The sequence below is a fragment of the Panthera tigris genome, chromosome D3 (genome assembly GCF_018350195.1).
Source record: "Panthera tigris isolate Pti1 chromosome D3, P.tigris_Pti1_mat1.1, whole genome shotgun sequence".
NCBI classification, from domain to species: domain Eukaryota; kingdom Metazoa; phylum Chordata; class Mammalia; order Carnivora; family Felidae; genus Panthera; species Panthera tigris.
The window spans coordinates 72,783,746-73,072,103 of NC_056671.1; the positions used below are offsets into that span (position 1 = coordinate 72,783,746).

The 288,358-nt window shown below is 38.9% G+C and overlaps 4 protein-coding genes and 4 long non-coding RNA genes across 25 annotated transcripts in view; 5 read left to right on the plus strand and 3 right to left on the minus strand.

Moving 5' to 3' along the window:
• Positions 1 to 50,856: 50,856 nt before the first annotated feature.
• Positions 50,857 to 116,414, minus strand: MBD2 (methyl-CpG binding domain protein 2). The gene is given in 8 exon segments (XM_007080588.3): positions 50,857 to 51,329; positions 55,356 to 55,494; positions 60,167 to 60,344; positions 61,648 to 61,738; positions 83,543 to 83,680; positions 99,600 to 99,759; positions 115,766 to 115,844; positions 115,847 to 116,414. Coding segments are annotated over 7 exon segments (1,230 nt in total). The 5' UTR covers positions 116,304 to 116,414; the 3' UTR covers positions 50,857 to 51,329; positions 55,356 to 55,367.
• Positions 116,415 to 116,697: 283 nt separating this feature from the next.
• Positions 116,698 to 121,934, minus strand: LOC122232556. Its single transcript, XR_006209913.1, has 3 exons — positions 121,848 to 121,934; positions 119,699 to 119,819; positions 116,698 to 116,934 (listed from the first exon to the last, which is right to left on the minus strand). It is a non-coding gene; the product is annotated as an uncharacterized LOC122232556 (long non-coding RNA).
• LOC122232557 lies at positions 121,754 to 143,740 on the plus strand. Its single transcript, XR_006209914.1, has 2 exons — positions 121,754 to 121,917; positions 142,142 to 143,740. It is a non-coding gene; the product is annotated as an uncharacterized LOC122232557 (long non-coding RNA).
• Positions 122,210 to 123,272, plus strand: LOC122232555. The gene is made up of 2 exons (XR_006209912.1): positions 122,210 to 122,288; positions 122,972 to 123,272. It is a non-coding gene; the product is annotated as an uncharacterized LOC122232555 (long non-coding RNA).
• Positions 143,741 to 153,719: 9,979 nt separating the features above from the next.
• Positions 153,720 to 182,987, plus strand: POLI (DNA polymerase iota). Of its 2 annotated transcripts, none has more exons than XM_042962184.1 (10): positions 153,720 to 153,990; positions 155,362 to 155,472; positions 157,900 to 158,064; positions 163,001 to 163,153; positions 165,302 to 165,538; positions 167,768 to 167,946; positions 169,254 to 169,345; positions 172,105 to 172,235; positions 178,952 to 179,157; positions 181,351 to 182,987. In XM_042962184.1, exons 1-10 carry the CDS (start codon positions 153,843 to 153,845, stop codon positions 182,164 to 182,166), a joined length of 2,238 nt encoding a protein of 745 aa, XP_042818118.1. In that variant the 5' UTR covers positions 153,720 to 153,842; the 3' UTR covers positions 182,167 to 182,987. The 2 variants fall into 2 exon arrangements, with proteins under 2 accessions (XP_042818118.1, XP_042818119.1); XM_042962185.1 differs by having other exon boundaries at positions 153,908 to 153,990; positions 155,263 to 155,472.
• Positions 182,988 to 199,598: 16,611 nt separating this feature from the next.
• On the minus strand, positions 199,599 to 224,125 carry STARD6 (StAR related lipid transfer domain containing 6). 6 transcript variants are annotated; one of them, XM_042962065.1, is made up of 10 exons: positions 224,061 to 224,125; positions 223,181 to 223,240; positions 222,481 to 222,564; positions 220,707 to 220,800; positions 220,461 to 220,510; positions 218,559 to 218,723; positions 210,285 to 210,411; positions 207,230 to 207,347; positions 204,219 to 204,312; positions 199,599 to 200,113 (listed from the first exon to the last, which is right to left on the minus strand). In XM_042962065.1, the coding sequence occupies exons 4-10, from the start codon at positions 220,794 to 220,796 to the stop codon at positions 199,912 to 199,914; spliced, it is 846 nt and encodes a 281-aa protein (XP_042817999.1). In that variant the 5' UTR covers positions 220,797 to 220,800; positions 222,481 to 222,564; positions 223,181 to 223,240; positions 224,061 to 224,125; the 3' UTR covers positions 199,599 to 199,911. The 6 variants fall into 6 exon arrangements, with proteins under 6 accessions (XP_042817999.1, XP_042817998.1, XP_042817996.1 ...); XM_042962064.1 differs by having other exon boundaries at positions 224,024 to 224,096; XM_042962062.1 differs by having other exon boundaries at positions 223,181 to 223,473; positions 224,024 to 224,088.
• LOC122232532 lies at positions 208,415 to 219,391 on the plus strand. 2 transcript variants are annotated; one of them, XR_006209871.1, is made up of 3 exons: positions 208,415 to 208,698; positions 213,549 to 213,662; positions 218,716 to 219,391. It is a non-coding gene; the product is annotated as an uncharacterized LOC122232532 (long non-coding RNA). The 2 variants fall into 2 exon arrangements; XR_006209872.1 differs by having other exon boundaries at positions 208,415 to 208,694.
• A 2-nt stretch (positions 224,126 to 224,127) lies between the features above and the next one.
• The window catches only part of CD3H18orf54 (chromosome D3 C18orf54 homolog), a 67,496-nt gene continuing 3,265 nt past the window's right edge, over positions 224,128 to 288,358 (plus strand). The window contains exons 1-10 of one of the 11 annotated variants that reach the window (XM_042962054.1): positions 224,128 to 224,241; positions 224,946 to 225,041; positions 227,433 to 227,758; positions 228,831 to 229,619; positions 229,938 to 230,088; positions 233,503 to 233,602; positions 239,623 to 239,754; positions 241,027 to 241,097; positions 272,858 to 272,965; positions 274,112 to 274,195. In XM_042962054.1, coding sequence (XP_042817988.1) covers positions 227,476 to 227,758; positions 228,831 to 229,619; positions 229,938 to 230,088; positions 233,503 to 233,602; positions 239,623 to 239,754; positions 241,027 to 241,097; positions 272,858 to 272,948 — 1,617 coding nt within the window. In that variant the 5' untranslated portion in view covers positions 224,128 to 224,241; positions 224,946 to 225,041; positions 227,433 to 227,475 and the 3' untranslated portion in view covers positions 272,949 to 272,965; positions 274,112 to 274,195. The other 10 variants (XM_042962052.1, XM_042962053.1, XM_042962060.1 and 7 more) reach the window with 10 other exon arrangements.

Here is a 288,358-nt window from a genome sequence, read left to right on the forward strand (position 1 = left end):
AAAGGTCTGAGAAGAATAAACCATTGCTAAGACTTTCAAATAAGCCCTTTAGCCCATCTATTGAACTCTATAAAAGGCATTAACAGTTTGCTTTCACGAATGCCTAATCTGTGTTTTGTGTACCTTACCTCACCCAATAAAAGAAGATATATTATTGTATCCATTTGTCGGTAAGGAAACAAGATCAGACAGGTTAGGTGAGCCTGATGAGTCTGATATTACCCAGTTAGAAAATAACAGAGCTGAGAATGAAGCCCAAATGTTTGTGACAAATCCAGAATTCATTCTATTAATGGACAAGCCCACGGTTTCCCTAATTTTTCCTGGACTATAATATGCCGAGAAACATAGGCTGAGTACTTACTATCACGAAGTGCTGTACAAAGTTTTGCCTTGTAGAGGAAACAGAGTAGAAGGCTCATTGGGGAGATAAGCCATACACCCATAAGAAGATTGCTGAACAAATTCAAACCATTAATTATTAATGACTGCATCCATTACCTGTCACAACACTAATGCTGCACAAACCACACCAAAACACAATGACTCAAAACAGTCTTTAGATAGCTCACAGGTGTGCTGGTTGGTCCCAGCTGGGCTGGGCTGGGCTGGGCTGACAGCTGCATTCCAGGATGTCTCCTCTGAGATGACTGGGGCCACCAGAACCCCCCTTCATGTGCCGTCCTCCAGCAATTCTCATGGAGGCTGCAGCGGGTGGGGGACAGACAATCAAGACAGACTGCAAAAACACATTATGTGCTTTTTCAAGCCACTGGGAACATTCCATCTGCGAGAGCCAGTCACACGACTGAGCTCAGAAGGAAGGTGGAGAAATGGACTCCAGGTCTGTGGTGAAGGGTGTGCAATGCCATGTAGCAAAGGACACAGATACAAAGTGGGTAAAGAGCTGAGGCCAGTAGTGCAACCAATCCGTCACAAGAGTCAGTGGTAAACTATAACGGAATGTCTGGGCATTTTCAGTGTGCAGGGCTCTATTCTAAGCATCTCACACAGTCTCAAATGATCGTCGAGGCTATTCTACGAGGTAGGGATTGCTACCCCACTTTAGAGATGAGGAAACCGAGGCTTGGGGAGCTTAATATATGTAGCCACGTTAAGTATGTAGCAGTAAATGGAAGAGCCTAACTTAAACACTGACATATCTGACTCCAATACTTATTTTTTTCAAGTTAGGCTCTAGTGAAAATTATTTCAAAGAATAAAAGACTGCTTTAAAATTAAAAATAGATTTGAGGGGCGCCTGGGTGGCTCAGTCAGTTAAGCCTCCAACTTCGGCTCAGGTCACGATCTTGTGGTTCACGTGTTCAAGCCCCACATCAGGCTCTGTGTTGACAGCTCAGAGCCTGGAGCCTGCTTCCGATTCTGTGTCTCCCTCTCTCTCTCTCTCTCTCTGCCCCTCCCCTGCTTGTGTGCTCTCTCTCTCCTAAAAAATAAACAAACATTTTAAAACATTATTTTAAATAGGTTTGAAAGACAATGAAATTTTGTATAAATTTCAATCATAAGCTCCACATTTCAAAAAGATATTTCACAGTTATCCTTTAAAAACATTCGATCAATAGATCTAGTCGTTGAACATTTCTGCTGGATGTACATACATCATCTTATTTGCAAAACTCTTAATGAGGATTCACGAAAACAATGGTAAAGCTAACATAAATATCAGTCCTTTTTTTTTTGTCTTTTGCCTGGAAGCTAGAGACTACTTTAAATTTTATGTTCTTGGCAAATGATTAGAAAGCGCTTGAGAAAATGTGCTCTGGTATCGTTTTACATGTACGAGTTCAACAAGATATTACAATTTCTCTTTCTAAGCAAGAGTAAAGCTTCACAAGTGATTAGAACACCATCGCATTGAATTTAGAAAACCATAAGTGGGACAGCCACAAACCATGCCATTTGCCAACACAGTCCATTACGTTTTGTTCATTACCGCAGTGCATTTATTACCAAGAGTAATAAATCACTGAGCAGCACAGGAAAATCTGGCCTCTGAAACAGATGCAGTGGCAAGATTCAGCACAAGCTTTGATCAAGACAATCTCCACAGCTAAGGAACTGTAACTCACTTTGGCAAGAGTACACTTCGATTTCCTTTCCACTCTTTTGTTCCGTACAGCTCCTGTGATTGTATCACCTGGGTTTGTGTTAGTCCTCCAGTCTACCCACCAACAGGCTGGGAGGTGGGAAGAAGAAAATCCAAAGAGTCATGAATTACTGGCCTCATAAGGGGTGCTGGAGCCAGGAGGGGGCAGCCAGGACTTTCCAGAAAGGGAGTCTGGCACCGGTTCCCTGGTTGGACATCTGCTTAGGCAGCAGACTGGTTGATAAGCCGAGCATTTTAGATAACAGGACAGGGACAAATCTGCTACAGAGCAACGAGCACTCCCAAGGTTTAGCAGGACAAACAAGGAAGACGAGCGTCCCACAGCAGAGTGGGCACCTCAGAGGTGTCAGCTTCAACAGTTTGGTCAGCACTCCACCCCAGAGGGCTGGGCATTGGCAGAAAGCACCTACAGAAGAGACCACTAGCCTTTGGGGCTGGACAACCCACAGCCGGATTCACAAAATCTCACTAAATCCTCCAAAGGACTCACACATCTGCCCTGAGAGAGACTGCATTTTGACATTTGCCACACAGACAGTATTCAGCCAATACCCAATACAAGACTGCAGTCCCCTAACTGGTTAAGTAAGCAAAAAAATGGCAGGGTTGGTTTTTTTTTTTTTCCTTTTTCTCCCTCCATCTCCAACCAGAGGAGCTAGACCCACAGTAGAGGGAGGAGGACAGAGTGTGCAAGAGTTGACCAGGCTCCCTCTCCCTTTCGCCAGTCCTTCAGAACCAAGCCTGGTCCACGCCAGGAGGGGAGGAGACCAGCGGTTAAATTGTACTAAGATCATTTTAAATTGGCCTAGACTGGACTAAAGTTGCTAATAACTGAAAGTGGCTGGAAAGCTATGGGATAAGCCTGAAATGTCACAGAAGGATGGGAAAAGGAGATTGAGCGGAGTACAGCTTAAGGCAGTGATTAGAGAAAAGTAGAACAATTTTATCCCCCTTCCCTTCCTAAATCAGACTTTTCAATAAGCCGGTTACTCTTATCTGGGTCTCAATTTTCTCTTCTGAATATTGGAATCTTTCCAGTTCTAACATTGTCTTAAGAGCCAGGCTCTCTACATGAGCAGATTTTCATGTGAAACAGGATATTCTAATTCTTTATGCAATGGGTAAAATGGTCACGTCCATCTTCCAATTCAGGTTCTGCTGTAGCCAACAAAACCACCAAAATTAATATTCAAAACCATCAGAAATGAGTCATGAACATTCAGCAATGTTTACATCATCATGGACCACATACCCTTTAGGAGTGTGAGGCACTAATCCAGGTGTCAAAACATGATTAACTTTGGTCCTACCTTAGAATCAAATTAAGTTTCTTAGTTTATTTTTTCCACAATTCAAGTCAATATATGTAGTTAGGCTTCTGACAGTTGCTTAACAGGTACAGTGACAGTTTACAATATTCTGTTTAAGTAGCTAATAATGCTTCCTGTGTTGAGTTTTCCTTTTGGGGATGTTTTCAGCTTTCCATAGGAGGCAATAATAAGTCATTGGTCTCCCATTAATAATTAACAAATCACTTGATGATTTCATTTGTGACTATTTCTGCCTTTATTAAACAGCGGCAACAGAAATTTTGTTCTGGGGGGGCGCCTGGGTGGCGCAGTCGGTTAAGCGTCCGACTTCAGCCAGGTCACGATCTCGCGGTCCGTGAGTTCGAGCCCCGCGTCAGGCTCTGGGCTGACAGCTCGGAGCCTGGAGCCTGTTTCCGATTCTGTGTCTCCCTCTCTCTCTGCCCCTCCCCCGTTCATGCTCTGTCTCTCTCTGTCCCAAAAATAAAATAAAAAACGTTGAAAAAAAAAAATTTAAAAAAAAAAAAAAAAAAAAAAAGAAATTTTGTTCTGGGTTCTAATGGAATTCCTTTACCGGTGAGAGTGTACAGCTTTTTTTGGTAAAATCTAGCTAATCAACAACGAATCAAGTACATACATTCATGGTTGTGATTAAAAGGAATCCCATATTAAATTACTTTATAAAGAAAACCATCCCTAGTTTATCTCCTTTTCTATAAATTCTACTTCCCATTCATTAGAGGATTAAGTTCAGCTGATTTTTTTTTTTGAATGCTCTATTATTTATTGAGCTAAGAAGCATCCAGCACCTCAACTTTAAAGAAATTGTTCTGGAATCAGGGGTCCCCGCCCCCGCCGGCTCCAAGGTACCTGAAATAAAGCACGCTGGAAGGAGAATCTTGCATTGTGTTTGCTTTCCCAAACCTGAAGCCTAAGAACTGAGGAGAAGTTTGTGGTTGTTTGGAAGACAGAGGTCTTTTTTAGCAGGTCAGTCCTGAAGCAAAAAAGAATTGAAGGCAGTAGCCTTAATGAGATAGAAAAAGTCATTTAATAGATCAGCCTCACGTAAGAGTAAGTGTCAGAGCATTAACGCGGGCTGTCTCATGGAGGAACTCAGAGCTTGGGGATAAATAGGCCATTGTTTTCACTCAGTTATAGGCAGGCAGTATACAGTGTGGTGTAAAACCACCCAATTTGTACCGTGATCTAGGTTTTTCTTCCTTAAAAATCTAACCTAAATTATACTTTTTATATAAGTGGACCTTGATTTACTTCCTACCATTTAAGCAAGTGATAATAGAAAGACTCTCAGGACGTTTTTATTGAATGAACAGCTCACCCAGCCCTAGGACCTGAGCCCAGAAACTTTGCAATAGTAATTGGAAAAGAAAAGATCTGTTTCTCGCCTACTGGAGCTAGTGAGAGCCAGACTCACATGTGCTTACTCCCAGCACTCTCAGGGAAGAATTCTCTTAACCCTCGAAGGTCAACTCAATCAAGAAATCCATATGGCTCAGTGAGGTCAAACATTTTCCAAACATATAGCTATGATAGATAAAATACCAAAAAAAAAAAAAAAAAAGAGAGACATATGCATGGTACTAAGCCCATTACTGAAGAAGAGTTCAGTATGGTAAGGGATTACGAAAATACTCTGGCTCAGTTGGTTAAGCATCCGACATCAGCCCAGGTCACAATCTCACAGTCTGTGAGTTTGAGCCCCGCATTGGACTCTGTGCTGACAGCTCAGAGCCTGAAGCCTGCTTGAGATTCTGTGTCTCCCTCTCTCTGCCCCTCCTCCACTCACACCGTGTGTCTCTTTCTCTCAAAAATAAATAAACACTAAAAAAATATATCTTTTAATTTATTTTTAAATTTAAAAAAAACAGCAGGTAAGGTTAAGCCGTTTGGAGTCAGGTGGACAGAGAAGCAGGAAAAAGGGATACTGTGAACACAGAGAAAACCAAGGGGACACCATCACCTTAAAAGTAAGATTATGAATGAGCAAGGCAACACCAGAGATCCTAAAAATCAGCACAGCTCCTGGATGTCTACTAACATTCGAGATAGCTGCTTCCAGGACTTCGTGGCTACACCAGCAGTCACCACTTGGGGTCACCCTTTGGCTTTGAATCTGCGAGAACCCCATTAGGTGACCCTCTACGTACACTTTTGGGAGATGGGATTCTTGCCAGACTACCTCAAAGACAATGGACAAGTCGGCCTCTTCCCACTGCCCAATGTAGAATGCTTCCATGCCATGACCATCCATCTCTACCAAAACGTGTGCTAAGTACGATGAGACCAGTCTTCCAGGGATGTCTGACTGGCTCAGACAGTAGAGCATGGGGTTCTTGGTCTCAGGGTGATGAGTTTGAGCCCCATGCTGTGTGCAGAGTTAACTTTTTTAAAAATGCAAGTTAACTTAAAAAAGAACAATAAAACCAATTTTCCAAAGTTTTTCATTGATTTTTCAAAGTGAAACACACACACAAATAAGCAATAACCCATCATTCAATGCGGGTGAGGTATATAGAGTGTCACATCTAATTTGGGTGAAAGCCGCACATCAGTGGTATTCGGCTTGAGCGCCAAGAAAATGGAATCAAGTTTTAGAGCTTGAAAGGACATCCTTATTTTTGTGGGTGAGAAGCCCACATTCCATAGGAGTAGAGGGTCAGCCATGGTGTTGCTGCAGAAGTAGAACTAGAAATATGGTTTCTGCGCCACTCACCCCTGAATCCCTGCCGCCATTTCAGGCTGGTACCACCTGTTCACAGGTTACATCAACCACTTGTTGGCTGAGACGTCAGCCTTTTAAGCAACTGCACCTCTGCCCTGCAGCATGTCCTAAAAGTCACGCTATGGGGTCATGCTCTCCTCTTTCCATGTCCCACAGTCACATTTCCTTAAGACTGTAGATCGGTGCCCATACGCTGAGAGATGAAGGGGCATATCTGATTTCAGCCCTCATTCCTGGTCTGCCCTCACCAGATTTTTCACAACTTTATGATTTAGCAATATCTCCACAAATTTTTCTTTCACTATACTTCATCTTGACTCTTGGATTCAATGAATATAAATATTTTTCCTGATTAGTCTGTTATTCTGCATGACAGTGGGTCTCCCCGAGTCATCTCAAGTTAATACTTTTCCCAGACTGACCCTGACCTGGGCTTATCCACCTGATTTTCCCGGTGTAGTATTTTTTGTTGGCACCCCACCCAGGTCACCCACGTATACCCAGGTATACCTGATATCATCTGATATATCTGTACTGGGCTGATATACCCATCCTAGCTGCTGACGGTATTAGAAACTTAATAGCTCACTGTTGTTCTCTGAATAATTACCCAGAAATAAGAGCCCCTTCACCTAACGGTGAAAGGGAAAAGAGAGGGGGGCAATCCAAAGCCAGTGACTGATTCAGTGAGTGAGTAAGGCCACTCTATCTACTTTGAGGAGGGACGATTGTGGTGTGTGACTTGATTTATTCTCTTGACCCTCTCCCCTGCCATGACCATGCCAAGACTAGACTTTGCCTTACACCACATCTTCATTGGGGTCCTTCTCCTTCCTATCCTGTTCTCCTTCCTCCCCGACAGGTTCTTTCATGAAGGACTCTTCCTCATTAAATCACTTGTTTCCAAATCCCATCTAGAACCCTGCATCTGTGGAACTCAGCTGAAGTACCTGGCCTTGCAGGTTAGCCGCAGGCAGGGGCCACATCTCATGGAGTGAGCCTGGGAGGGATTCAGATTCAACTCCATTCTGGGATTTACCAGCTACCCAAAAGCAGCCAAATTATTTAATCTTTGTAAGCCTCAATTTCTTCCTCTCTAGAAGGGGATACTAGTAAAGAATTGTTGTGAAAATTAAAAGTTATAACATTGCAGAAAAAATAAAAACAAATAAAAGCAAATAAAGTCATCAGGTTAACTAAAAGTTCCTTGGCTAGTGTTTGACACATTTCCTCTACTATGTTAACGTAAGTAATAATAGGAGCTAATATATATGGGACATTTACTATGTTCCAAGTTCTGTGTTTACCATATTACAATTCATTATTTTATTTCATCCTCACATCAACCCTCTGAGATAATTCTGCTCTTACCCCCACTTTACAGATAAAGAAACTGAGACCATGAGTTGACCCAAGTGTACATTTTGTAAACGGCAGAGCTCAGATTTGAACCCAAGTAGGATAACTCCAAAAGGCGGGCTGCCCTTTGCCATCAGTAGCTATACTGCTGCTTTCTGGTGGCCACATCTTCCCTCTCTCTTCCCTATACTTCCGCTCCCTTATGACACCCCCACATCTGCAGCACCCACATGCTCTTGGTCATCATCCTCCAACAAAGCTCAACTCTCTTGTACTCTGCTGTGCATTAGCTGACTCTGATGGTCCCAGGCTCCCAGCTGGTATATGACTCAAGACAATGGCTTTTTGTACATACCGAGCTCAGACAACCTTCGTGCTTTAAGCTTATCCTTCAATGAAATAGCCACAAGAAGCGCATCATGTCATAATCTCAGGCATCTTGGTGGGTCAGTAGGAAAAAATATTTGTGTGCAGCAAGTTTATTCCCAATATCCCATAAATCCTCCCACATTGGTGACGGCCACCTTCTGTCTGTAAAACATTCAGAGCTGAACACTTGTCTCAGAGGGATTCCGCACCTGATCACTGGGGGATCAATTTCCTATTAGCCCTGCTGAACAGCTCCCGTTCAGTCATCACCACCATCACAAACATTATATATTCTTACTTTTTATTTAGGCAGAAAACAAGTTCTTATTTCTGAAATGCCCCAGGGACATCTGCAAAAGGGAAAAAGAGAGAGACAGAGGCAGAGAGAGAGAGAAAATAAGGATTAGATACTATCCCCTTTCCTAAGATGCCTCATTTTATTTTAGACCACGGGCATGATTATCTAGATTATGCTTAAGCAGCAAAGCTTCCTTCTTTTGTGTTTCCTTGCAGACTTTTGCATTACGTAGAGGGAAGAAAGGTTAAGAAAAAGTTCCTCTGAACAAATGAGCCTTCAGATGAAACTTTTCATTAGGCACACAGCTCATTGAATCTAATCAGAGAGATTCAAATGAGGGTCACACTTGACCTCAGCCCTCCTCCACTGAGATGGAGGGTGGGAGCTCAGCCTGGCCTTCAATTTCTGAATGTCAATTAGAGCAGAAACATCCAGAAGACATGCTTACCTGGATTATGCATAATGAAATGGGGCCTTTAAGTCTTTTTCTTGTTTCCTTTTTATCCCCACACGGAACACAGTTAAGTTTCCCTAATAATCAGAAGATATGCTGAGAACTCAAAAAAAAGCATTATAGGATCACATTTCAGATATCATGGCTAAAAATCACTGTGAATAAGCCCGAAAACAAGAGACACAGAGTGAAACAAAAGAAATCATATAATAAAAGTTAATCAGCTCCTCACTTTAGATCACTTAAAAAAAAAAAGTGGGTATAAAACAACATAAATATAGTATTATCTCATTTGGGTTAAAAACTGCATTTATATACATTTGCATTTTTTAAAGATGTGGGAATGTATAAAATGTTACAGTGGTTATCTCTGAGTGGTAGTGATAGGTTATAGGTTGAATCATAGTGTTCCCCAAAGAAATATGTTGAAGTCTTAACCCCCAATACATCAGAATGTGATCATATTTGGAAATGGGGCCATTGAGGATGTAATTAGTTAAGAAGTCATACTGGAGCAGGATGTGGCCTTAATCCAATATAAAGCTGTCTTTATAAGAAGAAAGAGGCACAGAGGAGAGACCACCATGTGAAGACACGGACACATAGGGAAAAACATCATGTAATGATGAAAGCAGAGATCACAGGGGGGTAGCTGCAAGCCGGCAAGTGCCACAGATCAGCAACAGCCACCAGAAGCCGGAAGAAGCAAAGAAAGATTCTCCCGTACAGGTTTCAGTGGAACACCTTGCCCCCACGTGGATTTGGGGCTTGTAGCCTCCAGAACTGTACGAAAATAAATGTCTATTGTTGTAAGCCACCCAATGTGTGGCAGCCCTAGGAAACTAACAATCATACTTCTCAAACTTTTGCTTATCCTTACTTTCAACAAAGCACATATATTAATTTTGTAATTTTTTATTTTTTTTTAACATTTTTATTTATTTTTGAGACAGAGAGCATGAACAGGGGAGGGTCAGAGAAAGAGGGAGACACAGAATCTGAAACAGGCTCCAGGCTCTGAGCCGTCAGCACAGAGCCCGACGCGGGGCTCGAACCCACGGACCACGAGATCATGACCTGAGCCAAAGTTGGCCGCTTAACCGACTGAGCCACCCAGGCGCCCCATAATTTTGTAATTTTAAAAGGTCATTGTAATAGAAGAAAGAAGGAATGGGAGGGAGGGAGGGAGGGAGGGAAGGAAGGAAGGAAGGAAGGAAGGAAGGAAGGAAGGAAGATGGTAGGACTGATTTTTGTAATTGTTAATTAACCACCTTGGATGGTGCTGTGGGGCATATTGAATAAAAGAATGAGAAAAGCGATGGCTATTCACAGAAACACTGAAATGTCAGCAACACAGTCCCTCTCTTTATGTCCCTCAGTCACTCCATCCGCTGGAACGCAATTGTGTCTTAGCCTCTATTAAATTCCTACAACTTCTACCCAAGTGCCCCCTAATTTGCTACATTCATACCCTGTACGTCCATCAAGTAAGCCCTATCCATTTTCAGATCTGTTGCCCCTGGGCCTTGTTCTGTGTATGACATTCTCTTATTTATTCATTCATCAATCATTTATTGAACATGACTCTGGGCCTGGCAATGGAAAGGAGATGTAAAAATAAATGAGAACCACCCTTGCCCACACAATTCACAGTCTAGAGCAGAAAGACAAGAAATGGAAAGCTAGTTGGAGTGTAGGTATTGCCCCAATATGGACAGGCTTACAGGTATCAGGGGAGATGTGTTCAGTGAGAACATAGATTAAAGCCCCCTTACCCAGACTTGGAAGGGGGTGGGAACTAGGGAAGGAGCCTAACTTTGAAACACAGGTAAGAACCAGTCCAACAAAAAGAGGAGAGGGACTTTGCAAACAAAGGAGGAAGCCGTGTTGTGTTGATTCAGAATGTGAGAGGCCCACAGTAACTTTGGGGAAAGCTTGGAGATCAATTGGGCAATGGTGAGTGGAGCCAGGGGCCCATGGTCCCAGACGGTCTGAAATGGCAAGATAAGAGCTTGAACTTAACTCTGTGTGCTAGGAGAAAATAGTACAGAAGACTAGCAGGGAAGGAATATATGATCAGAGTCCCAGTTTAGAAAGATTACCCTGGGAATGGTGTGGCAAGCTGTTTGCAAACAGCAATAGTGGGGATAGGTGGAATCATTGGACGGTGCGAGGGAGGAATGCCTGGGTGACACTAGGGATGAGGGGAGAGGATGGGCTGGAGAAGCCACACGAAGCACAGTGGTTGACAAAGGCAAGTGCTGGAGCACATCGCAGGTGCAAATCCTAGTCCTGTCATTTACTTGTGGCAGTAAACTGAGCAAAGTTCTTTAACCTCTTTGTGCCTCAGTGCTTTCACCTATCAAATGAGAACAATATAAGATTTACCTCATTAGGTTGTGATGAGTACTAGGCATGTCTAATGCTAAGAAATTGTGTGGCATGTATTACATATCCGTAAATGTTTTTCTTCACACACACACACACACACACACACACCCCCCGCTTATGCATATGAGTCAACAGGCTTTGGTGATATATGTGGGAAATGGGGGTAAGGGAATAACACTAACGCAATTCTAAGTTTCAGCATAGGCGCTGGTGTTTACCTGCCCTACTTCACTTTGAAGTTCACTTCATTCAGGTCTTAGACGTGACTTCCTCTCAGAAGTCCTCCTGACTGCTCAGGTCTGGATTTAATCCTCGGACGTACTCCCCTAGCACCACGCACCGCCTGTCACAGCACTGACCACGTGGGGCTGCAACGGCTCTTTCCCTGTCTGAATGCTCCACTGGTTTATCAGCTCCGTGACGACAGGGACCAACTCCATGCTGTATATCATGGCGTTCCCAGTGCCTGGCTAGTACCAGCGTTTAGTATAATCATGATGAGTGTATGAGTGAGTCATTTCATTTATTAGTTAATCCAGATGAAGAGGAGAAGACGGTGGAGTCACATTTGAACCTGTCCAGTTTGAGGTGCCTATAGGATATTCAACTGGAACCGTCTCATCGGCAATTGGATACGGGTTGTGAACCTCAAGAGCATGGATCTAGGCTGCAGATAGACCATCTGCATTAGTAGCCTCTACAAGGGAACAGAATAATGAGAGGGCCTGGGAGGAAGCAGTAGACATATTGGAAGAGATCGATGGGTTGGTCTCCACCCCGTTGCCCTCTAACATGTTGCCATGACATTTAACAAAACTACAAACTCTTTCTAGAGATGGAAATCTCTTGGAGCCCGTCGAAAAACACCATGTAGGTAGCCATATATTCTACATTAGCCCATGTCTGGTGGCTAACATTGACTGAGTGCTTACCATGCACTGAATATTATTCCAAATGCTTAACTTGTATTATCTCATTTAATCCTCCCAACAAAATGAGTACGCAGGTCTAATCATCACCCTCATTTCACAGATGTAAAAATTAAGGCACTGAGAGCCAGTCTGTTGTAGCTTCCTCTGAAACATTAACGGTAACTCTCTAGGTGTATTCAAAAAACAAATTGTCTAATTGCTAGAGCCAACTGGCCAGCAGACGAGAAATTTTCCCGAATTGAGACCCATGTGGTTTATGTAAAAGGTCTGAGGATTTTATCCATTAAAAACAAGGCCCTTTCCTGCGTTAACAGAAATGCCTCCTCTTGACTTTGCTCTCGGGCAATGCTTCCCTGGCACTCACTCCTGGCAGCTGATTGAACACATTAAATCAGCCCACAGAAATAAGTCAAACTCTATTAGTCACTCTGTAAAAATGCTAAGTCTACTTATTTATTATGAGTTATTCACAAACATCAAGACTAGACTCTATAATTTAATGCCACCTGCAAGGATTCCTGAAAGTGGCAATATTGTAACACTACGATCTGATTAATTGACCTGTTCAAACAGAGCTCCGAGTCAAGCGTGACTTCCCTTTGACAGAAGTGTATTCATCTTCACCTCAAAGCCAGCCTTCTCAACTCATCAGGGGAGAACAAAACAGCTCATCAAAGGGAATCAATTAAAATCATCTGAAATAATCCGTACGTTCCACTAAAGAAATATTTATAAGTTCCTAATACTTCCTTTTTTATAAAAAAAAATACAAGGAAGTACATACTTTATGATTTCAGTTATATAACATCTGAAAAGGCAAAAATGTAATATTTGGTGTCAAAAGACGGGACAATGGTTTTCTTCAGTGGCCAAGGTGGGGACACCCAATACCTGGGATGGAGCATAAGAAGAGCCTCTAAGGAGCTGGGCGTGTTCTAGGTGATGGTTTCATGCCTGCAGTCACTTTGTGAAAGTCCATCATACGAGTACTTTATTTAAACATGATATATCTCGGGGTGCCTGGGTGGCTCAGTTGGATAAGCGTCCGACGTCAGCTTGGGTCATGATCTCGGGTTTGTGGGTTCAAGCCCCACATTGGGCTCTGTGCTGACAGCTCAGAGCCTGGAGCCTGCCTCGGATCCTGTGTCTCCCCCTCCCATGCTCATGCTCTGTCTCTCAATAATAAATAAATGTTAAAAAAAAAAAAAAAACATTTAAACATGATATATCTCACTAAAATGTTTGCCAAAAATTAAGAAAGAAAAAGGAGTAATTCATACCTGGGCAGCAACATCAGCCAGAGATTGTTTATTTTTTCAGAGAGAGAGAGACAGACAGAGTGCGAGCAGGGGAGGGGCAGAGGGAGAGGGAGACACAGAATTTGAAGCAGCCCGAGGCTCTGAGTTGTCAGCACAGAGCCTGACAAGCCCATGAGCCGTGAGATCATGACCTGAGCCAAAGTCAGACATTTAACCAAAGGAGCCTCCCAGGTGCCCCAGCCAGAGGTCTAACTGAAAATGATACTATCCCAACTCTCCCACCTCCTAGGTGCATTTGATGAGCAAATTGCATTCAATGAGCCTTGATTTACTCACTCATAAAACAACAGTACCTATCTCACAGTTGGGTTAAATAAGTACCACATATTTTAAAATGTATATATATTTACACATATAAATTATATATATATATGTGTATATATATATATACACACACACACACACACACACACAATCTGTCAGTTTGTAACTTGCTATGCAAATTCAGCATCATTACTATTATTATAATTATTACACAACCCTTACCTCCAACAATGATGCCCTCCACTCTTCCTGACAAAGCCTAAACACCACTCTTCCAAAAAGGACTTTTAATTCCTGTTTGGGTTATCCACGTAATAGTAAGAGGCTTAAACTAATTACATACCACAATTGTGCTGTTGTTTATGAATCCTGAGATCCCCTTGTCTATGAAATTTCCAGGGAGGGCCAGCCTTTTTCCTGGATGAGTTAGCAGACCCTTGCACAGGAGCCATCCAGACCTTTTCCTCAAGCCGTGAACTAACATTCAAAAGTGAGTTATTCCTTTGACTGACAATAGAGAATACTGTCCATAATGCAACTATTTGGAAGAGAGAATCCAGTTGACTATTCTTAGCCATGAACACCTTTTCTTCAATTACTAACTTTTCCAGCCACTTATCAGGGAAGCAGGTCACTGGATGAAGGAAAACTGGAAAGGTAGTTTTATATCTCTAGAAGATCGAGATGCTTCACTGCTGTGTACTGGATGGGTAGGGACCAATACCTTGTCCCTTTCATTCTTAACTCACCAGTCAGCAGGGACTCACATCCGGTCCTGACAGAGTACACTGTGAACTACTAGGATAGTTTCCCAGCAGAAAAAAATCACATAGTTAATGTGACATAAGTCAGTTCTCTTCCAAGGTGTCTCCAGGAAGGTCCCAGGTGATGCCAATGCACCTGGTGTAGGGCCAGCACTTTGTGAAACACTGATGACTTTAAGGGTACATAAATGTGTCTGGCATGAATGATTCTGGAAGATTTTGAATTCATTTGGCATGGATGAATCTTGGAGACACTGGTAGGATCTGAGCCTCCATTTTGAAAAAAAAAACAATAAACAGTTTCCATAAGTGCCCTATGGCATTCCCAGGCCCTGGGAGAAAGACTCAAAATAGCTAAAAACAGACATAAGCCTGAGGTGGACTCTAAAATGGTAAGGAATTCGACTGCAAGAAGAAATTACCATCATATGGATAGTAATACTTGTAGTGCGTGATTCTCCCACTTACCCTTTATGACGATATAGTAGAATCAAATGAGGCTCACTACCAAATCGGAGGTGAGGGGGAGGAGTGGGAAAGGCATTCTATGAATTCAATGTTTACTAGACCAGGCTGGCTTAACACATGCATCTCACACAGTAGAAGCATCGATACTCAAAATCCAGACTCCTCTTCATTAAACTCTAATAGGAAGGTAGCTCAGCCTTGGGACTAGAAATGCTCAAAGGGCTAAAAGTCGTTCTGGCTGGACAATGTCAAGGTGTGCTGGTAAGACTCCCCTTTTCCCGTATTTTCACAGACCACTACCTTCAGATTCATTCTTTTTAATGAGTTTAATGAGTTAATGCAGTAAAATAGTTTACATTCAGCAACATCCATTCCACAAGTGATTATGACTACGTGGCCGTTGCTGAGGGCACTGTTGAAGAAAACCAGTCAGCTCTCAACCCTCACTGGGCTGAAGGGTTTCATGGCCAAGTAAGTATGGTAAATATCACATACTAAATCCCCTCATTAGAGTGTCAAAGTGCTCAACAGGAGTAAATAAATGCATTCATTCTCTTTTACTATTGCGGCTCAAACTCATTGGATACTTTTATCATGGCATACCCATTAAGTCTTCTAGAACCCTGAGAAGCAGTGATAGAGATTAAAATGGCACCAAGAACTCGGGAAAATAAGAGAGTGGTAAAGACAGTAACAATCAGAAAGGCTTAGAGGAAATGAGGCTTGCCTGGAGAATTTGGTTCTTGTTATCAGACAAGTTTGCCCTCAAGTATTGAAGATGAGTTTTAGTCTCTGGTCTGCTAAATATTCCAATACAAACAAGCTTGGAATTTAGCTGGTTCCTCAAGGACATGCTTAACCCAAACTCACCCGTATTACAGAGTGACCATTTCTATCTCTTGGACCTACAGTGAAGCAGGAATCTGAATAAGGAGGCTTGCCAAGGAGCAGGGAGAGATTCTGCAAATAAATGTCACCTATTTCATGATTTCATCTAAATCTGGCCCGGTGACCAGTGAGGCAGCCACTAACACACAGGATTCTAGAAGCTGACATACCTCCCACCACACCTAAGATGCAGAAAACAACTTTTTCATCTGGAAAAATCTAATTGATTATTGCAAATATGCTGATGAGTCTCATAAAAGGAAAGAGCTATTCATTCACTGAGAAGAGGTAGTTTCTTACTTACGGGCAATTCCATGATCCCTCATTTTTTCTTAAGAGTTTTTCTACTTAACAAAGACCTTAAACACTACTTAGCCTGGTGTTTACGAAACTTTGATTGCAACCACTATGAGTGAAATCAGTTCAGTAAGTTTTAACCAATACTTTTCTCTAAATGAGATAGAATGGAATAGAATAGATTAGAAAATATCAGGCATCAGATAGAGCAAGAGTAATTTTTTTGAAAAATTTTTATGCTTATGTATCTATTCACACATGTATATACGTATACGGGGTAATAACATAACACACATGCCTTACTGTGAGTTGTTACTGGAAATATTTAAAAGCTGGTGATGTAGTCTCATGCCCCCATTGTATGTATGAGCACATTGAAGCCCAGAGACGTACAGCAACTTGCCCAAAGACACACAGCTAGTTAGTGCCAAAACTACACTTAAACTCTAGCAACTCTGAATCTTTGCTCAGTGTTCTTGGCACTGAGCCAACTAATTTTGTTAAAAAAAAAAACCAACACATTCCTGACTAGAAGACTTGTTTAAAGATGTATTTTCAATAACTGTTCGTTGTCTTAAACAAAACTCTAAGCAAAACAGTAATGTTGCCCTTTGCTGAGATCTATGCCAGACAGAAATGGAGCCTGAGGCAAAACCTGAAGGTGTTTAATTTTTTACCTTGTAAACTTCCTCACTAAATATGACAGAAGGAAACATAGCCAGAAGCACTATAAAATTCCTATTAAACAATGTATCTCTTAAATAGGTACTGCTTACAAAATAAACCATACTGTCCCATTTTCTCCTTTATGATCTAATTTTCTTGTCAGCAGAGCTTAGGTATTTTTTCCTGAAGAAGAAAAAGATTACTTTAGCTGCAATAGTGACCTTACCCCCCAACCAATGAAAGCTTGTTATAAATAATCACAATGTGATCCTCAAGGTTGATAATAGCCTTTAAACTGCACGGCATACTCTCAAGGGATTTGGGTCAGGAAAAAAAAAAAAAGCCTGGAAACATAGCATTTTCAATTAAACTACATACTGGCAAAAGTTGGTAAAGAGGAATAAAATGGATGTGGGTTTTCTTTGTTTTCGTATCTTTTTCTTCTTCTTTTGATCTTTTACAAATAACTATGCAAGGGACTTCAAGCTACTTAAATTGAACTCTGAGCCTGCAAAAAAATACATTTATGCTCATGTTTCTGAAGAGAATTCTCTAAAACAATAACTGGCACGTAGGAAAATACATGCTGACAGGTGTTTCAAAGACCACTTTTATTTTTGTTTTGTTCTTTCCTCCAGGGCGACTTTGGGAGCCATCATTTCTCTTGAAAGACTTCTCCCCCTGAGGTGTTCCACATATATGCTATAATAATCAAATGAAACAGACGCAATTTGAAATGTATGTAAGAGAGAAGGTGGACAGAAGAGATGTTATAGGATCTCGTGGCATTGGCCTGAGTGATGGGGAGACTTTCCACTGAAATGCCCTAGTCCTCTGAGTTCATGTTATGTCCAGAGGAAGAGGAACTACCCACCTAAGTATCTCTCCTAGACCTGGTTTGTGGACCCACCCAGCAACTGGGTTAACTAATAATAAAAATGACTTTGTAAAACTCATTCATTAGGCCCTGACACAGCTCCAAGAAAGGCAGGTCCTGCCTTACCAACATATATCTCCCATGTGTTTGCTTTTTAATTCAGTTACTTGCTACTAGGATCTCATTTTCCCATTAAAAAAAAAAAAAAAAAAAAAAACAGGGGCAACCGGGTGGCTCAGTCAGTTAAGCATCCGACTTTGGCTCAGGTCATGATCTCACATCTTGTGGGTTCGAGATCCGCATCAGGCTCCCTGTTGACAGCTCAGAGCCTGCAGCCTGCTTTGGATTCTGTGTCTCCCTCTCTCTGCCCCTCCCCCACTTACACTCTGTCTCTCTCTCTCTCTCTCAAAAATAAATGAACATTAAAAAAAATTTTTTTTTAATTCTTAAAAAAAAAAAAAACCAGTGCAGTGGGGGAGCGTGGGTGGCTCAGTAGGTTTAGCCTCCAACTCTTGTTTTTGGCTCAGATACTGATCTCATGGTTTCATGAGTTAGAGCACAGAGCTTGCTTGGGATTCTCCCTCTCCCTCTCTCTCTGCCCCGCCCCCACTCAGACTGTCTCTCTCTCTCTCTCTCTCTCAAATAAATAAACTTTAAAAACCTGCAGTGTTCATAATAATAATCATTGTAATTATAACTAGTATCTGTTAAATACTTTATTTGTGCCCATCACTGTCCTAACTGATAAAGTAGATAAATGTAAATTCTAAGAAGGCAAAGTTTTTTTTTTTTTTTTAATATTTATTTATTTTTGAGAGGGAGAACAAGCTGGGGGGGTGGGGGGAGCAGGGACAGAGGATCCAAAGAAGATCACTGTGCTGACACCAGAAAGCCCGATGCAGGGCTTGAACTCACAAACTGTGAGATCATGACCTGAACCCAAGGGGGACGCTTAACCCACTGAGTCACGTAGGCGCCCCAAAGGCGGCAAATATTTTTGTCAACTTGGGGTTCACTGCTTTATCTCTGCCACTTTAAATAGTTTGTGAAAAGTAAGACATAGAAAGGTCTTTTGTCCAAGATCAAACAGGTGAGAAGAGGCAAAGCCCAGATGTTGTAAAATGAATCTACAATACATATGTAATGGCTCATAATGTTATTCACTTTGGCAACTTGCTACCAGTTATTTCTACATGTTGTGTTTTTCAGAACATCATTTTTAATAATACTTGGTTTTTTCTAATTTAAGAGTCCTTGTCACTGAAAATTTTCTAAATTCTAAAGGTATAACAGAAGATTAAAAAATTGTATCTCACTAATTGACAGATAATCACTGTTAACATTTTGGAGTGTTTTAAGATCTAGGATAAATTTCTATGAATGTAATTACTAGATGAAAGGATATGACCTAAAAAATATGCAGTCTGGGTTTGGAATTGATATGACAGAGCATTCTACCCACATAAAAGGAGCAGGGGTAACCCTGGCCTGTGATGATGGAGAAGGTGTGTCATTGCCAATAATTTGCTAAATGCACATTAGTTACACTATTATAACAAGATATTATAATTATATGACAACATAATGTTACAATATTATAATATGTTCTGTCTTATATAAGTAAAGTTACTCTCCTTGTAGTTGGAATTCACTCTTTCAACAACCATTCATGTGTAGAAGCCATTTTTTTAAGATTATTTATAATGGGAAAACTTTATTAACAAATTTAAATACCATGGAAATGCTTTTCCAAGCTCTTGCTTAAAAGGACTGGAAAGATCTGATACATCTGCTGACGCTAGAGGCCACCCTCCTGACTCCAGACCCAATATTCTTCCCACTGTGTTCCTTTATTTTTGTAGAGGATCCATTAGTACACTTGGGAATGGGGCCCAGTTACATTTTGATGGGTTTCAAAGAAGTCAAAAATAAGGACTAGAGCTTTGAGATGACAGAGTGACCAGAAAACATGGCAAAGGCCTGGGAAAGGCCAGGGCAATGAGGAAAGCAGGACGGAGAAGGGAGAAGGATGTTGCTCTAAGTGCCGATTGCCCTAAGCAGAGTCCTGACGATGCACGGCCAATGAGTAGGAAGCTAAGGGCAACTTTCAAAGGCAGAGATTAACGCCCATCCAAAATGTTCAACCTTCCATGACCCGCCTAACCAAGAGGAACTAAAATTGGATGGCCACATAACTGTGTTCAAGTTACAGGGAAGTTGAATCATTACAGAGAGAGGCACTGAAATAAAGGCAACGCATGGGAATGCTCAACACCAGATGGCCTGGGACAGAATCAGACCAGTGGCCTCTCATTTTCTTTATTTTTCACCACTACCAGGAAAGCAATTCGAGCATATGCTTCCAATATAGGTACTTTAGTTATAACACATGCACATGCGTCACCGTAGTCTTAGATTACAAATACTATAAACCATATGCAAAAAAATAGAGGTTTTTAACGAGATGAAATTAATTGAAAAATAAACGTTAATGTTCTTTTCCCACCCATCCATGGATCATCACACATCCTGGACTAACTGCACTCTCCTATTTGGTAAGTTGACTAAGGCAGTCCACGCTTTTAACGATGGTGACTTCTTTCTGATTCAACCCATCTTTGCTCATGACAGCACCTGAAGTTTATTTTTTTTCCTGTTCACAATCTAATCTAGATTTTTCTTCACACAATAGTCAACAAAAGAATACTCAATATGCTCGTTTTGAGTAATAATACTCGATAAAAGACAGATGATACTCACTATTGCTCATTTTAAGTCATGTTACTCAAAATGCTATGCAGGGTGTCACATCACAATCTCATTTCATGCCATTCCCAAAAGCCAGAAGAGATTGAGAAACTCTCCTTTTACAAATCAAATGAATAAGTAATCAGCTGCAGATATTAATAGACAATTCAAAAAGAAATAGAAATAGTCCATCAAATCATGAGAATAGCTGAAACAATCCTGATAAAGAACAAAGTTGAAAGACTCATGTTTTCCAACTTCAAAACTTACTACAAAGCTACAATAATCAAGACAGTAGGGGCTCCTGGCTGACTCGGTCTATACAGTGTGCGACTCTTATTCATGGGGTCATGAGTTTGAGCCCTACGTTGGGTGTAGAGATTACTTAAACAAACAAAAAAAAAGACAATATGGTACTGGCATACATATCAATGGAATAGGATTGAGTGTCCAGAAATAAACCCATATACTTATAGTCCACTAACTTTCAACAAGGGTGCTGAGAAAACTCAGTGAGGAAAAAATACTCTTTCCAATAAATAGTGCTGAGATGACTGGATATTCACACCTCAAAGAATGAAGTCATACCCCTCCCTCACACCACATATGAAAATTAACTCAAACTGGATCAGTCTTTTTATTATTATTATTTGAGAGAGAGAGAGAGAGAGAGAGAGAGAATGAGAATCTTAAGGAGACTCCATGCTCAGTGTGGAGCCCAATGCAGGCTCAACATGACCCTGGGATCATGACCTAAGCTGAAATCAAGAGTCAGACACTCAACCAACTGAGCCACCCACGTGCCCCAAACTGGATCAGTCTTAAATGTAAGAACTAAAACTATAGAACTCTTAGAAATCATGAAAAGATATTTAAAATCACTAATAATCAAAAAATAAAAATTCTAATAATCAGAAACTGTTTCACCTCCCTAATTGATGAAAGATATTCTGAAGACCAGTATAGGCTAAGTTTGGAGGAAAAAGTACCCTGATGTACTTTGATGATTATGTCAATTAGCACCTTCTGGAAAGAAGTTTGGTAATATGAATCAATGTTAGAATGCACATACAGCATGACTCAGTAATTCCACTCAAAGGAAATTATCCTTTAAGAAATCTGATAAGGATACACAGTTGTATGTTCAAAAATGCTCTTCTAAGCATTGCAAAGAAGAGCAGAAAACTGGAAGTATAAATATATAAATTTATATAAATATATAATAAATGTCCATCAGTTAGGGTTTGGTAAAAACATACACAATGAAATAATAAGCAGCCATTAAAATTGTTGATAGGTACATGTATTTTATTGACATGAAGAGACAGGGACAATTTATTATTAAGGTATAAAAGAAAGTAGGCATCCCCTAGGTTGGATGGGGAATACAGAAAAGGGAAATTAACACCCAAAAAGAATACCGATTGTGCTAAATTTTGTGCTCCTCTCCACTTTTTCATAGGTCAGACCTGGCTGTATACTTCCTTCCACACGCTAAAATTTGATGTTTCTCTTATAAATATTTCCATGAAGTACATCATGCACTCCAAACAGCTTCCTGACCGGAAACAACTTGGACATTGGAAATGACAATTATAGACTAATTTAACAATTCTGGATGGGCTGACAGATATTGAGGAACCTGGACGCATCATTAGACAGCACCCTTCAATTGCTCTAGCCAAGGCAAGAGTTTCCAATCTTTGGATAATTACGATTGATAACCCTGAGTTACTGGATAATCCCCAAAATTTCTAAATCCTCTTATGAAAAAGAAACAATAACAGCCAACATTCACAACTAATTAGTGGTAATCCTTTGTAATATAAAACTTATGGAATCCTTCCATATTCACTCTTAGTTAGAACCCTCTAGAGAAAGGACCTGTCTGACCCACGGACGTATTTATTCCTCCCAACAAGTTCTCTGGGGACAGGCATCTGTCAACACAACTTAAAACCAACCAACCCACCCAAAATGGAGCAAAAGTCAATAGCTTTGCTTCCCATTTCCTTCAAGAGAATGCTTACAGCATTAAAGATGAGAAATCAACTGTTTTATCACTTGTCAACTGCTTGAGCCATATTTCATAACAATTGTAGTCACACCTCTAATAGCCACAAAAAAAAGTCCCTAGACACACTACCTCGTGCAGAAGTCCACAGGATCAAGCAGCTGATAAAGCCCCAGAGTGAGAAAATGCTGAGGACCCAGTCACGCCTCAAAAACTTCCCTTCCCTCCCAGGTCTCAGGCTACAGCACACATCCCATAAACTATCCACGCATCACCAAGCCAAAAGGAGATTGACATTCCAGGAAATCAGTCAAGTGTATATTCAGTTTCACTTCTGAAATGCTCAGCGAAATATGGCTGTTAGTCCTTAAAATTAAAAACAACAACAACAGCAAACAGGCTTGGGTAAAGTAAATGATTCCAACAAGTGTCACGTCTCCAAGTGTTAGCTATTTCCCAAGGAGGAAGAAAGGGACTATTTGCCATGTAATTCCAAGAATCACTAATGAAGAAACTTTAACTTTCTATTCTGTCCCATTCATGAGAAATCTCGTGCTTCTAGCATATTGCCAATGCTGGCTCAATTATCTTCAAAGATTTAACCCCATTATATTTTCTCTTTTTCTGTATTCTGTCCTTCCACATTCTTGTCCCCAACTCCATTTTTGAAAGCCTGTAGGATATTGGGTATGGTTTTTTGTTGTTGTTGTTGTTGTTGTTGATTTATTTTTGAGATGGGGGTAGGAGGGGCAAAGAGAGGGGGAGGGAGAATCGCAAGCAGGCTCCACACTCTCAGTGTGTGGAGCCTGACGTAGGGTTCAACTCACCAACTAGGCGCCCCTTTTAAAGAGAGTCACTACTTAGCTTCTGCAATTAGGAGAGGGAGGTATTTAATGTCACAGGGGAAGTACCTGGGTAGCCACTGGGGACCCATTTTCATCTCTCACTCTGACCAAAAAGTTATTTTTCCTGGGGTGCCCTCCTGGGGTGGCTCAGTCAGTTAAGCTTCCAACTCTTGGTTTCGGCTCAGGTCATGATCTCACAGTTCATGAGTTTGAGCCCCGCATCAGACTCTGTGCTGACAGTGTGGAGCCTGCTTGCAATTCTCTCTTTCTCCCTTTCTCTACCCCTACCCTGCTGTCGCTGCCTCTGTCTCTCTGAAAATAAATAAATAAGTTTTTTTAATACTTATTTATTTTTGAGAGAGAGACAAAGACAGAGACAGAGCATGAGTAGGGGAGGGACAGAAAGAGGGAGCCACAGAATCCAAAGCAGGTTCCAGGCTGCGAGCTGTCAGCACAGAACCTGACACAGGGCTCAAACACAAGAACCATGAGATCATGACCTGAGTCAAAGTTGGATGCTTAGCCAACTGAGCCACCCAGGCACCCCAAGTAAATAAACAAAAAAAAAAGGAAGTTATTTTTCCTGTCAACAGTGGGAAATCATCATCTTCCCCCAAGCACTAAAGGGTAGATCACGGAAAACATAAGGCCAGATGGCCAAAGCCTTGAGAACAGTTGCAATAGAGGATGATAAAGCTACAGGAATAAACAATTATTATCCCATTCTTGGGATAGTAACAGTAATCAAAAAATGACAGTTTTGCTGGAAGTAATAGGCTTCATGATGAATATAGTAGGTAAACACTATAAGTAAAATAATTCTTTGCCTCTTCTTAAAAACAAAAACTTAGTATTTTCAGCCAACTAAGGCCGTGAGAGAAGCAAGTGAATCCTTGGGATACACCAATATGGAAAACTAATGCTATAAAAAAAATACTTCAGATGATAGGCACGATTTATGTAATGGTAGAAGAGATGTCCACACTAGACAGGAACAGGGCTCCTTCTGTTCACACCCACTCATTTCCTTAAGAGGAAGAATTATGCTAGAACCCTATTATGACACTCTTAATTTGTTGTACATAATTTAAGTGTACAGAATACGTGTGTAGCTTTCATCCCAAAGCATGAGTTCCATCATGATGAATTAATAGATCTTCACAAATTTCTGAGTTAAAGACCACCTCTCCAGAGAGGAAGAAGATATCTGAATGTGGCAGACCCAAACAACCACAGCAGGCAGGATTCAAGCGCCTGGCTGGGAAGGCACCAATTATGTAAAGACTGGTACCCCGGAATATCACCTACCTCCTAATATGTCACCTTGGCAGGTTTCTGATGTGTCTGGGAGTCCTCTTTGCATTTTGTTTGGTACTTAGATGACAAAGATGTGATTCTTCTAAGCAATCCTTAGAGAAAAGGAGTCCTATTTTTTTTTTAAGTTTTTTCTGCTTATATTAACAAGAAAGGTTTCCAGCAGAGTTCTTTGTAGTGACCTAAGAAATTACTCGGTTCACAAGCAGGATTAGCCACTGAGATGAACAGCCTGAGATGTAACAAGATAGTCGAAACTTTTCAATGAAAGAGGCATAGTTTCCCCCCTCCCTCTCTCCCTTTTCTTTTCCTCCTCCCCCCCCCTCCTCCTGCTGTTTCTGCTTCTTGTTGTCTTTTAGTGTTTCCAATGCTTCATAGTTATTATTTTTCAAATATAGCCACAATTTCTAAGCCAAATACTAATTTTTATTATCTGCTATTTTGGATGAACCATGTTACTGCTGCCTTTCTGAAAAGAGATAACCAATCAGCGTTTCCCCCACTTTTTGCAGACGCTTTGCTCAGATGTCAAATTCTTGCTCTTGCTAAAGGTATCAGTAATTATGCAGATCATTAAATCTTTCACCTAACGAGCTTTTATGAAATACTATTATGTGCTAGGCACTGGAGGCATAAGGATGAAAAAAGCAAAACCCCTGCCCTCCAAAAACTCCTAGGGGAAAAATCAAAGACACAGACTGCAGTGTAGAAACATAAGTACCACAACAGAGATAGGAACAAAAGCCACGAGAACACGAAGGACTTGCCGCTTTGGGTGGTTTTTCCAATGTGGTTTACCAGTTGTCGATAATATTTTGGGGCCATATTTCTATGAGAAATATTTCTATGCCATTGCTCAGTGTTCTGCAGGAATGTATCCACTTTCCCTCGTCAGAGTTTTACTGCCAGAGAGGATTTTACAGGCTCAAATCAAGCATAATACCACCATTACTATTCATCAGGCTAAAGGGTCATTTGTCTTGGATTCATCTTTAGGTGTCTTCTCTGCTAATTCAAGCTCAAAGCGGAGTCTTTGGCTTCAGAGGGATGTGAAGCAATTGAGTTATATATGAGTTGGTAGATGAATAAAAAGAAGTCATTCTACATCGTAGACTTACAGAAATTATAATGAAATGGGAAAAAGAAATGAGGAGGGTGGTCAAGAGCTCCTTCAGAAATTTATTAATAACATGCCCAAAACCACTATCTGTGCAATCATGTCTCCATTTATGCATTATATGCCATCTCAAAAATTGGACCGTGAATCAACATTTGAGTCAAATTCTATTTCAAATGTATCTCGCGGCAATTTAAAGGAATAATTTAGTAAATTTCCTTGTAAAGCAGAAACTGTTTTACAATGTGAATAATCACTCCCTGATTTTATGTCTTGTAAGCTGGAGTTTTGTCAAAGTTTGCTTAATACAAGGCAAACTGCACCTTATAATTTATGTGAAAAGAAGTAGTATAGAGGCACCTGGGTGGCTCAGTCGGTTAAGCGTCCCACTTTGGCTCAGGTCATGATCTCATGGTCTGTGGGTTTGAGCCCTGCATCAGGCTCTGTGCTGACAGCTCGCAGCCTGGAGCCTGCTTCGGACTCTGTGTCTCCCTCTCTCCTTGCCCCTCCCCTGCTTGTGCTCTACCTCTCTCTCTCTCAAAAATAAATAAACATCAAAAAATACTGTTTAAAGAAGAAGAAGGATAAAGGAAATGGCAGTACGCTGGCAGACATTATGTCCAGATGCATTCTAGTCACTAGGTTCATGAGATCAGTTGTTCTGCTTTTGGATAACTTGCACTGGGTAGACCAGTATCCCAGCAAATAGGCAGAATAAGAAAGGGGAGGCTCTGCTCTAAAACACCCTGGTTAAAACAGAGAGAGAGAGAGAAAGATCTAAGCACTTCTCAAAGTTTAATGCACACATGAGTCACCTGGATTTTTTTTTTTAATGCCATTCTGATTCAGGAGATCTGGGGTAAGGCACAGAAGTTCTGCATTTCTAACAAGTTCCCGGGTGAGGTCAGGGCTGCTGGTCCGTGGACCACATTCACCTAGCGAGAATCTAAGCTAAGTTCCTAAAATAAATGATTAGAAGCATATCTTGTACTATGCAGTTTATCAGCAACTTGAACACCCAGGCACAATGTCTTTGAGGTGTTCAAACGATATCAGTAAGGGGAAAAGCCTGAGGGAAAAAGGAAACTCCCCAAGATAGTATTTCCTGTTCCTCACATCTCCTTCCATTGGGGCACTCCCATCCAGTCTCACTTTCGCTTGGGGAAGGATGGCGGAGGGGTTCTGTGTGGCACAAGGAGTCAGCTACCCTAACATTTTCAGCAGATTGTTTGTATTTCCTAACAGCAATGAAAAGGCGGGACATCCTGGAGATGGTCAAAGTCTTTAGCTCTGATTTCAGGCAATATTGTTCCACTGAACCACCCTATGTGCTCACTCTCAACAAAATTAGTGTGATGCCTTTACTCTGGCTCTCTTCGTCTCTTGAGATGTCCTGAGATATATAAAGGTTTTCCTTTGAACTAAGGCAAAGGGAGTACATAAGCCCCAGAACACCTCTGGGCTCTGAGCACTGTATCAACTTTGAAACTGTGAGACAATAGTTCAGTATTTTTAGAAGCACCTATTTACTGAAAAATTATAGATAGGACATTGCACCAATTTGTTAAAAGCCATGGCCCACATAAAGGTATATAAAGAACTTCTTATCAGAGCCTCAGAAAACCAAAATTTCTGTACTATGGTTTTCTCAACAGCCAAACAGAAATCCATAATATGATGGACCTCGCATCGCTATTATAAGGTCTCCATTTCTATGTGGTTTAGAAAACTCCCTAAAGCCACAAATCAGCCATAACATTCACCAGGATTTAATTTCCTGTTGTTCAGTAGAAGCAAATTGGCAAAAAGGACACTCAAAAATCAAAATAGTGCCACCTAGAATTTGCAGACAGCTCTTCTTTGAGCTGAAAAAAAGTCTTGAAATAGAAATACATCAGTATATCAGAACTGTTGTTTCAAAGATACATCAGACAAAAGCAAGATAGGACAGCAACGATTCTTGCAAAATGGCATGCCGTGCCAATTAATTCTACATTCATTTCTTAAAATCACCAATGTGATGTATGTCTTATGCTTCAAAGGAAATCCAGCATAACATGAAACAATTTCTATTGCTAACTACCTTTTCCATGTCCATAAAACCACTATTAGTGAATGTATAAACCACTATAAAATATGCATATTCACTTAGGATAGATATCAATATTATATTTACTAATACACCCTGTAGATGCTTATAAATATTAAAGATATACAGAGAAGGATCAGGAACATAATTTTTATGTCACCTTTATTACTAACGCAGTCCTTATTGTCGAATGTAACCTGTGTTTTAATAGATACGACATATCTGCCCTCTGGTGGAAAGATGGAATTAGTATTTCAGGCCTTACTCTTCTGCTTCCATTACCAGAAATTGGCCTACAACTAGAGGAATATCTTTACTGAAGTAGCAGAAGAGCGTGATCCCAACCTGGCGATGTTGAAAGGACACACCTGGGGATGTCTTTCAGAGCAGATGAATCAGTTCTGCAAAGACAGTGGCATGAGAAATTGAGAAGCCCTGGGCAAGAGGTCACCCTGTGGGAAGATGACAGGCCCCTATACTGGGTGCCATGACCAAGGTATCCTTCACTCAGACCGTCCTCTGGCCTGAGGAGCTCAAATTTTATGTCAGGGTTTTATAAAGCCAAGAGCCACTTATAAAACCGAAAGATCCATTTTCATTTGTATTTTAAGAAGCAGAAGGTGGCACTGCCTCGGTACCAAGAGGGTGTGACACAAGGCTGGGGAAAGGATGTCACCTCACTTTGTATGTCAACACAGCATGGCAGTGTCACATGAAGGGAGCCGGGCATCAAATGGCTTCAGCAGTAGCAGAGCTTTAGCACAAGGCCTGTTTTGGGGTCAGCCCAACTCTGGGGGCACTGGCAGATGGAACTAACAGCGTCCCCAACAGCCTCGGCAGAAAATGTCAGGACATACTGTCAAAGAAAAGGGACGTGAGGATGCTTTCCTTGCAGGGTCTGAAAGCGTTCTTTTTATGAGCAACTTGAGATAGCCTTGGAAGACCCTAGAAAAAAATGGCTGTAGAAGATCCTGAAATTGGAGACCAGGAAAGAGCCAGAAGAAAGAGTATCTTTTTAAGCTCAAGTGGATGTGATCCAATAAGGCATGTCACATCCGTACACAATCAGGAACCTTTAGACAATGTCATAGAATTATGCCATGTAAATATTGGTGTTGTTAAAACAGCAACAGTCCTGATGAATGAAGACAGATCAAGAGCCAAGGAAACAGAAGAATACTGGAGAAACTATTGTGATTAAGAATGGAACAGCCCAGACTCCACGGAGATTAAACCCTAGAAGATCTTCAGTGATCTAAATGTCAAATATACAAGGAACCTGCCGGCATCTCAGTGCATTTCACTCCTCCCGCTGCTGGAATTCACATGTCACGAGTATATTTCAATAGGGCTCTTCCTTCAGGTATCTGATCTCTCCCTTCTCCAAACTCTTCATCACCATTCCTGTGACACTTGTTCCGTAAATTTTCACCCGCAAATCTTTCCATGCCTCTTTTAGGTGCCATTTCCTCCACAGGGCCTGGCACTGAGTAAGAGACCAATAAGTTCTAAACAAACTATTTTTATGAGTGAAAAGTTTTTCTAAAGCAGAGAGGGCAAAACTTTTGAAAAACTCACACAGAAATCAGACTTGGCCTTCACTTCTCCTGCCTTTTCCATTTCTTCCTTCAGAGTGAATACGACATCGGGAACATCCCAGGAATGGGACACATCAAAATCCCAGGATGCCGAAATTCTCACCCATAACTCCTGCATTATCCACGTTTTCTAAAATAAGCATAAATTCCACTTATGACATCAAAATCGAAAAGCAATGGGACGCCTGGGTGGCTCAGTTCGTTAAGTGTCCCACTCTTGATTTCGTCTCAGCTCATCCGGCTCCATGCTGACAGCAGAGATTCTCTCTCTGACAGCTTGGGATTCTCTCTCTGCCCCTCCCCCTGCTACCTCACTCGCTTGCTCTCTCTCTCGCTCTCAATAAATAAATAAACTCCATTTTTTTTTAAAGAGCAAAAATATTTCAAATGTTCCCACCTTAATTATATTTCCCCAAACCACGTCCATCTACTTTTTTAGGACCACCACCCTCCCAGTCACCCAGTGTCAACGCCTCGAATTTTCCTGGTTTCTTCCTGTCCCCATTCCTCGCCTTCCAAATGCAAATGGTCTCCAATTTCATTTGGGTTTTGCCCCATCATCACATTGACATGGCTGTTCGGTCCTCCACACAAATTGTTAGAAGTGCCACGGCCACGTTCGCACTCACTCCCTTTTCCTCACTGAACATTTCCTCCCACCTCCTCTCACCCCCCACATCCTCCTCATCTTCTGAGGCCTGCATCAAGGCGCCCCTCTTCAGGGACTCTCTCTGTGAACCCCCAACTTCACAGTGATGACTTTCTCTTCTGAAACTAGGACATCTGTGGCCCCCGTGACACATCTGACAGTCTTCATTAGTGTGACTGTCGGTCCGGGTTTCCGTGCAACTGTCCTGGTTCACGCTTAGGTTCCTGATGAAATACCTAATAGCATCCCTTTTCCCAGTCAAAAACATCCCAGTCTGGATGATAAAATGAGATCACCCTACTTCTCAAACCCACGTTTGCAAAAATGTCCTTAGCAGATAGTAAACGTCTCAGTGATGAGAACTTTATCACATTCTTCTGTACCCATCTGCACACATCGCACATTTGCCCACAGGAGCATCTCAAATAGCATTTCAAGATCAACTGCTCTTATTATCTTTGACAATGGGCTACATATGCTTACCTTGCTTATAAACAGGCTACCCAACAGATAATTCTATGGGGAATTACCTATCCTACTCCCCACCACCCTCCCCTACACACACACAGGGTCTGGCCAGAGTACTCATCCAAACTCCTTCCAGGAACACCCATCTTTTATCCTGCTCTTCATTCCAGGCAGGGGGGCCAGGAGCAAGGTTCCCTCGTGCCTTATAGAGCCCAGAACTGCATGTAAGTGCTCTGACGAGGGACTGTTCTTTTTTTTTTTTTTTTTTTTTAACATTTATTCATTTTTGAGAGAGAGAGAGAGCGAGCGAGAGAGCAGGGGACGGGCAGAGAGACAGGGAGACACAGAATTGGAAGCAGGCTCCAGGCTCCGAGCTGTCAGCACAGAGCCCAAAGCAGGGCTTGAACTCACAAACTGCGAGATCATGACCTGAGCCGAAGTCGGACGCTTAACCAACTGAGCCACCCAGGTGTCCCATGACCAGGGGCTGTTCTGACATAAAATTGTAACAGTTTGTCATCAATGATAACTCATTTCTTCTTTTAGAACATCCACCACCTCCTTCATTCACAAAAGAATTAATGAGCATTTGCTATGTCCCAAATACTATGCAAGGTGCTATGGACTCAAAACGCAAGCAGACAGCCCTTCTCTGTAAGAACTTAGAATTTGGTGACAAAGAAAGGCACCCAAATGGGACACTGCATAACTCATGCTATTAAGAAATGAATCATGTGCTAGAAGAACACACAGCACAGAGTGCCTGTTTCTGATTGGTCTACCTGCGTGAGTTGGGGAAGGTTTCACAGAAGTGACATTTGAGCTGAGTGAGTGACCAAATAGGAAGAAAAGGTACACCCAGAAGATAATTGCAAGAGACATGCCCTAGAAACAGGACCTAATTAAGTGTGCGGTAAGCAGGACAGGCAAGGGAGCTGGATGTGGAGGGGGAAAGGACAGTAAATATGGCTGGAGACACAGACTGGAGCCAGTCAGAGCATCAGATAACATGTTGGGAGTGTGGGGCTTTATCTCATGGACAAAGAGAAACCAGCAAAGGTTTAGGAAGCTGGAGAATGGTGTGGCTAGATTTATGCTTTGGAAAGCGTGTCCTTGCAGAGAGCTCCAAAATTCACATGCACAAGGTTATGGACCGCTTTCCTGTAAGGACAGTTTGGATCCCAAAGCTACGTTTGCAGAGTATATATATCATTTATACTTAGTGCAGAGTAAACATATCATTTATACACCCAGAGGATGACTGGATATGAGCAGTTTAATGGAGATTATGAAGAAGTCAAAGTCTTCTCCACCAAATAAGTATTCATTCTACTCATGTGGTACACTTCATACCCGCTCTCTATTACTGACTGGATGTTGAGGGGAAAGAAATGGTGATGCAAAAGGTAGGGGGCAGGAGATTGCCAGAAAGAAAGAAAAGCTTCTAGCTTGGGCTATAGTGACTCCACTTACAAAGTTAGAGGACATAGGAGATCCAGATTTGGGGAGGTATAATGATGAGCTTGGTTTGGAACATGCTACATGACAAGTGTGGGTAGGAGTTCCAGATGACAGACTCTAACAGGTTATAGACCTATCAGTGCTAGAAATCAGGGAAAGATTTGTTCTGGAGCTAAAGATTGGGGTGTTTTCAGCATATAGCACTCATCGGAACAGTGGGAAAGAGGATGGATATCAAAACGAAATTCTTCTCATTGTAGGAGAGGCATAACTAAGGCAAGCCGGACAGGAGGACATCCATCGTGTCAACGTTGATCTGTTGGCAGTGTCTGCTTGCAGCCACCGAGGAAGATTCTAGGGCCACATTTGGGGTGTCAGGATGGACTCACGAGGTTGTTAGTGCAGGAAGAGAAGGTCTAGATATAGCATCTAGACCATCGCAGATTTAGGAAGTTGTGAGACACATCAGTGCAAAAGAAGAGCAAGAAAGCACGTCAGAAGGAAATGTTCAACAGGGGCAAGTACCTCAGGAGAACAGATAGAATCAAGGGCTGGACAAGGGAGGTGGAATTTGGACTGTCTCCGTGATGTAGAAGGTGGAGGAATAAACGGGAGGAGTTGAAATTACCTCAGTGAGAAGAAACTGAACCTCAAGAAATCCCCAGTCTTTCTTTACACTCCTGCAATGTCTGCCCAGGCTTCTCAACCAACATTCTCCACCCCCACGCACCATTTCAGGGAGCGTTGTGCCTTTTCTCACCCTCTCCTCCCCACCACACACACACACACACCCACACACACCGTGCCCTAAAGCTTAACTATCCTTGGATGACATGATGAAAGAAATTGGGACTTTTCGGATTGGAAAGACAAAGACCAAAAGGACACATGTATCCAGAAGGACACACGCATGCGCGCTCTTTCATTAACAAAGTAAATAAACAGGGGTGCCTGGGTGGCTCAGTCAGTTGGGCGCCGGACTTCGGCTCAGGTCATGATCTCGTGGTCCGTGAGTTCGAGCCCCGCATCGGGCTCTGTGCTGGCAGCTCAGAGCCTGGAGCCTGCTTGGGATTCTGTGTCTTCCCCTCTCTCTTCCCCTCTCTCTGCCTCTCTCTCTGCCTCTCTCTCTCTCTCTCTCCTTAAAAATAAATAAACGTTAAAAAAATTTTAAATAATAAAAAAGAAAGTAAATACATAAAAGGGAGGGAAAGGGAGGTGAAAGAGTAGCTGGCCTCTGCCCACCTGGGATGACGCTTTGAAAGGACAGCGGGAGGGAGCAGCCCTCTAGGTTCCAGCGGAACAGGTTGAAATGCCACCACTGTGAAGACAGTCCTAAATTTCAGATTAGATCTGCCTTTGATTGCAAATGTTTAAACTTAGGTTAAAGGAAAATGGCCATCAAGGGGATTCTTCTGGAGCCCGGCTCGGCAGGAAGTAACAGGACTGTTCCCTCATGGGAATGAGAAAGGGACGAAAGGGACGGAGCTGGGATTGAAACCTCTCTCAGTTCCTCCTCCAGCCGAGCTTTAGCCATTTTTTACGCTGCACTGACCCCTAGAGGCTCTCCCTTTCGTTCAGAATGTGCTAGGCGCTTGGCCCGGGGGAAGATAAATAAGTAAAATAAGGGAAAATGTTGCTTTGTCTTCTTAAAATCAAAAGCGATGTGGAGAGCAGGGGGAAAGAGAAAAACAGGATCTCACTGCCAAGTGCCATCAATTAAAATCGCCTTAATAGTAGCAAACTTCATCAGCGAGCTTCTCATGCCTCAAGCTCTGGCCGTTAAACTGGCTGCGGTATTAGACAGATTGGAAACAAGCGCTTGCATTTTAAACATGCATCTTTGATTTCCTGCCCCATGTGGCAGCTGGGACCCTAGGCCAGCTGCCAACCAGTCTAGTCCCCTCCCAGGACGGGGAGGCGGCGGGAAGTTGAGTTCCTGCTTGGAGGACCCCGCGGCCTGGATTGCTGAACTGCTAGCATTGCTTCTCACTCCGCTTCCTTTCTATCTGAAAGAGGAAGTTGAGTCACGCTCAGTAACCACCAGAGCTGTCATGGGGACCCAGGCTGCATCACTACCCCAGGGTGGGGGAAAACCGTGATGTGTCAAGCTCTCCCAAGAGTCTTAAGCACACACTTCTGGCGACTGAAATTTTGATTTTAACCGTGCAGACCACCCAGGGATCTGTCCCCGTACAGAGGGAGAAGAAAGGAAATCAAACACACAGAACAGTGGGGGAGCGGAGATTCCCAGCCTGCAAGTCTGATGGTGGGGGACACGGTTGATTCTGAGGGTATGTTCTAAGGTTGCAGTAAGGGATCAATTGAGAGCAGACAGTCCAAGTCGATCAGTCCAAAAGGGGCTGGGATATGTGCTCTAAAATTCAGATGATCCACAGTTTGGGTCAGGAAACCTATAAAGTGTCACAAATAGGGACAGAGGAGAAATGTAAGGGACTTTGGAAACAATAGCTCTAAAACAATGGCTCAAATCCCTCTCTAAAACACAGTATAAAAACTTTTTATCCTTGAAGCACTTCAGATCTACCTAAGGGGACCTGCCTTTCCAGGACTTCTGTGATTTTCTTTTTGAAAGTTTACTTATTGATTTCAAAAGAGACAGAGCCAGCGTGAGTGGACAAGAGGCAGAGAAAAAGGGAGATAGATAATACCAAGCAGGCTCCATGCTGTCGGCACAGAGCCTGGTGTGGGGCTCGAACCCACGAAACCATGAGATCATGACCTGAACCAAAACCAAGACTCAGACCATCAACCGACTGAGTCACCCGGGCGCCCCTAGACATCTGTGGTTTTAAAGTGGTTTTGTTTGCACCTGGCCATACATCTGGGCTCAGGGCCACCTGATTGGAACTGAACTGTGCCCCCAATGGGAATGCCAGCTGCCCTGGAGAAATGGCTGGGGTAAGTGGGAGAAGTAACACTGTGTCCAGTTCCCTGATTGTCTTGGTCTGAGCATGTAAGAGTTCAGATGAGACTCCCAATCAATATTTCTCTGGGCAGTAACAGTCTCACCCACAAGACAGCTACCCCAAAGCTCCTTTCCTCAGCGGCGATAATCAGTAACACCTCAAACAAAACCAGCCTCTCTAGGGCACGCACCTGAGAAGAGGCGGAATTTATTGAAAAGTGGTGAGCTGAGAAATATAATCTCAGCTAAATCTCTTTATCCCTGTGAACTCTGGAAGAAGGATTTTAAGCCTGTATATACATAGGTAGGGTTTTTTTTCCCTTTTAAAAAGGAAAGGGGAGAATGAGGTGGGGAGAGGCACGATTTCTAATTTAGACACTTGATTTGATACCAAAAATAAAAACATGCAATGTGGTTAAACAACCCATGTCCTGTGGCTAACCCAGTTGCCAGCTTCATGAAAATTACAGTTGTGCCTTCAACACTGTCCCAGACACTATCCATTTGGCATTTCAGGCTGTCTTTACTACTGATGATTCAGTAACTGATTGGGCAGTGATCTGATTTGACAGGTGAGTTGGCTGAAATAATTGGGTTGACAATTTCCACAGATCAGGAAGGCCTCAAGCATCTTTCACCCATTAGGAGCTCATGCAATGGATTCAAGAGCATCATAATTATTCACAAAAGTTTCCAGCTTCCCACTGCAGTTGTCACTCAGAAAGTATGCCAGAAGTGAAGCAAAAGAAATACCTAAACACCCAGCCGTTTATCACATGTACCACCTTACAATTGGCAACCTTTAGTCTGAGGCTTCCGCTTTCATTTACAAGGAATCCTGACCCAGTCTGTCCTAATGCACACAGGACTACCTTGTACCTTCAGATGGATCTCCTTTTCCCCACAAATATCTGCGTTTCAAAAAATTATCAGAGCAAACACTGCTACCAAGTTGTGAGTCTTCATAGTAACATCTATAATCTATGAAAAACTGGGCGAACACAAATCTGCCCAAATGACACAAAGATGTGATTTATACTTTCTTTTTCACTTTCATTTTGTTCATTAAGCACATTTTGTCCAAGGGAATGAGACCTGGCTTATTGTCCCATGGGGTTGGAAGGTAGAAGAAAGTAGAAATAAGGCAGCCAAGTACGGGCGTAAAAGCAGGTACCGCCAGCTAACTCCCGTTTCCAACTCAACCCAAGACCTCGACTTCTCGTTTCATTGAGTCTTTCAGCCTGGAAATGATAGAAGGTTCTTTTTCTTTCTCGACCTCGGGAGTTTTCTGGGTGAAATTCGAAATCGGGCCCATAGGTAGAGGACAAGGGGGGACCGCAGGCAGGCCACGCCAGATTGGGAGGTAGTAGTCTTGAAAAGCACGAGAACTTAGGTACGAGGTGGGTCTTGGGAGCCCCAAGACCAGCAGATCCCTGCACCGCCTCTTAGAACCATAAAAGTTTACACGGAGGCCTCACCTGGGTTCTGTCACCAAGTACCACATTCAGACCATCTCAGCAACACCTTACCTTCTCAAGTCTGCATCCTGGAAATGACTGCTCTTGGAATGTACGCCCCAAGGATAAGGGCGAGGGGAGGAGCCTCCCATTGCCCGGGTCCAGCTGGAGGGTCAACCGGAGGTTACGCACTCTCAGTGACCTTCTCCAACAGTTTCATTTAAGGAAGGTCAATGACAACGCTATTGTTCCTCCAAAGCCTACAGAAGAGTAAAACTTCTGTTGAGAATGTCTTCCTTTTCTCTCAAAATGCTGGGTCCATATTGAACCATTATGATGTGGTAGAAAGCCTGGTAGAGTTTTAAAGATTACTATTTCTATTGTTAAAGTGATAACAGATTGTTATTCAATTTAGGAGCAATTACCACTGCCCAGGCGTCAGAGTCAAACAATTTAACTTAAATGAGGTATTAATAGTTGCTTGAATGTGTGATCGCTTTGAAATTCCTTCCAAGCAGTTTTGGGGGAAAAATGTCAAGGGTTGTGAAGATAATTAATTCTCCCGGATGCAAATACCAAGACTCGGAAACCCCTTGTGTAAGAAGACGAGAAAGGAGAGTTAGTTGGCAGTAGGAGTTAGTCCTCTTAAACCAGGCTCTGCCAGGTGCTCATTTTACAATCTTAAGTTACTTTGTGCATCTGTGTTTCCTCATCTGTAATGACTACCTTCCTTGTAGAGTCCCTGGATTAACTGAGTTCGTATGTGTGGAACACTTCAGAGCGGTACGTTCTTTTTTTTTCTTTAATGTTTGTTTATTATTGAGAGACAGAGACAGAGCATGAGCATGGGAGGGGCAGAGAGAGGGGGAGACACGGAATCCGAAGCAGGCTCCAGGCTCCGAGCTGTCAGCACAGAGCCCGACGTGGGGCTCGAACGCACCGACCATGAGATCATGACCTGATCCGAAGTCGGATGCTTAACCGGCTGAGCCACCCAGGCGCCCCAGAGTGGCATATCCTAAGGACTGTGCAAGGCTATCTATGTGTGTGCTGAATACAAACACCGTGATGAAGACCGCTTGTTATTTATGAGGAAAATATTCTGAGATGAACAACACCATTTACATCAGCCATTCGATCCTAACATTTTTTTTGCACTACAAACCCTTCAAGGGTCTGATGGAAGCACACTCATGATGCATGACAGTAAGCTTTGGCGTACAATTTCAGCATGTTTCTGGGCCCAAAGGAGTCCATGGGCTCTAGGTAAGAAGCCTTGTGGGGTTCCTGGGTGGCTTAGTCAGTTAAGCGTCCGACTTCAGCCTAGGTCATGATCTCACGGTCCGTGGGTTCAAGCCCCGTGTCGGGCTCTGCGCTGACAGCTCTGAGCCTGGAGCCTGCTTGGGATTCTGTGTCTCCCTCTCTCTCTGCCCCTCCCCCACTCGTGCTCGCTCTCTCTCTCTCTCTCTCAAAAATAAATAAACATTTAAAAAAATTTAAAAAAAGAAGAAGATATTTAGCCTCAGACATATACAGAGGGAAGAGGAGAGGCCCCAAGAGGAATCAGACCTGCTAGCCACTCCATCTTGGACTTCCAGCCTCCACAACTGTGGGAAATTAAACTGTTGCCCAAGCCCCCCCTCCAGGCGGTGGCCCTTGGCTCTGGCGGCCCTGGCAAACCAACACACAGGGTGGTAGAAACCGTGAGAACAACGGACCAAGTTCCACCAGAGCTGAAAGGGTTGCAAAAAAAAAAAAAAAAGAGGAAGGACACTTATTTCTTTACACTTTGATGTGTGGATATCGCAAAGAAGTAAAGAAAAACAGTCACAATCCTGAATTCTGCTGAGCCTTATTTCAAAGTACCACCTCTTTTGAAATTCTTCAACTGTCACCACGTGAGACACGATGAGCGCGTCCAAATGAGGCGGCAATAAATACAAAGCTTTCAGATCCAGATGAATTGAATTAGAATGGAAAGAGCGAGAAAGACTTAAGAGGCAAGTGCTTACACGCAGAACGACACAGATGCAGGTGGGGTTGGGGCAGGGCCAGGAGAGGGGGGTGGAGGGCTGTGGCTGTCCCCTGTCGAAAACAGCAGTCAGCTTTGTCCGGAGAGCAGAGACGACATCTCCCTGGACAATTCTTACGCCGTCGCCTTTCGTAATCGAGGGTAACGGCTGGGGCTGCTTCTGTGGGCAGCTAGGACATGAATGTTAACACCAAACGCTGGTTCTGGGAAAATAGCAGCCCCGTTCTGTGAGCCACCCCTGCTTGTTTTTCTGTCTCTTAGAACAGGTCCTGAAATGCGGCGCTGCACCCTGCGGTAAGGACTGATGAGAGGGAAGAGGAAAAAGCAGAGGGTGAGGCGGGGGCAAGGCAGCCTCGCCGTGCAACGAGTTCCCTTCCCGAGCCTCGGCAAGAATCACATCCCAGCTCTGGGAAAGAATCAGGACAGGATTCCCAGTGTATGGGAAACAGAACCTCGGAAGGCTTGTTTTAGAAACTCCGCGCTGACTTTCAACACCTGCTTCGTGGAGCACTTTTCGTCTTGAGTATTTCCGTGGACGTTGATGAAGGAGCCGGCAATGCTTGTCTTAAATTTTTGTGAATAAAAGCAATTCAGAAACGCGCCTGCATACATTTTTTATTCTATTTTTAGGAAGAACGCGGCATCCAGGAAATATATTACATTGATGACTTATTCCCAAGGGTACAGAAAGTGTCCCATTTACCCTGCCTGGGTCATTACCTCAGCCTGGCCCATCCGAACCGGAGCTATCTTGAAGGTAATGAGGTTGCCTCTCCAACCAAAGGCTAGGAAAAGGGAAGCATTAAAGAAATAAAGCATGCCATTTAAGCGAAGATGCAACATGCTGAAGAAGCAATATTTTCTAAAATAGCTAAATGTGGTTTCTTTCAACATGAGACTAGTGCCCCTATTTCCCTTTAGACTTTGACACAAGCTTTTTCTTTACATTTTTCTTTATCATTCAGTTTGTGTATATATATATATATATATATATATATATATATATATATATATTTCTATTATAAGACGTATTCTCTTTCCTTTCTTGTTCTTTTCTCCTTCCCGGTTCCTCTGCTTCCCTCAGACTCCCCACGTTCCACTTGTTAGAGGTCATGTTACTTCTCTCAGTTCTGGGGTTTTCACCAGAATGTTGTCGAAAAGGTTGCTCTCTCATGTTCTGGAATCGCGGTGGTCCTTCAGGCTGTGCTTTCTGTGAATGTTCTTTTTGTCCATACAGGCCACTCTCTCATGTTCTGGAATCGCGGTGGTCCTTCAGGCTGTGCTTTCTGTGAATGTTCTTTTTGTCCATACAGGCCACTCTCTCATGTTCTGGAATCGCGGTGGTCCTTCAGGCTGTGCTTTCTGTGAATGTTCTTTTTGTCCATACGGCCACAAGGGAGATGGTGAAGATGGCGGCCTGCATGCACTTTGGAGCCTGGGTTCTGCCCTGGCTCTGATGTCCACCTGCTGAGTGGTCTTGCTGAGGGGGCTCTAGGATTCAGTTTTCTCATCTGCAAAATGGGGATAGTAGTATCTCTCTTGCAGGGGTATTGTGAGTCTAGAACGTAATGAGGTATATGTCTGGCATTATTGTTTATTAAAGAAATTCCTTTTTTTAATTCTTTTAAATTTTTTATGTTCATTTATTTTTGAGAGAGAGAGACAGCACAAGTGGGGGAGGGGCAGAGAGAGAGGGAGACACAGAATCCAAGCAAGCTCCAGGCTCTGAGCTGTCAGCACAGACCCCGACACGGGGCTTGAACTCACGAACCATGAGATCATGACCTGAACCGAAGTCGGACGCTCAACCCACTGAGCCACCCAGGCGCCCCTGGCATTGTTGTTTATAAGGAGCTATCCTCTGGAGGTTCTCCAACTCAGTAAGAACTGCTATGCTTCCTCATGGAAATAAGCATGGATTGTAGTAGGAAACAAAGGAACACCTATCCTGGAAGTGTTTGATCTGTGTCCCTTCTCTCTGCACTAGCAGGAAGTTAAGACAGAGAGGGGCCTCTGCCCGGTCACAGCAGAGATCAAATCCCTTTTCTCATGTGACACTTTAATGAAGTGACCACAAGAGTGACCCTGGGTTTATGCCCATGGGTCCTTTCCTCTTGTCATCTGTATGTTTACACACAGATCTGATCGTAGTTGGATCGTTTGAAGGCACAACCGTGGGGCAAACTGTTTGCTATTTACTAGGTTTGCTAGTCCACCCTGCTGATTTTCTTTTTCTTTTTTAAGTTTATTTATTTTGACAGAGAGACAGCAAGCAGGGGAGGGGCAGAGAGAGGGAGAGAGATGATCCCAGGCAGGCTGCACACTGTCAGCACAGAGCCCGACGTGGGCTTGAACTCACTGTGCTGACCTGAGCCAAAACCAGGAGTCAGATGCTTAACCGAATGAGCCACCCAGGTGCACCAGCCTGCTGATTTTCTATTCTTTAACATCACCATAAAAGACGAAGTCAGATGTCAGCATTTTTTTTTCTTCAGGAATTAACCAAAATCTGTCACCAATACCATCCAACAAAACAAAGTAATTAGCCACCAAGGAAGGAAAGAAATTGAAAACTGAAATGTACAATACAGAAGATGCTACAATAACATAAGTTCCCCATTTTGGAACATAAGTTCCAAAGCAACACTGACCAAGATCTACCTGGGAAGTCTGCCTCTTCACAAAGCTTCAGAGAAAGGCTCATGCACTGATAAATGAGAAAGAAAGAAAGAAGAAAGAAAGAAAGAAAGAAAGAAAGAAAGAAAGAAAGAAAGAAAAAGGAAGGAGAAAGAAAGAAAGGAAGAGAGAGCAAGGGAAAGAGAAAGGAAGAAAGAAAGAAAGAAAGAAAGAAAGAAAAAGGAAGGAGAAAGAAAGGAAGAAAGGAAGAGAGAGCAAGGGAAAGAGAAAGAAAGAAAGAAAGAAAGAAAGAAAGAAAGAAAGAAAGAAAGAGAAAGAAAAGGAAAGGAAAAAAAAGAAAAAAGAAAGGCAACACACCCTTTTCCAGACAGATCAGCTGGATCTATTCTGTGCCTCAGCAGTATGGTGATGTTACAGGCAGAGAACTCTCCTATCCATATTTATTTAATGCTAGGATAGCCAAAGAAATTCTGATCCCTAAGGATGAAATAGCTTAGTGTCTCTCATGAAAGACAAGAAAAAGATCATTCAAAATGCTTGATAAAGAGATATTGGAGCACCTGGGTGGCTCAGTCAGGCCTTCAACTCTCCATTTCGGCTCAGGTCAGGATCTCGCGGCTCATGAGTTGGAGCCCCATGTTGGGCTCCGTGCTGACAGCAGGGAGACTGCTTGGGACCCTGTCTGTCCCTCTCTCTCTGCCCCTCCCCATTCACGTGTGCACTCTCTTTCTCAAAGTAAATAAATAAACTTAAAAAAAAAAAAGATGTTAAAATGAATATCAGAATTAAGTTATGAATCCATAAGATTGGGGTGTCTGGGTAGCTCAGTTGGTTCAGTGTCCAACTTTGGCTCAGGTCATGATCTCACAGTGAGTTCAAGCCCTGCGTGGGGCTCTGTGCTGACAGCTCAGAGCCTGGAGCCTGCTTTGGATTCTCTGTCTCCCTCCCTCTCTGCCCCTCCCCCCTCCCACTCGTGCTCTCTCAAAAGTAAATAAACATGAAAAAAAAATTTTTTAAGAAGATCATTAAGATTACATGACAGCATTTTCCTCTTCCACAAAGATTGTGATTACCATGCAAACAGCATTTCCACATTACATTGGATTAGGCCAGAGGACAAAGATGATGTCTAACTCCTGTGTTGCATTTGGAGACTAGTTGGTATTTTCATTATCGTACCCAGCACAACCCTGAGCATATATTAAGGTGAATGAATGCAACTCTCTGAAGCAAAATACAGAAAGATTAAAAACAGAGCAATTGCCTCATATGTGTGTCTGACTTATCTTGAATTTAGAACTTCACTAAGCACAGAATGTGAGACTACCCTTTTGTTTAATCATCTCAACAATAAATCTTTTAAGATGTGTTAAGACCGTCAAGTTTTGATATTGAAACAGTGGGGTAATACCCCTTGACAGATGAATAGGTAACAATGGATAAACAAACATCCATAGCAATAATTGAATGGCCCTCCAGTACCTGACTTATACCAATCCCACAAAGCCATATACTATAGGATTCCATCCATACAACATTCTGGAAAGACAAACACGACAGAGAATGGAAAACAGATTGGTGGCTGACAAGGGTTTATGGTAGGGAAGGGGGGTCATAACCAAGGGGGTAGCATAAGGGAATTTGGGAGGGTGGTGGTGACAGAACTTTCCCCTATCAAATATAGTGGTGGACATAGAACTATTCATCTGTCAATACTCATAGGCCTATACTTCAAAAAGACTGAATTTTAGTGCATATGATTTTAAAAATAAATATTTTTTTTAAAAATCCCAGAATGGTATGGAATCATTCAGGCATGAAGGAGCACTTTAGAATTTTCTACCTACCCCACCCCATTCACCTCTGGTGAGTGACATTTACCTGACGGGCAAAATAAAATACTCAGATATCTCCATAAAGCCTTTTTTTAAAAAGTCTCTCTTGGGGCACCTGGGTGGCTCAGTCGGTTGAGCGTCTGACTTCGGCTCAGGTCATGATCTCAAGGTTCGTGAGTTCAAGCCCCGCGTCTCCGCGTCAGGCTCTGTGCGGGCAACTTTGAGCCTGGAGCCTGCTTCGGATTCTGTGTCTCCCTCTCTCTCTCTGCCCCTCCCCAGCTTGTAGTCCGTCTCTTCCTCTCTCAAAAATAAATCAACGTTAAAAAAATTTTTTTATAAAAAAAAAAGTCTCTCTCTTCACACCAAGGTCTTGGCACCATGGACATCGGGGGTGGTGTTCCATGCATTGTAGGATTTGAAGCAGCGTCCCTGTCCTCTGCTCACTTGATGTCAACAGCAAGTGCACCCTCTTCTTTGTGAGAACCAAACATGGCTCAACACTGCCACATGTCCCAGTAGAGGGAGCGGGGGAGGCGGGCAAAATTACCCCAGACTGAAAACCACCGATTTCGACTCATGTTTAGAATTACTTTATAGAATTGTATATGCTGAACTATGATAGGAGATTTAGAGTTTTTGAGGGTAATTTTGACTATTTATGTTTTCACCTTCTTTGATGACTTTCAAACCTCAGGCCCCCCCCCAGATATGATAACTCTATTGTAGAAATAATGTGTGTCAAGACTCCTGTTCTCTTGTCCTATAGACTCAGGAGCTGGTTTATCCCTTTCAACAGAGTCATAAGCTTAGAACCAAAAATGTTCTAATATGATGTAGATAAAATGGTGGATTTTTTAAAGGTCTAAAAAGTATTAAATTAAAGGTAGGAAAGACCTATGACTTTGTAATTGCTGCAATAATTATTATTGCTAAAGTTTAATGGAGATGATTGCTTTTCCTTTCCAGGAGGTAAAATGTTGGCAAGATTACTCAGTCTGTGGCCTTGTTGTTTATTCTTATACCATATTTTTGCTCCAGATTAAGAAAAAAGGAAGCAATTATTTCTCAATTATCTTATACAGTTCGTGAAGAAAGAGCAACAGAGAGATTCTCTTGCTTATCTTATGGGATGAATGCAAAGAAATATTCCTGTGTAGTAGGAAGAGGAGAGTTGAAAAATGAGGCTGGGGGCACCTGGGGGGCCCAGTCGGTTAAGCGTCCGACTCTTGATTTCAGCTCAGGTCATGATCTCAGTTTCATGGTTTCGAGCCCCACATAGCGGGCTCTGTACTGGCAGTGCAGAGTCTGCTTGGGACTCTCTCTCTGCCCCTCCCAACTCACACAGTCTCCGTCTCTCTCAAAATAAATAAACTTAAAAAAAAAAGAAAAAGAAGGCTTTAGTGGAATGGCATTATATGCTAATTGCCCTTTAAGTATGATCATTCTAGAATGCCTGAATATTAACCTGATTATCAACCAAACTTTGCTGAGGGTCGTGGTAATAACTAAGGTAGAATCTGCTACCAAAACACTTACCACAAAGTGTGTGGTAAAGAATTTGGCCTTGACCAGAAAAGACTAACCACGGCCTTCAGCTTGTGGGAGGTAACACCGTATGTCATACTTGATAAGAGTGTCTCTGTCTTAACTAAGGGTTTTAGCCCCGAGTGTCCACAGGTAAGCCGCGTAGACCAAGGACAAGAATGTCATCTGAGGAATTCAGACCTCGTCCAAAAGGATAGAAACCCACTGTAAATATGACTCGGAACACCGGGTAATCTAAGAGGCATTTGAGAAAGGTCTGGCAGCACTACTTAAAATGGCACAGAGCTGGAGAAGCTGGTGGCAGGGAGAGCAGATAGAAGCCACTGTAGTAACCCAGACAGGGTTCACAAAAGCCTGCACGTGAGTAGCACAAGAAAAATGATACTGAGAAAGAAAACTTGACAAAACTCCTGGTGACTATTAGTACTCAAAGTGAAGTCTAAATTTGGGCATGTACCAGTTAGCAATAGCTTAAAAGAGAGAGGAGAGAGAGAGAGAGAGAGAGAGAGAGAGACATTCATTGTATGTTGGTATTGTTGATTTAGCAAACAGCCCAGGGGAGGTATTAACAGAGCTAGTCCAAGAATTTAACATTGACCTTGAGAATCTGGGCTCTTCCTGATTTGCCAATCCATCCCCCTTGCAGTGTTGCTTTTTCACCTTCACATTTGTCTCTTCAAGGTCACGTGATGGCTGCTGAAGCTCTAAGCATCAGATCTTAATTAGGAACTTAAAGGTGGCATCGGCACAGCTGTGAATAGCCACCAGGTTAACCAGCCTTCTGTACCTGCCACAGATGGTTAAATAAGGAAATGGAAAAGAGAAGACGTTCCCTTTTCTATTTGACTATTTGAGGATATGATCTAAGTTTAGGAGTAGACATCTGAATTAACAAGAGAACTCTAAGTAGACATGTTTGTGAGAGTATAAATTTCTTCATTGTCACATTTATCTCTTCCCCAAATTCCTCTGTATTCAGGTAGGAATCTCCTTGAGTGGTCTGAATTATCTCCATTCGTTAGCATTTTCCCTTTATTTCCTTTTGCCTCTCTGCTGGTCTTGAAGGATATGGCAGTGGAGGCTATGGGATTTCATTAAAAAAAAAAAAAAAAAAAAAATTAGAAGAACAAAGATTGCGACTATTCCCTGAATGAATTTAAAGTTCCAGGAAAGCTGAATGTGTTTTGACTCCCCGAGTCACTGTGTTTCCCCAGTGCTAAGTGTTTTCCGTGTCAGGTGACTAATCAATCCCTTTTCACAGCAGCGTGGGGAAAACTAAAATCTAGTTTGTGCCAAGGCAGCACCACAGTTTTTAAAAATAACTGTGATAGCTATACGGTTGTGGTTTTCTCATTTATAACATTATACTGAGTGTTTTGGGGGACGGAGGGGAGGGAAAGAGAAAGTTTTCAAAGAAGGCATTCATTCCCACCATGAACAGCATTTTCCACCATGTCGCTGCTGTATCTTTCTCGTTGAGTTTCCAAACGTTTCTGTTTTCACACAACTAGCTATTGTTGGGTCCCAGGCCTTCAGCAAATCATGCTGTGATCAACAAGGCACTCTGACCCCTCGCCATCAACCTCTCCCACCCTCACACACAAAACTCCTTGCTTTTTCTCTCCTCATCCCAGGAGTATCTGTCCAGTCAACAAAATTCAGGCTAACTCCTCAAAAGCAGGTTCTAATCCCCCCCAAAATTCTCTAGGGTTTTGTTTTTGTTTTGTTTTGTTTTTAGAGAAGGGGCTGCTACCATTTGTGAAATACGTACCATATACCAGGCACTATGATATATATTCTCTATTGAGAGCTTTATGGAAGCCATCGATACCCCCGGAGAAGGGCATGTTATCACAAACAGGGGATGTTATCACATCCAATGGCAAGAGGAGGTTCCTTGAACCCCAGATAAGGAGACTTGCACCGGGGTAGTGGTCTCAAAACTCTTTTAATTTAGAAACCCTTTCAGAAACAAAAGCATATATCCCAATTATTTATGGAATTTACTTATAAATTACCTACATGTGCTGCTCTACTAATATGTGTATCATAAAACACTCAAAAATTTAGATCTTAAAAGGATAAGATGCGAACACATATCAAAAGGCCAGAGTTTTTCCCACGGCCGGCGAATGCTTTTATGCATGCCCAAGTCACACGTGTGGATACACCCCACTTCAAACCCCTTCCCCAGGACCTGCACCCATTGCGTCTTGCTGCTGGACGTCTCACAGCATCTCGTTCATGAAGCAAAAAGCTGAAAGTGGTACAGCAGGAAGAAAACGCTAACAGCCCCCTGCTGATCAAAATAACTCCCAACATTCTGTGACTAGGAAACTGCACCTGTTCCCACCTCTTGTAAAAGAGAAGTAATCCTGGTAAAGATTGCTCAGCAGAAGAGATCACTGGAAAAGCTTTGACTACTCCCACATAAAAGAAGCAGGTTTCCTATTAAAAAAAAAAACAAAAAATCGCTCTGCCCTATATAAGCTTTCAGGCCACAGTCACGCTGTACTTAATAAACCATACCGTGTTGTTCTCTGTCACAGAAAGAAATGCAGCTTGAAACCCAAGTGGGGAAGGGCATCGGAAGGTTGCATGGCATTCTAGAAACAGAAGACCTCTGCATTCAGATTCCCACCGCTGCACCTTTCTGGCTTGAGTAAGTCATTTAACCTGCTTCTTAGGCTCCTCGGCTCTTACATGGGGACAACATGTGCATATTTCATAGCTTAAATGTAAGTTAAAATTCAAACATGACATTAATGGGGGTGAAAGTGTTCTATAAATTATGAAATGCTGTATAAATGAAATAACTTTTGTCCTGCTGTCAAAACAAAAGCCGAGTGATTGACAGAGTGACACATGCCCTTCTAGAGACATCAGTGTGTAAATTTTCAAAGTTCATCGCAGACCCTTTGAGACATGCAGATTGGTAGCTCACTACCCCAATTCCCAATCCCCCAGCTACTGCTAGCTAATCCTGTGTAAGTGCCTGATGAACTGCCTTCACGGAACTAGAGTTTCGGTGGAGGCCATTCACTGGAGTAGATTTTGTAGAGAGGTCACATCTGCATCCCAGGAGTGAAGGCAGGCAGGACAACGAAGCGATGCTAGCTTGGGCAGAGGCTTGGAAGCTATGGCCTCACAATGTGTAGTTGGCCTCCCTCTGATTCTGTGGAGAAGCTTTCAGCCCTTCTGCTCAGTAGACATACCCACAGCACACGACTAAGCAAATGTCTTCGCAAATGGGAGTAGTGTCACTGAGTAAGCTCTGAAAGCTTTGGGGCCCTAAACCCCATCTAAAGCCCCTTGCGTCCAGGAAACACAGGCCAGAGATGTGTTTCATGGATTAAGTCATTGAAGATGACTTACACAAACATTTTTAAAGCTTCAAAATTTATTGCTGTACACTTTTCGCATAGCATTGACTATGGAAATACTAATAGTGCAAATATTTATTTTGGACTTTGTAGCATTTGAGATCACAAAGCTTTTTGATATCTTTTGCAATCATTTACGAAGATCTCTATTACTCAACTTATCTTTCAAATTCAAACAAGTACTCTTATATTCAGCGAGATTACATAATGCTCTCAAGATCTCTCTTCTAGAACAAAGAAATACACTGGAAGCCACCAGGGGCATTCCTTTCCTTGATAATACATTCGTCTCGCAACACTTTTTCAACTGCAAGGCTCTTTGTTCATTTACAGATTCATTCCAATAAATATTTATTGACAAAACTGCTATGTGCTGGACACTGTGCTAGGCTCTGGGGACATTAAGATGAAAAGAGGCAATCTCTGCTTTCACGGTGCTTACAGTCTAAAAGTAGAAACAGACAGGCAAACAAATTTACAATACAGTAAAGTGCTTCCATGGAGGTATTTACAGAGTGCAGGGGGAACCTGGAAGAGGGAAGAACATCTTGCTGGAGAAATCAGGGACAGCTTCACAGAGGAGGTAGCCACTGAGCTGAGACTTGACCAGTAACCAGGAATTTGCCATGTAGACAGGCAGGCAAAGGGAATGACAGGTGCAAAGACACAGAGGCCCAAGGGGCACTCAGAAGGACCAAGTAATGTGGTTTTTCTCGAGCTGAAGGTGATAAGAGGGGCAGGATGACCTAGACAAATAGGCAGGGATCAGATCATGGAGAGCCTTTTGATCATTCATCCATTTATTCAACAAACATTTATTAAGTGTTTACTATGTACCAGGCACTAGGCTAATGCTGGGGTTGTACCAGGGAACAAGACAGACACATCCTCGCTCTCGTGGAGCTTACATTCTAGTAAAGAGATAGACAAAAAGTCAACAAATAAATACAGATTGAGAAGATTTCTACAAAGGAAATAAACAGAGTGCTGAGGCAGAAAACGAATATTACAGGGGCGGAGAGTAGTTACAGTTATTAGAAAATGCCTCTTGGAAGTGACATAAAACTGACACCTGCAGGGGTTATGACAAAGGCATGCTCCGACGGGAGCGTTCACTATGCACCAGGCACTGTGCTAAATGCTTTATAAACAGTAGCTCATTTAGTCCTCACGACGACTCTATGAGGTAGTATTATTCCTATTTCACGGAGGAGGAACAGAGCTCAAGGAGATTAAGTCACCTGACGAGTCACACAAATGGCAAAAACCAAGGTTCAGACACAGGTTCTTTTCATTTCAAAGTGCTCACTCTTAAAAATTCTTAAAATAATTCTTAAAAATTACATGGAGAAGTGAGAAACTTTGAGTAGGGAAATGATACAGTCACATTTGAGGACCATTCTGATGACCATATGGAGGAGGAGGGATGGAGACAGAAGGAGGGAAGGAGGGAGGCAGGGAGAAAGAAGCCACTCAAAGTCCAGAGGAGAGGAAAGGAGTTGCATGAAGGCAGTGGTTGCGGGAATGGAGAAGAGGTATGGGTGCGAGAAGGGCATTTGATAGTTCTAACAGGACTGACAGGATGTTGGAAGCAAGGGAACAGGGACCACTCAAGGGCACCTGCTTTGAGCAATTGAATGGGATGATTTGCTTCTACCCTTGTTAGGGGATGCAGGACGGTGGTAGATTTGGGGAATAAGATAATGAATGTTTAATTCTGGACATGTTATCCTGTGGATATCTTGGGAAGACCTGGACTTATAAGATGGTCGCCAGTTGGACACCATGTAATGGCTTTCATACCTTGTTCTCTACCTGAGCAAAGTATATAAGAACAAAAATCAAAGTTTTATACGTGTGTACATTGTGTTTTTGCTTTTACCAAAACTGTTTATAAAAGCATGTATATCTTGGTTGGATAGCTTTGTAAAAAGAACATATGATCACCAAGGTGAAGTTACCCCAAGCTTAATTACAGAAGAGAAATCATGGACTTGGGGCGGGGGAACCTAAGAAAAGCCTTTGGACATCCATTCTAAGTAGCTACACCAGTTCTTGAAAAGATATCAATATTGACTTCCCACGGCCACCTTGTTTGGGGCAGTTTGATGGGCCCAGAGGAGGCATCCTTGGCCAGTAGTCTGCCCAGAGTCTGCCAAGTATCCAGGCTCAATTGCCAGTAAGAATGCTCTGAGGAAGCTGGTGACGTAAGGGACAGAAATCAAAGCTGACTATAAATCAGGAATTCCAAGAAGGTGTTACTAATATAGTTTGGCATAAGGTCCAGAGAGACAGCAGCCCAAACCTAGCCAGTTGTATTGCTTTGACTGTTATTCCTCCCTTCCTCAGGAACTGGAAGGGTGCTGGAGGTAGTGGTAATAAAAGGTACAGGTGACACTTATATGGAACTGGTCACACCATGGACCACATCATTTCTTGGTCTAATTTCAAAAGAACTCAGAGTGAAGAAGTACATAAACCCTCCCTGTAGAAAGCTATTATTTCCCAGAATATCTTCAAATTTGCTTACAACCACTCCCTCCTTTTCCTTGGCATCACATTAACTTAAGTATGTTTTTGCTTTTTAAACTCATTTAATAATGCTGTGCCAGTTGTAGTAAATAGGTATCGAAGAATTTAAGTGGTAATGAAGTTACACTTGAGAGTTTCAACAACAACAACAACAACAACAAAATAATACTGTGGAGGCCGGGGACTGATTAGTAAAGTATTACAATCTGGCTCATTAAGCAACTCTGCCTGGAAAGTTGCCTCTCTCTGGAGCAAAGGATCTAACCTGCACCTGTTAACTCAGTAAGCCAGCAGACATGAGAAAACACTAACTGTTCTAGAAAAAACAACAGCCATGGACTTCGGTACCATCCAAAGGGTACCTGTGTACCTAACTCACGCCCGAGGGAAGGAAATGCTCTATTTTTATAAAACTAACAAAAGTACTAGTCACAGGCAAGGAAAAAAAAAAAAAAAAAAAAAAAACCCTGACACATGCTAGATGGCAACTGAGAATTCAGGGGAAAGCGACACAGTTTTCACGCTATTCGGAGGCGTATTGCAAATGCATGAACTATTCTCTACCACCTCCATTTGAAACCTAAGGCCCAGGGATCACAGCTGACTGTAAATCAGGAATCCCAAGGGGGCGGGGGAGGCTATTTATTATGTGTGCTCTTTTAACAGAAAGAATTCCAATCAGTCTGTGAATATAATCATTTATTTGTCTTTACAGTGATGATGGAAGAATGTACAGGTGTCCTCTTTCAATAAAGTATAAAAATCTGTTTATATACAGTGAAGTCACAATAATCTTTAATTGGGAGATTTATTTGGTACTACTGATCGGTTCATATTAAAACGGGGGGAAAACAAATATTTCACGTAAGTGCTACATTTCCAGTAGATTGCACCTGGCATCAAAAGCTCAGCTTCAACTTAAGCGTCCTCCTTGATATTACAAAAGTCTAATTTTAAGTCCTAGGACTCAAAATAAACATCATTTTTTGAATAATAGATATATACATCAAAAATACATCTAAAAAGGCATTGGTTAGTGCTATTAAAAAGCTGTATGTGCTCGGGTATGTTTTTTTTCTTACAGGCGAAACCCAGTGGAAACGCTTTTGTTCAATTCTAGAAATTTGCTCTTGGGGAACGTTGGTCGAAAGTTACCTGTAAGGAAAAACAAACAAATTTAAGTAATTCAATGATTTCTCAGGTGAGGTCAGCAGAACTTGAAAAAGTAGTTAGAGGTTAAACTTCACGTAGAGCCACATTTTTAAAGTCTTGTTAACATTTCATTACAGCACTTTGTACATAAAAAATGTTCAACATATCCTCCCATTGTTTCAAGTGCTTTAACAATAACTTTATACTCCTTTTATTTTCAAAAGAGTCATATGTACAGCTTTGTATGCTAACACAAATACTATCTATAATTAATTGAATCCATATAAAAAGAGAAATCATAGGGCATACAAATTAAAAAAAAAAAAGAATGTATTAGATGCAGCCAAATCCAAACAATTTTGAGAAAATTTAGAAAAACTACTAACTGATTTACTTTACTTCAGAGCATTTACAGATGACAGATATGCACTGAAGTTTTATTATTATTTCACCTGGGTGAAACAGTACTGTGCAATGGCAGAGTTTATATATGTTATCCTGTGTCTCAGATGTAGCTACGTATTTTAAAACCTTTGCTTTTATGGTTTTCTTCTTGTTGCATTCGCTCCTAAAACTGCGATAATCTGGATACTCCTCTATGATTGTAAAATTTTAACAGTCTCAACCTGTTATGGATATATATACATATATATCAAATAGGGGCACCTGGGTGGCTCAGTCAGCATCCGACTTCAGCTCAGGTCGTGATCTCATGGTTCATGGGTTCGAGCCCCGCATCAGGCTCTGTGCTGACAGCTCAGAGCCTGGAGCCTCCGTTGGATTCTGTGTCTCCCTCTCTCTCTGCCCCTCCCCTGCCTGCACTCTGTCTCGCCTGTCTCTCAAAAATGAATAAACATTAAAAAACTTTTTAAATAAAAATAAGACAAATAAATAAAGGCCCACTTTGCTAATAAGGAACATCAGAAAGAACCATGGCATGGTGGGGTGACAGACCCAAGCGGAACTGCGTGTTACAGGCTCCATCTCTTATGAGCCATGTGAAGTCGGCCATGACCTACCCTTTGATCAAGCCAAGCCCTACCTATTCTACAGATTATTATGAACATCTGATTACGTTACGTGGCAGTGCTCTGGTTTATGAAACAGTTTAGGTGCAGAGCGGACTAAATGAGTGAATTAGGTACATTTAATTCTGAGAACTAAAAAGTACTTCTAATTCTTCCACAACCTTCGAGTCTAATGGCCTGGTCTCATAATACCATTCCCCAGTTTAGGATGTGATACCCATACTCTGAATCTCTCTGCACCCAACATGCCAAAACAATGGCTACTTTAAGTATATATTAAAATTCTAATCACTCAATATTATTTAGTTTGTTCCCACCATTAACCACATTTGTGCCAAGCAATGGGCAATGCTGGCATTCATTCATTCATTCATTTATTTATAACGCTTATTCATTTTTGAGAGAGAGAGTGTGTGTGTCAGAGCGGTCAGCACAGAGCCTAACAGGGGCCCGAACACACAAACCGCGAGATCATGACCTGAGCTGAAGTCAGACACTTAACCTACTGAGCCACCCAGGACCCCAATGCTGGCTCTTACATGAACAAAGTGCCTAGTCCCTAAAACCCACACTTGCTTACATAAATCAGGGTACTGCCTTGATACCCATTTGCAAAGTGATCTGCGATGTAAACAAGGGTCTAATGAAACCTCAGTTAGCAGACCCCTGATTAAATTGTCTTCAGGACAAAGTCTGAAAAACAACAAATGCTAAAAGGCTCTGAAGAGGAGGGCTCTCCTAGAGTCCGTTTTGATGCAATCCAGGTACAACCATTCCAATGCCCACACCACGCTCCAGAGACAGCATGGCTGAAGCCTTCAGACAGAAGAAACATGCTTCAGACTTTTCCTCTGAAGGACTTACACAGACCAAGCACACTCATCAAAGCCCATAAAACACATCCCGGCCAGAGTGGAAAACAAGATTCAATACCAACATGGCGTCTTCCTGTCCTCAATAAGGGAGAAAAAAAAAAAGACTTAAAATAGCACTGAACTGGATTCCCATGGTTCCGTGTGTTCAGGAAACTGTCACCAAATGGAGATGCTATCACTGAATACATAATGTGAGGCACTATAATTATTACACGATTTCTGTATCACAGAATGCCACATTCTGTATCACACATGCCACATGCCCCAGTGGCATGAGCCACTGCCTGGGTTACGGCAAAGGCACCGATGGGAAGGGAAGGTTGTGTGAACCATTGACTCAGCGTCCCTGCACACAATACCCTGTCTGTGCCTGTACCAAACAGGCCTCTGGCCATCCCTCGGCGGCTCAAGTGAAAAACCTGGAGTCGTCCCCATCACTTCCAATCAGTCACCTGGTCAAGCTGATTCTATCTCCAAATACGTCTCAAACGGACCTCTGCTCTTCCTCTTTTTCTCTGCACCCACTGCCAACATTCCTGTGAAGCCACCATCTCTCTCGCTGCCAAGCTACAACAGCCTCCTCGCTGGCCACCCCGCGTCCAGGCTGTCCCTGCTCTAATCCTCTTTTTCACACGGCAGCCAAAAGGAACTTGCACATAAGCACATCTGACCATGTTCCTCAGCCTTCAGTGGATTCCCATTTGCTTTAATGTTAAAGCTGGAAACCCTTAACAACAACCCATCAGCATGACAAGATTCCCCTCCACACATTCTCCCAGTGCTCCCCAGACCTACTGTGAAGGCACCGAATTCTCCTTGCTGTTTCTTTTCATGGGAACACTTTTATCCCGAACTCTGGCCTACTGCTGCTTGCCCTTGAGGCTCAACATAAATGTCACCTCCTCACAGAGGCTTTGTTGACCCTTCACGCCACATTAGCTCCCCTGCCATCAGCTCCCCCAGTACCTTTGCTTTTCCTTTGTAGCACTGATCACAGTTGGTAATTATGGAATGTGGTGAGCGTCTGGCTAGTACAACTGTATGGCACGTTCCATGAGCAGAGGCACCGTGTGATTGTGGCCACCACTGTGTCTCCAGAACTAGCACCAAAAGCAAGAATGACTAAGCGGGGCCAGGTGTGGGTCCATAGACTGAAAGGGATGGGGGAGGACAGATTCAAAAACATCTAGGAGTTAGAATTCTAACTCACTCTGCTGGTTCTCTCTCTCTTTCTCTCTCTCTCTCTCTCTCTGTCTCCCCACAATGCCTCAGTTTTGGCTTCAAAAGACATAAATAAGTCACTGGCTCATGGGGGACAGAAAGTAAGACAAGGTCTGCCGAAACCAAGCAGGATGGCAGTTGGGAAGCAAGATGCCACATTAACTCCTGGAGCCTGGACCACAGCCACTTAAAGAGAATATATACCCACCAGGACAGAACCTATGACACTCATGTGAGCTCACGACAGGGTCAAAGTTTGTATGTTGTAAGGTAAATTATTTATTATCCTTTAAAATGTCCTTCTGAGTCTCTCTGCATCAAGTCTATGCTAGAGAAAACCTACTTTAGGGCCCTAATTTTCAAGAGCGGACAACAGGGGCGCCTGGGTGACTCAGTTCGTTAAGCATCCGACTTCAGCTCAGGTCATGATCTCGTGGTGTGAGTTCCAGCCCCACATCAAGCTCTGTGCTGACAGCTCAGAGCCTGGAGCCTGCTTCAGAGTCTGTTTCCCTCTGTCTCTGCCCCTCCCCTGGTCGCATTCATTCTCCCTCTCCCTCTCTCTCTCGAAAATAAAAAATAAAAATAAAAGGGGGGGGGGGAACAACAGACCCCAGAAAGATAGTGTGGCGGGGATGACCGCTACCTTCACCACCTGCGACCGCTCTCCTTTCTTCCACCTGGCATTACAAGAGGAGGTTAGACTCCTTGCAAGTGGCTTCAGGGCTGTGAGTGTCTTCACATCATTAGGACAAAAGGGTGATTCTTAAACACAGAAGAGGCCTAACGGCGCCTGCTCACCCCTGTGGGGGAGCGTCTATACTTTGCTGAGGCAGGCCACAAAGGGCAAAAGCAAGAAAATCAACCATCTTCAGGTGCAAGCCCCTCCCTCTCTGCTCTCAGTTTACCTGATCATATTCTTAGGCTTCATCTCCACTGTCCATTTCGATATCCATTTCTTCCGTATCAGCAGCTCGTGACAAGATGTCTGCCATCAGTGCTTCTTCCAATTTTTTGCGTACTTGTTGTACTCGCTCTTCCTGTTTCCTTTAAAAAAAAAAAAAAAAAAAAGTAAAATTGCACTGATGATCTGGCAAGTACTGGAACCATGCAGCTGCTACTACAGTTTATGTTTAGTTTATCAAAATCACGAAAACTCCCGACAGTACATTTCCTTCTCCTTAACTTTGCAAAACTTTCTCCTACACCCACAAAGCCAAATTGCACAGGAGGCGGGCCTCGCCAAAAAGAGGAAACTTCAGACAGGCAGGTATCCCACATCTCGCTGAGAATTCCTGGCAGGAGTGGATTTATTGCAGTGACCTCTTCTTCAATTTCAAAACTTTCAAGTATGTGAAGATTTGGGGCTGTTGCTATAAGGGAGATTAGAAATAACTTGAAAGCAGGGATAAAAGAAAAGTTATATGGGAAATAAAGAAGGGGAAGAGATTTGTTCAACAAAGCACAGAGGAAGATGGAGGAAATGGGGGCACGATGGAGTGCCGCATTCTGTCTTTGTTAGGGGCCAGCCCGTCGGAGCTCTTCCCTGGGTTCCCAGTCCTAGCGACAGCAGGCCATCACAAAGAAGCCAAGACCAAGGAGAAAAGCCGAACAGCATCTCAACTGAGATGAGCTGAGAGGTTAAGACCATGCCGCAAGTTTCTCTGTGTCTTGGGGACTGCAGTGGGACCTCAAAAGTGAAAGTTAATAGCGCCAAGTCATAAAAAGAGGTTCTGAACCATTTGGTGGGAAACAAAGCCCGGGAAGAAAGTCTACTGGTATGTACTTTGCGTCTAGAAGTCAGACTAAATTTCAGAGTAGCTCCGTGACAGTGCAAGAGAGGGATTCCTAAAACAGCTCTCCTGAGCAAAGACGGTAAGTAGCAATTCACATCCAGAACCCAGCGAAGAGGCCACGGCTGCAGAGAGGAAGGGGAACACTAGGAAGGAAGAGGTTCAGGAAACCCAAGCCAGGGAAAGAAGTAGAGCCACAAGTGGAGTGCTGGCCTTGACTGGAGAGCGGGACAAATCGCGTCTTGAGGCCAGAGGAAAGCTGGTTAGGACAGATGTAGACTGGGACATGGAACAGTTCAGTGACAAGTAAGAGACACGACAAGTAATACTGAGGGCTCTACAGTGGGGGCTGGGGGGGGGGTGATTTTTCTCTGTCGATATTGAGGAAAACGAAGTGCAGCACTGCCTCAAACCTGGGCAAGTGGTAGGGCGACATTCTGGAAGAACACGTGAAGCTTCCCTGAGGACGTGCCTCTTGCGTCCTCAGCCAGTTGTAAAGCTGCATGTGCTGTGCTGTATCCCAGCCTGCACGTTTCTTGATCTCCTGAGACTATATCCCAAGTGAGAAGCTAACATAAAACTCTACAGCCACAAAAACTTTAGATGTCCTCTTTACTGCAGTCAAAAAAACAGCACAGAGTTAAAAGGTACAGCCTTCCACTTTATACATGAATTTTCACAAAGAGGAAGGCTGTCACTGAGTTACCTTCTGCCATGTTAAGAAACTGGAGTTGAACAGATTTTCATGTAGTTGGAGCAGGGTCAAGAAGAAACATTCTTTATTTCTTACATAGTCAGTCTCGCCTTGGGCTCCCTGACTCAAGGTTTATGACAAATGGCATATCAGTCTCATCGGCAATCTCTCACTCCTAGTAACTGAGTATGAGAATCTGCACAAGTGCCCCAGAGTAATCCCATTAGGAAGAAAACAGAGCAAATCTAATGTTTGCCATTGATTCTCTTTTGTCTTGAGCGTTCCTTCCCATACTTATGTAAGCTGAAATAAAGCATCTGCATCTGCCCATGGTGGTAGGCAGAACTGCAACAGTCCCTGCCCCTGGAGAGACTCCCTGTGCAGTCCCCTCCCCTTCAGGGAAGGCAGAACTTGTGAATGGGCTGGGATGTCCCTCCGTGATTAGGCTACTGATTATTGGGACCTTGAGTTAATCAAAAGAGATTATCCCAGAGGGCCTGACCTCATAAGAACTCTTAGAAGAGGCTGCGCCCTTTCTGAAAGAAGTTGGGAGAGAAAATGTGGAGGGAACCTCAGGGCAAGGAACTGTGAATAGCCTCACCCCACATCCAACAAGACACCAGGGGCCCCAGTCCTACAACTACAAGAAAATGGATTCTGCAAAAATCACAGGACCTTGAAAGAGGATCTTAGAAGGGAATGCAGTGCAACTGACACTTTGGTTCCCGCCCTGAAAGACCCTGGGCAGAGAATCGACTTGTGTATCAGGCCCAGGCCTCCGGCCTACAGAACTGTGAGCTATAAATGGGTGGTGTTTTAGGCTGCTAAGTTTGTGAGGACTTGTTACTTATATTAAAATAACATCCAAGGATTAAAATGTTATCGAATATGCTGAAAAAAATATATACTTAATGTTTAGATCTTTAAATTTTTTTTTAAGGTTTATTCATTTCTCAGAGACAGAGAGACAGAGCATGAGCGGGGGAGGGGCAGAGAGGGGGAGAGACACAGAATCCGAAGCAGGCTCCAGGCTCTGAGCTGTCTGCACAGAGCCTGATGCGGGGCTCGAACTCATGGACTGCGAGATCATGACCTGAGCCGAAGTCGGACGCTTAACCGACTGAGCCAACCAGGTGCCCCAATGTTTAGATCTTTAACTGAAGGTCTAATATAAACAGAATATTGGCAGGGCACCGGGACAGCTCAGTTGGTTGAGTGTCTTGACTTCGGATCAGGTCATGATCTCACAGTTTGTGAGTTCCAGCCCCATATCGGCTCATTCCTGTCAGTGCGGAGCCTGCTTCAGATCTGTCTCCACCCACTCTCTGCCCCTCCCACCCCCCTCAAAAAAAAAAAAAAAAAAAAAGCATTAAAAACAATTAAACAGAATATTGGCTGCACAATTAGAGAAAGGGTAATAATTCCATTTGCAATAATTTTGAACCTGTATTAATTCAACAAGAAATGTGTGCATAATAATTTCTGTTATGACAATTAAATCAAATGGATAATTTGTTAAACAAGTTTACCCTAAAAGGAAATCATGGAGATCTGGCTTTGAGATAGTCTGCTCTACTATCAAAAGATCTGCTGTTGAAGGCATCAGCATTCCCATGACATCACCCAGAGGCCCTCAGTCTACGCCCACAGTGACCTGGCAGAATCCCTACTGATTTACCCGGTATTCATTCCAAGACAGGTAAGAACCTGTCTCCCGGGTAATTTCCTTCCTCAAGGGTAAGAATAATCCAAAGGGCAAGTCGCTTCCTCCTCTTGAATTACATTTTGTTTTTCTTAAAAAATAAAGCTGATCAGAGTTGCCTGGGTGGCTCAGTCAGTTAAGCGGCGACTTCGGCTCAGGTCATGATCTCACAGTCCGTGAGTTCGAGCCCCACGTCGGGCTCTGTGCTGACAGCTCAGAGCCTGGAGCCTGCTTCAGATTCTGTGTCTCCCTCTCTCTGACCCTCCCCTGTTCATGCTCTGTCTCTCTCTGTCTCAAAAATAAATAAACGTTAAAAAAAAATTTAAAAAAAAATAAAGCTGATCAATTAAATTCCATGCAATCAATGCATGTGAATGCAACTTTGAGTCATTTTACATCTTTGCAAAAGGAACTACTTTAAAACCTAGCAACTGCTTTACAATTACAAACCTAGGTAGACTCACGCATTTAAAAACATTTTCATGCCACCTTTTCATGGATTTAGAAAAAAAATACAAATATAAACATTTTAAAATTCTATGATTCAAAACTGCCATCTGCTGGTTTTGTCTAGGAATAATACTCTAATAAAACTTTCTGATTTAACATTCAGAGGATAGAAATGGTGAAAGATATGCATTGTCCTATTTTTAAAGAAAATACAGTGCACTACAATCTCATTATAAGGCAATGATATTCCAGTTCATAAATCCCATATCACAATTTCTTTCTGCTCTGAATATCTGGAATAGTTTGCTTCTTTTGAGCAATGGTTTGCTCATACATTCTGGGCATTATCAATCTGAATTGTACATTTTCTTTTCACTATTTGCTGCTAAAAACTAACTTGTGGAGCAGTCCTGGAGTAAAAGAGGTTAAGAAATGAAGCTCGTGTCCTCTCTTTACCCCTGGCTCTGTTTTACCACTTTATGCTTTACCCTTTGCTTGATATTTGCCATTTGCTTCTCACCGAGCGTGTGTGTGTGTGTGTGTGTGTGTGTGTGTGTGGCCACCTTAAATCTTTACCTGAAACAAGATGAAGCAGAAATGAATAAATCTCTAAACTAAGCCTAAGAGAGTAAACAGAATCAAGATAAGCAAACTGACCTTTGAAAGCACAAGTCAGCTTAAAGCAGCATGGTTACAATTTGTTTTAAAGAAGACACTGGTTTGCAGACAAACCAGTGCAAAAAGCAATCACAAAAGGCATCACTGAATGGAAGGGGTTCTTTACAGCAGAAAGGCAGAACCCCAAAATGCAAAAGACACTGCAGTAACAATGTGTAGAGAGTACAACTGATGTGTCCTTCAGACATGACCGTGATGATACTTCGAGCTTTTTTCAAGCATGTATTTGTTTTAAATGTCCTATATCACCTTCCATTAGTTTCACAAAAGAGTTATTAAAAAAAAAAAAAAAAAAAAAAAAGTGTAACTTTCTGATCGATTCGTCACTTAACCAGATGTGCCACAGAAACTAGGAGGCAGTATAAAGATTATCAAATAGGAGTTATATTATAACTGCCTTACCTAATGTCTTCATCTGTGACAATGAAAGCCTTGCAGAGGGGTTGAGATGTGTTCAGCCAAACAGCGGGGTTCTTTTCCACAGCAGGGGAGACCTGCCCTGTGATTGGCGCAGAGCTTGTGTGCAAAGCGCTGGCAACAGCAGATAAAAGGGTCTCGTCATTACTACCTGGACCAACTCCTGCGATCAGAAATACATACTGGTTAAAGGGACTTCCAGATGTGCTAAGCAAATCTTACGTAACCTAAAACAACTGACATTTTTATGCTTGTTTGGGATCATATATTTAAAAGGATGATATCGTATCTACTGAACAGTTATCATATACCAGAGAATTAACATTCCAAAAAAAAAAAAGTAACAAAATGGTTGAGCATTTTAATAAAATTTTAACACAACTTCAAAACACATTCTCCAAGGTACTAAACTGTTTAAAGTTGGCTACGTTTCTTCAAGCAGGGTCAATTATTTTAATGAGCTAAATCCCTTCTAAAGTCACATCATATTTGAGTTTCCCTATTAATGCATCCCTCGAGTCCTACAATAGTTACTCCTGTAGGTTTCAATATTGATTTCTGGCAATATCTCAACACTTTCCTTTTGTTTGGGACTTCACAGGAAAAGCCAACGCAAGCATGCTGTACCTGCAGCTCTCACATCCTTTTCAAATACCTCACAAAATATCCAAGTTAACCAATTAATAACCAATAATAACCAATTAATATTAACCAATTAATAATTGCACACCGTGACTACCTACACCGTGACTGGCACCAGGACCGCATTTAAATGCACTGCTTGAAGTCCTAAACTTATGAAACCAGTGAAAGCAATAATTTCCAAGAAAAGAGAGGGATGCGATAATGTTCTAGCCATGAATTATGACAATTTTTGAGCAACCCACACTAGATCAACATTTGGAAGCTGAAGTTCTAGTACTTGAAAAATAACGCTCCTCTGGAATGGAACTAACATGGGATATGACAGGCACACTAGTTAACTGATTTCTATACCCCGCAGACCCCACTTGCTGCTGTTACTGGGCCAAAGTGCCTCAGTTCCCACTGCTACATGCAGCAGCAGTCTGTGCAGGGAGAGACAGAAGAGTTATTAGCTGTTCTTCTGATAAGAGGAAGAGTGAAAGAGCAAGCATTGAAGCCAGATGCTGCTTTGAGCAGGAAGCCTGAGAAATTCTGCCACTCGGCTGCATTTGGTTCTAAAAGCAGCACATGGGTCGATTTATACGGTGAACCTAACCTAAAGCCAAAATTTTTACACAGAAAAAAATCGGAAACATCCCTGCAACACACAAGCTCTTCAAGTACATTCTCCCTGGGTTTACACCAACACAAGAGGGACATCATCCAGAAAGGCACACAATCCCCCAAAGTAAAGACCCTGTCTCAATCATTTCTGACTCCCACAGCATCTAACACAGAGCCTGGCACATAGTAGGTACTGCTCAACTGAATTTGGAAAATACCTTGAAGACCTTTAGGTAGTTCCATGGTTTTTATAATTTGTTCTGTTACATCTGATGCACTAAGTCCTTGTAGCCTCTTCTCCCAGAAAAGCTGTAAGGCAAAACATCACTGTTAATAGACATTCTTGGACCAAGAAAGTAGCGCATCGATGCTGCTGAATGATGAAACTGAAATCATTTCAAGAGTTTCCTAATTTCCCCACTTTTGTCCTTACATGTACTAAATGATACTCCAAATATGAATTATTTCAACATGTCATCATTCTTTAAAATGATATTAATCAAAATTTTCTTATTTATGCAATCTATTCACTTTTTACAGTATTATAGATTTTTATATGCTATATATTATATATAGTACTTCATAAGGTAACTTCCAAAGAATGTAACTTGAATTATTAAAGATTTCATTTGGTATGAAAATTTAATGTTATAATTTATCAGGGAAAGAAAACAAATTATATTATAAATACCCCTTTATTCAGTATCATTAGGGGAAGAGCTCCTCCACCTGTGTGATTCTTCCCCAAAACTGAAGTTTAGTATTTAAGGGGTCAAGAGCCAGTTTTTACGAAAACTTTTCTAAAATGTTTTGTATACTTCCTTGCTTTTTGAGCAGGGTGTCACGTTCATGGGTGACTTTCTCCCTGTTGCAGAGAGCCCAGATCACCTGAGTCACTTAGTGGCCCCATGCCATCATTCTGGACATGAGTCAGCACACTGAAGGCTCCTCATACTCTATGGGGCCACTGAGGTATGCAATTGCTTATTCAAACACTAAATGGTCCAAGACAGTTCTGCTGTTTGGTTTTCATATCCTTTCTGTACTTCATTTTCTCTGCTAGTTAGCTATTACTTCTCAATAATGTCATTCATTTGTTCAACATGTATTTACTGAGCTCCAACTACATGCTGCCCCGTGGATGCGTCAGTAGATGAGATACACTGGGTCTCTGTCCTCAAGACTTATCTCTTTTCTAGTCTGTTTCTTATTCACTGTAGCCAAAAAAAACAAAACAAAACAAAACCAAAAACAAAACAAAAAACAGATAAAGGAATTCCTTAGTCTGTATATTTGTCTTTAATCCCAGATACCTGGGGCTTGTCAAAAGTAGGTACTGAAAAAACACTGGTACTAAAAAAAATATTGAATGCCTGAATATGGGAATAAAGGACTCAGAATGAGGATCCTGAGGGGCACACAAACCCAAGTTGAAACCCCAGTTCTAGATGTCTAAACCTTCAACTGCCTCTTCTGTAAAACGTGACAGTAATGAGAACCATGTAAGATTAATGTGGGGATTAAACAGGGCAATGTATGTAAAGTACCTGTCATGGGGCGTCGGCACAAGGTTTATCATATTTACTTTTAGCAAATTTTGACCACTCTGAGGGCTTATATTCTGACTTCTAGATATATGAGAAGTATCAGGTAACTGCCCTCCAGACAAATGCAAGATACAATAAAAATCTCTTTATGGCAGAAGAGTTATACGCTGGATCTCTAATAACCTCACTGCTAGCACCAAGAGTAACCTGCAATAGAATGCTTCACTCTCCTCTGAAGACGGCTGGTATATGGTAACAACTCCTTACATCTCCCTATAAATTATGTCATCAGCAGAATATGTGGTCAACGTATATGAGGACATGAATGCATTAATTATCATGGGTGAAAAATAGTTAGGTGAAGGTAATAATTGATAAATGTGATAAATGTCCCAAAAAAACCCCACCTGCTATTCTCTTTTTGTGGGAAATAATATTATCTATGCATTGATTATCACAACTATGGGAAGAAAAAAAAAAAAACAAGGAAAACAAAAGCCAGTCAATTCCTAATGAAAAAGGAAAAGTATTCAGAGGAATCAATGAGTATGATATTAGCAAGCACCTTTAAAATAAAATAACTTAATTTGCAAAATAAATCAACACTACCAAAAAACAAAGTATAGATATTATGTACAGATATGATTACTAATATTTTACATACTAACATTTTACATAAAATTCCATTGCTAGATATCAAAAGTTCAATTTTTTTACATTCTATAATTTTTAATTCTTAATTTTTAAATTCCTATTAACTGAAAGGAAAACGATATAAACTTTAGAAAGGAAAGTCTTGCAAAATAAACCTTGGACTGAGAAACGAAGTGTATGGATCTGGATTACAAGTCCTGGTATCACCACATGCCATCTCACAGCCCTCAACTAAGTCTGAAGTTGAATATGATATGCACCGATGACCTCTGTATAAATGAAATGCTTATGCCATGAAAATGGAGGCACATGGATTTACGTAGGTGGATGTGTGTAGGTGACTGTGTATTTCTGCCCCCACTCGCGCTCCCCAGAGGAGGTGGGGGATATGGGAGAAGGAAAAAAAGGCTGGTTTGATAAAACAAAACATACACTGGGTGTAGGTCACCACTGCCCTGCGCTCCATCCTTTCCACCACTCATTCAACACTATCAGCTCACCTAATTTTTGAGAGAACTGAAACAGTCTTCATGAGATAAATGTCTGTTTACAAATCTGTATGTTCCTGGGGCGCCTAGGTGGCTCAATCGGTTGAGCAACCGACTTCGGCTCAGGTCATGATATCACAGTTTGTGGGTTCGAGCCCCGCATCAGGCTCTGTGGTGACAGCTCAGAGCCTGGAGCCTGCTTCTGATTCTGTGTCTCCCTCTCTCTATGCCCCTCCCCCACTCATGCTCTGTCTCTCTCTGTCTCAGAAATAAACAAACATTAAAATAAAAAAACTTACAAATCTTTATGTTCCTAACTCATGTTCCCTACATTAATTTTCTCAGGCCCCTACCTGTTTTGTTTGTTTGTTTTAGGGTTGGGAACTTCTTTACATTTGAAAATATTTCTTAAAATGACATAGGCATCATGCTAAGTGAAAGAAGCTAGTCATTTACATGCTGTGCGATTCAATTCATAGGACATTCTGAGGAAAAAAAACCTATAGGGAGGTTGCCAAGGATTAGGGGTGGAGGGAGGGTCTGACTACAAAGGGTCAGCACAAGGGAATTCTTTGGGTACTGGAATTGTACCCTCTGTTTTTATCCAGCTGCTAGAATTACCACTTTCTTTACTTTTCAAGCCAGTTCCTCAAGGAATGACTGATACATACTACCTCCATCCCCCATTTCCACTTGACTACCCCCATCCCATTCCCCATGAATTTTCACCAGATTTAGTCTTGGAGGCAGTCAGCTCCTGTCACCAAATTCAACGACCTCTTCTCTTTCTCTCTGGTCATTTTATAACCCTGCATGTGCTGTGGAGAGGTACAGCGAACGGAGAAATCTTCCTCTGCCTAACTTTAAAATTTTCTGATCTGCTCATTTATGAATGCTATGTTTTCATGAGGTGACAAATTGTGGCCATCTGGAGTTCTTATTACATTACTTCTCCAGCTATTAGAAGGCTAAAGGCAAAAACACTGAAATGATGAGTCTCCTTAAATGTGTAAGGAGTCTCCCTCTGTGACAGCGGTCCCGTCTCTTCCACCACACCTTCATAAGCACTATTGCTTTCATGAATCCTAACCTACCCACTGAAAATCTGATGTCACCTGCCAAATCAATGCTATTCTCAGTGTAACCTTGTTGCCTGAGGCCAAATAATCAATGTAATACTTTTAAGGAGCAGTGATTTAATATTTGGAGAAACTCCCAAAATGTGCTATCACCCTCAGTTATTATATCCCTTTCTAAGTCCCCACTACTTAGACCCTCCAGGTGCCTCTAACACCTTTTCTTTATCACCCTCCAGCATATAAGAAAACTGGAGAGAGCCCATGTGTGCATGATGTCATATGGCCAACAGTCTGGGCAATGCCTGATCCAGTAGACTGGCCGATGGAGAAGCGAGACTGGGGATTAAAAGTCATCTAAAACCACAAAAGTGTCTAAAATGTCAGCGACAGGGGCAGTGCAGCTTTGGAGGAACTCCCTCCCCGGAAAATGGAGTTCACGTCCACAGCTTTGTTCCTCACATGAAGATGCATGTAATTCTATCTTGGAGTCCCAGGGGACAAACAGGATCATGTTATGAAAGCTGTTCCTTTAGTGAGATGATCGAATCTGTTTTCTGAAAGTAAACCAACCCAGAATACAACTGCAGCATTTTCTTTTCTTAATTGCTGTGGATTTAACTGGGACTTTGGGAAATTTGTTCAACTGGCCTTACAGAGGATATCCAAAAGAGAGGATGAGGAAGAAACTGGGATAGCAAAGCAGCTCCCCACAACCACACACAAACACACCATCCCTATTCTGATGCAGTAGGAACTCAGGCTAGTCATGTTTATTAGTACTGTCCTCTATCACCCTGAACTTGATCATGTGTACAATGAAGGAATCTGTGCTCTTCTGGGGAAGTCAGAACAAGACGGTTTACCGGAAAAAAGTAATTAGAGGATCTCTCCAGATTCAACAAATATTCTTTTAGCGCCCATTATACACAAAGTATTTTGTCAGGTACTGAGGATAGTTATTAGGATAACTGGTAATCACTGCCCTCCAGGAGCTTACTGCTTGTTGGGAAACGAGCAAAACTCTACAAGATAGACTGTGATACCCGCAACAAAGAAGATACAAAATGAACTTCAATTTGGGAGAATCCAGGAAGGCTTTTAGAAAGAGGTAGCTCTTGATTTAAAAAAAAGAAAAAAATGTGTAAGAATTCTACACAGGAGGAAAGACTACTCCAAACAAGGAAATCACTTAAGCAAAGGCAAGGAGGTGAGACAGGGAGTATAGGTCACTATTTCTAAGTGTTCTCATACAGAAGAATAACCAGAGTGGCTTGTTTTAAATCTATATTCCAAGGTCTCAGCCCTAAAGATTCTGTTCAGTAGGTCTGGGGTTATAGGGCTTGCTTGGTTTTCTTTCTTTCTCTCTCCTCTCTTTCTTTTCTTTCTTTCTTTCTTTCTTTCTTTCTCTCTCTCTCTCTCTCTCTCTCTCTCTCTCTCTCTCTCTTTCTCTCTCTCTTTCTTTCTTTCTTTCTTTCTTTTACAAGTGTCTTAGGTGATTTTGATGCAGGTCCAGGGATCTCAGTTTGAGAAAAGCTGGTTTGGTCTGTGTTGAAAGAATGGTGGTACACACATAACGCTGGTGTATACTGACCACCAAGATCTCCGAGTTTTATTCCTGATTATACCAGAAAGTAAAAAATATATTATTCTATTCTGTTCTTGCGGAGGACTGGAGGAAGATATTTGCCTTCCTCTTTTCCATTGTAGGAAGACATGTGTCAACGTATATTTAAGAGTATACCAAATTGTTCAGGTGTAAATAGGGAAAGGGCTGACCTAAAGTTCTTTTGGTGCCCAGTCATATTCTCTTGGTGGAATAAGAGGAGGAGAAAGAGGAGACGACAACTACCACTTATCCACCAAGCCCTTTCCACAGGCCTGGCACTGCGCTCAGAGCTTTATGTGCAGAAATCCTATGAATTTTTCCTACAGCATTTTGAAGAAGACATTATTAGTCCCATGTACAGTCACTTACCAAAAGTTATGGAACTAGTCAGTGGTGCAGCTGGAACTGAAACTCAAGTCACGATGATTAAACAGCCCTGATCTTAACAATAAAAGCTCTGGAAGAGCATTTCCATACTTGGCTCTGTGTTAGATCATAAGGTAACAGGCCTCAGACCCTTCCATTCATGAAATCAAAGGCTGACAAAAGTTCAATACGTATGAAGAGACGTATCAAGTTGCTCCTAGTTCATCTGCCTGTTAAGTCATACTGGGTAAGTCGTCAATTGCAGGCAATCTGTGCTGATGCCTGTCCCCTCCTCACGCAGAATTAAGAGGCCCACACTTGTACTAGATTTAGACTAAAGCCAGCATAGGGTTTTAAGAAGATATCAAATCATAATTCAGTGTAGCTTATATGATAAAAACCAAAGAATTGATATAATATATATTCTCTGAAAATGAGCTTTCTTAGAATTAATTGCAAGTATCAACCCCATTGAGTATCAAATTTTTATTTGGTAAATAGAAATTAAAGTCTGAGAACCCCTACTCCAAGAAAACATTTTCAGGTAAATCCCACTAACAATAGAGTGGTAACAGGTATTTCATAAAACAGGAGAGAGGGTGTGATTTACTATAAGCATACATAACAGAAGGCTTTTGAATTTCTTCTATAAGAACACTGTTTTAGGTTCATTATATTAATATCTATTTCTCATGAAACACTGAAAAGCATGTAGATCAAATATACCACTATTATTTTCATCCACCACTGTATTTAATTTGAAAAACACTGATGTGTCTGTGTCGTGTTCACAAAAAATTCACTGACAAAAAGAAATCGACCTTCTATTTATACTCATAACATCAACTTGACAACTTGACAGTCAAGTCAGAGGGCAGAAGATTTAACTTCTGAGTAGCAGAGTGAATGTCAGTGGGCTTGTGTTCAAACCCTTGCTTTGTCATTTACTAGCTTTCCAAAGTTAAACCACTCAACCTGTCTCAGTATCAGTTTCCAACTCTATGGAAAAGGACAATAAAAAACAATCTCAAAGGGTTATAGAAACTAAATGAGGAGGTTTCACAAACACCTGAACGTGCTAGTACAGAGCAAGTATCATTTTCCCACATTTTTCCCACAAGTCTTTCAGCACACTGATCATACATACAGTGGCATTCAATAAGCAGTTGGTCATCTTATTCCAATTAACAAATATAAACAGATCAGAAATTAATCAACTCTGAAAGGTGAGTATTCATACATGAACACTGAGCACATGCACATGAATCTGCCCTTCCCTCCCAGATTTTCAGCTGGGGTTTTCTTGCTACAAAAATCTTAAAACTCCTCCTTTTCCTCTTCTCATCCAAGCCAGATTGCCTCTCACTTAGACCAAAGCTGGTTGGGAGAGCTCTGGTGAGCCAGACCAGCCACATTATTTGCAGGACCCAGTACAAAATGAAACTCTGAGGTCCCTTGTATTAAGGGACCTTAATGTACAAAAAGTATTAAGAATTTCACGATAGCAACAAGGCTAAACCCATGCAGTACAAAAGAGCCTTCCCTTAACCCCTTGTTAAAATAACCCAAGGATCTTTCATCCCTCCTGCCACTCCTCATTTGGAGGACCATGAAAGGATCACTGCCAAGGCTCCTCCCAGTTGAGCAGTAGGAGTGAAGAAGGAGGGAAGCCCAGGCAGTGAAGAAACCACATTGGGGAAGAACGGACAGAGCCTCGAGAAGGATCACAATTTTGTTCTATTTAAAGTCCAGCAAATAACATGGGTAGCTTTTAATTAAGATTTCCTGAAACTGTAATTTTCTTGTTATTTTTACTCCATCTATTTCCATGTTGTGATGATACTAAAGCCCTTAGAAAAACCTCAAAAGGTCTCTGAGCTTATTTCAAGAATAGAAGGTAGGAGAGAATCAGGGAACCCAGACTACATTTCTGTCCTGCCATTAAGCAAGAAGAGAAAGGGGGGGGGGGGGGGGGGGGGGACTTGAAGCAGGAACAATGGTTTAAAGTAGTGTCTCAGTCTTGGCCGTATTAACATTTTGGGTTGGATAATTCTTTGTTGTGGATGTTCAACAGCATCCCTGGCCTATATCTGCTATATACCAGCAGCACCACCCCAGCTGTGACAACCAAAGGTGTCTCTACACATTGCCAAATTTCCCTGAGTACGGGGAGGTGGGGAGGTGGGGAGGTGGGGAGGTGGGGAGGTGGGGAGGTGGGGAGGTGGGGAGGCGGGGGGAGGGGAGACGGTACAAAACCGGATCTGGTTGAGAACCTCTAGTCCAGACAAAGACAAGGAGGGCAGGGTGGGAGGCTTACAATGCGAGGGGCCCAAACCTCCTAGCTGCACAGAAAGAAGAGCCCTCCAGTGGCACATGCTATGACTGCAGTCAGCTCCTTTCTCAACTTCCAAGAGTCCCAGCTTCTCACTCCTGGACCTTGTAAGAACCACCCTACATGGCCTAGAGCTTGGTGCTTCTTTTGTCACTGCCAGATGAGGGTGCGAGTAAGATAAAGCAGAAGTGGGAGAAACCTTTCTTAAGAGGTGAAATTTAAGGCTCTTCAAGATAGAAACATGGTTATAAACAGGGATTATTTTTAATAATTCAGACACACCTAAGATTAAATGGTCTTTATAGGCTGGTCTGGGATGTTAGAACCATTTAGAATATATGATTTCTGCTGGACGATGTTAGAGTTCCAAACAACCGAAACATGACACTTTACATCCCAACTCGTAAGTTAGATAGAGTCTGCCCGTACAGATTTTAGAAGGAGTTCTCTGCTATTACCAAAGGATAAGAGACCATATGCACGTGCAACTCTGCCACTGACTACAGAGAAAGGCACATCTCTGTTCAGAATGATTTTAGGTATTCAAGTATAGATAAAGCAACAAAACAGAATGAAAGGTTGATCTTGACCATGTTAATTTCCATAAGATCTTTATGGGTAGCTATAGGTAGGGCCTGGGCAATTCTAAACTAAAAGCCATCTCCCCACAATGAGCCACACAAAAACTTATAACTGATTTTAGCCCTCACATACTGTTTCAAAATGCATCCTCCCTTAACTTTTGAAATTGTATATCCACTAAAAAAATAAACAAATTGATTATATAGAAACACACTGAAATTTCAATAATGAAACTAAGTTCAACTAAAACTCCCATATATCTGAACTATTTCTCATTGTGTATTTTAAATATATACCACAAGCTGAACGTTAGTTCCCATGCCGAGAAGCTGTAACAGACTCTGTGCCAAGCTTAAGAGCCCTTCCACAGTAGATCCCCTCTAAGCCATTTACCCTCCTTGACTTTTCTCCTGTCTCAGAGGAGTAAGCACCCTGCTACCTTTCTAAGATTATCCCTACACAGGGCTCTTGGTCTTACCTTCTGCCTTCTCCTGACCTTGCCCCATCAATTTGCCCAACTTCTCCTCCCACATTTTCCATTTTCCCTCTTCCTCTCCTTGGGCTTCTTCTGAAGAGACAGATACACTCCAACACTGATAACCTAAAAATGTCCTTGTGCACACTTCTCCCTCAGACCAGCTCCAACTTCCTCTTTCTACTAGGAGGGAAACTTTCCCTCTGATTTCTCCACCTTCCATCCATTCTCTTCCTTCTAGACTCTACTCCTATTTTTATGTTAACAATGACCTGCCCAAGGTCAGTAGCCTTGTAGTTACCAAATCCAATTCCTAATTCAAGCCTCTTTTACCCTGCTTCACTGTTGAATCGCTTGCTGCAGAAGACTTACGAAACTCTGCCTTTTATGATGGTTCTCTTTACATTTCTGTATTTTCTATTACTATTAAGCAACAAATTAAAATTTCTAATGGTAATAGTCAAAGAAATAAGACTATGAGCATTTTTTTCATAACAAAAACAAATCTTTAAAGTACATAAATGTGATAGATACACCTTGTAAAGTGTCTGAGGACAAGTGGCGCCTGGGTAGCTCGGTCTGTTAAGTCTCTGACTTCAGCTCAGGGCATGATCTCATGGTTTGTGAGTTTGCATCTGAGAGCCTGGAGCCTTCTTCGGATTCTGTGTCTCCCTCGCTCTCTGCCCCTCCCCCACTTGCGCTGTCTCTCTCTCTCTCTCTCAAAAGTAAATAAACATTAAAAATAAATAAATAAGTAAAATGTCTGAGGACCAAAGTGCTAATACTTTGTAAAATAGAAGAACCAAAAAAATGACCTTCAACATCTCACCATTTTAAAGAGTGTTAATCTGCAGAATCTTTCTCTCTATCAAGAGCATGATGTTAGACACAGAGTTGGCACTCAAATGTTTTAGGGATGAATTTGTCGCTAAGTAGGAGTACATGGTAACAGAAAGACACTGGTTTGAGAGTTGAATGTTTTAGTCCTGACTCAACTATTAAACAGATGTGCTGTCTTAGGCAAGTCACTTAACCTCTTTGGATGTATTTTCCCTAGTAAAATAGAATTACCAGTAACCGTCTTAACCATCTCAGAAGGTCATCAAAACACTGATGATACATGAGTAAATTCTTTGAAAATATAAAATATTTATTGAATTTTTCATTTTCTAATGTTAGGATTTCATAAATTCAATGAATATTTGATTCACTTTTCTAAGGCTTTTGCTAACTCTAATCAAAGAACAAAGGACCTTGTCATGTATTTGTAGACTAAAGCAAATCCCAGAAAATGTGCACTTTATATTCACTGACTCATGAAAAGCTAAATATGCAAGACACTGGGTTAGGGCTATACAGAAGAATGATGTTTCCTGCCCAGAAGGAATTCACTGGCGAGTTTATAAAGTGCTCTATTTCAAATCAACCCCATATGATATCTGAGTTGTCTAGTTCTGGTCAGCAAAAACAACTTAACTTAAATATCATGGCCTGCAAACATCAAAAGCCAAATCCAAGCTACCTTCTTATTTTGTGAGAGTGGCCCAGGAAGAAAGGGTAAGACCATGACCAGAAAATTACTATGTAAATCAAGGGAAAGCTCGATTCGTGTGGCTGTGTAAAAGATAACCATTTGGGCTCAAGAGGCTGGAAAAATGAAGCAAATAGCAAAACTCAGAGTTGAGGGGGATGCAGGTGTGGTACATCTGCTGTAGCCCCTTGTCCAAATTTTGTCAGGAGTGCTATCGAGCTTACACAAGGTGGGCATGTAATGCTTGTCAAAATATTATGAAGTCTTAGACTACTAAATCTGAAAATTATGAAATGCACAAATTCCTAGAAAAACATATTCTCAAAACTGATACAAGAAGAAATGAAAATGTGAATATTTATCCATGTACCTATCAAATAAATTGAATCTGTAATTTCAAGCTTTCCTATTTAAAAAAAAAAAAAAAAAAAAAAAAGGCTGAGATCCCTCACAATTAATTCTTCCAAACATATAAAGAAAAGTACCAATTTTATACAAACTCTTCCAGGGAAGGTTAAAAGAAGGATCACCTCCCAGCTTATTTTATAAAGCCAGCAAAACCTTGATACCGAAGACTGAAAAGAAAATTATGAGAAAACACAAGCCAATCTATCTAATGAATATAAATGCAAAAAATTCTAACCCACATAACAACAAATCTAAACAGCAATAACAATGATAGTACATCATGACCATTTTTAGCTTAATCCAGAAATTCAAGGCTTGTGTAACATTCAAAAAAACCTCAACCAATGCAATCCACCACATAAACTAATTACCATAATTCATGATATTAACAGAAAAGAATAAAAACCATTTCAGCACTTAACTAGATAGAGAAAAGAATTTGATAAAATTCAATACCCATTTATGAAAGATAGCCTCAGTAAACTAGGAATAGAAGTGAATTTCCTTAATCTGACAAAGGGTATTTACCAAAAACAACCCTACAGCAAGTATACTTAATGGAGAAACATTAAAAACATTCCCTGGTAACACAATGAGACAGGGATACGTGTTATCACTCTTATTCAAGATCATATTGGAAGTCCTAGCCAGTGAAATAAGACAAAAAACAAACAAACAAACAAACGTTTAAGGGTCAGCAGGGAATAAATAAAACTCTCATTTGCAGATGACCATGTTTGTTCATGTACAAAGTTGAAGAGACTCGTTGATTACTTAATAAGTGAATTTAGAAAGATAAATCAGTACAATTTGCAAAATCAGCTTATTTCTACATATTAGCAACAGACAACTAGAAAATTAAAGAAATTAACGTAATCACTTAGAGTAGTATCAAAATACACCAAATATCTAGAAATCATTTAAAAATATGTAAGATCTGGGGCGCCTGGGGAGCTCAGTCGGTTAAGCATCCGACTTCGGCTCAGGTCATGATCTCACAGTTCGTGAGTTCGAGTCCCATGCCGGGCTCTGTGCTGACAGCTCGGAGCCCAGAGACTGCTTAGGATTCTGTGTCTCCCTCTCTCTCTGCCCCTCCCCTGCTGGTACCCTGTCTCTCAAAAATAGATACACGTTATAAAAAAAAAAAAAAAAAAAAAAAAAAAAAGACTGGACAAGGTAAGTCTAAAACGTATGTAGAAATGCAACGAGCCAAAACTAACCAAGATAATCCTGAACCAAGACTAACAAAGCTGGAAATGCATATGACCAAGTATCAAGAATTCTTATGAAACTATAATAATGACGACAGTAAGCTACTGGAAAAGAAAAGACAGACCAATGAAAAAGAACTGAGTGTAGAAATTGACTCATATGTACACAGACCAAAAATAGAACTGGGAGTCCAAAAACTTTCATAAGACTTTTACACATTTGCATTTCGACAATGCAGACCAATGAAAAATAATGGACTTTTCAGTCAATGATGCTGGGTCAAACCAGACTGCATCCAAGCAGAATAAAGTTATTTCTAACGTGCAGATTCTCAAAACCTTTACCTCCCTCTATATTTTATGAGAAAGGTACTGGAGGATTAGTTACAGCAGAAGGTATATATTAAGACAGAGGAAGACAGAAATCCAGAAAATTCCAACGCAGAAGTGCAGCAAAGGAAATCCCTGGAGCTGCAGCTACATGGCAGGACCAGAGAACAAATTCAGCCCAAGTGGGGTAGAGGGGACTCAGGAAAAACACAGCAAGGAATGCCATGGATTTCAGCATAAGAAAAATATGATTGATGGGCATGTGGCAGAAGTACTGATGCATTAGAGACGATGAACTATAAAGAAACCTAGCATACAATTCTTAAGATTAACAACAACAAATTATGAAAGCGTTCAGATGATGACTGGGCATTATCTGCCCTACCCATGAATATTTCCAGTCATAATAATGTAAACCCTGACTATTTGACCTATTTAACTAAAAACATGATACACTATGTTGGGAACACAAGAGCAGAGAGAGAGAACTAGGTACTCATCTACCACCATGAGCTACCCGCCTCAATTATTTCCGTATTCCTGTCAGTGACAACATTCTCCCAGTTACCTAAATTCTGAGACTTTTTTTTTAAATTTTTTATTTTACTTTTGAAAGAGAGAGAGAGGGAGAGAGAGAAAGAGAGAGCAAGTGGGGGAGGGGCAGAGAGAGAGAGACAGACAGACAGACACACAGAATCTGAAGCAGGCTCCAGGCTCCGAGCCGTCAGCACAGAGCCCGACACGGGGCTCAAACCCACAAACAGTGAGATCACGACCTGAGCCCAAGTAGATGCCCAACCGACTGAGCCACCCAGGCGCCCCTCTGAGACTCTTCTCATAAGCACCGCTGAACAGTCAACAAATTTCATCCATTACTTTATGACCAGCATGAAGCAGATCTTATCATTTGTGCCCTAATTTCCTATAGCTTCTTGGTGTTTTCCTAGCCTTAAGTCATTCTTTATATTACATACAATAACCAAATTAAGACCTCTGTCTAGAATGTTCTCCTCCATACTTCTCTGCTTTTGAAGACCATATATTATGTGTTTTTTTTCACTGCACTTATCATACCATGGTACATTATGTACATATTTGTCTGTCTCTCTTCCTATTACAGTAGAAGGTAAGATCCATGAGATCAGGGGCTGTTATTTTGTCCACTCAAGTATCCCTACTACTTGGGTAAGGGCCTGGCACAGGTTGAAGGCTCAATTAAAGATTTTTTAATTAAAAAAAATTCACTAATTAATTCATTGAGTCAACAAATGCATATTAAACACTGACATAATGGAGATATTGTGGATAAAGTGATGAGTAACTAATACAGTTAGATCAGAAAAGGAGAAGGGAGAGATGCTAAGGAGGATCTCTAAACCCAGACTTGATCAGTTAGAGGTTTTCGGAACAGGTAAAGTGGTATCTAAGTTCACACTTGAGGGAGGAGTAGAATATAGATAATTAAATGTAGGAAAGAAAGCAGGATGAAATATGACCAGGGGACGCAGGGGCAGGAGGCGGCCATGAAGTGGAGTGAATCAATAGCATGTTCAAAAATCTGCAAAAACTTTCATGTGATTCACATGTAGAACAAGAAAAAAAAGTGAAGCCAAAAAGATAAGCAAAAGCCAAATCATGAAGGACTTTGTAAGTCATGTTAGGTGTTTTGACTTTGTACATCATACTTAGGGGTTTTTTTCCTAAAACTTTATAGGAATAATTGAAAGCTTTTGGGAAGAGTAACACTGTCAGATCTTCGTGTCAGGTGGAGTTTCTGGATGCAACATGAAGAATAAATTGAAGAGAATAAGAAGCAAAGAGATGAGACGAAATGACATTTACCTGGTATAGGGATGGAGCAAGTGAATATTCAGGAGACAGAGTCAATTGGACTTGTCGGCTAATCAGAGGTTTAGGGTAAACGATCGGAAGAGTCTAGGATGATGCTCAGGTTCTGGCTTAGGCAGCTGAGTGGACAGTGGTACTTTCACTAAGATAAACAAAGCACATAGAAGAAAGGGCCGGAGGTGCCTGGGTGGCTCGGTCGGTTAAGCATCCGACTTCGGCTCAGGTCATGATCTTACAGTCCGTGAGTTCAAGCCCCGCTCGGGCTCTGTGCTGACAGCTCGGAGCCTGAAGTCTCCTTCAGATTCTGTGTCTCCCTCTCTCTGACCCTCCCCCATTCATGCTCTTTCTCTGTCTCAAAAATAAATAAAAATTAAAAAAGAAAAGAAAAGAAAAGAAAGGGCCGGTTAAACAGGATGATGAAGGAGATTACACAAGATGAATCACAAGTGCTGGTAAGACTTGCAAGCAAATAATGTTAGTGGATGGAGACATACAAACAACTGGAGCTCAGAATGAAGACGTAGATTTGGAAATCATTAACATACAGATGACAACAGAAGCCATGAGAATGAATGAAATCATCTGCACAGGCTTTACATACAAAGAAGAATGCACAGTTTTCCCTGGGAAGATGGGTAGAGAAAAAGGAACCTAAGAAGGGGAATAAGAAAAAACAAAAAGGGAGGAAAACCAAGAGAGTAGAGCATTACAGAATAAAAGAGTATTTCAGAAGGCAGGGTAGTCACAGTGCCTAGCTAGAGCAGGTTAAGTACTGCAATCTAAGGGTGGAAATTTGTCCATCCAATTTAATAGCGATCATCAGCAGTCTTGATAAGAGACATCCACGGGGCAGTGGGAACAAAAGTCATGTTTCAGAGATACCAAAACTAAGAGGTAAGGTAGATATTAAATACACACAATTCCAAGAAGTTGTACTGTAAAAGGAAAAGAGAAAACAAATTGCAAAAGGGACACAGAGTAAAATGAATACCTTTTTAAAATGGGGAAGATCTGTGTATATTTAAAAGCTTTTGGGAAGAAGCCAGTTTCGCAAGAGAAGTTGACAGTGAAACATACGTATGACATAATCCATTGAGTGAGATGTCTGAGAAGGTAGGGGGAATGTGTCTGGGGTGTACAGACACTGGCATTAGCTTTAGGCCACAAGGAGATATGCTCACATTCAGTTCACAGGGGTAAAACAAAAAAAGCTACTCCCTTGTTCAAAATCCTCTAAACATTTCTCATTTGCAAAGTTAAACACAAATGCTTTAGTTTGTTCAACTTCAGAAGTATTCAAATAAGTGAAAATTTAAAATGAAATACCATTTTTATACACTGAGCTACCAACAAGAGAAAGCACTGATAATACACAGTGACAATGAAGAAAAGCTAAAACTGGAATGCACATAACTTGTCCACAGACTTTTATTTATTTTTTTAATTTTTTTTTAACGTTTATTTATTTTTGAGACAGAGAGAGAGACAGAGCATGAACGGGGGAGGGGCAGAGAGAGAGGGAGACACAGAACCGGAAGCAGGCTCCAGGCTCTGAGCCATCAGCCCAGAGCCCGACGCGGGGCTCGAACTCATGGAATGTGAGATCATGACCTGAGCTGAAGTCGGACGCTTAACTGACTGAGCCACCCAGGCGCCCCATCCGTAGACTTTTAAATTGGTGCAACCTTTTGGCAATCTACTTGCCAGTGTGAGTCAAAACTCACAGACATTCATACTAATTGTATTTCTGGGAATCTAGTCTGATGAAACAATGTAAGATATAGGAAGGATCTTATCTATATAAAGATACTCACTGGAGTACTACCTACAATAGTGAAAAATAGAAATAATAATATGAAAATGATTAAGTAAATCATATGCTAGCATAATACACAGTTGTTGGAATAATATAAATTAATTATAAAGTTATAGCACATAAACTATATAAAACATGGCTAAAATTGTATATAATGGTATGTATAAATATTAAGCATGTGTGTGTTTGTGTGTACATATGTACATATATATGCATGTGTATATATATATGTATATACATGCATATATATATATAGGTATATATATACCCATACATATCATCAAAAGATGCATTAAAAGATTGAAAAAATATAAAAAATGCTGGGGCGCCTGGGTGGCTCAGTCGATTGAGTGTCGACTTCAGCTCAGGTCATGATCCTGTGGTTCATGGGTTTCAGCCCTGTGTCGGGCTGTGTGTAGATAGCTCAGAACCTGGAGCCAGCTTCGAATTCTGTGTCTCCCTCTCTCTGTCCCTCCCTCGCTCACACTCTGTTTCTTTCAAAAATAAACATTAAAAAAAAAATTAAAATATATATATACATATAAAATGCTAAAATACTATAATTGAATTACAAAAAAGGAACGATGAGAATTTTTTTGTCTATCCCAAATATCTTTCTCTTATAAATATAGGAAATTATAACATTTTTAAAATTTGTAAAGATTGGCACTTAAGGAAATGCACTACAACATTTTCAGCTCCCACTACTTCCCATGAAAACCCTGATCCCATGAAAACCCTGATCTGCAAACAACTTGTCTTTTCATTCCCTGCCCATTCCCACTACAATAGCTTTGCTAACACTACTCTCCCTAGTTGGAACGTCCTCGCCCTCCCATCTGCTTTTCTAAATCCCACTCAATCTGCAACGTCCGGCATATGTCCTGTATCTCTTCTAAAGATTTCCCCAACCACCCTAGCCACAGTAAAATCACCTTCTGGAACACCTATAGCATATGTCTGTACTATTTATTTGATCCTTTGTCTACGGCACCTCTCCTCCTACACCACCCAGAATAATGCTTTTAAGTATTTCAGGACAACACGTCATCCACTTCCTCTGCCCAGGAAGCTAATTTTTTTGTCTAGAGAAAAGGAATATAACATCCTCCACGGAACTCTGTGCTTTAGCTTCTCTATTTCTCAATCATAAAAAAACTAAAACAAGTCTATACTAGAAATAACCTTTCAAGATTACGAAAAAGTAAATGCTCTTAGAATGTCTAGAATGAAGAGTAATTTCCTAGGTTATGGTAACTAAACACTGAAATATTTTACAAACTTTTCATACACAATGTCTTTAAAGTGTATATGTTTTTAAAATTTAACTTCATCTTAAAAGTTTCTTCTAACATATTTTAAAATATCCATTCTTGGTTACTATCAAAGAGCCAAGAGATATTAAATGCTAGCAAGGATGTGGAGGAAAGAGAACACTTGTATACGGCTGGGAATGTAAACTGGCATAGCTACTATGGAAAACAGTATGGAGGTTTCTCAAAAAATTAAAAATACAACTCTCATTTGATCCAGCAATCCCACTTCTTGGTATATATCCAAAGGAAATGAAATTACTGTCTTGAAGAGATATCTGTATTCCCATGTTCACTGCAATATTATTCACAATAGCCAAGACATGGAAACAATCTAAATGTCTATCAATGGGTGAATGGATAAAGAAATATTATCAGCCATAAAAAAGAAGGAAATCCTGCCATTTCTGACAACATGGATGAATCTCAAGGGCATTATACTAAGTGAAGTAAGCCAGGCAGAGAAAGACATATATGATCTTACTTATATGTAGAATCTAAAAAAGCTGAACTATTAGAAACAAAGAGTAGATTGGTGGTGGCCAGGTGTGGGGGTGGACGGGCAGGTGTTGGTCAAAGGGTATGAACTTCCAGTTATAAGAGGAGTAAGTTCTGGGGACCTAATACACAGCATGGTGACTATAGTTAACAATACTGTATTGTATTCTTGAAAGTTGCTAAGAAAGATCTTAAATGTTCTCACCACCACCACCACCACCACCACAACAAAAATGGCAATTATGTGAAGTGATGGATGTGTTAACTAACCTTATTGTGGTTATCATTTTGCAATGTATATGTGTATCAAATCATCACGGTGTAGACCTTAAGCTTAGACAACGTTGTGTGTCAATTATATCTCAATAAAGCTGGGAAAAAAGCATTCTAAAAAAAAAAAAAAAGGCTGACTTCTAGAGGGGAGTAAAAGAAAATTTCATATCTTTTGAAAGAAGAATTAGCAAATAAAAGGAAAAAAATCTAGGATCAAATAGAACATTTAAATCCACTTTTTTGCTAATTCTTAAATATTTCTTTTTTGGTTAAAAAAAAGTGAAGAAATGTAATTAATATTCAAAGACTATCAAAAACACCTCCAGCCTATGAGCATCCTATAATATAATAATTAAAAGGAAGAAGTAATGGCTCAAAAATGAAGTTTCTTTGAGTTGAGGATAAAAGAAAAGGTGAGAGACCAGAAACTATCAAAGATGACAGGATCAAAGAAATGAGAAGGAAACAGAAATGTGAGTTCTTCATATACTGAGGGGAGAAAGCTAGGAAAGACAGCCTTAACAGCAAAATCATAATTACATCATATTAAAAAGATTTTTGGAGGTGTTTTATATATATGACCAAATAAGAACATTTCAATGATCTTACTATTTGGGATAATAGTCTTATAGTTGGTCGAGTTTCCCCACCCCACTCCAGATTTCTGTTTAATCTAAGGGAAAGACAAGCACTTATCAAATATGCTGATAGTATGTATGTGTGTGTGTGTGTGTGTGTGTGTGTGTGTGTGTGTATATATATGTCTACTTACCCTATCATAACTAGGTTTTAATTATAGGCAGATATTATTGCTGAATTCCATTTAATGCACTTGTGCTTACATACCCTAATTTGCAATTTTAAAGCTAAGGTATTTTCAAGGAATCAATACACTAGAAATTTATAATTCATATATTTTACAGAAATCAAATCAGACAGCCACACAAAGATGCAGGCATAGGATGTTTGTCACGTAAGACAGAATTATTCATTTCTGTGATTGCATCACATGGAAACTAATCACTTCAAATTATCCAACGTAGAACCTAGTTAAGATCCAAAAATCCAATCCCAGTCCTAGGTCTCTAAGTATTACCATACCACTAGATCGAATACTTTATTAAAAGACTGCGACATGGTTAAGAAACAAAAACATTTATATCTATCTCAAAAACAGAAACCACTCTGTCTAGTTTATTTACTGGATGATCAAAAGAAGTTCTCCAAATGGAATATGTGGCAACTCATACTGCCAATCTAGTTCAACCAGGCTGTGTGAAAGCACAGTGGAAGAATTATTTTTGCCTACATGTTTTATTTTTTTTGTCAACTACCTCCTCAACAATAGTTGATTAGCACATATCTGACATATATACACCAAAATATAACTTAAATCAACATCTTTCCTTTACTAAAAAGCCTGAATCTAAAATGAAATAGTCAGAATGACAGATTATGATTTCTCAAACAATAATATAGAAGTTGTCTCTATTTTCCTATAGTTGCCCAACGCCCTGTCCTTTATTTTGAAATCCCATTAGTGAGACAGTAGTCAAATATTCCCTCAATTCTTATGTTGAAGATAAAGCTGGGGGAAAGACAACTAACGTCTTGGTATAATCAAAAACACCCAGCAAAAACCACCAGGTGATGTGAGGATAAAGTAAGAAACAGTTCAAACTTTTGAGGACGTAACCTCCTAAATAATTTTAACACTTCTCGTCTATGCAAGCAAAAAGGAAGATAAAATCCTCAAAAGATCTGAGTTGAAAATGATATAAGATTTGGGGGTGGGGGCAGGGGAAGGAGGTGGGATTTAGCTCTTTTGGTATATTCTTTTCATTTGAGAACAATCTCAGAAACTTTAATAAAAGAGGAAAATGTAAAACTACTCAATGTATCAGTGAATAAGGAGCAACTAACCTGATTATTTCAGCTTTAAAAATCTCCGTTACCAGTGTCCCCTACAGCCAGGTAAACACCCAGTAAATAAAATTACTACAGTTGTTAAAATCTGTGACTGAACTTAGGTACAGAAAAGAATTACTGTTTAAATAATCGTAATTTGCTACTCAATTGGTCTTTAAAATATTTGGGTTTAGATACTATATTGAGAATGACTTGGCAAAGAAAAGATGAGGATAAAATCTATCTACTACCTATTCTCAATAAGGTAACTCAAATTTCCAATATGAAACTATTATTAATAGTTATTCCACTTTCTTTATCTTTCGAGCTTTTTGAAGCAAACTGTCTTACCCACATATAAACTTTGAAAAATTTCAATTGATAAAAATCTTTACAAGGAAATGATTTAAAAATCACCAAAATGCCAAAGGACAAGATGTTCAAGACTTTAGACAGTATCTAAGAAAGAACATAATCGGGGAATGGCTTTATCAAGGTGGGCAAAGTTCAGAATGGCAGAATTCCTTCCCTGTTGTAATGAGTATACTAACACTACCAGCAGTGTGGTGACTCTCACTGGGTGCAGTAGTAAAACAGAAGGGAAAAGCCTGGCACAGGATGCTGAATGGCCCAAAGAAAACCTCAGTGGTGACAAGAGCCTAAAGGCACATGCAGGTACGCATCTTTTATATTGGATGTGATACACTTACATGGCCCCTGTTGAATCTCTTGGGGACCAACAGTAAAGCAAGTTTAGAACTTCAAATCTTGAGACATCTATAGCAAGATGCTGATCCAATGTGGCTCCAAATATCTTCTGTTTTCCTGGCTCACCTGAAGAGGAAAAAACACTACAGAGGATGTGGGAACTGAATTTCTTTAGGTAGTTTCTTCTAGAGCAACTGTCTGAAAGTTTTGGCCCAATCCTTTATGAAGTCTGGAGATGAGACACTTGAGGGACTAGTGAAAAACAAAATTCAAATGAAAAGGTGGAGTGAGGCATCTAAACGGGGAATATGAGAGCAAAAGATAATCGTCGTAGGTAAATCAGCATTTCTAATCTGTAAGTGGGAGGAGGCAGAGAAAGGAGAGAAAAAATATGCACAGATGTTTCTCCCTCCACTCCCTCACCCCAATTGCTACTAAAAATTCCCGAAGTACCTAAACTTTTTGACCACAATTAGGGAATGAATAAGCAAGGTTACTTGGAAAGGTAAGCATTTTATCAAGTCTCCCTCCCCTGGCTATATGGCATTATTAAACAGCAGGGAGGCCTTTCAGATAATACTTTTTTCCTAAGAACAGATTCTGGTGCAATACAGTTTGAAGCCATAAAGAAAGAGAAATTTATTAAACTGAATTTCTGCAAAAATGGAAGTCACAGGACAATATACCTTATTGACAAAGTTTATTTCATTGTTTTTCAAAAGGGGAGGGATGGCTGTCATATAATAAGAAATCAGAACAAAAAGTAGTTTCTATAAAATTGAAAATATTTTTAAACTAAGCAACACAAACTGCATGCTTCAGCCTCCTAGGAAATATTATCCCTGGAAAGATAATCTAAACTAAGATTAGCAAAAGCAAATCTGATGTACATTACCACACAAAAACACAAAAATGTAGACCGTAATATTAATTTAGATTCATTTTTAATTAACTTTTTTCTTAAAACATTTAACCTAAATATTATTAGACTTATTCTCCAGTATTCATGTAATAGCCTAGGAACATAAAACAATTTTCTTTCCAAATGTTTTCCATTTTAACCGGTTTACTTGAACTATGTCTGGTAAAAACACCAGAATTGTCTGACAAATAAGATTGGAGAACCAAGTAGATCCTTACCTGACGTGGCTGCTCGTTCATTCGTTGTGGGTCTGACTTCACTTTATTACTAGGATGATTTGTGACTTTGGTAACTGGTTGTTTGAAAATTGATGCGGTTTGTCTAATTGGCAATGTTGTATTCAAGTCTGGTTTACCCTGTGAATATAAGCATGTTTTTGTTAATAAATATTACATATAAATATAATTTGAATTCTTTTTTATTAATTCATTATCCATTACTTTACGTTTTTATTCAAATTCTAGTTAATTAACATACAGTGTAATATTAGTTTCAGGTGTAAAATACAGCAATTCACTTCCATACAATAGCTGGTGCTCAATTCACAAGGGCACTCCTTGATCCCCATCACCTATTTAACCCATCCCCCTACTTTTAATCAATCAGTAAATAAAATCTAAGATGTGTTCTAGTGAAGTCAAAACGTGGCAGAGTTCCTTTTAAGTTCATTTGCAAGGCTCTAACCATGGGGTATACAGGGGCAAGGAAGGTGGGGGGGACAAAAAGAACAAAATGTGATTTAATCATTGTGGGTTCTGATTCTGGCAAAAAACATATATAAAAGGCCATCTGTATCTGAAGACAACATACCTGATATTTTTTATATAGAAATATACTTGATAAATCTGCAGGATATTCAATGAACTTCTGTCTTTACAACTATCCCCAGATAAAAATTGTGTTATCAACTTCCAGACTCCAAAACACTGGTTCTCAAACTTCACCACACATCAGAACCACACAGAGGGTTTATTAAAACACAGATTCCTGGGCCTCACTCCTAGAGAGTCTGATTCAGTAGAGATCTGAGGTAGGCCCTGGGAATTTGCATTTCTATTAAGGTCTCAGGTGATGCTGACTGCTCCAGGAAGCACTTGCAGAATGACTACTCTAAAACAAAGATTTGCAAATTGGTTGCAGGAGGATGAAGTTTAACTCATAAATGTATTTCGTTCAGTTTTTAGTGTCTAATAAATGAGCCAACATCTGCAAATATGGAGATATCACATAAAACCCAGATTCTACTTCTCTTTAAAACTCAAAGATCTAGAAATACCAGACTTGATTTGGCCACAAGAGGCCATAATTAATTAGTATAGCTGCTCACAAGAGGTGTCAAGGTTCTCCTTTAGCAAAATTCAACAACTCATATTTGCATTACCTGAGGCCTATAAGTGTTGAGGTTTGTGAACTCTGCTTAAGGAATGTTATCAAGGCCTAGAAAGGTAAGCATCCAAATAAAGTGACAATTATCACAATTACAGTAGGATTTGGACCCACTACTAAATATGTCTCCATCACCACCCTCTCCACCTTCGTTCCCTCCACCCCTTCTTCTCTGTATGTACTTGTCATTCCTTTATCTTATTCAATTTTCCCCCAATGTATGTGCTTACCTTTAGGAGATATAGTCTTCTTTTTTAGTTTTTTTTTTTTTTTTTTTTTTTTTTTAAGCAATCTCTACACCCAACTTGGGGCTCCAACCCACAACCCCAAGACGAAGAATCACCTGCTCTTCCAACTGAGCCAGCCAGGCGCCCCGAGACATACTCATCTTAAATAAGACTATTTCTTAGGTATTTAGCTTTCTTATCTTTGTAGACATATTTTCAAAAACTTTGATTTAAAAGTGAGCAAATTTGACCGACAGGCTGCAAAATTACCACTTAGGATGCCATCTTTAAAAGTGTGAAGCCTAGGAAGGTGTATTTTTAAAAGCTCTCCTAGTAATTCTGTGATGCACAGAAGGTTTGGACACCTCTGATTTATGACATCTAGAGCATTCTGAGGCCATAAGTGAAGCCACCCAAACTATGAAATAGTCAATATTTTATCCTAAAGAAGCTCACGGAGAACTTTTCCTGTCACTAGTTATAATTAGTATAGATCACTAAACAATACCCTGTTTGGTTTTTAATGTTTTCATTCTTTAATAAAGAACGATGTGCTCAGCTGGTATTAGAACAAGATGGCATCAATGGACACAGAAATACGGTGCAACTGTTTGTATGCACAAACAGTGGAGCCTCTTAAGACTCCCCTTGTTACAAAGGATGACTAGAGACAGCAGGGACTATTTCTAAATGAATCCTGAAGCCACAAAGACTGGAAGGAAGCATGAAACATATAAAACTATTGGTTCTACAATGGTAAGGTTGTTGTTGTTTTTTTCATTAACATGTTTTTGGTGTAAGAAGTAAAAATTAGAAGAAAAAGCTGGCTACAAATATTCAAAATACACAATTCCCATTGACTGATGAGGTAGTGCATTCCTCACTGGGAGTAAGAGATATTTCAAGAGTATGCTGTATTACTTTTCTCTTGATCTTACTCTGGTTTTTATTATGTTTTCTCCTTTTACCTGGCTTGAAAGCTCAGAAGACAGAATTTTTCACTAATGAATTTTGTATTCCAAAACAGTAGCATGTAATCTGAAAAACTGGACTAACTGGTTTTCCCAGAAACTGTCACAAAAACAGTAAATTTTATTACCACTCTCACCCGAAGAGTGCCAAAGAGTCACTATGCCCAGCTGTGTGTCTGAATCCTTCTAAATAACTACCAATCTGCCATAAACTTATAAATTATAAAGCAAACACTGGTTTTGGTTTTGGTTTTGAGAGAGAGAGGGAGACACAGAATCCAAGCAGGCTCCATGCTCAACGCGAGCACGACACGTGGCTCAATCCCACGAACCTGGGATCAAGACATGAGTGGACATCAAGAGTCAGACGCTTAACAGACTGAGCCTCCCAGGTGCCCCAAGCAAACACTTTTTTTAATGGGACAAGATTAAGGCTACTCTTATAATTGTAATCTTCCCTTTCAGCATAAGAAAAAGTAAAGCAGAAGTTTCTTATATCACAAAATTAAACTTGCAAACACACGTTCTAATATTAGAAAAAGTTTCCAACCTTGATTAATCTCAGTATACAGGCTAACCCTCAAACCAAAATTTAATGTATTTTATAATAATGTGTATATTAGGGTGGAAATACTCAAATAACTCAAATAATTTTTGAGACTATTCTTTCCTCTTAGGTGCTGGAAGGAATACAAAAACAAATCTTTTTAATTTTAAAAAAAATGTTTACTTCATCCCTTTCCAATAAGTATCTCTGAAAAGGATCTTTGTACATTCAGAAAGAACACACAATATAAATTAATTTTTAAAAAAATCAGCAACAGGGAGAAAACAAATTTCCTTTTGAAAAGATTAATAGTGATCAATACTAGAGCTGAGCATCAAAAGTGGATCTGAAATTTTTAGGATCCCGGGTGAAAAGAGAAACATTAAATTATATAGATATCAGGTCAGAGAGAAGGAAGTATACCAATTAATAAGGGAAACAAAGCTGTCCTAGTATTAAATCTAGAAAAAAAAAATTAGAGACACTAACATCACAACAAAACTAAGCAAATTTCAAATGCTTTTTCTTTTTCAGTGGCCTTCCATAAAAGCCAAGAATATAAAATTTAAAGGAAACTTGGTGAAGGTGATTCTTAAAGGGACTAAGCACCCGTGTGATCTAATTACCATGTTGCCTTTTGGTTGGTCTAACTTGACTGAGGCTAGAAAAGAGGATAATTAAAGAGGTGGAGGAAGAGCATGTGTTTTATAAACGGGTGATTTTCAAACATTTTTGCATTCCTACCAGCTAAAAAATTTTTGAAAATATATATCTCACCTACATTTCAAAGCTGACATCAAGACTATTTCAAACTGTAATGTAAGTGATTGCAAAGAATGCACTTACGACACATTTTAAGTACTGACACTTTAATAAACCTATCACTTTACAATGTATCTAACAATCTAAATATACTCACCATCAACCACTTATACATGAACAAACTTTTCAGTAAGTACACATTTTGTTTCACTCCTTTTTCTCTTTGAGCTAATAATTCCATTCCCAAAGTTATTTCCTCTTTTAAACTTGAAAACCTTTAGTTGATCATATGTCATGAGATTATTTTTTTTTACTTTTTGTGACCATAAAGTACTTAGTGATTAAAAAATGTCTTTTGTTTTACTACATCACTAGTATATAACTGCCCCTAAATAGTAAATTACATGCTAATGAATGAGATAAAAGTTAGATGCATTAAAGAAGAGAATTTTTTATTTAAAAAAAAACCTCAGGGCACCTGGGTGGTTCAGTCAGTTGAGTGTCCAACTTCGGCTCAGGTCATGATCTTGCAGTTCATGGGTTCGAACCCTGCGTTGGGCTCTACGCTGACAGCTCAGAGCCTGGAGCCTGCTTCTGATTCTGTGTCTCCCTCTCTCTCTGTCCCTCCCCAGCTCATGCTCTGTCTCTCCGCCTCTCAAAAATAAATAAACGTTAAAAAAAAAATTTTTTTTAATAACTTCATGGGCTGAGACAGATGATAGAATAGGCCCAAGATTTAGTACCAATTCCATTCCTATCCTTCATTTTTTGTAGATGTAACAGCAAGAAACCCTATTTGCATAAATGAGTAAATAGAATGAGTTTTCTTCTCAGTCACTTCTTTGAACTTCTTTTGAGTTATATGTCAAAATATCGCATAGTGAACCATCAAAAATTTTTAATAATCGAAGTCTACATAAAGTGCTCTGTAAATTTTAGACAAAGAACTTTACTGACAGAAAGTCTTGACTGTTACCAAGTAATTCATTTTCTCGGCATCGACACCAGTATTTCAAATTATTCCTTTACTGGAGATCAAACATTTTGCACCATGGTAATACGACAGGCTAGTAAAAAGTATGCTCTTATGTAAAATGGGAGAAGGTGGACTACAAAAGGGCAACTGGGGTAAAAAGAGTTTGTACCTCCATCCCGGGGCATGCTCAGGTCAACTACACGAAAGAGTATACTTCTAGAAGTTAAGAATATAGAAACACTCCTTTAAAACCATGCGTGTTGTGTGTACTATGGAAGCCTTTACACAGCATAGTTTTGAACAGCAGGAACTTATATATTCTAAATACCACTTTTTCCAGCCTAGCTTTGAAATAAAACTGAATGACAGTTCAAAATTGTACATATTCTATGACAAGAACCAAAAGGACTCATTTCACCTTTAAAATCCTTGCAAATTTTGCACTTTTAAAAATTAGCCATGTTTTAATGTAAAAAATGTTGCTCTACCTACCCAAAATGCTCAAATAAAATCGATACTTCCAAGTATCATTCATCATTTTATTTCCATGGCTTTCCATATAGTACATCCCCCAAGAGATATTCATGCCCCAATTTGAGAACTTTGTTTTTCTGGGATCACTTTCCTCATCTGTAAATGAGGATGATAACAATAACCATTCATAAGATTCTTACAAAGATCACACAAGATAATGCATGTATAATGCTGCTTTCATTCAGTCACTGAACAAATACTGAGTGCCTACTACGTGCCAGGCACTGACCGTATGCTGGGTATACAGTTATCATCAAAACACAAAAATCCCTGCCTCAGAGCTTACGTTCTGGGAGAAGACAACAAAATAGCTGTAGGTTTTATGGCAACATTGGTATGTCAATTCTGAATAAATACCTGCTCTATTATCAGCATTAATGTGTTTTTGAGCATGCTACTGAAAATTAGGAACTTAAACCTATTAAGCTTTTTCAGGAGAAAAGCCATTCCCTGGTTCACAAAGAGGGGAGCCTGAGTGGTACATTTAGAGCAAACCAAGAATATCATCAAAAAAATAATTTCATTTTGTTCCAGAATATGTACAGTAGCCTATACTTAGTGCCTTTCCACAAAATCAAAAGCCAATAATGCAAACTGCTTTATAATCTTTGATTTCGTTTAACTGGTATATAATTCACACACCATAAAATTCACCATTTTTAAGTGTACAATCCAGTGGGTTTTTAAAAAATACATTCACAAAGTTCTGCAAACTTCATAGGCTTTTACAAAAAATAAAGAAAAAATATCTGGGATCTATGATTTTGTACTGAAAATCCACTTAGTATAATTTGCTAAGAGCAAGATTCTTTTTTAAGGAGATCAATGAGATATTAAAAAGAGGAGACAGACTACATTTTGCGCTCATTAAAAAGGACTTATACTTGTAGTTAATTGAAGAGGTGGAGGACTGAAATTCATCACTGAAAACAAGTTTTGAGGAGTTCTACTTGAAAAATAACTTCTTGCAGTTTTAGTTAATATGAGGTCATTAAAGAACTTACAACAAAAGACAGAAATGAGTTTCAACCAAATACTGAAGAGCAGCTCTACTCAAACTAGGCCATGTACTGTGTGGAATTCATTATCTCCTTTACATCTGGGTTGGCACTAACTGTATACACATCCTTGGGAGAATGGTGGAGATAGTCACACAAATCATTTGCTGTAGGGCTTAATTCTCTTACTGACTTACAGTCTACAATGTCAGGGAACTCTTCAGGACCTATAAAACTCAGTGAAATAGACCTCAATTGCCAACAAAAAAACCTGGGCATCCAAAATAAATCTTGCCAAAGCCACAGCATAGGCTACTATGACTCCAAATCTACCTTCATTATTAGCATGAAATCCAAGCCCAGCCCTCTCAAAAGGTTCTATCATATTTGGATAGATCTGAAGCACTAACTTACAACATAAACCTAATATCATACTGAAGAGACTATTCTCATCAGTAAGTCTATTTGCTAACATGTAAAGTTCTTCTGTTCGCTTTTTGCTCCCTAGCAATCTTTATCCAATCAATATCTAAATACAGATGGCCCTTGAATAATGTGGGGGTGAGGGGCACCTAACTGCCACACAGTCGAAAATACACATATATATATATACATATATAACATATATATATACACACATATATATAATTTTGACTTCCCCAAAACTTTACTACTTATGGCCTACTGTGACCAGAGGTCCTATGGATAACATAAACAGTTGATTAATACATGTTTTCTATGTTGTATGTATTATATACTGTATTCTTACAACAAAGTAAGCTAAAGAAAATGTTAAGAAAACCATAAGGAAAAGAAAATACATGTATAGTATTGCACTGTATTTATCAAAGAAAAGTCTGCATGTAAGTGGACCTGTACAGTCCAACCTGTGTTTAAGGATCAATTGTATCTGCTCAAATTAGCCAAAAAAATGGAACAATGTTGTTAACTGATACCTTATCTTCATTTATTAGCTAAAGATTGTTTATTAGCAAAAGATAAATACGTATCTATTATTAAGGACATTCCTGCAATGAGAAAATTAGAAGTGCTTTGAACAAGAGAATACTAAACAGTTCTAGGACTAAAGAGGCCTTTGCTCTGATCCTTTCCTCCTTTATTCACTCATTAAACAAACACTGTCCACGTCACCATCATTCCTGAATGATGCACTGGCCCCTGACTCCCACTTCTGCACTTCTACATTTTCCACACAGCAGCCAAAGCAATCCTATTGCTCCCTATCTGGAGTCCGAAAATAGCATTCCATACCATTCCTTATGCCAGCTTGACAAGCCGTGATTAGGTTGTCTGCTGCCTTGACCTCACCTAGGATGCCTTCCCCTCTCACTAAACTCCAGCCACAGTGGCCTACTCTGCTCTCACAGGCTTAATGTATCCTGCCTTAGGGATTTTGCACTGGCTACTCCCTTTACATGGTATGCTTTTCCTTGTGGTTTTTGTATAGCTCACTCTTAATCATTCAGATCTCAGCTGCAAAATCCTCCTCTTGGAGAAAACTTCCCTGATTGCTCAGCCTGAACAGCCACGCAGTCAGTCTCAACCACTGTTAATTAATTCACAGTACAGCACTTGATATTTAAACTGTGTATTAGTTTGTCATACCACTAGAATTAAAGTTCCATGAGCACAGAAACTTCCTTTACCATATTTTTCAGAGTCTGCAATAATGCCTAGGCATATAATGTGCTAAAAGTTTTCTGTGGAATAAATGGATGCATAAAATGTCTATTACACGTAAAATCTTATGTTATGCAGACCTGAGCCTTCAATAGTCTCATTTTCTGCTTTAAACTCACAGGTGCTAAACAGGTAGAAAATACTATCATTCATTGCTATCTACAACGTCCATCTCAAAATTATTATGCAAAGAATGAAGTCACCTGGGGCACCCAGGTGGCTCAGTTGATTAAGCTTCTGACTTCAGCTCAGGATATGATCCTGCGGTCTGTGAGTTCAGGCCCCGCATTGGGTTCCCTGCTGTCAGCACGGAGCCCAGTGTGGATCCTCTGTCCCCCTCTCTTTCTGCCCCTCCCCAACTTGTTCTCTTTCTCTCTCTCAAAAATAAACATTAAAAAAAATTTTTTTCAGAATAAAATTATCTATATTATCTGCCTTGAAATCATCAATGTAAGAGAAATGGCCCCTAGACTTACTCCATCTATTACTATTTAAATTATGCTTATAGGTGGGATGTGGCCAGTGTCTTCCTCTGAGTCACAAAGTCAGCCCAGAGTCCAGACCATAATGTTTCAACTGTGTACTCTGCTCTATTACCAAAATTAATACCACCACATATTACATTCCTCAGTAATAACCAGTCAAGTCTCTCAGATCATACATTATCACCCACCACTCGTTCCCGTAATATTCTGCACGCCCACTCATCTACCCCACCGTTCAGTGGCTTCCAAACTTTTTTGACCCATCCCAGACCCAATCCTCATACCATACACTCTTGAATGATGGGCCACTTTCCTATATCCTCAAAATTTTCTCTAGACGTTCTCTCCAGTTCCTGCATTCACTGACTTGGCCATCCTTTGATGGCCTCAAGTCCTGTCACATGAAACTTCTCTTTCCCTCCCTCTCCTCCCACCCTTCCTACCTCTCTCCCTCTCTACTGCATTTCTAAGGGCCAAGAGGTGGCATAGGTTTTCTCCCTTCTCCCATTTTTCTCAAATAATTTCTCCACTTTTGATCCTTCAAAAACACTAGCTCCTTTGAAGTTCATATATCTGGCTATACTACCCTCTACCCCTCCTCCCTTTCTCCTTCATTCACTAGACTTTAGCTTCCATTTCAGTCTTCTTCTCCATCCCAACTCTTGTCCTCATTCTGAGAGACCTCAAAAACCATGTGGATAACTACCCAATATTCTGAGTCCTTTGACCTATTATTCCTCTGCCCAACCTCACTCACCTAACATTATAGTCACAGGCTTGTCTACACTAGTAACTACACCACCTCCAGTATCTCAATCAAGCACCCAAGTCTCCCAATTCCTACTTCCTATCCTTGCAGCTCACTTTCTCAGAACTGCCCTCTGCATTCTTTGACTCCCACCCGTTGACTCTCTTGGTTTCTCACTGCTCTTTAACCCCTTTCACATTCCTCCCTACCCAGTACAGGTTTCATGGTAGTGGTTCTTCTCCTTCTCCTTCTCTTCTCCTTCTCCTTCTTCATCATCATCCTGCGAATGTGCTTAACTTGTTTGATGTCTGTGATTTTTCCACTTTGCTACAGACCCTATTATTAAACTTTTCAAAGTCTTTAAGGTGGGAGTTTAACCAAATCATCTCTTTCACCTACCATCTAGTGATTCTCTTCTCTCTCCAAAAAAAATTACCAAAAGATTTGTCCATCTTAATTTTATCTCTCACTCACTTTTAACTCCGTCCAACCTGGCTTCTGTTGCCACTGAAAATCAAGGTTATTAATTTACCTTCATATTGCCAAATTCAAGGGACATTTCTGTTTCCCTCCACTCAACCCATCATAGGCATCAACACGACTGACCACTCACTCTTCTTTTTGAAACATTCTCCTCTCCCATGTCTCTCCTACCGTACTAGCCATTCTTTCTCAATTCACTTTGCTGATTCCTTCTGCTGTAACCAAGTTTTAGTTATTGGATTTGCTCAGAGCTTGGTTCTGGATCTTTTTGTCTGGGCAATCTCTTTTAGTCCCATTACTTGGAATACTGCCTAAGTGCTAATGACTTTCCAGGTGAGACCTCACAATTTGGCATAGCAACTGCATATGTGACATCTCCATCCAGATGTTTAATAACCACTTCAAACCTTGCATGTTCAAAATTTATTTTATTGACCCATACAAATTATTTCCTAAGGTGATCGCAGTGAATGGTAACCCAATCCACCCACTCATCTAAAAACGAAGGTCTCACACTTGAGTCTTCTCTGTTATCTTCCATACCCAATCATTAGCAAATCCTGTAAATTCTACATTCAAAACAGATCTAGAAACTGCCTGCTTCTCTCCACCACCACGTGTCTAGGCCATCATCATTTATCATCAACAGACTACTAGAATAACTACTTGCTCTCTACTTCCACTTTTGTCCATTTCATTTCAAATTAACAGAAACTGGACTCAACAGTGGCCTACACTTAAGGGAGATGCCAGTAATCCCTTATAAGAACTTCGAGGCCTAGCAATGCTAATTTATCACCTGTGATCTGCTCACTGCCCCTCTTCACTCCCAACTATATCCACTAGAAAGATACCAGAAGAAACTCCATGCCAACAAGTGCTTAATACACTGACGAAGAGGACACTAGCATCTTTGGGAAAGATTTTAGTTACTTTCTCTATAAGACCAGGAATAAAGAATGAGAGGTCTCTGTTTTCAGTGTGGATGGACAGATTCTACAAAGAACCCAAGGGGCAGTTCTTACCATATAGTATGCTCTATCAGGAGCTGGTAATCAGAATGATCCTACCACAAGAGTCCTGAGGACATAAATAAGTCAGTCCTGAGGACATAAATAAGTCAGTCCACTACAGGACTACTTTCAATAACTGAAAAATCCCCAATTTCTTCAACAAAGTCCTAACTTGAGATAGAGCAAGTGAGTTGGTCCCTCATATCTTCTGCCAAGGCTTTGCTTCTTCTCTTGCTTCTAAACAGTGGTTATTAGCTTTATCAGCTATATTTCCCTTTAGAATTTGATAAATAGACTCTCTCCTCACAAAAAATGCATAACAGAAAATGCTGCACTTAGTTCAAAGGTTCCTGGAGGGCCTCCTGAAGCATGGACTCTTAGACTGGACACCTGCATCTCTACTGGTTCTCTCTTGGCCACTTTTATCCATTAAAGGAAAAATAACAATAATGATAGCGTTCCTTGGTCATGCATTCTCTTCTGAATATTTTCCTCTCCTCTACCTCTCAATCTCCATAAAAGTAGTCTAAGCATTTTTATGGTTAGAGGGGTAAAAATATATACTGTACATACATGTTTGTAAATGCACAGAAATTCTGGAAGGACACATGACAAAACTAACAGCAGGTTCCTCTCAGGAAGAGGACTGCACATGAGAGGCTGTAGAGGGAGGGAGGCTTTTTTTATTGACGATCCTTTCACCCTGTGTACAAATCACCCAATCAAATAATAAATCAAAATTGTAAAACCTTTAAAACAGCAGGATACATTTTGCTTCTAATTTCTCGTTTCCCAGAAACTTTCTGGCATTCTAAGAAAGACTTCTGGTCCCTCATAACTGGACACCAGATGCCTTCTAACTTGGAAATCCAATGGATACTACAAAGTAAATTTTCTTTCCTAGGCTTTTATAACACAATTTCTTGATTCTCCTACTACTTTTCTGGAAGTTCCTTCTTACTCTCCATGAAACTAATTTATTTATTTATTCACTACCAATGGTGTGACAAGGTAATTTTCTTCTATTTGCCCCTTTGTTAGGCGATCCTAGTAAGTTATGACAAACCACAATGACAGGAGTTCTCAAAGCATGACCTGGGAGTTCCTGGGGCTGCACCAGATCCTTTCAGAAGTGCAAGTAACAAAACTATTGCAACTCAGCCTTCCTCACCCCATCCCCAAACTTGATCTTCTTCCCCTATTCTTTATCGACCTCCACCCCAGTGACTCAAGCCAGAACTGTAGCATGCATCAATGGTTCTGTCTCTCTACAATCATCAGTACTGAAATGTACTTATATCTCTTGATTGACTCTAACACCTTTCCATACCTCCTGCTACAGCATTAGTTCAAGCCATCATTACTTTTCTAGACTACAACAGCCTAAACCACTATCCCTACTTCCAGTTTCATCTTTTCCCAAATTCATTCTCCCCCTGTACCCATTCTGTCCAGTACCCAATCTGATTCCCACCATCACCACCTGTTCACTTGTGCTTCTCAAACTGCAGATACTGCCCCCAAGATGTATTAGCTCTCTACAAGAATTTTTATTATTTTGTTGAGGATAAGTAAAACAAGCACATTCTAGATCATTTGGTTACATACCTAGCATACAGCCATACAGAATCCAAGGTCATGTTGATAAAATCACAAGCACACTACCATACACCAACATAATTCATGAAAAATGAATAATGGCAGACTTACACAATTGATTCCACTCAAGACAATCTAATGTTGTTTATTTCCAAATTATCAAATTTGTGTGACTAGAGAAATGTGATGAAAGAACTGAGTCTTTCCAAGGTAAGCACACCCAGCCAACCTAAAAAGTAACTTGTTCTATACCATATTCACATTGTAAGCATTTGATAAAAATACATCATATGGCACATTCATGTTGGGGAACTTGGATTTTATTAGTTTTGTCGCTTTAATTTATACACATTTTAGTGTTAAGAGCTAGAACCACAGGAATTCAGTTTAATGTTCACACATCTGAAACACTGAAGTAAAAGGAATTTCTAGCAACAAAACCCAACTACTGGAGTTCCCAAAACATATTTTGTGCACAGAACCACTGTGCTCTTTTTATCCAATCCCAGTTTTTCCAATTACTTTTTTAAAGAAACGTACCCTTTCAAGAACTAAAAATCAGTTATTCAGTCTCACTAGCCATATTCCAACTACTCACTGGCCAGCCACATGTGGCTAGTGGCTACGACATTTCCATCATTACCTAACTGTAACTTCTCCCTTTGAGTAAGCATTGAGAAAGCTATTCCTCACTTCCAACTCTATTTGGATGACTTCCAAATCTTCGTTTAGTCTTTTTCTATTAACTTAATGGAGTATCTTCAGCAACCACTTGATAGCTCTACTTTATCAGCTAGAAAGACAGAACTAGTGACTAGAAAAAATTATGGTAGTACCAAATCAGTAAGGTACAATGTAATAGGGAATGGAAAAGATTTTCAGGGTAAGGTTAAGATTGTGATTGAGACAAGCAAGAATAGGTACTGCAAAAATAGTAGTAAATACAAATCAAAAGACAATGCCCACTCCACTGTACCCACTCATCCTAAAATGATTACCACTTTGCAAAGATCTTCAAAAGATATCTTCCCAACCATACCTGAAGTATTATTAGCACTCAGTAAACGCACTTTTGATATGGAAAATATATTAAGATCTCAGTATATAATCGGTCATTATGAACTACAATTTAACCTGTTTCAAAGTTTATTTTGTTAATAACATTTCAAATTCTTTCAAGGGTTTTTAAAAACCTCAAAAACAACACAATTAATAACGTACTTCAGCCAAGTTTATAACTATACAGCAAAACTACCTAACATTCCTGTTTACTAATTTAAATTTCCCAGCATTCTCTATACCGTATTATTTTTTAAAAAGACGTAATACATTATTAGCCACAAATACACTTTCTGCTTTATAGAGATATTTATTGTTGGCATGACTCCAAAAGAAAGCCTATTTTTAAAACTGCAAAAGTCAATTTTCTGAATGCTTAATTAAAAGAAAATCAGGTGCAAAAGACTATGCCCCCCAAAATTCAAATAGAAACTTCAGAAAACAATGACAATGAAAGGTAGTTCCAAAATAATGTACGGCATATTAATTTATTCAATGTTTATGACCACTATAAACTTCCAGAATGAGGTGAATATTAAATCAAATAAACATGAAGCAAACATTTATTAAGTACCTACCGTGTGCTAGGCTTTGGACTACCTATACAAAAAAAAAAAAAAAGAAAGAAAAAGAAAGAAAAAGACAGTCCCTGCCCTCAGGGAGCTCACAGTCTAGTTGAAGCAGACAAACAATCACAAATACAATGGCAAAGCACCAGGGAGGCATTATGGAAGAAGGGACTGGTCCTGCCTGATGAATGCAGGGGCGGGCTTCACAGAGGTGGAGACAATGGAGCTGGGCCTTGGATGAGCAGGAGTTCACCAGATGGAGGGGAAGGGGGGAAGCGCATTCCAAGCAGAGGAAACAGCACATGCGCAAGCAGAATCTCGAAAGCACATGCCATGGTGCAGGAGGATGAGCAGTCCAGCGCAGCTAGAGCATAAAGGTGCACACAAACTAAAGAGACGAATTAGTTTTTGGTTGTTTAGCGAATCGTAACTATCAGGTATAAATCTTCATATTACACTTACTGTAGCTTAACTGTGATTCTGATAACAATAGGGCAGTTTGAAAATATTCCATTCATTTCACAAATATTTGAGCCCTTTTGATAGGTACCCAGCAATGTGGTTAGAGTTGTTTTTGTTTTTTTAAAGCAGTTTTAGAAAAATAAATCTTAATATTCCTCTGTACATTTAAGCGGCAAAATAAACCCAGAATAAAGGTTCTCTTAAGCTGAATCACAGAGCTTCACCTATACACACTACACTCACTTTTGGTAATCTGAGCTCCCTGTACTACCACTATCTTTTTTACCCTTAACACTTCGTAACTATCAACCCAAAGTAACCCCACAATTAAGCAATAGAGAAAGCAATTTCAGCTTTCCCTTCCCGTTCTGCCTATCTAAACATGGTACTTGACAATGCCCCTATGGACATCAATGCATGGTGACCAATGCAACAGATGAGGAAATAGTGCACTCTGACCCCCGTACCAATTTTTGGAAATTAAACTATTATAAACAAATTATTCGGCTGAATTCTGAATAAAGAGAGCTATGAAGCAGAGACCCATAGCCTTTCAGGAAAAGTAAAAAGGTACAGAGGAAGAGATCTTCAGTCAAAGAGTTTCCCACACTGGCCACCAAGCAACACTGTTCACCGAGGAAGCTTGGAGCTTAGGAGGGTGCGATGCGGAAAAGAAAGAAACTCACATGGGTCAAACACTTTATTAGATGTTTTCATATTAATTCCTATTTACTCCTCGCAGTAATGCTAAGGGAAAGAGTGCACTACCTTACTTTCACAAATAAGAAATCTGAGGCCATGCGAAGTTAAAAGAGTCACCCCATGACTGCCTGAGCTAATAAGTGGCAGAGCCTGCCTGGTTCCAAAGCCTGTCTCATTCTACACACCGCCTCGGGGTTCCTACAGTGAATGCTAGACTCCCAAGTGGCATGCGACTGACTGTAGCAAGGTTATATATACCCTGGAAGAAAAGCCCTTGCTTTTCCCTCCACTATGTTCACAGTCAGTGTGAGATGATAGTGGTGGCAATACACATACATATATCTCTGAAGTTTAGAGGAAGAAAAATTGAGACAAAATGGTTACGTAAGATTAGCCGCCCTTGGGGCGGGGGTGGGGAGGGAAGCTTTCTTAGCAAAGATATTGGATGCTGTAATGCAATTAAATTAGTATAGTAACTCAAACTCTACTTGTTTAAATTCCTACACAATAAACCATCAAACAAGCAGCTCAATAAAAATAAGAGCTAATGGAAAAAAAACCCAATCAGCGTATCCGGATGAGAATATTATTGCTACAAGTCCTTCTCCCCCACATCATCAAAAGTCAAAATAAAAACTACCCTTTCTCAAATCCTAATCCCAAAAATTGATAGGTAAGCATAAACTATGTGGTAAGGATACTTGCCACATTAAAATTTTGCCTCTCTTTGAGCAACGGCAACTATTTTAAGAAAAAAAAAAAATGAGACAATTAACATCAACACAGAAATCTTTTGTAAAAAGTCCCAATGGGCCAAAAATGTGATGTTTAAGAGATACTGAAATATTGTTCTCAACTGTGCACAATTTACTTATGCAAAGTACTGTCAACTACCATAAATTAATCAGATTTATAAGTCAAAATGCTTTGCCAGGGCAGGGTAGACTAAGACATTCAGACACAGCCAAAATTCTAGTGACATAATTACCACGTAAGATACTTTGTGGAAAGCTTTTGAAATAGGATACATATGCTCTAAGTAAATTAACCAACCTTATTTTGATTGAGAGGATCATTCCGCAGTCTCTGTTTGTTCTTCTGTAATTTACTAGGCATCATCTTTCCAGTTCTGAAGTCAAAACTGCTGAGGTCAACAGTATTTCCCAGGTACCTTGCCAACTGAGGTTTGCTTCTGAACTTCTTACCACTTGGACTAGAAGAAAGATAACATCAATTGTACAAAAGATAGCAGTATTTAGATCTCCACGCATCTTCTTTTCTCTCCCAATATGTTTATTTTTTTCAAAGAAATGGTAAAGTTTTAAAGGAACTTCACAACTTCCCTATAAGAAGAGATAACGCCTCATCTAGTATTACACTCCACTAGGTACACCGCTGGAGTAACATCTGCAGATTATCCCACTGGTCACTCACTCCAGAGCCACTGACAGAATCCAGGCACAAACTGCATGCAGAGCACAATGCACATGCTGCAAAGGTCTTCAACATTACAAACTACTTCCAAACTGACTTTTGAAATGCTTTTTCTTGTAAGTATTACATATACACAACGTCAGCAGTAATCAGAACTTCAGAACACATTCTTCTGAAGTCAACAATCCTTGTTAAAAACACACATACAAAAAAACAAACAAACAAAAAAACAGAAAACACTTGGAATCCATATACTCTTTGGGCTACCCATCTGAACTCACAACATTACAATAGAAAAAAAAAAAAAAACTGAATTCTGATAGTATTTAAATGCTCCCTAAAAGGAGGAAACTGAGGCAAACATTTGCAAATGGTGTGAACATTGTTGACATGAATTTTTTTACCCAAACTCCTACCTTGGAGAAGCTTATCAAGAATAACTTCTCAGGTTGCCTGGGTGGCTCAGTCGGTTAAGCATCCAACTCTTGATTTTGGCTCAGGTCATGATCTCACAGTTCATGAGTTCAAGCCTCACATAGGGCTCGCACTGTCAGCACAGACCCCGTTTGGGATTCTCTCTCTCCTTCTACCCTGCCCGCCCTCTCTCTCTCTCAAAACAAACAAACTAAAAAAAAAAAGGATAACTTCTCCTAAGAAAATATTGTCAAAGCTGGAAAATTATAAAAGTGCCAAAATTATATAGAAAGCTAAACTAAACTAGTGTTTCCTAAAAAAGTTTTTTGCTGTGTGGCATTGATCTATAAGAAAAATTTTATAGGAAAAATGCCCCAGTTTTACCTAATAAATTTTCTGAGCCAAACGTGCTAAAACCAACTATTAAACTCAGCATAGATAGGTTACCAGAAGAGAATTGTAAGAATTCTAAATTATTTCTCAAAAAAAGCCAACATGTCCTATTTAGAACTTAACCTTGCACTAACGGACCACAATAAAAGAAAAATAATTGAACAGGAAAACAAAAGGGAATTTTGCGTGGGAAACCAAGCTACAAAATACTGCCCTGGAAGAGCAAAACTTTTCTTCTGGGTCAAATCCAAACCAACACGCCGCACTTTGTCACAAATTCTGTGCCACCACTCACTTCAAGACAAATGAAGATCATATCGGCATTTTTTTTTCGACAATCACAGAATTCAAGTATTCTTGAAACACAATTCAAGTTATAAAATTCAGCCTACAGATGGAGGTAACAACCAGTAACAACTAGGACATAACGGAGTAGAACAAACTCAGAGAACTAGAACACAGGAGAGGAAAGAATACAAGATTACGCAGAAGTAAACCTCCACTCTCATTCTAACCAGATTTCCAAATATGCTCAGTATGACAAACAAACCGTACATAATCCTCAAGATGTTTCAAAACTTGAGCCATCTCTGCCCACCACAAACTTGCACCCCAAACCCCATCTCATATCGTCCTCTGTTGTGGCCCCACTGCCGTCCACCTAGCGCCTAATCCACCAAACTAGAAAGCCACTTGATGATGCTTCAGTGCCCCACCCCTCAGCCACACATCTGACACCAAGTGCTAAATGTTCAGGCTCCTCAATGCTGACAAAAATAGCTTCACCTCCCCAGGAACACATCAAAGACCTTCCATTTGTTTATAGTTATTTTCAAAAGTCCGTTTCTCCACCAGCCTTGGTACCCCATGTTCCAAACTCAATGTCACCAGAAATACTCCATGTACCTTTGACTTTTAGCCATGTCTTTCCAGATGGAAGCATGAACATAGGCAATATCCTGCCTGTCGTAAGATTATTAAAGCCTCCAAGCCCAAGTAAAATGTCACCTCTTCTGTGAAGCTGTGATTCTCCAAACCCAGTTAGAAATAAATCTACTATATCTCTGCAATTCTACTTCATTACAAAAATCTCTATGTATTTCCTTGATGATTCAAACAACCAGAAATTGCAATGCCACTTTTTAAAACTCTCAAACATGAATTAACATATATGAACACTGAACAAAGTAACTTTCTCACAACAAAATACTTTATCAGTTGAATAGTAAAGAACATAAGTTTCATTTGCAGACACAATAAAATGGTAAGTTCTATACTTATGTAAGTTATGTTGCATGGACTCTTAAAATCGAACCAGAAAATATTTTCATGATTAATCTATTACACCACATAAGAAATAAAGAATTAAAGACCCAAATTAGTTTGAAAACTTGGTAAAGATTATTCCATTATGTCACTTATACAACTACAATGAAGATTAAGCTAGAATAGCCATTTAGTCCTTATCATCAGAAATTCCAGTTAAGGTCAACAAGATTCTGATAACCTATTTGATATACCTCAAATATGAATAAAAACCTCTCTACAAAATAAAATGATAGTTCTCAATCAGACTTCCATCTAATAAGACATCTTATTAGTGCAATAAAAGCTGAGCTTAAGAGTGGACTTAGTTTCAACAGACTAATGTTCCAGAAAATGAAAATACTAAGGTAGCAACTTCTACCAAAAAGATAAGCACTATTATTTTTAAGGATACAGCTTACAGACAACCAGAAAATCATTTTTTAAGAAATCAATTTACTAAATTCACAAATTAGCCCTGCAATGAGTAGTTTCTTATGAAACGGTGGAAATGCCAGCTATCTACTGCAGTTGAACACATACTAGAGCCTCAGTATAACATCACTCTAGAACAAAACTCATTAGAAATCAGTTTTAGACACTCCTCCCCAAATTAAGGAAATCTAACTACGTAAGAACTCAATTAATGTGACTGCATAGCTTATAATCTAGATTAGCAATTTAATATGGTTTAAATAGTTCCTATGTCTACTGATTTTAAAAATCAAATGGAAACTGTGAGAAAGGCCTGACATACTCTACCGATAAACTAAATTAGCAATGAAGAAAGTGGAAATCAAGTCTTAGCTATGAACATATCCCAAAAAAGGTAGACTATTAACTGGTACTCTATCGGTTATTCATACAAATCACTATCCCCAGTCATAAAGACGGAATTCTATGCGGCATCTACGCGGGAGAGCTACAAGTACTGGTCACACACACGGCTGCCTTCAGAACAGTGGTACAAGCCGTTCTCTGTAACTGCTATAGCTTGTGCTTAGTGTTTTAGGGAAGTCAACCTGGCTGCCCCAGGAGATTATAAACCAGAGACCTTCCTCTGCACAAGATGAAGGCAAGCATATAGAAAGGCAAAGGCCAAGGGAATGGTTAAGTAAGAATTCTTCCCATCAGGTACAGAAATATGTGGATAGCACCGACATGACCCTGAAAGTGGTGGAGGAAATAATGCTAGATGAACAAAAAAACTACCCAGAATGACTAAGTCATCATCGGTCTGCCCTCTAAGATGGCTGCAGTAAGTAGGTCGCAATCTCACACACACCAGGGATTAGCATGACTAAGCTTTTATTCTAAAAGCAGCAAACTATAACCTAGGAACATTCTAGTAGACTAGTGAAGGATATTAGTCATTTTCAGCTTTCTCTAACCAAAGCGATTACTTCTAATCCCAGTAATGAAATACTAATATTTCACTTTCAACCACACAAAAAAATTCCCTACCAACTGTCCCCTAGATATGCCCACCCAGAACCAACTTGTGGTCTCACCTTTAACTTCTCCTACCCTCCAAATACCCTAAATAATGATGAAATGAAAATCAAAGATGTGAGAGTTTTAATTTCAGATGAGGACATTTCATCTATGCCTTTGCTAGCTTTCATTTTAATTAAACTGTTTAAAGTACTTACGTGTAACACCGCCTTAGAGGTTTCTAACTAGAGATTATCAAAAAGAAATTTTATTAGCATCTGACTTTCCACTCTAAAAAAATTTCATTGAGATAACAGAAACTACTTTAATTCTGGTCACCTTAGTTTAGTGGTATTCCCATTTTATCGCTCTGTATACTCACCTGTGATCATCATTCCCTGAGCTACCTGACGATAGCACACCCTGCCAGTCTCCACAGAAAAAGCAACTCTTCTGAAGACCTGCTCCTGGCCTGTGCAACTGCACCCTGAAAACACTCCTCTGGTGGAGCAGAACATATGTTTTCATGGATCATCACGATGTTCAGTCGAACAGGATGAGGAGCCCAGAGTCTGAGCAAACACCAGTATACCTCCGAACCAGTTTCTAACAGGATGAACTGTGGAGGTGGCAGTAATCAGAGCACAATAAGGAGAGCTGGCCTATGAGCGACAAGGAGCACTGTGGACAGCAGACGGCCAGCTACACGGCTGAAGAGCATGTTCAGGAGGGCATCACTCTCCAACAGTACTTTGTGAGGCATGAGAAAAACCTCCATACTAAAAATTCCCTAAGCTACAGCTCTGGAAAAGTTTGAGATCAAAAAAACATCAACTTCCTTTGTTTCATACCTCTTTAAATGTTAAAGCTTATTTGTTAGTTACAGAGTAAGTCCCGAAAGAAAAAGACTTCTCTGACTTTAACAACTGTCTCCACAAGTCAAATTTTGGTTGAGACTAAGATCTGAAATCAAAATTATCTTGTACTTCGGTACCAAATACATAATCAGAAAACTGTCAAATCAATTAATTCAAATAACGTATACCATTGCTTCAAAGCTGTATGACATACACACAGAGAAATCTACCTACAAGTCAGCTCCCAATCTCCCTTTTTTAGTTCCTTTCCTCCCACCTTTACACGCGGGCCTTTCCTAAAGTGAACCATCTTCAGCCCTCGTCTGCAGTTTGTCTCCAGTACATTTTATCTACTTGTCTTGTCTTGTCTTACTTATGTCTCCCATCAGGTACTACTAAATCCAGTTCCTTTCTTTGAATCTATCCTTCCTTTCCATTGCCATTGCCCAAATCAAGTCTTTATCACCTTGAGTCTGAATCACCAGGACAGGCTAACTGACTTTCTACTTGCTGGTCTCTGCATTCTAAACTACCCAAATTACTCTTCCTAAACACCACTCTGACCATAGTTTCAGCTGAAAAGCCTTCAATGACTTTAACCCATTAGCAAAAGGATACCAAACATCTTAGCTCTGCATTTAAGATCCTTTTTCTAACCTCCTCTAAACCTGTCAACCCTACTTTCCACTCCTCTTACTCAATGACCTCTGCTCCAACCATGTTAGTTTGTTCACTGTTCGAAACAGGCTGAATGGTTCCCTCTTAGGCCTTTTGCAAATCATACCTGTTACCCAATCCATAATGCAGGACTCCAACCCTGATCCTCAAGGGCCCAGAAATACCAATCCACATTATAGCTCTTCCATAAAAAGCCTTCCTTCCCAGAATGAAGCGGTGGAAGGTTTCCTTCCTCTGAACCATATAGCAATTACTGCCAGTATCAGGTAAATAATCACAAACTGCCTATTGGCATCTCTTGTATTCTGGCTTTGAAATACTGAGTTAGTTCTACATGGTTATAAAACTTCTACAAGTTTAAATCTTATCTTCACAAGCAGCATACTCAAGTAGTTATTTATGAATGAAATGATATGATGTCAGATTTGCTTCCAAATAATAAGGTTGAGTCGAGGTAGTACATTGGGGGATGGAAGAAATAAGACTAACAACTGCTGAATTGAGTACTTGGTAGTTTTTTTATATGATCTACTTTTACATATATGTTTGAAAATTTCTATAATAAAATGTTTAAAACAAACATTAAAGTATACAAGCTGTATATATCCCCTGAAAATTTCAAAGTAATTTTTTAAAAATATGAAGTTTGGGCAAGTAAATGTGAGCATTAAAGAACTTCCTTAGCAGTTGAGGGAGAGGTAGAGAATTATTTTTAAAGTATCATTAGGGAAAAAAAAATATTTACAGTTTGGCTGCTGGTAAATGTGACAACATTGCACCTTTTCCCTTGGCATAAATGTTTAAGGAATCACCAACGCAATTTTAAGTGGTAATAAAAGACCTTAAGTATAATATGAATTCTGTACCAATCATTCTCATTCCATAAACTAGCATTTATGTAACAAACAACATGCAAACAGTATATTACTGATAGCAAATTCTATTATCTCCATATCAAAGCTAGAAAAAAATAAAAGCCAGGGTGATCCACTACCTAATCTCATCCCACTGCCTAAAGGTGAGAAAGAAAAAAGGAAAAAACACTGGTTATTTTGGTTGAATTGAGGACTGGACACTGTTATGGAAATGTCAGAAATTAAATACATCTGGGAATTATTTCAAAATATAATGGGAAAAGGGAGTTGAATATTGATGAAACAAGCTTGGCCAGGAGTTCATAATTATTAAAACTGGTTGATGAGCCCATAGGAGCTTCATTACACTTTTCTAACAATTTTTGCTCTTGCACATTTGAATTTTTCCATAATAAAAAATTAGATAAGTATACCCCCCCCCAAAAAAAAGACTATATTTTGAAAAAAGAGGTAGGGGGCCTCTGGAATAGGCCTTTTTAAAGAAACGCATACATCACAGCATACATGTTAAAAATAATTTTAAGACATTCATCCTTGCTTTAATCTATGGATTCTTCCAGTGTAAAAAGAACTATAAAAGAACGTACACACAGGGGTGCCTGAGTGGCTCAGTCAGTTGAGCGTCCAACTTCAGCTCAGGTCATGATCTCCTGGTTCATGAGTTTGAGCCCTGTGTCGGGCTCTGTGCTGACAGCTCAGGCCTGGAGCCTGCTTCAGAGTCTGTGTCTCCCTCTCTGCCCCTTCCCTGCTCATGCGCTTGCTCGCGCTCTCTCTCTCGCGCTCGCTCTCTCGCTCTCTCAAAAATAAGTAAACATTAAAAACAAATTTTTAAAAAGAACATATACACCTATATACACAGAGAATGGAAGGCAATATGTCAAAATATTAACACTGATTCTCTTTAGGACTACAAAGCTGATTGTCATTGCTCTCTCTACACTCCTATATTTTCCCAATTTCCACACTGAGCATGGGTCACTCTTCTAATCAGGGGAAAAAATAAAATATTTCTAAAAACCCTGATGAACATGCCCTAATCACATTTCAAAATTAAAATACTGTAAATCTCCACATAATTAACAACTGTTTACATTGGTTAATTAAGCGAAGGGAAAGAAACTACCATTTTATTGATCTGCTGACCATCTACTACATGCCAAATGTCTTACACGTACTTTCATTTAACCTAAAAAAATTCCACGAGGTAAACTTCTTACCTTTGATTTACAGTTGAGGGATCAGAGGCTTATATTATGGAAGCTTATAAATCTGTCCAAGTTAAAATAGTAAAGCAAGATTCAAGACTCAAGTCCCAATTTTCTGACTCAGAAGTTTCCATTCTTATTCTAAACCAGTGCAACACAAGTGTGGTCTACAGACAGACTTACTGGTCTTCAAATAAGTACAGAAGGGGAGAGAAAGCAGTTAGGAACTGACTAGTAAGTTTATGACTGTAGGATCTAAGAGTATAAAGTTGCAACATGTATTCTGTATAACCACTTTTACATTATTTTTTTATCATAAACTACTTCCTACCAGATACTATAACAAATAACTTTACAGTTACGGCACAAAGAAATAATATATTAGTTAACAGTAGATAGAAATATGTTATCCTCCCCAGATGATACAAAAGCAATTTTTGATGGTAGATGTTTAAAGCAAAGGATAAAAGGATTTTTTAATATGAAAATTGTAATCAAAAGTCCTACTACAGATTCCTTCAGGTCTAAAAATCTGTATGGAATACACACACAAACACTAAACACACTCAAGTCTGAAGAAAAATAAGAACATTTGCCTCAGCTATTCACTATCTGCATACCTGGTATGGTACAAGACAGGATGCTGGCTATAGCAGGAGACACAAGACCACCTCTATAGTGCAGGCCTATTTACAGCCAACACTAACCAGTTTTTTAGATCATTTAATAGAAATGTATTAACTATTTGCTTCATTCAACAAGCAATTCTTAAGAGCTTTCTGTATAGCAGGGACTATGGATACTGGAGATTCAAGAATGAATCAGACTCAGCCACTCACCTTGAGGAGGTTCAGAATCTGGTGTTCAAGACTGCCAACGATTACAGCACATGTGGGAAAGGTTAACAGAATTATGCTCAAAATGCCATAGGACTTGCCCGTTTCCACTACAGGCCTCTGGGAAAGGCTTTTTTAAAGAGAGGCACACATCACTGCATACATGTTGAAAATAATTTTATAACATTCACACTTTCTTTCATCTATGAATTCGTCCAGCATAAAAAGAACACCAAGATATATTTCAAAAATCTTCTTCCACATGTTTGTAAATAACTCATAATCATTTCTGATTGAATGATTGAACAAAGTGTTCAATTTCAAAATTTAAATTTGAGAATTTACCATTATTTACATTCAACTTATGTAATCAAGTTCCCAAACAAGTTTGAATTTATAAGACAAGGCAAAAATCATAAGATCCATAGATATTACTAAAATTTCACTCTATTCCATACTTTTATTCTTCCTTGTGAAGTTTTAGTTTTTAGAAGTTCTGATGAAGTTAAGCAAAACTTCATTTTACAATTTGCCTAGGCATTTCTTAGTGGAAATGGCAAATAGCCATAAAAGACCAATAAACAAGGACTGCAAAGGGTATTAATACCCCAAGTCAAAAAGTAAATCCATGAAATAAGAGCTGGTGATTTATTTCTAATTCATCACACAGGTCTGAAAAGACCTCAAACACAGGAAAAAATTTATGAATTTCTATTAGTCCCACTATGAAATCTAACACACACACACAAAAGTATCACTTCCTTTGCAAATCACCAGCTTCTACTCGATTAATTAAAGCTGCACTAAAAAATAAAAAAACTGCACTATGAAGATTAAATTATGACTCTATATCTCACAAATGAAATTCTAAAAGCAATTTGAAAAAAATTATCAATTTCTGTTGGACACTATTTCTAGAATATATGTGTATCAGTTCCTTTCGAGCTATGTATTTCCTCTACTACAGGTATTGTGGGTGTTTTGGCAGGTGAGACTTTGCATATCAGATTTGAAAAATCAGATGTAGGACAGATGGCAATGTTGTACCCTAACAAAAATTCCCCTAGCACAGCACAGAAAGCTGGGATGGTACAACTGAGAGAGAATTATTGGAGCACAATTTCCACCACAGCCATGTGTCTTTTATTTCCAGATCCAGGCTTCAATCAGTCTATTTCAAGAGAAAAGACTAAAAGCAAGTCAAACTTGCAATTATGCAATAAGCACTTAGTAATAAACCTTGCATTTCATTCCTTTCTCCAACTAAAGAGATTTTTTTGATTGGTCTGCAGCGCACATTTCAATCGTACCTCAACTCAAAGAAGCACACGAGCTTTTTGGAGGAAACACATAAAACTATCTCGAGCTACATTTAGACTGCAAGTTACAATTTGATTTCTTCTAGTTTTTTTCATTGTTTATTTATTTATTTATTTATTTATTTTGAGAGAGACAAACAGAGGATACCAGGAAGGCTCCGTGCTGTCAGCACAGAGCCCTGACGTGGGACCGATCCCACGAACCATGAGATCATGACCTGAGCCAAAATCAAGTTAAGTCGGATGCTTAACTGACTGAGCCACCCAGGCACCCCTGATTTCTTCTAATTTAAGTAAAAGCTTTTAAAACGAAGATGACCTATAGCTTGCTCCGTAGGGAACACGCTGCCTGTCTGAATATCTGAGAAACAACATGGTCAATCCTAAATTAAACATATATCAAAAGAGCAAGCAAGAAAGGAGGAAACATTTCTGAACCAAATGATCACTTCTATTACCCAGAATGAAACTCCTTTAATTATGTTAATTTACCACAATTTTTCAATTTCTTTTCTCTCCATTACATAGAGCTGGAAGATCATCTTTTGGTACAATGGCTTCACTACCAAATAGGATTTAAAATTTACCCTTTGTCAAAAAAAAAATAAAATGACATTTACCCTTTGTCGACTTAAAGGTGCAAATATAATAGTAACTAACTACATTGTTTTAGCAGCCCACCCAGCTCCATAAAGCAGATTAAGTATGAGATGGTTCAATATTTGAGAATTACAAGTAAGGATTTTCTATGGGAGGCAGCAGAGCAGGGTGGTTAAAAGTTCTGGGGTTAAATCCCCTGCATCAGGATTCTAACTCTGCCCTTACCAGCAGTACAACCTTGAGCATATTACTTAACTTCCCTGTCCCAAGTCCGCATGTGTAAAATGCAGATAATTGCACCTACAGCTAACAGGGTTATAAGGACCCAATAAGATAATACATGTAATGCATTTAGCAAAATAATACTAATAGCTGCCAAAACTATGAGAGCTGTGACATAGAACACACATAAAATTAAGACACACAACACCCTATACTTAATAAAAAACAAACCTATAGACTCGATGAGATTCAAATGTTGATTTCTCACTTGTGTCTCTGCACTATGAGCATTTTCACTATATCTCTAAACTACTTTCTATCCTTCTATAATATCCTCAACACTAAAGATGAAAATAAGAAACTGGAAAATGCTTGGACTTAATAAAATACCCCAACCAATTTCATCCCAGCACACCACCAGGTAATATAAAGCAATAGCTAAGAAAGTCATTTAAGACTTGTTTCATAAAATTTTAAGCATCACATCAATTGGTAAACACCTATTTAGTATCTAGGTGTACCTAGGGGGAAAGAAGACAGTTATGTGAGAGTGCCACAGGTTCTATAGAAATGAACATACGAGTAATACAGGAGACACCAGGTTTAATCACATGGGGAAGGCCAGAAAGAAGATATTAGGTAGGGGAAAAGCCAATTTACTGAAAGCCAAAGAGACTTAAATATTTAAGAACTATAACAATGGGAGCACTGGGGTGGTTCAGTTGTTGAGCGTCCGACTTCGGCTCAGGTCATGATCTCACGGTTTGTGGGTTTGAGCCCCGCATCAGGCTCTGTGCTGATAGCTCAGAACCTGGAGCCTGCTTCTGATTCTGTGTCTCCCTCTCTCTGCCCCTCCCCCGCTCACACTCTGTGTCTCTCTCAAAAATAAATAAAATTAAAAAAAAAAAACAAAACAAAACTATAACAATGGATCTCTCCCCTGGTCCACCAAGTTTTTTCCAACAAAGACTACATGGCAGAGCTGTTTTTTGTTTGCTTTTTTTTTTTTTTAAAGTCAGAGAGAGAGAGAGAGAGAGAGAGAGAGAGAGAGAGAAGGAAAGATCTGACTGAACTCTGACATGCTCAATGATCCAGAACTCATGCCCTCAAAGCATCCTACCAGCCTTCGGTAACAAGTCAGATACACCTATACATTTTTTTAAACCTATTTGTATCTTCAGCCCATACAACTGGAGTTATTTAATTAATCATTTTCCCTAATTAGTCCTTAAACATATCTATGTATTTATTTTAGTGTACTGAAACTGAATCCTTGTATCACTCTAAGTACAGGTAAAATCATATATGCACTTTACAAACACACAAACCACAGGACCAGGAAGTGTGACAGGCTCAAGGTTGCACCAAATGGTAAGGGCAGAGTTAGAATACCAACTCCGGACCTCTTTACCCCTGTGCTCTGCTGCCTTCCCTAGAGACTTCTACTTTTATCATATCACTCATGATTTTATAGACCTCTGAGTCCTCCTCTTTCCAGATCAAAGTGAAATAAATTCAGTCTCTCTTCTTGCACCTGCTCCCTATTATTATTTTAATTGTTCTCTAGTGCCACTGTATCCTTTTTTCAGAGAAGTGATCAGGTACAAATGCAACATAATTATGATACAAGAATCAAAAATATTTACTATTTTGTTCCCAGTATCCAACCACATGATATTTTATGGCAGAAGCTGTAACAGTTTACCTCCACTCCCAAGTCTTTAACCGAAATTATAACCAAAAGTCTAAAAGCTAACAAGTTTAGACTAGGTAAAAATGGCATGAGTTGGCTACTAAAAAGGGTCCTATGCAGAAGAAAATAATATGTCAAATATATCAGTCAGCAAGCGCAGGGAGCCAAAAACTAGAAATAACAGGAGCCAAGGAGACCAGTGAGAAAATTATTGTTCACATAATGGGTTCATATGATGGCAACAAACTTTTCAGAAACTATTACCAATAGATCCAGCTCTTTATCTAACCACACCTTTTTGTAAAAACACACTTTGTATGATAATGTATGAACTGCCACACACTATCGGTAATCCTGACAGAAGGCATAATTATATTGCTTAACTGGCAACTCAAGGCACGCCTTCCTGTTAGAACTCGGCAGTCTCGGGAGCAGCCGAAACACCATTCTACCAAAATTTGAGGCTTTCTCGATGAGCTTAATTTCAGCCCAATTAATCAGTGTAAGTAAGCCACACCCTATGTTAACAGGCACGGGTTGTTTAAATTCCTCTCCCCAGAGGCAGGCCAATTCAGGAGCTGGCATCAGAACCACATGAACAAATGAGTGCAGGTGTTCACACTACCAATGGGAGCGTTAACTCTTAACCCACCTACTAACACAGATGGCTGGTGTTTTGTGAGCTACTGGTTTTTAACAGGTGGGGGATATGTGGGGATGCTAATATGCAAAGCTGTGACACTTTGATAGAGAAAGAATGTGTTCACCTTCAGTATGAGTAGGTGTCCTCCATCATTTATCACTGAAAGCGGAAGTCACAGAATAACTGCTCTGTTACAAAAACCACATCATGCTACCTGTTTCCTACTGCCTCAGAATATAACCTCTCAGCAGGGAATCAAGACTGACTGTTACAATCCTGCCAAATAACTAACATTTTGTAGGTAGTCAATAAACAATTAGATAACATTCCTTCCAACCTTTAACTAAACACATGTGGCACAAATCTGTTCATTGTGTCTTTTCATCTTGTATAAAGTGAAAAGCAAATCATGCTGCACCGTCTAATAAAAAGACTTCAATTTTAGAAAGTAATTATCACTATACTGGTTTCATGATTTGTCGTAAGATGAATTTGTTTGGAGGGGCAGCCGGGTGGCTCAGTCGGTTAAGCATCCGACTTCGGCTCGGGTCATGATCTCACGGTTCATGAGTTCAAGCCCGACATCAGGCTCTCTGCTGTCAGCACAGAGCCTGCTTCAGATCCTGTCACCCTCTCTCTGCCCCTCCCCCACTGGCACACGCATGCTCTCACTCTCCTCTCTCTCACAGAATAAACAAACTTCAAAAAATACCAGATGAATTTGTTTGGAAAATTCATCTTAAACTGATTAGATCAGTTTTTCTGCCATAAAATATTTATTGAGTTTGTATGAAAAAGTTAACATTGAAAAATTTACAACACATTTAAAAAAATACTACGACCACAAATCAAAATGAGCACTACAGCAATCTGCGTTCTTGAAATAACTTTTCCAGCTACTGCAAGGAAAACAACAAAAAAACTCCTTGCAATAACCCAAAGTTAGTTTGAACAAATACGTCATCCCAAAACCAAACAAACTGTATCCCAGGAGAAATGCCATAGAGAGTGAAATTCAAAGTTTAAGATGCTCTACTGAGAATAGACTAGTCACCTATCCCTCAAGGAGTTCAATCGCAGACACAGAATATTCTTGTAAAATGTAACTGGCTACAAGACATCAACACATAGTTCACCTAAAGAAGGTAGCATACTACCTGCTTAGAAAGAAAGCAAAAGTTGTTAATGGAAGAGTATGCAAGAGTGAACAACTGTGACTAGCACTAAATGAAACCAGTGAACTTGAGAGGAGTTACTGTTCCACAATAACCTTTTGTAAAATTTTTTAATGTTTATTTATTCTTGAGCGATGGAGAGAGACAGAGCGCGAGCAGGGGAGGGGCAGAGAGAGACAAAATTGGAAGCAGGCTTCAGGCTCTGAGCTGTCAGCACAGAGCTCAATGTACGGCTCGAACCCATGGACCAGAAGATCATGACCTGAGCCAAAGTAGGACATCCAACCGACTGAGCCACCGAGATGCCCCACCACAATAACCTTTTCAGTATTACTGAAGTAAATTTAATATTTAACGATGGGGGGGGCGCCCGGGTGGCTCAGTCGGTTGAGCGTCCGACTTCAGCCCGGGTCACGATCTCACAGTCCGTGAGTTTGAGCCCCGCGTCGGGCTCTGGGCTGATGGCTCAGAGCCTGGAGCCTGCTTCCGATTCTGTGTCTCCCTCTCTCTCTGCCCCTCCCCCGTTCATGCTCTGTCTCTCTCTGTCTCGAAAATAAACGTTAAAAAAAAAAAATTTTTTTTTTAAAAATTTAACGATGGGGAAATACAAGATTATCACCTCTGAATGTTTAAAAAAAGCTTGCCATTTTATTATTTAAGATTTCAAAATGCGTGGTCTCAGACCAAGTGACAAAATAAGTTCTCATGCAACACCACTTTCATTTTTTACTTGAACAGGTGAAACAAATTGAAACTATTTTTCCATACATTTGAGCAGCCATCAGGAATATGGTCGTATTTACGTGTTATACCACTGATGATCACATTGTGTGTGCACAAATGTATTTTTAACCTCTCAAGTCTATTTAAGAGTACTCTCAATTCATAAACATTGGAGAGACAGACAGAGAGAGAGAGAGAGAGAGAGAGAGAGAGAGAGAGAGAGAGAGAGAAAGAGAGAGAGACTGCGCACGCGTGTGTATATTCCTCCCTCCCCAACCAGGGGCAATGTATTAACCTACTTGATGAAAGTAAATCCTCCGTAACATTATTCCAATGGCTAAATGGCTGACGACAACTGGCTCCAACACCCAAATATATTCCCTGAAAAATGAGTCCATCAGCCCACAAAACGGCCCTCCACACCAGTGAATATGTTTATATTCTCTTCTATAAATGGGATGGTTTATTTTTATAAGCAAATTTGTTGATAAGAAAATTCCACTGATATCAACAGCCACAGGCACTCTCCTGAGCTTACTGGATCATCCAAAGAAATGGCATGCACAGCAGAACCACAGAATTGCAAGATCACATCAGGGCAAAAACCTGAATCACTCAGACCAAGATTTCTCAACCTGATTTCTCAAACTGGTGACATTTTGGGTCAGATAATTCTTTGTTGTGGGGACCATTCTGTGCATTACAGAATATCCTGCAGCATCCCTGGTCTCTACCCACTACATGCCAGCAGCACACCCTTCCAAGGTATGACAACCAAAAATGTCCCCAGACATTGCCAAACATCCCCTGGGGGACAAATTTTGGTCTAAGAGTCTAACAACATATTACAGTGTTTTCAGTTTTCAAAAGTGACTAAGTTCTGCAACACCATGAGAGTTCCAAGAAACTTCAAGCATTCCAAGCGGCTACTTTATACCAAACTTTCCTGGATCTCACAAAGTAACTGAAGCCTTATTACTGTAGATAGCTAATTCTTCCACATGTGCATGATTAAACACTCTTGTGATGATGAATCTGGGAAAGGCTGGGACAGGAGCCAACAGTGACTGGGTTTTATAGTTTCGATGAATTACACCTTCTTTTAACCCTTCTATGGACTAACCATCCTTGCCAGAGAACCTTTTTTTTTTTCCCCACAAACCACTTTCCCCAACACTGTCAACCTAAGACGCCCTCCTCTGGGCTCTCACCATTCAGATACTGTGCCTGACCTGTCACTGTACTGGGGTCAACTCTCACCCAAGGGCTCAGGGACCTTCCACTACCAGGCCAGCCTGTCTGTGCCAGTGCCCTCGGGCCCTGCTCTCATACTGACATCCCATGCCCAGGTCAGCTGTTGACCCTTGACCCCGGCCTGACCCCGCTGCCCCCACCCCGCCCCCAGGGCGGTACCTGAAGTAGTAGACATCGCTCTTGCCGGCACTGAGCCCAGATTTTCGGATCACTTCCTCCTTCTTCCATCCGGGGGGAGGGCCGGGCAATCCATCCTCTTCCCGCTCTCCGTGGCCCGGGGTCCCCTGGGCCCCGGCCCCGCGCTCCCCGACGGGAAAGGGACCGGCTCCCGCCGGGGGGCGCCGCCGCCACCGCTGCCGCCGCCGCAGCCGCCGCCGTCGCCGCCAAGGCCGCCGCCGCCACTCGGGGGACGGCCGCGGCCCCGGCCCCGGCCCCGGCCCCGTCCCCGGCCACGGCCCCGGCCCCGGCCACGGCCACAGACGCCGCCGCCCCGGCCCGCCTGCTTCCACCGCCCCCGGCCACGGCCGCCGCCCCGAGCGCCTTCCCTGCGCACGCCGCTCACCGGGGACGGGGCGAGCGCGCTGCCCTGGCCCCCCTGCTCTATGGCGGAGTCGCCGCCAGCGCCGCTGCCGCCCGCCGCGCTCTCCCCCTCCTCCTGCTCCGGGCAGCAGCGGCCTCCCCCCGGGTGCGCGCGCATCCAGCCCCCTCCCCAGCCGGCGCTGCGCTTCTTCCGTAACCGAGCCCTTGGAATCCCGGAGACCCGCCCCGCCCGCAGCGCGGCGCGCGGGGGACGCGCGCAAGCATCATAGAGCGGACGCGCACAGAGCGGCCCTCCCGCTCGGGGCGTGGCTCCGGCCGCCGCCTCTTAGGTCCTCCAAGCTCCCCGGGCGGCCATATTGTCTCCGCCTTCTCGAGGGCACGCCCCTGGCCCCACCCGCTCCGCCCCCAGCCGCGCCCTTCCGGCCCCCGCCCGCGCTTGGGTGCGCAGAGCCCGGAAGGCGGGTAGGGCCCGGAGTCTTTTGTGGAGGAATGTCAGAAGGACTGCGGTTGTTTTGTTTCCTGTAGGGTTAACCTCCCTCTCTGTACGATTTTACCTATGTTTGCTCCCCCAATTAATGAATAACAAAATAGCTCGTTTTATATTCACTAACTAGATAATTCATTTAAAAAGGTAATAGATACCCGATACCTTCTTTCCCTCCTCCACCAAAACTTGCCAGAATGCTCAGATTGAAGAAGCTAGTCAAAGTGTTCCATTAGATGAATATTCCTATCCTCCAGAGTCTGGCTTCTGGGTTTAGGTCCCGGGATTGATTATTCTCCTGCAACTTTATAAAGTTATAGGATGAAAAATGACAACTTGGGACATAATTCCTCTACTTCTACGGGGTTTACCTCTAAATTCTCCTTAAAATGACCAGGATCCCTGAACCCACCTAGGATTTACAATATTTCTAAAGATTTTTTCATAATTTAAACCTCCTTGTGTAATGGCCTTTGACAATTATCAGTGGCCTTTGGCTTGGTAAATACTCTTATGTTGAAAGACTAACCTAACCCACTATGACAACCCTTTAGGAATCTGTGCGGAATTCATTTGGATCTGCCAACTCATCGTTCAGGATTGGGTTTAAAGAATAGTGCTAAATTGATTAAGAAAACTGATTTAAGGGTGCCTGTGTGGCTCAATCGGTTGGGAGTCCGACTTCGGCTCAGGTCCTGATCTTGTGTTCCATGAGTTTGAGCCCCGCGTTGGGCTCTGCTGACAGCTCAGAGCCTGGAGCCTCCTTCAGATTCTGTGTCTCCTTCTCTCTCTAACCCCTCCCCTGCTCGCACCCTGTCTCTCTCTCTCTCTCTCTCTCTCTCTCACAAAACATAAACATTAAAAAAATTTTTTTTTAAATAAAAAAAAAAGAGGGGTGCGTGGGTGGCTCAGTCAGTTGAGCATCCTACTTTGGCTCAGATCATGATCTCACAGTCAGTGAGTTCCAGCCCCACATCCGGCTCTGTGCTGACAGCTCAGAGCCTGGAGCCTGCTTCGGATTATGTGTCTCCCTCTCTCTCTGGTCCTCCCCCACTAACGCTCTTTCTCTGTGTCTCAAAGATGAATAAATGTTAAAAAAAAAAAAAAAAAATTTAAGTAAGAAAACTGATTTAAATTCTAAAGCACATTTTCTATGTGTTGCTTAATATTTATAGAAATGTACTATCAAAATTCAAGATGATATGTGATGAACTGTTTGGAAGACTGAGACATGCACATTTTATCAGATTGATTATAAATTTCAGTTTTCATACACATAGGACCTAAAAGTTGAAGGCCAAGTTTATAGAAAAAAAAATGATTAATGTAAAATAATAGAAAATCAAAATGTATTTGACTTACCTTTGCAATATATGCGAATAAACACTAACTTGTACACACAAACTTGTCTGTCTCTGAGCTTAACTTTAGATCTCATTTGATGTGTTTTATTTGACACACACTAAGTTACTGCTTCCTGTAGGAAAATGTTCTAGAAATGTGTCCAGCAAAGAGTTGGAAATTCAAGTCAAACCCTCAGAAGAGTGATCAGTTCTGGGGGTTGTGTTTTTAGAAGTCATCTTGTGAAAGTCATCTTTGAAGGAAACTCTGCAAGCAAATAAGATCTCCAAGGAAGAACGTACATGGTAAAATAAAAATAATAATAATAAAATAATAAATAAATAAAAAGTGGACCAAGAATTAAATCTTAAGGAACACCTACATTTAGGCTCTGGTAAAAGAGTTAGAGAAAAAATGCAACCAAAGTTTGGATGACAGACACTCTGTAGAGAAAGGGCTTTGATTTTCCTTTAACTAAAACTAAAGGATAAACATGAGGAAATCTCATTAAAAATGGTAGTTAAGACAAGAAATGGAAAATATGTACTTTTGGAAGTTTTTATTTTTCCATGGTGTGTCAAACAAGGCTATATAGATCAAATAATATAATGGACATAAAAGCACATTTGTTTGTTTGTTTGTTTGTTTTAAATGTTTATTTATTTTTGAGAGAGAGAAAGAGAGAGGATCTAAAGTGGGCTCCAAGCTGATAGCAGCAAGCCCAATGAGGGGCTCAAACTGACAAACCATGAAGATCACGTGAGCTGAAGTCAGACGCTCAACCAACTGACCCACCCAAGCACCCCAAAAGCATGTTTAAAGGAATAAATCACTATGAATTCAAGGTTATTGCTTTGACTTCTACTACCAGATGCCATTTAGTAAATCATAGTTTGTTTCCCCTGTTAAGAAAAATCTCATGTAGCTATTTCAAAAGCTATTTTTGATAACATTGGAATTTTTCTGCTGTAATACAATAAAGCAAAGTATAAAAATTTTTTTATTCTCCCACTAAAAGAAGAAAGAAATCTAATTAAGGAAACAATAAATTCTTCCAAGGTCTGGATTGAGACCTTAAAAGTATTGAGATTAGATGCTAAATACCTAAGAGATAAATCATATTGTTTTCCTTAAAATATTGGGCAAAGAATACACCGCTTATAATTATGGGAAAATGCATTTTATATCACTCCTTGACGAACAGCAACATTGTTTTTCTCAAGCAGTAGCGTTCTGACCAAATTTTCAGTTTTATCTCTCTTAACAGTAGAAGAGGTCTTGATAGCTTTACTTTATGGCAAAAGTGAAAAACAACGAGGGAGAATTATGTGTGAAATCTGGTCCATTAAGCAAACAATAGAGATTTAACCACCTCTGAGCTCTGCTTCCCAGGTGTAAAAGCAGGTGCTAAAACACCAACTGTCACCCCTGGAAATCTATCCATTCTTTAAGGTGTTTTCTCCCTTATTGTTTACCTGGAAAAACTGAGGTTAAGCCTTTAAAGAAAAAGTAGTTCCCAAGAAAAACCATGAGAGGTATTACTTTGTGTTTTTATTAAGAAAAATAGAACAAACTCAGTGAATGAAACAAAAAGACCGTTGGGTCTGGCGGGGGAGGGCGGCTAATGCCTGTTTTAAGATCTGTATATTTTATTGACAAATATATAACGTACATTTGAATTTATGAGTGTAATAATATACTCAATTAAAAAAAGGATTTGGGGGTACCTGGGTGGCTCAGTCGGTTAAGCGTCGACTTCAGCTCAGGTCCTGATCTCGCAGTTTGTGAGTTCGTAAGCATATTTGGATCAAGAGACTGCGGGGCCAACACTTTCTTCTTTTACAGAGTCTAAGAGGCATGGTCAGAATTTATCAAGACATTAAATAGGAGTGAGGGCATAGCCAAAGAAACATTTTCCAGCACCAATTAGCAGGTTTTATGATTCACTGAGTTGGCCCATCTACTGTTCACCTAATTCCCAGCTAAAATGAAATGCTGTTGGCATGGCGTGTCAGGAGGCCGATTGACACTTTCAAGTACATGTCATATAAATAAAGATTTTTTTAATTGCTTTCCACTTGGAATGACTACAGAGGACTCTTACCCTGCATCATTCAAACTAAAAAGAGAAGAGTTAATTACTTGAAAGGCAAGAGAAAACAAGGAGAGATAAATTTTGAACCCAAAGAAATTTATATAAGATAGTCTCTGGTGCTTTAAAATTTTTCTGCTTATGTTATATTAGCCGTAGGTAAGTGGCTAGTGTTAAGTGTTCAGGATTAAGGGATAGAAAGATGCTTATTTGATTTCACCTCCTAAAAATAGAAAACCCAGTACTAGCAATAGAAAGAAAATGATCTTTAGGTTTCAGAGCCCCGAGGTACCACTTAACACTCCAAACAGTGGTTTTTTTAACCTTAATTCTGGCTGCAAAAACCCATGATCCAAGAGAAATAAGGGCTGAATATGTCTGGTGTCCATGAGAGGAAGAGAAGCAACAACCAAGTAAATAGAAAAATGCATCTTGCCAGGGATTTCATGCTCTAAGTGGCTTTCACGGACCTCTCTAGAAGTAGCAGAGCTAGGACTAGAGCCCAAGTCTTCTGACCCCAAGTTCAGAATTCTGTTCTTAGTTGCTTTCAAACTGCTCTTGTATCTGGCTTCTTCACCCTTGAATGTGCTCCTTTTTTTCCACCTCCACCCCCACCCCGTGCCTTTCTTTGACTGACTCCTACTTATCTCTGAAGTCTTACCTTAGACATCACTTCCTCCAAAGAGCCTTTCCTGACCTCCCCCAACTCCTCCATTCCTGAACCCCCTGGGTTGTGTGCTGTGTCCCACACTACCATTAGGTGTTTCCCCTTCCATTTGTTGTAATTAGTTGTTGAATTGTTTTCCCCCACCAGCCCAGAAAGCTGATCTTCGTGTTCACTATGGAATTCCCAGTACAGAGTATTAACAGCTGTTCTAGTCAGAAAATATGATTAGGTTTCCATGTCCCAAGAGACACTTAACAATAAATTTGACTTCATTAAAAGTGAGGCTTAAATTCACTTTACAAACATGTTTGCTTACAAGACAGTTACAACATTTTCTTCAGAGTAGTCTCTTCTACATGAATTGAAAGTAACTTTATTCATCAGTTCCTCAAAAATGTTGTGGAATATATACCATAAAAGACTTAATCACAAAATGAGTCTTTACTTCTAAACAACCATTTCCTGAATTTGTATATTTACCTACATTTATTTCTGTTCTTTGACTTTAAATAAGTCAATTCCTAGTATTCTCTGAAATTATGTGCATACACACGTATTTCAATGCCTTTTGTTTATTGTGGAATCCTTTACAAAGTTTTCTGAGTATTGCCTTTTTGGCTTTGCTAATTTCTAATTTACCCCTAGTCTGTGGTACTTTTTAGCATAGCTTTATTAAAAAAAAAAAAAAGCTAGTAAATGATGAATCATGAGAATCTACCCCCCAAAAAAGGGTACACTGTATATACTGTATGTTAACCAACTTAACAATAAATTATATTAAATAAATAAATAAATAAATAAATAAATAAATAAATAAGACTAATAGAGAGTCCATGATTTGGCCTAATGATCCCCTTCTGTAATATTTTCAGACTTTATATCCCAACCCTTCATCTACCTCAAGACTCCCCAACAAGTTCATCACAATTGTACTCTTAATCGTGAGTCCTCATATTGCTTATTTCCAGGTATCTATTATTATGTCACATATTCTTCTGCACAGCTTAGAAGTCTGCCCTCTGAGGTAGAAGGGGGGGACAGCAGTGATACAGCAACTTTCTCTGTCACCATCTATGAGAGACACATTGGTTGATCTAACCCGACATCCTTTACCAACCTGATTCTCCTGTGTCCACTTTGGCTATAGACTGAAAAATTCAAATACTCACTCTTCCAGTCTAGTTCAGGTAAGAACAAGGGAGAGCTGTGAGTGGCTCTGAAAAAAAAAGGTTTTACTTCTCTATTAAAACAGAAGAAAACAAAACCATGGTTGGCCTATCCTCTTCCCTTTGTTCCTGCCTTAAACATGGACACGATTCCTGGAGCCGCGGCAACCATTCTAAACTATGAGGCAAAGAACACGAAGATAAAGGGCAAGCACCATAAGAATAGCAGAGCCAGAGGATGGAGAACTTGAATGAACTTCCCAAGCAGCTGAACCGAGTCTTGCAACTATTTATCTCCAGACTCCTGTGTTATGTAGGCAACTAGACCTTTTTTTGAATTAAGCCCCTGTTGGGTTCTTAGACCACTACAGCAGGAAGCATTCTTTACTGAGGTACAATCCCTCCCCTCAATGGATTGTGTATATCTTACTGAAAACCAGGCAGCTCTCAACCTTCAAACCCCTGGGTAAGAGGTTGCAAAGAGTAGAGGAGAGAGTCCGAGAGAAGGGGAGAGAGCCAAAGAGCAAAGCAGAAGAGTTGGTAGGCTGTGCCTGTAACAGTAGCAGATCAAGAACTATCTCCCTTTCGTACTCGGATGGAAGGAAACGCATTCCAAGGGATCACTTGTAATTCAGCTCTAAGTTTTCTTGTCTTCTCATTCAACATGCTCTCTCTTGGCAATGTTACCTACTTGCCAGATTTAGCCACAGGAATTGTCCCTGCCCTGTGATGCTAGCATGACTTAGGCACCATTGGTAAGATCATCCTACTGTAAATACCTTATAGCAGGTCTCCAGATGAAAAAGAGAATCACACTTTTTGGCTGCTTTTGAGGTGTTGAGGGGTCCAAAGCTTAGTACCCCATCTATAGCTCTTGAGTAGAGAATCTATTCAATAAATAAGAAAAGGGATAAGAAAGATGTCCAAAATAACTCCTTTCTCACTGAGAAAGTCTGGGCCAGAGGACCTATCATAGTGTGAGAGCTGAATTAGCTTGTTACTGAACCCCAAATTTAATAGACCAAGCTGTCAGCTTAGGACCAGACTATATAATGTGTCTCCCTCCACTCTCCAGGGGGCCAGTCTTTCTCTTCCTCTTTATAAGATGGCCAAGAATAGTCAAGAACAAATGGGCTGAGCAAAATGCCAAGAGGAAAACAGAGAAGGGCTGAGCTGCAAAGATCCTGATCTTTCCCAAATCCCCCATTCATTTGATCTCTGCAGACAATTGAAGCAAGAGACCAGAAGCGTCTAGGAAAAACAAGACAAAACAAAAACATCTATCTGTTTAAAAACAAGAGTAGAAGAGACATTTCCTCCTAACAGTACCATTTGCAAGTGCTGAAAATTGTCCCTTTAAATGTTATGTTTCAAATTCATACGTGTGTGTGTGTGTGTGTGTGTTTCCTGAGAAGTTTGGAAACTATTCAAATGAGTTAACCCTAAACTTAAGAATCATAACTAGATGACAGAATCTTAATGGTGTGATAAGATAGAGGACAAAATACTGCCATAATATTTCTCTAAAGGGAAGCAAGTTTTGATATTCCCCTGGGGTGTATATTGCCCGGGTAGGGAGTGGGGTGAGAATGCAAGGAAAGAAACATCATTTTACTCAGGTCTAGTTTTTGCCTAATCTTGCTTTATCATGGAACAGATGAGATAAGGGAATAATCTCTGAACATACTTTGAAATGTAAGCCATTTGTGACCAGCTTGAGAATGTGAATTTTCTTTGCCAGAGAAATATCACTTAGAATATATGCTATTTAACCATTCAAGATGGACATGAATGGGGGTGTGGGGACTAGGGGGCTGTTGCAGATAGAACTTTCTGCGTGTCCCTTGCCGAGACAATAGGATTATAGGATATAGAGAGATAACTAAATTTTTTAATGTTTATTTTTTAAATCTTTTTTAACTTTTATTTATTTTTGAGAGACAGAGCATGAGTGGGGGAGGGGCAGAGAGAGAGAGAGACACAGAATCTGAAGCAGGCTCCAGGCTCTGAGCTGTAAGCACAGAGCCTGACAAGGGGCTCAAACCCACGAACCATGAGATCATGACCAGAGCCAAAGCAGGAAGCTTAACTGGCTGAGCCACCTAGGCTTCCCATCGTTTATCTGTTTTTGAGAGAGAGAGAGAGAGAGAGAGAGAGAGAGAGAGAGAGAGAGAGAAACAGCACAAGTGGGGAAGGGGCAGAGAGAGATGGAAACAGAATCTGAAGTAGGCTCTAGGCTCTGAGCTGTCAGCACAGAGCCCAACATGGGGCTCAAACTCACGGACCCTGAGATCATGACCTGAGTCAAGGTCGGATGCTTCACTGACTCAGCCACCTAGGTGCCCGGAGATGCTACTTTTACCCGCTGGTACTTTGGTGTTAGTCTTGCCTGCATAACCAGAGGCAGACCATGTCATATGTCATTTCCACCCCCAATGCCCCGACCATTGACTTTTCTTTCTTGCACTAACATTAGACTATTATCACTGGATTCCTCAGCACAGCAGCCTGTCCTTAACTCATTTCCAAATGTTTCCTTTCACTATCATTTCAACCAGACCCTTCCCCATCCCCCATGCTTAGGTTCTCATGCTCCCTTCTCACTGCATCTTAATTAGATAAGATCCTTCAACGATTACATTTCAAATGTTTCACCAGGTTGATCTTACCCTATTTCTTCTTAATAGAAAGATATTATTAAATACTTCAGCACTTATCCCCAAGTTTTCTTCAAGGTGTGTAAATGCCCTGCTTTCTGTGCATTATACTATTTATTTATTCTTTCAAGACAGTCTTAAAATCTTTCCTGTCCATGAGCACAGAGCTTCCAAAAACAGCTTTCTCATATTTTACTCTGTAATGTGGGCAGCCCAGAATCTCTAGGCATTTGGAGAAAGCCCTTAACATAGAAAAACAGGAGCGGAGGGGTGCCTGGGTGGCTCAGTTGGTTAGGCGTCCAACTTGGGCTCAGGTCATGATCTCACAGTTGGTGAGTTCGAGTGTTGGGCTCTGTGCTGACAGCTCAGAGCCTGAAGCCTGCTTCGGATTCTGTGTCTCTCTCTCTGCCCCTCTCCCCTCACACTCTGTCTCTCTGTCTCTCTCAAAAATAAATAAACATAAAAAGAAAAAAAAAATGGGTGGTTTAAAAAGTAACTTTAGGGGGTGCCTGGGTGGCTCAGTCGGTTAAGCGTCCGACTTACAGCTCAGGTCACAATCTCGCGGTCTGTGAGTTCGAGCCCCGCGTCAGGCTCTGGGCTGATGGCTCAGAGCCTGGAGCCTGCTTCCGATTCTGTGTCTCCCTCTCTCTCTGCCCTTCCCCCGTTCATGCTCTGTCTCTCTCTCTCTCTCTCTGTCTCAAAAATAAATAAACGTTTAAAAATAAATAAATAAATAAAAAGTAACTTTAGTAGAAACAGAGCAAAGAAATGAATTGAATAAACTTTTTTTTAAGTTTGTTTATTTATTTTGAGAGAGAGAGGGCACGGGCACACAAGTGAGTGGGGAAGGGGCGGGGGAGAGAATCCCAAGTAGGCTCCATGCTGTCAATAGAGAATGTGGCATGGGGCTTGATCTTGAACCATGAGATCACAACCTGACCTGAAATCAAGAGTTAGTCGTCTGACTGAGCGACCCAGGTACCCCCCCCCTCCTGTTTTTCTTTTTAAAAATCTAATTTTTAAAAATCTAACCCTTTTTAAAAATCTAATTAATATACTCAGAGATTGACACACTCAAATATTTCAGGATGAATAAGATGATATTAAGAAGAAACAAAGAACTAGAATAAGCTCTTGTAAATGTAACTATGATTGCAAAATGTTTTTAAAAATCCATACAAGTATTGAAAAATTAAGTTAAGAAAATAGTCCAGAATAATATTGAAAAAAAACAAACTAGGAGGCCCAACATTTGACCAATAAAAGTTTCATAAATAAAGATAGAAATAGCAAAGAGGACTAAATAATGAAAAATTATATATTTAAGGGGCACCTGGGTGGCTCAGTTGGTTAGGCATCTGACTTTGGTTCAGGTCATGATCTCACAGTCAGTGAGTTCAAGCCCCTCATTGGGCTCTGCTGAGAGCTCAAAGCCTGGAGCCTGCTTCGGATTCTGTGTCTCCCTCTCTCTCAGCCCCTCCCCTGCTTGTGCTCTGTCTCTCTCTGCTCTCAAAAATGAATAAATGTAAAAAAAAATTTTTTTAAGTATATATTTAAGAAACTTTCTAGGGCATGAATCTCCATACTGATAGGCCCCAGCACAATGGAGAAAAACACAAACTCACCTCTAGATAGAGCCTCATGAGATTTTAGAACATCATAGATAAAAGACAGGTCCTAAAAGCTCCCAGAGAGAAGATAATCCACATACAGAGCACTGGCAATAAGAATAGCACTGAACTTCTCTGGAGCACCTGGGTGGCTCAGTCAGTTAAGGATCCATCTTCGGCTCAGGTCATGATCCTGTGGTTTGTGGGTTCAGGCCCCAAGTTGGGCTCTGTGCTGACAGCTCAAACCCTGGAGAACTGCTTTGGATTCTGTGTCTTCCTCTCTCTCTACCCCTCCCCCGCTCACACTCTGTCTCTTTCAAAAGTAAACAGTAAGGGGCGCCTTGGTGGCTCAGTCGGCTAAGCGGCCAACTTCGGCTCAGGTCATGATCTCTCGATTCGTGAGTTCAAGCCCTGCGTTGGGCTCTGTGCTGACAGCTCAGAGCCTGGAGCCTGTTTCAGATTCTGTGTCTCCCTCTCTCTGACCCTCCCCTGTTCATGCTATGTCTCTCACTGTCTCAACAATAAATAAAAGGTTAAAAAAAATTTTTTTTAAAAGTAAACATTAAAAAAAAAAGAATACCACTGAACTCAACAACACTAAAAGTTACAAGGAAAAACATGCCTTTAAATTTTTAAAAAATTATTTAAAAATAGATTTCTAAGGGCACCTGGGTGGCTCAGTCGGTTGAGCATCCGACTTCAGCTCAGGTCATGATCTCACAGTCTGTGGGTTCGAGCCCCGTGTTGGGCTCTGTGCTGACAGCTTGGAGCCTGGAGCCTGCTTCGGATTCTGTGTCTCCCTCTCTCCCTGCCCCTTCCTTGTTTGTGGTCTGTCTCTCTCTGTCTCTCAAAAATAAATAAGCGTTAAAAATTAAAAAAATAAATAAATAAAATAAAATAAAAAATAAAAATAGATTTCTATACCTAGTCAAAAACCATTTTTCAGAACTGCAAGATAGGTCTCAAAACACAAATTTCCCAAGGGGTCTTTCCCAGGAAGCCACTGAAGGATGTGCTCTACGGAAACAAGGGAGAACAGCAAGATTGAGAAATATGGAGGACCCAGGGAAGGATTTCGGTAACACAGGAGAGAGGCCAAAGAAAGCCCATGATGATGGGGAAAGGAACTCCTAAGAACTGTGCCACCCAGAGAGCAATATTCCAGGTTGGCGGGAGGGGACAGGTTATATAGGAGGCACATCTCTAGGGGGGAGAAAAAGAGGATTGATTATCTATGCCGATGCCTATGCAGAAAATTATATTAAAAACCCGTTGGAGACCGTGGGGGAAAAAACAGTGACAATTACACAGAACACTGAGAGAATTTTGAGAGAGATAAGCAATAACTTCAGGGGCAAAAAGAGAAAGGAAATAGAATCATGGTCATAATACTGTGATATTATGTAATACATAGTAACTTTTTTTGTTGATTTAACCAAAACTGGGGAGGTCAACCTACCCCAGAGGAAGGAGCTAACAAAAGAGAAAATTGTTGCCTCCGAGGAATGGGACTGAGGAATAGAGGTGGGGATGAAACTTCATGTTTTCTTTTTATTCTTCTCAGTATTTAATTGTTAGAACCATGTGCATGTATGATTTTGGTAAGAATATAGCCATTTTTTTTTTAAGAATATAACCATTTAAAAAATAATGACGTGGCTTCTTTTCGGTACTTCACTTACAACTCCATTGATATTAAGGATAATTACTATTTTTTGTCCTGGATAATTTACCATTTTCCCCTCCACTTTGTAAATAAGGAAACTAAAGCAGTAAAAGGATAAATTATGCATCAGAGTTTATCTAACTGGTAAATCATAAATTAAAGCGTAGGCTCTTTTAGTTACACATTGTGGTAAACTACAGCTTTACTTCTGTTAACATTTAATTTTAGGTTTTGCACATGGTGATTAATGATTCCCAGTAAGGGCTTTGTATAGGTGTAGGTCAGTGTTGTCCGTTATATTGTCACTCCTTAAGTTGATATGTTCAGCGTGTAGCTTACTTATCTTCGTTGGGTTCCTAGTGTATAATTTTGAATAACTCTTCATCTTGTTTCTTTGTTAGCTGATCAGTTTCAGAGATTATTCTCAGCTCTAACTCTGAGCTCAAAGAAATTTTTAGCACAGAATGATGGTCCTGAACTGTTCACACTTCACAGTATTGGTTCTCAAGTCTGATTGCTTGGTGTAGGGGGGAGGTAAGTACGAGTTGAAGAACGTGAGGTGTGTCTAGAAAATCAGAGTTCCTGGAGCACCAGGGTGGCTCAGTCAGTTAAGCAACCGGTGACGGACTCTTGATTTCAGGTCAGGTCATGATCCCATGGTTTTGTGAGTTAAAGCCCCGCATCAGGCTCTGTGCTGACGGCATGGAGCCTGCCTGGGATTCTCTCTTCCCTCTCTCTCTGCCCCTCCCCCACTCATGCTGTGTCTCTCTCAAAATAAATAAATAAACATTTTTAAAAAATTTTTTTAAATGTTAAAGAAATGTTTTGTTTTGTTTTTAATGTTTATTTATTTTTGAGAAAAAGAGAGCGTGAGGGGGAGAGGGACAGAGAAAGAGGGAGACACAGGATCGGAAGCACGCTCCAGGCTCTGAGCTGTCAGCACAAAACCCAACACGGGGCTCAAACTCACGAACCATGAGATCATGACCTGAGCTGAAGTCGGACGTTCAACCGACTGAGCCACCCAGGCACCCCTTAAAGAAATGTTTTAAAAATTTGTTGGGAAATATTTTTCTTTAAAAGACATATAAACACAAATGTTTACAAACTTTTCTAAACATGTAACTTGTCTATAGTAATTATATATGAAGAAGATACTGCTGAGAATCTAGTTAACAATAAAAAGAAGAGGGGCACCTGGGTGGCTCAGTTGGTTAAGCATCTGACTCTTGGTTTCAACTCAGGTCATGATCCCACAGTTTCATGAGTTCAAGCCCCACATTGGGCTCTGCGCTGACATCACAGAGCCTGCTTGGGATTCTCTCTTTCTCTCTCTGTCCCTCCCCTGCTCACGTAGTCTCTGTCTCTCTCAAAAATAAATAAATAAACTTAAAAAAATAACAATAAAAAGAAGAAAGAATTATATATTGATTTTTTTTTTAGCATCTAAACTTAGGTCAGAAGGAAATTATTTTCCAGCGGTATATTTGTTGTGGTTTACACTAAGATAATATTTGCATATCTGTGATGGATTTGCTATAAGCCACTACAACTTGTAGGATACTGTAAATAACTAAATAACTGGTCCTGCCTAATAAATAGCAGTGGAGGATGCATAAGGAAGACCATCCCAAACTACAGTACATTTTAGAGCGAAGTGGAGAATGAATGGACACGTGAAAATATGATAAGAGAAATTTGTTCTTATTTTAGCAAATACCTGCTGCAAAATTTTCAAAGCCTATTATTATGCAAATCATGATCTATTAAAAGGAAAAAGAATTAAGCAATTAGTGAAACCACAGGAAGGAAAAATGATAAACTTTACAATTTTTTTAAGTTTATTCATTTTTTTTTTTGAGAGAAAGAGAGAGAGAAGAGAGAGAGAGAGAGAGAGAGAGACAGAATGAGTAGGGGAGGGGCAGAGAGAGGGAGAGAGAATTCCATGCAGGCTCCATCCCATCAGCACAGAGCCCGATGTGGGGCTCTAACTCATATACAGAGAGATCATGACCTGAGCCAAGATCAAGAGTCAGATGCTTAACTCACTGAACTACCTAATCTTTAGCCTCCCTAATCTTTACAGATTAGATGCCCTTAATCTTTACAGTTTTTAAAATAAATAGAAAAATGGTATGGTTGCCATATAGATTAGAGCCAGTTTTATTTAATATTGCATCCATTTTGGAGAAAAAACAAAATAGATTAAAACATTTTTTTAAGTTTATTTATTTTTGAGAGAAAGAGTGAGAGAAAACAGAGCATAAGTGGGGAGGAGGGGGAGGCACAGAGAGAGAGGGAGACACAGAATCGGAAGCAGGCTCCAGGCTCTGAGCTGTGAGCACAAAGCCCAATACAGAGCTTGAACCCACAAACTGTGAGATAGATCATGACCTGAGCCAAAGCCCGATGCTTAACTGACTGAGCCACCCAGGGGCCCTAAAAATAGATATTTAAAGTCAGAACTCCATGAGAAGCACTGTAGAGATTCCTCAAATGCATAATTTCTTAAAAGTCCAAGTATATAGTTTCCTGGCTGCCTTTTACTATAAAACAATCTCAAACTTCCAGAAAAATTTTAAGAACATTTTCTTCCTCAGTATTTGAAAGTAAATTGCTAACATAATGTTCTTTAACCTTAAATACTTTAATGTGTAATTATTACAAACATGGACATTGGCCTTTATAACAGCCACAATGAAACCATCGAATCGAGAAATTAGCATTACTATACAACCCTGACCCTCATTCAGACCTCATTCGAGTTCTACCGGTTGTTCAACAATGTCTTCTATAGCAGAAGGATCTAGTCCTGATCATAAAACCCATTTGGTTGTTGTGTCTTTTTAGCTTCCTTCAATTGTGTAGCAATTTTCCAGTCTTTCATTGACTTTCATGACCTTGAAGTTTTTGAAGATTCCGGGTTGGTTATTTTGTAGCATGTCCTTCAATTTGGGCTCACGTACTGTTTCTTCATGATTAAATTTAGGTAATGTGCATCTTTGGCAGGAACATCACAGAAGTAACACTGTGTTCTTCTCATTACATCCTATCGGCTGACCCAGGATTTCTTTTTGTCCCATTACTGGTGATGTTAACTTTGATCACTTGACTAAGGTGGCCCCTTCTCTGTAAAGTTACATTTTTTAACCTTTGTAATTTATACACATTTAAATATATAAGCTAAACATTTTTAAATGATAAGAAAACACACTTGACTATGTTACAAATCAACTTTTAACTCATTGGAGGCCATTTCAAGTTGGTGGCTTAACTCATCTTTGCATAGAGCTTAGGATGTTGCTTACTATCTCCCTCAGGTTCTTACTATATCATTTCGAATGACTCTTCATATTGTTTTTTCTTTAGCTGATCTGAATTTTCTGAGCTGACCTGACATTACTCTCACTATAGCTCTGAGCTTAAAGAATTTTTAACACTGAATGATAGCTCTGAAATGTTCACAGGATTTATCTGCCTGGTCATAAAGCATCTGCATTTGTTATCTGTTGTGGGATAACTAATTACCACACATTTAGCATCTGAAAACAACACACTGTTTATTATCACATGGTTCCCATGGATCAAGGGTCTGGGTACAGACCCTGGGTCCTCCGCTCTTGGGAGGATTCAAGGTGTTGACTGGGGCCGGGGTCTCAATTTGAGGCTTAGGTTTTTGTCCAAACTCACATGGTTGTCAGCAGTATTCATTCCTTGTAGCTATAGAACTCATGCTGGCCTATTTCTTCAAGACTGACGGAAGAATCTCTGGCTTCTGCTTCTGATCTCTAGACCCTCTTCTAAAGGGTTCACTTAGTTAAGTCAGGCCCGTCTATTAAAATCTCCCTCTCGATTAACTCAAAGGAAACGAGTTAGCAACTTACATTACATCCACAAAATCCCTTCACCTTTGCCATCTGGATCAGATACTTGAACTTCTTGCGTTGTTTCACTGGCCATTGAGTTTGTCACTCAGGCTTGACTCAGGCTTTTCTTTTTTCAGTTTTAATTTAGAATTTCACATGTCTGAACACATAAAACCGTACAAGTAAAAACACTGTTACAACATGTGTGCATCATTGTGAAATATCGACAAGGCATGGATACGTCTGTTTTGTGTGTGCTTACCACAGAAAAGAGGCTGTACAATAGCAAATAAATGCATAACACACTGAGTTGTGATACTTCCATATTAAATAATGTTAACACTTATTGTAAACTTTGGGTGCTTCTTGCCTGTCTTTGTGGGTAAGGAATGAATTCAGTGGTTAGATATTGTTAGTAATTCCACTTAGAGGCAAACGTTTATTAACATCCTTTCCAGCTTCTGGATTAGTTTAACTGAACAGTATACTCAGTTTCCAATGGGCACTGATTTAAAAAAAAAAAAAAAAGTGCCATTTGCAATTGCCTAGCTGTATGATTCTGGAATTTCTGAAAACTCTATAATCCAAACAAGATAAAGAAATAGATGGCTGCAGTTGATATATGACCAACAATCATCCACAAACCTACATGGCAAACCTGTGGTTATTATTCTCTACTTACATTGCACTTACTGATAAGCATTAAAAATGTAATCTTATAAAATAAAGACAGGGTCATAAGTTTCTACTTTTATCTATGGCAGGAGCGATGATTGAGGTGGGGGTTTTGGGTGAGATTTTACTTAATTAAAGAGTCTAAAAGAAAGCCACAAAAGAGTTTGAACAAAATAGTAATGGGAAAGCTGGATCTACAGCTAGTTAATGAATTTAGGAAATTCAGAGCTTAATCAAGTAATCATTTAATTCAATGGCTCCTTTAATAGGACTTATGGAGTCCTATATAATTTGACCATTTGTTTATCCACCCATGGTAGCAGAACTGCTGATGTCACCTCCTCCAGCAAGACCCCATCACGCTGTCTTACAGAGATGTACAATAGCTCATGGTCTCCTACCACCAATATCTGACTGTATATGCATTTTATCAGACAAGGCCAGTTCTTTCAACTGTCCTCTCTAGTTTTAGTTAACTGTAGGCTGTGTAAAGTCCACGGCACAATTCTCCAAACACAGTAGATTCCTTGGTATATGCCTCCTAAGTGACTAAGATTTCCTCTCCTGGAATAGGGCTACGAAACGACCTAAATCTAAATGTCCCAAAGTGTTAGGTTTCTCAAGGTGTTTTTCCCCCTAGTCTTACTGAAGGGTAATTGAGGTGTGGCAAAGCACACACATTTAGACGGTACAATTTGATCCATCTTAACGTATGCACATACCACGAGCAAGATAATGAACATTTCCATTGGCCTGAAAGGTTTCCTTTGCACCTTAGTAATCCCTCCCTGCCTTTACATCCTTCTACAGAGAACCACTGATCTGCTTTCTGTCAATATAGGTTAACATTTTCTAAAATTTTATATATGCATTATCATTGAATTGCTCTTTTTCTGCCTGGCTTCTTTTACTCAACTGTTCATTTTAAGACTCATCCGTGGAATGCTGAACATCAATTATCCATTCCTTTTTACTGATGAATAGTTTTCCAGTGTATGGATGTATCACAGTTTATCTATTCATGACAGATGAACATTTGGGTTGTTTCCAATTTTCAACTCTTTCCAATGAACCGGATAAGAACTTTCATATACAAGTCTTTATGTGGGCATATGTTTTCATTTTCCTAAGGCAGATAGCTAACGATGGAATGACATATGGCAGTGTTATGTTTAACTCTTTAAGAAACTGCCACGTGCATCATTTTACATTCTCATGGACGATGTATGAGAGTTTCACTTGCTCTGCATCCTGATCTACCCTTGGACATAGACAGTTTTTAGAACCTGAGCTTTTCCCATGGGTGTGTAGTGGTTTTGTTACATTTTCCCAAATGACTAATGATGTTAAGCATCTTTTATGTAAAGTGTTTGTTCAAATCTTTTGCCCATTTTCTTGCTAGGTTGTCCTATGTATTTAAAAAAATTTTTTTTAATTAAAAAATTTTTAAACTGAATTAAATTAAATTTTAATTTTAAATTTAATTTTTAAATTTTAAATTGTATTTCTTTATTTTTGAGAGAGAGACAAAGAGAGTGAGCAGGGGAGGAGCAGAGAGAGAGGGAGAGAGAATCTCAAGCGGGTTCCGCACTGTCAGCATGGAGCCCGATGTGGGGCTGGAACTCACAAATTGTGAGAACATGACCTGAGCTGAAACCAAGAGTTGGACACTTAACCGACTAAGCCATTCAGGTGCCCCTGTATTTTTAATGACTATGTCTGGAAAAGACTTGGCCTTCAAATAACCCATTTCCAAATGTTGAACATTTTGGCTCCGGAAATGATAAGTCAACCATTTTGATATCCATCAATTTTGAGGCAACTGCTACTTTCCTCTCTTTATAACAAGAATCTGTTCTGCGCTGTTTGATCTGGTCATCTAATCCATTAGATGTCTTGTACCTCCATATTTATATCTTTCATACCATGTCGTTGACATTATTTTTGGAGACATGAGCACTAGAATTGGTATAGAAGTGATTGAAAGCCTCCTTACAGTCAATGGGAGAAGGGTTTTTCTATCTTGTTTTATGATTATCCTTCCAGGAAGAGCATGTCAACTTAAATTGAAAACGTTTCTCTAACTGTATCAATGAGCTATTACTGATAGAAATCAAAGGGCAGCCTTATAGTTACCTTAGACTTAGCATTATCTATTAAAAACAAGAGAAGTTGATTAAACAACAAATTAAGCTCTCTTTGCTCACTACTATCCTCAGGGTAGCTATTTTGGACTCTATAGATAGTGACTGATACCACTTTACTCTAAATATTTAATAGCTCTCTCCAAGCTAAGTTGTGTGCATAACTGGACTTTGAAATCAATAATGCCTAATAAAACAAAATATGGATAAAAGAATGGAGTCACACCCAAAATAATAGCGGTTATCTATATTTCCAACTATTGTAGGTGTTAAACATTTGCTCTTAATATTTTAGTAATGAAAAGAACCTCTGCTCTACTCCCCCAGAGGCAATGTATTTACTTTCTGTCTCTCTTTTTCTTTATTCATCCTCTCTTTGCTCTTTCCCAAGGCCAGAAGAGGTGTTTAATTAGTGAGGAGGAGTGCCTGACAGTCATAAGGCCAGGTGGGGTTAACCTGCTGTGGTTCAACCTTTAAAATCCCTCCTGGATCGCCTCCCCTGAGGCGTTGCTGGCTCACTGCATATCCAGGTTCTAATCTGTCAACTGGCAGGTTAGTTGGGCCTCCTGCATGCCCCGACAGGCCTTCTGTGTCTCAAACTAACTTCTTACCCTGCTACTGGGTGGAAAAGTCAGGTTGGCTGTTCACATGGGGCTATTTATCTTCAATACACTGTGGGTATAGCGATGCAAGGGGTAGAGGGGAGACCTTAGGAGAAAGCTTATTCCTTCAAACCTATTTCACCACTAATAAAGTTGTGAATGAAAACATCTATCTCCTTGGTTCTATTTCTGAGTTAGTAGATTTGGAGGGGATTTGAGCTATGGGCTGTGAGTTTAAAAAGAAAGTGGGGGGTGCCTGGGTGGCGCAGTTGGTTAAGTGGCTGACGTCAGCTCAGGTCATGATCTCACGGTCCGTGAGTTTGAGCCCCGCTTCGGTCTCTGTGCTGACAGCTCAGAGCCTGGAGCCTGCTTTGGATTCTGTGTCTCCCTCTCTCTCTCTCTGTTTCTCCCCTGCTTGTACTCTATCTCTCTGTCTCTCAAAAATAAATAAATGTTTAAAAAATTAAAAAAAAAAAAAGCTTGAATTGACTTATGTAAACGTGTGGCTCTATTCTGTTACCTTCAAGGAAGCGTTGCCCAGTTCAGAGAACACATACATAATGTGGCTCATGGTGAGCTCTATTTTTTGCCCCACCCTATCTGTCTATACATACCTTCAAGACAAGGCTCTCTTCTCTGGGGCTAATAGGAAAGTATTGAGATACTTTGTAAAAAGGGCTGGGTTAACACAAGCATTTGTTAAGACCTGCAAAAAAAAAAAAAAAAAAAAAAAGGAAATTATAAGTAAAAGAAACATAAGCACAAGAAAAAGCAACAATAAATTTTAAGGTAGAAAGAAAGGGCTGATTCGAAAGCATTAAATAGAGTTACATCTGAGAACCTGATGTTAATGTGAGAACCTACCTTAGCAGTTTTTCCCGAACAGTGGATAAACGTGACTCAGGGCAAGGTGACCTACTGGATCAGGTATTTCGTGCCAGCAAATCTGGTTTGTTGCTAAAGCAGATACAGTTCTACTTTATTGAAGTTTGCCCTGGTCGAAAATCAAAGGCTTTCAAATACTCTTATTTCTTGAAATTTGCCTCAGATATAGAAAAACAGATCAGTAGTAACCTAAAACTGACTTTATCCTTCTCAGTTTAAACTAGTGAGCCAACTAGCGGCACAGACTCAGATGAGGCCATTTGAGAACTCAATAATTTTCATTTTTAAAAAAAAAAATTTTTTTAACATTTATTTATTTTTGAGACAGAGAGAGACAGAGCATGAACGGGGTAGGGTCAGAGAAAGAGGGAGACACAGAATCCGAAACAGGCTCCAGGCTCTGAGCGGTCAGCACAGAGCCCGACGCGGGGCTCGAACTCGCATACCACGAGATCGTAACCTGAGCCGAAGTCGGATGCTCAACCGACTGAGCCACCCAGGCGCCCCAATAATTTTCATTTTTATTATAAATTTGTTATCCATAAAAATACATATAAAATCCTGGATCTAGCCATTAAAATTTCAGTGAGGACAGTGGAATAACTCTGGTGCATGAGATGACAGAAGCCCAATTCTGACCAAAGTTTTGGAGGACTTCTCAGCTAAGACAATTGTCCTGAACTTTGTACATTGCAGTCTTTTCTCTGATTTGACACCTAGTAATACTTGCTTATTCACTTGAATATGAAGTTGAATTAAATAGGGTACAGAGTGGAGACTTGAATCAGAACAGTCCAAAGATCTTAAATATATAAATTTTGATCCTTGCCACCTTTATCTTTCTTAAATTCTACCAGTGAGATTCTGTTCAAATGGAAGAAGAATAGATCCAGCTCAATGTTCAAGAGGGTATTCTTCCAAAATTCAACACTGTAAACGATCTGTTGCCTATTTCATCCGAAAACTATGTCATTATCCTTTTCAATAATTCCAAGTCTAAATTTTTAGATCAATTTGAATTAAACTTCAGGCAGGACCATTCCACTTTTAACCTGTTGTTCTATGTTAGCATTTTTGTAATGCAATCATTTGGAAATGATCATTGACAGCTTATGTTGTCCTTTTATGGACCCCGAAGCCAGGGCTAATCTGCTTAAGCGTAACATAGATCCTAGTTGTTGATGCTTTTACAAAACCTGCACCTCAGTGGGCAAGAATCATTTCCAGACAGATATTTCAAATAATGTCAAGTAACATTCTAAGTCATCTATAATCCTTGTGCATTTATTTTTGAACGGTTTTGCTCTTCGTAAACTTCTATATTTCCTTATACTCTGCAGAATTGGTGCTTTAAAAGTATTTGGCTCTTGGGATTGTGCTTTTCACAACATCAAAGCATACACTTGAGCAACCTGAGATGTACACCCTGTCTAAGAAGAGTTTGCTAAGATTAAAAAAGCAGTGGTTTAGGAACCAGGAAACCTGGTTCTGTTAAACGGCTCAATGCCTGTGAGCAAGTTTTTTATCTTTCTGGTTTTTAGTTTCCTTATCTGTAAAATGACCCAGTTGAATTGGATAATTTCTATGATCGCTCTGAATGGTTGAACTATAGAGTTTTAAAATATTTGGGTATTTCTTTTTTTTTTTTTTAATTTTTTTTTTTTTTTAACGTTTATTTATTTTTGAGACAGAGAGAGACAGAGCATGAACGGGGTAGGGGCAGAGAGAGAGGGAGACACAGAATCGGAAGCAAGCTCCAGGCTCTGAGCCATCAGCCCAGAGCCTGATGCGCGGCTGGAACTCGCGGACCGTGAGATCGTGACCTGGCTGAAGTCGGACGCTTAACCGACTGCGCCACCCAGGCGCCCCATTTGGGTATTTCTTATAGACCCCTTCCATTTTATCCTCAAAGGAATCCCTAAAGTAGACAAGGCAGGTCTTTAGAGGTTAGATAGAGAAGTGTGTATGATTTTAGATGTGGTAACCAGGGTTGTGGAAGTTTGGTGATTGGTAGAGATTACCTATATGACAAATAGCAGGACTGGAATATGAACTCAAGGTCTTTTGATCCTCTCAAATTTCTGTGTAGGCCACAAAAAGACATAAGAGAGAGCATAACTGTTTGGAATCACTAATTATTGATTGAGACTAATTATTGATTGGTTAGAGATTGAGAAATTAGAGGTGTGCTCTGGGTGGGTAAGTTTGAGGCAGCAGTATGGAGCAAAGTTATCATTCAGTTATGGCCACTCCTTGCCAGAAATATAGAGATAAAGTACAGGGGGCAATTGAGGAACAAAGCCATGAGCAAAGACAAGGAATTGGGAACCCCTCACTGCTCAGCTAAGTAAAATGGGAAAAGTCTTAGAAAGTATTTGAAAAACAAAAGCATATGAAAAACATAAAATGTGTACTGTGTTGGAAAGAATTAAAATTTGGGAAGGATATGAACTCAATGGTTAGATTGCAATAAAAAAAAGATTTATGAATATAAAATTATATGCCAAAATGAGTGATAGGGTTTAGGGAATACATACTGGAATATTAATGGGGTAAAGGGCATGATGTATGGTTTACCCATCTTCAAAACAAATTTTTTTCTCCCAGAGCTACCAAACTAGCTGATCTTTAAAAAAGATTTCCATTCTGGGGGTGCCTGGATGCTCAGTCTGTTAAGTGTCTGACTCTTGATTTCGGCTCACAGTCATATAATCCCTGAGTCGGCTCTGTGCTGGGCATCGAGCCTGCTTAAGATTCTCTCTCCCTCCCCAGCTTGTGCTCGCATGCATGCTCTACCTCTCTGTATTTAAAAAAAAAAAAAAAAAAAAAAAAGGAATTATTTTAAATATGAATTAATGGGTTTCAATTATTTGGGGGAAGCTGTATTATATCAGAGGTTCACAAACCAGTACCCATGGGCCAAATCCAGCCTACAGATGGTTTTTGTAGGAACCAGAACAAAGAATGGTTTTTACATTTTAAGATGGTTGGGGAGAAAAAAGAATATTTTATGACTCACAAAAATATTTTTTTAATTTTTTTTAATGTTTATTTCTGAGACAGAGAGAGACAGAGGACGAGTGGGGGAGGGGCAGAGAGAGAGGGGACACAGAATCTGAAGCAGGCTCCAGGCTCCCAGCTGCCAGCACAGAGCCCGATGCGGGGCTCGAACTCACAGACCATGAGGTCGTGACCTGAGCCGAAGTTGGATGCTCAACCAACTGAGCCACCCAGGCGCCCCAATGACTCACAAAAATATTATGAAATTGAAATTTCGGAGTCCACAGATCAAGTTTGGAATATAGGTACGCCCATTTGTTATATATTGTCTGTGTCTTTGCTTACACAGGCAGAGCTGAATGGTTGTGATAGACACCAGAGAACTTAAGCCTAAAAAGTTTAGATATTTACTATCTGGTCCTTACAGGAAAAGCTTGCCAACTCCTGTGTTATATAAATAACTGGTGTAGATTATACATTTCAGGAAAACTCAGTGACTTCTGTGCAAATATTCATTTGAAAAGGAAAGTGACATTTTAGGACAGCAGGATTAATTGGGGCAAGCCCTTTAATTCAATCAGGGGGCAACAATAGGCTGCATTGACTCATTCCTGCATTATAGGTGTAATTTTTGAAGTTGGTTGTGATTGGAGAATTAAGTTTTGCCCCTTCCTATAAATCTTTCCTTTTCCCATTACACACACCCAAAGGAACTTCTACTGTCTACTCTATGAGTCCCCCAAGGGATATTGGCACTGTACAAAGGGCTCTCCCAGAACCCTTTTCTGGGGTGGGAATTCCAGACACTTCCGTAGTACCGTGGAGACTTGAGAGGGTGGCAAATCCTTAGGTAGTGCTCCTTAGATCCCACCTTTTCTGTATAAAGTCGGCTTTAGCTCCACCTCTCCTTTGATTCTCCAGACAGCCAATTTCTGCACAAAGCAGAACAGAAACGTTCTGCTTTCTATTGCTATCTGACACAATTATTCCTGGCTGGGGGGAACATCCTACCCAGTTCCATAAGGATATGGGAGATCAGCAGAGCTTATAGACTGAAAGTATTTGCCGTATTCCTGGTACTTGGCCCCATTCTTGAAGGTGATATGCTAAGCTCTTGTGTGTCTCAAGGTTTCTGTGAAAATCAAAGACTTAATAAATAAGAAAGTGCTTTGTAATGACAATGAAATAATACAAGTGAAAGCATTCCTGAGCTGTGGCAGCCAATATGACTATAATAGTTACTACAGTTATACTAGACATAATTATCATTCACCTAAAAGCAAGCCAAGGTTAGGTTGAAAAAAAAAATCATGAAACCAGTAGTCTTTTTTTTACATTACAAGCACATTACAGATAGTTTAGCTGCCTTAATCCTGATAGATACAACATCCCTTGCTGTTTTCTCTTCCCAGTGGCCGGTGAAGCATATTCATTTGTTAGGGCTGTCGCAACAAAGTATCACCAACCCGGTGGCTTAAACAACAGAAGTTTATTGTCTCATAGTTCTTGAGGCCAGAAGCCCCAAATCAAAGTGTTACCAGGGTTAGTTTTTTCTGTGGGGGAAGTGTGTTCAGGCCTCTCTCCTTGGCTTGACAGATGGCCATCTTCCCCCCGGTGTCTCTTCACTCTGTGGGTGTCTGTGTCTAAATTCCCTCTTCTTATAAGGACATCAGTCATATTGGATTAGGATTCACCCTAGCAACCTCATTTTCACTTGACTGTCTCTGTAAAAACCCCATCTCCTATCAAGGTCACATTCTGAGGCACTAAACGTTAGCACTTCAACCTACGAATTTGGGGACTACACAGTTCAACCCATAACATGAAGGATGGTTTATTTTGTGAATTTAGGTACAAAATCCTTTCCTTGAAGACCTAATTCTTTGATGACCCATTGATTTTAGTGAAAGATGTTCTCATTTACTTTCTCAATTTCAAGGCATGTCTCATTTTTACTGCTGAATCCATCTAACCGAAATGGCAAAGAGTAGATAAGCTTGCCCTCCGCACATTTGCAAAGGACGGTAGTGAATTCAAAGACCTACATGTGGAGTTCAGGGATACCCAACTTGGTGTTCGGTCTTTCGAGATACAGATCTTTCCCCGAGAACTTAGGAACAATATTTGAGAATGAAATCTACCACCTTCTGCAGAGCATAGAAACTAAGAGACGATTGGCTGTGGCTGGAGTCAGTCTGCTGGCTTAGGTAGAAGATGGTGTAAGCAGAAGTCTCATGGTTGGGTGCTCACCTGTGTCAAAGGGAAAATCAAGAAGACTATTTTTATAAGGAACATATATGTGATAGGATACTAACAAATACAGGATTTCAATGTGTTCTGTTAGAGAGCAAACTGGTTAAGAAACCGAAGGCATTGAAGATGACTTTTTTTTTCTTTAAATTAAAAAAATTTTTTTTTCTAATGTTTATTTATTTTTGAGAGAGACAGAACAGAATGAGAGTGGGTTGGGGCAGAGAGAGAGAGAGGGAGACACAGAATAGGAAGCCGGCGCCAGGCTCTGAGCTGTCAGCACAGTCTGACACGGGGCCTGAACTCACAAGCTGTGAGATCATGACCTGAGCCGAAGCCGGATGCTCAACTGACTGAGCCACCAGGTGCCCCCATTAAATTTTTTTTTTAATGTTTATTTATTTTTGAAGGAGAGAGACAGGGCGTGAGTGGGGGAGGGGCAGAGAGAGAGTGAGACACAGAATGCAGATCAGGCTACAGGCTCTGAGCTGTCAGCACAGAGCCCGACCCAGGGCTCGAATTTACGAGCCGTGAGATCATGACCTGAACCAAAGTCAGACACTTAACAGAGCAAGCCACCCAGGCTCCCCAAGAAGACTCTTTTTGTGGCTAGAATATCTATAAATCTGAAAATTAGCCTATTTATTTTTAAACATTAAACTAACTTTATTTTCAGTTTTAATAAAAGCGTTCCAGCTAAAATGTTAATTGTAGCAGCTGGCCTTTTCCATTGTTCCCTGAATGCACCCCCAACGTTTAAAATATAGTCTTCATTTACATTTGTCTTGTGCTAACATGTGCCGCTACGCATCTTAATGCAGGCAATTACTGAAAATGTCTTTGATGCAGTAAGACAGGTTCTACCTAATTCTCCTCTTCTGACTCTGCAGGGTTCAATGAAAATCTGGAAGTCAAAAAAAAAAAAAAAGAAGAAGAAGAAGAAGAAGAAGAGGAAGAAGAATCCCCAAAACCTCTTTATGAAACCTTCCCCAAATTTGTATTCAAGTAGTGACCAATTTAATCATTAGCTATAGGCCTCCCCTGCTACCAACAATTGCTAAATGATAGCAAAAGCTGTGCAGGAAATTATCAGTGAGGCACATACAAGAAACTCTGAAATAGTCCTCAGGAAAGGCTGTAAAATGACTGTTGTCAGCCTCATGCCAGGGACAGTGTGAGGGAGCAAAGGCCAAAATCCGCAGAGTAACCTTTTGCAGTAGCCTGCTTTGCAGCCCATGCCTTTGTTTATTTATGGATGCCTTTCCACTGTGCAAGAGATGGAAGTGTACCTGCTGAGCTTAAATCAACAATAAAAAACGGTGACAGTCACTGGGCTCCAGCTGAACTGAATTACTGGTACAAGGATTATAATGAGAAGGAAAGAATCTAGCATTTCCTGAACACTCACTGAGTGACTAGGTCAGTGCTTCACCAACTTTAATGTGCACGTAAATCATCCAAGACATCCTCTTAACAAGCATAGTCAGATTCAGCAGGTCTGGGGCAGCGCCTGACATTCTGCATTTTTAACAAGTTCTTAGTGACTGCTAGCTGCTAATCCCCAGATCAATGACGCTGGAGCCTGAGCAAGAGCCTAGATCCTTCATATGTAATACTTTCAATAAACTTAAGAGATAGACATTGAAGGAGAAGTTAAAAAAATTCATAAATGAGGAAACCTGAAATTTGACTGACAGCAAAGTTCTACTGTTAACCAGTACTCGGATAACACCCCACAGGAGCACCGGATGCTTTATTTTATGTTTCAAAATTTGTGTCTCAAATATACCTCATCGTCTGTGACATTTGTCAAAAACTCAGATCCTCAGGCCCACTGCAATCTATTAAATTAGGAGTTCTAGAAAACATGCCTAGGAAAAGGTATTTTAATTGGTATCTGGATTATTCTTGTGATCAGGAAAGTTTGGGAAACAACGATCATTCTGGTCACACTGTAGTTTTGAAGACTCAGATAAGGAGCACTGTTGTTCTTTGTTTATTATATCCTGGGAGAGAACATTGTCAGATCAGGCAAAGAAGGACTCAGAAAGCCCTGTACTGCATTTTGATTTCACGGGTGCAGCCCATGCCTTTGTTGGGAATGAAACTTGTTGGTTTTTGTGATGTAAGGGATAGGTTTAAACCTGTATCTTGTAACACGGTACTAAAGTATAGTATCTAATTATGGCCGTTTAATTGTAAGGTGAAAGAAACAAGAGGCACAAAATTTTCCTTTCCTCTTTATCAAGTAAATGATCTTTGGCTACCAATCCAGTTAAAGGGCATCTATATTCTAGAAGAAAAGCCAACTGAATATTTCCCATTTCGAAAGTCCACAATTAAATTTTTTAGTTGGAACTCTCAGTGAGATCAGAGTGAGGTTGGTTATTTATTTTCGCTTTGAAAGAAGGGTAACTTTGTGTCGAGATTACCCTTGATAAATTTTTCACTATAGTTCTGAATGGTAAATAAACGGCCAAAGAAATAGACTTTTGAAAGTAAACATTGAGTTACTTCTTTTAGATCACTGACCTCTTTTCTGGCTCTTAAAAAACACATTATACCGCAATACTATACTTTATTAAAAGGCACTCTAGGATCTTGATATATGTACTTATGAAATAAATAATTTGTTAGTTTTATACACTCTGTTCCTCACAGAACCTAATAACTTAATAACTAGAAGACCTTGGATTTTCTCATATATTTCTACATATTGAAGAATACATAAGGCCATTTTCAAATATGACATTTCGTCTTAAAATTCACAGAATCTTTCAAATATGTCAAAGGGCTTGTATTATTGAAATCTCACTATGACACAACTTCACTAAGAGTAGAATTTATTGCAGGCTAGGTCAACCCATATAAAAGTTAGACATTTAGAGGCAGCTCAATCTGCGTTCAAAGCCTACAGTGTGCCAGTTACTTAACTTTTCTGAACCTCCATTTCCTTGTCTGTAAAATAGAGACATTTCCTTCTTGAGTTGTGTATTAGACTAGAGAGAGACAAATGGCCAAGCATGTGCTGGGTGACTACTGAATAGTAATTATAAAACAGTATTATTGCTGAACTGCAAAAAGGACTTCCTTTTAATGATTATCACGCACAAAATGATCTCCAAGAGTGAACTCCCCCAGCACTTGATTAGCAAAATTCCTAGATATTTACTTCCTCCACTGAGTCATAATGAAGCCAAATGATATCTACATTTTACTTTTTCAAATTCAACCACGTGCACTTGACAAGAAAGAAAAAAAAAATGGAAAGAGGAAAAAAATTTCCCCCAATTTTAAATTGTAATTTAAAATAGGTAATTTAGTCCAATAGCCCACTCAGTGAGCCAATACTCTGGCATAAATAAAAAATGATATAGATCTTTCTCTCAGTTGGTCTTGCTTCCAATGGGTCTCTCAAAGGATGGACATTTTGTGGTGCAAAGCATAATTCTGGTATCCTGAAATGTATGCTTCTGTACAAACTGTTCCTAAAGCAGAGGCCAACAACTGTACTTTGCCTGCTGCTCAACTACAAGAACAATGTTCTGTTTCAAAGCTGGAGGGAAAACCAGCTTTATCAGAATTATTGAGAAATAGTAGGTCTGTCTGAAGTAACGACTTCCTGAGGAATTTTCCCATGCAATTAAAAAAAAAATCCTCTTATTTTGAAATCATTTTAGACTTACAGAAGTTGCAAAAAAGTTACAAAACTAATTCAGAAAGTTGTTGCCTCCCCTTAACTTCTCTAATGTTTAATTTTTTTTTAATATTTATTTTTGAGAGAGAGAGACAGAGCATGAGCGGGGCAGGGGCAGAGAGAGAGGGAGACACAGAATCCTAAGCAGGCTCCAGGCTCTGAGCTGTCAGCACAGAGCCCGATGCAGGGCTTGAACTCACGCACGAACTGTGGGATCATGACCTGAGCTGAAGTCAGACACTTAACTGACTGAGCAACCTACGCAACCCAGTTTCTCTATTGTTAACAATATAATAACCATAATAAAAGGATCAAAAGCAGGAGACATTGGTACAAAACTGTTAACTAAACTACATAGCTTATTCAAACTTTGCCTGTTTTTCCCCCCACTGTCCTTTTTCTGTCCCAGGAAATGATCCAGAATCTGAACTTTCATTTATTTGTTATGTTTTCATAGTCTCTTCCAGTCTGTCATATTTCCTCATCTTTCTTAGTCTTTCATTCTGATCTGTGCCTCCATGAAGGTAAAGAAATGCGAAGTGAAGTCAGTATTTTTATAAATGTCTTAAGTAGGAACTGATTTCTTAGGTAATGATGTATAAATCCAAAACCAGGATATTTCCTACAGTGGATTATTTATTAATTTGTCACTATACAAGTGAATGTAGCAGATGCCATTAAAGGAACAAGTGCTTTTGTCCTTGGGTAGTTACTGCCTTCTAGTAGGAGTCATTTCAGATGCTGACAGAAGAATGTGTTGGTAGTATACCGTTTGTCTCTCTTCAGATGAATTGCATATTCAGCAATTCTGACTTCAGCGTCTCATTACCACTGATTTCTTAATAATCTTTCTGGCTTTTATTCAAAGAAAAATAAGCTAAACCTTATATGACAAGTTAGAATCATCTCGTGTTGGAAACTCTTTTTATGGAGTGATGATTTTAACAGCAGTAATTATCTGTCGGGTGCCAGTATGTTCAAAAATATCCTTCAATTATAAAAATTAAATGGGCATTAACTGAATAGATAGCATCTTTTAAGTAATTTTAAACTATGGTAATAGAAATGGAAAATAATAGTTGAAACTTAGGAGGTTTAAATTTCTGTAAACATAATTCAGAAGACAGTATTTATCAATTTATACACGTTAACTAATAAAAAGGCAAAATGCTCATTGCACTTTTGAATATCAGCAGCAACATATAAGCTTTTCCCTCCAACTTTACTGACATATAACTGCAAATAAAAATTATGTTTAAGGTATGCAACATGATGATTTAATATAAGTACACATTGTGAAATGGTTACCACTATCAAGTTAATTAACACATCCATTGCCTCACAGAGTTACCTTTGTGTGTGTGTGTGTGTGTGTGTGTGTGTGTGTGTGTGTGTGTTGGGTCTAGAAGACTGTCTTTTTCATTTTTGTGTTCTTTTATTTGTAAAGATTTGAAAAAATATTAAGGTTTATTTAGATTCTGGTTTGTGATTCTCTATTTTTTAAAATAACGTTTTTATTTTGGTATAAATGTCTGTTTAAAGAAAAGTTGCAAAAATAATAGAGAGAGCTCTCACCCCTCATCAATTTCCCCAGCCATTCGCATCTTACATTACCATGGTACTTTGGTCAAAACTAAGAAAACAACATTGATGTATTTACACAAACTTGAGATTTTATTTGGGTTTTGCCAGTTTTCCCATAAATGTCCTCTTTCTGTTCTGGAATCTAAGCCAGGATGCCACGTTGCATTTAGTTGTCAGGTCTCCTTAGTCTCTTTTAACCCATGACAGTTCCTTTTACCTTGTTGTTCTTGACCTTGATACCTTTTATGAATACTAACCAACTGTTTTAAGTCCCTCCATTTGAGTTTGTCTGAGGTTTTCTTATGATTACACTGAGGTTCTTCTGGGCAACAATTCCATAGAAGTGATACTGCACATCCTATCAGGGGTATATGATACCTACATGATCATTTGGTTGAGGCAGTGACTGCCAGGTTTCTCCACTGTAAATTTACTATTCCCCGCTTTCCATCCTCTGTTCTTTGGAAGGAAGTCACTGTCTATCCTCCAGCAAGAAGAAGAGATTAAGCTCCACCTCCTGGAGGGGGCTTATCTGCATATATTATTTGGAGTCTTCTATAAGAAAGATTTATCTATACAGGACTTTTAAAAATCTAACATTATTAAGTTAGCCAATTGATATCAAAATAATGCCATTCATTTACAGCATGCATATTTTTTGGTATTTACCAATAAAGCACAAGGCATACTAGGTCCCTGCCCTAATACAATTTACATTCTAGTAGGAGACAGAGATTAAAAACAAGTAAAGGGAAAATAAACAGTTCCATATTTGGGTGTTATAAATGATACTCAGCATGTTGTGAGAGAATGTGATTCTGGGGGAGGCCATCTGAGAGAGTGCGGTTTGGAAAAGTCAGTTAGAGGTGTCGCTATTTGAACTGAGAACTGGAAAAACAGAACAAGCCAGTTATGTGAAAACATTTTCAAATGATAGGGTGGTCTGGAGGCTGGAGATTGTCCTGTGGTTAATTTAATGTGTTAATTTGACTGGGCCATAGGGTGCCCATGTATTTGGTTAAACTTTATTCTGGTTATGTCCATGAAATGTTTCTCGATGAGATCAACATTTAAATTGATAGAATGAATGAAGTAGATTGCCTTCCCCAGTGAGGATAGCCTCATCCAATCTGTTGAAGGCCTGAATAGTGCCAAAAGGCTAAGTGAGGAAGAATTTGCTTTCTCTGCCTGAATGTCACAGAGCTGGGACACTGGTCTGCTGCCTTCAAAGTTGGACTCAAACTGGAATTTACACCATTGGCTCTCCTGGTTCTCCGGCCTTTAGGCTCAGACTGGAACAATATCACCAGCTCTCCTGGATCTCCAGCTTGCTGACTGCAGACCAACATATATCCCCAGAATAGAAAGGGGTTTGGTGTGGCCCAAGTGTAAGGAAAAATGATAAACTGCTATGAGAAGAAGTAGAGAAGAAAAGGTCAAGTGTGCCCCAGTGGAGCCTTGAGAAACATGGCAAGAAAGGGGTTTGAATTTTACTCTAAAGGTTGTGGGAAGCCTTTGAAAGGTTCCTAGCAGGACAATGAAATTATAGATCATCATTGTAGGGCCCACAGTTGGTAAAAGGCAGACGTTAGGCTAAGCCAGGGATAACTGCACGTGGCCTGGACGCGGAGTGCGTTAATGCGTAAGCAGAGGAGTGGAGGGATTTGAGAGCACCTCTGGAAGTAAAACTGACAGACCTCATTATCATGATGTGCTTTCACGGGGTGTTTTATTAATTTAACAGGATAAAGATAACATTATTACTTAACTTTGGGGTTAGATTTGTCCTAGGGAAGGGTGGGACTCCTTCGACTCCTGACACAAAGATGTATGTACAAGGATGTTTACTGCAGCAAAAAATCAGAAATAAGTGTCCATCAATATGGAATTGTAAAACAATGCAGCCACTAAAAAGAATACAGTATATTTTTATGCATGGAAAATAAATGATGTTCAAGAGATACTAATTGAAAAAACACGGTGCAGGAAGTCTGTACAATATGAGCCCACTCATATAAATTAAAAATGATTATCACTATGTCTACCCTATCCTTAGCATTATAAGAAAAGATCTGATCCAATATATCTATATATTGTTAATAGTGGTTAACTCTGTTGACAATGGTTATATCAAAGTGCAGTGGGGATTATGGAGGATTTTCATTTTATACCTTATGTTTTTTGTTTTACTAGAATATTTTAAACAATGGATGAGAATAAAAATGATTTTTTTTTAAATCAGAGGCACAAGCAGTACTTTCAGGATTAATAGGTACTTTAATGAAGTCTTTGAATCAACTTTAAAAATAAGTCCTAGGGGCGCCTGGGTGGCTCAGTCAGTTGAGCGCCGACTTCCGCTCAGGTAACGATCTCGCGGTCCGTGAGTTCGAGCCCCGCATCGGGCCCCTGTGCTGACAGCTCAGAGCCCGGAGCCTGTTTTGGATTCTGTGTCTCCCTCTCTCTGACCCTCCCCCATTCATGCTCTGTCTCTCTCTGTCTCAAAAATAAATAAACGTTAAAAAAAAGAATTTAATAAAAATAAGTCCTATACATATAAATGTCATTTTCCTTTTTGAGTTTATATTAAATTCAAACCAAAAACATGAAGATTATTGATTAAACTAAAATTATTAACATTTCCAAGATGATGCTGAGACCATATTTATTCATTTCCCTCAAATTAACATCAAAAACAAGTAAATGTATGAAGGTTTTTCTAGGTTATTTATTCCGGCAATGCATCTCACAACAGTTTTTGTGGTTTGGTAGAGAAATAGATACAGAAATATATTTGTGAAATTAAAAAAAAAAACATTTTTAACTTGTGATTTATGAAAAGACTATTAAAGCATGGTTATCTCGGAGCATCCAAATTATGGATTGTTATGGGTTATTTCCATTTTCTTCTTATCTCCTTTCTATATTTTCCAAATTCTCCATAATCATGAATTACTTTTGCAATCAGAAAAAGGGTTTCTTTTTTAAAAAATGATTACATTAAAGGAGGTGTCTATCGATTTAATATAGTAAACCTGATCTATTTCAATGTGCTTGCATTTTCTATATGACATCCAGTAATTCTCTTTCCCTCAGTGGCTGAAGTTTGCAGACGTTATTTATAAACGAGGACCAAATGACTTGTATTATGATCACATTGGTCCCCATCTCTCTCCAGAATGACAAAGCAAGGTCCACTGAGCACAACCTGACAAGCAATGTTTTAAATGCCATTACTAAAACAACTACACAGGCTTTTCATCAGACTTCTACAGAACCACAAAGAAAGGTCAAAGCAAAGAGAAGCTGTTAGAAAAACGCCAGCCTCATATACCTTCTCATAGCCACAATCACATGGTATGAAGCAAATATTTTTAGGTTACAGAGAGAAAAATTGAAACTGCAGCTTTGGTGTGCAATGCGATGTACAGAATGAGAGAGAGAGAGACAGAGGAAGGTTTTTTCATGACAATTAAAGTTTTCATGCAAAGGGTTTGGGATCCTGGATGAAAGTTCAGTAAATACTGGAGGACATGCACATTGTACAGCAGCGTGTCATAATTATAGTTTGCTTTCAACCATCTGAAGCCTTTATGTGTTTTCTGGTTTTAGCTTCTAAGCCTTATAAATTATTTCTGACTCATCAGCCTTTCACCCTAGGGGCAACTCACAAGCTCCATAAAAATGTAGATATTTTTCTTAAATCTCTTTTCTAGCAAATGCATTTGTTTTTAGCCTCAGAACGTAAATTCCCACAGTGAAAAGCAACTAAATATTACTTGTCTCCCTCTCTTATATCCCCCTTTTTCTAGAAACGTCCATTTATAATTAAAAGCACATATCTGAAGATCAATTCTTCATTATGACTGGAAACCTGAAGCTGAGGAGAGAGCTGGGAACAGGATAGTGTAAACACTACTAGTGGGCCAGAGCGCCCAACCTCGGCCCAACTGACACCTTGGGCTGGCTAGTTCTTTATTGTGAAGGGGTGCCCTGTGCATTGTAGGATGTTCAACAATATCCTTGGCCTCTACACACTAGACAGATGTCAGTAGTGCAGAACTCCAATTCCGCAAACATGACCACCACAATATCTTCAAGATATTGCCAAATATCCCTAGCAGACAAAATCAATCCCGATTGAGAAACACTGCACTAGGCTAAAAACCTTACAAAACCAAATTCTCTGTGCCTTTGCCAATTCAAATTGTTCTTTTGACCCTACAGTCAATTTCTACATACCTAACTCCCTACCAACATAAAATACAGACACTCACAAACACCTTCACACTCTTTGTGTCAAAGCCCTTGAACATTGTCTAGAGTTTTGCCTTTGAGCCGTATGTAGCCAATTTGGCTAGGAGGAGAGAAACAGGCAGTGGTAACTTTCCCACCCTTCACTGACATGGGCGTTCATGCTTGTCACTTTTAATGTACATAAGTTCATGGTGTCTTGACTTCTGAAGCTTGAAAATGTCCCCAGTTGTGTTTTTTTTTTAAATCTGCTAGTCACACTCTATAACCCCAGGCTCCCCATGAATATTATTTCAACCACAGTTTTATTTAATTAAATATGTTTATTCTGCCTTGAAATTCTCTCACTTTGCACTTAAATATGCAATTGTGATCTAGGCTCAATATGTTTATTTCCTGAAATAATCCTCAATTAGAACCAGCTAATTAAAATAGAGGAAGGGATTTATAGAATAAAAGAAGCACTTCCCAATTCATTCCTCAACAAAGCAACACATATTAGCTCATATAAATTGTATTTTTATGCCTCTTAATACATTTGAGGGATGTTTATTCTCCCTACTTCAAGTTATCTGATGTTTGAAGCACCAGGGAAGACAGAGGGAGTGACTTCCTCCATGGAAGAAACATTATTAACAAATCCTTCTCTATGGAAAACTCTGACAGGTGGATTTACCATTACTAGATTCATAATCTTGAGTAAGCACCTTAGTCTCTGCTGGCCTGTTTCATTTTTGGTAAAATGAGAATGACGATGCCTACCCTCTAGGGCATGTTGAATGAGATCATCTGTTTGAAGCTCTTAGTCCTATGCCTGACATAGAGATGTTTTATTAATGTCATTTCTATGCCACTTCTCTTCTTTGTTCCTAGCACCAGCTAAATAATTTGTGAGGTACAATGCACAATAAAAATGAATGCTTCCTTGCTCAATTATTATTAAGAATTTCAAGATGACAACAGCAGAACACTAAACCAAGCACAGGGCCCTTCTAAGCATGGGGCTATCTCTGTATTACTGTAGAAGTTGTACACTCAAAAAGCCAGCCCTGGGGCACCTGGGTGCTCAGTTGGTTAAACCAACTTCGACTCAGGCAATGATCTCAAGGTCTGTGAGTTGGAGCCCTGCGTAGGGCTCTGTGCTGACAGCTCAGAGCTGGATTCTGTGTCTCCCTCTCTCTCGGCCCCTCCCCGACTAATGCTCTGTCTCTCTCAAAAATGAATAAACATTAAAAAAATTAAAAAGTTGGGGCGCCTGGGTGGCTCAGTTGGTTAAGCGGCCGACTTCGGCTCAGGTCATGATCTCACGGTCCGTGAGTTGGAGCCCCGCGTCGGGCTCTGTGCTGACAGCTCAGAGCCTGGAGCCTGTTTCGGATTCTGTGTCTCCCTCTCTCTCTGACCTTCCCCCATTCATGCTCTGTCTCTCTCTGTCTCAAAAATGAATAAACATTAAAAAAATTTTTTTTAAAAATTAAAAAGTAAATAAATTTTAAAAAGTTAAAAAAAAAAAGCACCAGCCCTGCGTGCTCCCTGAGGGTTTTTGAGGTTCCATTTATCTATTCTACTAAATTAAAAGCCCCTCTTCAGTTTGACAATTACAGGGAAATAAATGTAACTAACCAGATAGGGCTTGATTGTGTGTGTTGTTTTTCAATACTGGCTCACTTTTGCTTAAGCTGTTGAGTGTTACTGAGCCTAGAGCTGTTAAAAAGGAGTTATTTTAATCTGCCATGGCATTTCAGGGGTTTGTATCATTCTCAATATGGGGGAATTAAAAAAAAATACCTTTGTTGTCTGTAAGTAATTGGACCCCTGATGATAGCCCAAGAGGCACTTAAGGGCCGAAGAGGCACTTAATTGAAAAGCTCTTTATCTACAGTTATAAAACAGTATTCACAAAGAAAGCAGCATAGCTCTAAATATTTTAGATCCTACACTGGAGAGTTTTAGAGAACTGGTCCAGATGTCTAAGGGTAAAATACCCAAAGAGGAAGACTTGGTCTTCAAACCACTGAACCCCAGTTCTGCCCGTTATTCTTTCTTTAAGGATGCATCAGCATGTCCTTTAAAAGGTTTGCAAGTTCACACATCCTTGACAAGTGTCAAGGTTCACTTGTAAGAGCGAAATTCTCTTTAAGAAAAAGGCAAAATGTGTTTGTAAATATATGTATAAATATGTACGTACACACATAAAAATTTCCAAATTTCCTCTTATGGAAAACACACACACACACACACACACACACGCAAAGGCACACAAGCGTCTTAACAGAAAGCAAAGACGACTATCATTTATTGAGCACCCTCTGTGTGTCAGGTGTTTTACATACACTGGAATACTAAACTATATGTTTTCATTCACTTATTTAATCTCTAGACACTCAAGGCAACGGTCCCCCCCCAACAGTGGAGAAACCGAAGCTCAGAGGAGTTATGTAACCTGCCCAAAGTCAGAAAATTAGCAAGTTTGGAGGCTCTGGTTTGGAAATTTTATCTGATTCCAAAACTTCATATATCACGATCCTATACCCTTTAGATGATTAAGAATTCAGGGATCCAATTTGTCAGTGTCTTTGAATCAAACAACGAACAAAATGCAACAATATTTAACATACTTGCTAATCATGTCAGTTCACACGGCCCCCTTGGTCTTACCATAATTCCCACCCTTTCTCTTACCCCCCATCACCACGAATCGTTCAGTGTCTTAAGTGTTACCAGTTTTGCTTGTGACAGTTATCGAGAGAACAGGCTGGCCCCAGTTAAGATAAAAAAAGTTAAAATTTGTGGCGTGGGACTAACTCCGAAGACCTCAAGAAAAAAAAAAAAAAGAGCTGTTTGTGACGGTAATCCCTCACTTCCGGCCTCAACCGGGCGAGAAGCAACCTCAGCACGTGGGACCAAACGATTCCCAGGCCGCGCGTTCCTCCGGGCAACTGGCTGGTCGGCCCGGGCCGCGCAGGCGCCAAGGCCGAAGCGACTGGGGGCGGTCGGCCCCTGGTTTCCCTGGAGACGGGGCGGAAGCGGCCGGAAACTGCGCTGTCGTTGGCCGCGGCAGGATGGAGAAGCTGGGGGTGGAGCCGGAGGAGGAAGCCGGCCGCGACGAGGAAGAGGACGCGGCTAAGGCCATGGACCGGGCGGAGGCGGGGGAGGCAGGCTGCTCGCGCGATGCGCCGGTGCCTGAGGAGCCCGGCGGCGTCCCTTGGTGTAAATGAGAAGGGCGGGGCGGGCGGAGGCCAGGGGAGGCGGCGGCGGCCGTTGGGGCGCGACAGTCCCTGCCTCGCTCTGTTCCTTTCGTTTTCACGGCTTGGTAGAGAGAGCTGCCCTTCGTTACCTGCTGTTCACAGCTAAGGACGGGGTCGGCGAATCAGTTTGTTATTCCAGGGTGCATTTGTGATCCCTCAAATAGCCGAAGAGGCGCCGGGGCTGAGTAAGGTTGCAGAAGTAGAGAAACTTGTCGCCCACTTGGCGGAGGTTGGGGCTGTAGCTTGGCTCGGCACCGAAAACGAGGCACATCTGCAGTGGCCATCTCTTCGAGGACCCGCTTTCGGCCTCTGGAAATATAAGGGCTCTACCTTGTACTGCCCAACCCCAGGGCCTGAGGCCAAGGCTCTTCCTTGCCCCCTTCTGCGCCCCCGTTTGACTTTTAATTTTTGGAATTAATTTTAGACTCACAGAAGTTGCAGAAGCGGCTTTCCCTACTGTTAATATCTTATGTCACTTATGTTGATATCTAATGTACATATGTCAAAACTGAGAAGTGAACACTGGCATAATACTGTTAAGTACAAACGCTCTACAGGGTTTGCCAGTTTTTTCCACTTAGTTTTCTGTTCCAGTATCCAGATCAGAATACCACATTGCACTTAGCCTGCCTCGTTTTTAATTGGTTAAGAGCCGGAATCTCCTCTCTCATCCCCCTCCGCACTCCATGACCTGAGCTACTTCTTCAAATTCAAGAAATATTTACTCATTCTTTTAATTTAGCGAGTATTTATTGGTAGTCTGTTATATGCCAGGCCCTGTCCTAGATACTGGGGATTCAGCATTGAACTAGATAATCCTGCCCTCATATGGGTGCCAGATAAAGTCTACTGGAACCCATAGGTCTGGATTCTGCCCTTTTGTATTTAACGATTCTTTTTTTTTTTTTTTTTTTTTATTTAAGAACATGCCACTTAGGATAATTTTTAAGTTGGTTGAAATCAGCATTAAACTTACCTATCCCTTGCGGTTTAATCTAAACTTTATTATAAATTTCCAGGTGATAGGATTACCTCTTTCATCTTCCATTATCGATTTTTCCCCCTCAAAAGTTATTTCTAGCCTGAGAAAAATACAGTGCACAAAGAAATACTAAGTACACAGGACTGAAGACCCTCCTATAGATGGAGTTTCTCTCGTGTCGGTAATTTTTAGATGCTTTGACACATAAATCTAGGAAGAAACTTAAAATCATTCTTCATTCTTCCTTCTCAGTTACCATGTCTTAAGGGACTGCCAATTGCTCAGAGATGATAAGCAGCCTGAATATATTTTTCTATTTCTTTGCATATTGTGCATTGGTTCATGGTCAAGTGGTGCCAGAAGGAGGTTCTTCATCCAGAGTCATAGTGCATGTGGATCTGGATTGCTTTTATGCACAAGTAGAAATGATATCAAATCCGGAACTGAAGGGTAAACCTTTAGGTAATTCTGGACATTGATAATATTTTCATTTTGTATAATAGTATTAACTATGTTGATTATATTCTGATTTATTAACCATATTAAAGATTTTGGAAGCAGTTCTTAAGGTACTTCATAGGCAGTAAACTTGGCTTCTCTAGTAGGCGTAAAATTTATAAACCTCATTTAATAAATGATGAAAATGATGAATTTTACACAAGTAGTGTATATAGCCAACTGAACACATAAACAGAAAGACCATAAGCTATTAGTCTTTTTCTCAATGGTTAAAATTAAAAAATGTCTTATTACATTCTAATGACATTTTCACCTATCCAACCACCTTTTGATTTTGACTCTTGAACTGTGTAACATGACAAAATAGTTGGATTTTGAACAGAACCCTAAATACTGAGGCATATAGAGTGTAAATTTTTCCTAAAAATGCAGGTATCTTTTTAAATAAAAGGCAAAGAGGGATTTTATGTGGAGGGTTTACTTGTATATGTTCGCTTGTTTTAGCATTTCTATTACATGTATGTCTTAAGTTGGAAAAGTCATTTAAATTTCCTAAAATTTCTTTTATGCATGTAGTAAGAATTTATCTTTTAGTATAAGCGTAAAGAACAATTCTGGTTCACCAGCTGCTAACCTCTTGTGCCTAGGTTGTGTTTGATAAATCCCAATTCAACCTAGCCTACTTGATTTACTAAAGAAGAACAAAGGGATGACTAGTTTTTGGTGTACCAATATCAGTCTAGGATTTTTAATCCTGAGGGATTCATCATTCATTCTTAGGGTGTCAAGGAATTAGGATTAGGAGCTATAAAATTTTCTGCTAAAGTCATTTCTAATTAGTAGCAGTGTAACATAAGATGCTGTGTAGGTAATGCTTAATAAAATATAGTATAATTAAGACACAGGGATGAATGATTATCTGGAAGTGAGAAATGTGATGCTGAAAGTTTCTGGGAGAAACGGAAAGTAGTCTTTCAGTTATACTCAACAAATATGTGACTATTTAACTTGGGCTGGTAACATATAGTAGTAGTGAGTCCATATAATTTAATTCTGTATTAGGAGACTACTTTTTAAGTTAAGGAACTTACCAGTCTGATTTTTATATAGCTCACTGATGAATCTTAAATCACTACTTTTGACCCAGAGCTTCTATTGTGGAGTATATAATTGGATATGTCACAAATCTTTATATGAAATAATGTTTCTTTGCCTTGTTTATAATATCAAAGTTTTAGAAACAAATGTCTTACGTTGGTGGAGTGGACATAATCTTTTTTTTCTTCTACATGTTTGTGTTTTAATGAACACTACTTTTACAGTGGTAAACAAATGGTCAACTTGTGTAAAGAGAAAAGTAATTTCAGCAATCTTAAGCCACCACTAGTAAACGAGAATTTGTGTAGTCTGTAGATGGTCATAATTTAGTCATTTTTGATAAGGAGGGGTCCCATTAATGATGCCTCAGTGCCTTATCTTTTCTGCAAATTACTCTGGGGAACAGTTTAGTAATTGCAACATTTATTGGGAGGAGATCCTTCATGCTTGTTGTAGGTTGGCACTTATAATAGAACATTGCTTTATAGTCATCGGAAAGTTTTTCTAGCAGAAACCAGTGATTAATTGTACTCAGTTATTTTCATCTGCTTTATTTTTTGGTGAAACATAGCCTAGACCTATATAAAGAGTTAATTCAGTATAAATTAATCTGGTTTCATATTGTCTGAAAAAAAATCCCTAGGAGGATTTTGTTTCTATCTTTTTGCTGAAGACTCCAGACAATATACTGATTTACTTTTAGTTTTTAAATGTTTATTTCGAGAGAGAGAGAAGAGAGCAGGGTAGGTGCAGAGAGAGAGGGAGAGAGAATCCCAAGCAGGCTCTGTGCTTTTAGAACAGAGTCCAATGCGGGGCTTGATGTCACGATTCTTGAGATTATAACCTGAGCTGAAATCAAGACTCAGATGCTTAACTGACTGAGCCACCCAGGTGCCCTGAGAATATACTGATTTATGATATTTTTTGTTAATTTTATTTATAGAACCTTGGTGAATGGAGGCTATACTTAAAAACAAATTTTTTTTTAACGTTTATTTATTTTTGAGACAGAGAGAGAGCATGAACAGGGGAGGCGCAGAGAGAGAGGGAGACACAGAATCTGAAACGGGCACCAGGCTCTGAGGTGTCAGCACAGAGCTGACGCGGGGCTCGAACTCACGGATCATGAGATCATGACCTGAGCTGAAGTCGGACACTTAACTGACTGAGCCACCCAGGCGCCCCAAGGCTATACTTGTTAACTGAATAGCACTTTTTCATTTTAATCAGAATAGATTGCTTTACAATTTAAAATTATGGAATTAGTAAATAATATATTAAGATTTTCTTTAATCCTGTTCAGTTTTCTCATAAAATATTTACTTTTTATAGGGGTTCAACAGAAATATTTGGTGGTTACCTGCAACTATGAAGCCAGGAAACTTGGAATTAAGAAACTTATGACTGTCAGAGATGCAAAAGAAAAATGTCCACAGCTGGTATTAGTTAATGGAGAAGACTTGACACGTTACAGAGAGATGTCATATAAGGTTACAGGTACAGATTATGGGCAGTACACTTTCAGCATTAATTTGTATATGGGATGCCCGTTCACTATATGAATCTGTTAATACATAAAATGCCATAAATCACTTTCTTTTTTGCTAATAACTTTTATTTTGGCTCTTGCCTGCTTTAAAAAATATAGAAGAGGATGACTTTATGTTATGAGTAATCTTGACAGAAAATGTATAGTTGTAAGAAATTTGGAGTCTGTCGTGATTGGTGTTTATAAAAATGCAAGAAAAAATGTAAAGCAAAATTTGGAAATGAGAAAATGGAAAGATATACCAAAGAAAGTAAAATTTTTTTTTAAGTTTTAATTAAATTATTTATTTTGAGAGAGAGAGAGAGAGAGCACGCGAGCAAGTGCACAAGCAAGGGAGGGGTAGAGAGAGACGGAATCCCAAGCAGGCTCTGTACCGTCAGTGCAGAGCCTGATGCGAGGCTTGAACTCACGATCAGTGAGATCATAACCTGAGCCAAGATTAAGAGTCAGATATTTAATCGACTGAGCCACCCAGGTGCCCCTCAAATATTTTTCATTTTAAATTTAAAACCAAGTTTAAATGAATTATGCATATGCTGTACTCTAATGTGCTAATAGTTGGGAGAGGCTTCTGAATGTTTGATTAACATAATTAAACACTGATTTGTTAAGAACTATTAGCAAAAATAATGGGTATCTTATTAATTTTTTCTTGGAATATATATACATATATATATATATATATATATATATATATATATATACATACACACACTAAATACTACAATATAGGCAAATTCCTCCATACTAAGGTTTGGGTTTGAATCTTAGAGTTTTAGTAAATTATAGGAACTGTGAAATATATTTGTACTGGCATATCGCAAATATATGGAATTTAAAAGTGTATAAGAACCAGCTGTTTATCTTTTCTGCTGTTGTTTTTGCTTGTTCTTAATTGTAGCAGTTTTCAGATGAATGTGTTAAGTATAATATCCAAAAGCCCTTACAAATATACAAGGAAAAGATACTTCAGAAAAATGGACGAAAGATACGAATAGGCAATTGACAAAAAGAACAAACCCAATGTCCACAATTATGTGAAAAAAGAATACTCAAATTCATTAGTGGCTCAGGAAATTTGAATTAGTAAGATTATTTTATGTCCATCATACTTGCAAAAAATAAAGAATGTGAGAAAAAGTAGAAACATAAAGTAGTACAGCTTTTAAAGAAGAAATACAGAAATGTTTTTTCAAATTAAAGATACTATGTTTTTTAACCCTGTGATATTACTTCTGGCAATTTATCCAATAGAAATAAAATCATGAGAACATATGTACAAAATATGGTAGCATGCTTTGTAATTGGTAAAAATATGGAACAAAAACAAATGCTCATCAGGATGAGAATGGCAATAAAAACTAAGACTTCTCTATGATGGAATATTATATAGTCATTAAAAAGAATGCATTGGTGGTATACTATTTGATTCCGAGAGATATTCCTTGTTGAGTAAAAGGTATGTGTGTCTATATATAAACAGGAAATGAGGGAAACAAGAGGATATATACTAGGTTTTTAACTTAGTTAACTTCTGGAGAGGAAGTGGCAGTGGTGAAATGGGAGAAAGGGGGAAGAAAAGATAGCTAAGCAGAAAAGACAAGACTGTACTCCAAAAATGTCACTTGTACATCTACGCAAAATTGTGTGTATATGAATATTAAGATAATTTTTAGTGTACACAGAAGAGGTTACGCCTTCAGTTGTGCCTCTTCATGTAACTCTTCCTCATTCTTTTCAATACCTGTGCAGTACTTCATTGTATTTTGTTCCGTACTTACTTAACCTGTCCTTTAGGGATATGAAGACAGTATGTCCCACTTTATTCTTATTGTCCTGTTATTAATAGCACCTCCTTTCATTCAAAAAATTTCTTATTTTGGAAGATAAAGTACATGGTTTCCTGATAGTGATAGATTATTAGATTGTTAACTAACTTTCTGCTCTTCCTAATATATGCTTCAGGAGACATTTTCATATAGAAATTCTGTCATACTTTTATGGAGATACCCATAGCGTAAGTTCTTAGAGGTAAATTTCTAGATCAAAGGTAAGTTGTACTTAAAATTTGGAACACTGCTGAATGTTGCACTTGAGGTTTTCCTAGCACATTGCTAGTATACATGGATGTTACATATTCTCAAACTGTAAAGATTTTGCCTGATAGGTGAAAAAAATAGTCATTGTTTTGATTTGAATTTTTCTGTGACTAAGTTTGAACATCTTTTCATATTTTGGTCATTTATACATATATTTTCTGTGAATAACCTATAGGGCCTGATTTTCATTTGGATTGCTCTTTTTCTTCTAATTGGCCTATATCATTTTTTGGAAGTTAAAGAAATTAGCTCTTTGATACCCATGTATTATAAATATATTTCCAATTTGCATTCTACCTTTTAAAATTTATTTATGGTGTCAGACTTATCGGTCTTTCCCTTATTACTTTTATGCCACTGTATTTTTCATCTTTTTCATAATTAAAATGTCATACTGGAAATTTAGTTGGTAAGTCTGACTTTTTATACTGATTCTTTTTTTTTTTTTTTTTAATTTTTTTTTTTAACGTTTATTTATTTTTGAGACCGAGAGAGACAGAGCATGAACAGGGGAGGGGCAGAGAGAGAGGGAGACACAGAATCAGAAGCAGGCTCCAGGCTCTGAGCCATCAGCCCAGAGCCCGACGCGGGGCTCGAACTCATGGACCGTGAGATCGTGACCTGAGCTGAAGTCGGACGCTTAACCGACTGAGCCACCTAGGCGCCCCATACTGATTCTTAATTTATCAAGTATCTTGAGAGAATTAGACATGCACTAACATTGGGGCACCTGGCTGGCTCGGTCAGTGGAGCATGCGACCCTTGATCTCAGATTTGTGAGTTAAAGCCCCATGTTGGGTGTAGAGATTACTTACAAATAAGATCTTTTAAAAAAAAGGCATAATATAATAACAGATATTCTGGGGGCACCTGGGTGGCTCAGTTGGTTGCGCGTCCAACTCTTGATTTCAGCTCAGGTCACGATCTCATGATTCATGAGATCCATCCCCACCTCAGCTCTGTGCTGTCAGCATGGAGCCTACTTGGGATTCTGTCTCTCCTTCTCTCTGTCCCTTCCTTGTGTGTGCGCTCTCTGTCTCAAGATAAATAAACTTAAAAAACTCTAAGCATGATTTGTGCATTAATAAAAAGTAATTTTGTTAATTTTTCTCATAGTATTTTTTGAGTTGAAGTAGGAACATAGCTTAATAGTCCTGTGCTGAATTTATCCCTGACCTATTTATAACGTATCTTATTGTTTCATATTTTTCTAAAATATGTATACGTTTTTGTCTAGATAGTTTTTTCTCTAATTACAAACTCCTGTCTTTGGCCTTACATGTTTAGTAAATGCATCTTATTTATGAAGTTGCCAGCAAAAAACTATTAACTTCAGAAATGGGATAAGTGATTTATCCCTGTGACCTAATAATAGAACCCATATAATCAATCAATTCAGTGATTCATCAGCTTTGTGCATGATCCTGTGTTTAATTTGCTTTTCTGCTTAGTATTTAAAACCTTGTCCTTTAGTTTTCTTATGTAGTATATATACTTTCGAAAAAATTGCAGAAATTGATGTATGAAATGCAAAAGAATACTTTTATGTGATCAAAAACATTGTCAGTCTCAGGACAGATAAATAGTTTTCCCTAGGTAGAGTGGAAGTGATTTTTGATGGTCACTGGGTCACATTATCTTTATTAATTGTTTTCTCATGATATTATCAAGTCGGCATCAATAAAATAGAGGTATTTTTAGTATTTATGTAAAAAAGTGATCTGTCTGGAATGACATAGTACTTTTATTTCTGAGCTTTCATATTATAGGACTTTGAGAACCTATGCATTTAAATTTTTTTTTAATGTGTATTTATTTTTGAGAGCGAGCGAGCGAGCAGGGGAGTGGCAGAGAGAGAGCGAGACACAGAATCTGAAGCAGGCTCCAGGCTCTAAGCTGTCAGCACAGAGCCCACCGAGGGGCTCAAACTCATGAACTGTGAGATCATGACCTGAGCTGAATTTAGATGCTTAACTGATTGAGCCACCCGGGTGTCCTGCTTATGCATTTTTAAATAAGAAGAGGCTGGTAATTTGTATTCTGCCGTCCTACTGGTATCAGTAGAGATTCAGAGAGAAGTGAAAATTCTTCTCAGTGATTACAGAGTTATTAGTTTTAATCCTAAAAAGAATTAATTGTCCTTTTGAATTTATTTCACATCTTAGTTCACTTCAGTTTAGCAAGCATTTGACTTAAGGACAGGGTATTTGCTAGGTGGTGGACATTCAAATACATGTAAGTCATGGTGCATATCTACCCTTGAGGAAAAAGCTGGGGGATGACTGGTCAAAATCTTACACTGTAGTATATTTTGAAAATTAAGTGACTTTTCTTTTTGATTCAGTAATAATTGGAAGTTTTAAATTTTGTCTTTTTAAAACTCTTGTGGAAAATATAGTGGAATATATTATTACTTGTTTCTGCTTTTCTAGGCTGACTGTAATTTATTCTTTTGACCCACTGTTTCAAGATCATAATGAACGATAAGCATTAATATTTAATGTACTACAGGTATAGAAATTTTAGGTATAGGAGATTGAGCTAAATCTAGTGCTGTGAGCATCTGCCCAGGGAATGTCATTTTGGACTTACTTTGTTGGAAAATATTGCCTTTACTCAAAATGTGGTACAGAAAAAACTCCCAGTTAACTGAGGACTTTTTAAAAGATATTGTGGAAGGGTGAAATCTTTAACATACCTGATGTATTTTTAAGCATAAAATAGTTACATCTATTTTAGTTATGGCCTTAGTTAACATCTGTGCACCACTATTATTTCAATTTAGAGTTGTTGGAAGAATTTAGTCCAGTTGTTGAGAGACTGGGATTTGATGAAAACTTTGTGGATCTAACAGAGATGGTTGAGAAGAGACGACAGCAGCTTCAAAGTGATCAACTTTCAGCACTGACTGTGTGCGGTCATGTATATAATGACCAATGTAAGTCAGTTCTTTCTTTAGTAACTAAAAGTGCCTACATTTCTTAGTGTTCACTGAGTTCACTGAGCTTAATGAATGGACTTTATCTTTCTGAAAATTTTATGTCTTTTGTTGGAGGTATAGCCAAATTTCAGTGGTCTGTCTAAAATGATTAAAATTAGGTGTTCCATGTTAAGAAGGCAGAAAATGAGATTTTGGTGATCTGTAGCTCAGTGGTCCATGCACTTTTCATTTCTCTGGCACAGTTTGTGTGTCACTGTTTTTAAGAGCCATACCTTTTTCAGTTATAAGAACTGCCTTGATAGTATATTTTTTATTCTCCTAAAACTGTCTTTAAGCAAATTTTGAGGTAAACTAAATTTGTCTTTTTGCTTGTTCCTTCTATTCCCCCAGGCATCAAGACACTCATGTTGCTCTTTGACTTCCTGATTTAACCCCCATGGAAGCTTGTCCAGGCCTACCTGCCATCTTTTGCAAGCTCATATTCAGTCAGTTCGATAATCTTTGCCAGCTGTTAGCAAGAAAGCAGAATGGTCCATCTCCTTCACATATTAAAGTGTGAATGACTGATGGTGTTTTCAGAGATATTTACATTTGAAAATAAGCTTCAATAAGCCCCAATGAATATCGTAACTCTGCTGGTGACTTCTGTATCGTGCCACATGGAAGACACACTACTCTGCATTTGTAGATTTGCCCTGACCTTCTTGCCCCTATATCTCAGCATGTGTGTCCTCTTAGTCTAGTTCCCTGCCTCTCTGATAGTAAAGAAAAGGAGGTAGAGCTATAGTTCTCTTCTAGAAGAGAACACGAAGCTTTTCATGTGTCTTTTGTACCTGTGCTCTGTTGTCACTTATAAGGACTGAATAGAATAATTTTTAAAGTAAATTCAGTATTTGTTAGTACATACTACAGAGAGCTAGGCTTTATATCCTAAAAAGAAAATGTAATTCTTCATGAATCCTTCCTTTCAAGATTTTGTTAAAAAATTTTTTCTAACCTACAGAAAAGTTGACAGAATAGTACTGTGAGAACACGTATTATACCATTCCTTATAGATACACTCAGTGCTATTTTGCTACCTTTACTTTATCTTGCTCCCCCTTTATTGATTGATGGTTGATTGATGAGCCATTTAAAAGTAAATTGCAGGTGTCGTGACACTTCATCTGTAAATACTGCTGAGAATAAGGACTGTCTCATATAATTCTAATACCATTTTCACCCCCAAGAAAATTTGTTTCTGTATAATTTCCCTACACTTTTCATAAAAGATCTCTCAAACTATGTACAGATTCAGAATTGTTTTCAGTAGCACATCTAGTTACTGTGTGTAATGTTTTGATTTAGGTCTTTAAAGCTGTAATCTTAGCTCTCTTATTAATGTAATACTTTTACTTTTATGCTTGCTTACAGTTAAAAATGAGTAAAAGTTTTACTAATATCAGTAGGAATTTTTTTTTAATGTTTATTCATTTTTGAGAGAGAGAGTGTGAGCAGGAGAGGGGCAGAGAGAGAGAGGGAGACACAGAATCGGAAGCAGGCTCCAGGCTCTGAGCTGTCAGCACAGAGCCTGACACGGGGCTCGAACTCACAGACCGTGAGATCATGACCTGAGCTGAAGTCGATCGCTTAACCGACTGAGCCACCCAGGCACCCCTTAATGATTAACAGATTAAGAAACTTGATCTCTCATAGAAAATTCCTACTGATGGGGTGCCTGGGTGGCTCAGTCGGTTAAGCGTCTGACTTGGTTCAGGTCATGATCTCATGAGTTCAAGCCCTGCATCAGGCTCTCCGCTGTCAGCACAGAGCCCATTCATTTCCTCTGTCTCCCTCTCTCTCTGCCCTTTCTGCACTTTCTCTCTCTGTGTCTCAAAAATAAACAATTAAAAAAACATTTGTTAATCGTTAAACACTCCCAAGATGCATTCACTATCGCAGTCGCTTGGAATTCACTTCTGGTAGTTATTTACAGAATTCCTATGAAGAACAAAACAGATGAGTTAAATGGCCGGCAGTATGGTGGTGTTGTGGGGGAGGAGATTGGATGTAGGTTAAGCCCTGTGCCTTTTTAAAACTCATTTCTAAAGAAGAAAATTAAGATTTTTTTGTAGTGACTTGTAATGATATTGGCTGTTTTTATAGATGTAAACCTGCATGACATCTTGCACGTCAGACTCCTTGTTGGATCTCAGATTGCAGCAGAGATGCGGGAAGCCATGTATAATCAACTGGGTCTCACTGGCTGTGCTGGAGTGGCTTCTAATAAATTATTGGCAAAATTAGTTTCTGGTGTTTTTAAACCAAATCAACAAACAGTCTTACTACCTGAAAGTTCTCAAGTTCTCATTCAGAGCTTGAACCATGTAAAGGAAATGCCTGGTAAGACGTATATATTTGAAAAGTATACATTAATTGCATTTCTTTAATTTTCAAAATTGTAGATACATGTAATTAATTCTTAGAGCCTGTATCCTTGGCTCTTGGAGGAAACCCAAAACCCTAATGTTCTCTGGAGGGAATCTGGATTAGGAAATCTAGGAAAGTGCTTTTCTAGTTTCACCTACTTTTATTTTAGTATAGTTTGAATATGATCATGAAAGTTATAACCTGGAAACGTGGTCCTTTATTTCCAGTCCCTGCTTCATATTCTTATACTGTACACTGCATTTGGAGAGGGGCATTGGTCTTTTACTAACTCTGCTTTGGGATTATATAGAAAATATTAGGGCTACAAGGGACCTTGCAAAGCATTTAGGCCAAGTTCTTGTTTTAAAAAACTTTTTTTTTTTTTTTTAACATTTATTTATTGTTGAGAGACAGCGACAGACAGAGCATGAGCAGGGGAGGGGCAGAGAGAGAGGGAGACACAGAATCCGAGGCAGGCTCCAGGCTCCAAGCCGTCAGCACAGAGCCCGACGCAGGCGAGCCCACTAACCGTGAGATCATGACCTGAGCCGAAGTCGGACGCTCAACTGACTGAGCCACCCAGGCGCCCCTACCAAGTTCTTATTTTAAAGATGAAGAAACTAATTTTCTTGAGGCGGTTAGTGACGTATTCAGGGCATGGGGCAAATTTCTGTCTTTGAAGATCAAATACTTATGTTTTTATAGACCATTAATAAGGGATGTGTTAAACTTAATTTCTGTGGCATTGCTGGGGAATAAGATGTTATAATAGAATTCTGTGGAAATGAATTTTTAGGACAACTGAGCCTTCAGATGTCATAACTTCATATTTTTAATCCATGTATGTGTGATTACAAACATTTTTGTTCATATAGCTTGCAGTTTTCTGAGTCTGCAACAGTTAACTATGTCAGGTTGTAATAAATTAAGGACTATACTGATACAGTCATAAATAACGTTATTACTTGGCTTTATTTTTTGAGTTCTTGGATTTGTTTCTTTTTTTATAGACTTTCTCTTCCTTATTGCCAAATTGCCAGCCCTCTTTTATTTCAGCTGTGAACATATCTGTTATTCCACTTTAAATTTTTTTTTTAACGTTTTTATTTATTTTTGAGACAGAGAGAGACAGAGCACGAACGGGGGAGGGGCAGAGAGAGAGGGAGACACAGAATCGGAAGCAGGCTCCAGGCTCCGAGCCATCAGCCCAGAGCCCGACGCGGGGCTCGAACTCACAGACCGCGAGATCGTGACCTGAGCTGAAGTCGGACGCTTAATCGACTGAGCCACCCAGGCGCCCTCCTGTTACTCCACTTTAATAATTTCCCCTCCATACCAGTTGGCTTTGATTTACTTCTTTTACTGTGCAGGGAAATCAGAAGACTGTAGAATTAATTTTTTCTTTTTTTTAATTGAGAGAGGGGTGCTTGGATGGCTAAGTCGGTTAAGCGTCTGAATTTCAGCTCAGGTCATGATCTCGCAGTTTGTGGGATAGACCCTACTTCGGACCCTACTTTGGACTTCCAGTGGACAGCTCTCTCCCTCTCTCCTTCTGTCTCTGCCCTTCCCCCACTTACACTCTCTCTGGCATGCTGTCCTTCCCCCCCCCCCCCAATAAATAAATAAGTATTTTAAAAAAGAGAAATAAAGGGGCACTAAATTACCTGAGCATCTCAGGTAAGGTGATAAACTATGACTGAGTGTTAGTGCAACAACTTTTGCTAGGAGTTTTGCCAATGAGTAGATTTTTTTATTTATTTGCTTTATGGCTCTTGTATTTGGGCAAGTAAATATTGGCAGATACGACTTGTGGATAAATGTGTGATATATGCAGGAGTCAGATTAGCTAGTAAGCACATGCTAATTAATTTTATTTAGTGACAGTCTTTCTTTGCATAAATAATAACCATGACTCTTGAATACTTCCAAAATGTTATATAACAGGTGGTAAATACTTCATTTTATCAAGACAGCATTTCTTGGTTATCTCCGTATTCATTATGTTGTACTAGGGTTGTTAGGTTTTGGAAGTGGTTCATTTAAGAGACCCTGAATAGAAGAAGGACAGCCTAGTTTTCAATAAAATTTAATCCTAGCACAATATTCATTATGGTATTGAAAGATGTGTATTATATATACTTGAATTAGCTTTATTTTAAGGAGAAAAGCTACTATAACACTGTGTATTTCTTTTTTGCCTAGGTATTGGCTATAAAACTACCAAACGTCTTGAAGCTCTGGGTATCAGAAGTGTGCATGATCTCCAAACCTTTTCATCCAAAATACTAGAAAAGGAATTAGGAATTTCAGTTGCACAGCGTATTCAGAAGCTCAGTTTTGGAGAGGATAACTCTCCTGTGACACCCTCAGGACCACCTCAGGTATGTGATAATGATATTTATTGTAATTGTTGGCACATTATTTGAGATAAAGATTTCTGGTTTTAGTACTATGTTCTTACTATTCTAATTTGCTTACTAGGTTGAGTACATGATCACTTTCCTATGAGAAGGCTAATTTATTAGATTAGTAAATATTTTTAAATTGAATCTAAGAATTAGTATTTCAGCCTCAAGTTAGCTACCTTGATTAAATGCCACTTAATTTTTAACAGACTTTATTGTATATATTAGCTAAAATATTTCAATTTTTAAGAAATCTTGTTTTCTGAGTAGTCTAATGATTTAAGAAATATAGAGACAGGTATAATCACCCAGTTAACATTGATTGATTTTTTTTCCTATGTGACAGGCACTTTACTAAGTGCTTTACATACCTTAGCCCATTTAATCTTTACAACAAAGCTTTGAGGTAGGTAGTACTATTATTTGTTCATACCTTTTCCCTCTCTCTCATTCTTTTTTTAAGATGAGGATACTGGGGGCGCCTGGGTAGCTCAGTCAGTTAGGTGTTCAACTTCGGCCCAGGTCGTGATCTCACGGTTAGTGAGTTCAAGCCCTGAGTTGGACTCTGTGCTGGTGGCTCAGAGCCTGGAGCCTGCTTTGGATTTGTGTCTCCTTCCCTCTTGCACTGTCTCTCTCTGAAAAATAATTACTCAGTAAATTATTACTAAATAATTACAATTATCTCTCAAAAATAAACATTACAAAAAAATTGGTAAGGATGATGTACTTTAGAAAGGTTAAGTAACATGTCCAAGGTTAAACTCAAATTCAAGTGGTAGGAGATTAAGGGCTTTACTGTAATCATAATCATAGAATAAAGGTTGGAGTTGGTACTAGAGCTTTTTGTGGTTGTTTATCATGAGAGAGAGGGAGAGAGAGCACGCATGCGTGCGCACACACACGTACACACGCATGAGCAGGGGAGGGGAGATGGAGAATCCCGAGCAGGCTCTGTGCTGTCAGTGCAGAGTCCGAATCGGCTCAAATTCATGAACCGTGAGATCATGACATGCGTCGAAATCAAGAGTCGGACGCTTAACCAAGTGAGCCTCCCAGGCACCCCAGGTAGTAGAGCTTTATAATTTTCTTGACTTCCAGTGAGCTTTCTAGTGGAGTACAGTAGTTTGCAGATAAAAAGAGCTCATACAGAAGCAAACTAAATGGCTCAAACTGAGCACCAGAGGTAAATTAGTAAAGAATGTACTGAATATTTGGCATCCACGCTCATAACTGGACTTGCTTATTTGGGTTTATAATAATCCCTATTTGTGCTTCTTTGGTAGTCCTTTAGTGAAGAGGATTCATTTAAAAAATGTTCATCGGAAGTTGAAGCTAAAAATAAGATTGAAGAACTACTTGCCAGTCTTTTGAACAGGTGATTTTCCATTTTGCCATATCATCCTATATATTCTGTGTAAAGTATATAGAAAGTATACTTGATGTTCTTAGAATTTATAGAGTAACTAGAGACCGAACAGTATAAAGAGTGATCATTTATCATTGAATTTCTCTACATTATAAACTGTTGCAAATATAGGGACATATACTCTCAACTAAATTTAATCCGTTTACATTAGTTTTAATTTTAGTAACATTGTGATTATCCTTTGGATCTTAAGCTGCTCATGGTTATCTAAGAGGGTTTTATGGATATCTAGAATCTCTACACCTACAAATTTGTGATGATTGAGGTTAGGAAATTATTCAGACGAACAGTGATGGAGAGAGTAGAAGAACGCTTCTATCTCCTTTGCCTCAGACTGTGTGAAAGAAAATGGAGTCAGACAAAGGAATAGCTAAGTGGGGCTATGCGTGAGCAGGGAGAGTGAGGGCGGTGTGTGCGGGGCACTGGTCTGGAAGGACATGAAAGTGTCAGCTGGGGGATTAGGAGTGTACGAATAGCATAGCATAAATGGAACAAGATGTTGAGTTTCTGATGCTCCTTTCCTATCATATATCTATTTCTCAGTATTCCATACAAGAGTATGATCTCTTTGCCTCCCATTTCTTTGATTTCTCAAAGTAAGGTGTTAGGGGTCTAGCACTTTTGGGTATCTGTGCTTCTGTAATGACTGTAACTATGACTAGAGAGAAAGGTTTTAGATGACTGTAAGTGTCAGTAAACTGACGAGGGAAAATTTCCTACAGCTTTGCTGTCACCTGCTGTGTGGTTCTCATGTCTTGAGCAGAGCCAGAGCGCATGGTTTGCTGCCTGGGCTGTGGCTGGCTGAATGACCCAGCTCCGGTGATATAACTCAGGCTGGGCCTGTGAGTATGTTGCTGAAACTGGGTCATCCACTTTGCTTCAGCTAAACGGAGGACTGCTGTGAAATGCCGGGCCATTGGCAAGAGTTCTGCAGGTAGAGAAGCCACAGAAATTTTACAGCCCAGAAGAATCAGCCCAGAAATGAGACTAGATGCTTTAAACCTGTAATTACCACCTATGGGTGGCTCAGCCGATTAAATGTCTTACTTTTGATTTTGACTCTGGTTATGATCTTACCGTTGTGAGATTGAGCCCTGCATTGGGTTCAGTGTAGAGTGCAAAGCCTGCTTGGGATTCTCTCTCTCTCTCCCTGCCCCGCCCCCCCATGTTTTCTCCCTGTCTCTTTCAAAATAACATAAACTTAAAAAAAAAATTACTGTGAATTACTGAGAAACTGTGAACCGTTTCTCCTTATCTCTGCTTGCCACTCCCTCTACACCATGGCCCCTAATTTCAGTGACTGAGATATAATACCATCCATGTGACGGGCAAAAAAATAATTGTGTTTGTGTGAATGTGTTTTTTTTCGAGAAGAGTATATGATAACTAATGGTATAGCTATGTAAGAGGTGTAAAATCATAGAATTTTTTTATAACTTTTTTTAATGTTTATTTTTGAGAGAGAGAGAGAGCAAGCTCGAGCACACGCAAGTGGGGAAGGGGCAGAGAGTGAGGGAGACACAGAATCCAAAGCACGCTCCAGGCGCCGAGCTGTCAGCACACATCCCGACTTGGGACTTGAACTCACTAACCGTGGGATCATGACCTGAGCCAAAGTCAGATACTCAACCAACTCAACCACCCAGATGCCTCTAAAATCACATAATTTTTAACCCGTCCTCTGGGCACTAGTTTAAGCTTGCTTAGAATATGACCTTTTCTTAATATGTCTTAATTAGTTATAGGAACCAAGTCAGACTCTTTGAATAATGACTTAGTAGAAGACACTTAACTGGAAGGTATTTAAACTAGTAATGTGTTTACAGGAACCATTTAAGATATCTTATTATTTTAGTAAGGCAACAATCAAGTCTTGCGAAAGAAAAATAAGAGAAAAAATTATTTTTTACAAAAATCCAAATTTTCTAGTTCAGAATTCAATTTGAGTATGTTTAACAATGTACAATATTTGTATTTTGTGTTTGTGATTTTTAATACATTGCCATACATATAAAAAGGAAAATATTATTTTTTAATGACATTTATTGTAGTAATTAGATTTTCTGCTTTTTAAGTGAATTTTGTATCTCATTAAAACTTTTGTTTTCAACACTAAAACTAAGACCATTTGAATGAAACACTTTTTAAGATGCATGTACGTGTACTTATTTTCTTAAATGTGGCATATAATTGGTCTTTCAAGTTATTACTCTAATTTGCCATATAATGGTGGTATTACTGTCTCCTTGGATCTTTTCAGGGAGTGCTTTTTGACAAAATTATCTCATTAAAATTTTTTTCTTTTTGTAATCCTTTTTTCCTGTGTAAAAAATCTGTCATTTTTCATGTATTTGCCTCTGTCAGTGAATGATTCTCTTAGTTTCTTAAATTTCCTGATTTTAATATATTGCTTTTAGTTATGTTTGGATTTGAATTATAAAAATGGCTTGTTATAATTATGTAATTGTATCTTATTTCTGTTCTTTTCTGATTGCCCTCAATTCTGAGTGAGGCCTGAGAGCCTTAACATTTAAGATTTCAGAGCTTTGGTGCATAGACTTGGTGACTATTCAGACACTTGTATTGCTTCCTGCCTAGTTATCAACTATGTTTATAATTGTTACGGTGATACCCTTAGGTTCAAAAAAAAAAAAAACTTTAAGTAATACTTTTCTGATTCCTTGTTTCCACTTTCTCTTTACTTTTAGAGTATGCCAAGATGGAAGGAAGCCACATACAATAAGATTAATAATCCGTCGGTATTCACCTGAGAATCACTGTAGCCGTGAGAGTCGTCAGTGCCCTATTCCATCGCATGTAATTCAGAAGTTAGGGACAGGTTTGGGATATTTTTCTAATAATTTAATTGGCAGATTGAACTCTTAAAAAAACAAAAACAAAAACTTTGAATTAGCAATATGGCCCAAAGATGGAGAGTCTTCACAGGGAGTTAGTTAGCTATTAAATACCTGCATTATATCAGGAATTTTCACAGAACGACTTTGTTGTTTGTTGTTTTTTAATAGATAATAAAAATAAAGCTGCAGTTAACAGTGTTCCCCAAGTACAGAGAAAACAAAACTGATAATGCGTTACATGATTCAAGATAACTTCTTTATGGGCATTTAGGTCGTTTCCATTTTTTGGCTATTATGAAAAATGGTGCTATGAACATTTGCATGCAATTCATTGGGCAGATATATGTTTTTGTTTATCTTGGGTAGATTACAGAGAGTGGAACTGCTGGGTTGTATGTTAAGTTGAACTTTTAAGAAACTGCCAAACAGTTTTCTGAAGTGAGTATAAACATTTGTATTCTTACCAAGAATGCATGAAGGTTCTAGGCTTTCATATTCTCTTCACACTTAGTATTGTCAGTTTCTTTTTTTTTTTTTCTTTCTGTTTAATTTCTTTAATGTTTCCAATACTAATATTTTTTCCAAAAAGTAGAGGAAACATCTCCAGGTATTTATCTAGCATTTATAATTTTCATACAGAAATGGTATATGCCATAGTGCCATAGTTTTAACATTAAAAAATAATTATTGTAAATTATAGTAAATTATAAAAGTATTCACATACATAATCATTATAAGAATTCAGAGTTTTACAAACTAAAATAAGAGAAAAAAGTAATTTTTTCAATTTAAATCAAAAGTCTAATATTTTAGGACGTTTACTTCATCATTCATTTATTTATACTAGTTGCTTTGGTATACTTTTAGGTTGGATAAGATATATCTTCTCTTTGTTATAGGGTATCTATTCCATTATTTTAGGTACACTTTCTTGAGCAGAATGTATGTATAATGATATAATGATTATGTATATATAATGATATACAAATTATAGCTTTTTGCATGTTAATATAAGTTGGTGTATTTTACTATAGTCATTCTTGTGGCCTTGTAGTAGTATTTCATTGTGTTTTGGTTTTTTTTTTTTTTTTACTTTTATGGATAATGCTTTTGGTGGTCTATGTAAAAATTCTTTGCCTAACCCAAAAGTCACAGATATTTCCTCCTGTGTTTTCTTTTAGAAATGTATAGTTTTGGGGTGCCTAGGTGACTCAGTCTATTAAGCATCCGGCTCTTGATTTTCGGTCAGGTCATGAACTCATGGTTTGTGAGATTGAGCCCACCTCAGGCTCTGTGCTGACAGTGCAGAACCTGCTTGGTTTTCTCTCTGCCTTTCTCTCTGCCTGCTCGTGCATGCTCTCTCTCTCAGAATAAGTAAACATTTAAAAACCTTAAAAAAAAAAAAAAAAAGAAATGTATAGTTTTAGGGGCACCTGGGTGGCTCAGTCGGTTGAGTGTCTAACTCTTGATTTCAGCTCAGGTCATGATCTCACAGTTGTGAAACTGAGCCCTGCGTCAGGCTCAGCATGAAATTCAGAGCCTGCTTGGGATTCTCTCTCACTCCCTCTTTCTTTGCCACTCCCCTGCTTGTGCTCTCTCTCAAAATAAATAAATAAACTTTAAAAAAAAAAAAAAAGGGCACCTGGGTGGCTCAGTCAGTTAAACGTCTGACTCTTGGTTTTGGCACAGGTCATGATCTCACAGTTCATGAGTTTGAGCTCCACGTTGGGTTCTGTGCTGACAGCTGGGAGCCTGCTTGGAATTCTCTCTGCCCCTCCCTCCCTCCCTCTCTCTCTCTCTGTCTCTCTCAAATAAACATTTCAAAAAATTAAAAAAAAAATTATAGTTTTAAGCTTTACACTTAGATCCACTTTGAGTAAATATTTATGTATGGTGTAAGAATCTTAGTTCATTCTTTTGTATATGGATATCCAGTTGTTCCAACAGAATTTGTTAAATAGACTCCTCTTTCTCTCTTGAATTGTCATGGCACCTTTGTTAAAAACTAACTGACAACAGAAGTGTTTCTTTCTTTATATGCTTAGTCCATTGATTTATATGGTTATCCTTCTACCAGTGCTACCCTGATACTTTGTTGTAAGTTTTGAAATTAAGTAGTGTAAGTTCTCCAGCTTTGTTCTTTTTTGAAATTCTTTTGGCTATACATGATCCTGGGCTTTTGTTTGTGGGAAGATTTTAAAATAGGAATTTGATTTGTGTATTTGTTTTAAGTTTATTCAAATTTTGTATTTATTTTGAGTCAGTTTTAGTAATTTTTAATCTTACAGGAATGTATCCATTTCATCCAAGTTGTCTAATTTGTTGGCATGAAGTTGTCAGTATTCTTTTATTATCCTTCTAATTTTTGTAGGATCTATAGTGATGTCTCCTCTTTCATTCCTGATTTTGGTGATTCACGTATTCTCTTTTTTTCTTTATCATTCTAGCAAAGGTTTATCTGAGTGAGGCCTTATTCAGGTTTTATTTGTCTTTTCTAAGATCCAACTTTTGGTATCATTGATTTCTGTGTTGTTTTTCTACTTTCTATTTCATGTATTTTTGCCCTGTCTTTGTTATTGCCTTCTTTTTTCTTGCTTTAAGTTTAATTTGCCTTTTCCCCTCTGGTTTCTTAAGATGGAAGCTTACATTATTTATTTTATACAGCTTTATTTTCTAATAATTCAAGTTTAAAATTATACATTTCCTTTTAGTAGTGCTTTAGCTTCATTCCATAATTTTTGTTGTATTTCCTTTTCATTAAGGTCAAAATTACTTCTAATATCCTTGTGATTTCTTCTTTGACCCCAATCTTGTTTAGAAATTTGTTTAATTTCCAAGTATTTGATGGTTTCCCAAATTTCATTCTGTTGTTGATTTCTACTTTAATTTCATATTGATCAGAGAACATATTTTGAGTATTTTCAGTCTGTTCAGATTTATTGAGTCTAATTTTATTGCCTAGCATATGGTCTGTCCTGGAAAATGCACCATTTATGTTTGAAATGAAGAGTTGAGCAACACTATCAAACCATTCTCTGTAACTAAAATGTATGGAAAACTCTACCAACGCAGCATTTTTGAATGACAATTTGTCCGGATATATAATTCTTGACAGTTTTTCCTTCCATACTGTGACTATACTATTCTCTTGTCTTCTGGTTTCCATTATTTATGGTGAGAAAAGAGTTTTCTATTAATAGTGTTATCAGTCTCCTTCCAATCAAGAGAGAAAAACCACACAAAAATTTGCATAGAGAAAGTTTCACAAAATTATTAAACCATGATGGGGAGTGACTCTAAAGGTATAAAGAGAACTCTTTTTTTGTTTGTTTTTTAATGTTTGTTTATTTATTGTAAGAAGGAGAGAGAGAGTACACACATCGGGGAGGGGCAGAGAGAGAGGGAGGGAGAGAATCCCAAGCAGGCTCTGCACTGTCCTTTAAGAGGTACCCAAGGACTAAGGAAAAGTACTCAGGGAAGGACAAACTTGGAAAGGAGAGTCCCCCTACCCCTCAAGGAGAAGGTGTGGTTGCAGAACATTGGATGGTAGAGAAATCCTTTGAATTCCCTGGCCCAGAGCTGGTCCATAGTTACTGGGTGAGGAGAAAACCATCCTCTGATCTGTGGATAGCTGGTGGGCACACAGAAGGAGTTGGGATGGTGGGAGCTTGCTTACTGGTGAGGCAGTGCATGAGTTGGAGTATGCAGTGTTCATGTTGGGAGGGCTTCTGTTACCAACCTTTTAGGATGCAGGCAAGCTGAGGCTAGTGGCTACTTGTGCTGAAGCAATCTGTATTCTGCTAGTGCAAAGGTGGAAGGGATGGTGCCTGCATAGGAAGAGCTGGAGGAAGCAACCACCTAAGTCAAGGCAGTTAGGTGAGTGTGTAGAATGAGTTGGGGCACTTCCTGGTAGGTATGGTGTTTGAGTTGGTAGTGCCATGGTACATAGTCACTAAGCTCAGACTTGGGCTCGAGGTTGCTTAGGGACTGGGCATTCCACATGTGTGTGATATGGCAAGCACTGTTAGATGTGCCCACATGTACTACCAACAAACCAAGTAATGAATGGAAGCAAGAAAAATTAAATGGCAATACATCCAGGAAGAGAAGCTGCCTTTCTCCTTTAGTGGTCTTCTGGTGTTCTCTAATGACAAAACTTAGTATCCTATTCAATGTAGAAAATTTTAAAGAGTCTAAGCATTATCAGAGCAGGTACTGAAGGGTGAATTTGGAGCTGAGTTGTACTGCACTATAACAACAATTGTATTGTTATTCTCCTTCATGTGATGGGTCATTTGTCTCTTTGTTTTTCAGCAGTTTGACCATGATGTGTCTAAAAGTATGGAATCTTTGTGTTTTTCTTACTTGGGATTTATTGAGCTTCTTGATTCTGTAGATGAATTTTTTAATGAAATTTGCAGAATTTTAGGCTCTTATTTCTTCAAAAACTCTTTCTTGCCCTTTTTTCCCTCTCATCTCCTCTGCGATTCTCATTGTGAATATGTTGATATGCTTGATAGTGTCCTACAGATATGTGCAATTCTGTTCATTTTTTCTTCAGTCTTTTTTCTCTCCTTTTTCAGATTGGATTTCTTTTTTTTTTTTTTTTAAGATTTTTATTTTTTGAAGTAATTTCTATACCCAATGTGGGGCTCAAACTTAGAACCCTAAAGTCAAGAGTCTCATGCTCTACTGAGGCAGCCAGGTACCCCAAGATTGGATAATTTCTATTGAGTTGCCTTCAAGTTCTCTTGATTCAGCTATCCAAACCACTGTTGCCCATCTAGTGATTTTATTTGTTTTGATTACTGTAATTTTAACTCTAGATTTGCTATTTGCTTTATTTGTGTGTTTGATTCTGTTTCCTTATGAGATTCTCCTTTCTTGGTAGTCTATCATATTTTACTTTAATTCCTTAAAATAGATTTCTTTAATTCTTTGAACATGTCCATGGTAGCAGCTTTGAAGTCTGCTAAATCCAACTCAAAGTCAATTTCTATCGACTGCTTTTTCCTCCTGACTAGATCACACTCCTGTTTCTTTATGTATTATAATATTTTGTTTGAAAAATGGACATTTCAGATAATGGGTTTTAGCAACTCTAGATTTGGATTTTTTTTCCTGTGGGCTCCCCGCCCCCCCCCCGCCGCCTTTTTCTTTTCTAACTTGTCTGAACTTAAGCCACAGAATCTACCTCCCCTGTGATTTGTAGCCTCTGATTTCTCTGCTTAGCTTTCTTTTTTTTTTTAATTTAAATTAAAAAAATTTATTTTGGCTTCTAGGCTACCCCTGTGTCTACATAGTTTAGTAGTTAGCCAACGACTGGTCAAAGCTTTTGCCTGAATGCTAGAGCCTTTCTACCTTCTGTCAGTAGATAAGTGCATGGGTTGGAGAGCACTTTACAAAATTAAGCCATTTTCAGGGTGCTGGGGTTGCTCAGTTGTTTGAACATCTGACTTGATTTCAGCGTAGGTCGTGATCCCAGGGTCATAGGATGGAGCTCTGCGCTGAGCATGGAACCTGTTTGGGATATTCTCTCTCTCTCTCTCTCTCTCTCTCTCTCTCTCTCTCTCCCCCCCCCCCCCCGCTGCCCCTCTCCCCAGCTTATGCCCTCTCTCTTTCTCTCTCTAAAATTAAAAAAAAAGAAAAAAAAAGTGAGGCCATTTTCAGCTCTGCCTTAGGGGCTTTTATTTTCTGTAGCCCACTTGCATGTTCCGTGTATGTTGGTTGCCATTCTGTTCAGTCCCATGTGGAGAGCTTGGGCCTTCTCTGGCCTCGCCTTCACGTGCATGCAGTCTCCCAGTCGGCTGGGTTGGGAGGAGAGCTTATCCAGTCCCTCTATGGCTCTCTCATTTCCAGATCTCCTGGGTAAATTTTTGGCTGGTCCACTGATGTTTTTGCTCATTCCAGTCACAACTACAACCTCAGGCTAGAGTGCTATGCAGTTTCCCCATTTGTTTCCTACCAGGTTTATTCACTTCACTGGGCTTCTGCCTCTGCCTCAAATCAAGTCTGTCCTTTCTGGCAACAGAGCTGCTGGCTTTCACAGCCAGCCTCACCTGGCAGGATTGCTGCGTGAAGATATGAACAATCCCAGCCAGTAAGGTTGCTGTCTCGTACTTTCTTATCTAAGTTCTCAGTTCATTTGCCTTTCATTCATTTCCAGACCCTCAAAATGGCTGTTTTGGGGAGTTTTGTTCAGTTTTGTTTCTCCAGTTTTTTTAATTAGAGGGAGAAAAAGCATGGTGGGGGCGGGTGGAGAGAGAGAGAGACAGACAGAGAGAGAGAGAGAATCCAAAGCAGGCTCTGCATTGTCAACCTAGAGCCCGATGCTGGGCTTGAATTCACGAACCTTGAGATCATGACCAGATCCGACGTCGGGCACTCAACTAACTCAGCCACCCAGCCACCCAATTTTGTTAAGTTTTATTACGATTTTATGGGGAAATTTTCTTACCTCATGACACTTCCATAACCAGAAGTCCTGTATTTCAAATCTTTTGAAAACTTTAACTCATTTGGCATTTTGTCTTAGTGTTTAGGTTGGCTCAGTTTAGTATATAATGTCAAGGTGTTTTCAATGATATCTATTTAAGATTTTAACTTTTTAATTGAAGCAGTATACATTAGATTAAGCTTTTAATATTGATTACGATACAGTGTGCTTAGATATTGTCTTGTCAAACATTTTATTTAGGAAATTATGATGTGATGACTCCAATGGTTGATATACTTATGAAACTTTTTCGAAATATGGTGAATGTGAAGATGCCATTTCATCTTACCCTTTTAAGTGTGTGCCTCTGCAACCTTAAAGCATTAACTACTGCTAAGAAAGGGACTATTGATTATTATTTAACACCATCATTATCGACAACTTCCCGCTCTGGCAAGCGCAGTTTTGTGAGTACACTGTTTGATTTGTGTGGTTAAGTTACAAATCTAAGTTTGTGTTCCATGGATACAATTTAGAAATTCCTCCAGATAATATTGTTCAAATGACTTACTCGTATATTGTACCCATTACATGAGCATCACTGGATAAAAGAGAAAACCACTATGGAGGTTCCTTGTTTTGGGAGTGTTAACTTCCAAAAGTTTGGAGCAACCTTTCTCCAAAAACTGCACTACGGATAGCCATAAGGAACTAATAGCAACAGTCTGTCATCATGAAAGACTTAACAGAAAATCGCAAGATTCTACTGATGAGAAAATTACCTTTCCTTTTGACATTGATCTTGAAATTTTCTATGAACTACCAGAAGAGGTACAAAAAGAGGAATATGATGATTAGCTAATATGTGAAAATATTTCCAGATATTGGCAATAAAAAAAAATTATACATAAGCTACCAGTGTCCCCCCAATGTTTTGCTAAAGTATTTACATTTTCTTAGTTTTAAAATTATATTAAATTTTGATAGCAAGATTGATATAATACAACTACTGATTCTACAGTTGTAGAAATTAAGAGTGTGGCAGTAGAGAAGCAGAGGCCAGTCATATTTTCAGGTGACTAAAAACAAAAGCCTATATATATGGCCATTTAGCACACCTCTAGTTACTAAATATGGGATGTTTTAGAAAATAATCATATTTTACTAAATTGTTCTTGCTTATAGTTAACTGTTAATTTAAAATGATTTTATTATTTTCTTTGTTTTAATGTTTAATTAGTATAATTTCAGTAATATTTTCATTTACATTTAAGTTTAAAATGAGAACAGAATACTGTTACAGAAATAATGAATTAGTACCCTCTTCAAATTACTTTTTTCCTGTGGCCCTTTTATTCTCTTTATTAACTGAAATTTAAGGAGGTATTTATTTTTTGCTTCTTTAAAAAAATTTGTTTTTAATGTTTATTTTTCAGAGACAGAGTGTGAGTGGGGGAGGGGCAGAGAGAGAGAGAAAGCACAGAATCTGAAGAGGCTCCAGGCTCTGAGCTGTTGGCACAGGGCCCGACGTGGGGCTCGAACTCACAAGCCGTGAGATCGTGACCTGAGCTGAAGTTGGATGCTTAACCGACTGAGCCACCCAGGCGCCCCTGTTTTTTACTTCTTAATCTGTAGAATCAGAATTGTAAGACTTTAATTTATAGTGGTAGTAGGTAAATATAAGTGGAATACAGTAAATATAGTGTGCCAGATCTCTTCCTTTACTATTTTGTTGTATTGATGTTTCCTGAGTTATATTTGACTGTGAATACATTTTCATGGTGCTCAAAACTGGAGGGAAAATTTAAGTGAAAAACTTTACATAGAAAAATTATGCAAATTAGGGGCACCCGGGTGACTCATTGGTTATCCAACTTTGGCTCAGGTCATGATCTTGCCATTCATGGGTTCTAGCCCTGCATTGGGCTTTGTGTTTACAGCTCAGAACCTGAAACCTGCTTTGGATTCTGTGTGTCCTCTCTGCCCCTCCCCTGCTTGTACTGTCTCTCTCTCTCAAAAATAAATATTAAAAAAAAAAAAAACTTAAAAATTTAAAGACAAATTATGCAAATTAGAGCTGAAGATGTTTTTTGAATTTTTATGTAAATGTAAACAGTGTTAACATTTTAATACTGACATTGGATTTTTATCATAGAAAATTTTTTTTTCTTTCTGTTAAACGTTACACTTCAGAATAGGGATTGTATGAAAACCAGTCCTTGATTCATTCATTCTTTCTTTCTTTCTTTCTTTCTTTCTTTCTTTCTTTCTTTCTTTCTTTCTTTCATTTATTTATGAATGATACTCTTAGGTGAATCATTTATTTTCTAGGCCATCATTCCTTTATCCACAGAATTGGAAATGTGAAAACACGATTGTTAAGATCCTTTCCAAGTTTCCAAACACATACCTATCTTCTGGCTCAATGCTATCTAGGAAGGAAACCTCTCCCTAGAATAGTGAATAAAAATGCACACAATAGTGTGACTAATTATGGTGGATTTATCATCTCTAGTTGTTTGGAACTGGCCAAAAGAATTGAAATTATTGAGTAGGATAGAAACATGTTGGTCAGATAATGGCTATAGTCATGCTTCAGCAGTATGAATATTTAAAAGATACCAGACATCTTAAACTACTGTGTTATCCTTGTGTTCTAGAAAATGAAAGACACTCATGTGGAAGATTTTTCCAAAGACAAAGAAACAAGTTGGGATTTTCTACCATCTGGAAGAATTGAAAGTACAAGAACTGGGGAAGCTCCAGTAGATACTACACATTTTTCTAAAGAAAAAGACACTGATGAATTCCCACTCTGGTCACTTTCTGAAGGTATTGACCAAGAAGTCTTTAAGGAACTTCCAGTAGATATTCAAGAAGAAATCCTTTCTGGAAAATCTGGAGAAAAACTTGAAGGCAAAGAAAGTTTGAGTTGTCCATTACATGCTTCTAGAGGAGTATTATCTTTCTTTTCTACAAAACAAATGAAAGATAGTCCCTTAAATCCTAAAGATCATTTATCCAGTAGCAAACAGATGTCTTCTTCCTGTGAACCAGGAACATCAGGTTTAAGTAGCAGTAGTTGCTCTTCTCCGTCTAGCCAAAAGGATTATTCACATTATTTAGACAGTAGATTAAAAGATGAACAAATGAGCCAAGGACCTAAAGAATCTCAAGGATTTCATTTTTCACATACAAACCCCGCTGTATCTATTTTCCATTCATTTCCAAATTTGCAGAGTGAGCAACTTTTCTCCACAAACCGCACTACAGATAGCCATAAGGAACCACTAGCAACAGTCTCTCATCATGAAGGACTTCCAGAAAATAGAGAGCAAGATTCTACTGATGAGAAAATTACCTTTCCTTCTGACATTGATCCTGAAGTTTTCTATGAACTACCAGAAGAGGTACAAAAAGAGCTGTTGGCACACTGGAAGAGAACAGGATCAGATTTCCACGTTGTACATAAATAAGCATGTTCAGAAAAAAGGTCTAGAAAGCAAAGGAAAGGCCATTGTTCTCAGATCTGGCAGTTTATTAAGCTCCTCTAAATTAAACACTAATAGATATTCAATAATGTAGAAATCTAACATAAGATGTTCCAGATAAAAGCAAGTGTAGTAATGGGAAGTAAATTCTGGCACAAAACATAAAAATATTTATAACAGAAATAATGTAAAATGACCTTCTTATTTCTAAAGCTATTTTATATTGCTTTTCAATAAAAAGAGTATCATGGTTAGTACATTTCCCATAAATTAAGGGGTGGGGTGGGAGATATATGTACCTATATGTAAAAAATAGGCTAGCTAAATCATTGCTATAATATAGCAAATAACATTTTTTTTCTGTGAAATAATGAAATGGCTCAAGAAATATAGCCCATTAGGAAACTTCCAAATAAGAAATTCTGCTGCTATCTATTAAAAAATCAGTTATCTTTGGCTGAAGTACTATGTACTGTTTAATAAGTTGATTTTTTAAAAAAATACCAAAGCAATGTATGTTCAGTTAATGCTTCTGTGTACGCTAGAACCTACTATATTGCCTAGCACATAGAAGGCACTCAAGAAATAATGAATGGTGTGGCAGGGGCCAGGTGGGAAGTTGGGCAGGGGAGTGTACATGTTGCAGAGAACTAGAAGGAACTCTTCATCCAGGTACATTAAAGGGAGGGTGGACCCCAAAAAGGCAGTATGATAGGTTTTTTAGAATGCTAGGTAATGGAAGAATTCATTTCCTTCTGGCTAGTCTTTCAAAAAAAAAAAAAAAATTTTTTTTTTTAGTGTTTATTTTTGAGACAGAGAGAGACAGCATGAGCAGGGGAGGGGCAGAGAGAGAGGGAGACAGAATCTGAGGCAGGCCCCAGTCTCTGAGCTGTCAGCACAGAGCCCAATGTGGGGCTTGAGCTCAAGAACCGCAAGATCATGACCTGAGCAAAGTCGGACGCTTAACCAACCGACTGAGCCACCCACGCGCCCCTACTTCTGGCTAGTCTTTAGAGTTTTAAAGTAATGATTAGATGTTTTTGCATCTTCTTTTTGGAGATGAGACTATGGATGTCCTACCTACAGCAGATATATGCAGGCACTAAATTGATAGGTGTCAGTTTTTCCCATTCATTGCTTTCTCCTTTTGTCTGCAAGATTAAAAATTGGGTATATAAGATTGTGGACATCCTGTAATTTGCAAGACATAAGGAAGTTTCTAGAACACACCAAAGTATACCTCAGCACTGATTTAGAAGAGGCCTGTTCTCAAGTTTATAACCTTTGCAGATATAATCTAAAGACAAAAATAAAGTACACAAATGTGAATAAAGAGTAGTGTAAAGGTGCTTTCTTCTAGGTAAGACATTTTAGGTTAGTTTTAGATTCCTTGAAATTTGAGAATTTCCTTACCAAGGATTTTTAACAGGGAGTTTAGGGTTATCAAAAACAACTTGGAGCAAAAACATCAAAAGGTACTCATAAGCAAATATTTAGTACTCTGCATCAAAGACTCTGGAATTTTCTACATGTAGTAGACAGGTAAGGTTGTTACATTGATAAAAAGAATATATATTTTTTTAGATAATCCATTTTTTTAAAAGTTTCTAATAATCCTTGTATTAGTTCAGCCAGAAATTATTAGACAGCTAGAAAGGTTTAAAAGAAAAAAAGGCTAAGAAGAGTAAAACACTCTTGGCCAGTTTAAAAAGAACGTAAAGTAATAGTTAAAAGTACACCTTCTGAAGAGAGAGAACGCAGGGGGTAAATCACAGCGTTGCTACATATTCTGTGACCTTTAGTTAGTCTTTCAGCATCTTTGTGCCTCCACGTTCTGAGTTTTTAGGTTATCTTTTATTTCCATCTCCTTTTAATCTTTTAGCTATTCTATATTCTTTTCTTAAACTGGCCAAAACTGTTTTACGCCCCTTTGGTGTTCTCCAGATTTACTCTAATGTTTGGAGATGTAAATTTCCTTTATTAATCTCAGTATGTGCTGGCTTCCTGTGTCTTTGACATCTGTTCTATAAAATTTTTGGCCACTGACTGATTGGACAAATGATGGCCTCTCTTACTCCACCCTTCATGTTTGTTAAAATTTCATCTTGTTTATCTGTGCTGCATTTTGGTTCATTTCCTCAACTTTGTCTCTTGTTCTTTAATTTGTTTTTCAGCATTGTCTGATCTACTGTTTAAAACACTAATGATGGGGGTGCCTGGATGGCTCAATTGGTTAAGCATCTGACTCTTGATTTCAGCTCAGGTCATGATCTCACGGTTCATTCCACACTGGCAGTGTGGAGTCTGCTTGGGATTCTTTCTCTCTCCCTCTCTCTCTGCCCCTGCCCCACTCGCTCTTGCTTTCTCTCTAAAATAAATAAATAAACTTAAAAAAAAACACTAATGATGGCTTTAATTTTAGTAATTATATTTTTCATTTGATTCTTTTTCTCATCTTCCTATTTATTCATTATAGTCTCATATCAGTCCATTTCTAATTTTTAAAAACTCAAAAATACTTTATATTTTTAATCATTTCAGTATTTTAAATCTTTTTAAGTCTAAGTTTTTGGATATTGTCATGTACCATTTTGGCCTGTTTCCTTGTGTGAGTGGCTGAGCTTAGTCTGTGGGAAGACAAAGGACCTAGATTGTGCTTGATTCCCTTCAGATTTGATTTGCATTTGCTTCCAGTGAGTCAGTATCAATCCCTTTGGCACCACAGTAGCCCCTTCAAGGTCCTTCCTGAATGCGGTTGTCTTAGTTTGTCTTATTTTCATCTCCCTGGCCTTGCTACTGTCCCAAGGTTTTGTCTTCAGAGGTGGATGGCAGGCTGCTGTCAGCATTTGCTGTCAGGGTAAACCCCACCTTTCAAATTTGCTTTTTGCCTGATGCTTCCTGATCCTTTCCTGCTTTTGTTTCAGCTCATTGTTTTCCTCCCTGTGATTGTAGGGGATTGAGGCCGGGACATTCTCCTTACATAGTTGAATGAACAGTGAGTTAAAAGGTGTGTTTTCTCCAGAATCTAGCGTTTTGTATTGGGAGAACTGAAAGTATCTGTCCCACCAATAGTGCCAAAGTGCAAATCTATTTGGATTTATTTTTTCCATATTGTTTTGTGCTTTCTGTTTTTCTCTTTTCTGTGCTATGCTTTTTTCCCCATTCTTTCATCTTTTTGGATTGCTTGAATTTTTTATTATGTATTTTCCCTTGACTGATTTGAAATGTAAACATTCTAAGTACTCTTGATTACTCTTAAGAATTTAACATGCTTAACATCCCCAAATGGTAAATACATGTACCCTCTTTCCAAAAATCACAAAGTTGTTAAAATATGTTAATTCTGGTCAGATTCCTTTAGTATTTTATAGAGTTAATGTTTCGGTTTGCACACATGATTATCTTTTTTTTTTCCTGACCTTTTTTTCTTGCATATCAGAAATTCATTCCTGGGGCGCCTGGGTGGCTCAGTTCGTTGGGAGTCTGACTTTGGCTCACGTCATGATGTCACAGTTGATGGTTCAAGCCCTGCCTCGGGCTCTGTGCTGATAGAGCCTGGAGCCTGCTTCAAGTTCTTTATCTCCCTCTCTCTCTGCCCTACCTCTGCTCGTGCTCTCTCTCTCTCTCAAAACTAAATAAAAATGTCAAAAAAAAAAAAAAAAAAGAAATTCCTTCAAAGTAGAATTCACTTTATAAAATTATGTCTTTAGAACTGTGTATTTCAAGTTGACTTCTTTGGGCTGTTTTAAGATGTTCACTTTTATCTTTGGAAGTCTGTAGTTGTTATTATATGTCTAGCTATAGATTTCTTTTCATCATGTTTAGGATTTAGGTGCTTTCTGAATCTCAATTTATATCTTCATCAAATCTAGATTAATTTCAATATTTAAAAATATTGTGAAATCTACATACAGAAAATTACAGAAGTAAGTTAGTGGGTAATTTTTTTTTTAATGTTTATTTTTGAGAGAGAGACAGAGACAGAGCACGAGTGAGGGAGGGGCCGAGAAAAAGGGAGACACAGAATCCGAAGCAGGCTCCAGGCACCGAGCTGTCAGCACAGAGTCCAATGTGGGGTTCGAACTCATGAACCGCAAGATCATGACCTGAGCTGAAGTTGGACAACCAACCGACTGAGCCATCCAGGTGTCCCAGTTAGTGGGTAACTATAAGCAACAACTATGTAACTAGGTCGAGAAATAAAACGTATCAAGTGATCAGAAGTCCAGAGATTTTTTTTATTTGTTTTTGGTTATGTAACTGAAATGAAGCAGTTTGCCGTAGGGGGTTCATCAAATTGAACACAACCCAAGGAAATGTTGAGAGCAAAGAACTTTTTATTGCTTGTTATAAGTGAGAAGACAGAGATAGCTCACAACTGTCTCACCATGCTGTTAGTACAGGAAGCTTTTATTCAGTGTAAGGGGTGGGAGCAAGGGAGATTGCACAGCCACTTTTGGTTCACTTGTGGATGCATATCATGTCAGGGGGCTAGTGCATACATCATATGTTCAAAAAATAGCAGAAAACTCTGCCCATAGAAGGAGATCGTAGCATTGTAATGAGCTGAATGTAATTTCAGGACAACTCAGGAGGGCTTTTGTGCTGGTCCTCAGCTCCAATCCAGCTCAAACTAGCTCAGATGAGGAGCTATCAGGTGAGACACACCTAGCAAGGGGCTATCAGGTAAAACACCTAGTTAAGCTTCTCCTTGGCTGGAACCTTTGGTTCTGCAAAACAAAACCCAGTAATCCAGGCTTTTGTCCCTTCCCACCTGCCTTCTGCTGATGGCTTTCAGCCTCCTTCTTAGAGTGACTTTCATTTGCATCCTAGCTAACAGTTGTTTTCTTTTTAAATTTTGATATAATTGACATATTCCAGATGTACAGTATAATTTCTCGATATTTCTATTACAAAATGATCACCACAGTAAGTCTAGCATCTGTCACCTATTCATAGTTACTTTTTTTGTTTTGTTTTGTTTGCCTTGTAATGAGAACTTTTAAGATCTAAGGAAGTCCAGAGTTTTTCTTGGGGTTTCATCATGTAGGGAGGGTTTGGTAAATCATTGACTCTGTGGTTAAACTCCCATCTCCAGTTCCCCAGGCTTCTACCTTCCCTGGATGTCAGGATGGTGCAAAGTCTCACCATTTTAATCATGTGGTTGGTATTTCTGTTGTGGGCTACTGCCATCCTAAGTCTTCCTGTTGGCATAAGCTGTCCAGGGCCCCCCATGAGCCACCTCATTAGCATGCACCATGATGAATAAGAGACACATTGTTTGGGATATTCTAAGATGTTTAGGAGCTCCATGCTGAGAACCCTGGACAATGACCAGATAAGTTCTACTGCAGACTATTTTGAAATAAGTTTTGAGATGTTTTATTGCTCCAAATGTGTCCTATCTTAGTAAATGTTCTGTGTGTACTTGAAAGGAATATGTATTTTGCTGCTGGATGGAATGTTGTATAAGTGTCAATTAGGTTTAGTTAGTGTTCAAGTCTTCTGGATCCTTACTGATTTTTTTTTTTTTTTTTTTTTTTTTTTTTGTATAGAGAGAAGAGTATTCAAATCTCCAACTATAAGTATAGATGTATCTTTTTCTCCTTGCTGTAGTATATCAATTTTTGCTTCATGTTATTTGAAGACACATTCAGGGATATTAAGTTCTGATGAAATGGGCCCTTTATTATTCTGAAATGACCTTTATCTCTGATAAATTCTTTGCTCTGAAAACCAGTTTCCTGATAAGAGCCACTATAGTTTTTAAAAAAATTGTTAGACTAGTGTCTTTTCTTATCCTTTTAACCTATTTGTATGTTTATGTAAAAAAATGAGGTTTTGGGGGTTACACAACAGATAGTTGGGTCTTTTTCATTCAGTCTGATATCTTTGCCTTTTAATTGAGGTTTTTGACTTTATATTAACATGATGACTGATGCAGTTTTGTGTAAATCTACCAGTCTGCTATTTATTTTCTACTTTTCCCCATGTGTTTGTTCCCTTTTCTTTCTCTTCAGACTTTTACTAGGATTGAGTATTTTTTTTTTTTTTATCATTCTGTCTTTTATCTTCCTTATTGGCATATTAACTATATAACTCTTTGCTCTCTTAGTGGTTGCTTTAGGGTTGATACTATATATCTCTAACTACTACTTTATGTTTAGGGGCCTTACACCAATATACTTCTGTTTGTCCCCAACTGGCCCTTGTGCTATTGTTACTATACACTTGACTTCTCCATACCTTGTAACTCCATAACATATTTTTATTATTTTTATTTTTGCTTTATACAGTCAAGGGGAAAAAGGCTATTAAATATACCCACATTTCTGGTACTCTTCGTTTATTTGTGTAGATCTGTATTTCCATCTGGTATCTTTTATTTCTGCCTGATAGACTTTAACATATTTTTGTAGTACAAGTCTGCTGGGCATGGATTCTTTCAGCATTCTTATGGCTTATGTCAAGTTTTTATGTTACCTTTATATTTTTGAAGATAGTTTTGCTAAGTATAGAATTCTAATTTGACAGGCTTTTTTCTCCTCTTCTTTAAAGATGTTTTGTTCATGCCTTTTGATTTGGTATTATTTCCAAAATGAAGTCTGCTATTTTCATTGGTTCTTCTCTAAATAATATGTGGTTTTTTTGGGGGGAGGAGGAGTAAGGGTCTGGTTGACTTTAAAGTTTTCTCTTTATAACTGGTTTTAAGAAATTTTATTATGATTTTCTTTGGTACAGTTTTATTCATGTTTGTTGTGTTTGGTATTTGTCAAGCTTCTGGGATCTGTTAACTTATAGTGTTTTATCAAATTTGGAAAAATTTCAGCCAGTGTTCCTTCAGATATTTTTATGTCCCCCACTTCTTCTTTGGGGACTTGAATAAGACATTTTCAGGGTGCTTCAAGTTGTCCCATAACTCACTGGTATTCAGTTCATTTTTTTTCAGCCTCTTTTTTTTTTCTGTCTCTCTGTTAACTCTTGAATAATTTTTATTGCTCTGCCTTCAAGCTCATGAATTATTTCTTCCATAATAATTAATCTGTTGTTATTTCTATTCAATCCAATTTTCATGTCAGATATTTTACTTCTTTGGGTATCTGGTTTGGGTTGTTTAAAAAAAATTTTTTTTAATGTTTACTCATTTTTGAGAGGCAGAGAGAGACAGAGTGTGAGTGGGGGAGGGGGAGGGAGAGAGGGAGACACAAAATCTGAAGGAGGCTCCAGGCTGTGAGCTGTCAGCACAGAGCCCGAAACAGGACTCAGACTCACAGAGTGTGAGATCATAACCTGAGCTGAAGTTAGATGCTTAACTGACTGCCACTCAGGTGCCCTGATTTTGTTTTTTTTTTTTATATCTTCCATGTCTCTACTTAATGTACTCAATTTCTAAAATTTGTGTAGATATTTAAGCAACAAGGTTTAATATAGTAAATTAGGGGGCGCCCGGGTGGCTCAGTCGGTTAAGTGGCCCACCTCGGCTCAGGTCATGATCTCACGGTCCATGAGTTCAAGCCCCGCGTCGGGCTCTGTGCTGACAGCTCAGAGCCTGGAGCCCGTTTCAGATTCTGTGTCTCCCTCTCTCTCTGACCCTCCCCTGCTCATGCTCTCTCTCTGTCTCAAAAATAAATAAACGTTAAAAAAAAAATTAAAAAAAAATATAGTAAATTAGATGCCCGTAGAACCATTGAGTTGCTGAAGTAGTGGGTTCTGGGGTTGGCCTCCAGAAACACATCTGAGAACTAGGCAGAGCCAGTCTGCCAGATGAGTTGTCATTTGAAGCCATTGATGGAACTATGAATTCAAGGAGCTGGAATTAATGTGCTGTCACCACTGCCAGGGCTTGACATCTAGAAGGCTGGAGAGTAGTTACCTGCAAGTGTGTCCCAGTAACCAGGGACAGGAAATCCAGAAGATACTGCTGCCTCTGTCATTGATGTACCCACTGTTTGGCACAAAAGAATCTAGCAGGTGGGTCCTTGCTGGCCAGCAGAAACAAACAAACAAACAAACCAAACAAATAGGAAAAATGGCCTCTGCCTCACTCAACTCCCAGAAGACTTCATCCAGTGGGTGTAACCTAACACATATCCAGAAGACCGGTGCAATCAACCCTGGGGATGCATGATTTATTTTTTATTTGTTTTTAGCTTTACATCCTCTTTAGTTAGAAGCAAGGTAGAATGGAGTTGAACAAGCCAATACACAAAATCTGTCTAGTGTGTGTGTGTATAATTGAATTTTTAAATTAAAAATTTTTTAAAAAATATTTATTTATTTTAGACAGAGCATGAGTGGGGGAGGGGCAGAGAGAGAGGGAGACACAGAATCCGAAGCAGGCTCCAGGCTCTGAGCTGTCAGCACAGAGCCCGATGCAGGACTTGAACCCACAGACTGCAAGATCATGACCTGAGCCGAAGTTGGACACTCAACCAACTGAGCCACCCAGGTGCCCCTATAATTAAATTTTTAAAAAGTGGGTTACAACAGTTTGTCTCACAGTGACAGTTTTTTTTTATATCGTATTAAAGACTTGTACTGTGATAAAATTCAGCCTGCGGTTGATTTATCTGAACTAGATTTATGTGGATGCAGATCTATGAGGTAGAAAAACTTGAGAAGTCGATAGAATACTTAATCTTCAGATTTAGCCGGATTATAGTATTCTAGTTCAGTGTCATCAACTTTTTTGATGTATCAACCTAGCAATGAAAAGAATGAGTAGTCATACATTCCCAGTATCCGTATATTTAACAAGGGATGCACCAAAGTTTAGCTTTAGCCTTGGTTTTCAGCCAAGTTCAGTTATTTGGTTTTGGGGCTGTTAAATAATCAAGTACTTTAACATCATTTGTGGCTTTAGGGAAATTGTGCATGAAACTACTACATGATTATATAGGTTGCCATCATATCTAATCATTGTTAATGATTCTAGTCATAAAAATAAGGCATCAGATTTATTGTTAGCATTCGAATATTCGATTTCAAGTATAAGTAGGCTTTCCAGATATAACCAAATAAAATCTCATGAGCTTCCTCCTGTAATTCCATCAAAGTATAAATTTGTAATTGTTATTGCAAAGTAAATTGTTGCAGTAATTGATGAATATGAAAACTATTAATTGTATGTAGAAAACAGTTATTTTCAAATTATTGAATAGGGAAGGCGATTGATAGGAGGTGTGTGTGTGTGTGTACGTGTGTACCATATTTGTTAGCCAGAAAACATGAAATCTTGCCATTTGTGAGAACATGGACAGACCTACAGAGTATTATGCCAAGTAAAATAAGTCAGGCAAAGAAAGACTAATACCGTACGATTTCATTTATATATGGAATCTAAGAAACAAAACAAGTAAACAGACTCCGAGAAAACAGAACAAACTGGCGGTTGCCAGAGGGGAGGAAGTTGGGGAGTGTGTGAAATAAGTGAAGGAGATAAACTTCCAGTTATAAAATAAGTCACAGAGAGGAAAAGTACAGCATAGGGAATATAGTCAATATTATTACAATAATGTTGGGGACAGATGGTGACTGCTTTTATTGTGAGCACTGAGTAATATGTAGAACAATCAAATCATTATATTCTACATCTGAAACTAATATAACGTGTGTCAACTGTACTTCAATAATACTGTAAAAAATTGAATTAATATGGATATTGAGAGTGCAATCACTAACTTTATGATGAACATCCCCTCTTTTTGAGTCAGCAAAAAAATGTGTGGTTGTTTTGTGGCATTAATTTGGTAACAACTGCTACACAACTTGGTACTGAAGGTGGGAGCTGTACAACAAAATTGTAAATGATATGCTCTTGGCTCTTGGAGAGTAGCAAGTTGAGCAAACCGTTAGCTGAGGCTCGAATAATAGAAAACTACATTAAGCTGTTATGAAACATTAGATAAAACGGCTGTTTGTGCTATCTTAGAAAACAGGAAATAGGGGCACCTGGGTGGCTCAGTCGGTTAAGCTTCTGACTCTTGGTTTTGGCTCAGGTCATGATCTCAGAGTTTCATGAATTAGAGCCCCGTGTGGGGCTCTGCACTGGCAGTGAGGAGCCTGCTTGGGATTCTCCCTCTCTCCCTCTCTCCGCCTCTACCCTGCTTGCTCTGTGTCCGTCTCTCTCAAAATAAATAAACTTTAAAAAAAGAAAAAAGAAAAAAAATAAACCTGATGAACTTTGGCTTTGGGCAAGGAGGTCTCCAGGCAAAATGTGGAAAGTGCCACCTGGTGGCTTATGGCTGCATAGTCTAAAGTACTACTACACGAAAGAGGTGAACTTTAAAAAGAAAGAAGGAAAGGAGAAAGGAAGAAAAAAAGGGGAGAGAAAGAATAGAAAGAGAAAGGAAGGAAGGGAGAGAAAGAGAAGACAAAGAATAAAGACAAAAGGAGCTGGTTAGGTTGCAAGCAGAATTATATATAAAGCCAGAGTTACTAAATTGGAAAATAAAACTGTTGTCTTATCTCCAGCCAGCTCAGCTAGCAAAGTCTTAAAGTAAGACATGAGCACACATCAAACATCAAATCAAGATTGTGACTATCAGATATATTTTTTATTCATATATATTTTTTAATTTTTTTATAATGTTTATTTTTAGTAATTTATTGTCAGGTAAGCTAACACACAATGTATACAGTGTCGTCTTGGCTTCGGAAGTAGATTCCCATGATTTATCATAACACCCAGTGTTCATCCCAACAAGTACCCTCCTCAATGCCCATCTCCATTCAGATGTTTTGATAATACAGTTCTGAGTTGAGTTTAAGGTGTTACTAAGTAGATCTCAAGTGGAAAATAGCTTAAGGGTGTCGTCCCACAGAAACCTGATCCAAAAAAGTAGCAGTGAGAAAATCTAAAGTGTATATTGATACCAGTTATAGATGTGGCTTTGGGATGTGTAAGGGACCCTAACCAGACAAGAAAGCTCAAAAGTTTTAAAGTGTTACTAGCGGGGCGCCTGGGTGGCTCAGTCGGTTGAGCGTCCAACTGCGGCTCAGGTCATGATCTCACAGTTTGTGAGTTCAAGCCCGCGTCAGGCTCTGTGCTGACAGCTCAGAGCCTGGAGCCTGCTTCAGATTCTGTGTCTCATTCTCTCTCTGCCCCTCTGCCACTCATGCTCAGTCTCCCTCTGTCTCTCAAAAATAAATAAATGTTAAAAAAATTAAATAAAATAAAGTGTTACTAGCAAAAACACCAAATGCTTGGCCTAAATGATGATCATGCTATAAAAACATCACTTGGCCTTTGACTTTCTTTGGCATGAAGCAGCTTGAGAAAGTTACTCAGCAGCTAACAAGGATCACGTCTTCAGAAAGAATAAAGGAGACTGATGGGAAAAGAAGCACGTAACCAAAGGCTGTGGGGAACAATGAGTCAGGGAGCAGCTCCCAGAGAGCAGTTAGAGATTGGGCTCCAGTCAGGGAACATTTCCGCATTGCCAGAACAGTAGGCCCAGTAGGGTATCGAAATGGTTAGGAACCAGAGACTTCATGCTTCCCTTTCTTCCCCCTTTCCAATGGAACTATTTATTGTGGTTATTCTGTTCCTTTTGAATTGTGTGTGTGTGTGTGTGTGTGTGTGTGTGTGTGTGTGTGTGTGTGTGTTGAGGCAGGGGGCAGGTTACTTATCTTTTTAGTTCATAGATCTCTGGATCAAGAGGAGGTGCATCTGGATCTGACATGTATCATGAAATCCTAGACTTGAGGGCTGATGCTGTGATTGTATGAGACTCTGGGGGTCCTGGAATGAGTGAGTGTATTTTGCATGTGGAAGGAATGTGAATATCACCACTGTGGACTGTCAAAAATCAGTTGCATTAATGGTTTCATTTCCATTACCTTTTGACTTTACCATTTGACTCCTTTACCATTTGACTCTACAGTTGGAATAAAAGGCAGGTTCTAGGGGCACCTGAGTGGCTCAGTTGGTTGAGCGTCCGACTTCAGCTCAGGTCATGATCTCACAGGTAGTTCGAGTCCCGCATTGGACTTTGAGCTGACAGTGCAGAGCCTGCTTCAGATTTTGTCTCCCTCTCCCTCTGCCCCTCCCCGTGCAAAATAAACAAACGTTTTTTAAAAGGCAGGTTCTATTTCTTTGCTTATTGACTACAAGTTTGGCCATGTGACATACTTTGCTAATGGGATGTTAGACTTGAACAAACACGATGTTTCCATTTTCTTGGTTTGCCTTCATCATAAGAACATACCTGGTCTAGGCTGCTGGAGAATGAGACAAAGCATGCTCGGTGTCTCCAATTGTCCATCCTTTCTCAGATGACCCACAGCCAATTGCTGGTCATGTCAGGGAGCCCAGCTGATCCCAGTCTAAATTACCCATAGAGTTAACAGATAAAGTCAGTTGTTATATGCCCCTGAGGTTTTTTGATTATTATATATCCTTATTGTGGCAATTGGTAGTCATACAATAATTTATTTTAATATACTGGATGAATCATCCTTATCACAAAGTATATGAAGAAAGTATCAGTGAAAAAAGTGGTAGTGAAAACTCATTTTCTTCTGACTCATTAAATCCTCAACAACCTTTAAATGGAGGATAAAAAAAACAATTTATTAAAATGATTATAGTAGATTGCCTCTCAAACCTGTACATTTTATTGTATCAAATATGTATAGTGTCTGCAGGTAGTCTAGTAACAATACTTTACCCTGCATTCTGTCAAACTCTAAAGCATTGACTTCTAAATTCTTTAAGCAAAATTGTAATAAATATTTTTGGATAAACTGCAGACTTATCCTATTATCATCATTTTATGATGATGATAATAGGACCTGGCTTTGATTTGGCCAAAAACTTATTATTTATTATTGAATAATTGACATATAATATTGTGTTAGCTTCAGCTGTAGAACAGTGATATATTTATATACATTATGAAACAGTCACCACAATAAGTCTAGTTATCATCTGTCACCATACAGTTGTTACAATATCATTGACTACATTCCTTATATGGCAATTACATCTTCATGTCTTATTTCTTTTATAATTGGGAGATTGTACCTGTTAATCCCCTTATTTTGTCCCCTCCCCCCCCCCCCACTCTGGCAGCCATCAATTTGTTCCATGAATCTATGTGTCTGTTTCTGTGTTGTTTGTTAATTCATTTGTTTTGTTTTTTAGATTCTACACATAAGTGAAATCACGTGGCATTTGTCTTTCTCTGACTTCTTTCACTTAGCACAATAGCCCCTAGGTTCATCCATGTTGCTGCAAAAGCAGGATTTCATGTTTTGTTTAGTTTTTTCTTTCTTTCTTTTTTTTTTTGGTTGGGTAATATTCCACTAAGTAATCCTCCATTGTGTGTGTATATATATGCCACATCTTCTTTATCCATTTGTCTATTGATGGACATTTAGGAGGCTTCCATACCTTGGCTATTATTAAAAAAATGCTGCAATTGAACATAGGGCTGCTCATGTCTTTTCAAATTAGTGGTTTCATTTTCTTTGGAAAAATATTTAGAAGTGGAATTGCTGGACTGAATGATAGTTTTAATTTTTTGAGGAAGATCCATACTATTTTCCATAGCGGCTGCACCAATTGACATAAGGGTTCCCTTTTCTTCACATCCTCACCAACACTTGTTAGTGCAGAATTGTTAAGTTGCTTTTATTTTTGGATGATGATATTATCTTCAAACTTTTATATGGAATTTTTGTTATTATAGATGGTACCTTCCACAATTCCTAGCTATTTAAAGGTAACTGAGATGGTAAAACACCATAATCTATAGGGATAATGACAGGACAAGGAGAAGGAATCAAAGATATAGTACTTATTTCTTTGGTATTATTTACATTTTACCTTAAATAGGATACAAGGTCATTAAATATATTATTTTCCTGTTTGTAAATTGGGGAAAATAGTAAATTTTTTGCTTCCTGGTTTCAAAATCATCTTTCTTAGAATATATGTACTGTATTAAAATGTGTTATTTTGAGATTTGTGTGTTTATGGCATTGGTGTATGGCTAAAAGGCTCACAGTCCTGTGAAAGTACAATCTAAATTGGAAAACAGTGAAAGTGGCATTAGGCACTCACAAAATAAGGCACAATCTGAATCATAGTATAATTGCATCTTTAATTATGTGTTTTGAAAATTTTATTAGACAAGGAAAAATACTCAGAACCCAGAGTTTTAGGGAGACCAACATCCAAGGATTTGGGGACAGAGGTCAGAGACTCCCTTTAGTTAAGCTGCTCTTCAAACTCTCAGTGGGTTTCTACATACTTCTAGCATCTTTCCCACTATGCCCTCTTGTCCCCCACCCCACCAGGTTTCTGTGCATCCTCTTAACGCACAAAGGAAGCTAGAAGGTGATTATTAGAGGAGTTAGTTACTTTACAATGAAAAATCTAATCATTCTTCATGAGAATGGTACTTCTGCATCTTCTTACACTTGAATTTTGACATAATTTTATGTGAAACATCAGAAGCTGTTCAAGCCACACTCCAAAAAGTTGTGTACCCCTTTATAGGTTTGAGATTTGGTATATAATATGTATAAACAAAAGCAGACTTTTTTGTGGGGCTAAATATCTCCTTAACAATAACTTCCATACAACCAGATTAGAAAATCTTGACTAGAGGAATTGCTTATAAAGAGTATTAAACAAGCATTTATAATGTAAATGCCTCAATTATATACTGGTAAATAATAAGATAATAGGTTATTAAAAATCAGGATTTTAAAAACAAATGCTATTGACTATGAGATAGCTTTATAGTTTATGGGGTGCCTGGGTGGCCCAGTCTGTTGAGTGTCTGACTCTTGATTTTGGCTCAGGTTGTGATCCCAGGGTGGTGGGATCAAGCCCTGCGTTGGACTCTGTGCTCAGTGTTTCTCTCTCTTTCTCTCCCTATGCCCCTCCCTCTCCCCTGCTTGTGCTCTCTCTCTCTCCTATATATATATATATATATATATATATATATATATATATATATGTTATATATATATATGTTTGTTCATATATATATGATATATATACATACATCTTATATATATATGATATATATATCTTATATATCATATAATTTTATGACTCATTCAATTTTAGGGACTTGGATCGGTTTTTAATTTTTTTTCTTTTATTTTGAGTTTTGAGATAATTGTGCATTTAGATGTAATTAATAAAAAATAATGCAGAGAGATGCCATATTTCCTTCACCCAGTTTCCCCCAAAGTTAATACCTTGCATAACTATAACATAATATCACAATCAGGAAATCTACATTGGTACAATCCACTGATTTTATTCAAATATCATCAGTTTTACATGCACTAATTTATGTGTGTGTGTGTTTAATTCTGTGCAATTTTGTCATATGTAAATAGATTCATATGACCACCATCATGTCAACACACAGAACAAGTTTATCACAAGGATTCCTCCTGCTACCCTTTCAGAGCTACAGCCACCTCCCTGCTTGTCCCCGCCTTCTTGATCCCAAAATTCTAGTTCTGTTTTCCATATCCATCATTTTGTCAGTTCAAGAATGTTATACAAATGGAATAATATACCATTTAACCTTTTGAGGTTGGCTTTTTTCACTCAGCGGTATTCCCTTGAGACCACCTCAATTGTATCAACAGATCTTTCCTTTGTATGGCTTAGGAGTATTCCACATATGGATCGCTATAGTTTGTTCACCCATTAAAGGATTTGTGAGTTGTTGCCTGTTTGGGGCTATTTATAACCAAACTGTTGTGAATATTTGTGTACAGGTTTTTGTTTTTTTTTTTTTTTTTATGAACATTTGCATTTCTCTGGGATAAAGAGTACGTTTCCTGGGTTGCATAGTAAGCACGTTCCATTTTGTAAGACACTGCCACACTCTTTTCCGGAGTGGCTGTACCATTTTACACCCACAGAGTATGAGTGGTCCAGTGTCTCCACATCCTAACAGTTGATATAATCACTAATTTTTTCTAAAATTTTGGCCATTCTGACAAGCATGTACTGATAACTCAGTGTGGTTATTTGCATTTACCTAATGGCCAGTGATGTTGAATAACTTTTTGTGGACATTACTTGCCATCTACATATACTCTTTACTGAAATGTCTTTTGTCCATTTTGTAATTGGATTTTTTAATACTGTTGATTTTGGAAAGCTCTTTACATATTCTAGATACAAGTCCTTGACAGAAATGTGTTGCAAGGCTGTTGCTTGTCTTTTAATTTTCTTCACAAGTTCCTTCCCAGAACAGACATTGTTAATTTTGATTCAAGTCATTGGCTACCGTAACAAATTACCACAAATTTGGTGGCTTTAGAAAATGTTTTATTCTCTTATAGTCTGGAGACCAGAAATCCAAAATCAAAGTGTCAGCAGGGCCACACTCCCTCTGAAGGCTCTGGGGGAGAATTGTCCTCACTTCTTCCAGCTTCTGGTGGCTCTAGGTATTCATTGGCTTGTGGCTGCAAAACTCTTCTCTGTGCATCTCTTGTAAGGACACTTATGATTAGATGAGGGCTCACCTAAATAATCCAGGAGGATCTCATTTTGAGGTCTTTAATTACATCTGCAAAGATCCTTTTTCCAAATAAGGTCTCATTCAAGGTTCCAGGGATTTGACAAGAACATATCTTTTGGGGGCCACATTACAAAGGGGAAACCATTGAAATACATTGGGTTTGCATGGAGGTGCAGCATCCTGCTGGGTCTTGGTGACACTGGGGATGAGGGAAGGGCAGTGAAGTGAATAGTAACCCAACCTTCTTTGCATTAGCTGGCTAAGTCTTGTTGCTGCCAAGTTGATGTGGGAGGGAATGCTCACTTTGCCACAGGACCCCACTGACATTACCCCAGGAAGGATATCAAAGGTGGTTCCAGGCTGGAGGCTTCTGCAGTGCCCTGACTGGAATATATGGAAGGCAATAAGGAGACCCCAACAATGACTATGCCATCCCTCAAGTCCTAGGTTTCTAGGTAGTTTGCCTTCTTTTCACCTATGCTTGAATCTCCCTATGCTTATGTGCAGTCTATTAGTTTTAAAGGGAAGGATTTGGGAGGAATGGATTGTTACATCTTGGCCAGAAACAGAAATTGATTCATGCATTCATTCAATTTTACATTTTAGATACCAGTCTTTATACATTCTATTGGAATTCTTTTCAATTTTTATGTACATGTCTCCAATAATTATCAATTTAAGCAGTAAGTGAAGAAAAAACAGAAAATTTTAACTGGTGATTTATTTTTGAGAGAGAGCGTGCAAGTGGGGGAGGGGCACAGAGAGAGAGACAGAATCCAAAGCAGGCTCCAGGCTCTGAGCTGTCAGCACAGAGCCCAATGCGGGGCTCGAACCCACAGACCACAAGATCATGAGCAGAAGTCGGACGGTTAACTGAGCCACCCAGGCGCCCCAAGAAAAAACAATTTAAAATATATTTTAATTTTTAATTAATGCTGACCTCTGACTGTGTATGCTTTCTTACTGATTCTTTTGCAGGGCATTTTCCAGGGGGAACAAAACAAAAGATAAAAGTACATTAAAGGACACTTGTTATTCACATCATTCTTATATGAGATTAAAAACTATATTGAATGCTGTTCTCTTGTACAACTGTGACTTCTTATTTTCACAAGGTGCCTTCAGTAATTTGTACAAGGATACCGTCTAGCAAAGTTTAACAGTATTTATGCACATTGACTTGGAGGTGAGTGGCAATGACTGCCACGCATGCTCTTCTGTGGCCTCATTTCTTTTTTAGGAAAGATGAGTGGCCGTTAGGATGAGATCCGTGTCCTGATGGAATTCTGTGTGCCTTTATTCCGTCCTTTGCATTGAGGATGAAGCTTATTAAGTTGGAAGGCATGGTTGCTTCAATTATTGATGGGGACAATTTTCCTTTCATTTCTGTCTGGACAAACATCACTAGTTTGGAATGTGCTGGGTTCCTATAAACAAAGGAAGCAGTAAAAATATAAAGATTTTTGGATTTACCTACTGAATTTATAATTTCATAGAAAGCAGGATCCTTATTCACCATCGATTCCCTTCGTGGTGCTTATGATAGGACAGTTACTGAAGGCGGGGAGGAAGGAAGGGCACAAAAAGGGGCAGAGTGATTTGCACTCATAAACATTTTACATAAAAATATTAAGTAGACTATATGTTACAGTCTTCAGTCAGCTTTTCCTTTTTGTCATTTTGTTAACTTTTTTAAATTACGAAATTAATATGTGCTTACAAAAATTTAAACAAAACAGAATTTTCATAATTATTCTCCTTATTGTTTCCCAGAGATAATTACTATACTTTTGATTGGATCTTTTCAGACTATTGCCTATGTATATATAAAGATAGCTTACATATATGCATATACGTTTGCCTACCCCACATATACACACATACACATTGTTGTTTTTACAAAAATGAGATGCATTTTTCTGCAACTAGTTTTATTTTCCTCTTAGTAGGACATCATGCACTTCTTTCTGTGTTGAGACATACCAGTCGGCCTAGATATTTTTCATGACTGCATACAGTATTTCATTCTCTATGTAACCAGACCTTTCTGGACTATCATTTGGGTTGTTTCTCACTTTTTGCTGCTATACAAATAAAGCAGCAATAAAACATCTTTGTAATGGATCCATTTGGATTGCTACAAATACATAAGAGTTTCTAGGTCAAAGGTTTTGTGAATTTAACATTTGGAAATATTCTTTCCAAGTGACATTAGGAAGACTGTAGTACTTCATATTCTAACCCAGTGACCTTCAAACTGGAGTATGTGAGGACTTTCCAAAGGGTGTGAGAGGAAAATAACATTTAAGGGAATAAATTTTCAGGTCTCTAACCTCCACATGTACCTTTTCCCTAAGCTCATCTGAGACCATCTTTGATGGAGATGTAGACTTCTCCTTTCCCACCAGCATGTTCATATCATCCTCTGTTGCTTTACAGAACACAAGTATACCCGTCACCTTCCCTGAATAGTACTGAGTGATACTACAGTGCTTTGTTCTGGCATGTAAAAATCTCTGAGAGGGAAGCTGGGTGGCTCAGTTAGCTAAGCATCTGACTCTTGATCTCAGCTCAGGTCTTGATCTCAGGGTCATGAGTTCATGGCCCATGTTGGGTTCCACACTGGGTGTGGAGTCTACTTAAAAAAAAAAAAAAAAATCTCTGAGATCCCAACGGAAAAATCTGATTAATTGGAAGTGAGTTGAGTAATAAATCATGTTGTCAATTCTTTGCTTTCAATAAGATTTATGGATCTAAATTATTTGTCATTAAAAATAGTTTTTGATTAAAAAATGTTTTTGATTATAGGTCTCTATGTAATTTATGGTACATAACACAAGAGAATTTCAAAGGCATTTAATGACAGTCCTAGAATTATACTCTTTTCATTTTAAACCGCTTATTCAAAAAAAATTTCTCAGTACTTACAAAGTTGGAGTAGACGATAGTTAAGTGCTATCTCATTTTATTAGTATCGCCAATACACAGATAAAAGAGTGTAACAGTTAGAAGCATGGACTCTGGAGCCAGTCTGGATTGGTTTAAAGCTGAGCTTTGCTAGTATCTATGTTTAGCCATGAGAGAATTACTTAATCTCTCGAGGCTTCGATTTTCTTTTCCACAAAATGGAGATAGTAATACTACCTACTTCATAAGGTTATTGGGAAGACCAAATGAGCCAATTTAGGTAGACTGTTTATGGAGTGCCTGGCACAGAGCAAATGCTACCTAAGTTTTGCTAATAATCAAGGCATGTTTTCAGTAACAGTTGGCTTTTATATTTAATAGCTATGCAACATTTGGTAATATATTTTTATTTTGCTCTTTTAGTAACAATTTAATACAACATATATTTTGTAACATTCATTTATTTTTATTTTTTAATGTTTATTTTTTTGGGGGGGAGGGGCAGAGAGAGATGGAGACACAGAATCCAAAGCAGGCTCCAGGCTCTGAGCTGTCAGTACAGAACCCGATGTGGGGTTCGAACTCATGAACCATGAGATCATGACCTGAGCTGAAATTGCATGCTTAACTGACTAAGCCACTCAGGTGCCCCAAAATATATTCTATTAGGATCAAATTATATGAGGGAAAAAAATAAGAATGTGGGAATCAAGGAGAAAATGAACGATGTAAATTTCTGAGTGTTGAAGTTTGTATGTATTTTGAAATTGATAGTGATGGTAGGTTTCAACTTATTATGGTATTTAGAGTCTATTGGATGTGCTTACCAGAGTGATATAACACTTTTTTAAAAAGTATCAATACTTAAAGTGCTGTAAATTGCATCCTCTAAATTTAATCCTATGCAAAATTTCAGTATCAACTTACAAATGTGCAAGGTGGAGTACAGTTTTACAAAATTCTTTTGGGGGGTATGAAGACCACTGCTCCCACAAACTGTGTGAGTGTCCATTTTCTCATACTCTTCTCTATGCAGTTTAGACTATTTTCACAAAAGTGTCTCTGGTGGCAGGATTGAGAATATTCACGAGCCGTGGGTAAGGTCTTAAATTTCTATTTGAGTTTCCAGTATTTACTAGAAAAGTGCCTTTACTACTGATAATCTTTTTTTAAGTTTATTTATTTTGAGAGAGAGAGAGAGAGAGAGAGAACGAGAGAATGAGAGAGGGAGAGGGAGCATCCCAAGCAGGCTCTACGCTGTCAGCACAGAGCCCAACGTGGGGCTTGATCTCACCAACCGTGAGATCATGACCTGAGCCGAAATCAAAGAGTCAGACATTTAACCAACTGAGCCACCCAGGTGCCCCTGATAATAAGTTTTGTAAGTTTACTACATGACTAGTTTACAAATGTTGGTTGTCCAAAATGTTGTGCTGCGTGGCACAGAAGAATCATTTTCTATTAGTACCTTTCTCTGAGACTATGAATGAAACCATCTTTTCTCTAACAGGATGCTAGGCAGGGCTCTTGCCTGAAATGGGACATCTAGATCACCCTCTGTTCCATGTTTTTGACAGTGGAAAGTTAACAAGATGCAAGACGGGGCCTCAGGCTGTGATGCACACATTAGAGTGTGTAGCTTCCTGACTAGAATCCCCGCCAGTGGCTGATTTACCCAGTTGATTCGGAGCACTACCCCTTCCCTTATGTTGCTTTCTCCTGCTGTGGAGAATGCAGTCTTGACCATAGCTTCAAAAATGACAGGTGGGTAGAAAGACCATGTATCACCGTCATATCATCTGCACCAAATGATCCTGTCCATTAATGTACATAATTGTGAAATTCTTTTGGTTCTCTAATTCAGTAGAGAACACGTTAAGGAATACAGCCTAAAATGTAATTTTATTTTTACTTTCTTCACATAAGTTTTTTTCCCCCTCCTATTGAGAGGTTTATATCTGGCCAATAAAAAATTTTACAAGTTTTTATGTGCTGATATATTTTACTTATATAAAATCATTTAGCAAAAATCAAACTTAAGGAATTTGTGAAATGAGCTACCTTGAATTAATGTACATACATTTACAAAATATGTGTATTTTATGTCACCATTTACCCCTAGGCTGGTCACCTGTGGGCAGTGACTCATCTCTGATTTCTCCAGCTCTTTCCAAATTTACCTACTGTACATCTCATTCTGCAGGTATCTGTAGGTGGTTCACTGGAAAGAATTCACTTAGGATGAAGCATTCATTACTGATAATAGTGAATATATTATAATTCTTGGGAAGTGTAATTTACAAAAATTGCTTAATAATTCACAGAAGTGACTCTAATGGGGAAATCTGAAGCATCAGGTGAAAGTTAACTGGGGGTGAAGGGATGGGGGGCAGGCAATGCATGTGTATGTGTGACTCATCCCAGAGACCTCACATCATACTTTGTAGGGAATTATCCATTCTCATGATGAAAACACTTATAAAAATTGTCATTTAAATTACACTTAGGGGCAATTTCCCCCCCCTAACAGAATATGCTGGCATATACTTGTACCAATGAGTTAGGAATTTAGTTAAGAATTGAACTAAAAGCCGTTAAAATAAAATAAATGCAAGTAACACTTACTCTTTCAGAGGAGAACATATATAGCCACAAGCATGGTTATAACCACGTATGTAATTTGACGATGGTGGGTATGCTGGAAAATCCACACTGTTAGCTAAGTGATTTAAAAAAAAAAAAGAAAGAAAGAAAATGAACCCTATTCCACAAAGATGAAAAATTCTATTTGAAGTAGTGTATTAAAAAAAATGTGTGATATAGCATTTAATTTAATTTAGTTATTGTCAGCATTGATATTAGTTTTATACCTATGTATGTATGTTTGTACATATGTATGTGCACACAGGTCAAAACTGAGAAAATGCCTGTATGAGCACTATTGTCCTCTCAAATGATCTCATTCTAGTATCTCTAAAGATGTTGTTACCTTTTACATACAAGAAAATGTGTTAAAAGTATCATTTAATTAGCTCCTGAGATTTGAAGCAAAAAAAATCACAAAGAAAAGACTATTCTATGAAGATATCAGGTTTATAAATTTTACTAACCATTTTTTATTATTTATTATTTTTTTAGGGTTAGAACCTTTTTTTACATATTAAAAAAATTTTTTTATGTTTAATTTTGAGACTGAGAGAAACAGAGCATGAGTGGAAGAGGGGCAGAGAGAGAGGGAGACACAGAATCAGAAGCAGGCTCCAGGATCTGAGCTGTCAGCACAGAGCCCAACGTGGGGCTCAAACTCACAGACCGTGAGATCATGACCTGAGCTGAGGTCAGTTGCTTAACCGACTGAGCCACCCAGGCGCCCCTATATATTTTTAAAGTTTTTATTTGAATTCCAGTTAGATAACATACAGTGGAATATTAGTTTCAGGTGTACAATATAGTGATTCAATACTTACATATAAATTGTTAATCATTTTTTAAATAAAATATTTGATGTAGTTATTTGGTCTGTCAGTAAAGATGGTTTAAATGCTCTTTTCTGCCAATTCCCTGTAGCTAATTCAGAGGATAATTAAAAATCAGTAGAATTTGTTTTAAGAACTGTGTGGCATAGCCATACTGTATGTGAATGTAGAAGAGAGGTGATTTGATTCTAAGTTTATGATAATTATATATACCCTTTCTGAAAATTTTTTTACATTGTATTTATTTATTTGTGTGTGTGTGTGTGTGTGTGTGTGTGTGAGAGAGAGAGAGAGAGAGAGAGAGAGAGAGAGAGAGAGAGCACTTGTGTGCTCATGCATGCGGTGGAGGGGCAGAAGGAGAGACTCCCAAGCAGGCTCCTGTGCTGACAGCGTGGGGCTCAACCTCCCAACGATGAGATCCTCCTCTGAGCCGAAATCAAGAGTCAGAGGCTTAACCAACTGAGCTACCCAGCTGCCCTATAAGTATTTTTAAAAACATATTTGTTTTTTTCTTGGCAATCCTTCTCTTGTCAGAGATGGTGACTTCTCTTTTAGGATTTTAACACAGGCAATCAATTCTGTGGTAAATGCAATGTAAATCACTTAACGGACAAATGAGGCTGACTGCATTTTCCCTGTTCACGGCGAGTTCATCATCTCAACAGATCCTATTGTGCTGGCTAACGGTACTGCTGGAAGTGATATTAACATAGTGTTTCTCTGTTTAAAATACGGAGATTATCCTGGTCTTTCTTTAAAACTTTTTTGGTTGTATGTCACAAACAAGTATGGATCTTTTATGAGGCATATAGTTAACCCAGAGTTTGGAAAGTCAGAAGACTTGAGTTTTAGTTCTGGTTCAGCTGCTTCTTAGCTAATGTAGCTTAATTTCTGTGAACTTTAGTTTCCTCATTGGTGAAATAATGCACACAAAATATTTAGCTCAAAGCAAGCTGCGTAGTAAGTTAAATAACAACAAAAGGAACGTTAAGAAGAAAACTCAGTATTCATCAAAAATTCATTTTAAGAAAATTGCTTAAAGCAAATTTAGTATTGATCACTGAATGACAGATTACTACTACTATTTGTTGATGTTAACTTCTTCCATACTTCTTTTTTACCTTCCCTCTGACCACTAAAAATGAGATTGAAATGGTCTCCTTCAAATACAGAAAATAACAGATCTATAATTCAGACATATAGTATTTTGTGCTGTAGATGGTGAATAAACTTTTATGCACTCTCATTTTAAAAGGAGACAACTCAATGACGAGTATATGGAACTACAAGGGACAGCCACATACAAGTGATGAATATCAGGCCTTATTGCTATGCTGCAACAGAGCTGTGTTTGAGCGGGCAGAACTATGTAGTAGTCTAGTATCTGAAATTTAGAGTACTACAGACATAGAATAACTGAAACTTTGTTGGAATATAATAATTACAACACTTAATTGTCCCTACTCCCAAGTAGTTTACAATAGAGAAGATTATTCAGATAGGAATGGTGAGATTAAATTGAATTCTGGAGAAAAACAGGGCTTTAGGCTACTGTCCTACCAAAATCCCTTCACCAGGAGTTACTGTATTTATCTGAGTCCAAGTATGAACTGGTATGTGTTAAGTGAATAAAGCAAGTTACGAAAAGACTACACATTTGCATTTTACACAGTGACACATTTTTGGGAAGGCTAAGGATATATCAAAACTTCCAATTTCTAAAAGAAATACAAGCACATTTATGTAAAGACTCATCTAATGAAAATTTCTTCAGGAATTTTATCAGTTACTGGATATGCCCAATCTACATAATTCATATATAACATAGCATATCCAAAGATTAACTTTGTGTCTTAGTAGTTTTAAAATGTATGCTGTGAAGTTTCAGCCTACAAGTTATCTGTCTATACTCCGTGCTGCATGGTATAAATTGCAAAAAGGCCAAGAGATGCCATAATTATTGACTGATATAAATGGCACCTCCAGAGTTGGGTAAAACTCAGGCTTGTCTATATTATACATACATTTATTGGTCTCACCAAATAAAGAGAATAACAAATTAATTGAAAGCAGTTTCTCCCAAACTGTGAGTTAAAGGAAAACAAAATTTATTAATGACTCATAGTAATTCCAAAATATGGGCAAAATGCTTCGACTTACAACTGATAATATCCATATTCCCTTCGCAGTGCTTGAAGTATACTAAGTCGATAAAGTCTCGGGGGGAAATTGAGCCCATGGCAAAACTTTGTGTAATGGTATGACATATGAATGTGTCCTGGAACAAATCAAACCGTAAAGATTGCAACAGTTACTTCATATCTATCCTTTGTATCTCTCCCCAGAGAATTTCACTGCATAACATTAGCTACTATTTGGAAAAAGAAGGGGGCTTTGAAGTTAGAAGAACATCATCAAATCTCGCATTTTCAGTGTTAGAGGAACATTAGATCTATAACCATACGCACAGGGCAACCAAAGCAAAAATAAACAAGTGGGACCACATCAAACAAAAAAGCTCTGCACAGCAATGGAAACCATAAATAAAATGAAAAGGCAATGTACAGAAATGGGAGAAAGTAATCTGGAAATCAAATATCTGGTGAGGAATTAATGTAAGTGCAGAAAATTCAGAAAGGAATTTCGTTACTATCTACTCTTTAAATTTTTAGACGAAGGAACCGAAGCCTAACAGATTAAATCACATGCAAAACTAGAGATAAGTACAGAACTAGAACCCATGTTCCTTATTCCCAGTGTATTTCTATCAGTCCACACTGGTTAGGTAATAAATTCTGACAAATATATTGGTTTAGCACCCTGTGGTATAAGGCCTTAAAATTAAGGACCAGTATAATGTGCCGCCTTGACGTTTGCTGAAGTTGGGAGAGTCTTAAATGGCCTAACTGCAAGGTATTCTCCCCATTCCGTTCCTACAGGTAAGGCCCCTTTGCCAGGCAATGCCCCTTATCACAGGATCAGCCACAGTTCCTATTTGTCCCTGAGCGGTGGGTTTCAGTTCCCTGCTGGACAGCAGAATTGATCCAACCAATCACAGCCTCCTGTAGGAGTCAGGGGTCACCTCAACCTCTTGACACCACAATGCTGGTCTTGCACAACCTCTGGTTATTTACTCTGCTCCTGGGTGCAACTCCCATGTCACCCTGCATGGCGGTGTGTCCTTGGGAGTTTAGCTAAGCTACTCCATGGTATTGCTGCTTCAGTAAACTTTTTGTTTGGCCACTGAGCCTGTGGGGGCCTTAAACTGACACTGGCCACCGCCCCCCCCCCCCCCCCCCCCGCAAGCGCATGCCTTGGTCACCACAGTCACAAGGAAACGTCAGTTCCTGATGTAACTTCCCCAACACCCCTTCCGATCAATGGTCTCCCCTGCCTCCCACAACCTTCCCCTCATGAGCTCCTTGGACACCTCTGGGACTTGTGTTTTACAAAGTGACCTGCTCTTTTTGGTTTGAATTGGCCAGTCTGGCCTTAGCCCAGGAATCCCAAAGCACTCTACTCACAGACGCTCAGGTGCCTCAGGGCCTGCCTCTCTCTGCCTGCGGCCTGCCTTGACCTCCCCATGTGGCTCCTGGAGGCGTTCCGTGTACCTTTTTCAGGACTCGTGAGTAAGAAACTTCTCTATTTCAATTTCTCTTGTGGTCTTTTGTTGAACTGTGGCTCACCATCTGGCACCCTGTGCTCCACTTAACAAATGCCAATTTGACTAAGTTGTAACAGTCCTCCTCTCCTGGACTGTGACTAATGATTGATAAACTGGTGTTGATCTCATTTGTCTAGTGTCAGATGTCAGGTCTTTGATCACCCTCATAAACCCTAGAGTAGGAATCCCTCTCTCACCAATGCAGGTGAATGAGTCAATTAAAACATCCCTGGAGATGCATACTATAAACATTCATAGGAAGGTAAAAGAATTCTTGGTGCAGTGTAATGGTATTCAGAGATTCTGTAATATATTGGAAAGGACATAGAATTGGAATCAGGAGATCAAGTGTTAAGTCATGGTTCTGCCTGGTATGCGACCTTGGGCAAGTCACATAATTTCTCTGGATCAGTTAAGTTTTTTTTGATGCCAAATCTAGTTATTACAGTTGATTTGCAGCAACAGCAGGAACATATGAAGCATAAAAGGAACTGTGCGATTAGTGGACTATGCTTCTCAAACTGTATGTTTAAATCCCAAGAGAGTAATAGATAGGTGTTTTTTGTGGATAGGAACTTCAGGTGCTCTCTATAAAATGAAACATTTACTTTCCTGGGCTTTTCTACAACCTCCCCCAACTCCCAGGCTTTACAATCAATTTAATAAAAGGAGGTAAAGTTAACCTAAGTTCTGAGAAGATGATAAGGTGATGGCAGATAAGTAGGATATTTGTTTTGACGTGTGGAATATGGTTTGGAGACTCAAAGAACCAAAGACCCAGTGACCTGAAGTTTTACACGTGTAATTGTTTATGAAAATCATGAAAGTTCACTTTATGACTCGATTTTTAAAAACAGCTTATTGAGGTGTAATGTACATACCATAAAGTATAGCTGTCTTAATAAATAAGAGGTCTATAGTGTGCTGCTTTTCTTGTCTCTTACATTTGGTCTTTCCTCCCACCTCTGTGACTTAAACTTTCTACTCTAATTACCTGTACTTTTTTCTCTTTGTTTTTATTCCTCTTGTTCATCTGTTTGAGACAATGTATGTGAAAGTTCCTAAAACCACAACTATATAAGTAGATATATAGGTTTATATAACCACAATATATAGATGTTATTCCATACTATAACCTTACTCTTAAAAAAACAGTTACAGTATGTGTCTGCACTGTTCCTGCTGTCTAATGTATTATGATTAAGATAAATCTACTGACTTCCCATCAAGAAGGCATGCTTCATCTTTTTTTCTACCTAATGGAGGAGGTGAATACATAAAGTTCAATCCCCTCAAGACCAAAGGCACATGTCTGCGAGAAAGCTGGATAGATTCAGAAAGTGCTAAGCCTTTACAAGAGAATAAAGCTAATTAGAATTAAATGTTTGACTAATAAAGAAGGAAGTTTTAAGGCTTTTATAAAGATTTCAATTCAATTGAGTCTATAAAATATGAAGTGTCTATAATCATACAGTTTTAATATATTCAAATCACTAATAAAACTAAAAATGTATTGATACAGTAGAAGTCTGATATCAAACAGCAAATTACCGAATCAATCTTGTGTACCATATTGTACACTTTCAATGATTTATCCCATGTAACTCTGTTTTCAGGTTTGTAGAGGAACTCAGATAGCTTAGTTGTTGATTCTGGAATTATTCCTTCAACACGATATCTATAGTTAACAAAATAGAGAAAATTCAAAATTTTACTGGTTTAGGCTTAGCTCAAAATATAATGTACCATAGTAGGCTAATTTAGCAAATAGCAGTAAAGAACACTTGTAGGTAATATCAGCAATTCAAAACACTAGTATTCAATTGGAAGTAGCCAGGTTTATTGAAATAAGCATTGCAGTAATTAATATAAATTATTTCAAGATGCAATTTTCTACATATCTTGTTTATAATGTTTTATAGTTGTCTTATTAGAGGGGCTACTTTCTTTTAGGATTTTTCTAAAATATTTCTCATAAATATTTACCTGCCATATTTATCATAAGCCAAATGCAATTGATGAGAAGTTTGTGTGTTTATACGTACAGTATCTTTTAGCCCCAATTCTTTTTTTTTCTTTTTAAAATTTTTTAATGTTTATTTATTTTTGAGACAGAGAGACAGAACACAAGCTGGGAGGGGCAGAGAGATAGAGGGGAGACACAGAGTCTGAAGCAGGCTCCAGGCTCTGAGCTGTCAGCACAAAGCCTGATGAGGGGCTTGAACTCATGAACAGCAAGATCATGACCTGAGCCGAAGTCAGCTGCTTAACAGACTGAGCCACCCAGGCCCCTAGGCCCAATTCTTAATTTATGGATGTAATGTGGTCTAAAGCAGTGGTCAGCAAATTTTCTGGGAGAGGGCCAGACGGTAAATAATTCAGGCTTTGCAGGCCACATGATCTATGTTGCAACTATTCAACTTAGCTAGGGTAGCAGTAAAGCAGCCACGGACAATATATAATGAATAGGCATGTCTGTGTTACAACTGAACTTTATTTACAGACACTGACTTTTGAATTTCATTTATTTTTTGCATGTCAGGATTTGGGCAAGTAACTAACCTTTGTGTTTATCCATCAGTGAAATTAGATTTGGCTATCCATCAATGAAATTAAGACAATGTGAGAAAAATGGATTAAAAGTCAGTATTTAGGAGAAGGTTGTTGAACTAAAATGAAGTCTGAACAATATTGGCTCTACTCTTCTCCCAGTTAATCATTCTTTCCAACCTGAGGGGATAGGTCTAAGTAAAATCAAAATTTTAAACCTCTAAAAAGTTATAATTTCTGGAGGGAGTGAGATAAAAACCAAACAGTATTGTTATACTAAATAGTCATATTTATGAATGATTCTTCCTCTGAAACTTTGTTTTTATGATTTGGGAAACAAATAAGGAATTCATTAGACTATTTCTTTGTATGTTAATTTCTCTTTAAAAGCTCAGTTAGTCCTTAATTTTCTCTATAAGATATCCTCAAATTTCCTTACTATGTAATGTTTCCTTCCTTCAGATCTACAAAGTTTTAAAGAGCTTATTATGAGGCTCTGTATAAGACAATGAGAAAACAACCTGAATAATTATCAGGTCCTGTGAAAAAGAAGTCAGATATGATAACAGTTAAAATTTAAGTACAAAATTATTAAGGGATATGTATATACTACCACTGATTGTTTTTTTACATAATGAGTTATCTCTCTCTCTAGTTATATTGTAAACTTGGAGTATGAAGAGTTTTTAACCTTTTGATATTTCTAACTAACATATACATATCTTCCTTGACTTTTGATGGGGTTACACTAAGATAAATAAGATTTGGTGGGGTTTACAATAAGCTCTCTCCATTGTGAGTTGAGAATATCTTAAGCCGAAAATGCACAATAATACACCTAATCTACATCACAGCTTAGGCCTTGCCTGCTGTAATTGTGCTCAGAACACTACTTTAGCCTACAGTTGGGCAAGATCACCTAACACAAAGCCTATTTCATTAGAAAGAGTTGACTATCTCATGTAATTTAGGGAAGGATATCTAATATACCTATAAGTTTATCAACATTTAAGGATTTGTGACTTTTCATATCTACTGTTTAGAATAGGGATTGGCAAGCTATGGCCTATAGGTCAAGTCTAGTGTACTTCCTGCTTTTGTAATTAGTTTTGTTGAAACACAGCCATACTTACTCACCATGGGTTGTCTATGTCTACTTATGTATAATGCTTTCATGCTATAATGGCGTAAAAATGTATTGTCTATTTATGAGTTGTTCTTCCATGCTATAATGGCAGAGCTAAGTAGGTGCAACAGAGACCATAGTTGCTGTAAAGCATAAAGTATTTACTTATTCTCTGTACCTCCACTGAAAAAGTATGCCAACCCCTGGTTTAGACTATCTACTCAATGGTTAATATGTTTATTTCCCAGTCATTTGTAAAGGTGAGAAAAGTATAAGCTACAGGTATTATATGACTACAAGGCAGAAATTATTTATTTCGCTTTTTGGAAGATTGTAAAACACAGTTAAAGCTCTGTATTGGGCAAAGGGTAGGCTACTAGTTAAAAATGACCTTATCTTAATTCACTAATTAGAGTTAGTGGCTTTAAAAAAATATGTAAATATCAAGCCTCTTTGTTTTTTTTTTTTTTTTAATTTTTTTTAACGTTTATTTATTTTTGAGACAGAGAGAGACAGAGCATGAACAGGGCAGGGGCAGAGAGAGAGGGAGACACAGAATCCGAAACAGGCTCCAGGCTCTGAGCTGTCAGCACAGAGCCCGACGCGGGGCTCAAACTCATGGACCGCGAGATCATGACCTGAGCCGAAGTCGGACGCTTAACCGATTGAGCCACCCAGGTGCCCCTCAAGCCTCTTTGAAAACAAAACATTAATGCGTCTTGGGTATCAGCATCTACTGTGTTCATGGCTCTTTCAGAGATAACAATTTTGTCATAGTTGGATCTAAACTATATTTTTATATCTATTGATCATTAAGATGAACAGTTCATTAGATATTTTACTATGATCTACACTAAAGCTTTGTGCTCATTATACATGAAGTGACCTCAGGTTAAATTAAAAATATTTTAACCGTGGTGCCTGGGTGGCTCAGTTGGTTGAGTGTCCCACTCTTGCTTTTGGCTTGGATCATGATCCCAGGGTTTTGGTATCTAGTCCCTCCTGCACCGGGCTACACACTGAGCTTGGAGACCGCTTGGGATTCTCTCTCTGTCCTCCTGCCTCTCTCCCTTGCTCATGCTCTCTCTCTAAAAATTAAAGAAATATATATTTTAACTATTTTCTCTTGTCTTTTACAGTTTCTAACCAGCTTTAGCTGCTATATGGAATAACTGATCAGTATATGTGAAGTTACACTTTATTTACAGACCATACATTTCATGAAGATTTCAGGCAGCAATGAAAACCTTTTGGTATGTGTGGATTTATATCAACATACTAATTTTAATGTCTCTAAATACTTTATGGCCTTTTATGATTTTTGTGAATGAGCACTGCCAGAAGAGTAACTAGGAGGTTGAGGAGGAGAAAAATAATATAAAGTGTTTATTTTGGCATACTAGAAACTGTAAACTTGGGGAAGCATCTGTAAGATGATAAGACACTCACGGGCTTTTAGTGATCATATTTTCACATATCCTATGTGATATTAGAGTTGGGGGTGGGACTTCCAGAGTAGCTGTGTGAGAATTTTAGTAAATCCTCCTCCACAGTGACAACAACTGTTTCACAATAACAAACTGATGAAAATTACCTTAAAAAACAGCTATTGAAATTCTCTAGAAAATGACCAAAGGGCTTTCAGGAAATGGAGAAACATTTACTCAAGAATATCTACTAAATCTAGATAGGAAAAGTAAGAGTCTGTAGCATTTGAGCCACGATCTGCTTCTAGCCAACCCCTTTTCACACCTGGAAGACAAGGAGGGGCTCCCTCTCCCCACTAGCTCCCAGTCTAGGGCTATGGTTTTATCCTAGAGGGGTGGGTCACTGACATCACTCAGCTCATGCTGTTAAACTCTATTCCCAGTAGGCACTGATGAGAAGACTGAGGCTTCTTTACCCCACCCAGAATTTACTGATAGGAAGAGGGCTCTGTCCAGGGCACAACAGGCGTAAATACTGAGGCCTATTTCCCCTGGAAGGAGGCGTCACTCAGCTCCAATAGTAGTGCATAGGCTCTGCTCAGGGGCAAAAGCAAGACAAAATGAGCTGGCAGTATCTCAGCTACGCCTGAGAAGATGGATTTCATTTGGAACAAAATGTGGAGAAAATTTTGAAAAAAAAAAAAATACAGATCTTGTTAGTGAACAATTAGAGGAATTACATGGAACTAGTGCAAAAGCACAAAAGACCAGCCAGAAGTAGGGAGAGAGAACAGCTAGATGAACAACATAAGATCACACTTATCCCTGGCAGGGGGGTTGTGGTGTGGAAGGCTGTGTACATGAAGTAGACTGTCCCTGCTGAGAGCAAGTGGAGTGGATGTATTATGTTGCCCCTACTCAGATATAAGAATGGATGTACAAGGATACCCTTACTCAGAACAGTCAGAGTAGGTACATAGGCTGCCCGTATTCAGAGCAATCAGAGTGTATGTACTAGGCAGCTCCCACCTAGAAAAGAGGGGATGTATTAGGCTGCCCGAACTCAGAGAAATCAGAATGCATATACTAGGCTCTCCCACCGGAACTAACCAGATTGGATGTCTTAGGCTGCCCAGACTCAGAGCAATCAGAGTTTATGTACAAGGCTGCCCCTTCTCCAGAGCAGTAAGAAGAGACAGGCCTTCCCCTATTCAGAGCAATCAGGAGGATATACTGGACTGCTCCTACTAGGAGTTATCATATTGTATGTCCTAGACTGCCCCTATACAGAGCAATCAGGAGGATATACTGGGCTGTCTCTAGTCAAAGCAATCAAAGAAGTCAAAGCCTCTAATCAAAACAAAGGCTGTTATACTAGGTTGCCCCTACTCTGAGCAATCAGATTAGATACACTAGGTCGCAGCTATGCAGAACAAGCAGAGTATATATACTAGGATGGTCCTACTCAAGCATTTTGATTGGGTGTACCAGGCTGCCACTACTATGGGGTAATCAGAGTGGATGTAAAAGACTGCCCACTCAGAATAATTATACTGGATGTACCAGGCTGCTCCTATTCAGAAACGATCAGAATGGATGTCCTAGGCTGCCCCTCACGGGAGCATTCAATGCAAGGTATGGGTTGGTGACTTACAAGCATTTTCCAAGCTGCATACAGATTAATCAACAAAGAATTGAAGCCTTACTGCCTTTAGAGACTTAAGTGTAACCTCTGACACATAATGTATCCTACTTTAAAATAAAATCATACTCTTTGCTGCTGTTCTGGAAGAATGTCTGTATGCCCATGAGTGCTCCCTCTGAGGAGTGACTGGTTACAGAACTTCCAAGTTACTTGTCCCTGGCTAAGTGCAGGAAAAAATCATAAAACTGCTGAATTGTGAAAACAGCCTGTAAACCACACACAGATCCAACTGTAAAGGGTAAAAATCTCGCTAGTTTGGGGGTCTTAAGCACAACTTGTGATCAATAAATGGCTTATGTTGATCCCTCCTATAGGCTAAAGGATAAAAACAAGGGAAAAAATCAGAGCAGGGATTATCAGAGGCTGCAGAATAGACTTCCAGAATTAGTCTACACAAACCACCCAACTAATAAACAAATATAACAACAAGCCCTGGGTGGGTGGGTGGAATCTGTATCCAGAGTTGCCCCAGTACATGACTTAAATATTCAGTATTCAATAAAAAACTATGAGGCATTCATGCAAAGAAACATGAGTGTGATGTATGCAAGGAAAAACCGCAGGCTAGAAAATACTTGTAGGATCTAAGAGGAGTAAATTAAACATTGAAGAAAATTATTAGCCTACTGCCTGACATATAGTAAAAGATTAATAAATGTTAGCTGCTGCTAACATTTTGGGGAATGTGTAGTGTTGAATTGTGTGCTGGTAATCTGTATTACACCCCTTGAGGGTGGAAAGAAAGAAATTCCCACCAAAGAATTGGCACTCTTCTCTTGCATATACCCAAGTGCTCCAAGCTAACCACAAAAGGAACTTTTTGGGTATGAAATTATGAAATCAAGGTGTAAGTGCTAGGAAGATATCTTTGGTTTATATTTTTGTACTGCAGTTACAAGGGAAATTTAAATACTTTCTATTTGGCAACCAATATAATAGAACTAAAGTCCGTAAGTTCAGTCAATACACATTTGCCGAGTGTCTGAGTGATAGACACTCTTCGGGTGCTAGGGATACTGTGACAAACAAAAGTGATTTCTTTATAATCTCGTTCCTATTCAGGTTCCTATTTCCATCAAGTTTACAGTATTTGTTTGTTTGTTTGTTTGTTTTTTTACTGTTTATTTATTTTGAGAGAAAGAGAGTGCGTGAGAGAGCATGTGAGCAGGGGAGGGGCAGAGAAACAGGGAGAGAGAGAATCCCAAGCAGGCTCCATGTTGACAGTGCAGATCCTGACATGGGGTTCAATCCCACGAACTGTGAGATCATGACCTGAGCCAAAACCAAGAGCCGGACACTTAACCGATTGAGCCACGCAGGTGTCCCAAGTTTATATTCTAATAAGACATATACTAAATGAGAGAACAAAGGAAGAAGATAAATTTCACATAGTGATAGATGCAAATGAAGAAGGTGGCAGAGTGGTGTAGTAAACAGCAAGTGGGTGTGGCCAGGAAGGTCACTCTAAAGAGCAATGAGGCTGAGATCTTGAGGACAAAAATGACATTAGCCTTGGAAAGATTTGGGGGAAGAACATGCCAGGCAAGTGAAGAGCAACGACAAAGGCTCTGAAGCGGGTTTAAGTTCATTGCATTCATGCAACGGTAGTAGGAGAGCGAGGGTGAAATGGTAGGAGAGGTCAGAGAGGTAGGCTAGGGTTAGATAGTGCCTTGCAGAGCTTGATAAAGGGTTTGGATTTTATTTTAGATGCAATGGGAAGGCTTTAGAAGATTTTAGGTAGGGGAGTGACATAATCTGAATTATTTCAAGCATCTACTTCGGCCATTGTGTGAAGAACAGGATACGGTTGAGTAAGAATAGATCCATGGAGTCCATTAGGAGTTACTGAGCTAATCCAGATAGAGATGGTAATGGCCTACACTGGGATGACAGCAGGGAAATAATGAAAAATAAATCACTTCTCTGTACATATCTAGTCAATTAGAGCTTCTATTAGAATCCAAATCTGAGATGAGAGATCCATTATCCAGGCCAATATTTTACAAGCATGTCCTTGGTCAAAAACATGTGGAAATGTTAAATAGGTTTCTTTACACTAGGATTTCTCTGATCTTAAGAGTGTATTTCCAAGAAGAGAATATAGTCTGGAGTGTTTAAAAAAACTTATTTGATAATGCAACCCCTTTACCCCTAAAGGGCATTTTGAGGGATTACATTTCTCCCAAATACTAGTTTGGCAAATAGCATTAGACCATCCTATCTAGCTGAAAGTGTGCAATGTTCACACTCGGTTGCCCATTCTAAATTCATATTCATGTTTCTCACTTTGGTTATTTCCAACTCTGTAGCTAAAATGTGGAGCTCTCTTTGATGTACTGGAAAAGTTGTAAGCTTCCCTAGATTTTCCCCTCGATTTGACTGCAATTCTCACTTTCTTCTCAATCCAGACCAGGGGAGGTCAATTTTTGACCGAGGCAGACCAACCTGACCAACATGTTCAGACAAGTTTCCTTTGTAGTAACCTAAATATCTGCCACAGCTGACACAGAATAATAGAGGTATTTTGAAAAAAACAAAAACAAAAACAAACAAAAAAAAAACTGGTCCAGTCATACTCTCCTTCTGTACATAAACATGGCAAATTTAGAAGAATCTGTGGGTTGACCTTGAGAAAACAAGTATGCAAAACGGTTGCATTACCTTTTATCAAACAATTTATTTTTATTTCTTTATTTATTTTGAGAGAGAGAGAGAGAGAGTGAGGGGGAGAGAGGCAGAGAGAGAGAATCTTAAGCAGGCTCCGTGCCATCAGCGCGGAGCCCCATGCGGGGCTCGAACTCACAAACTGTGAGATGATGACCTGAGCCGAAGTCAAGAGTCAGATGCTTAACTGACTGAGCCATCCAGGTGCCCCCATAACCCTCATTTTAAAGCTGTGTTTGATATTTACTGGACTCCAGCGCAACTATAAAAAAGAATTAAAAGACGGTTTTCCAAAACCCGTGTGTGATAGTCTCTAACATGGCCCCCACTCATCTCCACTTCCTGGTACTCACACACTTGTGGACTCCCCTTCCCCTGAGTCAGCTGGATCTAGCGATTCACTTCTGATAAACTGAATATTCCAAAAGTGATGAGAGGTCACTTCCAAGATTAGGCTGCAGAAAGGCTTTGGCTCCTGACTTACTTGCTCCTTCTCTTGTTTTCTCCTAGACTCCTCACTGTGAGGAAAGCAAACGTCATGTTGTGAATAGCCCTGTGGAGCAGTCCCTATGTCAAGGAACTGAGGAAGGCTTCCAGCCTAGAGCCAGAAAGGAACTGAGGCCCTCAGTCCAACAAGCCCAGGAAGATCCAAATTCTGCCAACAACCATGGAAGTGAGCTTGCAAGTAGAGCAGCCGCCAGATAAGACCAAAGCCCCAGGTGACAGCTTGATTGCAGCTTTCTAAGAATCCTTGAGGCAGAGGCACCAGGCTGAGCTACACCTGGAATCCTGACCATGGGATAATAGTGTTAAGACACTAAGAAATGGGGTATGAGATTTTTGTGCATCAATAACTAGTACACAGTGCGTATAAATTTCACTTAAAATGTGAGTGAAAAAAGTCCCAATTTTTGTTTGGTTTTGCATGAAAGAGTAAAATGCCTCTGATCAAAAATCTCCATAAAGCTGTAAAACAGCCCATTTGGAGCTACTCCTTGAATGGCTCTAGGTGTGGTAGAGTACCTTGCACACAAATATCCAAGAAGTATTGTTGAATGAATAAATAACTTCCAAGGTTTCTTTGATGCATAGGTTGATGTCTATACTTGTCCAGTATGTAAGACGCCAACAAGCTATAATATTTTTCTAAGAGTTTATTCCTCTAGTGTCACTGGCATTGACCTCACCTACTTCCCTCCTTGGTCTGTTTTTGAAAGCGCCTCTATTAGAATCATTACTTATTTTTTTTGTATTGAAAAAAATTTTTTTTAATGTTTACTTATTTTTGACAGAGAGAGAGAGAGACAGAGCAGGAGCGGGGGAGGGGTAAAGAGAAAGGGAGACACAGAATCTGAAGCAGGCTCCAGGCTCCGAGCTGTCAGCACAGAGCCTGACGTGGGACTCGAACTCACAGACCGCGAGATCATGACCTAAGCCAAAGTCGGACGCTCAACCGACTGAGCCACCCAGGCGTCCCTATAATCATTACTCATTTAGACAATGAAAGTAGGGATTATCTTCCTGATAATTATTAAAATGAGTAGGACAAGGCATACCAGTTTTGTCTTATAGTAAAAAAATTGGATTGAGACAAAAGGTAAGCAAATTTTAGTCAGATAAAAAAAGAGCAAGAAATACAAAATGAAGAAAAAGTGGACTCAAAAAAAAAAAAAGGAAAGGAATAAAATTTGATTTCGATAACATATGATGTGTTTGCATTAATGTGATATCATGAACAATGAATGAACAACTCTTAAGAATAAGGTTAAAAATGTCATCCCACTACCCTCAGTGTAGTTATATCTGAAATAACAGGATCCTCAAAAATATCCTTAAAAGCAGCTTTCAGAAAACATTACATGTATCAGCAAGAGAAATGACTTGGGGAAAAAAACTTTATTTTATAGTGGCTTATTTAACGGAAAGGTGAAACGTTTGAAAGGCTGCAAAACACTACTGTTATCAAGGAAACACCAATCTGTTTTTATAGTAATTATTTCTTGATGTAGAAATTTCCTGTCTTGGTGAATTGTTCGCTTGGAAAGACTTTTTTTCCTGGTTGTCTTCAAGTTTGAAAATGATTAGGTGGTACATAATTGCTCTAATTTATTAATACCAAATTTAAACTAGTGACTTAATAATCTCTATTTCCTGATTACTATCAAGCAATGTTATAGCCAGTGAAGCAGCACTGAATTCTAGATATATCAATGCCATTGAATTCAAAACGTCTATAAATAGGAAACTGTACTCACAGATTTCCATGGAATCTTTTAGAAGCCTTGCTGGAAACAGTTATCTTTTTCTCAAAGGGGAATAAAAATCCAGAAATAAATTAGCTGTCAGATACAGAAAAAAAAAAGAAAAATAAAAACCAACAAACAAAAAGTAAAAATATATTTTTTTGGTTTCTAAAAGAAAAACATTTTAAAAAGTCTATATAATGAATTGCTTCTCATTAAAAAATAAACTCTTGAACCATATTTAACTTGTTTCCTTACTGAAGTCTTAACCACTTTCCAGCCTGATGTATCTTGATTGTATCCTAAAATTTCTTGAGCAGTTTCTTGGGCAAGCGTCTTATAGTCCATCTACCTGCAAAGTTGTAAAAACAGATGACTGGTAAGAATATAATCATACAAAACAATTTTAAAATGCTGTATTACATTTTAATACTATTTCTACAGTGCCTGTCACATAGTAATGAAGAATCATTACTTGTTTTTTAATTAAGTTTTTATTTAATAATTGGTAAATGCATGCACGTATGAATTCCTTCTTCCTTATTCATAGTTTTTCAAATAGAAAGTGTGGTATACTATGAAGAGCAGGCTTTGGACTGAAAGAGAACTTGGTCAAATTCTGTCTCTGCCACTAATTGTGAACCACATTATTTAATATTTCCGCTTTCCCATTTTCTGGGATAATAACTAAATGTTGAATTAATGTGAGGATTGAGATAATGCACTTAACTGTCCTACTCCATGCCTGGTACATAATAAGCATTCAATAAATCATTAGTATTTCCAAAGGCTTAATCATGCTTCCTTACTCCTGTAAAGCTGCATCATCTGATGATCAAGTGTTCTTGGAAATTAGTCTTTTTATTATTTATTCATGTATTTATTTAAAAAATACTTTTTAATATTTATTTTTGAGAGAGAGAGAGAGAGACAGAGCACAAGCAGGGAGGGGCAGAGAGACAGGGAAACACAGAATCTGAAGCAGGCTCCAGGCTCTGAGCTGTCAGCACAGAGCCCGACACAGGGCTCAAACCCATGAATCATTAAGATCATGATCTGAGCCAAAGTCAGAGGCTCAAAAGACTGAGCCACCCAGGTGCTCTGGGAATTAGTCTTTTTAAAGTGAGGGCAGTGGCATTAAATGATCTGACCCTTGGTTTCCTCTCCAAAGGCAACTCCTACCTGCCTTCTTTCCCACTCAGCTTCAATCATATTGACTTGGCTCTTCCTCAAATACAACCAAGCATCTTCCTACCTCAGGGTCTTTGTACTTACTGTTCCCTCTGCTTGTAACATTCTTCCCAAATATGAATGACAGATTCCTCTTCATTGGTATCTTGTTTAAATTTCACCTCTTCAGACAGGATCAAGTTCAAACCAGTTCAATATAAACATATTTACTAAATCCTTTACTAGGGATTAGGTACTGTGGTAGGTGTGGCAAAAACAGGTAAGATACTGTTTCTGTTCTGAATGGGTTCAGGAAACTGGAGTCTCATTGGTCCTTTGGCCCATCATCTAGTTTTCAGTTACGGGAAGCTGGTTGGTATGGTGGGAAGAAACACACAGCTGGATTCAAATCCTAACTTTGCCTCTCACCACAAGCTACATTATTTTGAATACATTGCTTAACCCTTAACTTCAATGTTTACATCTATAGATTGGGGATAGTAATACTTATCTCATGGAGTCATTATAAGGATTAAGTGAGTTAACATATGCCAACGTGATTGAAACAGTGTGGGGCTCCTTCTTGATGATCAGAAATACTAGTTTCTTTTCTTGAAATGACACATTTAAATCTACCTTTTAAAAAACTCTCCAAAGAGCTGCCTCAATAAGCCTTCTGAAAGTTTAATGATCAGAACCATGTCTGAATTAGCTCTCACCTAAAGGTCTAGGTTGGATCATAAATCCACCTTCTCTTATTTTGTTCTCCAGCAAGGCATAACACCTAGTTGACATCTATATTTGAACAGCTTTAGTAAACCATTACAACTCCTTTTTCCTAGTGGACTTTCAGTTTCTTTACCTTTCCTAATAGATCTAGTCCAGAGTTTTAATAATTATTGGGACTCTTCTCCAAATCCTTGTGGAGATCTCCATATTTCTTAACCTGTGAAGGAACAAAGAAGAATTATTTTGATCCATGAATTAGGTCAATATATTTGATCATTTCCTTAATATTTTCTCAGTGTTCTTTATTTTCACTTTATACCCTCATTAGGACACATTTGCTATATATGCCCATGATGAAAGAAAACAGTAGTAAGAGAAGCGTTAATAATACTGTTTATGAAAGGAAACTTTAAGAAATTGTTTTAAAGAAGGACTGGTTAAAAAGACATTCTGGTGGAATGTAAATAAAGATGTCTAACTTTTTAAGCTCATGCCATTAACAATCCTTGGCTGGTCCCTGATCTGTGCTTGCCCCAGCATATATAACACAGTTCTTTATTTCCTATCAGCAACATACTTGATACTGACTGATTTAAAGAAGCACAGATTATTGGAACATAGCACTAGGGTGTAAACTCCTGCAGGGACTTTGACTTACTCATTTTCAAATCACTAGCACTTCCTGCTACAATAAACGTGTTTAATTGAACCACTCAATTGCATTTTATAGCTCGTGGACTTTTTCGTTTGCCAGGAAAAAAGGAAAGGTTACGTTTAGTGGGCTAGAGAGGGTGCAAAGAAGAAAACAAACAGCAGGACTACAGGGCCATTACCTTGTGATGTAACATCGGATGGACTGGAACATATTCCGGTGGAGTAATGGTCAAGGATATCTTCACCCACAGGGTCAGTGGAAAATAAACATAAACCAATATTGAGATGACATCTTTTTTTGGATACACCATTTGGTTGAAACTGGATTCTTCGCACCTCATATCCTGTCCCAGCCTCGTAGACAGAATCACGTATGTTGTTAGTGGTCTTTACATCTGTTTGTATATAATCTCCCTTTTTCTGGGCTGCCTGACTGGGTCCCCAATCCGTGCTGGGTCACTGACATTCTTCCCTGGGAATCAAGGTCCCCAGGGAATTTGTTAAATCCCATCCCTGACCAAACTCCCTCCTCCAATCTCGCATCTGCTCTATTGCGAGGGGCTGGCTGCAAGCCCAGAAGGACCGGGCTCAGGGATGGGATGCGGAAGGCACCGAGGAGGGAGGGAAGGAAGTGGTCCGGGGAGCTGCCCCTCCACCACCGGCGGAGATGGTGTCCTATCCTGGGAGGGGGTGCTCTGAAGGCGGGGACGCCGAGACCAAACCGGCAGCCGCCAGCGCCCCCGAGTCTCCTTCCCCACCTCGTCCCCTCACACACTCCCGGGGAGCCAGCCGAGGGAAGTTCAGCCTATCATCTGCGCGGAGTAGCCGCAAAGAGTGGTGACCGAGGCGGGGCGGGCGTGCGGGGCAGCCGGACGAAGCTCTCCGGAGTCAACCAACCACGCCCTCCGCTCCCCACGCCCCCAACCCCATAAAGACGAGGACGAAGAAACTACACTTCCCGGCTGCGAGTGCGACCTTACACCCTGCCGCGCCCCCTTTCCCCTGCGGCCTCCGCCCCTCACCCAGCTGCCCCGGGCGCCGAGCGCCACGCATGCGCACCGCAAGCCAGCGCCATGTTGGATCAGTTTGAAAGCGAGCGCGGGCGTCGCGTTCCGCTGTGACGGCGCAGCTGGCTTCGAGCAAGCGGAGCCTGAGGCGGGGCGGTGTCCGGGTCGGGGATGCTGTATCGCGTCTCCCGTCCGGTAACAGGCGCAGGCTTTCGGTGGAGAGTTGTGGAAGTGTGCGTTTTTTTTTTTTTTTAATCTCTTTTGGAGACTTCGTCGGTGAGTTCGGCCCGAAAAGGGGCTGTAGTTTCGAGGGGCGCCCCATCCTTGGACGGCCCGTGGGAGAAACCAGAGAAAGAGTGGCGTGGAGGGAAGAGGAGGACGTCTCCTGAGGGCGGGCGCGAGTGGACATTCCCCGTGGGAAGAGAACGTCTTTAGCGGGAGGCTCCCGAGCGGGGGGAGAGTCGCGGAACGGGACGGAGGGGCCCTGACGTGGGCTTCGGGAGACTCGAGGCGTCTGTTGAAGAGGGCGGGGCGGAAGGGGGATTGGGCCCTCGGGGCTGTCACCTCGGAAAAACTCCGTCCGCGCCCGGTGGGGCTCACGGCTGCTGCCTAATAAATGACTTCTGGGTGGAAGTAGCTAACTGAAGTGTTTGTGACCGCCGGGGGTGCTGGAATCCTGCAGGGTGGGTGACTCCTGGGTAAAGGGCGGAAGGATTGAAGCCAGCGCGTCGAGAGGGTTTTGAAAAGATGCTCTCCCGCAGGGATGCCAGCGATCTTCGCTTTCCGGGTCCGTTAATTCTTGTCGTTTAGCTGTGGAATAAGCAAAATTCGGTGTCAAAACGTAAACCACAGAGCTGTTGTTTCTAGGAGTTCTTCATTGCGCGCGAGCTGTTCCTATTGGTTATTTAACAGTGAACATTCTGTTCTTGAATCAAAGGTAGTTGAAACTTGTTGCCATTCGTGTAACATTTCATTCTTCGGAATGATGGATTTCCTTTTGGAGATAGAAGCGGAAGTGTTTACGGAAGAAATGGTGAGATAATGGGATTTGCTTCCAAATAATCCTGTAGTGGAAGTGCGGAGAAGTGGGTGGATAGAAAGTTGGGGTGTGTGGGTGATTAATTGAAGCAGGGTAATGGGTGCAGGGGGTTTATTAAAGTGTTAATTGTGGGGGCGCCTGGGTGGCTCAGTCGGTTAACCGACTTCGGCTCAGGTCATGATCTCGCGGTCCGTGAGTTCGAGCCCCGCGTCGGGCTCTGTGCTGACAGCTCAGAGGCTGGAGCCTGTTTCAGATTCTGTGTCTCCCTCTCTCTCTGACCCTCCCCCGTTCATGCTCTGTCTCTCTCTGTCTCAAAAATAAATAAATGTTAAAAAATAAAATAAAATAAAATAAAATAAAAATAAATAAACGTTAAAGTGTTAATTCTACTTTTGTATTCTTTGGGGAGCTCTCCCTAATGAGAATTCAATTGTGGCTTTTCTTTCTGCCCTCCTATGAACTAAAATAAATGTTGTTACCCACTTACTGAGAACTGTAATCCAACAGCTTTACCTTTTAGGGGTTCGTTTTTGTTTCTGTTTTTTATTTCAAGTTTTTATTTAAATTCTAATTGTTTAACATATGGTAAGTTGGTTTCAGGTGTAGAATTTAGTGTTTCATCACTAACATATACACCCAGTGATCGTCACAGCAAGTACCCTCCTTAATTTTTTTTTTTTTTAATGTTTATTTTTGAGAGAGAGAGAGGGACAGACAGACAGATACAGATCGCGAGCAGGGGAGGGCACAGAGAGGCAGAGACAGAATCTGAAGCAGGCTCCAGGGTCTGAGCTGTCAGCACAGAGCCCGACCCGGGGCTCGAACTCTCGAGCTGTGAGATCGTGACCTGAGCTGAAGTCAGAGGCTTAACCGACTGAGCCACCCACACCCCACAAATACCCTCCTTAAGGGTATATCACCCATTTAGCCCATTCCCTGCCCACCTCCCTCCATCAAACCTGTTTGTTCTCTGTACTTAAGAGTCTCTTTTGGTTTGGTTTCCTCTCTCCTTTTTTGGTCCCTTCTCCTGTGTTCCAGTGTCATATGAGTGAAATTGTATGGGGTTTGTCTTTCTCTGACTTATTTCGTTGGAATAAGGGAGAAAATGTTGGGTCAAGCCATATTTACTTGAGAAAATTTAAACATCATTAGTGAAAGCGGTAAAGAAAGAGCACAGCTGACTTAGTCTAGCCATTCTTTGGAGGCAAACCAACATCACAGTATTCAGGGAAATCAAAGAGGCTAATTAACCGTTATGTTCTGTGGCTGCAAAGGCAGATGCATGCTCTAAAGCTGAGGCAGGATGCTGTTTTACTCTTCTTTAAATGGAAAACTTTCAATATTTTAAAGTCAAATTTGGTAGTTATTAAGATTACATTAAAAGTTGTTCTAACTTAAACATTCCCAAAATTATAGCCCAAAGTTGAACATATTAACTTTATAACATTATAGCATGTGTTAAGTCCTAGACATTAATCTTTCCTTTTTAGTACAGAAAAAAATCCATTTCCACTGATTTAATTTTTAAGAGTATCATATCGTACTGAAGTAACACCTGTTTGTTACTTTTTAGTTTTTCAAATGATCCTATTTGATATAGATCCTACTATTAGTAGTCTAAGATGAATATGTTGTCAATTTCCAAATTATCTAAGTCTCTTTTAAAAGAGAGGTAGGTTGAATCTGTGTAACATAAGAAGTGAAAATGGTAAGTGTATTGCCAAAAATGAAGGTGAGAAAATGATTAACAATAACGATATTATCTTAGGAAAAGAGCATGTTGCTAGCTCAATAAACTTGTGGTTTATTTCTTTATAATAAATACTATTAATTACTTTATTCTCAGTTTTTTTTCCCCCCAGGAAAGGGCTGGCTAAAGTTACATATTGGCATTTACAACATTAAAAGTGGATATTCTGTTCTTGCTTCTTGTTTCTAATACCTCATTTGATGCCTTTAAAAAGTTATTGAGCACCTACTATCTGCAGTGTATAATAGTAGGCTTATGAATTGAAAAATAGTCTGTATAGGGGAGTGTTAGGTATTGTGATGTCATAGAATCTATTCTCATAAGAAAAGACTGCTCATCAGTAGTTTTTAGGACTTTGAAATAGTGAGTACTCTTCTCTTGGTACTGTTCTCAGATAATTATGTGTACACAATTCCAGGCACATAGTAGGTACTCAATAAATGTTTTCTAAATCAATGATGAAGGAATTCACAATAATTATAATAATAGAAAATCAATGTGTATTGCCTAAAAATTATAGAAATGGATTTTATTCTTTAAAGAAGATTATAAAAAGTTTACAAATTTAGTAATTTCTCTCTATATGGCTATTATTCTCTTTAATGGAACCTTAACCTATTGTTTTTGTATTACAGTTTTTAAGAGAAATGAATAGAAATAACCCATTTTGAGGAAGCCATGGCAAAATCAATTACAAAACACAGAGTTTGTTCTCGGGAATCTTCAGTATCTTCTCTGCTAGCAAGCTGCAGCCTGAGTGGTAGCAATTCCTCTAACTCTGATGGCTCTTTTCAATATAAGGATAAACTGTATAGTTCTGCCTCTCAGGCTCTACAGGCCTATATTGATGATTTTGATTTAAGCCAGATGTATCCTGGTGCAAACACTGGAAAGATTAACAACAATAGGTGTTCTGCTCATATGCCAGAATTCTCCAACTATATTTGTAAACCAAACAATGGTATGCTTTTATTTTGTGTGTGTGTGTGTGTGTGTGTGTGTGTGTGTGTGTATGTGTATGTGTTTTCCCCGCACTGATTTAAAGCATTTGAAAGATGTGTTGTAGCCTTGAAAAACTAGACACTTTTTTTTTTTCCTTTGGGGTAAAAATGACTTATGTAATATGGAGGTCTGGATATTTTTCTTAAATGATTCTGTAATTCTCTGGTTCTCAAGAATTTTCAGCTAAGATCTTCTTGTGACCTTGGAGGGGAAGCTGATGAATGTGACTAATAATAGCAGGTGGTTGATCCTAAACCCTTAAGCCATTTTATTTTAGCATAATGGAAAGAGCATTGACATGGTGGTTCTAAGTTTCATTAACTAGCTTGATGACTTCAGATAAATCTCAGTCTTTCTGAATTTATACTTGATCAATCCCAGTTGACGTGATAAGACTGTCTTCTTGATCTGTATTCTATGGGACAATAATATAAGATGTTAAGAGTTTTTCCTTGATGCAGTTCCCATGAAGACAACTTTGGAAAATGCATCTATTGATAACCCAGTTAACACTTTACTGAAGATTTATGGAATAGCCCTAGTATGGAAAAAAATTTCATTCAACTCTTAGAAGTATGTGAGCAATATATATTCCAGAAGACTGTTAGGACAGCTATTCTTTTTGTGTTAATGCTGTTGCAGGCTTAATTGGCAGAAAGCAAATTATTTTTCCACATAGTTTAATAGCATATTTTTCTTCTATGTTGCAGCCAGTGTCAAGTGACCAATAATAATATGAGTGTATTAGTGCACTGGATAGGTCTAGATGAAAAAAGGTTAAACGGTAAATAAAGAACAAGGGAAAATTTAGAGGTTGGAGAAAAAAGTGTACAACTTAGTGAAGAGATGTGAGAAAACACATTGTATTTCATCAACCTATACTATTTATACTTTTAATCAAACTTTAGTGAAGATAAAGGGAAGCAGCAAAAATGACTCTTAAATTCTTAATTCTCATTTACTGTTAAATATTATGAAGTATTATTGTATGTGATTTAGGGAAATAAACAGAACTATGCTTTGTTTTTCAGCTTTTGAAAATGTTGATCACAAAAAAAGCTCCTTGTCCTTATCCTGTAGAAGAAAGACTGTTAATGACATAGACTCCATTAGCCTAACAACTGATGATCTATTAAAACTTCCAGCAGATGGATCATTTTCTTTTGCTTATGTTGGATCAAATCATCGAATTAGCAAGAAAAAGAAAAAATGCATTGGAAGACTGAGTTCATCAGATACTGAGAAGAATAAACATTTTCAAGAACCCTTCACTACCATATGCAAGGATAACTTAGTTACTCCCGTTGTATACACAAATATAAATGGAAAGCAATGTGGTAGGCTGAAAAACCCAAAACTTGTGAGTAAGACTAATAAATGCGTTTCTGAACCATCTTTACCTTTTTCCAAGAAATTGTCTTTCGAGGACAGTTCAGAACACAATCTTGAAAAGAATTACCCAAGATGGCTCACTAGCCAGAAATCGGACCTTAATGTTTCAGGGATAACTAGTATACCTGATTTCACCTACCCAGTGTGGCTCCACCATCAAGACTTGCTACCTGATACAAATAGTCAAAGGATATATAAAATATTTAAAGAAGATCAGTGTTCCCCTAAACATAGTTACCAGGCACAAAGAACTTCTCGACTTATGAATAAATTAGATTGTTTTGAATACTCTTTTGAACCCTCAAACATTTCAGATTCCTTGAATGATGATAAAGGATTGATTAATGAATGTAAATGTGATTCTCAACATAGCCAGTGTCAATGTGAGAATCCAGTTCTCCCAGGACAAACCAAAAAGCCATTCAGTGGTAATTGCTTTGTTTTATTTTTAAGAACCAAAGAAAGTGCTATAAATTTGACCTAATGTCTAGGAGCTTTTATGTTACATTCTTGATGTAATGAACAGATGATAAATCTTGAACACATGATGGTCTTCATTTATGTATCATTTTGTGCCTAGAAAATGTCTCTTCTCCCCTTTTTTCCTTTGAAATGTCATTAAAAAATTTGTTACAGATGTGTGTATATTCTAAATTATCTGAATTCTTACTTGTTTGTTGCCTTTGAGATTTTGTTGTGCTCTGCATTTACTTTTTTTCTTGAATTAATTTAATCTTTTAAATTAGGTGACAAAATTGAATTGCTTATCCTGAAGGCCAAGAGAAATCTAGAGCATTGTGCTGAAGAGTTACCGAAGTCTAAGAAAAAGGATGATAGTCCTTGTTCATTAGATAAACTTGAAGCAGAAAGATCATGGGAAAATATCCCTGTTACTTTGTACGTAAGTTACAATGGAAAAAGTTTTTAGTTCTCCAAGTGAAAAATGTCGTGTGAACAGTTAATTTATTTTATTTATTTATTTAAAAAATTTTTTTCAATGTTTATTTATTTTTGAGAGAGACAGCCAGAACAGGGGACGTGCACAGAGAGAGAGGGAGACACAGAATCTGAACCAGGCTCCAGGCTCTGAGTTGTCAGCACAGAGCCGGATGTGGGGCTTGAACTCACGAGCTGTGAAATCATGACCTGAGCTGAAGTCAGATGCTTAACTGACTGAGCCACCCAGGCGCCCCAGTTAGTTTATTTTTTACATAACTCTGTGATGATTGACACTTATAGTGACATATTAATTCTATAGAATGTTTCCTTTGTGTTGTTTCTTTGAATTGCATTTTTCAGTTGTTACCACAAGATGGTGTAATGTTGCATAACCTTAGGCACATTATACAACTTTTGTCTTTATGTGTTTTTTTTTGTTACACTGTAAAATACTGATTTTACTGGTGAAAAATCACAACCAAAAGCAACCTATTTTGCAGATGGAAAAGTGCTATGAAATTCTTGTTTTCTTTTTACTTTTAAGTTTTTTTCTCCCTCTATATTCTTTCCAAATATGGAGTTATGCAGTTATCCATTTTTTTCGTTTACATTTTATTTTCTCTTAGTCGTTATTTTCCTTAAACAGTGGTGGTGTTTTGGTATGGTCTATTGTAATACATTTTTGTAGTTTCTAATATTGTTTTCATTTGTGTGCTTAACCTTGTTACAACATGGTTTCTCAGAATAATTTAAACTGTCTACATCGATGCCTATGAATGTGGTGTGGAGTAAGAATTGAGCTTAGGTAGGAAAGCTTTTTTCCTTAGTGATATTATTGTCTGAACTCATAAGAAATGCATTCTTGGTAACCCTATATCCTGCCTTACGCTCTGATAATTTATTATCTTCTGTTGTCTAAACTTTCGTTCTGTCATACTCTGTTATAGACAGAGTCTGTTAATTGCTGGATCCATTTTTTGATCACTTCTCAGTTGAACATCTTATTTTTTTTTTTAATATGGACAATTAATATAATTCTGGTTTGGAATCGTAGCTCTGTTACTTTTTTTGTCTTTGCTGACACCTTATACAAGTTAAACTGTTTTGTACAAGACCTTATATAAATTCTCTACTTGGGGTTGTTGTGAGGATTCATTTGATTAGAGAATATAAGGTACTTAGGACAATTTCTGACTTATGATGAGCTGTCTTGTAAATTGTTAATAGTGGTGATAATTATCCAGAATATTTTTTTTTCCTCATTTAGCTTTATTTCTCAATTGTTGCTTCAATAGTATCTTTATTTTTTGAAACTTGGGTTAATAATTAGCTCACTTAATTCTTAAACTTTTTTTCTAATTTCTTATTTTCTTGTCAGTTGGTCTTGGTAATTGTAAAGTACCATAGTATGAATACTTTACTTTCAATTGCAACCAACAAGAATGGGTGAGCAAATAGTATCAGAGGTGTTTAAGAATAAAATTTTTGAATGCTTTTAGTGTATTATGTAATTAGATACTATAATTTATGCTTGTATAATTATTATTATAATCGTTGGTTTGGCCCAGTACCTTGCATATAGAAGTTGACTTCTGGAAGATTGAATTCATATTGTGATGGGTATGTTTGTACATAAAATGAATGATGGATTGTCAGAAGGAATAGACCTGACCTTAGTATGGTGTTGACAAATTATTGTCAATCTACCATCAAAACAAAAATTGACTAGGAAGTAGTCAAGGTAGTATACTGAAAGGTAGAACACAACCACAATAAGATAACTGCTTTTTTTTTGTATTTGTTTAACATTTTTATAATGGAAAATTTCCAAGAAATACAAAAGTAGAAGAATAGTATAATGAATTCTTATGTATCCCACACCCATCTTCAGTAATCTGGTAAATGCTTTTTGATGGTGGTAGATGGATGTGCAAACTCCTTTGGTAAAGAATGTGAGAAAAGACTACGTGGGAGTAAGAAAAACCTCATAGTGAGTTACAAATCAAAGGAGTCAATAATGAAGTGCTGCTAATTATTAAGAAAAAATTAGAATTGTGACATTTATATGTTAGGGAAAGATTCTTAGATATCTGATTACTTGAGTTAGAAACACATTTTATGTTGATATATAAATGAGAAAGAATGACTTTGTTCTCTGTGACTAATAGAATTTGTTTTGGGAGAATTCTGACTTTTGCTGGGGTTGCCCTACTGTCCCTTGAAACATCAAGAAAGAAACTAATATTTATTGTGCCAGGTACATAGAGTTAATTTATGCAATACTTCTGTGAGATAAGTGGGACTACTAATGTAAAACTGAAGTTTAGGTAAATAAATTATATAAAGTCACATAGTGAGTGGGATTGAGGTTTGAACTCAGGAGTTTTAATTTCACAATTGATCTTTTTCCTGCTATAATCTGTCCTCTTTATTAATGCCAGTTCTGGAGGGCAGGACCTGTTGCTTTGACGTGGAAGAGCATGTAACTATCATCCCAGTAGAAACTCCTATATTTGTGGGGGTTTTTATTATCATTGGGTAACTAACTGTTTATTTGGAAAAATGTACTGCTTATTTCACACAAATGAGCTTTTGGAGTGTAGCCATAGTTCAAGGCTTATTTGTTTGAGGACTAATGTTTTCACTTGATAATTTTTTCTTAAAGCTTTAAAGGAGAGGGGCACCTGGGTGGCTCAGTCGGCTAAGCCTCCGACTTCAGCTCAGGTCACAATCTCACAGTTCAGGAGTTGGAGCCCCTTGTTGGGCTCTGTCCTGGCAGCTCATACCCTGGAGCCTGCTTCGGATTCTGTGTCTCCCTCTCTCTCTGCTCCTCCCCTGCTCACACTTGTTGGCGCGCACGTGCTCTCTCTCCCTCTTTCTCTCTCTCAAAAATAAATAAGCTTAAAAAATATATATTAAAAAAAAAAAAGCTCTAAAGGAGAAACAAGGAGATAGGGAGGGTGAGATTCTAATATCAGTTTAGAGAGATAGGGAATCACCAAGCAAAATTAATATGAATTGTATTCGCAATGGTTGTTTATTGGTGATTATTTGTATTTAAATGATAACCATTCAGTTATAGACTAATTTAAAAAAAAATTTTTTTTTTTAACGTTTATTTATTTTTGAGACAGAGAGAGACAGAGCATGAATGGGGGAGGGTCAGAGAGAGGGAGACACAGAATCTGAAACAGGCTCCAGGCTCTGAGCTGTCAGCACAGAGCCCGACGTGGGACTCGAACTCACGGACCGCGAGATCATGACCTGAGCCGAAGTCGGATGCTTAACCGACCAAGCCACCCAGGTGCCCCTAGACTAATTTTTGTAAATTGGGAACTTAATTACTTTCTTGTATCCTTAAATCCTATTTAGCAAATCTCCTGTTCCTGTTAACTCTGATGATAATCCTCAACAAACTTCAAGGGCAAAGTGTACTAAAGGGTTTCTCGAAGATTTTTTAAATGATAATCAGGTGGGTGAAATTAAATCTTTTTAACTTCTTAAAAGAGGATTTTTTTATTAAAAGGATTTATGACTACTATACAGATTTTAATTTCTGAGTTGTTAAAAAAAAAAAAAGATTCAAATCCCCTCTTCCTCAACATAAATGCATAAAAGCATCACTCCTAGAATTATTCATAATTTTATTTTAGTATTTTAAAGTAGAGGGACCTGGGATTGAACGCTACAGAGAGCTTAAATTATGTTTTTGTTTGTTTGGTTTTGGTTTTTTTTGGACAATGTATAAAGCATACCATTATAAAGTAAGTTATATTTTCCCATAGGATGGTTGATTATTGAGAGTTGTGTTTCTAACTAAGAAAAAATTATAGACCTCTTTAATTAAAGAAAACTTTTTTAATGTTTATTTTTGAGAAAGAGAGGGAGGAGGGAGGGAGAGAGGAGCAGAGAGGGAGACACAATTTGAAGCAGGCTCCAGGCTCTGAGCTGTCAGCACAGAGCCCGACGTGGGGTTCGAGCCCACAAACTATGAAATCATGGCCTGAGCTAAAGTCAGATGCTTTACTGACTAAGCCACCCAGGGGCCACATAAATCTCTAATTTAAAATAGGAAAATTATTACCCAGTTTTGCAGAATCAACATATGTGCATCTTGCATGTAACCCCACAATAAAAAATAATGTGTATGTATGCACGTAAGGAATTATATATAATTTGACATAGAAATACAGCCATGGCTGTTAAATATTGAAACCATACTTTTGGGATCTTAAAATCTGGAAGATTTGGGAGGTTGAACACTCAAAAATTAACTGAAAAATTTAATAAACTGAGTTCCTTCGATGAAATTTACTAGAGAAAGTAGAGACTTTCATAATATGTTTGATCTTAGAACTTTGTGTAAGATACTATAGCAGATGTTGGGTAAGTGAAGCTTAATTATTAAATATTTATTTGATAAATATTTGAGGGCCAAGCACTTCTTTAGGAACTGTCTCCCCAGTAGTGAATAAGAGGGAGGAAATCCTTGTGTCTTGGATTTTTTATTCCACTTGGAGAGACAAACTAAACAAATATATAGTATGTGACACATAAGGGAGTACTGTAAGTATTATAAAGAAACATTAGTTGGGATAGGAAAATACAGGTACAATTTTAGATAGGGAAGTCAGGAATGATCTCTCTGTTGAGGTGATACTTGAGCAAAAATCTAAAATGAGTGAATAAGCCAGATATTCCTGAGGAAATAACTTTACATGTAAAAGTAATAGTAATTGCAGAAACCCCAAGGCAGAATTGTATTTGGCATGTTTAGGAAATATCAGACTCTAGTAGTGTAGCTCAGTCAGAATGAACAAGAGAAGGATGGTAAGATGGAGAGATAACCAGGAACCAGATCATGTACCGTCTTACAAGTGATGGAATGAAGATTTTTATGTTTTATTTAGGTGAGATGAGAAGTCACTGGAGTGTTTTGAGTGGAAGCGTGAAATGATCAGATCTACATTCTAAAATATAAAATGGCAGCTATATGGAGCATAGACTTAAAAGGAGCTGGTGAAGGAGCAGGGAACCTAGTTAGGAGACTTTTTCAGTCTTTTGGGATAGGATTGGCTTAGGGTGGGTACATTGGACGTAGTCAGAAATGGGTAGACTTGGCATATATTTTGAAGATATAGACCTAGTAGGATGGAGATAGAATTCAAAGAATGAATTTCAGATGTTTGAGCCAAGCAGCTAAAAGATTGGGTGATGCCATTTACTTAGGTAAAAAGCACTAGTAGAAGAACAAATTTGTAGAAGTTCTTTTAAGTTTGAGATGAATGAATGTTAAATACTAATCAGTGGTTCCTTTTCCCCTGCCAGTACACACACAATCTCACTACCAGGGTGTTTTTGTTTTGTTTTTAATAATTTTAGATGCACCCAAAATTCCTGTCACCATTCTTTCAGCTTCCCTAATGCTATCATCTCACATACTGTAGAATAATGATCACAGACAGGGAATTAACTTAGGTATGATTTTGTTATCTAAACTATAGACTTTACTCTAATTTCACTAGTTTCTCTACCAGTGTCCTATTCCAGGATTCAACATTGCATTTAATTGTCATGATTCCTTTTAAAATAGTCTTTAAAAAAATTTTTTTTTTAATGTTTATTTTTGAGAGAGAGCACGAGCAGGGGAGGGGCAGAGAGAAAGACACACACAGAATCTGAGGCAGGCTCCAGGCTCTGAGCTGTCAGCACAGAGCCTGATGTGGGGCTTGAACCCACAAACCGTGAGATCATGACCTGAGCCAAAGTCAGATGTCTAACTGAGCCATCCAGGTGCCCCCAGTTGTCAGTTTTCATTAGTCTACATCAGTCTGTGATAGTTCCTCAGTCTTCCCTTGTCTGTCATGATCTTGACACTTTTGAAGAGTACTGGTTGGTTATTTTGTTGATAGTTCCTCAGGGTTTGTCTGACGTTTTCTCATGATCAGAATGAGGTTATGCATTTTGGCAAGAATGCAATAGGAATCATGCTATGCCCTTCTCAGTGCATCATATCAGAGGGTTCATGTTATATTGATATCATTGATTTGTGTCTGATATGTGTCTTAGTTGGGCTACTTTAATAAATATGCCATAGACATGGTGGCTTAAACAACACACATTTATTTCTGTTGGCTGAGCAGTCCAAGATCAAGGTGTCTGGTGAGGTCCTGCTTCCCAGGATGCCATCTTCTCCACATAATTTCCCATGGCAGAGAACAGGGAGGAAGCAAGCCCTCTTGTGTCTCTTGGACCAGGGCACTGATCCCATTCATGAAGGCTCCACCCTTATGACCTAATTACTTCACTAAAGTCCTTTCTCCAAATACCATCACATTGGGATTAGACTTCAACATAAGAATTTTAGGGGAACACAAACATTCAGTCCACATAGCAATATGTTAATAATATATTAATATACACAATTATGTTAATACTTGTGATGTTAACCTTGAACACTTGGTGTCTACTGGCTGTCTCTTTAGTAAAATTACAGTTTCCCCTTGTAATTAATAAACGGAGATATTTTGAGACTGTGCACACATGCACATCTATATTTCTATATTTGTATATGTGTCATAGTTTATATGTATGTATAAAATCATGAGTTTATACTTATACCTTTGACTCCAGTTCAGTCCTGCATGGCTTGTTTTAGCCTTTCTTGTTACTTATTTGTAACTTCTTTCTCCACTGGTAGGAATCCTATTATTATCCATAGTCTCTTAACTATTTGTTCATTCTTAGCATACATATAGTTTGACAATTGCTAATCCATATCCCTGTAAGGAACAAATTTACTAACTAGATCACATTATTTATGTATAGTTCTTTTTATCTTTAGCCTTACAATACCCAGTCAAATTACTGTTTTCCAAAGTTACCTTGGTTAATTATTTTCTTCCCAACCCTTCAGTGTGTTCATGTTGTTCAATTGTAATACTGTTAGGTTGTTAATTTTTATTGTACTTACTGGGTTTAAACCACATTCTATTTGGTTTAAATTGTTTTTTGAATATGTGAAACATTACTATAGTTCTGAGAGAGCTATACAAAAAAGATATACTCCAAGACATTCACTCAAGTTTTAATGACGAGTCTCAGGACAAATTCTATCAGACATACCAACATTTATTAAATGTTCATTAGTGAATTGCACAAATAGTTTATGTAATCTATTTCACAGTTTTCTTTTTGGAACTCTGATCACTAGTTTGCATGAAAAATCCACTCCAGGCTTTTGTAACCCTTATGGTTGGCATCAGGCAACTAGAAAAAAAATTTTTTTTAATGTTTATTTTTTTAAGGCAGTGGCTGAATGCATGTAACTTAGAGATAATGCTTCAGGTCTGTCTACAAGAGTCAGGAGGATAAGGCTAATTGAATCCTTAATCCTTGTTTATTTTTCTTTATTTTTATCACTTTTTAAAATATTTGTTTATTTTTGAGAGAGAGCGCATGAGCAGGTGTGAACATGAGTGAGGGAGGGGCCAAGGAGGGGGAACAGAGGATCTGAAGCAGGCTCCAGGCTCTACACTGATAGCAGAGAGCCTGATGCGGGGGGCTCTCAAACTTATGAACTGTGAGATCTTGACCTGAGCCAAAGATGGAAGCTTAACCAACGGAGCCACCCAGGCGTCCCTATTTTTCTTTATTTTTTAAATTTTGGTGAAATATGTGTAACATAACATTTACTATTTTAACCATTTTTAAGTGTACAGTTCTATGCAGTAAGTACCTTCACATTGTTGTGCAGCCATCACCACTGTCCATGTGTAGAACTTCTTCATCTTCCCCAACTGAAACTATACTCATTAAATACTAACTCCCCGTTCCTCTTTTGCCCCGCCTCTGGCTAGCACCATTCTGCTTTCTGTTTCTATGAATTTGACTACTCTAGGAGCCTTACATGTTTTATTAGTCGGCTGTGATAACAAAATACTTTAGGCTGGGTGGCTTAAACAGTAGAAATTTATTTCTCACAGTTCTGCAGTTTGGGGAATCTAAGATCAAAGTGCTAGCTGATTCTGTTCGTGGTGAAGGCTCTCTTCCTTGCTTGTAGGCAGCTGCTTTCTCACAGTGTCCTTCCATGGCCTTTCCTTGAGCTGTCAGGTGTCTTTTATTAGAAGGACACTAATCCTGTGGTATGTGGGCCCTACCCATATGACCTCATTTGACCTTAATTACTTCCTTATGGCCCTATCTCCAAATATATCTGCATTTGAGGTTAGGGCTTCAACATGAATTTTTGTTGGGAGGGGTACAGTTCAGTCCATGGCATCATGTAAGAACCATACAGTATCTGTCTTTTGGTGACTGGCTTATTTCCCTTAACCTAATGTCTTCAAGGTTCGTCCATGTTGTATCATATGTCAAAATTTCCTTCCTTTCTTAGACTGAATAATACTTCATTGTATGCACCATGTTTTGTTTACCCATTCATCTGTGATGGATACTTGGGTTGTTTCTACTTTTTGGCTATTGTGAATAATGCTGCTATAAATATGGGTGTATAAATAATCTGTTTTGAGTCTGTACTTTTATTTCTTCTACCTATATAGGCAGAAGGGGATCATAGGGTAATTCTGTGTTTAATTTTTTGAAGAACTGCCATACTGTTTTCCACAGCAGCTGCATCATTTTACATTCTATATCCCATTTCTTATACTCTATTCATGTAATTGTGGAGAGCGTGCTTAACTTTGAACCTCTTCACTAATGAGATTCTATTTCTAATATTCTTGTGCTTGTCAACAACTTCCTCTAGACTTGAAGTTTAAATAGTATGTCAGTTATATTGTCTATACTGAAATATATTATTATGTGGCCATTATGTGGTAGCTACCAGAACACAGCAACTCATTTGAAAGATATAAAAATAATAGGTTGGTAAGAAGACTTGAAAAAAAGTTTTAAAAAATATCCCTTATGGATTCTCTTAAAAGAATCCTGATCATGTTATTTAGTGCTGTTGCCTTCTTTGGGTGCACGTAAGATCAGTTGATAATTGAGGTTTGAGTGTTTTTTTACATAGCAAGGAATGTGTGACCAATGAGTAAGTGAAAAACTAGCATTCTCTGTGTGAAAACATTTAAAAGTGTTTAGAGAATGCTGTATTTGAAATTCTGGTTCTTGTTCAGCTAATAACTAGCTTTATTTACATACCCGAGAAAGAGCATGTTGGCCTACCTGAGCTCTGAGGACCTTCCATTTCTAAAAATCTGTGATTTTAAATGTATAAATGAAAGCATTGCAAATGTGAACATGTACTGTTCATTTGAAAAGAGCAGGGACTAGAAAGGATGTGTCAAACTTCATGGTTGTCTCTAAATAACTTGCAATTGGGTAAGGGGAGGTGTTGAGTTACAATAATGACTTTTCAAAACACATTATTGATTTGAATTTTTGCATTTTATATTGTGGGGAAAATACAAAATAAAACTTTTTCCTCCATGAATTTGCTTGGTTAATCATTCATCTGTTTTATGTCAGAGCTGTACCCTTTCTGGAGGGAAACATCATGGTCCTGTTGAAGCCCTGAAACAAATGTTATTTAATCTTCAAGCAGTACAAGAAAGTTTTAATCAGAATAAAACTGTAGATCTGAAAGAAGAAATTAAGCAAGTAAGCACAAACTTGATTTATGAATTGAGATCTGTGAATGTGAATTAAGATCTGTGGAGATATACGATACCTTCCCAGATCTTTTTCAGTTTGACCTCTAGTTTTATGTCAATAAACATGCCACATAACTCATGTTCTAGAGTTGTAATACTGTTATTTTTTGTAAAAATTAACTCAAATTTAATACTGTTACATTTCTGTAGCTGTGTACCCCTGAATAGATTATCCTCTTTTGTTCATGGTTATAAATACAGCATCTTGTTTAGATATGACAGTGTTACAATTATAGTTATGGAAGGATTGTGGGAATTGTTTTTTAATGCACTGCAACATTATTGGTATAACCCAACTTTTTGTATTTATATTTGAGGAGGCCTGGAAATCCTTTTCAACTTTGGACTTCTCTACATAACCTATGTCTGCTGAAATTTTATTGTTACCATGTGTTTGACTTTTCTTATAGTTAATGTAAAATTTTATTTCAAAACCATTGTGTTTTTATGTATTGCCTAGGAATTTCGAAATCTCTTGGTGCTTTGGACTGCTATTCTATAGGGGTAGAGTTTTCTTCACAATAGTACAGTATTTATACTCTCACAAGTCTGATTGTAAATTCTAATTCTGCCACTTAACTAGCAAGTGCAGTATTTGTACAAATCTCTTAACCTCTTTAGTTTTAGTTTCTTCTTCTGTAAAATGTGGTTGTTGAAAAGATAAATTGAGACAGACTACGTGAAGTACTTATATAGTGCTTGGCTCCTGATAAAAACTTAATAGCTGGTAAATACTTAATAAATATTTTTATTGTCATTGCTTTGTTATTCTTATTCAGTGGAGCTTTATGAAATTCAGGTTAAATTACAAATGAATTTGTAATTCTTGGAAACTGTCAAGCCTGAATTGTATTTCAATTTTCTATACATTTTAATGATTATTACAGTAACATATAGCGTGTAATGTATCCCTTTTCCCCCTCCTGTTAGACATCATTGAGACATAACCTTGTTCATTATAGTCTTAATTTGAAGCCAAGGTTTTATTTTTATTGGACATATAATTTAGAAGCATACTTGAAAGATGAATAAGTAGTAGTTTTATTTTTAGAATAAAGAAAATATTTGATGCTTTACTGAAAATTATTTGCTAGAATTATTTCTTTGGAAATGTAGACTGTTTTTTGATGTTCTCATTTTTCACATACTAAGTAGCACTTAAGTTTATAGTTATATAATATTTTCAATATTTTGTTATATTTGGTGTTTTTAATAATAGGTTTCAGAAGACAATTTCTCTCAATTACAGTTGAAGGAAAGTATGGTTCCTATTACTAGATCACTTCAAAAGTAAGTATTCTCTACTAATTTCTTAAGATGATATGGATACAAATCCATTTTAGTCATCTCTTTGAAATCAGAAGATTCCAGGAGAAATTAAGTAGTTCTAAGAATAGATAGACTTGATATTTTTAAAAATGCTAATTTTTAATTTATATTCAAGTTAACATATATTACAATGATGATCTCAGGAGTAGAATCCAGTGATTTATCCCCTATATATAACACACAGTGCTCATCCTAACAATTGTCTTCCCTAACGCCCATCACCCATTTAGCCCATCCCCCCTTCCACAGCCTCTCCAGCAGCTCTCAGTTCTCTATATTTGTCTCTTATGTTTTGTCCCCCTCCTTGTTTTTATATTATTTTTGCTTCCCTTCACTTATGTTCATCTGTTTTGTATCTTAAATTCCACATATGAGTGAAGTCATATGATACTTGTCTTTCTCTAATTTTGCTTCGCATAATACACTCTAGTTCCATCCATGTTGTTGCAGATGGCAAGATTTCATTCTTTTTCATTGGTGGGTAATACTTCATTGTATATATATACTACATCTTTATCCATTCATCTGTCGATGGACATTTGGGCTTTTTCCATACTTTGGTTATTGTCGGTAGTGCTACTATAAACATTGGGGTGCATGTGCCCCTTTGAAACAGCACACCTGTATCCTTTGGATAAATAGCCAGTAGTGCAATTGCTGGGTCGTCAGGTAGTTTTCTATTTTAAATTTTTTGAGGAACCTCCATACTGTTTTCCAGAGTGGCTGCACCAGTTTGCATTCTCACCAGCAGTGCAAAAGGGTTCCTATTTCTCTGCATCCTCGCCAACATCTGTCGTTGCCTGAGTTGTCAATTTTTAGCTATTCTGACAGGTGTGATATGGTATCTCATTGTGGTTTTAATTGGTATTTCCCTGATGATGAGTGATGTTGAGCATTTTTCCATGTCTATTCATGTCTTTTGCTCATTTCTTCACTGGATTATTTGTTTTTTGGGTGTTTGATAAGTTCTTTATAGATTTTGGATACTAACCCTTTATCTGATATGTCATTTGCAAATATCTTCTCCCATTCTGTCAGTTGCCTTTTAGTTTTGCTGATTGTTTCCTTTACCGTGCAGAAGCTTTTTATCTTGATGAGGTCCCAGTAGTACATTTTTGCTTTTGTTTCCCTTGCCTCCTGAGACATGTTGAGTTAGAAGTTACTGCATCCAAGGTCAAAGAGGTTTTTGTCTGAAGTTACTGCATCCAAGGTCAAAGAGGTTTTTGTCTGCATTCTCGAGGATTTTGATGGCTTCCTTTCTTATGTTTGGGTCTTCCATCCATTTTGAGTTTAGTTTTGTGTATGATGTAAGTAAGTGGTTCAGGTTCAGTCTTTTGCATGTTGCTGTACAGTTTTCCCAACAGCATTTGCTGAAGAGACTGTCTTTATTCCATCAGATATTCTTTCCTGCTTTGTCAAAGATTAGTTGGCCGTATGTTTGTGGGTCCGTTTCTGGGTTCTCTATTCTGTTCCATCGATCTAAGTTCTGTTTTTGGTCAGTACCATACTGTCTTGATGATTACAGCTTTGTAGTACATCTTGAGGTCCAGAATTGTGATGCCTCCAGCTTTGGTTTTCTTTTTCAAGATTGCTTTTTCTATTTGGGGTCTTTTCTGGTTCCAGACAAATTTTAGGATTGTTCTAGCTCTGTGAAGAATGCCGGTGTTATTTTGATAGGGATTGCATTGAATATGTAGATTGCTTTGAGTAGTATCAGTATTTTAACAATATTTGTTCTCCCAATCCATGAGTATGGAATATTTTTCCTTTTACTCTGTGTCTTCTTCAATTTCTTTCATAAGCTTTCTATAGTTTTCAGTGTATAGATTTTTCATCTCTTTGGTTAGGTTTATTCCTAGGTATTTTATGGTTTTTGGTGCAATTATATATAAATGGGATTGAGTCCTTGATTTCTCTTTTTGCTGCTTCATTATTGGTGTATAGAAATGCAACTGATTTCTGTGCATTGATTTTATATCCTCTGATTTTGCTGAGTTCATGCATCGGTTCTAGCAGTGTTTTGGTGGAATCTTCTGGGTTTTCTGTACAGAGTATCATGTCGTCTGCAAAGAGTGAAAATTTGACTTCCTCCTTGCCGATTTGGATGCCTTTTATTTCTTTGTGTTGTCTTGATTGCTGAGGCAAGGACTTCCAATACTATGACGAGTAACAGTGGCGTGAGTGGACATCCCTGTCGTGTTCCTGACCTTAGGGGGAAAGCTCTCAGTTTTTCTCCATTGAGGATGATATTAGCGATGAGTCTTTTGAATATGGCTTTTATGATCTTGAGGTATGATCTTTCTATCCCTACTTTCTTGAGGATTTTTATCAAGAAAGGATGCTGAATTTTGTCAAATGCTCTCTCTGCATCTCTTGAGAGGATCATGTGGTTCTTGTCCTTCCTTTTATTAATGTGATGTATCACACTGATTGATTTGCAGATATTGAACCAGTTCTTCATCCCAGCTATAAATCCCACTTGGTCATGATGAATAATTCTTTTAATGTATTGTTGGATCCAGTTGGCTCATATCTTGTTGAGAATTTCTGCATCCTGTACTTGGTATTTTTAAGCTTCATGGAACATATTGTTTAATCCTCAACTTTTCTCTTAAATTTGTGCTATTTCCTTTAATGTGTTCTTAAGACCTAATGAGATAACCTTAGATGCCTAAATATATGGATATGAGTGGCTTAGAGAGATTCTCTTTTCATTTGTGTAACAGCAAAAATTTGACATAGTATTGTTATGGATATCATGGAAGAACAACTTGTTTATGAAATGTGTTTTTATGTATTCCCTCTAGAATACATATAATAATGATAAATCTGTCATTATTTGACATCTCTCTACAGAAACCTAAAGTGGGCATAATGTCCTGGATATAAAGATAGGTCTAAATGCCTTGAGTGGGTTAATCCGTCTGTTTTCTTAGTTACGTTATCTTAAGCAAAAAATGTGGAGATGAATGCAAATCTTTCCTATAGTCATGGTATTTGCAGAGGGCATGGTATTTATTTATTTATTTTTATTCTTTTTTTCTTTCATAATTGAGTTTTTATTTGTTGTTCCGAGGATCAGTACAGACAATTCAATTTGTACATAATTCTTAACGTACGTACCAAAAACCTAAAAAAACCATGTAGCTGTGGTTCTTTTCTCAAAGTTATTCCAGTGACCTTCCAGCTTAAAATTTGGAGGCAAATTTCCCTTAACAGTATATCAAGTACCGGTATCTTCAAATGTTGATATGCTGTTACATATCACCTTAATTCACAATTTAATGTCATATACGCTACATACTCAAATTTTCAATCTTGCACAGCACATTAACAAAGTTACTAGGAAACTGGACTACCACGAGGAATGGTATTTATTTATGGGTTTGGTTGTGTGAATGTTAAGTGCCCTCAGAAGATGGAATACTGAGCTTTAGGAAATGCTAAGATTGAAAGTTTTTACTTTAATAACTCCATTTCACTTGGCTAGAAGTGGGGCTAAACAAATCTTGTCTACCTTTTGTCCTTCAGAATGTGTTTAGAATTCTGTTATCTAAGGAAGTGGTGGAAAAGTGAAACACTAGACATGTAAACTTTTGACTCTAATTGCCATGATATTTATGTGTATGTACGTGCATGCACACACACTTTTTTTTTTAACTTCCATAGTTTAAAAATATATGCATGTATGATTTTTTCCCTGTGACTTTATAATTTATAATTTTCTGGGCAGAAATAATGCCTTACTCTACAGTTTGCCATAGTATTTTGGTATAGTATTCCTATCTGGTAGGAGTCCGTAAATAATGATAATAACATTTTTTGAACACTTAACCAAGTGTCAGTGTTCTTAGTGCTTTTGAGTAATTCATGTGATCTTTACAACCCTATGAGGTTGTATTATTATTTTCATAATTCAGATCAGGTAATAAAATTCAAGTAATTAACTTGCCCAAGGTTATATAACTAGTAAGAGGTAGCACTGGGTTTCAAATCAGATGGTCTGATTCTACAGCCTATGTTGTTAACACTCCTTTTATTAATGATAGCGGTACATTATCCATTTGGACTGGTGCAGGGCCTCAATTGATTATCTAGTACAAAGACCTCATTCTGCCTTAAAATTTAAAATAAGATGACTTCAAGCTTTCCATGTTTCTTAAAAGTATTTATATTGAACTTGTGTCATAGACTTAAATATGTTTTCTAAGTACATAGCCTGGAAGATGTTTTTGTTGGTGAAAATGAACACTGGGCCATAAGTAATTAAATGAACACAAAAATTGGTACTGATTGTAGGGGCACTTTTACCATTAGCTGAAAGTTTTTTTTGGTAGTAGTAACTTTTTTTTCTGGCTTAGACAATCAGTAATCTTGACTAGATATAAAATGCCATTTTCAGAGTAAGATTCATGTTTGCAGATGGCTGTTAGCTGTTGATTCTGTTAGATTAGCTGGGGCAATCTTGATTTGGCTTTTACTTTACATTTCAAAATTATTATCAGTAAAGTACTGATATGAAGTAAGTTTAAACTTTTAAAAGTATGTTAGTACATGTTTTCTTTATTTTTAGTGTGTAGATTATTTTAAGGACAATTTGAAATTCAGATTTTTCTGGTTAGGTTTATGGCCATCTTTTCATATTTTAAAATAAATAGACTCAGCTTTTTCAAAAGTTGCAGATTATACCTTGGATGCTTTAATGACCTTTCCTAGGATGAAAATCCTATTATGTCTCTCTCTATCCCTCAAATAAAAGTTCTTGTTTTTAACAGTTTGACTGCTAACCAGTTTTAAAATGTCTTTCATTAGGCTCAGGAAACACTAAGCTCTTAGTATGGGTTCTGTTTACTCTGTTGGACACTCAGTTTTCTTATGTTCTTTCATTAGAAATAATTGCTCTCTAGGAAGATTCATTGGACCAGAAGTATAAAAGACTGAGTAGCCTAAGATGTTGTTTTTTTCCAGAGGGATTTTGCTTTGAATAGGAATCTAAATTGTAATTGTTTTGTATCTTTATAATTCTTAGCTTTGTCTTATGCATTTACATATTAGGAACTTGATAAAAACGTATTAACTGAAACCTCGAAGAGAGAAATTTGCCATCTTTAAGCAAATGAAAAAATTGTAGTTTTTGAACACGGGCCTTTTCTAGAACTTGTATGTCATGTAAGCCACCAGCTACTCTGTCTAGGCTGGTTGTGAAGAATGAGCGATAATTGTATTGATCATACACTATAAAGGTGAGCAGTAGGAGACGATTGCAAAATCATCAGTCATCCAAAAATAATTTGTACTGGCTTTGGAGTATATTGCTTTATATATAATTTGGAAATGAATGTGTAAGATTTTATGGTTTTCAGCAAGTTAAAGGCCTTGCTGTGAAGATTTAATGATAGCTAGAAAGTTGTCCTGTTTCTCACTTCTCTTTTCCCCGCTGTTTTCTGGTCTTCATTCTATACCAGAGATAGATAGAATTAACCTCTCAGATTTGTAAAACATGATCCTAGAGCAAAAATTTTTCTTTATACTAATGTTCTCTGCTAAGATCTAGGGAGTGGTAGGCATTTTGTTTAGTTGTTGCTGGATGCGAGCCTGAATATAAGCCAGTAAACATAATACTTAAGAACAGCCAGTATAGCAGTACTAATAGAAAACCAGAGGCAAGGTATCAATGAGTAAATTAAAATACAGTTTGATTGCTTTCATATAATCAGTCTGTTATTAAGTTTCTATGGGCTCATTGATTGATACATTCTCATAATAAGACATGCATCTTTTAAATTTCAGTTTTTAAGGTGAATGACTATTCAGTGTTGTAACATAACTCTTAAATTTATATTTTTCCCATTAGCTTGCTTTTTCACTTTTTTAAAGAAGAAACTCGAGTAATTTCCTTATATAATTTTACCCCATGCTTCTCCCTACACATACCTTTGAAATAATAAATCACTTTTGGTGGCCTCTTCTCTAAGTAGATTGATTGATTGATTGTCTTGTTCTAAGCAGGGCAGATAGAGGTTAAATGAAAGGAAATGAAAGCTGTTGTGTGTAGCTGAGGTAGGGGGACTGAAGAGTTCACATTACCGCTTAGCTTTTTCATTCATTCCCATCATACCACACCCCTCCCTTCCCTTCCCATCCTTCTTTTTTCTCCCTAATACTGTTTTTTAAAGACATAAAATAGGACGAGGAAGGAAACCAGTTATATTGAGTTATAGTTATGAAAATATTAAAATAATTTCTAATTGCTAATTTCTAAAATAAATTTCTAATTTCTGAATTTCATATGCTTCTTACTGCATTTAAATAAGACATTTAAAATACAGGTAAGTTAAAATTCATTTAGTAAAATGGCCTTTTGCGTAACTTAAATAAAAGCATTAAACCATGATGTGGTCTTTTACTTAACGTTCACATGTTGATCAGCAAACAGAGAAAGGGAATATTGGAAAGCACCAGTGGGTCACCACTGAGACTTCACTGTTTGCTGGATGAACAACAAGGCTCAAAGTTGTCTAATAGTTGGCCAGTTATGTCATATGAACTTTTGGATTGTAGACAGAAGGACTGAGATTACATGTGTAGTACATGTGTTTAGTAATTAATGTAATTTTGTAGCTATTATATAACTATTGTAATTTTGAAGTCGTGGTGACTATAAAAGAAATTTTGAGGTACCTGCAGTGACTATAATGTAATAGAAAAGATCTCTGATTTCTCTGGCATATGAGGTCACAGATTTGGGTCTGTTGTTTGCATTCATAATGGAAGGAAGTGCTAATTTACAGGTAGCATTTAGTGAAAATAAAGATGAGAATATTTTCCCACATTAAATTTTGTAGATTCCATAAATGCAAGGGATCTGTGGCCCTCAGAGTTGTAAATAGATAAGATTCTAGCCACTTGTCCCTCCCTCCCTCCCTCCATCCCTTCCTCTCTTTCTATTCTTCTCCCTCCCTTCCTTCTTCCCTTCCTATTTTACTTTTAGCAATCACCGCACCCAGTGTGGGGCTTGAACTCACAATCCCGAGATCAGGAGTCATAGGTTCCACTGACAGAGCCAGCCAGGTGCCCCTCTTTCTTTTGAATCATAGGTTGTTAAGTAATAAGCCTGAAAAAAAGGTAGATCTAAGTCCAAAGTATATTCACAGATTATCTTCTGTCTCATAAATGTGTGTCTCTAGGAAGAAAATAATTCTTTAGGTAAAGAGATTTTACTATAGGATGTAGAAATGATAGAGTCTAGTTAATTTTACCTCTGATTGCTTAGTAACTTTGGGTGAGTTATTGTCGTTTAGTTGATAAAGATACAAATCTCAAAAATTAACTGAAGTTGCCAAAACGGTGGTAAAATCCAGATTCCTAATGTTTTTGAGTAAAAGTGTCCAAGAAGTAGAGTACAGGGAAAAAGATATAATGTAGTAGTAAGTGACAGTACTGGTTTCTTCCATCCCCTTGTCCTGGGTAAAGTGAAAGATGTATTTTATGTAATACATACTTACCGAACCCCGAACCTGTGTTAGAGACTGTAGAACAGGCCATTGTAGTCACCACCTTTCAGCTCACCTTCGAAATAGTAATTTCTGTTAGTAAACAGGTTAGTGCACATCCTAATTGCTACATTACTTGCTTTTCTTGGTCCCTTATTAATAAGAGGTCTGAAATATTGTTGATTAACTGATGTTTTCTGAGTGGTCCTTGAGGTTCTGAATGAGTAATAGGGAGGACAAACTGGAAGAATATTTTTAGAGGAAAGTTAAGGGCTTCTTTTTTCTTAGTTTGTTTGAGGGATGATTACATTTTGTCCAGAGACCTGACCTAGAATTTTAGCTTTGTTTTAGAGAAAACAGATTGTTGATATAATACCACGTAATTGTCATCTGTTTCCCCCCATGCTCAATAAAAATGAGTTTTCCTCAACTGTGACTGATATTTCAGTGCTATTTTTAAAATTTTAGCTATCTTAAATGTACATCTTAATGAATATACTTTCTTTCTTAAATAATATACACTGTATTCCAAAAGAAAGGGTGTAATTTCACAGTTATTGTGAAAATTACATGAAGAATGTATCTTGTTAAGTGTGATACAAATAAACCTATTATTAAAGTTCTTGGCAAACTTTCAAAAAAAACCCCTTGAATGTCAAAAAATATATATTTTTAAAGTAAGTGTTTATAGAATTTAAATGAATTATTTTAGCCTTCAGTTACTCAGATCTCAAGGTTTTATAAAGAAAAATTCCAAATGTTTGATACTTATTTACAAATCATTTCTCATACTAATTTTGAAGTTAATAAACAATGTAATCACCATTTGTTGCTGTCTGCATTGTCTGCTCAGTCTTTAATATTGGTTTATAATGTGTTTTGTACTTTTCAATGAAGGGCTTTGCACCATTTATCTCGCCTGAGAGACCTGGTTGATGATACCAGTGGGAAACAGTCACCGAAAACATGAAGAGGAAAATAAAACATTCCAACCAATAAATAGTCACCACAGAACAAAAATGTATATTTTTCCTATTCCTTAAACTGACAAAGAAATTATAACTCATACATTATTCTGTGATTGGTTCAAATATTATATGTTTTTTTTAAAAACCAAACTTGAAAATGTGCATAGATTTTGTGACCTATTCTCATTTTATGCCAAAATGCTAGAATGTGAACTTGAAGGACCCACACTGTGTCCTACAGTCTGATTTTGGTTTTCAGGCCAGCATATGTCCTATATTCAAAGGTGGATGATTTCCGTTCTTGAAGCTTACATGGATTTAATCTTCTTGAACATCCTCATCATTTTATCATCTGTTTCTGGATTATTAACAAACTCTTCTTGGTTTCTATCCAAAATCTCTTAAGTAGACTTTTTGATACAATTAACATCTACTTTTAAGTAGCTTAAAGGAATATCAAAGTTGTTATGGTGTATCTTATCCATATAGAGTATGTTACTTTTAATTTTCATAAGTATTTAAGATATGTTGTATTTGCAAATAACATTAATTTAATAACGGGGTGACGCACTGCTAAAGGAACGTTGTTTTATATTGTGAAATCCAAGAGAAAACCTCATTTAATTGATATTTTGATTTTGATTCTGTGTAAGATAATCTTGGTCTTGATAGCTTACAAAGCATTTCAGGGGTGTATATTTGAGAATTTAATATTTTGATACTGATTATTTCCCAGACTTTAGTTTTGGGGTTAGCTCAAACTAATAAAAGCTATGAGATCAGTGACCAATCACTTCATGCAATTTGATAAATAAAATGAATATGGAAAATCCAAAAGCAACTCTGTATTATGAAGCTATTTTGTAAGAACTGAACTTTCTTTAAAGCAATCTGTAGTCTAAAGTCTGTCTCTAGCTGGAACTGAACTGAGCTCTGTAATTTTGCATTTTCTACCAAGTAAACTTCTAATAAGCAAGAAAGCATCTTTACCAACAACACTAGGAATTAAGTCATAAAGCATATTTTAAAAGCCTGATGAAATGAAAGAATATCTGTGTGTTTATACAAATAGTACATTTTAACATGTCCAAATTGTAGCATCTTTGTTAGGTAGTTTTACTGTCAGATAGGAATTTCTAAGTACATTGTGTTGAAGAATTTTTTCCCCAAATTTAAATATAGACCTTTGCTATAGAACTTACACATCAAAGACTATAGAGGGAACGTTGTCATTTTTTTTTTTTTTTTGACCAAGGAGTCACCACCATGAAGTTGTTTTTTTCCAGTTTGAGAGTCACTTGTCATTAAGTTTGTTTTGTTTAGTCTGTGGAGGTATTTCTGACATCAACATTCTATTTTCTGATTATGATCTTCTGCTTTAAAACAAATAGTTTGCATACACTCAAACAAGGCATTACTTTGATGATGAAAGTACAATGGATGTTAAAAATGTGGATTTTAAGTAGGTGAACATGAAGTCAATTTGGGTTGATTGTGTTCCAGTTTAGCTAAATCTTCTGTTAGACAAATTCCAATGGAGGCAGAAGAGATGAATATATCATCAGGTAATAAACTTCTAATCGCATATATGTTGATCAGACCTAGTATTTAGTATTTGCCTATAAAGCATTTCCAAAGAGATTCTGCTATAATGACTGAATCGCACTGATTTGATTAGTGCTGCCATTTGCAAGAAAATAGCTTCAATGCGAAGTAAAACAAGCCTTCTACATTTTTATAACTAGTATTTTAAGAAACGGTTGATTCTACTCGATTATACTTACGAAAGGAGTATTTTTCCTTTGTGTTAAATATGGAAGCTTAGTCATTTTAACCTAAAATGTAAATTAACTTTACTAAAGTGATTCCAACTTAAAAAAAAAATGTATAGGAGAGTCAACTAAGAAAAATCTAAATGATAAATGTTCATGAAATTCGCTACAGAATTGATTAAATTACATGTTAAACATTTCAGTATTTTTTGAGTTTTCCAGGAGTGAGAGGAAGGCAACAGTATTAAGACTGCTGAATTGGAAATTTAAAGAAGATAATGTGCACAATTATAGGTTTTAAAAGTTGCAGTGTGAATATAAATTTTTATCAACCCCTTTCTTTTAGGTATATTTAAAAGTGTTAGGTAGAAAAAGAATTTTAATAAGACGTTTCAGATTTTTAGTTGAGTATGAAAAAAATTTAACCTAATTCCAAAATTTTTTTGAGATCAAGGGATAAAAGTGCAATGAGTATATGAAGACTCAAAGCTCAACTGTATTTTCTTTAATACCAGTAGGAGCTTTACTTCCACTGTTCTCTGTGTTAGCACATTTCTGTGTCATAGAGATTTCTGACCAAATTGAGGAACACTGTCTTGGGTTTGTTTGGATTATATGTCTTTCTATGTTATTTCTTGTTGAAATTTATAAATGTGGATTTTTTTTTTTTTTGGTATCTAAAGTTTAAGCTAACATCTTGTTAACTTATATATAGTTATACCAAAATGTGTTTTGAAGATAAATCATGACAAGATTCTCCCTTGCCCCATGTTTTGAATACATGGAATCACTCATAGGGTTGAATTTTTGTTTTATCTTTCCTTTTCCAACGTGTACTGTGTGTCTCAAAACCTATTTGGTGGAAGTGCTATGAAGAAGTAAACTTGCCAAAATGATGCAAGTACTGTGAAAAGAGACAAAAGAAGCAAAAGGCCAATAAAATTGATGATTCGTGAACAATTGAAGTTTCTTGAAATGTGAAAGAGTGTGTATCATTCTGTTCCATGTACCAGTTGGATGTTTTATACATGGTTCTATATCGTGTTCGTTTGTAGTGCCGATCATACAATGATTGGTGCAAACCTGGTTCTGAATATGTGAACGAACACATATTCAGGTTATATTGTTAGATTTTTTTCCCATGACATTTGAAATTATTCCTTTTCTGTTTCCCTATTTTCTTTCTTCTTTATATTCATCTGTGGCTAAGATTGTTTTCCTTTTTTGAACAAAAATACCTTTTTGCCCTCCCAGTTTGTTTTAGACCAGACTTCTGTAACCACTTTTCTCACAATGTAGCAACTTTTCTAACGATGTAACAGATGTATCTGTCCATTCTTCATTATCTTAACTAAGAGGAGTCCATTTGTCTAATACCTATTTATTTTTTAAATGTTTATTAATTTTTTGAGAGAGGGAGAGCACAAGCGGGGTAGGGGCAGAAAGAGAGAGGCCAAATCTGAAGCAAACTCCAGGCTCTGAGCTGTCAGCCCAGAGCCTGATGTAGGGCGCGAATGCCTGAACCAGGAGATCATGACCTGAGTCAAAGTTGGATACTTAATCGGATTGAGCCACCCAGGCACCCCTGCCTAATACCTATTTCAACCTTTAACATTCCTTCCCTCACTTTCAGCCCTTACATTGAAGAGTGGCTGACCGGTCTGCAAGACACTGTTGTAACACCAACACTATAACATTACTAATCTACTTCAGAAATTTGCTGTAAATTGCCTTACTCATTCTCCCAACTTTCTACATATATTCTCACCTTTGTGGATGTTATTTCCCATACTTGAAATACTTAGTTTTCTTTCATTCTGGTTATGTAAAGCTTACTCCAGAATTTCTTTAAAGCTCTAACTGAATGTTGTATTTTCTTTTCCAAATATTCTAACGTTCTTTCAAACTGGGTAGGTTGGCTTTCCTTTTTCCTCTCCCATCATTCATTTAGCTATTATATTTCTTGCTTTTGTTATGAATAATGTCTCTCTACCACATTGTGTCCCTAGGGGAGAGAATGTCTCAAGAGTTAGAGGATTGATTTTTATCTCCTTGATAAGATAGTACCTCTTAACATTACATTGTATAACCAGGAACGTGTAAACTTAAAGTTGTGATTGATAATTTTAAGCGTAGTTCTCCCTATAAGAGTGTAGGCTCAAGAAAGGACAGATCATACTGTTTTATGTGATGTTCTGCAAATCCTTAAAATGAAGTAAATTAAGCCTATTTTTAGATGTTGCTGGTGCTCTTTATCAAATAGGATCAACATTTGTGTACTTTGGATGACGTCTGTAAGCCTTCTAACCTCTTGAGCTCTCAAAGCTAAGATTTTTTAGTTTTTATATATTTTGTATTTCATCATATATACACATTATTTTACAGATCTAGGGCTATGTCTAGGAAAGTTTCGGCAGCTGGTTTTCATTGTGTTCTTTTGAGCTTGGCTTGATGGGAAACTAGCATTCTGGGTCCAATCTAGAAACAGAATGACATAGTGATTATAACAAGAGAAATTTAACATGAAAAAGTTTTAAACTGTGACAAAAGAAATATGAGAATTCTATATGGTACCCCAGAACTGAGGGGGAGTACCCAAGGAAAAGGTACCCCTGGGTACCTATTGGAAGTAAGGGGCTTAAGATTTGGATTCAGATCTCACTGAAGAAGGGGTAGCTGTAGCCTACTGGATGGCAGAGAAGTTTACTGGTTTGGTCAGCCCAGAGTTGGTCTTCAGTCACTAGGCAAATAGGAAGTCACCCTCCAAGGTTCAGGAAGGCTGTAGCTAGTTACTGGGTGTGTAGGCACACAGAGGCAGGAAGGGGTCTCAGTGTTGGCAGGACACCTGAAACATGAAGTGTTTGTGTTGGGAGGGTTGCAGGAAGGTGATTACCAGCCTGGTCCAGATCTGTGAGTGCCAAGAAGACCCATAACATTCTGGGATTGTGACTGGGGGAAGAGATCAGATGTCTTCATACCCATGTGGTTTGCTGATGGTGCAGCTGCCAGAAAGCAGTGGGAGAGCCCCTTCAGGGTGAATTTGGAACTGACAGACTGTAAATTGATAGATTTCGAAAGGTTTTGGTGGGAGAGAACACATATGAAAAATACAAAATGCCTCACCTATCTCTGCCCTCTGTTTTGCAACATCTTATATAGCCTATTCAAACCAAGAACTAGGCATAAAGGTAAGGTAGCAAGAATGTCAGGTCATTTAGAAAACAGGCAAAATGAGAGAACATGGGCCAGTGTTTTAAAAATCTAATGATCGGTGCCTGGGTGGCTCAGTTGGTAAAGTGTCCAACTTTGGCTCAGGTCATGATCTCATGGTTCGTGAGTTCCAGCCCTGCGTGGGGCTGTGTGCTGACAGCTCAGAGCCTGGAGCCTGCTTCGGATTCTGTGTCTTCCTCTTTCTCTGCCCCTCCCCTGCTCACGCTCTGTCTCTAAAAATGAATAAAATGTAAAATACCTAAATAAATAATGAATTTGGTAACTTTATAAAATAGTTCTGAACTAGAGATCTGGGACTATGTAAGTATTCTGGAATTAAATGAATTATCCTCTTAATCAGAATATCAGACAGGAATACAGTATATTGCTTTCATTATTTTTCATCAAGGTAGCCACATAGCTTTAAATGAATGTTTCTGGAAATGAAGTTTCCTGAAATTGGAATGCTTTGTTTTATAGTATATTTTTGCTTTAATTAAACAACTTTTTGCTTTTCTGTGTCTTCCCCGTATTGCTCTCAATTTTTCCCCTCAAGATCATCTCACATGCGTATTCAGTCTTCCAAGTATTGAAACCAACAAGAGTAATGCTCTTTCCATCTGTCAGGCTAAGTATATCTAGTTTCTAAAGTATTTCTTTAGACAAAGTTTTCATTATTGTCTCACTTTGTGGATGTTCCCTAGCTTTCAATATTTTGTTGTTTAAGAGCCTGGCTTTATTTTACAAATGATCCAGAGCCCTACTTAATAGCAAAACTAGACTACATCCTTTATTATTTTTTTTAAATTGAGTTATAACTAAAAGTTTGATGTGTACAGCACGATGATTCGATATTTATGTATGTTGTGAAGTGTTCACAATAAGTCTAGTTAACATCCTTCCACTTTTTTAAAAGAATTTAATTCTAGTATAGTTAATATGCAGTGTTACATTAGTTTCAGGTGTTCAATATAGTAATTCAATTCCATCACCCAGTGCTCATCATCAGTGCACTCCTTAATCCCCATCACCTATTTCATCCATCCCCACCCACCCACCTTCCCTCTGGTAACCATCAGTTTGTTCTCTGTAGTTAAGAGTCTGTTTCTTGGTTTGTCTCATTTTTTCACTTTGTTTTTCTTATTGCCACCTGTAGCTAGCTTTTTTTTTCTTTGCTGAGGTATATAACTGATAAATAAAATTGTAAGATATTTAGAGTGTGAATTGTGATGATTTGATATACATTATGAAGAGTGCCCCCATCTAGTTACTGCACCCACCATCTCATATATCTCTCTATTTTTTTTCTTTTTGGTGAATTATTTTTTTCCAATGTGGCACCAATATGCAACATGCAAAGAATAGAATGGAACCCTACATTCGATTCTTTATTACTCCATCCGGCTAGCATTTATTTGGCTCCTGGCTCTGTGCTAGATGTGTTTGGAGGTGGATGGAGGAGAGGGGAGTGCAGGGGTGGGAGAGGCGATGAATAAGAAGGCATGACTGTCATGAGGAACTCATGGTAGAAAGATGTAAACGGACACGATTACACTACAACCGGTAAGGGTTGTTTCAGAGGACTGAACAGCTGATGTAAAGGCACAGGAGGTGGAACACCTAAGTGGTCTGGGGAGATCAGGAATTCTTTCACTCAGGAGGGAAAGCTGATCTGGAAAAATGAAGTTTGCCATCAGAGAAATTGGGTGGAAGGCATTTCAGACATGGGTGTAATGTGCAAAGACTTGAGCGCTAAAATGGTCTGATACAGGATTCATCGACTCAGAAGGGAATGTTGTATGTTTTAGTGGGAGACACTTGTGCTTTAGTATCAGGCTTCTGATTCTGCCGTTTATTAGCTCTTTGTTGTGAACAAGGTACTTGACCTTGCCCTTGTCTTTTGTTTTCCTTCCCATTTGTAACAGCTACTTTATAGCTTTGAGCATTAAATGGTGTAAGTTATGCCTGGCATATATGACATGGTGAATACTAGCCACTTACGTGGTAATGCATCCTGTTGAGGGAGGCACTAGGAGTAAGACGCAAGGCTGCTTCTGTCCTCATGCCTCCCGTTCTAGTCTCCATACTATTGCAAGACTTGTCCTTTAAAAACATGTCTGAGATGTACCTCTTCCCAGAACTCCCAGTGGCTTCCCATCTCAAAAGTAAATGTGAAGTTTCGACTATAGCCTAAGAAGTCCTGTGTGGTGTGCCAACACCTCTTCCCTCAGTCCCCCAAACCGGAACATTTCCTACCACTGGATTTGCTCTCTGATTCAGTCACAATGGTCTTGTTCTCAGGTAACTACAAATATGCTTCTGTCTCCAGGCTGTTGCACTGTATCCTACATCTGTGTGGTCTTTCCTCAAATACCCCATGATTCTCTCCCTCAGGTGTCTGCTGAAATATTTTATCACAGAGGCCTACCCTAACCCCCGCCACTCCCTATGCTGTTATTTATTTATTTATTTATTTATTTATTTATTTATTTATTTTGCCTCTTTACTCCTTTTTTTTTCTTAAAGTTGAGGGCAGAGACTTTGTTTTAATTCACTGTTTTCTTCCCAACAAACAGAATTGTGCCTAGGATTAAAGTGATACATAAATATTGTTCTGTGAATGAATGAGGCGAATGAATGAGGGGTCCCATCTAAGACCCTTGGAATACTCAGCTAAGAATTTTTTCCAGATACTAAAACCAAATATTTTCCTTCTTTCCAGTAGTTAGTCCATATGGCCTGATACCATCTTAGCGATTTTTTTTATTTTTTATTTATTTATTTTTATTTTTTTTCCAATATATGAAGTTTATTGTCAAATTGGTTTCCATACAACACCCAGTGCTCATCCCAAAAGGTGCCCTCCTCAATACCCATCACCCACCCTCCCCTCCCTCCTGCCCCCCATCAACCCTCAGTTTGTTCTCCGTTTTTAAGAGTCTCTTATGCTTTGGCTCTCTCCCACTCTAACCTCTTTTTTTTTTTTTTCCTTCCCCTCCCCCATGGCTTTCTGTTAAGTTTCTCAGGATCCACATAAGAGTGAAAACATATGGTATCTTTCTCTGTATGGCTTATTTCACTTAGCATAACACTCTCCAGTTTTTAGTTGTTTTTTTTAAACATTTTTTAAAAAGTTTATCTTAGAGCGCAAGCTCTAAGGGGAGGGGCAGAGAGAGGGAGAGACAGAGAGCTCAAACTAACAAACCATGAAATCATGGCCTAAGGCAAAACCAAGAGTCCAACCCTTAATGGACTGAGCCACCCAGGAGCCCCTAACTTGTTCAGAGGTATACAACTACTTTTACTGAGGCTCCTATGATATTTTAGTGTAAAATAAGTTCTCAGAATATAAGTTTTATTTTTTTTATAAAAATGCTTAGAGGGCTATTGATTTATTTGTATTAGGTTGCAATAGTAGATGCTGTTTGATTTACTGAATAATTGGGTTTTTGGATGAGACTGTAAGACAACAACAGAAATGAGCACAAAGAAGTCTCTTGGAAGGGGATTCAGAAGCTCTGATGACCATTATTGTGCATAACTTGGCTCATCCAGGGTTAAAAGGAACATGATCATGCCCCTGACAAACTAATAATTTAGCACCCCTTCAAATAATTTAAATTTTGAAAAATTTGGGAGAGACTTAGGGGAAATATGAACAATTTTATTCATAGACAGAGTTACTGGGGGTATAGCTCAGTGGTAGAGCGTTTGCATAAACAGTTACTTATTTCATCGTTGCAAATTAAAGCATAATTGATATGCTATTAAAAAGGAGCGAAGAGTAGCAACTGTTTCCCAAATTTCTGCTGTAGTTCTTGGTTGTATGTGTGTGAGCATGTAGTTTTGAGTCAGATTTCTTAGGACAGTTTAAAATTTAAAGGTCATAAACCCTCCCTCCCCTACTTTGTTAGCTGTGGTGCCTTGGGCAAGTTGCAGCTTTAAATGAGGTAAAACTTGTAAAATGCTTACTTATTAGCACAGTGCCTCACACATAGTAGGTGCCCAGTGTTAGCAGCTATTGGTAAATACAATTTTTCCAGAATTTCAGCTGATCATAATGGTTGTCATGTAGCTGCCTGTGTGTGGATATTTTGTGGAAATAGATATGGGTCCGTGTTAGTAAGGACTGCTTAAAAATTTTCTCCCACTAGAGGGCACTGTCTTCTTTGGCAATAACAAGATTAAGAAACTGGCCTACTGCCCCTAATCTGGTTTTGAGCTCCAACCGTGGCTCAAAGTTCTCCATTTATAACTCTTAAAGATTGTGCTAGAGGGGCGCCTGGGTGGCTCAGTCGGTTAAGCGGCCGACTTCGGCTCAGGTCATGATCTCGCGGTCAGTGAGTTCAAGCCCCATGTCGGGCTCTGTGCTGACAGCTCAGAGCCTGGAGCCTGTTTCAGATTCTGTGTCTCCCTCTCTCTGACCCTCCCCCGTTCATGCTCTGTCTCTCTCTGTCTCAAAAATAAATAAACGTTAAAAAAAAAAATTTAAAAATAAGATTGTGCTAGAATATGTTAAGAAATGATCTTTCTTATCTTCCCTTTCCTTCCCACTTAAAGATACGTGTTTTTATTTATTTATTTATTTATTTATTTATTTATTTATTTATTTATTTTTGAGGCAGGAGAAACATCTTTCTCCATTCTGTAGACTGGATATATTCTTTAGACTTAAGATATTATGATTCTGGGGTGCCTGGGTGGCTCAGTCGGTTGGGTGGCCTCTTATCCTTGATTTCAGATCAGGTCATGATCTCATAGTTTGTGAGTTTGAGACTCACATCAGTGCAAAGCTTGCTTGGAATTCATTCTCTCTCTCTTTCTTCCTCTCTCTCATGCATTCATGTATGTGCTCTCTCAAAATAAATGAACTTAAAAAAAGATATTATGATTCAGACCCTGACTCCTCTCTGCAGCATACTTCAGTCCCAGGATTCTTGTTAGACCGCTAATAGACTTGCATTGTACGAGGTCTCTCCCTTGTCACCCTCCTCCAAATTGCATAATGGAGGAGTATTTGGGCCTTGGCACATGCTTATGTCATTGTAAAGGGTTGGCTCTTGAAAGAAAAAATTGGCTTTGGGTCTTGAAGACACAGGCTTGACATCATGAACTGGGAGTAGAGGTTCAAGGGAAGTACTCTGGTTACTTATCATCCTTGAAGCCTCTTCCTTATACATATGGTTAAAGCAAACTTAGCTAGTAGACTAAACCAGTGGCCATAGCTTCCCCAACATCTCTTCATTTCAAGTCAGGGAGAAAAGAGAAGAGGTGAGGTGGTGAAGGAGAAAAAAAGGTGGAAAAGGGGCAACAAAAGGTGAAGTACAAAGTTTGAAAACCTCACTATTTTGAACTAACACCCTGCTTAGGTTAATCTTTTCATGGATTAGTAGTTTCTGATTCCTACCTCGTAACTATGCCTACAGAGTAACTTTGCGAAGGATGATATAACATCCATATCCTAGTCTGTATGTGACTTATCGTTTTCTCCCTTGGTTCAATCTGTACGCAGTGGTATGTCAATGTGAGGGGCCCAGGGACTATGTCAGGCCTCCACTTAGTGATGGCCACAAAAGGGAGTCCCCAAACATGAAAAGGTGAGCAAGGTATAGAGATAAGGGACTAGGAGGAGAGTGGACAATCTGCCAGGATGACTGGGTTGCTAAGAATTCTCTAAGGCCCAGTGGGAATAGCCAGGGTGGGGCTGGTGAGGAGGGCTCCCGTTTGAGTTATCTTTGTATGGTCCTGAGTTGTAAAATCCTCTTAGGAGCTGGAGCACCCGTAGCTCAGTTTTAGGTTCTAGAAATATCTAGATCTCATAGCATATTTTTTCATAGCATTCTCTCTGACCCATAGTCTCAGATTCAAATGAAAAAGGCCAAATTTAGCATTAACTGCATAGCAGGGGTTTCTCTGACCTCACTTGTCAAGAATCCCCCAATCCAGGGCTTTGGTTCAATAATTTGAACAATATCTCATCCAAGGACTACACATTCTGACGTCAAATGAAAAGGGCAAAGTAGGAATACTTTTAATATTGACAGAGTTGAAATAATGGCTAAAATCAGAGACAACTAAGGAGTTTCCTGAAAGCTGACCAGTTGTTCAACACTGGTTCTGTAGGAACTAGCTTATACACAATCTAGTAGAAATAATCATCCTTCTAATGAAGCAGGATCTACCCTTCCTGGAGGAGTAACTAATAAATGGTGATTAACTGATTCTTAACACATACCTTTCTAATGATGGGGAGAATTTATATCTGTGTTCTAGACTGTGACTCACAGGTCAAATGTAGTGTGCTGCTAGCTTTGGTACAGTCCACAGCTAAGAATTTTTTTTTTTTTTTACATTTTTAAATGATTGAATAGAATTTAAAAGATGAATATTTTATGACACATAGAAATAAAAAAATACAATATACATCAACATTACTAGCCTAAGTACTCATCACAATATTTCCAATTCATAGAAAAGCAACAAATTAGAAAAAAAATTGTAATAATCACAACAGAATTTCTTCACAAAAATAAAAAAATGAAAATGAGGCTGAAGCCGCGGTGTTTTCAGTGCCTTACTTGTTAGCCAAGTAAGCTAAACTGTTTGTTGATAGTGAGTTAAATTGTCATTCATTACAGCAACTGAAGCAATGTGTTCACAGAAAACAAACTTGTTTAAGACTATTAGCTTTTTGGGAAGAATAGCTGATCAAAGTGCTGATGGCATTGGGAGCAGTATCAATAGTCAATTAAAAATCAGGGCAAACAATTTCAATGGCTTTTCTTGGTTCTTGATGAGTCTAAAAGATGTTATGATACCAAGTTGCTTTATTTATTTATTTATTTATTTAATATATATATTAAAAAAAATTTTTTTTAACGTTTATTTTATTTTTGAGACAGAGAGAGACAGAGCATGAACGGGGGAAGGGCAGAGAGAGAGGGAGACACAGAATCAGAAGCAGGCTCCAGGCTCTGAGCCATCAGCCCAGAGCCCGACACGGGGCTCGAACTCACGGACTGTGAGATTGTGACTTGAGCTGAAGTCGGACACTTAACTGACTGAGCCACCCAGGCACCCCATACCAAGTTGCTTTTATTCCAGAAGTTAATGCTGAGCTTGAAGTGACAAAAGAATTAGCCTCTATGAATGGCCTGTTTTTAATTTTTTAAAATGTTTTATTATTTATTTATTTTGGAGAGAGAAACAGAGCTCGAGTGAGGGAGAAGCAGAGAGAGAGGGAGACACAGAATCCAAAAGCTCCAGGTTCTGAGCTGTCAGCGTAGAGCCCAACGCAGGGTTTGAACCCATGAACTGCAAGATCATGACCCAAGCCGAAGTCGGACACTTAACCGACTGAGCCATTCAGGTGCTCCTGAAATTTTTCTTAATAAGAACAAGCCTCAAACATAATGGAACACTGAGTGGCTTTGGAAGTTAGGTATTGAGGCAGACCTCATAATGTGTCTTAATGAATTCAGGCTAAAATTGCAAGGTGGAACATCAGGTATATGCCAGTCTTAGACCTTGGTAAAGTTGTTTTGATGACAACTAATGTTTGAATCTTAAGTCATGTCAAACGCTTCTCGTGCTTTCAAATGTTAAAACAAGAAGCAAGATCTCCACTCCTACACACGTTTGCAGGGGATGTATTTTTGAAGCTCAAGCTAGTTTCAGCAACAAGTTTTGGACCTCCCTGTGACTACAAAGGGGATTTCCATATTAAAAAAAAATCCAGTTAGTTGTACAATTGAAGAGATTTCACCTTACTTTCATTTGAAGGTGATTAATGTGAGGACACACTAAAAAAGGAAAATATCAAGTGAAGAAACTCATAAAATTCTGTAAATGCTTCCCAAATGATAAATCTGCTCAACTAAAATAATTTGCTTCTAGAGCAGTATCAGTGTGTGTCACTAACTGTGTGAAAAGATGTTTTAAAAAATGAAGTATGTAAAATCTCATATGGGTCAGCATTAATAGATGAACATTTGCAATTGGTTTTGATGATAAGGAGCATTAACTTTGAATCCCAATGAAGCAAAATGTTATTTCCCTCCAAAGAATTCAATTTTCTTCGTTAATAGACTTGGTTATAAAAATTATACATATTATTATATTTTAATTTTATCAAAACATTGTTTGAAGTTTATTTTCTTTCTTGGTATGTAAGTACTTATGTAATATCTTTGATTTTACCTCTGCTTCTTGGACCATAAAGACTAAAATATTTACTATCTGGTCCATTATAGGAATTTTTTGTTGACCCCTGCACTAGAGTTATGTTTCTGCAATATTGGATTGAGGAGTAACTCTCTAAGTATATATTGAATCCCTACAGCCTTCAGTGGTAGCCTAAGGCCACAGTGCCTGAGCCACTGTCCTGTTATATTTATTGCTGTGGTGTGTTGGCATTTTAAAAAAATGTATTCATTCCTTCAAGGATTTTATCATAGTTGGTAGGACCATCTAGAAGTTTTTGTTTGTTTGTTTTTTTCTCCTGTGAGATGAGCATTGGTTCTGTAATTATACCTTCTCTTTAGAAATTTATCTAATTTAGCCCTTTGGAATCCACAGGTGAGCCCTTCTTTTACTTGGTAATTGTGTGTAAGCACATGTACTGATTAACTGTTGAGCCCCTCTTTCTTCTAGTTCTATATGTGACCATTGATGCTCTCAATCCTTCTTCGTTTGGGTATAGTATCTGCTTGCTCTAGGATTACTCAGTTCACTCACTGTTCCCTTCCCTGTGTTTACTGTGGTGTCTACAGAGAAGTAAGTATATATCTATAATTAATCAATTAATTAAAAAGTTTATTTATTTTGAGAGAGAGAGGCAGAGAGAGAGGGAAAGAGAGAACCCCAAGCAGTCTGCACTGACAGTGCGGAGCCTGACGCAGGGCTCAATCTCACGAACTGGTGAGATCATGACCTGAACCAAAATCAAGGGTTGGACACTGAACCCACTGAGCCACCCAGGCACCCCAGTATATATGTATAATTTATAAACATATTGTTAGTAGAATAAACAGATCCCTATGTATTACTACTCTTCTACTTATAAAAATATAGAATACATTCTATTTATCCTTTTATATTACTTTTTATCCTTTGAGTATCATTGTAAACTTAGAGTATCATTAAACATTTCACAGGTTCCATATATTTCAATTAACCACAACAGAACTTATTTGAAGCTGAAATTATCACAGTCTGGCTCGTGAAGGCTCTTGAAATCTTCCTTTGTGTTGACATTCTCGAAAACATGATTGCTTTCTGGAAACAGAAGGATGTTCCAGACCCTTCTTATTTTTTCCTGCCATATGATCTAGTCATAACCTCTTTTCAAGGAATCAGGAGTTCTTGTTCCTCATGGCAGAGAAGTGTATTAGGGACCAAAATCTGGACACTAGGGAAGAACACGAGAGTGGATGGAGGGCAAAAGTACAGATACTACAGATGTCATTGGACTGTTAGTAGCGATGGAGCTGGAAATTCATACATGAGTTCACACTCATGTTTCTTATTTAGCTCATCACATTGCTGTACCATACCTGTTTTCTCATGCTTTGTTTTTTTAATACTGTTCTGTATATGATTTAATTGACTGCTTAGATTTCCCCCGATTTAACATTCTAGAAGGGTAAGATAGGGGGAGACTGATGAAGGCTGGGTACATTGGTCACTAGTAGATAATGGTTTCGGGGAAGAGATATGATTGTATGGAATGTAAAAATCATGTAAGAATAAATTCATTCATTTAAGCCTACTAAATGCCCCAAGTATTATGCTAAGCTTTGATGACAGTGTCTCTGCTCTGTGTAGTCTATAATCTGGCAGTGGAGGCATTCAAGTAACAAATAATTTTACTATGAACTGAGATGAGAACTTCATATGAAGCATAGAGGGTGTTCTGAGAATGTATTATAGGAGCACTTACCTAGTTCTGGGGTGTTAGAGTAGATAGAAGGGACAAGGAAGTGGCACTTGGCAGGTGAATGAGGAAGAACAGTGAACCATGTTCAGAAGGAGCTTGCTGTTCAGAGACATTCAGGGCTCACACAGGAGATGAAATTGTAGCTATTGAAGGCTTGTTGTTTTTTAAGAAATAATTTAAACTTTTTTTTCCTTTGTGAATTAAAAGAAAAAAAAGGGGGGCCGTAGGATCAAAGTTTATGGACTACGTAAGTTCAGACTGTTAAAAAAGAAAACCACAGGTCCAAAATGGTATCCCTTAGGTTAAGGCCCCAAGTCAGTAAATCAAGACTTAATATCTAACCTGACTGTAGTTTCAACCCCTCAGGAATGTAACCTTTAAGCAATCAACATGGAATTTCCTGGCCAAGACTAGGAAATATACTTATGGACACCTTTGGTTCCCCTTAGGAACCTTGCCTAAAGGATGGAGTCCTTGTGAATAAATTTCTTCTTTTTTAAAAGATTTCTTTTAATATTTATTTATTTTTGAAAAAGAGAGAGAGACAGAGGGTGAGCAGGGTAGAGGCAGAGAGACGGAGGCACAGAATCCAAAGCAGGCTACGCTCCAGGCTGTGAGCTGTCATCACAGAGCCCAACGTGACGCTCGAACTCATGAGCCATGAGATCATGACCTGAGCTGAAGTCGGACCCTTAACCGACTGAGCCCCCAAGTGCCCCAATTCCTTCATTTTTTAAATGCCCTTTCTGCCTGTAAAAAACCTTTCTTTTGTTTTTCTCAGTGGAGCTCCCCTCTATTTGTCAGATGGGATGTTGCCTATTTAGGAGTCATTTAATAAAGCCAATTAGATCTTCAAATTTACTCTGTTGAATTTTTTTTCCCCTTACCAACACCCACATACCCTAAGAGTAAGAAAGACACAATTTCTATTCTTTTCCTATGGGCACATAGCTTGGCACCAATAAAGCTGAGCCTCCCTTTTCTAGGAAATTTTGATCACCTTCTTAAAATTGCTCCCTCCCAAGCCACACACTTCTGCCTTTCCCTGCTTATTTTTTCCCCATAACACTTACCATTTTCTAATGTAGAATGTGAATTACCACTTTTTATTCATCTATTTGTTTGTTCTGATCCTCTTCTAGAATGTAACCCACATGTGGGCCGGGCATTTTGTCATTTTCATTTACTGGTATATCCCAGGCAACTAGAATGACACCTGGCACATATGGGGCATTTAGTTAATATTTGTTAATTGAATGGATTTGAGCTGTGTTGGGAGAAAAAACATTTCCTCTGCCTTTCAAGTTTATTCTGGCTGGTCTAAGAATTAAATTAACATGAGACAGAAATTAAAAAGAGAAAAATCAAGCAAAAGTTTGTAATAACACGTATACCTCCAGCATATATGGGAGAGACTCAGGAAAAGTAAGTAACTCCCATAATGGCCAAAACCATCATCTTAAATACCATTGTCAGCTAAAAATAAAAGAAGATGCTGGGATAGGGAGTCATTTATGGGAAGTTACCAGGACAAACCCAGTAAATAAGAGTAAGATTTTTATGCAGATTTAAGCCCAAGCCTTCTTGATAGGAGTTTCTTGAGATTGAGTCATCTCCTCTCTTTCTGACATAAGGTGGGAGAAACACCCTAACTAATGATATTTCCCTTAGGGGAACTTCTACTTTGTTTTCAGAGTTTCTCTCATTTCTGCTGTTTCTTAAAAATAACCAGCTTAAAATAATCAATAAGCCAAAGAGTATATCTTGGGGTGGCAAAATTTGCTCCCCTTCAGCTGTAATGGTTTCTGGAGTTGGACTCAGCTAGTTTTTTGTTCATATAATCACTCAGTGGCCTTCCTGGAGTTATCTTTCTCTGTTAATATGTTTTTAGATTGGCACTATAAATTATATATGAAGCAACTTAATTTGGGGAAAAATAACTGCAATGTTGAATATCCTGAATCATTATGTCCAAGAAATCTTGAAAAAATGGGAGTGTTGGGAAGCTAGCAGTCTAATGCTTTTTCTCAAAATAATTATATCCTCAATTCAAGTGTGTAGAGCTAGACTGTCTTAAGTCCATTTAGTCTAGCCTTAATTTTATACATATGAGGAAACTGACTTAACAAGGTTAAGGAAATAGTCCAAGATCAGATTGTCATGTAGAATTGAATGAATAGAATATTTTCATTTTCATTTCCTCCCTTCCTCCCTTCCTCCCTTCCTCCCTCTTTAGAGAGAGTGAGCACAAGTGGTAGCTGAAGTGATAGGAGAGAGAATATTAAGCGGGCTCCAGGCCCAACCCAGACCTGGAGCTCAGTTGAGTGGAGCTCAATCCCATAATCCTGAGATCATGACCTGAGCCAAAGTCAAGAGTCAGACTGGTTTAACTGACTGAGCCACCCATGGGTCCTGAATATTTTCATTTTCTTAATTTCACAAGTTCAGAAATCATTCCCAATGGTCTCTGACAATTATTTTAGAAGCTCATACCCACGTAATTCCTGTAATATTAGAGTTCTTCTTGAGAACCTGTTGGAATGGATAATGGTGGAGTATGGGAGCAGGGGGAGTATGTATTGAGCCTTTTTCCATTAAGATCTGGAATTTAAATGGATGGCATTGATTTTGAGGATATAAAATATTTAAAATAATTGCTTAAGTTTTCTCTGTGGGGCCAGTAAGGTGATTTCCTCATCTCGTTGACAGGGTACCATAAAACTTTATGTTTTTCCTGTTTGATTTTCCTTGTGCATTTGTTAGCTGGAATGAATCATTATATTGTAGAGTCTTTGAGGCAAGGGCCTATGTCATCTATGACTTTTGTGATCTCTGCAGTGTCAGGTTTATAGTACATCCTCATGTATCTGTGGTAGCCAGTGGTCATCTGAATGTTGAACACCAGATAAGAAACATTTACATAATGAAGGCATTGATCATTCTTGTTACTGGTAGAGATTTCAAAGGAAGTAATCAGAAAGAATTCCTCAACATTGTCTTATCAATCTATGCCACATGAACAATTATAAAAGGCAGATAACCTGGAGATGGAGGAAGTTGGGGAAACGTTCTTATTGGAACCTAGAACTTCCCTGCTAGTCATGTCAGCTCTAGTTGGCCCAGTTTAAGTAAAATAGTATTCTTTTATGATTGGATGTGTTCCAGGAAAATAAATTCAAGTCACTTAATGAAGAGTTATATCTTAATATATATTCAGTTTATCTTTTAGATAGATATTGCAATCAGCAGCTCTTAACACTTGCCAAATTTATTATTCGTAAGCTCCTAGCCCTTGGAATGGAGATAAACATTTAAAAAATAAAGCTGGCAGCAAACCTTAGTGAGAATAATGGCTGGAGATGGTATAAATATGTTTGTTTTAGTTTGTGGTAACAAATAGACTGCCCAGATGTATACTGGTGAAATAGAACAGAACTTTATTATTTGTTTATGCAAGAATTTGAAATGAGAGTTCTGGTTGGTAAGTGGGTTTTGTCTACACAGTGAACTGTGGGCTTAGGCTCCTTCCCTCTCGTGGCTTTGCCATCCCCAGGCTATCTCTGCATCCAGCTGGTGAAAGGCAGAGGGGGCATGGTGGGGGCTTACTCTCTTTTGGTTTTTTTTTTGTCTTAGCTTGGAATAGAATTTCTGCTCATATGTCATTGACTAAAACTCAGTTACATGGCCACATCTAACTGCTAAGGATGTTGGGAAATATAAACTAGTCTGGGTCCAGGAAAAGAGGTAATGGTTATTTTTCGGGATTTTCTTTCTCTCCCTCTCTCTTCTTGCTTTCCCTCCCTCCTCCTCCTTTCTTCTCTTCCACCTGCCCTCCCTCCCTCCTTCCTTCCTTCTTTTTTCCTCTTCTTTTTTCCTTTTTATTTTAAGATAGTCATACACTTCAGACCTTGGCATTGCAGATATTCGCTGAATGGTTAACATCTACATAACCATAGAACAGCTTTCAAAAGTTGGCACAATACTATTAGCTGAACTTATAGACCTTATTCAGATTTCACTAGTTTTCCCCCATAATGTCATTTTTCTGTTCCAGCATCCAGTCCGTTTAGTTGTCATGTTTCCTTAGTCTCTTGCCTTTTATGACCTTGCCACTTTTGAAGAGTCAGTAATTACGTAAAATGTCACTCTGGGTTTGTTTTATGTTTTCTCGTGATTAGACTGAGGGTAATGCATTTCCAGGACGGCTACCATAGACCAGAGATAATCTGCCCTTTTGGTGCATCATATCTAAGGGTATATGATGTCAGCATGTATCACAGATGATGCTAACCTTATTCACTTGGCCAGGATGGTGCATCCCAGGATTCTCCACGCTGAACTCACAATCTGCCCTTTTGTGTAATTATCGAGTATTTAGGAGAGATACTTTAGGAATATACAAATATTCTGTTTTCAGCTTAACCTTTCAACCAGTAATTTTAGCACCCATTGAGGGATCTTGCCTGCAGCAATTATTACTTTGATATTTTAATGGTGATTTTCTATTTCCTACATTAAAAAATGGATTTTTGTGGGGCGCCTGTGTGGCTCAGTCGGTTAAGCGTCTGACTGCGGCTCAGGTCATGATCTCGCCTTCAGAGTTTGAGCCTCACATCAGGCTCTGTGCTGACAGCTCAGAACCTGGAGCCCGTTTCAGATTCTGTGTCTCCCTCTCTCTCTCTGCCCCTCCCCTGTCATGCTCTGTCTCTCTCTCTCTCTCTCAAAAACAAATAAACATTAAAAACATTTTTTTAAAGTAAAAAAAAAAAAAAACAGATTTTTGTTAGATATCTGATGGTTACTGATAGATATTAAAGATTCCTGCCTTCTTCCCAGCACTGCCCAGTTTGGAAATTAAAGTGATCATGGTTTAAATAATATTAAGTAGATTAGAAGAAGATGAAGGGGTTAAAAGAGAATATAAATATAAAAGAGAATATAAAAGAATATAAAAGATTATATTGCTTCTGCTTTGTAGTACTTAGATATGGTCCCGATAGGAAGCTCCTTGGAATGTCAGTAAGAAAACCTGGGTTTTAGTTAAAATTCTACTAGCTTAATGTAAGCAGGTCTTTTTACTCTAATTTTAAAAATAAGGACAATTTACATATTGTTCAGGGTAACAGGTGAGAATGTAGTAATTTGAATTATTATGAGGGGTCATAGATGGTTTATGAGCTCAAGTGTCCTTATGCTATGGTAAAGTATAGGTATTACAGTGAGTCTACTTGTACTTATTAAAAGGAACCAGATGAACATTAATTGGGTATGTACTGTATGCAGGCACTGTGCTAACTGCTTTATGTATATTAACTCGTTTAATCCTTTCACACTTTTACGAAGGCAACATTACTAACCCCAATGAATGATTGAAGAACTTGAGGCACAGCAAGTTTAATTTTTTTTTTTTCAACGTTTTTTATTTTTTATTTTTGGGACAGAGAGAGACAGAGCATGAACGGGGGAGGGGCAGAGAGAGAGGGAGACACAGAATTGGAAACAGGCTCCAGGCTCCGAGCCATCAGCCCAGAGCCTGACGCGGGGCTCGAACTCACGGACCGCGAGATCGTGACCTGGCTGAAGTCGGACGCTTAACCGACTGCGCCACCCAGGCGCCCTGAGGCACAGCAAGTTTAAATGGCTTGCCCCAGGTCACACAGCTAATAAGTGCAGAGTTAGGATCCAAACCTTGGTGGTCTGGCTCCGGAATGTGCAGTCACCATTCCTCTATAAACTCGTGCTCTGGTTGTAACTATGGGCAGGGCTGATGTTCACCTAGCACGCATTCATCTAGTGATCATGGCAACTAACGACTCCTGTTCTGACTGCTCAGTGCCTGTGCCCTCGAGATGGTTAAATATTTTGGGTACAAACCTGGCCACTGATGAATAAAAATGTTTGCATTTCCTAGTCATGTTTGAATTGGGCAAGTATTATAGTTGACAGCATAAGTGAACCGTAGGAGATATTTGCAGGTGTTTATGTTTGGAGGCACACTAGCTTCATCATTTTGAAGTCAAAACAAAAGTATGGGGCATGTCTTTGTTAATTGTTATTTCCAATTTTGAGATATTGACCCATGTTTGTCTTTGGCCACCACATATAAGTAGTATGGCACTTGTTTAAAAGTGATTATTACATGTGGGATTGGGTGTATTAGAAAAAAATGGGCTGTTGGAAAAGTGGGGTCACTAATGTTCTTCTCTTTGTGGAACTGCTTGGTGATTTGGCTGCTATTTGCAGACTCTGGTTCAGTTTGCAGTTCTGCCTACTTTCTTCCTAGGCTGCCAAGCATTTCTGGTCTGGCAGAAATGACCCCACTTCTGTGGGTGGTGTAAATGGCTAGCATACCCACTACTGAGGGGTCTCTGGGCTGCACCACCCAGTTAACATTCACATGTCTTAGCATGATTTTGATACTATTCCTGCTTTCCACTGTTTTGCTTCAATTCACCTTGAACTATGTGTACATGTATCAAAGGCATGATGTTCCCTTGCAGCAAATAGAAATAGGAAAATCTCTGGCTGAAAGTGGGAGAGATGGGCATTTGTTTTGGCTCTGCCAGTGACTTACTGTGTTATTTTGGGAAAAATACTTAGCCTCTCTGGCCCCCTGTTTTCTTATCTGCAAAGATCAAAAGGACCCCATCTGGCCACAGCATTTCTGGTTTAGTGCTGAAGTGAGTTTTCATATAGCCTGGTGGATGATTTACTTGTCTTGCCATTTAAATAAATGCTAAGTGTAGCTCCCAGAGGTGACAGAGGACTGTGTTTTCATACTTCCAAGAAAGAAAAACAGAAAAATATAAAATCGTGTAAAACTTGCTTTGAAGATCCGTGTAGTATACCATTTGTCGATAAGACCAAGGAAAGTGGCAAACTTTCACTGAGTCTTAGAGAGCATTCATTGCAAGACACAACCCATTTTCAGAGATGTTAAGGTGTGGGATGGATTCTAGCTAACAAATGCACAGGGAAAATCCAACAGGAAAACATTGTGTTTTATGGTACCCTGAAAACAAGATGGCATCACCTTACTGGCCCCACAGTTAAAACAATTGTTTTAAATAATTTATGGCTTCAAAATCAGTGCCAGTTTCCATGTCTTGGCTGGAAAAGGCTAAATTAGTATGACGCAGGGCTGCATCTTACATCTGATGAGCTATGATAGGAAGGCCATAGGGTCAACTCTCCATCACTTGAGCGTAATGACAACCCTCATCCGTGTTGGATCCTGAGCTGCCTGGCCCAGAGAGGGTTTACATTTTTACGATATGGAATGTTGCAGAGCTGCCTATAGACAAGCTAGAAATATGGAATAGAATGTAATTAACTGTGCCTTTCTGCTGAAGCCGTGTTGGGACTCCAAGGCTCAGCTCAGAATTATGACTTCAGAGAAGTTCCATATCAGACACAATCACTATCTTCTCTCTCCTTGCAGGAGAGTATTGTACATACTTCTAGCATAACACAGCACAGTCTTTGGTAATGGTTTGCTTTCCATTTCTCCTGCTAGATTATGAGCTATTCCAAGGCCTCGTGCCATTATACAGGAGTGGCAGACAGTCTGGAATATAGTAGGCATTCAGTCATGTTTATTGAGAGAATACAGATAGGAAGATAGGAAAGAAGGATGGACTACTTTGTGGATTATAGGAGTGGTTTTTTGCATTATTCAGGCTACCACTCATCACCAGGAAGTATGATGCAAATGAATTTCAAATGAAGATTTAACTGTAACAAAATTCTTCAAGAAACCACATGGAAAAATCAGTCCCATTGTTTAGAGGCAGGACTGATTTGGGTGAAATAGGTTGCACTAGACTAAGCACCCACCATGAAACTGCCAAAAACCAGTGTCATGAAAAATCTTCAAGGGTGCTTTGCTCTGACATTAAAATTAGCTGCATGATTTTGGGCAGTTACTGCACTCACTCTCCATGCCTCAGTTTCCTCATCCACAAAATGGGAAGACTCATGGTACCTGATAGAATTGCTATAAGAACTAAATCACAGAATGTATGTATGCAGCACTTAGGACAGTGCCTGGCACGTAGCAAGAGAAGGAAATAAATGTCATTTATCATTATCTGTGTATGCGTCATCAGTGGGCAAAGAGTTGAGGACCAATGGAAGTGTTTTATTGGACTCTAATTTGGCAATTCTCTCTAGGGTTGTTTTTTTTTTTTTTTAACCAAGATTATAGTTTAAGAGACAGCTTCCTTATTTCGTTTCCTTTCAGCTGTATATAAGGACTCCCTTACTTAAGAATTACCATTCTTCACCTCTCAGGGATCTCCCCATTTGCTAGAGCTACATTCTTCCCCTTTTTCTTTTTCAGTGAATTGGTTGCTTGTTTCTGGGAATGGACAACTCAGCATTTGAAATGCATGAAGATGCCATGCAGAATACTTTGCCTGCGGGGAAGATGAACACCATCTTCAGAATGGTAAAGTGAAGATTTATATCCTGAGATTAGCTCACCGCCAACCTTTATGCAGACCTTAGGAAAGAATCCCTCTTTAGACCAGCTTTCCTCAAGTAACCCTCTTTGGAAAGGTTACATCTCCTGCTCTGAGCATTTCTTGATTTGCTTTCTCTCATAAACTCTTAGCTCACAGCTGCATTAGCTCTGTAACGGTCCAGGCCTCCATAAAGAGTTGTTTATGGTGCAGTATAATGTCGTGATACAATGTTAAACTGGATATGTTGATACATGGTTATGATATGTAAAGTGTATCATTTAAGAATGTTGATGTACTCACATCTATGTCAGAGTTGCTAGTAATCAAAGATATGCCTGCTCAGAGAAGAAGGAATTCAGAGAACAGTGGACAGGAGACCATCAGTACCTACGAATGCCATTGTAGTGGTCAGAGGAGTGAGGGCAAATTGATCCAAATGTTAGGGTGTGTGTTCTCTTCACAGCTCTCAGTAATGTGGATTTTAACTCACAGAAATGATACTGTTGGCTTTAGCATATATTTGTGATGTGAAACCAGGAAGTAGTAACATGGAAATGCATGGAAATATTGTGCTCAGACTTGGTAGATGGGTTAGTAACTCATATCGGTAATACACTGAAGGAAGGGGTTTAATGAAGCTATTTAAATGAAGGAGGGAGGGACAAAGAGGCTGAGACTTCTCAGACCTGTTTACTAGTATGTTACTTTTCTCATGCTTATTACCTGTACATGTAAATGCATATGTACATTCTGGAACTAAAAAGTTCACAGAAAATAGTCTTTATAACATCTTTAATTTTCAGGTGAAGAACCTGGTAAATAGGGACTAATTGGCTGTGCTGGAATACATTTGATATACAAACTTAACTGGCTACTTACTTTCCTAGGAATTTATTCTGTGCCTCAGGTTTTCATATGTTTAGTTTTTTTCTTGTTTATTTGGTGTCAGCAAGGTATATGGGATGTGTGTGTGTGTGTGTTTATTTATAACATGTATTATTTTACTGAGTATATTTATTCCACACATGCATTTTTTTTAAATAAAAGAAAAAAATAAACCAAATTAAGAAAGGAGGCAATATTTTTAATGCATCAAGAGTAGAGAATAATGGCTTCATAATTTCTCTTAGGAAAAGAAGAGGCAGTGGTCATTGATGAACATTTTCCTGGTATGTCTCTTGGCCTGTACCATCACCACCGCAGTAGGAGTACTGATACTTTCCTTGGTTTATACTCAGAACTCTCAGCCACATTCAGAAGTTCATTTAGGACTCGAAGCCCGGCCTCTGCAAACAACTCCTGTAGTGCAAAAGGCTGTGGATCCAAAATTCCAGTTTCTTAACCATTTACCTAAGTCCAAGGTATGAATCATACATTTAGGAAAAAGAATCCTCTATTGTAAAGGGGATTTCAAAACAGAGTTTCCTAAGCTTTGTGCCTGTTTCCTAAGCTTTGTGCCCTCCTCATTGGAAGGAACCAGTGGGGGGCCGTCTAGCTGAGGGGAGGTGGGCAGCAAGAAGCATAGGAGTTGGGTTGATGGGCTCGAGGCAGAGATTTTCTGTGGTAGATACAGCTCTATGTCGGGCGGGAGGGGAGAACTGCAGATAGACACATGCGAAGCTTCGATTCTCTTGTCAAGACAGGTGTTCTTTTCATGTCTCACAGGGACTAGACTGACAGCCCTGGAAGCCGCTGCTGTCATCCCCCAAGTCTTGCAGACCCGTTCTTCCTCTTCCCTTCTGGGGCTCCAGTATTTGCCTCACCACCACTGCCTTTTCTGTTTTGCCTCCCTCTTACTCTGTACACCACAGAGGCCTCGTGTTCCTTGGGAGATGGCCTCCGTGTTGATGGCTGTTTGCTCGTGCCTTTTCAGGTGTTTGAATTCCCCGGTGGTGCAATCCAGTGGGCCCGGTATAGGAACGATGTCAAAGACTATCTCAGCATCGAAGAAGAGGCTTTTGGCAGCAGCTTGAACAGTCAGAGATCACACATGACTCTGGGGACCCTGAGGATAAAAAGCAATGGCCTCCGGGCCCCTCACTGGCACTTCAATGCTAACGAACACGGCTATCTTGCACAGGTACAACCAGCTTGCCCGGCATGCTGCACCCGAGTATTTAAGCTGTGTGTCCTCAAGCTATTATTTTCGTTGTTGCAGAGCCTTCTTAACTCCGTGACAGACGGCATCCAGGCTTTGGCTGTGTGTTCAGTTAGATCAGTTAGCAGTGCCTTCAAGCATTAACCTGTTTGTTGTAATTATTCTTGGCATCACTTTGAACTTTTCTTCAGTATCCAATCATTTTTCATCTGCTGTTGTTAAAATAAGATCACTGTTCCATCCTTTGAGCCAAAGCTAAAACTGGTAGCTCTGATCTAATGATCAAAGAGACGGCAGCTTTCTTCTAAAGAAACAAGCGGATTGCTGATTTTCAGCCTGGAGTCCCTAAGATCAGGCCAATTGGATGTCCTTTTGTGGTTCACACTTTGTAGAATTGTCTGGAAGTCAAGTGAAATAGAGCTGGAGGTAAAATGTGTGTTCTCCCTTGAATTTCAAATAATTCATGAATTCTGAAACGTGTGTATTGTTGCATTCTGTATTCCAAACACAGGGGAAACTGTAGTGACTAAGTGCTCATGGCACTTTCAGAGTTTGGTCCTGCCCTGCTGGTCTTCTTAATAGATCAGACAGTCTTATGGGACACATTTCTGTTGTTCATGAAACTCCTTTTTTATACTTGATAATTCATTCAGTTTTAGAACTTATAACAGAAAGAGAGATTAGAGTTGCATCTGAGACCAAACACTTCTTTTAAAAAGAAAAAAAAAATTTAATGTTTATTTATTTTTGAGAAAGAGAAAGTGTCAGTGGCAGAGGGGCAGAGAGAGGGAGACACAGAATCTGAAGCAGGCTCCAGGTTCCAAACTCTCAGCACAGAGCCCGACGCGGGGCTCGAACCCACGAACTGCAAGATTATGACCTGAGACGAAGTTGGACGCTTAACCGACTGAGCCACCCGGGTGCCCCTGAGATCAAACACTTCTTACTTCTTATGAGAGAACAGAGGCTCAGATAGATTAAGTTTTCTGAAGATAAACTGTAGTTATTGGCTGGCCTGGCACAAAATCCATGTCTTCTGACTTCTTGTCTTTTTTCCACACATGCCAAATATGTAAAAGAGAACAGTCTCCAAAAGGCTGGTTTCCATGGCTTCGGCTGAGTAGTGGCAGAGTGGTAGGAGGAAGGAGAGGCAGATAGATGCAAGGGGACCCTTAAAAACAAACCCCAAGCTAGGGAGATTAATGTGGAACATGTTCTGGTGGATAACAGGCCTGGACTCCAGCTCAGTCTGGGGCTGCTGTTCTGGAAGCCCAGAGAAAGTTTATAATCTGAGCTTCTAACTGTGGGCTAGAAGGTGGCCAAAAGGTACAAACTTCCAGTTATAAAATTAGTAAATCACGGGATGTAATATATAGTATGGTAACTGTAGTTAATAATACTGTATTGTAAATTTGGAAGTTGCTTAGAGAGTAGATCTTAAAAGTTCCCATCATAAGATGAAAGTCTAATGAGGGTGATGGATGTTACAACTAGGCTGGTGGTGATCATTTTACAATATCTATAAGTATCAAATCTTTATGTTGTGTACCTGAAACTAATAAAATGTAAGTCAATTATATCTTAATTACAAAAATACAAAAAGAATTCAACTCCATAGGAAATAAGTTTGGGCTAGAATATTGTTTAGGTCCCAATGGTACCTAAATGGAAAATGGTAGGACCAATCACTCACATGGTAAGGAACCAATCAGTAGGATGTGAAGGAAGTCCCTCTACTGTGTAGCCACCCATGGAAGTTGCTTTTGTTTCTGAGTGTTTTCACAAAAACCTTGAGAGGAGTGGCCCTGAGAGGAGCTGTGCAGCGGGGTGGCCAGTGTGCATGGCCCTGCGGTGTGTGTCCCATCGGCCACTGTGCTGTCTCTGCGCCTGGAGTAGTTGGTTCCGTGATGTGACTAGATACACACTTCTGCTATTCTCCACCTTTAGACCTGGAGAGAGCTCTTTAGAGGTTCACCTTTCCCCCACATCTTTAATACCCGTCTGGAACATGTTGTACATGTCTGTGCAGACACAGTAAAGACTGCTTGTGGATGCTTTCCTAATGACCAGGAGTTTCTGGTAAAACTCTGGAAGAAATAATGTTACCTTCTCTACTTACTTGGCAACATAATGCTGGGGAAATGATTAGAGGATGAGAAAAAGGATTTTGTATAAACTGGAATGGAAGTATGGTGTCATATGGATTAAGAGTGTAGACTTCTGCCCCCAACCCCAGCCTCTGGCAACTATCACTCTAGTCTCTTCTTCTAGATGTCTTGGCTAGATAGTTAAGTTTTAGGGATCTTCTTTACAACATTGTGCCTGTCAGTAACAGTACTGTATTGAGCACTTAAAAACTTAAGAAGGTAGGTCTCACGTTAAGTGTTCTTACCACAATTTAAAGAAGTGTAGACTTTGGAGCTGGACTGCTTACGTCTTAATCCCAGCTTTGCCATTGACTGGCTGAGGAACCTTGGGAAAATTGTACATTCTGTCCAGACTCAGTTTCTCATCTATAAAGTGAGAATAATAATGGTATTTGCTTTATAGGGTTGATACAAGGAACAATGGAGGTAAGGCAGATAAAGTGCTGAGAAGAATATCCGGACACACAGTAAAAGCACTGTGTTATTGCTATCAGTATTATTGTTAAAATTGTATATAGACCTTTTATCTAGAAAATTCACTTGCATCCATATGCATAATGTACATGCATGTCACTGTGACCACTTGTGAACATCCATGTGCTTGGAAGTCTTTCCAAACTCTGAAGCATGAACTTAGAACTCCCAATTCTCAATGGGGGGACGATATTACCCCCAAGGGGGCAAAAGCTGGTCCTTGGAAGGTAAAAAAAACCTTACTCTTTTTATGTACAAAGCACAAATATGTGTATACCACATACGCAGTATGTACGTACAGTTTACAGATTTACTGCATCTGTAGTGTTAAAATTTCATGGGGTCATAGGGTGGTAATTGATTAGTAAAAGAAGACTATAATGTGATCTGATAAGAGAGGTAATGAAAAAAGTTTGAGAGACTTTCCTCTAAAGTGATGTTGCATGTACTTTCTGTTTATGTTTCAGGGGACGGCGTGGATTGGGGTGGTTGACGATGGTGGTGTAGTTACCACGTACAATGTTACAGCTGGCCAAGTGATCTTCTTCCCTCAGAATACTCTGCACTGGATAAAGAATGTGGGGGATGAAGACTGCTTTTTCTTGCTCTTCTTTTCCACACATGATGAACTTCAGACCCTGGATGTTGATGATGTGTTTTTTTCGATGCCTGAAGACATTGCTTCCAGGTCACTTAAGGTCTGTACCACTGCTGGAAACAAATCCCTGCACGAGGGTATGCCTTACACAGGCACAAAGAAAGCAGGAGTACTTGTGTTTCTAGGGTGGCAGTCAGTAGGGTAGGAGTTGGCTAATAGACTCAAGAGCATAACTTGAGTTCCTGCTAAAGACATAAAACATGTTGAAGTTGAGTTACCTTTTACTTTCCTTTATGAAGGACTTCTGTAGGAAACTATACTGAATTGGCCAAATAGTTTTGATAGCATTAATAAAAATTACTATAATTTACATCCCTGAAAAGCTATAAGCTCCTCCAGGGAAAAGTTGGCTATGGATGATGTAATTGTGTTTTCCTAACCTAATGCAGAGAAGCCCATAGTTTTCCTGAAGGGAAGCTACTTTTGGTCTCTCTAAATAGTTACATTATCATGGAGGGACTGTGCATACTGCTGGGTATAGAGGGAGAGGGCCAGATGTAGATGCTGACAATATAAATGGGTGATCAGAAGAACTGGCGATGGCCTGTGAGTGGCAACTGGAAGGGGTTCTGTGGTAAATTTAGAAGTCTATCTAGTGAGGGTTTGAGATTTATCTCACAGCAGATCCTGGATCTGATGTTATAGGGAGAAGTGGAAAAAAATGAGTTATTAGGAGAGTATTGGTAAGTATGAGTACCAGAGTATATTTTTGTAGGAGTTTTAAGGATTATAAAACACCAACACACACACAAAACAAAACAAAACAAAACAAAACAAAACAAAACAAAACAAAAAACACCAACACATTTAAAGCCAAGTGCCTTCTTTTGGGATGAGCACTGGGTGTTGTATGGAAACCAATTTGACAGTAAATTTCATATATTAAAAAATAAAAAAAATAAATAAATAAACTCACACACACACACACAAAAAAATAAAGCCAAGTGCCTTGAAAACTCAGAAGATTTTCATAAATATCACAATCCTTAGGTGAATTGAGGTCACGGGCCACTGAAAACCACACTTGTGCCGATGCTACCCTATCCTTGGCTACCCACCCTTCTATTACTAAAATTTGTAGAATGTTTCACCAGTATCTTACATGATTTTTTATGTGTTTCAGCCTGAAGGTGGAATTAATTTCATTAGAACATTCCATAAGCAAAAAGAGGATCAGGGGGTCAACCTTCCTCCCAACTTGGCAGAACTGGTTATAAATCCTAGTTATGTCCAGTCTCCAGATAGTCTTGTGTGGAGATATTTTTATGACCTTAAAGGTATAGTATGTTATTTTGTGAAGCCTTTTCAGTTAATGGTTTACATATGTGATTATATAGGTGTATTGGATATAGCATGCTTTTATTTTACACTTGGTCACAGTCAAGAGGAGTTTGAAAAAACACATTTCTCTACAGAGTAGGAAATGAGAGAAAAGGATTGGAAGCAAAAGAGAATGTCATACAAGATTTCGAAGTGTGAGGGGTGTATGTTGGGGCTAGAGGTGTCTCCGGATAAGAGGCTGACAAGAGAGGAAGGGGTCTAACAATGCAGGTTTTAGAAACCACAACAATGAGTCTATACTTTATCTTGGTGGAAAAGAGGAGGAATTAGAGATTTTAAATAGGAGAGTGACACAATTAGGTTTTGTATTTATTTTTTATTTTTATTTCATTGAGATCAAAACTCGGATGCTCAACTGACTGAGCCACCCCAGGCAACCCTTGTATTTAGTTTTTAAAATTATTTTGTTGGGTGGGAGGGAGGGGAGGGTGGGTGATGGGTATTGAGGAGGGCACCTTTTGGGATGAGCACTGGGTGTTGTATGGAAACCAATTTGACAATAAATTTCATATATTAAAAAAAAATAAAAAATAAAAAATAAAAGAATTTAAAACATAAAAAAAATAAAATAAAATTATTTTGTTTATTTCATTGAAGTTAATTGACATAAAACATGATATTAGTTTCAGGTGTTCCACATAATGATTCGGTATCATTGAGAAATGATCACTACATTAATCTAGTTAACCTCAGTCACCATACATAGTTACAGAATTCTTTTTATTGCAATGAGAACTTTTAAGATCTTAGCAACTTTCAAATATATAACATAGTATTATTAATTATAGTTGCCATACTGTATATAACATCCTCATGACTTATTTATTTTATGATTAGAAGTTTGTACCTTTTGACTCCTTTCACCCATTTTGCAGGCACCTTAGTTCCTGCCTCTGGCAACCACCAATCTGTTCTCTTTATCTATGAGCTTGTTTTTTGTTTTTAGAGTCCACCTATAAATGAGATCATATGGTATTTGTCTTTCTCTGTCTGACTTATTTTCCTTGACATGATGACCTCAGGGTTCATCCATGTTGTCCCAAATGGCAAGATCTCATTCTTTTTTATGGCTAAATAATATTCCATTGTATATATGTACCACATCTTCTTTTATCCATTCATCTATTGATGGACTCTTAGGTTGTTTCCATATCTTGGCTATTGTAAATAATACTGTGGTGAATATGGGGATACAGATATCTTTTTGAGTTAGTGTTGGCTTTTTGAAGTGATGGTCAGTCTAGCTGAATTGTGGAGAATAGATTGGAAGGGACCAGATAAGAGGCAGGGAGATGAGTCAGGAGGCTCTTGATGTCCCTCAGGTGAGGGAAGATGGTGGCCCACACTGTGACAGTTTTGAGGAGATAATTGTTATGAAGCAAGAGAATTTAAAGAGGTAGGGCTGATGGGACCTAGAGGGCGAGACAGAAATTGATATGTAGGATGACTGTTGAGTTCTTTAGCAAGGTCCCCTGAGTTGAACAGTCTTCAAAATTTCAGGAGAGCTTGGAAGGTAGGATAGTATCTGATGTATTAGGTATGTATCAGATCAATATCTTAGGGGCACATGGGGTCTGATGGTAACAATTCCTATCATGTTTTCTGTGACTGTAGAAGAGCTTAAGTACCTTAGTGGGACTACATTTGACTCTCCTTTTGTAGTACCATTTTGAAGTATTTTATCTTTGTTTTTTCAACTTCATCTGACTCAGGCTCAAAAGAATATAGATTTCCAGGAGGAATAATACAACTGGCACAATACTGGAAAAATGCAAGTGAACTAAGCAGCCATGAACAAATTTTTAGTGAATTCCTGAATCAGGTAATTGAGAAAGAAATTTTTTAAATGTTTATTTATTTATTTTTGAGAGAGAGAGAGAGAGAACATGAGAGAACAAGAATAACAAGCCAGGGGAAGGACAGAGAGAAAGAGAGAGAGAGAATACCAAGCAGGCCCTGTGCTCTCAGTGAGCCCCAACACGAGGCTCAATGCCATGAACAGTGAGATCATGACCTGAGCACAAATCAAGAATCAGACACTTAACATACTGAGCCACCCAGGGGCCCTGAGAAAAAAATTTTTTGATGATGGATTAAATATGAAATTTAGATTGGATTCAGCCTTCTCTTGGAAAAAAGGAAGAAGAAACATCTAGTCAAACATTGGCTGATTTGATTAATGGAAACTATTAATTGAGGCCTCAATGTGGATTTGGGAGCTTAACTTCTCGGCATGGATGGTTACATTAATCAAAGGACTGGATGCTTGTGAGATTTCTCTTTGATTTGTTTTTAAATGCTCAACCCACTGCCTTGCATAGTGACCCACAAGTTCCCTGATTCTAGTCCAGTCCCACCACTGCTGACCCTAAGTAAATCACAGCTAATCTACATTTCACATTTGTCTCCTGCAAAAAAGGTGGGGGATAATACTGCCAACCTTATGAGATTGTGACATAGTAAATGTAAAGGACATAAAAAATCCCGTGTTCAGAGTGAGGGCTGCATTTAGGATTAGTTATGATTATGTGAATGGTTAAGTTGCTGAGTAGGATATTTGCTAAATAACTGGATTTAATTCTTTTTTTCTTTTTCAAGCATCAAAATGCCCTCACTTTGAGTACACTCAGAATTTATAACAATGGATTACGACAGCCACATTTTCATTTTAATGCAAATGAAATGGGATACGTAATAAGTGGATGTGCTAAGGTAATTTCACTGCGAACACTTTTTTGAACTTTCCTTTTTAGTTCAGAAAGAAGGAAACACGAGGTTTTTCTTTGGTTCAGTTGTTGGTAACATTGAAAGACTTGGTGCTAGCGGCTTTCTGGGCACAGTTTCCTCAGAAGATACCATGCAGGTCCTACTAGCTAGCTTCCAACTTTGACGTTGGCGTGAGAAGAGGCTAAGAACATTCAGAAGTGATACAGAGGTTATTACTTATGGTGAAGGGTCTGGAACATTTTACATTCTCAGAGTTTTGCATTTTTAGGTAATGCAAGGTTTAATGTGCTGCCCTTTGGGGAATACAAACGAGCTGTTTGCCTCTCAGTGTAATGTGAGTGGTGATGGCTGGGGAGGTGTGTGGAGCGTCACTAGCGCGGCCATGTAACCTTGTTTATGCAAGATCCTTCTGATGTACACTTATCTTGGTGAGACTGCTGACTCTTCAGAGAGTCTTGGTTTGGATGATCAATCACATGGTTACCATAAGGGAAGTCACAGTGAGTAGCGTGTTACAGTAGGGACTTAATGGCAGGGCTTCTATGCCAGCTTACGCGAGTCAGGTGGGCTTCTGGCTTGTACCTGTCTTAATCCTGACAGAAAGAACCAAACCAGACTGATTATTACACACTTATTATTTCATCCATAGCAAAAGTTTTATGTTTTTAGAGGTGAAGGCTTTAATAAACTGGAAATGGGCGTTGTAATCTCTCACAAATTCTATTTCAAGGATCAGATTTTATTTTTGGTGTTGTTATACACTCACAGGTGTGCATTTGTGTGCTCCTTTAAATCAAATCTTTTTTTTTTTATTTTTTAATTTTATTTATTTATTTATTTTTAATGTTTTATTTATTTTTGAGACAGAGGGAGAAAGAGCATGAACGGGGGAGGGGCAGAGAGAGAGGGAGACACAGAATCGGAAGCAGGCTCCAGGCTCTGAGCCATCAGCCCAGAGCCCGACGCGGGGCTTGAACTCACAGACCGTGAGATCGTGACCTGAGCTGAAGTCGGACACTCAACCGACTGAGCCACCCAGGCGCCCCAAATCTTTTTTTTTAATCTTTATTTACGAGAGAGAGAGAGAGAGAGAGCAGGGGAGGGGCAGAGAGAGAGGGAGACACAGACTCTGAAGCAGGCTCCAGGCTCTGAGCTGTCAGCACAGAGCTCGATGTGGGGCTCAAACTCATGGACCTTGAGATCATGACCTGAGCTGAAGTCAGACCCTTAACCAGCTGGGCCACCCAGGCACCCCTGTGTGCTCCTTTAGTGTCTCTTTTAAGGAAGACTGTTAGGCTGCTGCTCTCCCAGAAGGATGAGTTTTCCCAACCAGGGAGGAAGGAGGGCATGAGGGGGGCAGTAGAACCCTGAAATGTAAATCCTCTGCCTAATTAGGGAAAGTAATTTATAACCTTTAATTAAAACATAGTGACCGGTGCTCTTTTTGCATGATGTTCCACAGTATTGAACTCACTAATGCATGTTGAGGAACACTTACTACAATAGAGTATCTTTTGACTTCTGTGGGACTGTCTCAGATTTTATGTGAGAGATGGCCTCCATTTTCTGCCATTTACCCTCACTAAGAAGTATTTTTATTCATCTGTTCTTCATTATTAATACTTCTCCTTTATGAATATTTGATTTTATTTGCTTGACTTCAACCCCGTTTTTTCCCTTCTCTTTAGGTTGGCGTTATTAACACTCAGGGTATCACAGAGTTTAATGTTCACATTGGAGATGTGGTATTTTTCCCCATGGGAACTCAGCATTACATTAAGAGCGCATGTGATGAGGATTTGCTTCTTATTCTTGCCTTCAGCACTGGAGACCAGGTGAGCTTAAGGCAGTTTAAGAGAGATTGGTGAGTGCCAATGATGTGCAGAATATCCTGCCTTAACACAGTGTCTGGACCACAGGGGAGCCTCAGTAAATGTGAGCTGAATGAATGAATGAATGAACTGGTAGAATCTGTGTGTCAAGAGAAGGAGAATCAAATAATCTCATTTGGTTATAAAGGGATCTAGTATTTCTAATAATTCTACAATTCTAGAATTTTCTCCTAATTCCCATGTTCTGAACCATCTTAGAAAAAAACACACATAGATACAGAGACAGAAACACACAGTGAGACAAATATAGAGGAACAAATCAAGAGAGGCTGACTGAGAAAGAGAGGTAGTGAAAGAGAGGAAAGAGAGTGAAAGAGGGAACAAGGACAGGTCGTCAGACCCAGCTGACTGGACAGCCAGGCCAGATAGGCAGAGATTATCAATCCAGTGGAGAGAGCCTGTGTCTGGCTGTAGAGCACGAGGACCACTTTTAAGGCAGCAAAGTTTGCCTCTGTCATGTGCTGCTGGAGCTCTGAGAAGCCCCTCTGTTACCAGTCCTTGCTCACAGGAAGACAAGGTCTTCCCTCATCAAAGGGAACTACCTTTTAGTAGGACAGACAGCCCTTCCAAAGGGGATGCCTCAGCACCTCCACCATCAGTCACACTTTCCTTTTTCTCAGAATTGAAAAGGTGAGCTCCCCATGCCAAGGGAAGACAGGCATACAGATGACCATTCACAGGAATTCATAGCTGTGGAAAGTTACAAAGCCAAGTATCCTGCTGTCTTGCAAGTGCCTTGATGGCTGTAAGATGTTTGTAGGAATCTTAGTACTTTGGCGCTGATGCATCTTGTTTTGGTTTCCACTGCCAGTTGCAAACCCTTGACATGGACGATTATCTCCAGGCCACAGCAGACCACATCCTGGCCCAGCTTTTTTTCAAGAAGCAAAGTGAGTTTAAGAAGATCCCCAAATTTGAGGAGGACCAGGCAATCAACCTGCCTTAGATTTGCTGATGAGTTCATATCTATCCTTCCTTCTTCATTTGTTATTGTTTTTAAAGGACCACTTTGCTAATGAACCTAGAGCTCTGTACAGAGTAGAAATGGGAAAGCAGGTGCAAAACAGCCCTGTGGGCTCATTTAGCTTAGTGATTATAGGCTGTGTATGCTAAGGGTGCATTTCAGTATACTCTGCATAGATTGGCAGATCTATGGAGAAGATCCTAAATTAAATTATATTTTTTTATGGATTTTTGTATGTGTGTATATATTTATTTATTTTCCTTGTGTTACTTAAATTTTATTACTCTAAATGAAAATCCATTTTTTTATGCCTATCAGTAAATCTTACTACACTGCATGTATTTTTGTCATTCATCACTGTGAAAGGAAGTCAGCCTGTGTATGTATATATTGAGGTGCTGGAACCCAGGTACCTCAAACTTTGTCTGGAGAGTTCTGTATAAAGCCCAACACTGGTGATTCCTAACCCTTCTGTAGGTTTGGAAAATACTTTTTATAATGGCAAAATTTTCAAGGGCTCACTCATTTGGTTGTATACTTACTGAATATTAGCCAAGAAAATATTCAGTGATAAAGTAATAATGAGTTCAGTACCTTCTTTGAATATATTGGATTTCATTAATCACATCATCAACTATTTACATCTGAGGAGTAGTCATCCCTATATTTGAGAAGCATGTGGTTTATTTAGCCCATCGGCAATGCTGGCTATGTGTGTGGATTCAAGAACCATTTGTCATCACTTGGAAGCTGGTGGTCTCTAAGTTGGGGGTCATTGTCTTAAGTGGAAAAGAATTTGTTCAGATCTAACCTGTGCTGGTTTTTGTTTACAATTTATTTTAGCAGGTATTTAGTCCCCTGCATTGTGCTTGGGTACAGCCATTAGTTCTGGGCTACCCTATATAAAATTCTCAAGTCAATATAGCTGATTTTTAGTGCTTTTGACCATCACCCACCTTCAAATATTCCCTTGATACCTAATGGGATTTTTAGGTGTTTTAAGATATTTGTTCCCAGACTAAAAAGAATATATATGTTCCTTTCTCTCTTTGTCTCTGTTTCTATTTCTCTATCTTTCTGTCTGTCTGGATTGCTAGTTCTGTTGACTACAAGTACAGAATTCAGTGAGAATCAGAAATGGCTCACTTTTAGCATGAGGAAGTAGCCATCTACATAAAGTACCTAATCAGACAACAAAAGGCCTTTTATCGCTTAGAACTACTATGTATTACCTTATTGCGCTTTACTGGGTGATCCAGCCAAGATCAAAGCGTGATAACAATGGGAGGTTTGTGATGGCGATGTTGTCTTGAAAAGACTTTATAGAGAATGGGTCTCCAGCCAGGTGGAGGAACATGGTTGAGAAGATTCAGGGAACAGCACCAGGCATTAGGTATATGGAAGAAGGATGTCCAGATAGAGAGGAAATAGAAAGGTAAACAGCAATGTGTGTAGACAGATTTTATCTGCAAATTTTGTTTTACTTTAGGAACTTTTTTTATATACTATAAACCAGTTCATAATCCATTTTCCTATGTCAGGAAGTATTATTTAATAAAGATTTTATGTGTCTTTGTGTATTCTTTTGTCATTGTAATTTTGAATGAAATCTGTTCTTTATGGATTTATGTATTTGAAGCATTTTTGGATTCCCTGTATGCATCCTTGAAATATGACTTAGGAATCTAGTCCACTATGTATTTAAAAAAGAAAAATCTTAAAAATAAAGATAACGTAATGAGACAATTCAGTTGGAATATTGTTGGTATGTTATTTTATGGGGGGATGTGTTCTTCTATTTTGTTGCTCTCATTTCAGTCCTTCATCCCTCCTTGGGATGCTGATTTCTAGTTATACCATTTTATTCTCTAGGGTAACTTAATCCATTTACACTCAAGTGCTTTTAGGCTTTTTGGTATATCAACTTTATTATCAAATCAGTAGATTAAAGAGTGAATTGCTAGATCAGACTGATTATTTGGCATCATTCAGGCAAACCCCAGACCTTTGAATACTTCTTTTAAAACCAAACTCACCTTTAACCATTTTATATATATAGTCTATTATAGACACAGTAGGTTCATTTGAAATGGTATGAATTGTTCTTAGCTGTTTTAAAAAATCTTTCAAAAGAACTTTCTTTTTAACAGCACTTTGAATAACTGAATAGAATGAATTATTTTGAATAGAGGAACTACAGGTTAGGTAAACAACCCCAAATGTTCCTTATTGCTTCTAAATAGTGAAAGGTAGTTATAAAAAGTTTCTTTGTTCATACTCTCACCCCTTCCCTATTGAAAAGCAATCAGGCTGCTTTTTATCACCCAACTGATTAAGGAAAAGGAAAATGGTTAAATGTTACTATACAACTTGATTCCCAATGAGTCTATTTTCTCAATGGTTGAAAATGATTCGGCAGTATAATATCATTGCTTTAAAAAACTATAAAAGGGGCACCTGAGTGGCTCATTTGGTTAAGCGTCTGACTCTTGATTTCGGCTCATGTCTTGATCCCACTCCTGGAGGGACTCTACCAGCTCTGCACTGACAGCACAGCACCTGCTTGGGATTCCATTTCTCCTTTCTCTCTACCCCTCCTCTGCTCACATGCACACACGTGCACTCTCACTCTCAAAACAAATAATTAAATTTAAAAAAAAAAGTAGAAAACTAAAAGAGATCTTTACATAGTTTGGACACTAACCCTTTATCGAATAGGTCATTTGCAAATACCTTCTCCCATTCAGTAGGTTGCCTTTTAGTTCTGTTGATTGTTTCCTTCTCTGTGCAGAAGATTTTTATTTTGATGTAGTCCCAATAGTTTGTCTTTGCTTTTATTTCCCTTGCCTCCAGAGGGAAAACGTTGCTATGGCTGATGTCAGAAACATTACTGCTTGAGCTCTCTTCTAGGATTTGTATGGTTTCAGGTCTCACATTTAGGTCTTTAGTCTATTTTGAATTTATTTTGTGTATGATGTAAAAAAGTAAATAGGTGATGGGGATGAAGGAGGGCACTTGTGACGAGCACTGGGTGATGGAATTGTTGAATCACAATACTGTACACGCAACACTAATA

Excerpts from the sequence above, each read along its gene's own strand:
- POLI (XM_042962184.1), top strand. The coding sequence starts at position 153,843 with ATGGAGAAGCTGGGGGTGGAGCCGGAGGAGGAAGCCGGCCGCGACGAG. Across the intron at positions 158,065-163,000 it reads GATGTCATATAAGGTTACAG|AGTTGTTGGAAGAATTTAGT; the intron begins GTACAGATTATG and ends ATTTCAATTTAG. Across the intron at positions 167,947-169,253 it reads CACCCTCAGGACCACCTCAG|TCCTTTAGTGAAGAGGATTC; the intron begins GTATGTGATAAT and ends CTTCTTTGGTAG.
- STARD6 (XM_042962065.1), bottom strand. The coding sequence starts at position 220,796 with ATGGACTATAAGACGCTTGCCCAAGAAACTGCTCAAGAAATTTTAGGA. Across the intron at positions 218,724-220,460 it reads AAAAGATTCCATGGAAATCT|TGAGGAGTCTAGGAGAAAAC; the intron begins GTGAGTACAGTT and ends CTTTCCTCACAG. Across the intron at positions 204,313-207,229 it reads GAATATGGATATTATCAGTT|CTAACAGTGTGGATTTTCCA; the intron begins GTAAGTCGAAGC and ends TAAATCACTTAG.